The sequence below is a fragment of the Elgaria multicarinata genome, chromosome 1 (assembly GCF_023053635.1).
Source record: "Elgaria multicarinata webbii isolate HBS135686 ecotype San Diego chromosome 1, rElgMul1.1.pri, whole genome shotgun sequence".
NCBI lineage: Eukaryota > Metazoa > Chordata > Lepidosauria > Squamata > Anguidae > Elgaria > Elgaria multicarinata.
Window position 1 is genome coordinate 147,104,347 of NC_086171.1, and position 258,230 is coordinate 147,362,576.

The following is a 258,230-nucleotide window of genomic DNA, read 5'->3' on the forward strand; positions in this document are numbered from 1 at the left end:
GGTGGAAATTCAGTATTTGTATTACCCCCCTTTTTTTGTCCATATTTTCTGCAAAGGAAGCATTGTAGCTAAATACAATATCAGGAACTCCTAACTAAAGCTGCTTTGCCTCTGTCAAGAGTAATCTCTAAGCTCTATTTACCTCACATTTACAATGATATTATACCAGTAAAATTCTATTGACTACATTGATATTTGCCTTCTGAAAGAGGAAGGATGGGATTCCAAATATGTAAAACAAAATTGTAATTTTTGGACACTCTTTTTCAAATGCGGTTGGGCCTGATGGATTTTAATGGCTCAGAACAAATTGGGTATTTATGCTCATTTATCACATGGTCATTTACCATCGCATGTGTTCACTACATCTGCATGCTGAAAACCAAGATAAAATGTTTTTTTGAATAAACTGGTGTTAATACACAGTACGCTGTCAATGAACTGATCTCATTGACTCGTTATTTTCCTTCTTTATGTCATTCAAAAGGCATTAGCTAGCTGCACGATTGATTAGTAGCTTACACAATTCCAAGATTATTATTTAAAGGGGAAAACATGCCTATTTTGTTATATACAGATTCTAGTCTAAGGGTGCTCCCAGACAGAGGACTCCTAGCACAGCAAATCATGGATTAAAGGAAGGGGATGTCCTGTCGCACAAATCGAGGTCTGCTTACAAGATATTACAAGACTAGGAGGAGGGCTTTCTCCGCTGTGGCACCCCGGTTGTGGAATGAGCTCCCCAGAGAGGTCCGCCTGGCACCTACACTGTACTGCTTTTGTCGCCAGCTGAAGACCTTTTTATTCTCTCAGTATTTTAACACTTAATTTTAACTTAAATTTAAATTTTACTGTTTTAACTCTGTATTTTAATCTTATATCAATTTTGCTGCGTGGTTTTATCCTGGTTGTGCTTTTTATACTGTATTTTGTAATTGTGCTTTTAACCTGTTGGTTGTTTTATTGTGGTTTTAATTTTTGTGAACCGCCCAGAGAGCTTCGGCTATTGGGCGGTATAAAAATGTAATAAATAAATAAATAAACATTGAATGTATCATGTTTCTGATCGTACTTAAATGGTTTCAGTTACAGAAGGGTTTTTAACTTACAGTTTGTCATTTATGGCTCACTCTTTAATGCATAGGGTACTCAGAGTGGCTCACAACTTGAGAAATGCAAAAATACATATCAGAAACCAAAACTTGCATAGGATAGCACCCTATGGGGATGACCATTAGCCTCTGAATTCAGAGGCTGACAGCTATCCGATTCAGCAGCGAAGGCTATCTAGAATTTTTGCCCGTCTAGCTGAGGCATTGGGGAGGGGGAGGGAGGGGTGCTGGGGAGGCTGAAGGATTCCTTGTAAGCTGGCTTCCCCAGTCTCCTCTTCCCCGCCCACAGGAAGTTGTATTTCTCTCCAGGCTGGCGGGGGGGGGGGGAGGTGGCAGGAGCGGGGAGCTTGGACTCCTGGATCTGAGGTTCCGAGCACGAACTTAAACTTTGGATCCAGGAATCCGAACCATCCAGTGGCTCTCCAGGTGCTGTCTAGGGATCATAGTATGGCTCTCCCCACCTCTGATCTTTAACTTCATCACACCAGCGTCATCATCACTGCGAATTGCATGCAAAGGACTCCAAAGTTTTCCAGTTTATAATCTGCTTTGACTGTGAAGTACTCCTATGCATCCTGCTTTAATTGTGCTTCTTAGCCAAAATAACCGATCTATTTTACTACCTCTTTAGGAGCGCATCTTTTGTTGTTGTCCGAGCGGCCACTGGGGGTACAGGAGGAGGATTTGATATGTTTAAAGTACAAATTAAACAAATGCTTAGATCTGCGTAAGTTTTAAAGATAAAGACATCAAAATTGGCACAGTAATAGATATTAAGGAGGGCTTTAAGCATACCAAATTTGAATTGGATTGGGACATCCCTTGATTTGTTAATGATTTTTTACATTTCTCCCCCTTAAACCTTTTCCTGGTATGCAAAGGATCTTAGGAGTGCTGCTGCCCGGGGTGTGATTTTAGCTAACAACAACAACTACAACAACAACAACAACAATGACAGCTTTTCGCTATGGGGATAATTCAAGGGAAATGGGTACATGGGATGAAGCCCATTGGCACTGCTGGGAGTCACTGGCGTAACTATCTAGTGAGAAGTGAAATCAGAGGTCTCAGCAAATGTGATTTTCAGTGAGAAAAATAAAATAAAATTGAAAAATCTAATGTTTGACAGCGGTCCACTGTTCTCCCACTCCAGAGTTTTAAAAAAGCCCATTGTCGGCAAATTCTCTTAATCAAATAGAACTGTGTGCCAGTGTAAGTATAAAATGGTGATTGATACTAGCTAAGGTTTAAGGCCCTTGTTTTCGCATAAAAACATAAAAGTTGCTCTCTGTGAGACATCAGTAATGGGTAGGAATATCACAGTGTGTTTGTTCGGCCTGAGGCTTCCATATGAATGGGAGTACTCTAGTTATTTATTATGCATTATATTTGAGGCCTTTCTGGGAGGCAAAGCTTGAATTTAAGCTTGAATTATATCTTCTTTGCATGAAGGGCAGAAATTTCAGATTTTTGCACTGAACAAACAATGCAAATTATAACTGTATAAAATTATATATGCATCTATTATATATCCAGAGACTTGGATGTGTCTTAAATAATTTTTTATTTTATTGGACTACTTCTTTTGGTATTTGATGCCCTGATTAAATAGTGTTTTCAGTTATGAAACTGAGAAATACAAAAATTATCCCTCCATCCTTCTCAAGTTGATAGATATTTCACCCCCTCAATTCACAGAAATTTCACAGAGTGTACCTCTTCTGATCCTGTACCTCCTGCCTGGCTCCCTTACCCACCTGCTTCCTCCTCCAATATCCTGAGTTACTGAAGCTGGGTAAAGGTAAGGGTCTGAAATATATCAGGCAGAACTGTAAGCTGATTTGGGGCTATTTTGCAAAAGGCTTTTAGGTAAAAACACACCTTAAATGAGTAAATGCTTTTTTTAAAATGGTGTGCTGCACTGGTTTTAAACGTTTGAATTAGTTGTATGAATTTAAGGGTGTTTTTATTTGTGTTGTACCCCACCTTGATCCAGAGGGAGAGGCAGGTAAGAAATGAATAAATTTATTATTATCATTATCATTATCATTATTATTATTATACATTGTACATTGTATATTATTGTACATTATACAATGTACATTGATGGTGCTATAATAATAATAATAATAATAATAATAATAATAATAATAAATTATTATATAAATAGAATGCTGTTCTACTGATATGGTAAAGGCAGGCAGCTATAGTTTTTATATGAAACCTGACCACTCTAAAGGCTTCATATAGTCTGTCTGTCTCCTTGTGTGCCTAAAAAGACCTCTACACAAACTAGGCTAGATCTCAACTTCAGGTTGTAAGATTCCTGGATCAAACCCTGGAATTCATAACACCACCACTGCTCCAAAGCAGATATGGTGATAATGACAAATCCAGCTCTATCACCAAAATCCCCCTCAAAGAAATGTGTGTGTGTGTGTGTGTTGGGCAGCTGTTGAGGCCCCTCAGTGAGCTGCTGGTGAGAGTTGGCACAGAGAGTTCCCTGTGAAGTTTGAACTCTCTCAAGTGGGTGGACCCTCTTCCCTGTTGCTGACTCCTCCGGCACCTACCCAAATCAGAGGGCACCCAACACTCTCATTCGCTTATCCTTTGTCTGCACAGAGTGAGGTCCCCACTCCCAAGTACATGTGAGCAAGTAGGAAGACGTGGCAGATGCTGCTACTGGGCCCACGTTCCACCACCATACTGCCTATAAAACCTCAGGCGCTATCAGACTTAATTGGAATAAAACTAGTAAAGATATCACTGGACAAAATGTCTTTATTAAGAGTCACAGTTGTGGAAAACCATACATCAATTGCCTGGTACAAATAAATGTAACAAATAGCCCCAAAGAGTCCAAATAGAAATATTGAATTTTGGTTGCTACTTTGCAGTTAGCCAGTCTCAACGTCCCTCCTATTCCACAAGGTGCTGGACACTCCAGTTACTCTTCTGTAGACACTTTAACTCCAACCCACAAACAGCAACTTGTAAACACAATCCTCCCATCCCCTTGCAATTCAGCTATGCACAAATATCAATTCAGGTTACTTTATGCAAGGTGACAGGCCATAATTGTTAATCAGTTACTCCAGTATTCAGCACCGCAGCAGAACAAACTGGGTGGGCTCAGACAACACAATGGCTGAGTTCGGACGACACGCTAATCAACGGGGTGGGTGGGTAATAGGAACAAAATGGAAAACAACTGTTGATTAGAGTGTCGTCCGAACTCAGCCACTAATTAACAGTAGTTTAAGTAGTCAACTGTCAGTTGAGTAGTCAACAGTTGGTTATTGTCAGGCAAAAACCACCCCACGATTGAATATTTCCCCAAAATAACCAAGTGAGATAACCAACACTTTGCAGACTTGACTATCTGCACATCCATTGGTTAACGTATTGTCTGTCGGGCTCGGTAGACTATTTTGCAGGGTTGAGTGGACTATTTCTGCTGGCTACAAAGTTCCTGGGCAAGAGTGGCCAAAACTGCACTGGCTGCTCTGCTACAGCTGGCACAACACGCAGAGGCTGCTGGGATAGCACTGGGAGGACTGAGGGAGGGCAGGGATAAAGATGGGGGCTGTGTTAGTCAAACACCAGGTTGACTATTAGTCCACTCAATGCCAGGCCCAACCACTCCACAGTTGTGTAGGAACATGTGGGGAGTACCTGCAAAATAATCAATTGTGAGTTGACTATTAACCTACCATTGACTAAAGTGTTGTCTGAATGCAGCCACTGGTTGGGTTCGGACAACACGATAATCAACAGGGGTGGGGGTAAAGAGGTAATTGTCCATTGTGTTGATTATTGTGTTGTCCAGGGGGCAACACACAATGGGCACACAACTCACAGTACATTATTTTCTGGAATTAAACAATGGGGAAAAACAACAGGCTACTCCTGTTGCTTATCCGGAGACCCGTTGATACACATGTCATGTGGCTGGCTTCATTGTGTAATCTCCCCCCGCTAAGTGCACTATTCCAGAAGGTCATAGAGTTCTCCGGCAGGAGTGGCTGAAAGCACCCCGGCTGCTCCTGTACAGCTGGCAGAACTTGCAATGCGTGATGGATAGGGCCGGGAGGACTGGAGGAAGAGGGATGGAGGAGCACCAGCCATTCTGAAGGACTCTGGGACTTTCAGCTGCATGATGGGGGAGGGGCAACGTGTCATGTGGGGAGTACCTCTGAAATAAGGTACTGTGGATTGCCTAATTCTTCCTCCGTTGCCTAAAGTGTCATCTGAACGCGGCCACTGTCTCTTTTCCTCTTAGCTCTCTCCTGAGTAAGGATTCTGCCCTTCAAAGACTAAGCCAGCCAGTTCATATGGGCTACATCTCCATTTTCATTTCTCTCTAGACAGCACTGTAAGGTGGATTTTTTTGGCTGGAAGTGTGTGCTGGTCAGCAGGGATGTGCACTCCGCCCCAGAATTATCTGGTAAACGTGAACATCCATGGAGTATTTGATCTTCCAGAGCGGAGACTGGCTGCTTCCAAACCCATCGATTAATATCAGTGTGGAGATGTGCCCAATCGGAGCTAAAGTCTCCAAAATTATCCTGCTGTGTGTGTCTGAATTGAGTATCTCCATATTTGGATGACGCTGAATGGGGTGAAGGATAGCTTTGATATTGGCATCGGTGACTAATCAATTAGGCACTGTCTGTGACAGTGTTCTCCTCCAATCGTAGTGTTCAGGGAAGTGGGAAACACTAACTGGCTGCTGATTCTGGCTGGGGGCGGGAGAGAGGGAGCACATTTCTACTTGGACTCATAGAAATGTGAAAGTGCTGCTGGGCTGGCTGGTATTGTGAGTGAGAAAGCTTCTACACCTGAGTCAGGCACAGGTAGGCTCTTTATTTCAGTTAAACTATTACTCCTGTTGGCTGGCTAGTTTTCCAGTGCAAGTGGGGTGTGTGTGTCCATCTATTAGATCTGGAGAGCTTCAGGTTGGAGAAGGCTGGAGTAGAAACTTACACCAATAGCAATGGAGCTCTGTATCAGCCAAGTAAAGGATAAAAGCTCCCTCTATAAATGCGCAGGGGTGGATTAATCTCTGTGTGTGTGTGTGTTTAAGGGGAATAATGGTTTTGGGGGAAATATAAAAATTCAAGGCATGAATGGATCTGCTACAAACTTGGCAGGCCTAAAGCCCTCCTTAAGAGCTATCACAGTGCCAAGTTTTATCTCTTTAGCTTTAAAAATGAGGGAGCTGTAAGCATTTGATTAATTTCCATTGACAAGTGGTTATCCAAAAGCAAACAGGTAATCCGATAGGGCAGAGTAAGGGGAGCCGCTCCAAAATCGGGGTAGAGAATCACCTCAATGGAGCTCTGGATCGAATTTTGAGGCGGAGAAGATCCACTTTGCACACCCCTACTGGTCAGCATGGATAGTATCATTATATATTTTTGTCATTAGGTGGCACTAGACTTTATCATCACCATCATCATCTACATTTATATACCACCCTATAGCCAAAGCTCTCTGGGTGGTTTACAAAGATTAAAAACAGTGAACATTAAAAACAAATATACAAAATTCTGATTGTATCTGGGTGGAGTCTTGAGTTTAGTGGTGCTGTTCTGTTCTTGCAGGAGCAGGGCCGGCGCTACCATAGAGGCCACTCAGGCATCTGGCTAGAGTGCCAAGCTAAGAGGGGCGCCGGGCGCTGCACCGTGCAGCACTCATGCGCGTTGTTGGCTGTGAGCCAGGCTGGCCCGGCCCGAGGATTCAGCTGGGCCTGGGCAGGCGAGATGGCGCCCACGCCCGCCCAGCTGAAGCGAAGCCAGGGATGCTGGGGTGGGGGGTTGGCTCCACGTTTGGACTTCCGCCCGGAAGCTGCCCTCTCAGAGCTGCTCTAGCAGCCTGGAAGCCGCCCTCCCAGAGCCGGGAGGCCGCCTCCAGAAGAAGAAAAAGCATGTGGCGAGCTTGACCCTGGCCCAAGCCAGCCTCTGCCTTACTCCTTAGGAAAGGGCACTGGGTCGCCTCTCCTCTCTCCTCAAACAGGCCTCGATATCCAGGCAGGTGGGCAAGCGAGACTTGCTCTCCCTTCCCCCAGGAAAGCTAGGGACTTGTGGACTCCTCGCAAGGCAAACTCTCCTGCTTCCCAATCCTGTGCACGTGGATCAACGGGACTTGCATCCGAGAAAGCGTTGCACCGGGAGGCACCAGTGTGGCCTGATCCGCCTATGCCTCCTTTCTCAGAAGCCTTATTCCCCCGAGTAAACGTGCGGAGGGGATTGGGACGCCAGGCTGCATAGCAGGTTGTGTTCGCATGGAAGTAAGACCTGGTGAATTCCAGACGGCTCGGTCCCAAATCGAAGTGAGCCAGTCCCAGCTCTCCACTCGGCGCATATGTTCGGACTTCCGAATGTGTGCGCCGTTCTTTGCACCCACTTTGGGTGTGTGTGCAAATAGCTTGCCTTGCCTAGGGCGCAAAATAGTCTGGCACCGGCCCTGTGCAGAAGCTTCCTGACAGGTGTGTCCTCTAAGCTTTCCATGTCATGGGGTGAGGAGAGAGAGTCGGACCCACCAAAGGCCTATTGCTGAAGAAGGGGGTGGGTCCAGGGCCAGGGCCAGACTATTTTGCACCCTAGGCAAGGTGAGCTACTTTCACCCCACTCCACCCCCCAAAAATGCCAACTTTGGTTTTTAAGAACATATGTTTCCTGGAAAAAATAAGAAGCACAAAACTTGAAACTGCTAAATTTATTTTAAAGTGCAAGAAATACGTCATGTCAATTATAGCAAACAAATTGGAAAGGAACATCTATGGGTCTAAAATGCATTATTTAATAGGAATATCACCTCCAAACCATCCCCCCAACTCACGCACGCACACACACACACACACACAGAGCATCACTCACTCCAAACAAACACACATGAACACATGCATTCACTCAAAGATCCCATGCACCCCATTTACCCATACATTCTCTCTCTCTCTCTCTCTCTCTTCCGGGCGTGTTCTGGAAGTCTGAACATGGAGCCGCCCCACCCCCACTCCAGCGACCCTGGCTTCGCTCCGGCTGGGCGGGCGGGGGGGCGCCATCTCGTCCGCCCAGGCCCAGCTGAATCCTCGGGCCGGGCTGGCTCACAGCCAGTGCGCATTGTGCTGCGCTGCGCCAGGCACCCCTCTTATCTTGGCGCTCTAGGCGGCCGCCTGAGTGGCCTCTATGTGAGCACCGTCCCTGGGTGGGTCATAACCTGGAAACGGCTTTACCAAATTCTGTAACAGCCCATAGACATTAATAGGTCAATTCAATGGGCTCCAACGCTCCATCCTATTTCCCTGCTTAATAAAATGGAAATGATGCGCTCTACCTCCTGGGATCAAGCTGACAGAGAGAAAGATAAGAGAAGCTGTTAAAAACAACAACCTCCCAATAAACACGGCACATCTAAGGCGAAGGCTGGTAGGTTAGGCAAGAGTGAAGGGACTGTCCCGTAGGGGCAGCCCAACTTCCTCTTGCCCGGCCACGTGGTCCCGCCTCTAGGTCGCTGGCGGGCATGCCCAGGTCTGGCTTGCTCGCTCGCTGAAATCCCGCCCAGTGGAGAGCGTCACTGGCTCGGATTGAAATGCACACACGCTGGAGGAGGAAGCAGCTTCAGCAGCCCGCATTTAACACTCCGCCGGCAAAGGTAGAGCGCCGGGCTGCATGCGACCCACAACACAGGGGCCGTTAGCCGTGAAGGAGAGGACGCCATGTGCCGGCCGGCTCTGACCAGACTGCTGCTCTTTCATCTGCTCCTGATCAAGCTCCACATCGCTAAAGGTGGGTCTGGAAAGGGCTGCCGGGGTCGGGGAGGGCGCGAGTAACCGGCGGCGTGGCGAGTGAGCAAGTGCTAGCCGCGCATCCGCCGCTGTTGGGCTGCTCGAACTCCTGCCGCTTGCTCTGGCCGACTCTCCCTGGAGAGCCACGGCCACTCCGATTGCGTTTGTAAATGGGAGAGGCAGAGCCATCTTACTGCGTGGGTTTCGCCAGAAGACACCGGGGGGGGGGGGGCGGAGAGAGAAGAGGGAGGGCTACTATCCTGGTGAAACCCACAGGGCGCAAACGGCTCCTGGGGGCGTGAAGCCAATCGCTCACCTAGGACCACTCCATCCCTCTTTCCAAAGGCGATGTCTCCTCTGTGACCGCGTCCGATCAGAACACGTCACACTCGTGGTTTTGCCCGTCCCCCCCCCCCACTTTAAAAGCCGCTAGGAATTAGATGAACAATTGTGGTGTTATTATTTGGGCGTCCATCGTCCCTTTTAAAACCAGTGCCTCGGTGAGGATAGTGTCACAGGAAAACAACGAGGCTCCACGTTTTCATTTCCGAGAGCCTAGTTGGCTTCAAACCACCCTTTGTTGTTGTCAGCCTGCCCACCCATCTTCTTTCAGTCCGTAGATATGTGGTTCAGGCAGCCCGCCTAAAATGGGTTTGCCCTGGGTGGGGGAAAAGAGCAGCATTTTGAGGGTAGAGATGCCCAATTGCGGATGGTCTTTGTGCGCTTTCTGTTGTGCGTCTCGAAGAAGGGAGAATGTGGCCTAGAACGCTCCGGGCTTGCTTGCCGTTTGCGAGCGGGGCTGGGAAAGGGATGGCTGGGAAACGGGGGAGGGGGCTCCACTCCCCCCCCCGCTTCATCTCTCTCGCTAAAATCCAGGGGTCGGGCTGTGTCCCCCCCCCCCTTTGCCACTTGCAGGCGCTGCGAAGGAGTGCGAAGAGGACCAATTCCAGTGCCGGAATGAGCGCTGCATCCCTTCCATTTGGAAATGCGACGAGGATGATGACTGCTCAGATAACAGCGACGAGGCAGATTGCCGTGAGTACCCGGGGACGATCAATCCTCAATCCTCTCTTGCAGGCAGGCAGGACAGCTGGCTGGCTGGGGTCGGCAGGCAGGATGGGGTCGGCATTTTCCTCTGTCCTACCGCCTGGCTAAGTACGTGGTTGGGGTGGGAAAGGAGGGGTGGAAGAGGAAGCAATCCTGATCCAGCGTAGGCTGCCTGTTCTCCCCATTCATTGGTTTAGTGGGAAGAATGGCGAGGAACAAGTTTCCTTTTCCAGGGGATTTAAATCGCCGGCGGATTTAGCCCAGGTGCAGGAAGGAGTGGATTTTCGCTTAGGTCCTAGGGGAGACGTGGGTGTTTCTGTTCGAAGGATTATATGTAGCTCTGCGGCTCACAACTTGGTCGAAACCACGTTGGGTTTCTGCGTCTTTTAAGAAGTTTATAATATCAGTTGGACACTACCCCCCTTTTTTTCTTTTTTGCACAAACGGCCCAATGTGTGAGAGATCCTGTTTCAAAGTTCCGTGGTACAGTGTAAGATTCCGTCCGCTTTCAGTTTATGAATGAAAGTGCCTCTTCTGCCGGCGACTTTTTGATTGGCTGCCGGAGAAACGCCAGATAGGTCACGTGGTATAAACTCTCTCGTAAGAAAGGGCGGGGAGGAGAAAAGTATTGGACATACCTTGAACCAGCACGTCTTCGCTCTGCCTCTTCAAGGCCACACCTTCCTGCCCTTGGCTTAGGCGGAGAGGGCGAGATGTTGGAAAGAGCTGGTTTGACAGTCTAAATTTACTCACCTAAAGCCGTTTAATATTGCTTAGTCATGATGTATCCTTTAGGGCCAGGGATGATTAAGCTCTTTACCAGCAAATGGCAATCCAGGTGATGGTCAGTTCTTATAAGCAAACACAGAGAGGGGAAGATGTTTTAAGGTTGCAATCTTAGGCGCTCTTGGCTGGGAATAAATAAAATGAAATGGATAAGTTGCATTGAACTGAATGGAGCTTACTTCTGAGTTGACATGTATAGGTTTCCACTGTCAATATGTAGAAACATACTCCTCCACTAGTATGAGGGGTCCTCTTTTAAAAAATGTGTCAATCCTGCCTTCAGTTACTCAGCCTACTCCTATGTTTATAAAGTTCTGCATGGCAGACTAGATGTTTTTTATATATGTCGTTTGAATTTGGCATAAACATTATTGTGTGCAACAATTTCTAGTATTCTTGTTTAAGAGAAACCTTATCTGAGAGTCAGCTTTTGAAATAGCTGCTTTTTAAAATTATGTACAGGAAAATGGTTATCAAAATGTAAAGCTGTCTGGAACCACAGCTATCCAAGTTAAAGTGATCAAACTCTAGGCAGCTAATGGAGTATATTATGTATTTCAAATTTAGGAATGTGTTATTTGGGACTGGAAAGGCCAGAATGTTGCATTTCTTGTTTTATAGCCATCCGATGTTCAGTGATAGTGAAATTATGCCAAGCTTCTGCCAAGAAGTTCAGAGTGCCATAAATGATACTTTTCTTTCCCCATTTTGTCTTCAAAATGATCCTGTGAGATAAATTAGGCTGAGAATTAGTGACTATCCAAAGGCCACTTAAGGTGCAGTCCTACGCATTTTTAGTCCTACTTTTTTCTGTTTAAACTTGCGTGGGATTGCACCCTTAGGCTGCATTCCTACATGCATTTATCTGGGAGCAAGTGCCATTGAATGCAGTGGGTCTTACTTCTGAGTAGACCTGCATAGAATTGTGCTGTGAGTGAACATCAGGGCTTAGAGGGGGATTTGAATCTAGCTGTCTTCAGGCCTAATCAGACACTCTAACCTATACTGCACTGCATTGTCATCATGTATCTGGACGCTTATCAAATAATTGTTATATAAGTATTCAAGGTTGCATTATTTGTTAATGGCAAAGTAACATGACCTTCCTGATAGATAAAGGATCCTTCTTATGATTTAATCTGCAGAGCAGTGGTAAAGTTTCTAATTTGATGATCGAGCTAAAACATCAAGTGCATAGGTTTGGAGACTCCTGCGGTTGATTTAGGGAAATAGCTGTTGAATGCATGTTGTGTTGCAATTTGTGAACTTCTCAGTGGCTGTTCCCATGACCCACAAGTGTTTAGCCTGAGGAACTAGCAGACAGCAGCAGACACTGGGTTTTTTATTATTTATTTATTGCATTTCTATACTGCCCAATAGCTGAAGTTCTCTGGGCGGTTTACTTGTACTGTGCTTCTCCCCTGTGGCTGAAGAACACCACAGTTAATATCTAAGGCAGCAGTGGAGAATGTGTAGCCCCCCCCCCCGGTATTCTTGGACTGCAGCTCCCATCATCCCTTACCATTAGCTATGCTGGCTAAGGCTGATGGGAATTGCAGTCCAACCACTCTGCTGCTAAGATCATCTTCTTGGCTCGCCGCTCTGACCATGTTACTCCACTTCTGAAATCTCTTCATTGGCTTCCAATTCACTCCAGAATCCAATATAAACTTCTGTTGACCTACAAAGCTTTTCACTGTCTAGCTCCTTCCTATCTTTCCTCTCTCATCTCACACTATTGCCCCGCTCGTGCTCTTCGCTCCTCTAATGCCATGTTTCTCACCTGCCCAAGGGTCTCTACTTCCCTTGCTCGGCTTCGTCCATTTTCTTCCGCTGCCCCTAACGCCTGGAACGCTCTTCCAGAACATTTGAGAACTACAAGTTCAATCGCAGCTTTTAAAGCTCAGCTAAAAACTTTTCTTTTTTCTAAAGCTTTTAAAACTTGATTTTGTTCTGACTTTTATACTGTTAGTTTTACTCTACCCTGTGCCTGTTTGGTGCATTCTCTTCACCTTCTTATTGTTTTATTATGATTTTATTAGAATGTAAGCCTATGCAGCAGGGTTTTGCTATTTTATTGTTTTTCTCTGTACAGTACCATGTACATTGATGGTGCTATTTAAATAAATAAATAAATAATAGCATATGGGAAGTCACATGTTCCCCACAACTGAACAACAGCCTAGTTCTTGCAGACAGAAGAGGAGGTGGAAAACCTAGGTCAAGATTGTACCGCTGCAGGTTTTGGCTCGCATCACTGAATGTTCTCCCTACCAAAAATTCCCTGCATGTAGAAAGGTAACTGTTGGGGGGGGGGGAGATTATAACCTAGCTGTTTCCTTGACATCATAGTTTTCTATGTAAAGGACTTTTTTTTTTCCTTAAAGGAGCATCCAGTCATATGAATTCACATTACGAAGCAATAAAGTCCAGACATTGGTTTGTCACCTCAACTGCTGTTCATGAGAAATAGACTTATGAGCTGCTGGTGTGCATGTTTTGATGTGAGACAGTCCTCTTGAGAGGGCAGTACCACTTCAGTTTCATGTGAGTATCCCTGTGTGAGAACTATAGAATGCATTGCCCTACAGAGAAAATTGATTTTTAAAGCTTTGAAAAAGAAGAAAAGCAAAGATTTTTGTGTGTATACATAGGCATAGAAATATAATTCCATTAGAGCACATGTTTTTTTTTACTTACACTGTTTGTGCTGAGTATGAATGACTATTTATACTGGGGGGGAAAACAGCTTGCAGTTTTTAAAGCACCTACATTTTGTTTTCCTTTTCCTTTTTTCATCTAGGGTTAAATGGGATCACACCGTGTCTCCTATATGAGGATTTTTATATGTCCCTTATTTCTAGTTCAACATTTGCTATCATCCAGTAGGCCTCACATGCTGAATTATGGCGCACAGAATGTTCTGCTTCAATCGACCACTTGCAGTTTGTATACAGCAAACCACAGCAGGGCACAATGATTGTCTGTGGTGGTCCCATTTGTTTATCCAGCATTGCAAGGCACAGTATTCCTTGTCCTCAGGAGCACCAGTTATAGAGGACATGGGTGGATATCAGCCCTTGAGTTTTACACCCAGTGCAATTATTCTCCACAAGTACCTATATCTAGCAGGTTCACTGATTTTATACATTGAGTGAGCATGGGTTTATTTACATGGGTTTTTGAACAGGATCCAAAGAATCAGGGAAGTAGTTCTATGAGCCTGTGAGGGCTTGTTTCTCTTGAACCGCATCCTGCTTTGAATTGGGGGCAAACTGCTTTTGAAATTGGGAGTTTCAAAAGCAGCTTGTGCAATGGCATGAATCAGATGTTGCTGTTTTAATTCCAAGCATTTAATATGTTTTATGTTTCTAATTGTTTTATTATGTTGTTTGTGAGCCTCCTTGAGATGGCCTTTTTCTCCTCTGAAAGATGGCATTGAAGCACCTAAATACGTAGGCCTTCTCCCACCCCATCCCTCCTCTGTGCTCTGCTGTTTTAGCCTGTTTTTCTCCTGGCTGGCTCACTTACTGTATTGGAGTCAGACTTGGAGGGGGAAAGGCTTAAAACAGTGGCGCATGGCAATGCCACTCTGCCCTCCATATAGCATAAAAAGTAGATTGTTCTTAAGCCCCATTTTATAGCCAAATGGATGGGTAAAGATAAAATCACCACACCTCTCGGTTGTCACCTCAGCAGGTTTTTGAATTCTGGCCTTGGTATACATGTCCAAAGTAAAGTTCCCTTGGCGTAATCAAAAGTGGGGTTACCCTTGATCATCCTGCGGTATTTATGTGGTCTTTTAAAACAAATACATTGTTTTAAAATACATTTTTATGCCATTTAGGGCACAATACTATGCATGCTTAGACTCCTAGAATACTGGGAGTTGTGCAGGACATTTCCTGTGTGAATATGCATAGGATTGTGCCCCTAATATCTGACTCTACGCAAATGCATGCCTTTGAAAGTAGCTTCCTTTCTCCTTCTAAAGTTTCTTTTTTTCTCTCCTCTCCCACTTCTGAAATGGTGTCCTTGTATGTTCCGCTGCATCTGATTGTTGTAACTTTTTTGGAGGCCTGTTGGCTAGCAAAGATTCCAGATGTATTTTTATTTTTAATTCAGCAAGTCAGGTAAAGGTTAATTGGCACCTCACTAATTGCTATAGATTGCTATAGACTGTAGATTGCTACCGAGGAAGTAATTATTACCCCAAGCAAGCTTTAAGGTTGGTACTATCTGCTTCACTGCTGAGGGGCAAGCCACAAGTGAGCATTTGCCCCCCTCAATTTTAGCTGCTCCAGAAACATAAAATGTTCACTTCTTGAAGTTATCTTTACTTGCAGACATAGCCTCCTGAATAAAAATAATTTGTTTATAAAGTAAATTAAGCCTTGTGGGCATATCAGCATAAGTATTCCCAATTTCAAAAAGAATGTGGTGTATTTTAAATAGCATAGTAACTAAAATTCTACTGTACTTTGTTCTGGGGAGTGGGGGGGACTGGGAGTTGGCGGTACTCGCTGTGCTTCTTGAAAGCAGCCTTCTTTGAACAAGCTCTTGCTGTTCCCTTGCTTCTACTTCCTGGCTGTCCCAGTGCTTGTCTTACGTCAAAGAAATGTTAGATTTATGGGGATCCTGTCGACAGCCAACCCCAAGACAGTTTTCCTCGACACATTTTGCTCCTTACCCTGTATTTATCCCTGTCTGAGGTGTGGTAGGAGCATGAATGTTTGGTAATCAAGGTCTAGTGCATTTCTCTTGTTGAGTGTAATGTAAAAGAATTTATTTATTTATTTATTACATTTATATCCTGCCTTTTTTCCTCCAAGGAACCTAAGGCGGTGTACATAATCCTCCACTCCTCCATGTTATCCTCACAACAACAACCCTGTGAGGTAGGTTGGACTTGAGAGTATGTGACAGCCCAAAGTCACCCAGTAGGTTTCCATGGCCGAGTGGGGACTAGAACCTGGATCTCCTGACTCCCAGTCCAACACCTTAGCCACTACAAGTCACTGTTAAATACATTGTTAAATAGGGAAGCAAGAGATAAAAGTGTGATGGCACAATGGGGAGGATTCTTTGTAGAACAGGGGTAGCTATATAACACAATATAGGCCGCCTTATTGGCTGTTCCCAGGCTGTGGTACACCCCACCAAGGGAGGCAAGGTTGGCTCCGTCTCTGCTGTCCTGCCACTGGCAAGCAAAGACTTTTTTTTTATCCAAGCAGGCCTTTGGTATGTAAGTGAGTCTGTTGGGTTGGGTGCTGTTTGTGATAGTTAAGGTTTTGTTTTAAATTATGCTTCTTATTGTTAGCCATCTTGAGTGCCATTTCCTTTGTAGCAAGGTGGGAATATAAATAAATAAATAAAGGTACTTCCCAGATTCCTGCAAAATTAATTGGGGTGACTGAGATGTGCAACAAGACCTCCCTGCTCTTGCCTGCCAGTTCGTTTTCAGTCAAAGTACTACTATGAACACTTCTCCCTCTCTCACTTTTTTTTATTGTGGGAGCGGGAGAATTTGATAAGAAGGCAAAAATTATCTTCACAAACGTGCATAGTTATCTTCATTTGTTAGCAATGTTTGATGAGACTTGAACATAAATGGGCATGCCCCTCCTGTTCTGAAACCCTTGCGGTATAGAAAACATAATTATTCTGTTCTTCTTGCTGGGCAGAGAACTATGTTTCTAGTGTAGCGTTAATGGCCCAGTTCTGCTCTTCTCTGTGCTCTGGGTAATTAAAACAAACAAACCCAAGACCAATATTGCAGTCTTCATCCACTCTTGCCCTCAGACAATTCTGCTGTAGCAGGTGTCCCAATTTGGCTGGTATTTTATTCTAAAGCCCTCATTAGCATAATGGTTAATCCTGCCCAGAGCGTTAGGAGCCATGATTGCCTAGGCTAAAATTGCCAAGCATCAATTCAGGATGGGGCTAACAATTATGGAAGAGAACATTTTTTAGAGAAAGCAAACTTCTGTGTTGCTCTAGCCCCTGAATAGACTGCAGTGGTGTGGTTCAGATGTGATTGGGAGGCCATATGGGCTTCTGAGCGTCTCCCCCCCACACACAACTTAACATTAACTATATTTCAGTGTTACTTCTGAACCAGCCTAACCACAGCTAGCTTCTAAACCAGACGTACAAACCAATATCTAATCCTGGTTTCAATATCTAGTTTAGACCCTAACTATGCTTTTGCCAATCCAGACATAATACTGAACCATAGCTAATACTAATCTGGGAAAAGAGGTGGGGATTTGGCCACAAAACCATGACATCTGAATTGTCTATGTGTGTGCAGTATGGATGAAAACAACCGTGCGAGCTGTAACCTGTTGATAGGAAGTCAATTCCTAAGGCTGCTCTGTCTTATAATAGTGTGTTAATTTCGCTGGCCTGGTTCAGACAACACGCTAAACCATGCTGCTTAACCACAAAATGGTTAAGGGTTAAGCAGCATGGTTTAGTGTGTTGTCTGAACCAGGCCACTGTCTTCTCCTTCAGTAACAAGGACATGGCTTGGATAGCTACTGACCAGTGCAAGTGTTGGTGCTCATTAGTCTTCAGAGTGTTTGTAGTTGTGAGCAACCATGCCATTCCACTACTCCACACAACACAGCATGAGCCTGACTAAAAACATCAAGTCTGCCAGTTTCTTAAATGGAGCCGTTTATCTGCAATAAAACATCCAATGCTCTTGGGAAAACAACAGTTGTAGACAAAGTATTCTTGTTGCAGAATGGATATTTTTGTGTTGTAGAGATGAACAAGGTGCGGAAGCTGCACAACTTGGATGAAAAAGATATGTTAAAATTACCCAAAGGTCTGGAGCAAATCACTTTTACATTATTTTGTTTATAACATTTATATATATATATATAAAACTAAAGCAGTGAACAATAATAAAAAGTAAAGAATACAAAATAATGCAAACTTTAAAAATCGTTCTATGAAGATTCTTAAGTGTTAGAGGTGTAAACGCTGCAACCTCTGGAACGTCTATGAGAGCAAAGACATAGTTGGATGTACATCTGAAGGATATTTTGTGAGTTCTGTTCTGATGCCTTAGCTGTGGACCATTTGATCAGGAAAGATTTCTGTGGTGTACCATACTTCTTGTGAAGAATCAGGGATCTGTCGCAGATAGAAAGTAATGGAATTTCATCAAAACACTTTGATGGGTTAACTGGGATGGATTTCATTCTTGCTGTATCAGCAAGGTAATTGCAGTATCTTAGTTTAGAAAAGAATCTTCACAAGAGCCAGATTGTTTAGTGATTGTGATATTAAGGAGGGATGTGTATTTCTCACTTGCACTGTGTGGTTCACCTTGCCTCCAGTTGTCATCTGCTGCTTTAAAAGCACCTTTTGCAATTAACAGACATAGCTTGTCAGCCAGATGGTATTTGGAGCAAGCCCTCATTAGCAGACCTTAATGTACTTGGATGCCTTGTCTCTGGGTTCTGTTAGAATTGGGTTTTTATGTAAATGTGGATACATTGGTGTCAGTATAGATGGGCCCTTTGACAATTTCAGTGTGATAATAGAGATCTTGAGTATAATGCACTCTGAATATCAGACATTGTATTTCTCTTTTGTTTAAGCCATGGTATGGCTGCATCAGATGCTTTTTTAAATTTGGACACCAAGGCCCATCTAGTCCAGGACTCTAGCCACCAAAGCTGGAAACGGATGCTTCTAGGAAACTTAGAAGTAGTGCATAAAGTCAGCCACCCTTCCCTCTTTGCACCCAGCATTTGGCATTTGCTGCTAGCAGTTCACCACTGGCCAGTCGCCTGCTGAAAAGTTTGTCTCTCATCAATGTAATCAGTGATGGTTCATTGTAATACATATATGCATTGATTCCACAAGTGATGAGGAATAATGCCACTGGCAAGCATTTGCAACCATAATAAAGCCCTAATTACTGCTGATGTCATGACCTAGTGATAACACATGAATACAATGACCTGGTTTGCACAATCAAACAATGGATGGTTAACAAACCATGGATTGTTTGTGAGCACAAGGGAGCAAGCAAGTGTGTTGGCTCCTGCCCACTCCTGCTTTGCTAAACAACCCAGGAATGCCCCTTCTTAGGTTGTTGTCATCAATTGTGAAACCAGCACTCTGGCTTGTTTAGGGTTAAGCAACCCAGAGTTTTTACTCATGGGTTTTTGTAGGGTTAAAACCCTGGGTAGTTTAACCCTAAAAAAACCCCAGAGTGCCAGGTTTTCAAGTCATGACAATAACCCAGGAATGGGCTGTTCTTGGGTTGTTCAGCAAAAGGGAGATGGGTGAGCAAGTGGGGAAGCAGAATGCCTGTTTGCTACCATGTAGCCACAACTAAGTCTGGGTTGTTTAACCCCTAGTGAGCCATTACATGAGAATCATGTTCTGACTTTATACTGTTAGTTTTACCCTACCCAGTGCCTGTTTACCCTACCCTGTGCCTGTTTGCTTTCTCTTCCCCTCCTTATTGTTTTATTATGGTTTTATTAGAATGTAAGCCTATGCGGCAGGGTCTCGCTATTTACTGTTTTACTCTGTACAGCACCATGTACATTGATGGTGCTATATAAATAAATAAATAAATAATAATAATAATAATCAGGTTAGTAGGTAACACAGCTTGTGGCTGCATAAAGTAACTGTTCTGAGGCTTTGTATGTCAATAGAGAAATAACATTGCATCTATTCATTTACTATAGGCATTGTGTTTGTAGGATGATATTGTTTCCTATGCACCCATTAACATGTTGTAATGTTGGTTGTGATTTTTTTAAAAAAAAAAAGCCGTAGAGGAGGAGGATGGCAAATACTAATGAATGGAAGGTTTACTGATTCACAAAGATAGACACAATCCCAACGTATTTAGGGCTATCCAGACCTCTTTCAGGGAACTAGCCTCCTGATCAGATACAGCTACAATATGGCAGGCAAGGAGGCTGGAGAGCTTGAAATGCATTAGAACTGTGGATTTGTTTGTGAGTCAACGTTTGTCTGCTTTGGGTTGTCTGGCTAGTCACAACCAGAATGTGTGTCTATCTATTTGGAAGCCTGTGGGGGGGGGGGGGGGGAGAGAGAGAGAGAGAGAGAGAGAGAGAGAGAGGATAAAATCAAGGCTGGTGTAATTATGAATGGATACCCACTCAGAAAGTTCTCTGTCTATTTATCAGAACATGCTCATATTTCTGGAAGATGAGGATCAGAAACTGTAATTTGCAATTCGTACCAAGAATATTGATAGTGTGTTTAGGATATCTTAGTGGATGCTATGAAACACTTTATGATTTAGACAGTGTTTGGGAAAAATGAAATGAATTGCAGATATGATTGGGACCTAAAGCATCAAGTGTCTGGTGATAGAACGTACACATCAAAAGAAATGGCATGAATAAATGCTGTGGAGGTGCTAGAAATAATGAATTGTGTTCAACGTGATCTTGGCTTAAAAGGACATATCACTGCTTCTCTCTCTCTTTTTCATAAATACTTAAAGATTCAAAGAGCTGTATATTTAATAGAATCCCCCCCACTCCTTTTGGAGATTGGCAAATATTTATTCCTTCATCTCTTTGTCTTATGACAAAAGGCAGGCTGGCTTCCTTTGGCTTGCCTCCCTTTTTTGATCACCTCCCTCATTAGGGATATTGGCAGGAGTGCCATAAGCCAGTTGGCCTGAGCATCGGGGCCAACTTTACTCCTGATGTAACCCCAAGGAGGCCAGAATTCTGTTGTAAGGCAGAAAATGAGCTTTATTAGCATGGGCAAAATGGACCCAAGGTTTCCCCCCCCCCTTCACTCTCACACGGTTATTTATTTATTTATTTAATGTATTAATGATATTTGTATATTTATTACTGCATTTATATCCCACCTTTTTTCCTCCAAGGCACCCAAGGCAGCCTACATAATCCTCCTCCTCTCCATTTTATCCTCACAACAACAACTTGTGAGGTAGGTTGGGCTGAGAGTCTGTGACCAGCCCAAAGTCATCCAGTGGGTTTCTGTGGCCGAGTGGGGACTAGAACCCAGATCTCCCAACTCCTAGTCCAACATTTTAGTCACTACACACTGATTCTTAATGTAATATCTTAATGTAATACCACTTAATGTAATATTTTTAAAGAGGTTTATATGCAAAAACTAAAATTTACTATTTAATACACTGTATTTAACAGTAAATAAAAAGACAATGAATTTTATCAATTTCTAGCAATTGATTGGACAGGTTGGCCCTCATTCCATTTAATATAACACAGATATCATATTTTTAAGCATAGAATGTCTTTTGGAAAGCTTCCAATTGTCTTTGCTACAATGTTCTGATTTAGCTGTGGGTAATAGAAACTGAAAAGGCCCAGAGGCAGTTACTGAGTCTGTAGCTCTGCTGGGATTGAACCCAGGTTTTCTAGATTGATGTAGAGTTGTCTAATGAGTGTGCAACACTGAACAGTCTTGGTTCTCAATGCTTTACAAGGGACTAGGTTTCATGTGGCTTTATGCGGATTATACTACCCCCATTAACTGCAATTGGCTCTGTTTTTTCTTATGAACTAGCAAGGTCAACTGTTTCTGTGAGTTTTGTGGAGATCCACTTGCTTAATTGGTGTCTCTAACTCCATGCCCAAATCCTGAAATGAACTTGGCCTTGTGGATTAAGCCCCAATTCCACCCTCAGGCTTTGCATGAGACTGGTTAGGAGATCCTGGTGGTTGTAGAACTTTCTTCTGTCTAAACTTGCATAGGATTGTGTCCCTAAGAGCTGTTTTTCTCGCGTCCCATTTATACTTTAAAAATAGCAAACGTTTATGTGTAGTGCTCCGTAGCAGCCTGGCTGCCGCACGGTTTGAAAATGGAGGGGCGCAAGGGCTCCTGAGAGTGACACCAAGAAATTATATAGGGTTGTCCACAAGGTGTTTGTATTGGGGGGGGGGTAGGATGGCTCCCCTCTCAAGTCTATACATGCACTTCTAAAAAAAAACAGCCGTCAACTTTACTTGTAACTCTCTTAGAATGTAGCAAGTGAGAAAAAAGTACTGAATAGTTTCAGAGAATAATTAAAGTGAAGACAGTGATTAGAGAATGTGACTAATTTAGTTTAACTCTGGTGCTGAAGGCTTGCATTGCTACTTGCTTAAACATTGCAAATGGTGGTATGTTTGAGCCGATATCGTAATCGTTCATAGCCTGGTACAATGTTTTACTTTTGATGCATTTGTCCTCCAGCACCAACATCTGCTTCCAGCTGTTGGGAAGTCTGCTCAGTTTTGTGTTGCACATTTGGGAAGAGCTAAAATGATGAACCTAAACTTATTTTAAATATCCATTTCCTATTATCTTCATGAATATTTTCATATATACATTCAGGTACAGGAAGGGATTTTACCACCATGTAATTAATGCAAATTTTATTTCAGCTGGATTAAGTATCTGTAGGGCATAAAAATAATATACATATTTTAGTCAGCATAGACCAGAAGCCAATGTCCTATGGGGACGGGCTCATAGAGAGCTTCAGCTATTGGGCGGTATAAAAATGTAATAAATAAATAAATAAAAATAAATAGAAACTTCTTAGAGTGAAGGAATCTTACAAGGTTTTAGAATACACTTTATCCATGGAAGTTGCTTCTAAGATAGAAGCAAATAATTTCTTACAATTTATGAGCTAGTGATGTGCAGGATTGTGGAGACCCAGGTTCAAATCCTTGCTCAGTTATTTTCCTGTATATTTCATGCATTTCCTTTTTGTTTTCACAATGGGTTTTTGTTCTGTTTTCTTGATATTCGCAATAAAAAAGTAATTTTTTAAAAAAATATATGAATCACACTGGGTGACTTTAGGTCAGTCAGGTCCTCCTCAGCTTAACCCATTTCGCTAGGTGGTTGTTTAAGAATAAATAATAGAGAATCATGTGTTGCACCTTGAGCCCCTTGAAGAAAAGAGGAAGTATAAATGTAACACACAAACAAAACACATTTAGGGATGCCTCTGAGTTATGCTCTCTGAAATTTATTATTGTTCCAGCTTTTCATGAAAATCGAAATAAATTCCCGACCTGTGTGCACAGTCGCTGGAGTTTGGGTGTGTGCATGTTTCTTTTTGTATTTTCCATCATGGCACCTGGTTTCAGTCTGTATATTTGCAATCACAGTGTTCATGGGTAGTCTGCCAGGGTGGGGCACAGGTACTTTTTGCATTTGGTCCAAAGCACCCCACATGATATTCCGATATCCTCGTGCCAAATCCACTTTTTTAGAAGCTAATAAAATCCTAGTAGAAACTAAAGTGAGCCTGCTGTGAATGTCTTCTATCATAGAAGCATAGAGCAGGAAGGGGCTATTTAAGTTATTGGGTCCAATCCCCAGCTCAGTGCAGGAATCCACTTTAAAGCATCCCTGGCAGGAGGCTGTCCTGTCTTTGCCTGAATACCTCAAGCAACAGAGAGCCCGCCACCTCCCTAGGCATTTGGTTCCATTATTTGACTGTTAGTAAGTTTTTTCTGATACTCAACTGAAATCTGCCTTCCTGTAACTTAAGCCCATTATTTCTTGTCCTGCAGTCTTGGATGATAGAGAACATGCTGCAGCCCTCTTTAGGTACTTGAAAAGTGCTATCCTATCCCTCCCCAGTTTTTTCACCTCAAGCAGCTGAACCTTACTGTCATGCCAGAGGCATGGGTCAATCCTGTGAATTGACCCATGCCTGTTGTTTCTTGTGAGCAAGCACATTTTGTGATGTTGCACAACATAGTTACTGATCGTGGGGCACGTGTGTTGAAGGCATCAGCCCTAGCTTCCAATTTCCTAGCTTTGCGGAGCTTGAGTCAACATGAGAAAACCTTAACTCTGGTCTTAAACTGGCAGTTGTTGTTTTTTTAAAAAAAAGTTATTACAATGTTCTTGGGGTGGGTGGGAAACGAATTAAACAAAATACAAACAAGTAATTAACTGAGTAGATGTGTACACTGTTTTTAACTTCTGTAAACTTCCCAGAGAGCTTCAGCTATGGGGCGGTATATAAATGTAATAAAATAAATAAATAAATAGCTATGTCCCTCTATGTTCAGAATACTTCTGAGTAAGCCTGCACGGGATTCCAGCATAGCCTTTTCCTTTTCTTCCCTCTCTATATCAATGATCTGTCTATTAGTGAGAGTGGTTCCTTCAGCCTTCAAAATTACCTCACTCTGAACTCAGTTGACAGTTCCCTGCTATCCCTCCCCCAGTGTCAGAATGCTGACAGCAACAGTGGAATCCCAAACACTGGAGTGTACTGACTGCATTCTTTCTCCAGAGTGAAACTGAACATGCCTGATATATCTTTGCCAGCATTTGCTGCTATAGGCTTTTATGGGGCAAAAAACCAAAGATAAAGCCTTGATAATTTTTAAATTGCTGCTCAGAATTTCACCAAACTAGTGAAAGGCACACCTCCTCAACAAGCCTGAATAAAGTAAACCCAGGATTTGAAAGAAATAAAAGGCTGAGCCACAGTTTGAGTAAAAAGAACAAATGTGCCATTTCCAGCACTTTTTAACTTGCTTTATTGTATCCAATCAATCTAAAATTTTGCACTAAGCCAAGTTTCAAATTATTACCTCCACAGGTGTCATTTTTATAAGCAGTAGACTTTTGAGGCTTATAATGGAAGAACCTTTTTTCTGACTCACCCTTAAATTGTCTAACACTAGTATGTATGTACTTTACAGCAGTGTAACATTAATTACACCAATATTGCTTTTAAAATAGTAGTCTTCCAATATCTGATTACTGCTTTTCTAATGTGCATGTGTGAGACAAGGCCCGTGAAATAAAAACCCAGAATGTTCCTCTACAAGGGGTCTACAAAAGAAAAGAAATAATAATTTTAACATTAGTGAATGATCGCTGAGCTTAACAGGTGTTGAAATGTAATTGCAGCAGAAACTAGGATGTTTTGCCCATCTCTAACTTACATCAGGTGAAGTACAGGCCCAGCGTTGGCAACCAGGCCCCTGCTTGCCACTGGTGTCACTGCAATGCCCACCCCAAAATGTGCTTACCCCCACTGGCAGGATTGGTGGGGCTTTTGGGAGTGAGCTGAGCAGCTGATTCATGCTGGGTGGCTGCTACCTTCCATTTCCCAGAATGCCATGCTTAATATTGATGCTGAGAAGTCAGCACATTTGGGATGGCCCCAAGGCTGCAATTTCACCAAGACATCTTAGTGGCAGCAGGTGGGGACCTGAGTGGGTGGGTATGATGTGATCGGCTGAGAACCCACTGGCAAAATAGAGGTCTGTGTTATGTAGAACATAGGAAGCTGCTTTACAATGAGTTACAGTCTTGGTCCATCTAGTCCAGTATTGTCAACACTAACTGGCAGCAGCTTTCCATGGTTTCATGTAGGCATTTTTCTTGCCTTACTTGGAAATACTGGGGATTGAACCAGGGTCTTCCACAGGCAAACTGTTTGATCTACCACAGAAGTACAATCCTTCCCATATACACGATGGACACATGAGGGTTCCTATGTGAACTCAATTTTAGAGGGTAAACGCCCTTGTTTTTATGTATTTGGGGGCTTGTGTCTACAAAAATGCTCCATTTTAACAAGCATTTATAGAAGATGTTTGTATTGAGCCCAGGCTTCAAGCAAATTGACCCCTCCCATTCACTGCTCTTGGAGTTGATTCTTGAATATTTTTCCCTTGGCCTTCTTCAGTGTTACTGTTAATGCTTTCCTTGCTGAGCTGAGTGCAGAGTATTAATCTGGCAAACCTACTGCTTGCCATCCTTCCCTAAGAGAGCTTGGACGTCTTTGACACTCTTCTCTCCCTGTTCTCTCTCTCTTCTCTCTGTCTTGCTCTGGGAGGTGGCAATCCTGGAATGGGGTAGGGGGTGGGGTTCTTTCCAGCCTGGCAGAGCTGTGTACTGTCATTACATCAGCTGCTGGGCTGGCTGATTATACCGGGATTAATTATTGTTAAAACCCGCTGGCCTCACTGGACCAATTCCTTCCAGATGTGACACCACTCAGCATGCCCCAAGGAATAGTCGGATGCCATAAGCTCAAATCCGGTGGGAGCATCCACTGTCTGCCTTCCCAGGAACAGACTATTGCATGTGGCTTATTGCAGATGCAAAATTACAGCTTGAACCTGTTGCTCTCTGAAACAGAAGGCCCAAGTTAAGATTGTGTATAAATAAATGTGAGGATGCATCCCTTTCTCTGATAATTGACACCTTTAACTGACAGATGCAGAGTGGGGTGGGGGGAGTGTTGCTCAGTAGGAGAGCATGTGCTTTGTATGCAGAAGGTCCCAGGTTCGATCCCTGGTATTTCCAGGTAGGGCTGGGAAAGACCCCTGCCTGCAACCCTGGAGAGATGCTGCCAGTCAGTGTCAACAATGCTGGGCTAGATGGTCCAATGGTCTGAATCTGTATATTCAGATTCTGTAAACCTCCCAGAGAGCCCTGGCTATGGGAGCGGTATATAAGTTTAATAAATAAAAATATGGCAACTTCATATATTCATATCCTGTCTTGAGTCTAGTGCTGGTAGCTGTCCTGGGTTTCATGTACCTTCTGTTTCTTTTACGTTAGGCTAGGCAGCCTGGTGCTTTCCAGATGTTTTTGATCACAACTCCCGCAAGTGCTAGCCTCTTCAGCTTCGTTGAGTAAACCAGAATTACTTCCTATTTATCAATGAGTAAACTGTGTCTAGCAGAAAGAGCGTTAGTCTGAGAAGTTGCATTCTCCTCAGTGGGGTTCCAGCTGAGACTGAAAATAGTGACTCGCCAAAGGCTAAATCATACATGCATACAATATCTGCACTGAGATCTGAACGCGCTATTCACTGGAGTGCGTGAGCTTTGTTCCAATTTTCTGCTTGAGTGGCCTTTTCCATACCCATCCAGTGTGCCCTCTTAACTCCCAGCTGTGATTTTCAACATTGATCTTGTGGTCTTGTTCTGTATCAATGCGGCTAGTGTCTTTTGCTTTGAAATTCAGTACAGATAAAAGGAACTATTTCTTCACAACGTACATAAAGTATGGAATTTGCAACCACAAGATGTCACGATGGCCTTCAACTTGAATGGATTCAAAGGAGATTTGAGACAAAATCATGGAGGATAAGGCAATCAGGGGTTACTAGTCATAATGGCCATATTTCCTGCAGTGTCAGAGGTAATATGCCTCTATAAACCAGTTGTCGGGGAACATGGGCAGGAGGGTGCTATTACACTCATCCTATTTGTGGGCTTCCCACAGGCACCTTTGGTCTGATACAGCATGGCTCTTCTTATGTTAACCAGTCTGAAACAGAACAGAGCTACTTCTTCATGAAAGCTGAGGAAAGTGCATCTGAAGTACCCCCTAAAGCATGTCTTTAAATGTTTAAGGACTTTTTGTCGTTGTCTTACTTAACACTTCTGTTGCATGTACTGCTAATTGCCGCTGCAGTGGTATCTCATCTACATTGTCTTAATAAGTATTTAAAACGGTGGAAATGTACCCCAGTTGCTGAACGGGAAGGCCCTGTTGCCCACGTGTCCTCCTTGTGGGTTTCCCATGGACAGCTGGTTGGCCATTGTCTGAACACAATGCCAGACAAGATCAGAACAGGGATCCAGATGGCTACCAACACTTGGCACTGCATAAGAACAGCAGACTTAACTACAGAGCAAATGGCTGCAGTTGCTTTGCTATTGAATGTCACACATTGCCACTTTCAGAAGAAGGAAGTATATGATCTGGATGCAAAACTAGAGTTCACAAGCAATCTATTTCCAACAGTGTTCTCCTTGTTATGGTTGGATGAAGATACTTAATCTTTTAATCAAAGTACTTATTCTGATGCAAACAACTCAGTTCTCTACAGCTGAGATGGGCAGATTTCAGCTTTGCAGCATCTGCTTTGTTTTTTTTACAGGAATCCTTAGATCCATCAACCGGAGCCAGGTGCAAAATAGTGACTCAGATGGCCAGACATATGCTAAGAACTAAGGAACAGAGTGCCTCTGAGCATGTCTTCAGCCCAGAAATTTGTGATCAGTACCAGAAACAACTTCACTGTCTTGGTTTTCCCCACATGTTCATTTTCAGAAACTTCATTTGGACATGGGAGAATGGTTTAAAACCATTGCTATTGTTAGATAACTAGGTCTCAGAAAACCTTGCTGATCTTCTGCAAATCACTCAGATCCTGATCTACCTTCTGCCCATCCTGCTCTATAGCCTCAGACAGTAGTCCTGTTAATGAAATAATGCCCTCAGATCTTCTGTATCAATTATTTTTGGGGGCCTCAACATGGCCACAGCTGCATTGGCCAAAACTTTTACCTAAAAAAGATGCTTTTCTTAGAAGCTGTGTACTTACAAACTTTTATTTCTGGAGTGTGCTTCCACTGTTCTGGAAGCATATCATCTTTTTGGAATCCATGATCAATCTTGTTCTTGTACATTACATACTTCAGTATAATTGGTGCTACTCATGTGCTATGCATCAATCCCACTCATTGCTAACAGCGCTGTTGCTTCTGTGATGTGTTCCTTTATAATATTTTATTTATTACATTTATATACCACCCCATAGCCGAAGCTCTGTGGGCAGTTTACAAAGATTATCCTTCAGCTAACTACAAAATGAACATAGCACAAAGTAGGCTTGATAATTTTGAGATGTTCAAGCTGCATTGGGGTGGCAGCTTCTCCCCACTTAGCACAGTCTACTGTTTGCAGTGCTAAACTGGAGGCTGGAGAGGGCAAGGCAGCTCAGGGAAGAATGTCAGCAAGCATAGGCATTGTTTTAGACTGGGGATGGCGAACCTCTTTCATCCCGAGAGCCGGATTCCATTTCGGAGACGCTCTCTGGGGCTGCATTCCATGGTGGGGAATGCAATAAAAGGGCAGAGCCAAAGTCAAACTTAGTAGGGCCCCAAATCCCCCAAATGCCAGCATAGTTTAGCTTAAAGCTCTTACTGCCAGTAACGAAGCCTCAGGAGAGGCATTTTCAACCTTTTAGAGTGAGGGAAAAACTGCACAAAAGCCGAGAAACCACTGATTCATTAGTGGTTGCGGGGAAGGGTGTGGGACCAGGGGGAAGGTGCATGACTGCCTGGGTAACTGAGGAGGGCTGTATTTGGCCCCTGGGCCTGAGGTTCCACACCCCTGTTTTAGCCTGTGCCGCCTGTGTTTACCCCTATGTAGACTAGTAGAGACTGTATCGTGGTGATCAATATGTGGCTTGCAGGTGCTGGATATACTGAATTGATGCACTTGGCTCTCGAAGCCTAGAAAAGTACTTTGTGTGGGAGCATCCCTGATATGTTTCTCTTACACCGAATGCAAGAAGCTGCAAATACGTCAGCTGCCATATTTAATTGCTCTTTCCCTGTTTTTGGAAGTCCTGCACCCCTGCTTTGTGTTAATGGCAATTAGCATACAAATGAGGCTCTGTTGTCTCCACTGGACTTGCAGTGCATGTTTTATAGGCAGGTTTTTCTAGTGAGGAAACAAGTTTACACCCAGGCTGGATTTTAGTTGGCTCTCTGAAATTGCATAGTTTATTGCAAAATGTAGGTGTTGCATCTTCTGCAAGAGGTACAAAGAACAACTTAATTGACAAAATTTGGGCTTTTGCTATACTAATAACAAAGTAACTAGGGGACCAGTTTGGCACGTGATCAATTAGGGAGTGCAGTAGTGGAACAGACATTTTGCATGTGGAAGGTTCAGGTTCAGTCCATGGCAATTCCAGGTAGGTCTGGGAAAATTATTCCAATCTGAAGTTTTGGAGAGCTGCTGCCAGTCAGCACAGACAATCCTAGTTGGATCAATAGTCTAAATAAGGCAATTTCCTACCTGTGGTCAGCTGTTTCAGAGCAGAACCTGATGGCTCAAATATATAACATTTGCCAAGAACTCTTCAAAGAAGGAGAGGTTGCCACTGTAAAAACAGCTGAGGAGTCCACAAAAACATCCTATAAATGCAGATGTTCTCTATTTCGATGGGAGGAAAGCTTTGCTCCCTACATGTAGGGTTCAGTATACACTACATCAACCTGTTGCTGTGTGCTAAACTACAGAAATGATGGGCAGCTGACAAAGTTCTTGCCTCTGGCTCTCCCATACATCCCCTTCCTGGTCTTGGATTTAACCACATCACACTTCTCATTGGCTGCATATTTTAGAATGCACATTCTCATAATTTTTCTGATTTTTCAAAATAATCTGATATTTTGTCAAGTATTGAGTGAGGTAAGACAAGCATGAATAGGGGCCAGAATCAAGAAGTAAGCAGTGGCAATGTAAAGATTATCCAGCCTACATTGAGGTATTTTGTATTACCATAAGAAGCTGAGCCATCTGAAAGTACAATTTTACGGCAGACTATAAAGATGTCAACTGAGGTCACCAGATCTTGAAAAGTCATAAAGAATTCAACCAGCTGCATTACCTTTCTGATATCACTGACTAAGCCATCAACTCAATATAAAACAGTAGTCTTTTAGCTGAAATGCCCCAGGGATGAAGTTCATTCTTCAAATTTATAGAAAGTGCAGAGCATTTACAGAAATGGAGCACTTCAGTTTATACCTTTCAGTGGCAGCCTGAGAAGTATTGGAGCATCACCTGTTGAGTCTTTCCAGCAGTGCAGACATCTGCGTCCACATAATCAGCGAGACTGCAGTGCAAGCTCTTAGCAAGGGTGCACTGATATCTCTGCTAAGAGACGGCCATTTCTGTATGCGGCATCACTTGTTGCTTCACCACCGAACTTGTTGACTAACTTCAGTTACAGTTGATCTAGTAACTAAAATCAAGTACAAACAAATGGAGTGAGCAGATCACAATTTCTCTGCAAGAATTCCTTAATCATAGTCAAGTGCTATTTTGATCAGGTATCAAGTTATCTGATTTTAGATACAACAGATTATATTCTTGGTACCAGGATCTATTCCACAGACAATGTTGATGTAATTTTCCTGGATTCATTAGGGGCCCAGATTTAGCTCTGGTCTGAGTTGTTTTGCTCATTATTACCTTTTCATATGGGACTTGTGCTCTACAAGTGTTAAAAATCCAAATTTATTTCATATTTATTTATTTATTGCATTTACATCCCACCTTTTTTCTTCAAAGGAACCCAAGGCAGCGCACTTAATCTTCCACTTCTCCATTTTATCTTCACAACAACCACCCTGTGAGTAGGTCAGGCTGAGAGTCTGGGACTGGCCCAAAGTCACCCAGTAAGCTTTTGTGGCCAAATGGGGACTAGAACCCTCCCCACTGACATTGGAGCCACCAGCCTCCACTGGATGAGCCTGAACCTGGAATATGAATGCTGAATGAAGCAGGGAGACAAGCACTGCAGATTCTACAAACCAGCCTTCCCCAACTTGGTGCCCTCCAGATATATTGGACTGCAATTCCCACCATTCCTGGCCAGCATGGCCAGTCCAGTTTGGGGAAGGCTGCTATAAACAGAGAATCACAGAATAGTAGAGTTGGAAGGGGCCTATAAGGCCATCGAGTCCAACCCCCTACTCAATGCAGGAGTCCACCTTAAAGCATACCTGACAGATGGTGGTCCAGCCATCTGAACAACCAGCTTGAATGCCTCTTGAATGCCTCTAGTGTGGGAGAGCTCACTACCTCCCTAGGTAACTGGTTCCATTGTCGTACTGCTCTAACAATCAGGAAGTTTTTCCTGATGTCCAGCCGGAATCTGGCTTCCTGTAACTTGAGCCCATTATTCCATGTCCTGCACTCTGGGATACAGTCATTGTATTGGGCATGCTGTCCTCCATGAGATACTTCAGATTCTGACCAGGAAGAGTAGGGAGAAAAACTGTTGTATTGGTTGCTGCTTCCCATTATTTCAGCTTCTGACATTTTAAAAAGAAGAGTTTTTATAGACAGGATTTGTTGTTGGAAGTATCTGTTCCTGGGGTTATAAAATAAGAGTTAATTGCTCCCAAAGAAACTAGAGTTGGGAGAAATTCATTTTATTGTATTGCCACTTGCTGTGTACATTTCATCCATCATTTTGTCTCAGAAAGGCCTTTGTATTCCTAGACTTCTGAATTAGGCCTGTTTGGTATCTAATTAGCATAGCCTGCTCCAGCCTCCTGCTTTCTTTGCTCTAAAGACTGCCAGATTTATCCCTCTTGCAGCTTTGTGTCCATTTACTGCTGCCAGAAAGCACTTGATTCTGGATAAGCTAATTTGGTCCTGCATTGTCACACCAAAGAGTACAGTGCCTACTGCCCAAGGCCAATTAAGTAACTTCTTTGTGCTTAAGGGATGAATTTGTATGTTGTTATGACATCTGCCTAGAGCAATCCCATGTTCAGCAAAGTTTTTTTTTTTTAATCTGAACCAATTATTGAAGCCTGACAGTAGCTGGAGGTATCTGCCCATCCAGCCTATTTTATAGAAAGCAAAGAATCACAGCTCTTGCCTGCAATGCAAGTTATCTTCTCTGTTGATTTGCAATGGCATATTTGCAATGGTCCTAAACTCCATTCAGTTCTTCCACATTAGAATCTTCTGTTCACTTCTGGGGTTGGGCAGTTGTACAACAGGAAATCATACTATTTCTCCATCTAGTCAGTTGTCCCCACCAGCCAAGCCTGTTTTTTGAAACATCTTGCCAAATGAAGAGATTTGGAGATGTTGAAAGCCTGCACTTTTTTGGGTGATCTATTGATTGACCTAATAAAGGTATTATACAATTTATTTATTTATTTATTTATTACATTTCTATACCGCCCAATAGCCGGAGCTCTCTGGGCAGTTCACAAAAATTAAAAACATTCAAAGTATAAAACAACAGTATAAAACCATACTATAAAATACAATATAAAAGCTCAACCAGATAAAACCGGCAGCAATGCAAAATTACAAATTTAAATAATGGGTTTTGGATTTCCCCCCTTACTGTCAACATGGCTACCTTTGTGATTTGTGTGTGCTTTCATATGAAAACAAGCCTCTCCTTAGTAATGTTGCCTTTTTGAACTGGAGCAAATGAGCAATGAAGTGGGAAGGAGGCATCAAGGGAATAAGTTAGGATGCAACACAAAGTAGAATCACAGGTAGCCCATTTATGGCATATCTAGCAACACATTTAGTCAGTGAAGAACATAAGTGCCATGCTGGCTCAGACCAATGATCCATCCGGTCCAGCACTCTGTTCATACAGGGACCAACCAGCCATTGGCCAGGGATGAACAAGCAGGACATGGTGCAACAGCACCCTCCCACCCATGTTCCCCAGCAACTGGTGCACACAGGCTTACTGCCTCGAATACTGGAGATGGCAGTATCATCAGGGCTAGTAGCCATTGATAGCCTTCACCTCCAGGAATTTATCCTTAAGACCTTTTCAATTTTGTAGTAGAGTAAAACTCCCCCTCCTTAGAATCTTGAATGTCTTCAAAGCAATGCAAGTCATTTCTTTTATATGTGCCCCCATTTGGCATTTAAGTGCAATTTAAAAGGGCTTTAGAGATGCATCAGCTTCCATACAGTTAAAGGAATCAAGCCTACTTTGTCAATGCCAGCAATTAGCAATAACAGATGGTCATTCTATTCCCCCCCCCCCCTTGTCTGTTTTACCTAATTCAAAAAGCCAAGGTAAGGATGTTGGAGAAATCTGCAATGGAATCAAATGAGTTTGAATTTTGATGATTCGGATGCCATATTTTCACAAGTTTCACAGATTGTGTGGACATGCGGACTGGTATTTTTTTAATTTCTGGAGTTTTATGCAAATTTAATGTAGAAAAACATGTAACTGGCTGAAGCATAGGCTGAAGCATGAAAATGTGCATGGGGAGGGTATATGTGCATTTGATAGGGTATTTGCACCTATTCTGAAAGTGCAAATTTGCACCAATTCCAGAAATGGGGAAAAATCCAATTCTGTCAATGAGCTGGTGACAGAATGAAAGGCACCTGATAATCTGCAAAATGGAGATGGAACGGATTTTACAATATCTGTACATGTGTAAGCCCTGGTGAGGCAGGCTTTTTCACCCAGCTTTGCAAACCCACAGAGTTGGTGGTCACTTTGTAATGGGCCAGTGATATAAGGACCCTCCTGGTTTCCATTAAAAATCAATGTGAGACTTTCCATTAACGTTTGAATGTCAGTCATCCAAGAGCCTGATTGAATTATTTCTATTTTAAGTGCATATCCTCATTCTTTTCTTTTCCCCCCAGTCATTTCCTAAAAGGCTTGAACTCCTTTGACTTTTCATTTCTGAGGCTAACATCTCAAATGATTTTTGCCTGTATAAAATGAGGGTTAATTAGGTTTTTTAGCAGATGTTCTGGAAACCTGCACTGCGGTGTAGCGTAATGTTTCTGCTACAGAGACATACTCCTGGGTATATGTTTTGGCTTTTTCCCTTCCTTAATGTAGCCAAGTTGCAGCCTTGTAAACAAATAGGCTCACCATATAGCAGCGATTAAAACTGTGTTTGTGAATGTTAAAGCTTTCTTGAAACCAGGCCGGCAAGCATCTGTTGGCTTGTGCTTTTTAGGGACTGCAGTACTGTCTCAGCAGTTCCTTAGATGTTTGGTGGGCAGGCGGGAGGGGTGGGGGTGGATACACGCTTTGTTTTGGTGCCTTTTCCCAGATCTGTGAATCAGCTGATGATAGCAAGCAAGGATAGCTGTGAATTGCACTCCCCTCCTCTCCTCTCAGCTATGAATAATTTGCATCTCCTGCCCCTCCAGGGTTGCAGGAATTCTGTCACTATTGGATCTGCATTCCGATATGCATGATGTTGACTACTCTGGAAAGAAAAGAAGTAGAAATAGGGGTGGGGGTGGAGGAAGGGAAATGTAAATGGTATAGTATTGAAAAAATTGAGAAATATGGTTATGGACATCCATTATTTCTGGTACTATGATTCTTCCTTAATGGCCCTACATCTGTTTTTTAGACATAGTCTTTGTTCCATGTAGGAATTACGGAATTCATAATCCCACAGTATAATATTTGTTTTATGTAAAAGGTTCTTGATGCATACAGCCGCTTCATTATTTATTTCAGAATAACATAGACGAAGGGGTATTGCAGTGCAGAACATTAGCATCTTATCTGATAGAATGATAGCCCTGCTGGATTGGATACCACTTGAGATTGCAGATGGGAATTGTTATGATTGATTGCTCCTTCACCTCAAACTTTTGTCTTTGGGAAAACTGAGCAAATGCTCGCAGGGTGTTTCAGTGAGCACAAGCTTTAGCCACAGTTCAGCATTATGAGACTGAACCTATGGTTACTCAGGCTTGAATATTCCCCAGTCTGCTCTCCTCTAGTATGGCCTTGAGGAGGGGCTTTGAAGCTTTTATGAATGTTTTAGAGTAACTGTGATGTGATGTCTGGCTTATTGTAATGTCTGGCCCTGGACATAAGTTGGCTTGTTTAAACTAACTGTAGTTAAGATAAACCATAGTATAAGATTTGGCTGCAACAGTAAACTAAGGTTTATTGAAAATTAAGGCAAAAGCTTCCAATTTCCTCCTTGCAGCTGCAGTTGATTGTCGGTTTTGTAATATGAAAAATGGAGAACAATTAAGCAAAACACAAGACTCACTTCTTTAGTTGAGCAAACACTGTATAAACAGTGGGATAGCTTAAGAACGTTTTGTCTAAGATCAGGGTTAAGTGAACCATCCCTAAGAATAGAAGATTGGTATTAACTGGTTATAGTACCAGCTATTTTATGTGTGGCGCATATTGAATTTGAATTGCCACCTGGCAACTCTTGAGACCCTACCACTAATCACAACGGTACTGATGTTCCTTTTGCCTTGTTCCTTTCTGGGTCCTATTGCTCCTCCTACTTTCCAGTCTTCTGTAGAGTAAAACTAATAATAAGTCTGGGTTTAGATAGTTGATGGATGGTTAGGGATGAGACCTAGGAAGAAATGAAATGAGAGGTGCAGTCGGGGCATCCTTGCTGCACCAGTACTGCTGATGCAATCGAGTAATCCTACAGCCATCAGTCACTTTCCTTTTGTTCAAAGCCCTCCTCAGCTTGACTGCTGAGTGCGGCCTGAATGATACATAGTGCACTTGGTCCCAGTTGTGCTCAGAGTGTTGTGTTTGAAATGCAGGTATTTTAATCATAATCATAAGAGGAAATGATTCGGGATTTTGTAGTGCTTCCTTGAATACTCTAAGCCCAGTCTGGAGTGTGATCTGTGAAGAAGCATGTTGTTTCAAATGTGAAACTGTGTTTCACTTCTTTTTTGCTGATAAAGGAGGGGAACAAAAACCTTGTGATCAGACTTCTTACGCAGATCCAACAGTATTGCAATGCAGAAAATCAACATTTTCTATGGTGGAATGACATCTCGGAATAATTAGGTCACACATAAGTTATCTGACTATGTTGACAACTTTCCACTGAGGAATCTGCTCCCCCAATCCTATACAAATTCTCCCTGAGGCTATTGGAAAAGGACAGGTCTCAAGCACAGGTCTTACTACTGTGAGTTTTATTAGAAACCAATAAAAAGTATTATCTGTTTCATGTGAAGTCCATCCAGGAGGCCTAGTACCAGATTGTTTGGGGACCTGGTCAAAGAAAGTTTGTTTCCATTCTGTTCTCTCCCTCCCCAAACTGATGAGGGGCACTGCTTCAGTTTTTCCCATTCTTAACTGCCTCTTCAAAGAGAGCCAGTGTGGTGTAGTGGCTAAAGTGTTGGACTGGGGGTTGGGAGATCCGGGTTCTAGTCCCCACTCAGCTATAGAAACCCACTGGGTGACTTTGGGCCAGCCACTCACTCTCAGCCAAATCCATCTCACAGGTTTGTTGTTGTGAGGATAAAATGGAGAGGAGGAGGAGGATTATATATGCCACCTTGGGTTCCTTAGAGGAAAAAAGTCAGGATATAAATGCAATAATAAATAAAATAAATAAGGATGGCAACAAAGAATTCTCTTCCTGCGGGGCGGGGGGGGGGTATGTCTGGTCTGGGACCTAGTCTGGCCCTCCTGGAGTCTCCATCTAACATCCCCCAGGTTCTCCTGATGGCTCCACTCCATTTACCCAACCACCTGTTTTTTCTGCAGTTTTTATTCTTTCTAAAAAGTTGAAATGCCTCTGCTAAGGTTTTGTTACTGGCAGTAAGTGCTTGAAGCTACAGTATGCTAAGGTCTTGGTTGGGTACTATCTTTTCTGCATTGGGCTTAATGTCAGTTGTGAAGAAGGTACAGTGGCAGTTGGCTCCATTAAGGGGCATAGATCAGGAATCTCCTCAACCTTTTTGGACTCAGAGGTACATTTGAGAAACTGCTGTGGGCACCATGCATCTTAGGGTGCATCTTATTCAGTGAAACATTTTGTTTCATGTCTATTGGACACCGCAACTTCTCTGTAATAGGGGATTGTCTGATTCTACTAATTACTGGTGGTGCAATGCAGTGAGTGCTTCTTATAAACATATGTTTTGTATTGTCCAGTAGTTGCTTCTTTTGGGAAGATACATTTTGTAGCGGAGCATTCTTTAATATTCACTGATGTACATGCTCTTTTAAATTATTTATTTGCTTTATGGAAATTAAATGGTCAGCATAAATGGATTCTCTGTTCCCTTTTGATAGCTAAAAGACTAAAAACATTGGAAGGAAAAACATTCACCTCCTACAATGCAGTGGATTGAGGACCTTTCAACATTTGAATGGGTGGCATATAGACACCATCTTCAAATTCATATTTATTTGGATATTTTGTCAGCTTTTGTTGAAGCCTATGTGTAATTGCTAGAAAGTTGTATGCATTTGGTATGAATCCATGTATGTATATTTTAAAAAGGGGAGGAAATTAAAAATCTGGTTCCCATGGGTGCCATGTTAGTCATAGATTACCATTACTGGGAGCTTGCCAACTGCTTGGGACAGTTAAGAGGGAGGCGGCCATTGCCTTCATACCCTGTTTCAGTAGAAGTTGGCTTGTCTTTGTTTGAAATGGAATGCTAGATTAAGTAATCCTTCACCTACTTTGGAAAGACAGCTCTTCTAAGAACCATTGGGCCTGGCACTACATCTACAATCTTTCCCATGAGGAAGCCAGAAGTTTCAAAGTTCTGAAGTTTGGGTTCCGTTAGGCTGGGGATGGACAACCTAATGCCCTCCAGGTTTTTTGGACTACAACTCTCATGATCCATGGCTAGAGTGTTTAAGAGTTGTTGTCCAAACCATTTGGTAGGCACTAGGTTGTCTGCGCTGGTCTGGACTGTTGCACTTCAGAGTGGTTGTCACAGTTGTGGTCCTTGTATGATTTTTCTTGGAATTGATTGTTCGGGGAAAGTCTATCTCAAAATAATCACTTGCTCGTGCTCACAGTGAAGGGTGTGTGTGTGTGTGTGTGTGTGTGTTGCTGGGTGGGAGGGTTGTTTCATGCTTGCTAGTGCTTAGCCTTAATTGCACTCAACTTTTTGCTCTCATGTCTGATTTAATGACTTGTACAATTCATCAACTACGCTAATAAAGGACTTTAAAAGAGAGAGATCATTTGTCAGTTTGATCGCTTTCTATTCATAGGTGTATTTGGCTTCACTGATGTTCTACTTTAGCAGAATAATCTATGAAAAATCTGTACATAACACAGGGTTAAGATTTTATTTCTTTCCTTTTTGACTACTGTGCTCTGAATAGTAGAGTCCTCAGTGTTTAGTTTTGGTACTATTATGGTACCAATAATAAGATGTGGACGGATTGTGTCCAGTGTTATTGTAACTTAACTCCCTGTTATTTCAGTACATCTACTCTAAGTAAGACTATCATTGGATACTCTCCAAAGTGTTTTGTCCACAAAAAATTCAAGGAAATAAATGCAGTAGAGGTATTACTTCATCTGCTGTGAATAAGAGCGCACGTATCCAATACAGGGAATTCAGAGGAAACTTGGATGCAATAGATCCTCTAAGGCTATCTTATACCAACTTACCTGGGAGAAAGCCCCTTTGAACTCATTGGGATGTACTTCCAAGTATATATGCATGTATATGGTTGTACTTTTATATTGGGCGGTATAGAAATGCAATAAATAAACAAATAATAAAATAAAAGTAGGATTGCAGATAGAATCTAATAACTGTTTGTTAAGGTTATAAGCTGCCATAATATATATTAGATTGATTTTCCCTTGCTGAAGGTCTTTCTTAGATAGAAGTGGTGTGCATATCCAGAGGGGCAGTTCAGGAAATTCCTTCTTCAGTCCCAGGGCTAGTGGCAATTGCAGGTGCAGATCTGTGCCCACTATGTTTCACACTGACTGGGTTTACAGGATTGCGGGTGTAAAAGAAGCCATCATGGCTTCTCCCCATGCCCCCATGAGAGCCCATTGTTTACATAATTACATGCGCTGCAGTGTGGATAATTATGTAAATAATGGCCATGTGGAATGCACAGGGGTGGGGGGAGAAGCCATGATGGCTTCTTTTACCCCATAATCATATGAATCTGGCCACTGACTGGGTTTGCAACCCCCATTGTAGGTTGTCATATGGAACCAGCCACGGTGGGTTGTCATAACTTTTGAACCTGGACTGCGTCCCATAGAATAGCTTGTTTGGGAGCAAAAAGCCACCCTAACAACCTATGCCTTGTTGGAGGGGTTGTTTTACCCACAATGGGTTATTGACAGTGAAAGGTTGGGAAAAGGGAATTGATTGCAGTAACCATGGCAATAACTGCTCTGAATGGGAGCTGAAAAAAATAGGGGCAGCCTAGTTCTCTCTCAAAAATGGCTTACTGGAGACTCTGAAACCCAGAAGTGTTTAAACCTTGGAGGTCATGTTGCCAAGTGGATGATCTTGTCCCATTTTACTGACCTGTCACCGTCAACAGCTATCAAATTAACCTATATGCAGTCTTATCTTGCCAATTCCTTGTATGTTTCATACTGCATTGCCTTTGACAGCTGAAATATACAAGGACATTGACGAGGCAAGACTATATATATTTGACTGTGTGCGCAGCTGTGAATAATAGTTGAAAAAATTATGAATGTATTTGCACAATATATATAATGGACCCATTTGAACAAATCTCGGGGGCTGATTTATTTATTTTTTAAAATCTGGGGCTTGAAAATTGGATTGCATTCGGAATGGGGAGAGGAACAGGGTGGGCAGACCAGATGGGTTCTGTCACTCAGGATACTGGATTGAGGACTGAGGAGAAGAACAATACACAGTAAACATGAAAGTCTGTTGGGCATGCCATGGGTTGTCCTGAGAATAACTCACACTGCATTGCTAATTATACTTATGAAGTAAATATAACCAATTGGCCTGATGCCAAATTCCAAATTTTCAACTTTTAAAAACAAAGAGCTGGAGTAGAATGAGGGGAGGAGGATAAAATATGGTAGCCACTGTGTGTGGGAGCAAAAGAGAAAGCATTGGGAGTGTCATGAGGTTGCTGCAGACTTATGCAGACTGGTTTGCAACGCACAGGAATCCCACAACCTGCTTGGTCATTGAAATGGGTTCTCTTGGTAATTTTTCATCCCCGCAGTTCATACTGCCATAGCTTGAAGGAAAAATGAAGAATTGAAACTGCAAGAATAGCAGATGCTGAGTACTTCCACTTCCCCGCAGCTAATAAACCAGCAAATTTATTCGTTTGACAGCCTCACTTTGGCCACGTTTCTAGCATTTGTAAGGGCTGGGATCTTGTGCCAAACAAACCCGCTACTATGGTAAATAGGCTGAATGCATATGGCTAAGATTTGAATGCTGTCTTCTCTGTTCTCTGGCACCGAGATTGTGTTTACTGAATCCTAATGTGGAATATAAGACGAGTATTTAACCATGATCAAATACTTTTGAGCCATTATTACTCTGCTAGCTCAATTTCATTGTTGAGAAATGGCATGTTTTGTTGATGGGGAAGGCAGGGAAAGAAGTCTCTGCTTTGTACAAGCAGTGGGACTGAAGGCTGGGTGCAACTCTCTGAGCTGCCACAGGTTCTTTTGACAGAGAATTGTAATAGATGCAAATAAGTCTGGTGGGTCATGGTGGTGTAAATCGTCCTTGTTGAATATGCCTGGTAGTTTCTAGTAGTTGTTAAAGGAGCTAATCTAGTGTTGGCGGGATGATTCATTAGCCCAGAAGGACAGCAGTCACAGTGTAGTATGGCTAGCACAGGGCTGCAAATTATGAGAGCTTCTGCTTATTTCATTTCCACAACTGAGATCCAAACTGCATATTATGCAGGTGGTTCGTATTGAGATCAGTTGGGTACGGCCAACTATGATTGTGAGGACACGAGCTGCAGGAGTCCTAGGGTTTGTCATTTATTTATTTATTTATTACATTTTTATACCACCCAATAGCCAAAGCTCTCTGGGCAGTTCACAAATGGGCGCTTTCCCCCGCGGTAGCTTCGGAGTGGCGGCAGGTGATCTACATGACAAAGTTGCCACTCCGAAGTAATCCAGGGGCAAAGCTCCACTCTAAAAAAGTCGGACACTTGCCCTGACTTTTTTTTAGCTTTGAGCGAGGCTCTGCGCCTTTGTGGAGCCTTGTTAAAAAAAAACAAAAAAAAAACGAAGATAAATTAAAGGGGGGTGTTGGATATTCTGTGAGGGAGGGAGCACGCTGTTCCCCCCCATATAGCTGTAAATGTGATCCTTCGCATTTACAGCTTTAAAAAAGAACGAAAGAAAAAAAATTAAAAACCAACAAACCCTAACTGTGGAAGAGGGGGGCACGGATGCTCCCAGGTGCCCCAGAACTGCTGCGTCTGTGCTTGGGTGGGCGGGCGTGGTGGCGACGGCGCCTCCCAGAAAGCCCGCAACTGCGCTCCTTCCACTGTAGATGGTCAGAAGGAGTGTCAGTGTGGCAGCGCACCACCTTGTGCCACCCCGTGCTGCAGACCCGACGTCGTGAAGACGAGGGCCTAGACTAGTGGTAGCAATAGGGTCTGGGCAGCATGTGCAGGGATGTGTGACCCAAGAGATTTGGATCAGGAGCAGAGCTGTTCGTCAGTGTCTGTGTAGAAGGAGCTACATTGAAAGGCTAGATCTGGGGAGCTTCGTCATGGAGCTGTTGTTTCGGTGTCCGAAGAATTTTATAGTGGAGCGAAGCGACTGCTCCTCCTTTTGATGGATCTCAGCAGGGCCCTGTTCCATAGTATGTACCAGTGCTGGCTGTGGATGATGGGGATTTTAGTCCCACACATCTTGAAAGCACCAGGTTGGGGAAAGCAGCAGCTGTAATACTTCAACAGGTTTTGCAACTCTGATACCGCTGCTGATAGGTAGTTGTGGCAGGCACCGACAAAGCATGCGGGCTTTCCAACATGTCAGTTCCTGGCAAAACTGCACGGGGGTGGTGATTTTTTGATGGCAGCCATGTAGCCAACTCCCCACCCCCACCCCAGTTCCGTTTGTATTGGGCCTTAACTCTGAGGAATCACAGCAAGCCAGAGTTCGTGCTCTGCAGACCTATAATGGAACTATTGTATGTATCCACTTGAAATGTGTCAGTGCACCCTATTATCCTTTGAGGTGGAGAACATAGCAATGAAAAGAGAGATCAGGTTGGTGCAGCAGCTTTCAGTGGGCTCCTCTCAGTCCAAATGCCATCCGTGTTTTCCTTTTTATTTGTATTTGTTAAAGATGCTGGAAAGGGGAAACTTGGAGAATGCAGCTTCCGATCCCTTAAGAAGTGTTGTTTACTTTGATTGGTACCGCCCTCTTATTATCCCATCAGATGTTTTAGTTCATCCTACTTTCTCTTCTGGATGTTAGGGTGGAAACAGTTCATTGTTGCAGATTCAAAATAGTTGCCTCTGAATGCTGCTTCTCTCCCCATCCCTCTTTTTTTCCTTTTTAAAGACTAATGTGAAGAAAAAGGCACTCTGCCAAGAATGGCATGCTGAGTTGTTTATTGCTTGGATTATTTGTAGCTGCCTCTTCACGGAACACATGCCAGAATGTTTTTGTCTTAATTTACAGTAAGCCAAATATGCTTCACCTGGACTGATGGATGGATGAACACAGAGGTTTTTCTTTTTCTGTTTCACTTTTCTTCTAAAAAGCACATTAGTAAATACTTGAAGGATTCTCTGCTCAGGTTTCTGTAAAGTCTTGCGTATGGGTTCTGTATCCATGGAGGACAAGCCTAAGAATTTTCTAACACACAAGCTGGGGAATTGGCGTTCCCCCCCCTCATCACATGGATGGTAGTTTTGAAGACTATTGTGCATGTCTTGAGGGGGGCAGGTTGAGCACTAGATGTTAGCATGAGACTTTTTTCATGATTTAGAGGAAAATAAACATGGATTCCTGTTGCTGGACAAGCCAGTCATATACCACTTTCAGAGTGTCAAGCGTTAACCTATGATGGTTTATTTTCTGGAACAAGCCATGATGGGTTAGCGGGTTGTCTGTAGGATGTCCCCTCCACGGTGGGTTATTTTTTTATTTGTGTGGTAGTCTCTAGAGTTCCATGATGTCTTGCCAGATCTTGAGTTAACGTTCTGAGAACTTAAGAGTAGTTCTATTCTTGGCTTCTTCATTTGCAATGTAATGTTGAAGTCTTCTTGTTGACAGGTGCCTTATTTGTCTGACGCCCTAGCTATCAGTGAAACATTTTCTTGGCTTGCGTTTTTATGCCTTGAGTAGAGTGTTCTTTTTTCTGAGGTTGGAAGGTAGGTGTGTGTGTGTGCACGTGTGCTTCACAAAAATGAGCAACTATGCAGAAGATAGTTCGGCATGTTAAAAGACAGCATATGAAATAAGAATGCAAAAAAGTGTCCCTTCCCATCTGTTCCATTTAAGCTTATTCTGATGTGGTTGTATTGCTGAATAATGTACTGAAAGCACTGTCATGGCTGAAGAAGAGCCAATTTGTTCCTGGAGAGTGGAAATGGAAAGCAACCCAAGTGAATGGGTATATATTAGTGTCATTATGGTACACCATGAAAAGTATATTGTTCAATAAAGATATGGTTGAGTGAAGCAAATATATCATCGCCACCCTTTCCCTTTAAAGACGTGAAGAAGATTTTAAAGCATGCTTTAGTATCTACTTCTCAATTGCTGGTTGATGGTTTCCTGGCAGCTGATTCTGCCAGACAAAACTTTTGAATGAATTATCATAGTTGTGTTGAAATCTGCTGTTTTTATGGTGCCTACGTATACAATCTCTAGATGGAATAAAATGTATATTGCACCAGGGCAACTACTGCTTTGTTTCTTCTTCCCTATTTGTTTCATTTGCTTCTCTGTTCATTTGAAATGTTTCCAGCAGGCTGCTCAGTATTTTACCTTTCCAAAAACCATATCTGTATCTAATTTACTCTTAATACATACCCCATTACTTTTTGTCTGTACTCTGTTGATGGTTTGACATCTGTAATTCAAAAGGTCTTGCTGCAGATACAATAAAATCCTAAGATGTGCCACAGTCTCCGGCCTGTGCAAGAGGAGGAGAGGTTTACTCCTGCCAGAATTAAGAACATAAGAAGAGCCATGCTGGATCATACGAAGGGTCCATCTAGTCCAGCACTCTGTTCACACAGTGGCCAACCAGCCATTGGCCAGGGACCAACAAGCAGGACATGGTGCAACAGCACCCTCCCAATCGTGTCCCGTGATATGTGCATACATGGAAGTGAAATGCTCATAAAACAGGAATTAGTTTTCATCTGTTTACTGCTTAGTTTAGCTGCATCACATTTTCTTGCAGTAACGTGAGCTTCACAACAAATGAAGGACATTTTCCATATGTGAAAATAATTTCCATATATGAATACTGTCCTATATGAAGACCCTCTTCAGTCCTTAAGTATGGCTGTGTTGTTGTTGTTTTTTGTTTTTTTAGCGAAGAAGGTAGCATTTAATTTATAATAAAAAGCTTTGTGAAATTGAAATGCTTCCTTTCAGGTGGAACAGCCAATTACTGATGGCTACCAGACAGTAAAGTGATAACTGCAGCAAAACTAGGATAATTGCTGTGCTGATGTTAATCAAGAAAGACTTACCCAGCCTCCTGAGTGAACAAACTTATTGGAACGTTTTATACCCTGCTATACCCCATCGAATGAAACAGATTCTGCTTGTCTTTACCTGGAAAACATCAGTTTGCTGCTTCACTGGCTGAAGAGTGATTCTTTTAGTTGTGGTATAGTAAGAATCTGCAATTTGTGGCAAGGCCTACTTTTGGCAATTTACAGACAGTGTTTTTACAAACCATTTCAGTTGTGCACTCATTCCAGTATGGTGGGCTCACCATGTAAACCCAGTGGCTTTTTGTTGTTTGTTATATTTAAATCTTCCTGTAATCCAAATATGTGGTGTTTCTGTGACTTCTGAGTTTAAGGAATAAGTTTGAACACTAAAAGCTTTTTCAACTCTGGCCTGTTTCTTTCATAACAGAGGATGAGTACAATGTAGTGGATAGAGTGTTGAATTAGGACAAGGGAGATCTAGGTTCAAATGTGCTTTCAGTTTACATCGGGCCAGTTAATAACCCTCAGCCTAACCTACCTCACACAGTGGTTGTGAGGATAGAATGGAGAACTTTATATGCCGCCATGAGATCCTTGGAAGGAGGGTGTATTCAAACTCTAATAAATAAAACAAATAATCTCTTTTCAGCATTAATTTAAGTCCAACTCCCATGAGCAAAATAATGATATGGTTGAAAGTGATAGTAGATCAGTGGGGCTGACGGCGAATACTTCCATGTTGGATGGTTGGTGAGTCAGAGATAAATTAACCAAGCAAGAAATTTTATGGAGACTGGTCAAAACTGTGCAGTTAATAACACCATGGTCATTGCAAACCAAGAAATGATTGGGATAGTTTCTGTGGAGAGGGTTGGTACAATTCTGTATAGCCTAATGTAGGAAGTTGAATATATTTAGTAGCTTGTTTGTGTGATTTGTCGTGTGTATGTGTATAAAATAGAACACATTATGTTAAAAATAAATGTAACTATAAAGTGACTAATTTCTGCTTTAGTTGAGCATATTTTATTAGTTGCAAGTTGAATCTTGAAACTCAAACCACTGATGATAACATACACAATTTCACATAGCTGTGCTATAGGAATCTCTGCATTTTCCAAGATGGCTCCAGATATGAAATCAAATATATAGCTGGTATCTTCAATCCTGCAAAAAGAGCTTTTAATTCTAATACGTAATGTATGTATGTATGTATGTATGTATGTATCTATTTATCTATCTATCAAGTTCAGTTAGCACCACAACTATAACTTCATTGCTTTTCTTTCTTTGGCGAGAACGTGAAGGATTTCTGATGCTAGCCTAAGCTCTGCTGAGGAGGAAAAGGAAAACAAACAAACCCACAAGCCACTGTGTCATTTTCCTTGTTTAGATGAAAACATTTTATTTCCCTTTCCTAAGCACTTATGTTGTAATTAGTTGTTACTTCTATATCTAAACCGAGTGGAAAGCAGTAGAGATTTCTTTCCAATCCAGACAAGAACAACAACAGAAATCATCATTATTTGGGGGGCATATTTGTCTGCCTGATAAAGCCTGCACATCATTATTAGTCCTATATCTGTCAGATAGGACACGTATAGATGCTTTGCAGAGAAATTGCTATGCTTTTCTCTCTTGCTTTAGAATTCCAGACGATGCTGGCAGCATTTTTACCTCTTGAAGTCTGATGTATAATAGCAACTGTCTAAAAGGCAGCCAGGCTATCAACATGGTGCTTGGACTGCTCATTAAAGCATTGTGGAGGCTGATCGACATTGGCAATGCTTGTGATGAGAGAATGGAGAATAGAAGCCAAAATGAAGATGTATTCTTATTTAGGGGTGGGGCAAATGTTGTGCTTCAGCTGCACCCGAGCTCTTAATTGTCTCTCGCGTGTCTCCAAAATCTGTGGGACATAAATGAAACTTCTCCTGCCTGGGTTAGAGTTGCATCTTTCATCTCAAGGTGCAATTTGTGAATGTGTAAATAGCTGAAGGATTTTACAAGTTGCTTGTGTTGATGGATACACATTATGTCCATCAAGACAAGTCCTCCTTACTTATATTGATGGAAAATGCTGAATTGGTCTATTGCTATGAATGAGAGTTGAATTTACATGTTCAGGAATATCATGTGGTGCAACCCCATGAGGACTGTGTCACTTCAAAATGCAGGTGCTGCCGGAATGTATCCACATGTTTAAATTCTTCTCCATTGTTTAAAAACAACTATGCATGTAGAAAACTAGAAGATTGAATAGAAATATAAGTCAGTGCTTCCTGACCATGCTGACTTTCCACATCTAGGGAACTGCTAATACAATCGAGTAATCAAACATAATATTTTTCATCTGCATTCTAAAGTAGCACAGTCACATAGTTGTTCTGGGGGAGATTTTTCGAGAAACAACAGATACTTGGCTAAGAGTTTATTTTATAATTTATCATTGTTTTGACTATTTCATTTGGATTTGTAAAATTACAGTCCAGTGTTTTTCTCCTCCTCCATTTCTTTCTTCAGCTACTGACGAAGGACAATGTCTGAAACGCCTTGAGTACATTGAAGAACTATTTTAAGAATAAAAATATAGATTTATAGCACCAGAGCTTTGCTCTCTCCCTTTTTTCTTTGGTTTGTTGGTGCTTGTTTCCCTGCACTTCTTATCTATGTAGCTAAAACAGTATCCTCAACACAGAATGGGGAAATCTATTGGTGAGTTTAGGGGGAAATCCTTGGGGCAGGAAAAGTCTATGAAAACAAGGCCTGATGAAGATTGAGCATGCCTGGTGATCATGGAGTGCTGACTGACTGAAGGGTGTTGGGGGATGAAACATCAGGGAGAGAGGGGAGAATGGAATGAAGTATCCTGGAAGAGGGCAAGTTGTCCATCAGCCATGAAGAGGAGCATCCCAGAACTGCAAAATTTTGTTGCAAGGCCCACTTGTATATACTAATAGCTAACTTGGTTCTCTGAGTCCTGGTTATTATGTAGCCAAAAAGGCATCATTGACATAGAAGAGGGAGGTGTCACCAAGCTTGAGGGAACCCTAAGGTTTGCAGAAGTACAAACAGTATTTAGAAAGAAATCCTTGGGGGACCCAATGAACAGCTCAATGAAGACTAAGCATTTTCAGTGGGCACAGAACATTGATCGACTGTTGCAGGGAATGGGGAAGACTGAAAACTAGGGAATTTCTGGAATCCTGAACAGAAGCACTCCACACTTCATCGTTTTGTTGCCAGTCCAACTTGTGTGAATTCTAAAACATGTAGTTCAGCTCTCCTTGTTAAAATGTAGCACTTGATGTGGGAATTCCTTCCTCACATTTATTTTTATACTAGATTTATAGGCTACCCCACTTTGAGTGCCATTTTTGGTAGGGGTACAAGTCAAATATAAATAAATAAACACCTTTTTACTCTTAACAGAGCACTCAAATGCAGATGAAAAATGTCCATTAAAATAATAATTTTATTTATTTTACTTTTTTATGTAAGAACAATATAAAATAATTCCTTAAAATATTATAATTAATAAAAATTAAATCATAGTAGAGAAAAAGCAATATACCAGAAGAGAGTAGAGTTGATTTTTAAAAAAACATCCAATAAATGTTAATCCCACAACCTCTTACTGATCTGCTTGTTTATTAATTAATGATCTGTCTCCCTGTTGTATATTCTCTCTCTCTTTCTCTCTCTCTCTCTCTCTCTCTGAACTGACTTAATGCAAAGGTTTATTGCTCAGTTGACTTCCTTACATTGACACTTTTAAATCATTTTAATGATGGGAATAATGTTGTGGCAAATCTTTTTTCTCCCAGTTGCTGAGTTTGGTAACAGAAATGAGATTTGAAGGGGGGTGGGTTGGAGAATGGGGCTGAGGAAATGCCAGCTTTCATTGAAACCAGCTACCCCCTTCATTCTACAGATGACAGCCGCTTCTTTGAATAGTCACTGGCATTCTCCAAAGTTGTGTTTCCTGCCTTTTCTTGGCTCCTTTGGCTCCTTGCCTCAGAGGGATGAGGCTTTTTTTAAAATTCAAGTATTAAAACCGACCACCTCCGAAATTTCAATTCAATTAACACGGTGGATTAGTCCTTGACTCTCCTTGTTAACTATAGCACTTGTGAATTGAGAGTTTGTTTTCATTCACAAGTTTTGTTGGTTGTTGTTAGATATAACAAATGTTCTCTCTCTCCCCACTCCCCTTCTACTTTTTCTCTGGCTTTGTCCCTTTGTAAACATAGGCCTCAAATTAGAATGATAATACTTCTGCTTAGGGAAGCATAGAGGCACCTGCGTAGGGGACACCTCTGTGGAAAATACAGCTTGCTGTAAAATGCTTCCATGACAGCAGGAGAGGATATTGCATTTTAGAACTGTACACATGGCTAAGAGGGGAATAATCCTGGCTTAGATCCAGGATTTGCCTTCTGCAAGAGGAAGGGACCTTCCATGAGACAAAGATTCCCTCTGGAGAAAGGTCCCCCCAACACACCAGAACCCGCCTCATTCTGTAGTCTCTTGAGAATTATAGGGATTGCCGCGGGAAGGAGAGGGTTAGGCACAATTGATCCAGCTTAAATCTGGATCCAATCCCAGATTATTATTATTTATTATTTATATAGCACCAACAATGTCTTTAACTTTGACAAGACCACGCCCATGTACTGGGTATAACTGTCAACAACATTGCAGCCTGTTGCCCTAAGTCAGAAGCATAAAATGAGCCCAAACTGCTTCACAGTGGTAACCGCATAGCTCAGCAGTAGCTTCCATTTTGCTACCAGTTGCAACTCAGAGAATAGTTTTGTGTGTGTGCCAACATGAATGATTTTGACTGGCCCCTGTTCATTCCAGATATTTTCTCCAATGTTTGATGTTTATATTGCTTTTTCTGGGCAATTGTTCCTTTCTGTTTAACGTCCTATTACTCACCTGGGTATTGGAATAGGGTTTGTGGAATGATTGAACTAATAATCGTATGAACTTATCTTGAAAATAAATTGACTATTTGTGACTTTTGTAATCGCTCTGCAGTTAATAAATGTGTATCGCAGTCAAAAGCATTCGTCTGAATGCTTAAATGTAATAGTTAAAGGTGTTTTAATTATCTTAAATACTGTGATTCATACATTCAGAAGACAAATATATAATAGCTTTTGTTGAACAATTTTATGGTGTTTTTTAAAATGTTACCTTGGTTTAAATGCTTCCAGCCAGTAGCATAGGTTGGAAGCTGTTTACCATTCATATAATCTTCTTTGTTGTTGTTGTCATCTTTTTCTGTCTTGTTCCCCACTGTCCAAGCCTAATATTGTATCCAGTGTACCACACTGGGCTCAAATCTCAATATAGATTTAAATTCAAACAAGCACATAATAACATAACATATAGGAAATCACTACTGCTTTTCTGCAAAGGAGGAAAAAGAGTCCCAGGGGGCATTTTTCTTTGTTAAATTAATTAGGGGGAAATCTCTTGGGAATGGCTAAACCATATGAACTATAGAAATAGTTTGATAGAATTATCGCCATTGACACAGTAGTTTGCACTAAAGACCATTTTTCCATGGGTCATATCAGAGCACTTCATTGGATTTAATTAAGACATGATGACCTCGTGTGAGGTATGCGAGTGCTATTCTGACAGTTTTTGACAGAGAGATGGTAAAAAACAACTTCTCTGTAAAAGAAGTTTGGTTGGAGTTGTCGATGTGGTGAGATAATGATGTTTAGCATTAGGCATTCATCTTATGAGTCTTTCAGTTTTTAAACATGGAATGCTCGAGCTTTGTGTGGCTTTCCTTTAGCTCATGCACATAGTGCTAAACTATGGTTTAGCATTATGTGTGCATGCAGCCCTGATTCGCATATAACACTAACCCATGCTATGGATTGTTGAATTCTGAGTTGTTGTGATTTGTGAACACAGCAGCTCTAACCCAGGGCCAGATATACACCAAGCAGGATATAACACTTTGAAAACAGTTTGAAAATGGTATATGGAATGTGTCCTGGGCTCCAACAGTTGTCAAAAGCATTATAAAGCAGTGGTGTAGATCCTTCCCAAGGATTAAGAAAACAAACCACAGTTTGTTTGATCATCTCCCAGACAAAGGCCTTGTTCACAAGTAATAGCAGCAAATCATGAGTTAAATAATTCACAATTTGCCCTGTCATGTACTGTGTGTGAGCCACTTCTGCTTTGCACAATCAACCTCTGATCAGGTCGATTATAGGTTGTTGCGTGATACGTGAACCCAGACACTATGGGCTATTTGTGGTTTAAACAATAAAAAATTAACATAAGACCTATTCGTAAGTGAAGCGGATCAGATTTTGGGTAGGTCAACAAACCATGGGTTAAATAAATGACAGTTTAATGTTATGTGCAAACCAGGCAATTGTCTCTTCTTCAAAAGCAATACATTTTATATCCCTACTTCAGCAAGAGACTGTAAGTGATCACTGAGGTAGCAAAATAGTTTAAAAAACAAACTCACAGTTACTGTTTTGAATATTACATCTACCTAAATATAGCAGCCTCTCAAAAGTGGTCTCTTGTAATGGCATCAAATGCGGTGGGCATACTAGTTAAAATCCTCTTGCCCCATGCGTTGGCAGAAGCTGTCAGGGATGTATTCGATATTCTGTCCCCTTTAGTTTTGGGGGACAATGGTGATGATAAATTTAGTGATATATTTCCACATTTAAAATTTAGGTCCTGTCTACACTTAAATGCAGACAAACAAATTATCATTAAATATTTAATGCCTGTGATTATTATTTTTAACCAAGGTCAGCTTTTAATTTAAAACTGAAGAATGTGTTTGTCCAATACAAGGCAGCCCCAAACAAAGGCTTTTGCACTGATGCAGATATATTATGTATTCTTTTTGTTCCTGCACACTCTCATGAATATGACTTGGGTCTGTTCTAGTAGGAACTAGCATTCCCCATGGTGCCAAAGCTGGGTTCACAGACCAAGAATTTAAAAGAAGAAAAATGTAAAGAAACCTATAAGATCTTTTTAAATCAAACATATATTCTAGGATCTGTTTTGACAGGGAAGGAAAACCTTTGTTTTTGTTGCATGAGTTATCCAAAGAAAAATATACGTTACAAGTGTTAGTTTTCTTTCCTGCAATATTAAAAGCAGCTCCCTAATTTGTGTATAACCCAATTCAGTGCTTTTCATTGTAGAAAGAAGCCTGCTATAATTAGTGTGCAATTCCCTATGCTGGTACTTTACCTCAAACAAAGTAGAGCCCTAGATTCTGAATGCAACTCCAAATTCATTGTCATGATAAGATTCCTTAGTTATATATATTTTTATATTCTGCCTTGGTCTCGATCCCAGAATGCCTGACAGCTCCATCATTAAACCCAGTCAGTATTGGTGGTGAGATTCTCCAGGATACCCATTTAATTGTAAATGTAGTCCTTCTGATAGTCTCGACTTCCATCTTGTGAAATGACTACATTAATATCTGATTTAAAAAACAGCAAAAAGCACCACCTCAAATACCTTTCAAGATATTGTTATTATTATTATTATTATTATTATTATTATTATTATTATTTATATAGCACCATCAATGTACATGGTGCTGTACAGATTACACAGTAAATAGCAAGACCCTGCCGCATAGGCTTACAATCTAATATTGGATTTGTCACACCTAAAAGCACCTTTCTGGCAAAAGATGGACACCATTAGGGTGATTAAAGTTATGTTGCTACTATCAAATCAAGTGGATGTGAATCAACGACAGCTAAACCAACACAGTCTTAAATTTGATCAACATGAATTGAGGCTGATTCGTCTGGAAGACCAATCTAGACGTCCAAATCTTCGTATAAAAAAATCTCCCTGAGATGCAAGGTGAGAATTTGAGAATAAGCATTCTGGGATGGTTTAAGGAGCTGGCTGCAGATATGGAACTAACACAGCAAGATGTTGAGAGAATTCATCGAGTGGCTGGAAACAGATCTAGGGCTATGCCCAGAGATATCTTGGTTAGATTTGCAAATTATTATAAAAAGGAGCAATTTATGAAAAATTTAAGGTTAATAACTACGTTGAAGTTTCAAGAAGCGCCAGTCCAAATCTACAATGATCTGTGTCCACAAACCATTGAATGGAGGAGAAGTGTGAGGCCAGTGATAGCAAAGCTTAAGAGGGAGATAATAGCTTATTCATGGGGATATCCGGTGTTCCTGAGGAAGACAACATAGAATAATATCTCTGGAACAGGGAATGTCATTGTTGAGACAACTAGGGATGGATGAAGAATCGTCAACCCAGCCGGAAGGAGAAGATGAAGAATGCCCTGGTCCAAGTGGGACTTAGAGATTTAATTAAAAAAAAAAAGGGGGGGGGAAGGAGATAATAAGAATACTGTATTTTCTGGCGTATAAGACTACTTTTTAACCCAGGAAAATCTTCTCAAGACTTGGGGGTCGTCTTATACGCCCAGTATAAGATGACTTTTTAACCCAGGAAGATCTTCTCAAAAGTTGGGGGTCGTCTTATACACCCAGTCATCTTATACGGCAGAAAATACGGTAATTAATGAGTTAGAGGCTTGCAGCATCAGGACTGTGGGTTCTATCTCCCCCCCTTAAAGGTTGATAGCCATGACCAGGATGTTTCACCAACGGAGGAGTAAAGGGGGGACCAGAAGAGGGGGGGAGAAGGGAGGGGAGGGAGGGGAACTAAGGGGGAGAAGGGGAGGGGTGGGAATAAAAATTGTGATTGTTAGTAGTTGTAAGTTTTTTTCTTGTGTGGGTGTGCACAAGGGATCTACAAGAAATAAAACAAAAACATTATGGATAAGAAATATGAATCTCAACACTCAATGTTAAAGGATTAGGGGCAGTTGTTAAGAGGAAGAGGATTGAACTTTTGTTAAATAAAGATGGGGCCTGTTTTATCTTTCTACAGGAAACACATCAAGCTAAAGAACGTATAAATGAGTTATGTTTAAAGTGGTCAGTGTTGTATGAGAAGTCCATGGGGACCTAAAAAAAAATGGTGTGGCTATAATTATCTCAAAGAAAAGTGGATTTAGCGTATTGAAGAGTAAAAAAGATGGGAAAGGGTAAAGTTATGTTGCTTTGTAATAAGGGCTGGTTCATCCATATAAATCATTTGATATTTTTGTCATTGAATTCAGCTGTGCTTGATGACTTGTGATTGAATGTGTGAATTTACCCCACTGAAAGTGTTTGGGGTGATTTGGAAAGTTTGATTTGTGATGGCTCATTCACATGAGTCTAAACTTAATGCTGCAGTCGTCATAAACTTGCATGTTTGAGTTGGTTCCCTGAATTTCATAGAATCCTAGAATAGCAGAGTTGGAAGGGGCCTACAAGGCCATCGAGTCCAACCCCCTGCTCAATGCAGGAATCCACCCTAAAGCATCCCCGACAGATGCTTGTCCAGCTGCCTCTTGAAGGCCTCTAGTGTGGGAGAGCCCACAACCTCCCTAGGTAACTGATTCCACCGTCGCACTGCTCTAACAGTCAGGAAGTTTTTCCTGATGTCCAGCCGGAATCTGGCTTCCTTTAACTTGAGCCCGTTATTCCGTGTCCTGCACTCTGGGAGGATCGAAAAGAGATCCTGGCCCTCCTCTGTGTGACAACCTTTTAAGTATTTGAAGAGTGCTATCATGTCTCCCCTCAATCTTCTCTTCTCCAGGCTAAACAGGCCCAGTTCTTTCAGTCTCTCTTCATAGGGCTTTGTTTCTAGACCCCTGATCATCCTGGTTGCCCTCCTCTGAACACGCTCCAGCTTGTCTGCATCCTTCTTGAATTGTGGAGCCCAGAACTGGACACAATACTCTAGATGAGGCCTAACCAGGGCCGAATAGAGAGGAACCAGTACCTCACGTGATTTGGAAGCTATACTTCTATTAATGCAGCCCAAAATAGCATTTGCCTTTCTTGCAGCCATATCGCACTGTTGGCTCATATTCAGCTTGCGATCTACAACAATTCCAAGATATTTCTCGTTTGTAGTATTGCTGAGCCAAGTGTCCCCCATCTTGTAACTGTGCATTTGGTTTCTATTCCCTAAATGTAGAACTTGGCATTTATCCCTATTAAATTTCATTCTGTTGTTTTCAGCCCAGCACTCCAGCCTATCAAGATCACTTTGAAGTTTGTTTCTGTCTTCCAGGGTATTAGCTATCCCACCCAATTTTGTGTCATCTGCAAATTTGATCAGCGTTCCCTGCACCTCCTCGTCCAAATCATTAATAAAAATGTTGAAGAGCGCTGGGCCCAGGACTGAGCCCTGCGGCACCCCACTCGTTGCCTCTCCCCAGTTTGAGAAGGTTCCATTGATAAGTACTCTTTGAGTCCGATTCTGTAGCCAGCTGTGAATCCACCTAATAGTTGTTCCATCTAGCCCACTTTTAGCTAGTTTGTTAATCAGAATGTCATGTGGTACTTTGTCAAAAGCTTTTCTGAAGTCAAGATATATGACGTCCACAGCATTCCCACAGTCCACAAGGGAGGTTATCCTATCAAAAAATGAGATCAAATTAGTCTGACAGGATTTGTTCCTGACAAATCCATGTTGGCTTCTAGTAATCACTGCATTGATTTCAAGGTGTTTACAGATTGACTTCTTTATAATCTGCTCCAGAATTTTCCCAGGGATGGATGTCAGACTGACTGGTCTGTAGTTCCCAGGTTCCTTCTTTTTGCCCTTTTTGAAGATAGGGACAACGTTAGCCCTCCTCTTCCTTTGAACTGTACATCTTTTAAAGGGGTTAAAGTACAAGGATCCAGAACTTACATGCCTAGGTGACTTTCGATGTACTCCTAAATGTTTTATGGGTCTTGGCAGACAGTGTAGACAGGAACTGGTAAGCAGTGGGGGTGATGGTGAGTTATAGAAAAGTAGAATTAGGTGTTTGTGTGTGTGTGTGTGTGTGTGTGTTTGTTTTAAACCACAATGACAGATTTAAATATTACATTTATCTAAATGTGGAACCCCCTGAAAAGTGTCCTGGGTTCACATCACAGGTGAGCCATAGTAGAGAATCACCATCTCTCAGGCTTCTTCTCTGAAATAGGAATAATAGCACCCATATACTAGGAAATGAGAATGGTAACAGCTATATTCTAATCCCCCACACCATTAGTATTATGTGAGCAGGGATGTTTACACTAGCTGTGCCCTCTCCTTCATCACCCTCCACAAGTTGAAGCATGAATGTTTGCAGCCGGGCACCTGCTGTGTGCTCTTGTAGGGTCCCTGCTGGGGATATTTAGCTCTTACAAGGTTTTAATCCTATGGGGGATTAGAATACCAAAATAAGGCCAATCATTTGCCCTATTGGTTTGTTTTGTGACGAATATGTGCTAAAATGCCCCTTAATGTTACTTCAAAAGCATGCCCAGATATAAATTGGCATTGGAGAAATAAGGGAAAGGTAGATGTTAACACCAAAGATAATGGAAGTTCATAAGACCCAGGAGTTGGTGTCAGGAAAGCTAGAAATCTGTTGCAAATTATCACATTTGTGACAGGAACTATCTAAATTTGAGTATGTATAGAGAACTATAACATAGGAGAAATTTCTATATCTTCCCCACAAGAAAAGCAGGGTAATTTTAACAGCATGTAGAAATGCTTCTGATTATCTCATTCATATCAGAGTTGTTTATTCCTCATTCCTTTAACAAGGCAGATTTTGCAGCTGGGATTTTTTGTTTCTGAGAACTGTTGCTACCGCCCTCAGGCTCTATTCATAGGATGCTGAGTTATATTTTTCTTTCTTATCCCTCTCAGTGAACTCTCTTATTTTTGAGATCATACAATACCCACGTCAGTTATTGCTGTAGCAAGGGCATGTTTCTAGTTTATTGGGAGCACTGTCTGGTGGGTGTCATTAGTATAGAATTCTTCCCAAATTCAGCAGAAAGATTCTCAATTTTGCATTTGCATTGAGTAAATAAGAATACCTCCAGCATAGATTTTAATATATGTGTGTTCTGCACTGCAACTGCTATGTTCTCTGGAAACATTTTTGCATCTGTAGAATCTGTCTCAGACCCCCTGATCTGTAGCTTTGGATATGAACACTGCTGAGATCCACCCTTACAGGAAAGGAAGCATTGGGGACATTTCTCCTTTAAATACATAGTTCCAAGCTATTCCTTGACCTTAATCTTGTCAGTACTTTCAACTCTCCATAGGTCAACTGTCAAAGAAAATGAGAAAGCCTAATTGCTATTGCAGATGCATAGTGGAGCTCTCTCTTGGGATTTGATTTATACCTGCTTTCTTTCTGCCTGTGAAAACTGTGTTAAGAACACAGAGGAATGTGAGCAGATACCTTTATCTGCCCTCCTTGCCTCCCCGTCTGCCTCACATCCAAGGGCAGTGGTGTCCTTACTTCAGCAGGCCACGCTAGTAGACCAGAAGACAAAGCTTGCAGCCTGCTCTGTCCCTTCTCTTTACTCACTCGCAGAAGGGAATCAGGTACTGCTCTCCATACTCACTTGCTTGGGTTAGCAGCCTTTGTTCGCTGGAAGGAAATCTGGTTAGCCCCGTCACCTTGATAATTGCATTAGCTTCCAGCTGAAGCAGCAGTGAAAATGGTGTCATTTAATTTTCCTCTGAAAGACCAGATAAGAGAAGCTGTGATTGCTCCTCTCAGGAGAAGATGAAGAATGCTGATAAAGTTGGAGAATTATTTTCTTTTTCTAGCCATTTAGATAGACAGGGTGCTAATAAGTCTCTTAACGGTTTTCTTTCTCCTTATCACATTTTCCTGTCCGTTCAGTTTAGCTGTGTGTGAGCTGCTCTGCCTCTATCTGCCCAGTGGTTTGTGTGACATCTCTCCTCCATAACTAGGTTTTAATTTGAGGTATAACAATTACATTTGAAAGAGCTAGTTTAGGGCAGAACATTCAACTTGAATGTGTAAGAAACCCAGGATCTCATCCTTGTTTAGTTATGAGGCTCACAGTGGTCTAGTTCAGACAACACGCTAAACCATGCTGCTTAACCACAAAATGGTTAAGGGAATGTATTAACCTTAATGTATTCCCTTAACCATTTTGAGGTTAAGCAGCATGGTTTAGCGTGTTGTCTGAACCAGGCCACTGTGGCATTGGACAAGCCACTTTTTCTCTACCAAACTCACCTTGTAGGGTTGTTGTGAAGCTGGAATCCCATTTCATCAGTTTAATTTGGACTGGGGAGGTATAGCTGTTGTTAACAATTGGGCATCAATAGCCCTTTGAAATCTGCTACAAATAACCCAATAGATCCAAAACCACTTTCTGCCCATCCCTGATTTAGGACTCACCAAAGGCTGTCCTGCAGCTGTGCATTCCAGTAGAATGTCAGTAATGGTAGCCAAACTGTTTTCAGGAAAGTTTGTCTCCTATTACTGAGATTGTCATTGAGGAACTCCTGATAAACCTGTGAGCAGTTTTTAAAACCACTGTATTAAAGTATATGGAGGAGGTAGATTGAATCTTTTAACTAAAATCTTAAGTTACACAAACCACTCTCCCCTTAATAACAGAAGTCTGCTTTTCTAAGGAATAATGAATGCCTTTATAAATAAAAAGTAAGACTGTGCCAAGACATTTTCCCATCATAGACTTTTGAAGATATCATTACTTTCTAGAAGGACATGTTCTCTTTCTTGGCAGGGAGAGAGTGGGGAAAATACTGCAACAATTAGTGACTGTCCATCAGTCAGAGCAATGAAGGAATTCAAATCTATTAAGGATTTGTTGTGAACTGCCCAGAGAGCCTCAGCAATTGGTTGGTACAGAAATGAAGATAATAACAGTAACTAATAATAATGGCTTCCCTCAGGTTATCTTTATTGTTATATTATAGTGAGTTGCCACTATAATATAAAAATAACAATAATAACAATGGCTTCCCTCAGGTTATCTTTATTGTTATATTATAGTGAGTTTCATGTGTTCAGTATCTGGATGACTGTAGACGGGAACATTAAGAATTTATATAACAATATTACATGCCATTTAAAAACAACCAGGAAGTTTTGGAAGAGTGGACAAATTTAAAATGATCTATGACAGAGAAAAATAAATGTGATGAAAATGTGTATCTTGCCAAAAACAAATGTTTTATTTCAACTTACCCCATTCATTGGGGTCTTCTGGCTCACTTTATAACATTTTCAAAGGGGCTAGAGGGGCTGCCATGGGAAGAAGGGGACAGGGAAGCCCACTTCTGTGTCAGCACAGTTGATCCAGTATAAATCTGGATCCAACCCTGAGATAATCCCAGTGTTTTAATTTACCTCATATCTGCAAATATGCAAGAAATATAAATGGAAAATAACCTGCAGATTCTTTTTAAGACTTGCAGTTATTTTCTTGTGTACTTTCCACCTGGTACAATGGGAGTGGAACAGCCACAGTGCAATACAGACATCAGGCTTATAGTAGCAATTGTCAGCACTGTGTGGTACAGATAATAGAATGGTTTCCCCTTGCACATTGATTTCGATAAGGCTGTAATGGGGTGCAGTGACCATGTAGCAGTTTTGTAAATTAATCCACCGAAGTTACTAGTCCATAACATTTTAGCTACCCTTTCTATTAGTTATTTGTGTTACCTCAGCGACCTAAGAGGAGTGGGTGTGGGAAAAAAAACATTTATTCTTTCCAACTATACAAAATGTGTTTGTTATTTGTCACCCATGACCATGGGTGCTGCTGTTCAAAATGTGCTATATTGTGGGAGAACAGGAGACAAGCAAATACTGTTATTGCATGAGGCTTAATCTTACCAGGGTGTTTGAGATAAGTATTTCCTTCATCCATAGACTCTGATCTTGTGATGCATGAGGCCCTGGAGTTAACCTGGAAAATGGTGAGCCTTACAAGAGCGTAGCATTTGTTGAGCCATCTGCCAAGTCCAAAATGAGGCCTTGGTTGAACAGGTTCTTCAAAGGGGCGTATAGCTGGGTAGTGAAGCGCACCTATGATGTATAGCTTTGAACTTCTTTCTTTGCCTTGAGTAATTTTTTTGACAGGCTGTGGGATCCGTTCTTTCCCTTGGTCTCAGTGAAGGTGCTCTCTGTGTGTAGCATCTGGAAACATGCTCGTCAATAAAAAAAATGCACTTGCTGATCTGTAAGAGGGACTTTACATCCCCTCTAGAAATTTCTGTGAAGATACCAGTAAGTGTTCTTGCAAAGTTGACGCTGTTTTTTGTTTACTAATGCCCAAGGCTTTTATATGATAAGAGTCTGATGAGAATTCACAGTCACACAGACAGTGTAAGTCTGCTAAATCCTTCTGTCGCCAGTTTTTTGTGGTTCCTGAGACAGTGGGGCACACTCCAGCCTTCACTCACAGTTGTAATTATGTTGATACCTGTGACTGTCTTCATGGCTTTTGTGTCTTAATCGCATGAGCAGGATTGTGACTCCATGACCCACTAAGAGGAAATAATTGATCCATATCCAGTGATCGTGTGGGAGCGTCAGAGAATATGGGAAACATGTTTTTTCCCCACCCATCTAGAATGTACAAAAATTGTTTAATTGAGGCTTGGTGCTCTCCATCAGGGAATAAGTGCTTTTGAATGGTCTGATAAATACATGGTGATTGGTTGGGGTGTTGCATTATCAAATAATATGAGAAACCAGTCTGCCTTACTGAAATGGCCCTTCAGCAACTCACACTTCTAGATTATAACCTGACCTAGTGATCCCTGCACTTGTAGCTACAAAAATGTGTGATCTTTTCTTTGTGTAATTTCCATGAACATAGCCCCCTGATCATCAGAGGCGACTGCTGCTTGCTACTTTCAAAGAGAAATATAATAAACAAGGGATATGGTTGCCCTCTTTCCTACAGCCTCTCTGGATTTTTTTTTTAATAGACTTCCCCCCCCCCTCCAAAGGCTGCAATTCTGTCAAGAAGTAGCTCTACAGTTATCAAATCCTATCAGCTACTTTCTTGAACTTCATCTAGATTTCCTCCCCACATACTCATGTTAATATACAAATGTTTTAGCATCACAGAACTCGCTTTTCATCCCCGTAAGCTTTCTCCATGAAGCAGCGTTGTTCATATGGGTCCTGTTTACTAGCAATTTGTCTCCTATGGTTTGTTCCCATGTAGCGCCATCTCCTTGTAACTTAAGGCTATATTTGCTTTGATTCCTTTGATTCAATGCACACAGGCACAACACCTGGTCCCCAGCTTTGGGATTAAGATTTGTTAATGTGTTCAGGCTCTGAGCTACCATTTTCTCTCTTGCTTTTTTTTTTAGCAGATTTTTTTAATCACAAAAGGCAGGAATGGAGAAAGTAGGCTGTAAATCAACATGTAAATAGAGCAAGAACCTTAAGCCTACTTTAACTTTAAACCAATTAAAACGTAGTTCTGCCAACTTTGAATTCTGTTTCGCCCAAGCCCAGCTTCATGGCTTGTGCATTTACAATTTGGACCCTGTCAATTTTGCAGTTGCAAAACCAGGATTTGTAGACTCAAAGTAGTATTGTGCAGTCCACAGTAAAAAATAATTAATAAGGGAATGCGTAATTCAGCTAATGCTGGCAGTGAAATGCACTAATGCTTCTTTTATTCATATGTTTTGGCAATGTCCAGTAGTTTCTTCTACTGGCACTTTCAGTCTTTGTTCTCTGGACTGCACTTTTCTCCCCAAAGGTAAGAACCATTTTATTAGCTGGCTGCTAACTCTTGTTTTCAGTATCTGTGTTGCCGTTGCACTACCTTTGTTTGTTGCAACAGTCCTGAACAGAATCCATGCAATTTTAGTCTGGGGGCTGCTGCCTTACCTTCTTTGGTAAAGTTGTAGTTGGCAGGGAGCTTTGAGAGACAGCGCTGATACATGACCAGAGTCCTGGAAGGGATTGCTGTTTCTTGGTATAAACAAGCAATATTACTTATTGCAACTGAGGAGTCAATTAACTGGCTAATTAAAGCTATTCCTCAATGCATAATTGAATTCTTGTTCATCGCTCTTGTCTATGTTGTAAGGCTGCCCTAGAAATTAGAGCTATTTTAGAATGTTTGCTCTATCAGACATCGGAAAGAACTCCCCCACCCTTAATGCTTAATACTTGCTTCTCACATTGTGGCTGCTTAAGTGTTCGTAGCTAGAGCTTTATAGCCTATGACTTTATTTGCAGAATCTTTTATAAGACAAGATTCTGTTTTGAATCAAATATTCTTAAAATGGAATTTAAATTTATGTCTTCAAAATTGAGTCTCTACCCAGTAAAATTAAGTAATTATGTTTTCTGTCATACTGACAATCTTGTAACTATATTGAGAGAGTAATATTATGGGTGTCTAATCCTGTTGATGGAGGGCTCCATCAATCCAAAGCCCTGCTGGGCTCTTAATGGCAGCATGGGAGGAATGACGAAGGGTATTTTTTACCTTTCAGTCCTCCATTTTGAGTATTTTTTTGTTGGGCAAAGCTTTGAGCTGTTTGTCTTGCTTTCTCTGCCAGTGGTGGAGACAGTCCAAGAGGACATTGGATCTAGAAGATCCGTAGGCTCTCTCCTCCCTTCCCTAGATTGGAGTCCTGACCATCAGAGAGGGAGGTACTATGGAGCTCTCTCTACGGTAGCTGGCAGGGACTTGAGGTGAGATCCACAGTTCAATCTCCTCTAAGGTTGGAGTTCTCTTTCCAGACTCGGAGGGGGAGATATGTTGTATTCTGAGAAGGTGTTTAGGGACCATATGATTGCTTTCTACTTTTTCTTTTTACGTTTAGCAAGCTTATAGGAAAATGTTGGTTATTACCTGTCTCCTGAGCAGTGAGTGACAATTCCCATATCCTTATCAAATAAGTGGGTAAAGACTTGATTTATGCCCACTGTGGGCCATCCTTGGCTTTTTTGCTCTGATGGCCAACAAAAAATGTTAATTGAAGTTAATTGCTCTGTGACCATCTCTGTGTTAGATTACTGGATGGATGCCACAAAGGCCTGATGCACAGGCCCCCCACAACAGCTGCCAAGTGGCAACCTTTATTGCCTTTTTACTTCATATAATTTTCTTCCTGATTCATCTTTAAGTGATGTTGAATCAGGCAAAAAGTCAGAAGGAACAAATGTAAATTATAAAAAAAAGCTAAGGGGCGAAACATGGAAACAAGATTGACCTATTTCTTGGCGACAGTTTTCTGCTAACATTTACAGAGGGAAAAGCTTGGACTGACTGCAGAAGAAAAATATCTTAAGGCATTGCCTCACAAATAAATTAATACATGCTTTTGTTCAAACGTTAGAAAGCAGCTTCATGACCCTTTTATTATGCTATGGAGACCTGAGGTCTAGTAGGAGTATTAAAGCTGACATACATTTTGCAAGACATTAGACAATACAGCAGAATTGCTGAGATACGACTTGGTCAGTCAAATACACTTTCTGCTCTTGTATGCGCTCTCCTCTCTCTCTCTCTCTCTCTCTCTCTCTCTTGCTACTGGAACCAGACATAGCCCTGGTGGGTGCAAGGGAGGAGGAGAAACTCTGGTAGGGAAGATAAAAAAAAAAACGCTATAGAGTGGCATAAAAGGATACATCCATGTGAAAACATCAGCCTGTGGTATGATAGTGATATACATTTATATGCTTTACTTTAGAAGATACTTGAGCCTTAGCTAGACCTAAGAATTATCCCAGGCAAATGGAGTGGTCATCCGATCCCCTGTGTGTCATTTGGATGCACAGGGATGATCCTGGGAAGATCCTGGGATATAGGCCTGGTCTAGCTATGGCCTTGGTTTGTATGGTAGCTTGGGGTAATTGCAGATTTTGTTGTTACCTGCATCCACAGCAAACACATGAATGATAATACTAATGTAGTGTTAGTTTTAACAGAACCACTATTCATATTGATAGAGAGGAGAGCACTTTAAAAGATCTTGGTTGGTCGGCCCCTGGCCGTCATTAAGGAATATCTCATAGGGAAAAAATAACCCATCCTCTGGTGCAAAGACTTTTTTGGGTTAAGGATGGTAGCCAGAATTCTGTGGACTAGATATGAATTAACCACCACCCTTTTTGGTGGTTATACTTTTTTTGTTGTTCTAATAGTTGGCAGCTAACATCACAGTTGCAGAGGCCAACTAAGTGAGCCTTCTGCCCTAGGTCCAACCACAATCTGAGATCAACTCAGTGAACTGCCCTAATTATAATGACAGTTCAAATAAATGGTTGGTCATTCATACTCTCTTGGCATCTGGTTGGTTAGTTTAATTTTAAGCACTCAAATATCTTAAGTGAAGTGTCATGGAGGAAAAGGCTATCAATGGCTACTGGTCCTGAAGGCTATGTGCTACCTCCAGTATCGGACGTAATAAATTTATATACACCAGGTGCTGGGGAACATGGGTGGAAGAGTGTTGCTGCACCATATTCTGCTTGTGGGTCCCTGGTCAACAGCTGGTTGGACACTGTGTGAACAGAGTGCTGGTCTAGATGGAGCCTTTATCTGATGCAGCATGGCTCTTCTTTTGTTCTTATTTATTTATTACATTTATATACTGCCCCATAGCCAAAGCTCTCTGGGTAGTTTACAAAAGTTAAAAACAATGACCATTAAAAACAGATATATAAAATTTTAAACCGCCAAAAGTATAAAAAGCAACAGTATCCATTTATGATGAGCCTGATTTGGCAGTAATGTAGATTGGGATTATTTTGTGGTAGTAAATGCAAAATGAAACACAGACCTTAATGTTACTCCCCATATGCTTGTCACTGCTAGGTCTTTGGTAAGGGTGTGTGTCATATATCAGTACTATATTAGGTGTGTGTGTGTCATATAAATAAATAATAATAATAAAAATATATACACTTCAGGTTTCTAGTAGTGCTCAATTTTAAAAGTTCCATCTGTCAGTTTGGCTCGAGCCATTAATTTTAGAGTCGTTAAGGCACTTTACCAACACTTAGTGGAATTTGTTGGAAATGGGCACTAAAACACCCTATTAGTATAAACTACTATTTTTAACAGATTATGAGCAGAGTAACATTTGGAGTAATCATTTCATAATATGAGTAATCAGATGGTTAATGATAAAATTCACTAGATTTAAGTAATATTAACAGCATGGTAGATACCAAAAGTCAGGAAGTTCCAGCTTGAGCACGCACACACCCGTATCCCTGACTTTAATGTGTTTAGAAGCTTGAATAAAGGAGTGAAGCAAGAACAGAAGAACTGTTAAGTTACAGTCTAGATGTAAGTCTACCACGTATGCATGTCCTATCACACTGAAAAGCATGGCACCCTCTCTGATAAGGTTCTAGACGTTAAAAATTGTTTCTGACAATATTTTAAGATGATTATGGATGTACTTTAAATGTATTAATATCTGTGCTCAAGTATTAAAGCCTGCATAAGAATATTAAAGCTGGCAGCTTAGTCCTAAATAGTCTCACCAGAGCCAAATCGCACAGAGTTTCATGTCATATAACTTTAAGTAGGAGTGTGGAGGATTGCAGCGCCCAATAGCAGCTCAGTGTCTTGCTTATAACATGGGAGACACCTTCTACCATAGTGTATTGTGGAGGGTGGCAAAAGTTTGGAAATGGCTGAAAAAGCATGCCATTATGAACCTCGGGAAATGGAAGGGAAGTGACGAAAGGCACCTCTTAACAGTCACTGTATAGTTTAAATGTAGGTACAAACACTAGAAGACTGAAAGACATTTTGCTGTAAAACCTGTCCTACCTTTTGGAGTCTGGATTAGTACTCAACAATTAACCTCTCTAATGAACCGATGCTTTAGCATGCAAAATAATGAACCGATGCTTTAGCATGCAAAATAATTTAGAAATGGTGAGTGATACTATGTTTTCAGGATTAACTTTAAACTTTTAGAACTATGATAACCATATTGAAGTCTTTTGTTGTTTTTCCCATTTAAACACCTGGCCCGTGTTCCCTTGCAGTCACATTGCCCACGGCCTATACAGAGAAGTGTCATCAGGGAGCAAATGCTTCACCTGCGTCCCTCCTTAATGGTATTTATTTGCCAAGTGAAAACATATTTGTTTCAGCAGGCCTTTGGCCTAACACACAGGCTTGTAAATGGTTATCCCCTTGTGATGTTTAAAAAAAAAAGAAAAAAAGATGACTTTTAATCGGCACTGTCTGTGTTTTGCTGTTTTAATATTAAATATTAATATTAAATGGATGCTTAAAAACAGTTTTGTGATCGTAGCCATCTAGGGTGTCTTGGAAACAAGATGGAACCGCCAGATATAAATATTTTAAATAAACTGAGAGGAAGCCCTGGGCCAGATGATCTGTGCCCTGTTAAGGAGCAGGCGGAACGTGGTGCTCAGCTCTTCAGCAGCTAGACCATGTAAGGTGTAAGCTGGCCATGTCAATTCCTTCCCTGAAAGTGCTCCCTTGTTAGCTGCTGAACAGCTGGCAGTTGCTGATGCAACAAGAGCCTCAGTTTCTGTCTTATCCTTGACTTGTGACTGTTGATGCTGCTCCATGCTTTGGAGTCTCCTTGCTCGTGCCAACCAAACCAACACACAGATGGCTTTCCTCCTTCCTAGCCTAGCTAAGTCACATTGGGCAAGCCTTGAGTAGGCCTCTGCCTTATTACTCCTGCAAAGGGCTCTTCCCTCACAGTGGCCAATTGCCTATCCGCCACGCCCTGGCACATGGGCATGCGGGGGCGGAGAGACGCGGCGCTGGGGGCAAGCTATTGGCGCGCCCTCAGTGGTGCCACTCGGGGGAGGAGGCAGCGCAGTATTTAAAGCGCTTTGCCCCTCCCAGCGCCCTCTTCGGCGCGAATGACTCGCCCGATCCCTTTAAGGCCAGATGGATGGCCAAGATAGGATGCCCGCTTAGGCCTCCACCTCTTGCTGAATTTTCAATAAAAGTGGCCCTTATTTTAAATCCATTTTCTGTTTGTCGTCTCTTTATTTACGCACTCCACTCACGCAACTGGATAACTTTGGGTAGCCCACAAGCAGGACATGAAGGCAACAGTCCTGTCCTGTCATTGCTCTCAAAAAGTGAACACATGGTTAGTTTGTTTGGGGGTGGTGGTGCTGTTTTTGAAGCCCACGGGACAGAAAATGCATTCCTATCCACGTATTCCTAGAGCTTTTGATTTCCTCATTCGCAGTGATCTAGGGCACCACTGGAGCCCACAACTGCTGGAGATGGCTAAAATGGCTTGCCCACCTTGTCCATAAGTAGATATTGGTAGCTACCAGCTGATACAGCTTGGCACCAAAAGCCCTCTGAGTTCTTTGGACATCTTTCATCTGACTCAGAGGGTAGGCTGGCGTCATGCTCTGTGAAATAATAGGCTAACTATCAAAATTAAGTGACAAAAGCAGTGTGGAGCCTGTGGGCTCATTAACATCTACTGACGATGTGGCATGACAGGGAAGCACTTGAAGTGCCTGGATGATCCCTAATGCAGTCTCTTCAATTAAGAGCCAGTGCAGCGATTACAGCCCATCGTTTCCTGAAGGCTTCTGAATGGCACGGATTAGAGGGGAATAGAACAGAATAGAAGTGGCTGATTGTAATGAGTGTGCATCATCCGGCACAATGTGACCGACTGCTCTATTGCCAGGGTCCAGGAAGGAACCAGTCCCAGTCTGAGCCAGCTGCTTGGCCTGTACATGTCAAGTCAGGCCGGCGTCGCTTGGCGGCTTGCCACGGACATCTGAAGCATGAGCACTGATCTGGGAGAAAATTGATGTAATGTATGCAAAGAGCCATTTCGTTAGCCGCAGAGCAGCGTAATACAGATGAATATGCATGGATGGAGGGTGCAACTTAGCTGGCTTGAAACACTGCCTCATGAGCTTTGTAGCTGCAAGACGTTTCATGGATGTCTACTGCAGTCTTCTAATCGGACAACGCTGTTCTCTTGTGAGGAAGAATACGGTCCTAACTTGTGTGGATTCATTGATCTCGTATTTTTGGCCATTGCCCTGTGATTCAAGTTGAGAACTCAGAAGATTAAACTTGTGTTTTGTAAAGAACCTTCATAGCTTAGCGTATGGTTTACCTGGTGGTTGTCTTCGTGTAGCCTTGAAATGGCAGGTTGAGAGTAACATGCCACAACTCTTGGGCTATTTTATTCTTTAGGAAATGGCACTAGCCAGACTGCTACTTCCTCCTCTTTTCTAAGAGCGAGTTAATTGGACTCTGCGCAAAGTAGGGGTGTCAGTGTTGTGATGCAGTCAAACAGCAAAGGCAAGTTCCCCTCAGCCTTTTCTGTCTTGTTCCCCTCAATCAGTAGTTATTGCAAAGAAGGCTCTCCTGTGCGGCACCTTTCCTGCTTTGACACTGAATTACGATCCCCGGTGACCGCAGTCCTGCAAAACTCCTTTGTTCAAATTCTAAGACAATTGAAGAAAAGTTTCCTGTCCTTCCCCCTGCACTTGTCTGTGTCCCTGAAAAGCGTCACTAGAGGTTCAGGGGTCCTCCTGAAAAATGTGGGATGGGGTGCAGGGGCTGCTGGAGGGAGGGAAATTTATTTATTTTATTTAAAACATTTGTATCGCGCCCTATATCATTAAGATCTCAGGGTGGCATACAGATAAAAGCATGCAATATAAAACAATAAATATTCACCGCTAAAAACGAATTAAACCATGAACCAAGTTAAAACAATATATAATTTAAAAGCAGTAAAACCAATTAAAACATTTAAAACAATGTGCCAGTGAATTTAACCATCAAAGGCTTTGTTAAAAAGCCATGTTTTAACTTGGCGTCGAAATGAACTCAGTTTTGGCGCCAGTCGAGCCTCCAAGGGGAAGGCATTCCACAGCTGGGGTGCCACAACAGAGAAATACTCAATCCCTTAGGATCCAAGCCCTTGTCTCTTGGCCAAGCCTAATTCTGCTATGGCTGTATATTATAGCTTGCATCCTTGGCATGGTGCAAGCAGGGCTTTCGTAATGGCATTGAAATAAAAGCAGTTAGCCTCACACAGGTTGGTAATTTTACAAAGTAGCTGTCATCCAGGACAGCTGAGGGAGACATTCACTTCTATTGTCAGAAACAATTGTTTGCTGTTCCGCCATTGTTAAAATAATCCTGCATCTTAGGGAGACATTAGTTTCTCTTCTGGAAATGAGAACACAGAAAGCAATTTGCATTGAAATTAGTGCTGATGTATAAGGAGGGGATATCTTTTTTAGAATGGATGAAATGAACAACTGTCTCGGGTGACTGGTATCAGATGAAATGAGTGCACGTAATTGCACCATCTCCCACCCTGGAAAAATCCATAGGACAGCAAAAAGTATCAACATGCATTGGTATAAAATGTGTGCTAGTGCTACTGTCTAATCACACAGCATTAAAGATTCAACACTCCACCCACCTCAAATCAGTAAACACATATTAGAGGCTACCATTTCCTCATCTATCAAGCATAATCTCTTATCTCTGTTTTTAAAATTATGAATGCTGGTAAAAGGGTTTAGTAGTATGCCTCTTAGCCCAGGGATGTGGAACGTCTTTCAGCCTGAGGTCCGAGGCCCATTCAGGAGACACTCTCTTTTGGGTGGGCCAAAGGGGGTGGAGTCAAAAATACAAAACAATTACAAACCCTCGCCCACAATGCACCAGCATATTCTAGCCTTAAGCTCACTTGCCAGTAACTAAGCTTTAAGAGAGGCCTATCAACTGTTTGGAATGGGGGAAAGCTGCAAACAATCTGGGAAAACAACTATCAATTGGTGGCTGAGGGGAAGGGGGTTGGGGGTAAGGGAATGGGCATGGCCAACTTGGCCCTCTGGGGGAGGTGGATTTGGGCCCCCGGTCCTGAAATTGCCCACCCTTGTGCTAGCCTATAAGGAAGTCTAAGAGCACTTTTCTTGGCGCTTTAAATTAGGGGGTGAAATGCCACCACCACCCCTCTCCGATTTTTTTATTTTTGGCCAGGCTGTGTCTCTGTGTGTTTCCTTCCTGCCTTCGTCATGGATTTGCTGCTTCCTGAGTTTTGAAGAGGCAAGTTGATTTGCCTGTTCTTAAGCTTTATCTCAGGTGACAGCAGCTAAATTGATATAGATGGGACGGAACGGATAAAATGATAGCCCCGTGTCAAGATAAGCTGAAAGGGAACAATTTAAGTGTTGATGTGCTTGGTAAGTAATAGTCCTATTTACAAATCCTAATGGCCCTTTTTGTAGATGATCAGTCGTAAAGATACAAAGCTGATTATTAATACTAGTTTTATTGGATAAGAAAACATGCAGGCTCGGGCAGAAAATTTGCTTCTTCTTTTTCCTTATTCAAAGGGATTTCGTCAAAGTAAATGGAATTGATTTGCACACTTCCGTTTCAGGAAGGCAGAGGGTGTGCAAGAAGCTGGGAGGAGGGTGCTGGCTGAGAACACATACTGAGCTATTATTTCTAAGTTGTGCTCTGCTGTACTTCATAGGAAATGGAGCACGGTTCTCTCTCTCTCTCTCTCTCTCTCATTCCTCCCTCTTTCTAAATTCTCACAAAAAATGCCTTGCATTGCACAGCTCCATTGCTTCAGGCTGGTTATTCAAAGTATTCTTTATCCACCTCCAGCAATGGATGGTTTGGGTGCTTCAGCATAGAAGAGTAGTGGGGCTAATCGATATTAACACCTGGAGTTCTTTAAAAACTACAGGTGTGTGTGTGTGTGTGTGTGTGTGTGTGTGCTTTCAGCCTCATCTCTTCCCCTCTCTCACTCCTCATGCCATTCTGCATTCTGTTGACTCAGGCCTTAGCTAGACCTAGACCTACCGTTTAGCCCACAACAGAGGAGGGAAGATCCCACGATGTGTTTATCGCGAGATCCCTCCTCTGTTTACATGTGAGGCGCAATGGCCTCAGAAGGAGAGGCACGCATGCACCATTTAAAAAAAAAATTAAAGGGGCAGCAGCGCACGAATGCTTGTGCGCTAAAGGTAAGTGGTTTTTTTTAAAATTTAAAGTACTTTCCCCGCTCCCCCACCCTACCCACGATGGGTGCAGCTCTCCTGGCTCCTGGCAAGGAATCGCACTGAGCTGGGTCAGCCCGTGGCACCCGGCCACACGTTCCACGCGCAGCCCGGGACCGTGGAAAAACCGGGGCCAAAGGGGAGGGCGAGATCCTGGGGCAAGGGAGGGATCATCCCTCCCTGATCCCAGGATCCCCTGTGCATCATGTAGATGCACAGGGACGATCCCGGGGATGACCCTGGGATAAAGCCCTGTCTAGCTATGGCCCCAGATTTAAACCAGCACTTCTTGCCTTCTCTGAAATTGGCTGCTAGTGTCTTGGTCCAGGCCACTGACTTGTGTTTTTCAGCGGAATTTGCTGCTGCTTCTCTCTCTTGAATTCATTCACTGTCTTTTTTTCTTAATTTAGCCCTCTGGATTTCCTCTCGACTTTCCTTTCTGGTGGTCATTCAATTTCCCTCCCAGTCAGGCTTATTTGATTCCATTCTCTCAGCAGGCCTGGAAAAAAGGGGTGAGGAGAGGAGTTAGAGGGGATAACAGGTCTGTGGGGAAAGGATTCAGCACCCTTTCCTGCCAACCATTTGTCTGTTGGGTTAGATGCTGTTTTTATGCTGTTATTGTTGTGTTTTAATGCATTTGTTTTATTACTTTAATGAATTTTATTTTAAATAATTACTTTAAATTACTTTATTATTTATGAGCGTAAGTCACCCAGAGTGCCATTTTTTCCTGGTAGCATGGCAGGGTAAAAATAAAATAAAACAAATAATAAATAAAGTGTAGCTGGATTCGACCATACTCTGGTCCCTGCCATCTATCTACTAAACTGCCTAAAATGTATTATAAAGTTGTAGACCATTTTCACCCCAGCTGTGTTTGATAACACCCTCCTCTCTGGAGGGTGTTATCAAACACACTCCTTCGGTATAAGCACGAAGAGGGTTTGCTTAAATAGAGATTTATTTATTTATTTATTATTTATTTATTTAAAACATTTATATCCCACCCTATATCATTAAGATTTCAGAGCGGCGTACAGATAAAAGCATACAGTATAAAACAATAAATATGCACAGTTAAAAACAAATTAAACCATGATCCAAGTTAAAACAATATATAATTTAAAAGCAGTTAAAACAATGTGCCAGTGAGTTTAACCATCAAAGGCTTTGTTAAAAAGGCATGTTTTTACTTGACATCGAAATGAAATCAGTGTTGGTGTCAATCGGGCCTCCAAGGGGAGGGCATTCTACAGTCGGGGTGCCACAGCAGAGAAAGCCCTCTCCCTTGTCCCATCATAGCGTATATGTTGTGTTGGTGGGATGCGGAGAAGGGCTCCTCCAATAGATCTAAGGTCTTAGGCAGGCATATATAAGGAGAGGCGCTCTCTCAAGTATTGAGGTCCCAAGCCATTTAGGGCTTTAAACGTCATTACCAACACCTTGAATTCCGACCGGAAGCGTATAAGCGTGTTATGTGGTCTCTGTAAGATGATGTAAGTCTAGTAAGATGTAAGTCTGTAAGATGTAACTCTAGCTGCTGCATTTTGCACTAACTGCAACTTTCGCGTCGTCTTCAAGGGCAGCCCCATGTAGAGTGCATTGCAGTAGTCTAATCGGGAAGTTACCAGCGCGTGCACCATTGTGGCTAGTAATGTCTTGTAGGCATTCAGATCAGTCACTAATTTCATTTTTGTCAATTTGGAGTGTTTATATCTTGCAAACTAGAGATAGATGCATGCAATGTGTTGTTGTTGTTGTTGTTGTTGTTGTTGTAAATGTGTAAATCCAACATTGCATGGTAAATTCCACATTGTTCTAATGCGTGTTAAGATGCTTTGAGCATCCTAATAGGGTTGTGATTTTATAACAAATGTTGCTAGCAACAGCCTAGGGGCCCACCTCTCAGTGTTTATTTTTACTGTGTGGTACATCCTGGCCACTGGGGAAAATGGGAAGGAATTGACAGGCCCCTTATGGTATTCACCAGTGAATAATCCTGGATCCTGAACAACATTATGTTTCATCTTGCAGCAGACCTCCTTTTCTGCCTAGAACTCTTTCACATCATTTGAGTGTGAAATTTCTCTCTGAGGAGTTAATAATCTATTGGCAAACCACTCTTTGTTGTGCATCTGCATTCTCTTCCTCTCTTATGCTGCTCAATTTATAGAGGATTTATTTAATTTTGACATTTAGTTTTGCCTGACGGTTTATGGGTTTTGATGATAAAAGGCAAGTATGAAATCTGCGAGTTGAAATCAGTATGGTTTGGCTGCCTGCGATGAACACACAGGATGGAAGGCTTCCTTTCCATTGCAAGACAGGCATGCAAAAGACATCCACATTTCACCATAGTCTCATTATTTTGTCGTTTCTTCTATCTATGACTACATACATATGGGAATACAGTATATGCAGTAAAAGTCAAATGGAGGCTTTACAAATATGGGAACAGCTCTCTCTTTTGCTTTACATTTTAATATGTTTCAGTCAATCCCTGTTCTGTGTGTGCCTGTAAGAAATGGAGAGGAGAAAATGAGAGAAGATCACAGACAGAGAATCTCCAAGACATTCTATTGTATAAGCCAGGATATTTTATCAGTGTTGTCTCAGGTGCAGGCACATAGATATTTTATGGGAAAATAATGTATTATATTTTTTTAGAAAATATGGACTGGGATCTCTTTGAGATGCTTTTTGTGTGGAATGCTTTAGGGAGTGCCTTCCTGAAGATTGCACACACCCCAGATGTGTGAGACTACAAATCTCAGCATCCCCAGCCACATGGGTACTGATCATAGTGGCTGGGGATGATGAGAGTTGTAGTTCAACACATCTGGAGGGCAACAGGTTGGGGAAGGCTGCTTTAGGCAATGTATATCCTCTAACAACAGGGACTTATTTATTCCCTATCAACTCCACAATTTAATGAATATATTGACAGATCATTTTGAAGACATTCACTTAAAAATAGAAGAAAGTTTTTTTTTAAATGTATGCGGAATTGTTGGCTGCATATATTTGAAGTTGACCAACAGCATGTAATCCCATTAATCAGTGCTAAACTTTACTTAAAATGTCAGGGTTTTTTGTTTTGTTTTGCTATATATTTCCCTGGCTTGAAAGAAATCCCAAATCTCAGTAAGGAAACAGCAATGTTAGTAGAGGGCACTGATTGGGTATTCATACTTAACTCTGCCCAATCTGAATTTTTAGAATTGCAGTCTGAATTAGATGCATGTCCATGTTACTCACTCGAGATGTCTTGAAGAATTATTCTTCACCGCATTATTCGTTTTCACTATGTAAGGCACTTTACTATCCCATATATTGCTTGCAGTAACTCCTTTAGATGAGTCGTCACTTCTGTTTTAAAGATGTGGGGGAATGCCTGAGGCCTAGAAATAACGATTTGTTCATTTAGAGCAGTATTGAACTCAATTAAGAATAAAGAATAAGATTCACATTATTTATGGAATCTAAAAAATTGGGAAATTGTGCACAGTTATGGCTCCTCTCACTGTTTTAAAAGGCATACGGCTGCATTTTGAACAAATATATATGCTATTAAAGATTACGCTGTAAAACTCAATTCTAAAGCGTCAGTCCTTTGATAGGTGTGAAGATTAATTCCTACAAAGATAGATGTTGAAAGAATTATCAGAAGTCTTCTGCAAAGCAAACAGCTACTTTCCTTCTGTTGAGTCAAATTGTAATCTTATTGCTATACCTGTCTCTTATAATAACTGGAGAGAACACTTCATATTTTAGCCTGAAATTTTCTTTGATGTGCTTATTGCCCCAAACAATATCTACAAACATTTTCCACTACTGAAGGAAAGCGATGAATCAACTGTTCAGTGGGTGTCCAATATGATTAGATAGGAGATTGCAAATAGCGATAGGCGTCATCAAATGCTTATGTGTAACCCATGTAAATTATGAGCTCTCCCCCCACCGCCGCCTCTGGCCCCTTCGCGACACAGTACCGGAGAGCTTTCCTTCCCAAGAGAGGGGGCAAGATTCCTATGGAGTTGGAGGAGGAGAGAGTCTAAGAAAGTTGAGGTAGAGAATGTAAAAAGTAAAGGGACAGTTAAGCCAATTAGGGATTAACCTTTTCTATGTTTCTGAATTATTCATTTCTTTTCTAATAATGATGTATACGTTTTTATAAACCACTGACAGCCTCTTCTATGCCTTGAGAATAAGTAATATTTGCTGGGCTGTTGGGAGTTAAGGGAGAAAACGCAGGCAGTTGATGTCCACCAGAAAGGGACAACCAGTAAGGGCTCCTGGGAAGTCTTATACAGAGCCATATATGGGTCCAAATCGTTGGCTCCCATTACCTGACCGCTTAAGGTGGTGAGGGCTTGGTGTCCCCCTTCCCCGTAGCTGGGCCACACACAGCTCCTCCGAGTCCTGCTCCACTGGACACGAGCTCTGGGCTCCTGACTAACTTCAATGGCACAAGGGGCAGTTTGCAGTCCCCAACCACAACAGCCCACTCTGATGTGCTTCTTGCAAGTATGGTTGAAATGGAGGCTGCAGTTGGAGATCCCAAACTGGCCCTCTGCCACTGGGAGCAGCCCAGGAGGCCAGCTTTTGCATCAGGTGGAAGAGCGCGGCTGTGCGTGGGCCGGTAACTAAACAGGGGTAGGGGAATGAACCCTGGAGCGGAGGAGGAGAAGTTAAGCATAGGGAAGCTCAGCAGATCAGAGTGAAGAGGCCATATGCTGGCTGCCTGGCTAAGCTTGCCCTTACTCAGTATTATTCTCCCCCAGAGGCTTGTTTCTGATGGCTCAGTTTATAAGTACTATACTCTCACTTGTGACTGAAACTGATATTTTATGCTGACATGTTTCACATTTTAAAAACTGTTTGTTTATAACTTTTTAAAGAATGTATAAACTGTATGTACAATTGATGGTTGTTTATTGTGGCTCAGAGTGACATATCACGTGTATCACATCGCCTACATATCAGTTTCTTCTAGATATTCAGTCATCCAGGTTGAATCTAGGTTCAATTCTTAATTTTTAAAAGTAAGTTTACGTTTGACATGTTTATGTAATGTTCTAATATTAGCAAATTATAAAAAAATTAAAATGTATTTAGGAACCACCTTTCTCTGTCAGTGCGTTTAATAATGGGGAGACTGCTCTAGAGAGTAAAAAAAAAAAAGGATTTGGAGGAACTGCATAACAAAGGAAAGTACTAGACTTGTTTTATACAAGTCTAGTATCCAGGAGCTATATATCAAGGGAAATGTTTTGGGCACTAAACATTCACTGTGGAAGGCCTTGGAGGTGTCATCAGACCCAGCATTGATCTCTTTGACTTCACACACAGTAAGTATCAGGGATGTGCATGTGTGTGTGTTCATTTTGTCCAAAACCAGCCTGCTCTATCAAGATGAATTTGATAGAGTTTTATCATTACATATGCTTAAAGCAGGGATAGGCAAGCTGGTGCCCTCGAGTTAAATGGACCATGGCTCCCATTGTATATGACCATTGGCCGTGTTGTCTGCGACTGATGGGTGTTGGTAGCCCAAAACATCTGGAGGGCACCAGCATGCCTATTCCTGGCTTAGGGTAACAAACCAGCATTTGGCAAGATAGCAGTGCATCTGGAGGCTTTCAGCTGAGAGGTGTGATTGGGCGGAAACTGCCCGACTTAGTTGTGCAGGCATCTATAACGGGGACATTTTCAAAATTCCTGTAATCTGGCAGTATCCACTGTAATCGCCATAAAAACCCCTGTATAGTGAAACTGTTTGTTCTTGCTCCCTGTGCTGCCAACTTGATTTGTTTGGGAATATAAAAAGATTTGGGAGGGGGCGTTGAACACGACTCATGTTGGAAGCTGAGCATTCCAATTTGCTGGAGAGTTTGAATCAAAAGACAGAGAATACCGTGATCAGGAAAGAGGGTTATTTTGCTTTAGCTGAAAGATGTTTGTATGTCATTTTCACAGTGTGAGAGAAATGATTGGCTTATGGTATTTAATGCCGGGTGGTCCCAAAGGGTGTGCGAGTTCTTCGCTCATTCTGCTGGGCCACTGTGGGATACTTTAAGGAGGAGATGTGGGCACAGTTCATTGTTTCCATCAGCTCTCTACCTGGCTCTTCAATGCCTGAACATCTCTCATTTCATCCGTGCTCCTTGCCAGCGCTGTGGGTTAAGCATGTGGCTTGTTTCATTCCTTTTGTTTTAAAGAGCTATTGACTTTTTAAATGGTAGGAAGACACAGAGGCTGCAGGATGTGTGTGTGATAGAACATTACCATTTCTAGGTTTAAACAACTGAGACTAAGCTCTGGGGTATTGTGGCATTGGTAAGCAAGTCCTCCTTATCCTGCACTAAAAACACACACAGTCTGAGTTCAAGTGTGATGCATAAAATGTAGCAGTGCACTTGAATGTAATAGTTCAACTGTTTGAGGATCAAACATGGCAATATATTAAATGTGTGGCTTTTAAGAGAAACATGGAATTTAAATTTAATGAAAAAATAAATGGACGTTTCTTTATTTTTATTGAAAAATTAGCCATAGGCCCCTGATCCAGCTTAGGATCATCGTGTGTGTATGGGGGAGAGGGGCAGCAAACCCTTCTCCTGTGCCATTTCCCTAATGAAAATACCCCTTCCCCATTGCCCTGGAAAGGAAGGTTCAATATTTATGTCTAGGATTGGTGATGTGGGTTTTCTGGAAAATGTCAGAATGGAAAATTTTCCTATGCAAATTAGGCTAATTTGCATGGGACAATTTGCATCAGAAAATTTTCAGTTCCCATTGGAAATTTTTCTGATGTCCTAAATTAGAGTAATCCAACTTAGCATGTCTATTTTACTTGTACTTAGTAAACAACAAAGCTAAAAAAAGTAGCCCATGTTAATTTTTTGGTGCAGTACACCAGATATTTTTGGCCTGAAATATTTGAGGGGAGGAATTAAAGCACACTTAATAGGAGTTAAATGTTATATTACGTAGATTTCTTATTGGAATACTTATAAAAATGTAAAGACCATAGCCTTACGTTGGAGGAAGCAATCCTATGTTCTCTTGATAGTATCTGTGGGTGGGAATAGATGGTTTCCTAGCTCCATGCACATAGACAGGGCTCTGAGTTTGGAGCCAATCACCTGCCCTTCCTGCCCCCTCCCCCTCACAAAATGGAGCACAGGGATGAGGAAAAGCATGTGTTCCCGGGTGCAGGGAAGGCAGGAGACTGTGGAGGCAGCTATACGAGAAATCTTGTGGCCGCCTTAGCCTCCTTCCCTCCCTCTTTCTGAAGTGTCTACTAGTGTAGCGAAAATGCCCATCTAGCTTAAATGCATAGGATAATTGTAAGCCTCCAAATTTGGAGGCTTACGAGTACACAGGTTGCATCCTATTCTAGTGGTGTGGTGGCATGAGATGCTGCAAACTTGATAAAGCTAAGCGAGTCTAGGCCTTGTCAGTTTCTGGAAGGGTGACTACCTGGGAACCCCATGTACACTGATTCCTGCATTGAGCAGGAGGTTGGACTCGATGGCCTTGTAGGCCCCTTCCAACTCTACAATTCTATGATTCTATGATTGTGCCCTAAATGAAAGAAAAAGGCAAAGGAACTGAAAACTAGCACAGTAATTTAGCCTTCCCCAACCTATTGCCCTCCAGATGTGTTAGGCTACAACTCCCAGCATCCCAAGTCAGCTGGAGATGTTGGGAGTTGTAGTCTAACACATTTGGAGGGCATGAGGTTGGGGAAGGCTCCATTAATTAATTTTATCAACCTAAAGACCAGTGCATGATATGCTGAGAACAACACATCTATTTTAACAGAGATCAGCTCTTTTACTGAGGTTGTTGGAACAACTTCAATTCTGCTGTCACTACTTCTTAGTTCCATTTCACACTGAGACATGTATGGATTTCAGTGGCTCGTCTATCTATCTATCTTTCACATATTTGCTAGGGATAATGGCCTGAAAAATATCAATCACATCTTTGAAACTGCCTTGTTTGCCTAACATTATACCTGCAATTGGCATGTTACTAATGAATTTATGAAATGGAAAAAATTCTGCAGAAAAATAAAGCACTGGAACATTTCCCTCCCCACATCACTGCTCAGGATCTCTGTCAAATCTTTATCTTGTATTCTGTAGTGGCTATCCAGATCCAAGTTCCACAGTTCTGTTACTTGGCTGAGGTATAAAAACCTTTTGTATACATGTTTGCAGGTTTTGTTGCTGCTGTCTGCAGATGTCCAGCCTTATAATGCTATTGCAGTGGGTATGTTAATATTTCTAATTTAATCTGTATTATGCTTCCAGGGACTTCAAAGTGTTGTTATGAAAGCATTTGGCCTCTTTGCTGGTGAACCGCCCAGAGAGCTTCGGCTATTGGGTGGTATAAAAATGTAATAAATAAATAAATAAAGTGATCTTCATGTCCCTTTAGTGCAGGGGTGGACAGTTTGGGGCACTCCAGATGTTTTGGCCCACAACTCCCATGATCTCTCAGCATTGGCAATACTAGCTAGAGTTGATGGGAATTGTAGGGCAAAACATCTGGAGGGCCACAGGTTTCCCACCCCTGTTTTAGCATGTTAAGTGAGGTGCATCAAGAACTGATGTAGGCCAGACTGCTATACTGAGTCATGAGTGGAGCCGCAGAGCTGAAGGTACTGTCTGCAGTTCTGAAGGTACTGGCTGCAAAGCAGGAGTAGCCCTGTGAGACTTTCTGGGAACCATATATAAGGTGCTCTGAGTTCATCAGGGAGAAAGAGAGTGGACTAAAAGGGTTAAAGTGTACCTTTTGTAGAACTTCAAAGTGAGAATGTTTAGGCTTATATTTTATGTCATTTATGGAGTAAACCTGAATTCTGTGGGCGCACAAAATAATTCCACCCAATTTTTGTTTTTGTTTTGGCTGCCGAAGGAAAACTGCATTTACGCAGTGGAATTTAGACTGCTCTTATAGTGCTGAGAGTATGGGCATGTTTTGGAGCAGTAGGGTTAATGCAGAAAGCAAAACGAAAGAACCTCAGAAGTCTCCTCCTTGGCCACAAACTGCCTGAAGCTTTGCAATGTGTTCTTGTTCCCACTTGATCTTCCATGCTTGCCTCTGCTGCTGGGTCCTAGTGCTTAATATTACACTAACATTTTCTGCAGGAAATCGTTTCCTAGTCTGATATGGGTTTGTTTGCCCACTCCCTTGCTTTCCCATTTGTCTTACTATTCACCTACCAATTGGCAAATGCATTAGCAAGGTGCTGAGAATAATTTTGTCCATATAATCAGAGCCACAATGCATGTCCCTATTAAGGGGGAAACGTTAGAACAGCTGAATTATTTTACAGATTAGTGGGGTCAGAGTGGCTATGCTGGATGACTTTTTGTCCTAGCAATAATTGAAAGAGAAAGAGTATCACTAGTTCTAATGAGTGCCTCTTAAATCTTATGTTCCATTCCAGAAATTGTACCTTCCGTGGATACATCACCAACCTGTAATTCAACCAAGATGTCCTACAGAAATTTTTTAATCCCATACTGGGCCTGTTTAGATGACACACTAAGTCATGGTTAGGCCACTTTTTGCAGCAAATGGTTATTGAGAGTTTTTAAACTGTGGTTATGTAGCCATGGTTAGGAATAGTTAACACACCACACTAAGTCATGGTTCACATGACACATTAGGCCATAATGTTTAGCTCAAAATGCTTAACCGTCAAGGCTTAGCGGGTCACCTGAACAGGGCTACTGTCATCTGACATAGGCTGTTAGTGATGAAGATACATGTTACAATAAACCCGGTAGCTGCTCAGGTTCCACTGAACTCCCTCTACTTTTTTGTTTTGGAGCCACAAGTAGCAAAAGACTCCCGTACAACAGAATGGGAACAAAATTGGAAGTCTCTTCCTATAGTAACTATGGGCGCTGAAACTTACCTGGCGTTCTTTTGTATGAGACAGTTCAATTGGAGAGGTTGTCCAGAGTTCATTGGGTCATGACTGAAGAAGATGATATGGTGGAATAAGGGGGCTTAAAAGGTTTTTCTGAAACTTGACAGAAAAGTGCCATGCAGAAACAAAATCATGATATAAGAATACATCATGATACAAGAATGCAAATATATGAATGTGTTCCTCTAGCTAAAGACGAGGCAGGAGTGAGTTAGCTGAATGCTGCCATACATACTCCATTAGCAGAGGAAAGGGACTGAACATTGGAGAGGAAGAAGCAGAAATGAATAGAATTGGCTTGACTGTGTCTGCTCTGTGCAGCAGGCAGTGGCAGTTACTATGAGACGGAGTAAAAGATGTGCTGTGTGTGTCAGCTTACAACGCAAGGGATTTGTGTTAACATGCTGCAAACACAAACAGTATGTATAATAAACAGCCCCCCTTTCCCCTGTTCCTGCCAAGGTGGCAAATGAAATTGGCAATTGGGTCTTCGTGAAAGGCAAAAATACAGTGTGCTGGCAAGTTGAATGAATGAGGAGCATTGTGAGGTACATGCTGGATTAATGTGTTGCTGGGAGGACAGGACATTAGTCTGATAATGGTCATAGGAAACTTCAGCGTAACAAATAAAAGGAGAAGAAGCCTGACCTCCGCAATGAAGGCTCCCCACTCCCCCCTGCCTTCTGCTTGGAGCCTGTGTTTTTCTCTGTCATCTGCCTGTCAGCATCCCTCGGTATACAGTGCCCAGACACTGCTAATGCTGTGTGGAGAAAAGAGAAATGATTTGTAACAGACAGCTAAATACAAGCATTGTAATTCTCCGTAGTAGGGAGGCGGGGAAGAAACAATCCAACCGCAAGTGCTTTAAAGCCAAGTTGGTAAACATCTACTTCATAGATGCCTCTCCTTAGGCCACTGTCATGACAACTCGTTTTTCTTATTTAAGGTCTTTAAAAAAAGAAGACGACCTGATTAGAAGTGCAAAAAGGCCCAACTGAAAAGTTGACTGCTGGGTTCCTGGTATGTTAATACTTCTTGTCAGGGATCCTCTAATCCTGGTCACAAGCTCTTTTAAATTGGTCAGTATTTTTGCTTCTCCTTTTGTAGCTGAAAGGCCAATATAAATTGGGAGTGAAGGGGCAGAAAGGCCCAACTTTTGCCCGAAGCAGTTTTTGTTCATGGCTGAAGGGTAGCCATAGAAACTGAGGTCATGATTATCATAGTGTGTACACTGGATTCTTTTGAGGAGCTTGAGTTGGGACTTCGTCAATAATTATGACTCAGGTGGCCAGCAGAAGCAACAGACACTATAGCTAGGTCTGGGGTCTCCAGTGTGGTGTCTGTGGATACCTCACATGGTGCCTGCCAGGCTCCCTGCCCCTCCTGATTTTAATTTTATTTACAACAACATCTTCATTTGGGTTCAAAAGAATGGTTTTGTGTTTTGGGCCCCATGTCTGCCTTGTATTTAGGTTCTTGAGCAAAATTACTTTTCTTTTAGTCTTATCAGTTGCCTACTGGAAAATGAGTGTTTTGTGATTGGCCATGCTCACCATGGCAGCCATTCTTTTGAATGGGCAAGCACCACCCCATGGCAACCATTCTGTGTGTACCCATGACACTCTCAAAATTCCAAATGTGCCCACCAACTAAAAAAAAGGTTGGGGGGCCTTGAGCTAAGTTATAAAGCCAGGCTACAGCAGAGCAAAACATCTCAATAGATGTCTTGTTAAGGTAGATTTGGGCAATACTGTGGTATTTCTAACTTGGAGTGAAAACAAGTAATCTAAACTGGTCCAATGTACCGTGAGTTCCAAAGTCTAGTAGAGGTGGCTGGACCCTGGATTCTCTTCTGGAATACTAGGATTACTGTATGTGGTGAAAAGCTGGTAATCAAGATCTACTCTGAGCAGTAAAGAAAAGGGGTGAAGAAAATAAGTGGTGCTTTCTTGGACATAATGCCACCGATTTCCATAAGGCTTGCTGATTCCATGGTAGAACAGAACAGTCCTGAAGCACCTTAATGTCTAACAAATGTATTGTTAGACATTAAGGTCTACTTTGTCATATATGTGCTGGACTGGGAGAATAGTCTACAATTTGGGGGGAGAATTTGAATTGATTTTTAATTTCTTCAACAAATTGGAGATATACCAAGCAAATGGGCACTATTTGAACATCCTAGTTGCTGCACCCTCTCTGAGTTATATGACAAAAATGTTGAGAAAGCTAGAGAGCATAAAGTTCTTGATGGGGAAAATCAATTCTCTTCTAACTTGCTTCAATTAAACAGCACTGCAGGTGTCTGAACCACATTTTGCTTTTCCTCTCCCTCTCCCACTTCATCTCCAGTCAATAAAAACAAAGGTCTTTCAGCAGTTTCTTTCTGTGGACTTTGATTTACTGCTAGCCAAGGCGGTCTGTGGTATTTCCTTGTGGCTGACCAGCTAGAGAGCCCAATGAGATAAATGCCTTGTAAATACACTGAGCAATTCAGTTCCTTGTGGCTACTTTAAAGTTAGTTGTTTGTCTTCCAGTGGCAAAAGAACCTTAGATTGTAAATGCTACTTGAAAGGGATGCAGTTTATACCTGTGTGTGTAATTTCTAAAGAGAGGGTATCTTGTGATGTTAACAGACACCAACTATGTGAATGGGCCTGTGTGCAGGATTTACATTTCCAATACTTCCTGGAATTGCTGTGTAAGCAAGTCAGTCATCTTTTGTGGCTGTTGGTGAAAAAATGATCATGTCAAATGCATGTATGGATGAATTTACCTCTGTATTTGGTCTGTGCTCCTTAAAATTGATGTGATCTAAATCCTGTTTAGTAATGGAGACATCTTTGGCCCTTAAGTTGTCAATTCTTTTAGGTGTTCTGCATATTTTGATATAATCCAGTTAACCTTTATGGGCAAGAAGAGGTAAAAAGGGGGTGGGGTGCCACTAAACCGGTCTGTTGTCGAAAAGGAATTTGGAGCTGACACAGTGAGCATCTTCTGAGTGGATTCTTGTGTCCCATAGTGCTGCTGGTAGTGCTACTAGAAAACTGGTAATTTATCTAGTGTTGAGATCCACAGATCAGGGCCTCCTGGAGAGCAGTACCCCCAATTTATACCAGAAGGATACCATGGGTGATGGCATTGAAAGTCAACTGTGTCTGTCTGTGTCTGTCTGTGTCATCCTACTGGGCAACCACAGCAGCTCTGTGACAAAACAAAATGCCCTTCTTTGACTGGTTATTTCATGTTTTGGAATTTCTCTCTGAGGTTATACCACACTTGTTTGATCCATAAATTGTACCCTCTTAGGTTTTCCAGATTATATTTTGGGTACCTGATCTGAAGATAGTAACTGCATTTACTGGAATGCATATTATAATATTTGTGGAGGGAGGAAGGCTATGTGAGGGAGACTGGAGCAGGCAGGGACCATCAGAGCCTGCTTCAGTTGGACCCCCCACCCCACAGGGCTAACATCTTCACCTTGTGGGGAAGAAGGAGCTGTTGGTTTGCCCCTCCATTGGGATATGAGAGGACAGAGCAGGGCCTTCCCACCAGCCTAAACAGTCTCCTTAATTTCTTTATATTTTCTTCCTCTTCCCTCCCCATCCACTTTTCCTTGTGTGTCATGGTCTTTTTTTAGAATGTAAGCCTGAGGGTAGGGACTTGTCTTCTTTACTCCGAGAGCCTTTTGGCTGAGGTGAGGGATAAAAATACTCTAAATAAATAAATAAATAAATAAAAATAAATGTAATATATTGAGCTGTTATAGACCAGACAAGCCAGTCTCATTGACTGTGGGTACCAGCTTATGTAGTGGAAAGGGCAAAAAGGCTGGCAGCAAACTTGAGGAGTCTAGCCAGGATTACAAACAGCCTGAAGCACCAGCCAGACGGTCATTTCTCTGTAGAAGACAAGTTGCTGGAATGTTTGTGGGGTATGCATAACAACTCTTTCTCATGCTCTAAATTAAAGTCTACGTTACTGTTTCCGCTGAAAAATATTACATGGTAATCACAAGTGAACCTAGCCTTCTAGTACAGACAATGACTGGTTGCCCTGTAGGCACTGAAAACGTGTCTGTGGCACTTGAGCAGAGTTAAGCAAAATTATCCCAGCCCCACAGTTGTGGGATAAGCAGGGTTGGACTCTTTTCCCCCACCTTTTAATCATCTTCTGATCTCAGGGGGTTCTGTAAGGAGCTTTCCAGCAAGGGTTAAGGAGAACAGAAAGCCAGCTCACCTGAGAGGCTATGTAAACACCATGTATGTGTATTTGGAATACTGTGCACAAGTTTCATTTTGATTTTCTCTGAAAATACTATTAATTAGAGCATTAAATCTTGGCCTCCAGCAGGGTCCCTCCATATGTTTGGAACAAATGTTTCCTTTATAGTGTGTGTGTATGTGTGTGTGTGTGTGTAAGACAGCGTGCATATAAAGGGCAGGTCCCAAGGCCCAGCTTCTCTTTATAGGTTGAAATAAATGTATTTAGAAATGTGTATACATTTTGAAATATTAATATAGCAGCAGATTGCAAAATTTGCCATTCTTCCATCCACCCGTGGCCAAAAGAGAAGTGAGATATGAGGATACCGATTACTTCTTTAGTGATGCATGAAGATTGGCCTACCCCCTAAGGCAGGAATAAAGGATCACCTTCTTCCTGTAGGGCCGATACAATGAATGAAAGTCAGTTTTCCATTTGGGTTCTGTTTCTCTCCCCACCCCCCACATTAGTTCACCTTTCCTTAAAATATTAACTCCATTCACAGATATAGAAGTTGCAGGTTCCATGCCCCCAGTTAAAGCAGTATTACCCTAGGCTGGATAGTGTGTGCACACACACACTTGTCTATTCCACTATTCATTAGTTTTGGACGCTACCTTGATTTAATTCCTATTAACCTACATAGGCTGCTACAAGAAATAAAATGGTACAATACGTTATAAGCAGGTCACCCTGAGCTTAATGTAAGGGGAAACAAATCCTAGTTACAAATGTGATGGATAATTTCATCTATTAAAAAAATATTTGTAACAGAAAGATCACCTTTATCTATGTTTCATTTTAAGTGCTTCAGTTCTATAGGTTTAGGCTGCATTCCTGTATACCAATCTAATCCAATTTATTGCTTATTGAGCAATCAGGCCATACATCTACAAAGCCATAATAAAATATCCCACTTATACAAAAATAGCAATTTAAACATTATTAAGAAAGAAAACGATAGTAAACATAAGTTAGAATTGGGACATTGTTTCATAAAATCTAAGCAATATATGTTAACATGTTATGTTACATTCCTATATACACTTACCAAGAGGTAAGCTCCATTGAAAATAATGAGACTTACTTCTGAGTTGGCATGTATAGGATTGCACGATCCAGCATTTCAAAATATTTGTTCCCCTTGTCTAAAATCCTGAAGGTCAGGGCTACTTAAAGCACATTGATACAAGACAAAATATCGGCCCACATTGTTTACCTTCTGTTCAACTGTTCCTTTTCAAGCCAGACTGTTTTCTTTTTATGTTTTCTGTATTGAATATGTTGCAACAATATAGTGGAAACTGACTCATACGATAAAATTCTTCGCTTTCTTTTTTTTTTAAGTAGAAAAAACTCATTTACAGAGGAGAGGACTTAGAGTACTTCATTTATAGAAAAACATTTGACCAAATTTGCAACTTGGTTAAATTCTCCCCACCAGGTAACTCAGCTCAGCTGTGAGGTATTTCTCAAAATCCCATCAATGCCCCACAGATGCAAAGGACTTGCTTTGTTTGTGTTTTGTATGCGTTTTCAAAGACTTTGCCTCAATGGAGCTGCAGTGACCTGGCATGGAGCTGGAGAACTGAGTGCAGAATCAACTGAGCTGTCATATGAAATATGCATTTCCCCTCTTCTGAAGGCTTGTTACAAATGGGTGAACATGGTGCCTTTGAACAAAGATGTGTATGGTGTTCCTTTCCCTTTCTGTTACGAATCTATTTAGTGGTGTGGTGCTTCTTTCATTATGCAACTGGAAGATACCTAATATTATTTGACATTGATTTCTGTCTCTTTTCATACTGAAGGCAAAATTCAGAGCCATGGGTAAAAGGAGAGTAAAGATGGTGTGAACAAGGATGTTTTCCCAGGCCTGGATGCTGAGCAGAGCAGGGCAGAGCACAGTTCTCCTTCTGCAGAGTTCTGTGTTCTCCTGTTGTAATAAATTTCTGCATTTTCGTGTGCAAGCTGCTGCGAGACTGCTTTTTGCAGTAGGAAGGGATGCATAAATTTAATAAAATAAGAATAACAATGGTTGTATACACCAGGAAGGAAAAGCAAACGACAAAAATCTTGCTTTCAAGGGAGGGGATTGGGAAATGGGCTGCCCATATGCCATCAAAGTTGGATATAAATTCATTATTTAAATGCAGAATATGGAAAGGGGTGGAGAACCATTAATGGGAAGGGGAAGCAGCTTCATGGTACAAAAGGTGGAGGAGAGGTTCTCATCACTAAATCCCATGGGGAATGGTTATAAGAGCTGGGTACGTTTAGAAAGGAGAAGAGAAGATCAAGGGGAGATATGCTAGCTTGTCTTCATTGTAGCATAGGAAGCTGGAGAGTCAGCAAATCCAAATTTTAAATTTCCTTTGTACTCAGTCCTTGGGGAACATACACTGGTGGAATTCTTTTTCTTTATAGGCTCCTGTCCTTTTCAGGCAACCCTCTTAGACAGTTGGGCTGAAATTTGTCACTTTTCTACTTCATCCTTCAGCAAAGCTCTTGCAGGCCATTGGTTGAGTCCTGGAGAATAGATACACTGATCGCAGCTGTAGCAATTGCTGTAAGATGTGCTTAGCATGTTGCATTTTTATCACAGGGGTTGTGCTTCAGCAGGCTATTCCTCCTGTGATTTAAAACAGTGCATGGAAAGTGTTAATACTTGTTACCAATGTTTAGTTCTATAAAGAGAGCTGGCTGGGCTCAAGTCCTATCCTGAATTCCAGATACCCTGAGGAAAGGCAGTGGTTAATGGCAGGCAAAGAAGAAGACTGCATGTGTTCAGAAGTGTGCTCTTGACTCCAGATGCAGAGAGAGAAAATCCCAATTGATGCATGCAATGAAAGACCCTAGGCTAGACATCATCTTCTGAAGCAGAATCCGTGGGGCTGGCATTGGCAGGACCCCGGTGGGAGTTGAGCATTGAACTGGGCTTTTCGATTATTCTCGCCATGAAAGTTATCTGGCTGCATCAGCCAGCCCCGAGGTTATGCTATGTATCCCCTTACTTGATACAACTTTGAGACATAGGTACATTGAATTATTATTATTTTAAAAAATCTTTTTATTGCATGGGGAGGGGATGAATGCTGCAATATTTCAGCTCATTTGCTGGCTAGAATGTGAAAGAAAGCTCACATCCCTTCAGTCCTGTTACTATATCATAGATTGCCTATTTTGCTTTCAGGTCAAAATCCAGATGCTTCTTTTTCTTTTCTTTAAAGCCCTAAAAAGCCTGAGTTCTCCATGATGGCAGAAGTGCCTGTGCCTTTCTTATTTAGATTGTCTAGAGAGGCTCTCTTCCATTTTCTTAGTTAGATCCAGAGGCACTTGAACTCCCTCTCCTAGGATGTTATACTGGGCTCTTGGCAGTGTAGGTTCAGACAGCTATTTTAAGATGATGATGATTTTATTTTGCTTTACATTTGGATTTCTCTGAATGCTTTGACTTTTTATCTTACCTTATTTTATGCTCCTGTGTCTCAGTTTTCTAGGTTTGGGAATAAGCTGTGGAAGAAATTTCTTGTCCTTTACATAATATAGACAGTAGCTTGACATGCCAGGAGTATGTCCTTAAGAACATAAGGCTAAAGTCAGAGACCTGAAAGCAGGTTTTTCAGGATTTTTAAATAATACAAAAACTTGTTGAATCTGTTTACCAAATTTGTCTGTGGGATTAGTGATGTACACCACAAGCGGTGATTCCTCTCTCAAACTATTTTTACTTTGCTGAAAAAAGCTAGGGTCTGTAGCCTCACTAGTTTCAAGCACTTACAGATTCTATTGCTCATAACGGGATATGACTTGCCCTAAATGGCAGGGTAGAAAATAAATAAATAAAATAATCTTATTATGGTTGCTTGTTTTCTGTAGTAGTCATCAAGGATTTATTTGAAAACTGCCATTGCTTCTGACCATTTACATATGCAAACAGTGACCCTGTTCAGACAACACGTTAAGCCATGGTTAAGCATTTTGAGCTAAACATTATGGCTTCGTGTGTCATGTGAACCATGACTTAGTATGCTTTGTGAACCATTCCTAAGCAAGGTGGCTACATAACCGTGGTTTAAACACTCACTAACCATTTGCTGAAAAAGGGTTAGTGGCTTAACCATGACTTAGGCCTTAGCTAGACTTAAGGTTTATCCCGGGGTCGTCCCTTCCTGCTCCCGGGATCCCCTGTGTGTCATTTACATGAACAGGGATGACCCCGGGACGATCCCAGGATAAACCTTCGGTCTAGCTAAGGCCTTAGTGTGGCCTAATCTACACCAAGCAGGATGTTGCACTATGAAAGCGGTATATAAAAGGCAGGAGCCATCCTACTGCTTTATAGCGGTGTTGAAGTGCACTGACAACTGTTGGGGCCCATTGACTACCATAAACCACTTTCATAGTGCTATATCCTGCTTGGTGTGGCTCCTGCCTTTTATATACTGCTTTCATACTGCTTTCATAGTGCAATATCCTGCTTAGTGTAGATTAGGTCCGTGTTGTCTGACAGGCCCACTGTCTTACTCTAGGTTGAACAGTATGTTGTGAATTGTGTGAATTTGTACTGTTCAGAGCAGGGGTGAGAAACCTCAGGCCTGCAGGCAAAATAGAGCCCTCTTGGGGCTCCAGTCCTCCCTCCAGGGTTCCTTAGAGGACCATCCCCCTTTCCCTGACTCCACCCCTTCCCCTCAGCCAGCAATTGTTTGGTTGTTTTCTGGCTTTTGTCAGGGTTTTTTTTTGCCATTCTAAAAAGGTTGAAATGTGTCACTGAAACCTTAATTACAATAAGAGCTTAAAGCTATAATATGCTGGTGTTCTTGGTATGTTTTGCCCCATGCCTTTTGCGTTTGGCCCTTCCTACCACTGAAACATGGCCCCTGAGAGCTTATCTGAATTCAGGCCTTGCTCTGAAAGAAGTTCCCCATGCCTGGTTTATAGTAAGACAAATACTTGCATCCTTATAGTGCAATTCTAAGTGGAGTGAGGGAGGAAAAAAGTGCAGATAGGCTGCTTCATCCCAAGCCCTGCCACCTCATGCCATCCAAGGCAGAAGATTGGGGTAGGGGGTTAGGTGAGGCTCTTCAGCTAGCAGATTATCTTAATTTAAATTATTTCCCTGTTGCTTATAATTAGCTATATTGGGTCCAGGTTGGCATAGCAGGGTGGGGGGCTGATTCGGCCTCTCTTGGGAATGGAGTGGCTTTGGATCCAGCGAATCTCTGTCTTGTCTCCGCCACAGCCCATTTCGGGACCTTACACTTCAAACCACTATTGAGAACACTGCTGGCGGTAGCTTCCACCTGAGGAACCTCTCCCTCCCTCCCTGGCTGGGAGAACTGGAAATTAGGTCCGCTCTGTTACTTACAAAGTGTCACTAGAATCCAGTTATGTGAAATATTTGAAATCTCAGTCTGAATTTAGTTGATGGATTCTGCCTTTCCTGATAGCCATTATCTAAATAGTTTGATAGCTAGCATGTTCTGTCACTGTTGCTAATGATTTGTGGAGCATGTAGTATTCCCAAGTATCTTTTAAGTGTTCATTTTCGTAATGATATCCATTTGCAGTGATTAAATAACTTTTCATTTTCATTTGATTTCCCTAATAATGGTAACTAGAAGGTTAATAACACTGGACCAGCAACATTAAAGGTGCATTAGCATCTGCTTTTCGACCTAATGTCCTTTTCGGCTGCCATCCAGAATTGCTCATGTTATGAATCAGTGCACAGTTCAGATATGAACAGAAGTGAAACTAATGTTTAAGCATTTGATTGCATTGCTGAGGACGGTTTGAGAATATGAAAGGGGAAAAATGGGGCGTGCTGGCAACAAATTTATTAGTGTGACACAAATGGCATTTAGTAAGCATGCCACCTTTTAAAATGTGGTTTCAAATTCTGTGAAACTAATCTACTTGGATGGAGTAGAAAGGGAGAGAGTGATATTTAAGACATTGAATATAGATTACTATCCATGATGGGAAATGTATCAAAAGTATAGCAGGTAAAAAAAAAGGGCTTTGGGTTTAGGGTTTTTCTTGGTTGGATGCATTCTCTGACCAAATCAAATCGCAAAGATTAAAGAAATGTTTACCGGAGACTTGCCAACTGATCAGTAAGAATTCACAAGATATGTGTGTATGTGTGTGTGTTTTCGTCTTGGATGTGAATGTTCCAAGACTTGAATCATTTTCATTTAACCGTGTTTCCCTTTTCTTTTTTGTTCCTTTCTTTCTTCTGCCTGCTTCCCTTTGGCCTGTATATTACAGAAAGAACGATTCTTTTGACTTAAGTTGCATGGTTTTGAGATAGAGAAGTCCTACAACTCCCAGCATTCTCCAGGCAGCATGGGAGTTGAATGCTGGGAGTTGTAAGACGTTTTTCTCTCTAAAAGAGGCATAGGGTTGTGCCCTTAATCATCACCCCCGGTTTCTTTATTTCATTATAAAATAATTTCTTTATGTTATTACATCTATATATTACCCTATTACTACTACTACTACATGTATATTCTGTCTTTCCATTAAAATACTCAAATCAGCTTCCATCAACATTTAAAATAAAATAAAGACACAATGCCCCCCTCCAAGAACAATGATTTTTTTTAAAAAAAAACTCAGGAGACAGCAGAAAAAAATTCAAAAACCATAAAATTTTAAAAAGCAGTAGTTTGGCAGTTGCCTGCCAAAGAGCAAAAAGCTTTTTGGGAGCTTGTGGAGTGTTGTCAGGGAAGGTAGCAAAGCAGGCCACCCTCAGAAGGGAATTCCACAGTGACTACAGAGAGAGGAGGCGCTGTCCTGCATTCTAGCCAAACCTTGTATTCATGTGACCGTTATACATAGCTTTATACCCAGGAAGAGGAAGCCCTGGAAATTAGAAACATTTACATTCTGTTTGCAGTGGTTTGTTTCTTTCAAAGATAAGTGTTTCATCTGGCCGCAGGGTTCAGGCTAATGTGAACTATAAATCTAAGTTAAAACACTGCATTCATTATATTGTATTCTTCTCCTTTTCATAGGTGTTATTCTGCAAGGCACATCACAATGATGCAAAAAGTGTTATGTTACATGTGTACTTAAGTATCCAAGCAGTGGTAAATTACTGCTTTTTATTTAAATTCTTCCACTTCTAGAGAAGATTTAATCTTGCATTTCTTGCACGAATGCATATAATACTTTTGTGTGTATATAATAGGAATAAAGAGACAACATAGTTTAGATCCCTCCCTCCAGATGCTTTAAAAGCTAATGTGAAGAAGGACTATTTAAGCTGAATTTTCCTAACTGCTTGTAGATCAGCTATAAGTGCACCACATGTAAAGTGCTGGCAAATATATGCAGCATGTCTAATATAGTTTATCTGCAGCAAGGCAGTTTGCCTGCATAAGGACACTTCCAGCTGGAAGACTTTTTCAAGTATTAGGCACACTGATTGGTGCATTTGCACCTGATGCTCATAAGCCGCGTAGGGACTGTGGCTGATAGCTGATGGTTCAAACCACAATGTGGGCTGCAGCAGGATAAGTGCAGGTGGTATCATTCAGAGCAACAACTATTGTATACTACCTCCATGCTAAACCCTCCCGATTTCTCATTTAGCATCATAGGACCAAATCATCCTTGTGGGAAGCTGCTGTCTGGATGCATCCTGCGCCATAAATTTGAGATATGGTGGTGCCTCACTAATAGCAAGATTGGGCTCCTGTGAATGAAGGAATTAATGCATATATGCATGCATGCATATTATTATTAATTATTATATCACACCTGATTGGCACCTGGCTTTTGCAGATTAGAAAATCATATGAAAATTCAAAATAAATCAGTTTAAATCATTAACATTTGCAAGCCACCCAAATTTTAAAATGATATAAAACCAGTCCATCAGCTAGTCTAGGAATCCAAGGCTTTCCTAACCTGGGATGTCTTGGCTACTTTCCGAACACAGGAGTTGGCCAGATACATCTCTACAGAGAAGGAATTTCAAAGAAGAAGATGCTACCACTGGAAATCTCTCTCTCCCCACTCTCCATTCATACAAACAGTTGAATCCTGAGAAGGATCTCCTTTGCTGATCTTAGTGCACATGGGTGAACCTATCAAGGAAGGCATATTATATAATCTTTCATAGTATGCAAAGTGTGTCATAGGGCTCATGTACACCAAGCAGGATATTACACTATGAAAGTGGTATATAAAAGGCAGGAGCCACACTACTGCTTTATAGCGAAATTGAAGTGCACTGGCAACTGCTGGGGCCCATTGACACATACCATATACCGATTTCATACCACTTTCATAGTGTTATATCCTGCTTGGTGTACATGAGCCCATAGACATTCTCAGTGACCATCACAACTTTGTAGCATAAGTCAGTATTATTTTTCCATATATTGGAGATGTGTGGATGGCAGGCTGAAGCAGAGAGACACAGAGAGACAGAGAGACAGAGTGGGGGGGCGGTTTGCCTCGGACCCACCTATTGAGTTCATGGCAGAAGTGAAATTTGAACCGAGGACTTCCTCATTCATAGCTTAGTTTTTTGGCTGCCATGTTAAGATAGTAGTAGTTGCTATTGTGGTGGGTGGGATGATGATGATGATGACGACGACGACGACGATAGAGCCTAAAGTAGGTAGGCACAGTACATTGTTATAAATCCAATAAATTTATAAACTTCCTTTTCTTTTACTGTTGTCATACACTGGCTAGCCCATCTCCCATGGTCTGTAGGGTAATCCCCAACCTATGTGTTTTGCTACACAGGTTGGTGTGTGTCTGTTGCTGGGTTGATGGTGCTGCCATTTAGTAATGGTGGTGGGGAAAGGTTGATCATTTAGAGATGGAGCACATGCTTTCAGTGCAGAAGATCCCAGGTTCAATCCTTGTCATCTCCGGTTAATAGATACGAGGGAGCAGGAATGGCAAGGCCTTGGGGGAGCTGCTGTTCGTGAAATAGAAAAAACTGGGAAGGATGGACTGCCAGTCTGACTCTATATAAGACAATTCCATATATTTGTACTATATATGCCTTTAGGTGGGCAGGATTTGTGTGTTTCTGTGCACAACAATGTATCTTCTGAGTTATGGTCAAGCTTATTGTACTGTTTTTGTGTTTGATAATAAGCGTTTTGCTTTCTAATAAATGTGATTTACCACATTTGTTTTTCTTGAAGTTGTCTTTTATTCATAGCAGATAAACGCCCTTCATCCCCCCCATTTTTTAAAAAATACCGCCTCTATCGGCCTTGTTATGATGGTCTCTGATTTATCCAATGGTTTTGCTTCTACTACCTATTCAGAAAATATTTTCTGATCTGGTGTTTTAATCATCCATTCACATTAGGAAATAAATTCTTGACCGTGATTTTATACCTGAGGCCCTCTGTTTGAATCCGGTTTGCTGGTGGCCTACAGGTTTCTCTAGGTCCTTGTTCTTCCTTAGATCAGACATGTTCAATTAAAGAGCATAAGAGGAAGTGGGATTTAGTATTTGGAATTCTGTGACATTTATTGAAATTGTGGAGAATATATTGGCACAGAAACTCCATGCTTCAAGAGTTGCATATCTTATCACATTTGGTAGTTTACTCCAATTAAATGCCACACAGCTTGTATTTCCTCTCTTATACAGATGTGTGTGTGTGTCTCAAATAAAAGCTTCTGTATCAATTGTAAATACTATTTATTACATTTATATCCTGGCTTTCCACTACAAATAGTGCTGTGGTTTCTCTTCAGGTTGTATAAATCTTTTGCCCTTTACAAATAGTGTTCAAGGCAGCTAGCAACAAAATAAAATACAAAATTCTAGTTAAAACATAAAAGCAAAATCAATTAAAACAAAAACATATCCATTAGAAATAAAACAAGCAGCACTTAGCAGTTAAAACCTACTTCAGCAAACAAGTCAGTTTAAAAGTCAAAAGCCTGTCTGAATAAAAACATCTTTGCTTTTCGGTGGATTACATGCAAATGGAGCTGCTCTGGGCCTCTGGCCTCCCTTAACGTGGAGTTCCAGGTCTTGGGAGCAGCCATTGAGAAGGCCTTCTCTACCATTCCCACCAAATGTGCTTCCAATGATGGCCTTTTAAGAGACGATCTGAAAACCCAGAGAGGTTCATATGGAAGAATGCAGTTTTTCAAACAGCCTGTCCCAATTCTTGTAGGGCTTTATAGTTTATAACCAGGATCTTGAATTGTTCCCGGAAATGGACCGGTAGCCAGTGAAGCCGCTTACTACCTAAAACTGACCCTAACCAAAAGCATTTTGGACCAGCTTAAGTCTCCAAACATGTTTCAAAGGCAGACCCGCATAGAATGTGTTTGAAATAGAATGAAATGAAGGCAAGTTTCACCATGGCCAGGTTTGATCTCTCCAGGAATGGGTGTGGGTTGCTAGAGCGAAACTGCTAGAGGACTGGAATTAACAGAGTGTCAATGTTAACATACCCACTGACCATTTTTTGGGACACAGTAAACAACATAGAATAATTCATACAGCACTTAAAAGCAATGAAGTAGATTGCCAAACTTCTCGTTTCTAATGTTTCCAAAGATGCACACTGAGATCAACGTATGAATCTGAATAAAATAATGTTATTTTTTTTTATTAATCACTGCTTGTTAAGAGAGTTTGTACACAGATAGGTAGTGTTGTTGATCTAGAGGGATGGAATGTAATTGTAGTACCAAAGAGTATGTAGCACCTAGCTCCTGCCTATCTCTCCTCTCTCATCTCACACTATTGCCCCGCTCGTGCTCTTCGCTCCTCTGATGCCATGCTTCTTGCCTGCCCAAGGGTCTCTACTTCCCTTGCTCGGCTTCGTCCATTTTCCTCTGCTGCCCCTCATGCCTGGAATGCTCTTCCAGAACACCTGAGAACTACCAACTCAATCACAGCTTTTAAAACACAGCTAAAAACTTTTCTTTTCCCTATAGCTTTTAAACTTTGAGTTTGTTCTGACTCTATACTGTTAGCTTCACCCTTCCCGGTGCCTGTTTACACTTCCCTGTGCCTGTTTGCATTCTCTTTCCCTCCTTATTGTTTACTACAACTTTATTAGATTGTAAGCCTATGCGGCAGGGTCTTGCTATTTACTGTGTTATCTGTACAGCACCATGTACATCGATGGTGCTATATAAATAAATAATAAAAAAATAAAAAAACAACAACTTATGGCATGAGCTTCTATGGAACAGAGTCTAGTTCATCTGTAGTCCATGAAAGCTTGTCCTATTAAAAAAAAGGGTCTTTAAAGTACCACAAGACTTTGGTTGCTAAGGTGCTACAATTTTTCTTCTTGCTGCAACAGACTAACACATATAAAATTATGTTCAGTCCATACTTTTGAGTGAACCAATCTGATTGAAACTTCCTGGGCTAATACTGGATCAGAAAACCTGGATCCTTTGGGTTTTGCACTTCTCTGAATTTTGTGATTCAGTTCTCAGCTCAAAAAATGAATTGAAATGTGTATAAGGATTGTATTTTATGTTAAAATGTGTACAGAAATGCATATTTTAGGATGTGCATGTGTATTTTGTGTAAAAAATACATGCAAAAATAATGTGGGGTGGTTGTTTTGGGGTGTGTGAGTTTTTAAACAGTGTTACAGAAGCAGGACAAATTGGAATGGGCTTGCAAATAAATGCATTCAAAACTGACAAATGAACAGGAGAAATAGACTGGTCCATACATCCCTAAATATAAAACCCCTCTGGAAATTTTTGTATAGAACTTTAGATGTCTTGATTACGGCTTACTAATGATTTTGGCTTGAAACTGTCAAACAATGCTTGTCAAATGTGGCACGTCCCCATCCCCCCCTTCAATTCAGGGTAAAGACAGACAAACATTTGAGAATAGACTCCAATCTGGTGCTTTCCAGATGTGTTAACTACAGCTTTCATGATCCCCGGCCAGGATTGTCCATGCTGACTGGGGGTGATAAGAGTTATAGTCCAACACATCTGGAATGCACTGGATTAGGAAAAGCTTTTCAATACTGTGACAGAAGAGGTTTCTCTGCATAGTTGCTGCATTCCAAGGACTTGTTCTCAGGGCAACAAGTTGAAATCCCATTTCCTCCACACTTAGAATGTCTGTCACCCTTTGATGGTCCCTATTTCCTGTGCCTCCTTCCTTCCGAAAGCTGACTCTTCAGGTTTTGTGCTCGTTTAAGGTAATTTAGTTGGAGAGAATGGCAGTTAATTGTCTGGCATAAATAGCCCTGTGCAAATTAACCATCTGTGTGAGAAGTGGCACCTGAATGCTGCTGTGAAATAGCGCTAATTTTTAATTTGGGTATTCGCTGGGGAATGTTGCCAGAGTTGGGTTCAGGCACTTGCTCAGTGTGAACTATCGCCTGCCCAAACACACCATGAGCTAATGTAACATGGAGGCGTTCATGTGGGAAATTAAAAAGTCGGATGGACGAACGATGCAGCTTTGAGAACTCAATAAAAACTTATTACCTACCAGAGTGATCCTAATATCCTAGTGATCGAAATGCCAGTGGTATTGCAGTGGCAGCAGGAGATTTTCATTCCATTGTATTTTTTTTTTTTTTAGTTAGTGTGTATGTGCGAGTGTGTTAGTATGTGTTAATGTTTCAAAAGAGATTTGAATTTAATTTCCTTCTGGATATATATAGAATTAAATGGAAATTTCCCCCTCTTTTGCCCTTTCGCAAAATACCTTGGTTCCTTGGTTGCACTTATCAACCCTTAAGCAATTTGAGGAGAATAAGCGCACTTAATATTTGACAAAATTCAGGCAGTAGTGAGACTAGAGGATCAGTCCTCCAATTGCCCTCATTAAAATCATCTCTTGTCATTCTAATCATATTACTCCACTCCTAAAATCCTGTTATCACCTTCCTGTCTATTCCTGGTTCTTGCACAAACTTCTTGTCCTGACTTTCAAAGCCCTCCGTAGCTTTGTCCCTCTTTATCTCTCTGTGCTTAATCCAAATACATCCCTTGCTGTAGCCTTTGCTCTTCCCCCTCCACCACGCTCAGCCGTGAAATGATTCCTGTCCCTTGAAATGACTCTACCCATTTTTCCTTGATGCCCCTTAAGCCAGGAACTGCCTCCCAGAGAATCACCATATGACCCCCTTCTTATTTCCTTTAAATGCTCTGTAGGAAGCCTAGTCATTATATCCTGTTGTAACTAAGCCAAAGTACACATAATTGAAATAATCAGCATAATTTAGGTTAAAACTCTTACTGCCAGTAATGAAGCTTTGGGAGAGGCATTTCAACCTTTTAGAATGGGGGAAAACTGCTCAAAAACAGGAAACCGCCCAATGATTGGTGTTTGGAGAAAGGGGCGGGGCTAGCAGAAAGGGACATGGCCTCCAGGCCTGAGGTACTGCACCTCTGCTCTAGAATGCTGGGGTGGGTGGGGAAATAGATGTGTGGCAATGCTTTAAAAGTACTCTCATGGAGAAGAGACTTGATGGACATGAAAAAAGATATGTGGAAGAACCAGGGAAGTGCTTGAGGACAAAGTGTGTGTTAACAAAGACGTCATAGTTTTGTCATAAAAATCTATGTTTGGCTCAAGTTATGGGAATGTGCATTGTCACAAACCACAGGCCGATTACTCAGGCCTGTAAATCATGCATTGGCTTAGCGGAGACCAAACCTGTCCTGACATGTGCAAGTCTTGACTGGATTCTGTAGCTTTTAAGTGACAAACTTGGCCCTTTGAACTTGCCAAAATCACCTTGGTGACTGAAAGTATTGGAGTTCAATAAACCAATATCCCTTTTCTACGTGTCAGTTCCTGTAACAAGTTTGAGATGATTGGCACTGTTTTATAGCTGATTATAAAAAGTGTGAGAACTGAGCAGAAGACTAGTGCTGTCACTTTGCTAACCCTTGAAACTCTCAACCATGTCAAAGTTATATCCAGTGTCTGCACAGACTTCAAGCAGATAAGCTGCCCATGTAAACATACAGCTGTAGATCTCTAGCAATTTGCTGTTGGTTTTCTACTAAATCTCTGCCTGGTCCTATTTTAGAATCTTTCTTTTTATAGTTTATTAGTTTAACTAGAATCAACTATACATATTTTTCTTATTATCAGTTTATTTAAAAATATCAAACCTGCAGCACAGGGGTTTCTGTGGGAGTGGTTTGTTGAAGCTCATTCAGTATTGAAAGGATTATGAAGTTTACTCTACAAGCACTTCTTGATACTCTCTAACTTGCAAGTGTTGGAGAAATGCTTTATGGATAATCAATCTAATTAAGCAGACTTCCTGTTTTCTCCACAGGCTCCTACTTCTATTTCAGGGTTCAGAAAGATTTGGTTTTCCTGGTGCTGAGAAGGACTGAGTCATTCAAAGACAACAGTTATTTGATAAATAATAGCCATAGGCTGGCCTAATCCACACCAGGCAGGATATAGCACTATGAAAGCGGCATGAAAGTGGTATATAAGAGGCAGGAGCCACACCAGCCAGGATGTAGCATTATGTAAGCAGTATATGGTATGTGTCATGGGCTCCAACAGTTGTCAGTGTACTTCAATACCGCTAAAAAGCAGTTGTGTTGCTTCTGCCTCTTATATACTGCTTTCATAGTGCTATATCCTGCCTGGTGTAGATTAGGCCTAAATTTTAAATATTTATTAACAAGCAAATGTATTTAAGGAAATTATAGGAAGAAATTGATACCATGGCGTTTGTTGACAAAGGTTACAACAGGAAAACAAAGCACAGAGCATTTGTTTTCAGCTTTTTTCTTGCAGACTGCAACACATGCACACCCAGTATCTTCCCTTTAGTTTTAATAGTTTTACACTTGAACATGCTATGAGATGTAATTGCTTACTGTACTGTGAGTGGCTACTGTACTCTTTTAATCTGCCCTGTTCATATTTATTCATACTTGCTGACTGTTTGTCTTTACTTGTGCAAGTTCTGTAGAAATTCCCAACTTGTTCTTTGTGGTTTAGACTCTTTCGGGGCATGTCCCTTATTGAGCAAGAATTTTGTTCATAATGTTCTCTTCTCCCCAGGTCACGGTTCCTGCCAGTAATAGGTTTGAAGCAAACTTTGGTTCAGGCAGCCTTTTAAGCTAGGCCTCTCTGATATGCCTGATATGATCATTGTTTAAAATTGCCTATATAAGTTACAGGTTTAATCTCCTGAGTGGTATTGGATATGGCCTTCAGTGCAAGACTCAGCATGTATCCAAATGTTTTGTAAAAGGGAATATATCTATGCCCTGGAGATCTTTTGACATCAGTAGTTGGTAAGGCTTATTTTACTTGACCCCATAAACGTGAAATATTGCAAGTGATCTGATCAAAATAAAATGTGAGAGTTAAAAACGTGAAATTTTTGGTGGAAATTTGGATTTTATTTTCATATTTTGGTCAGTATCCTTATTTAAATAAAGGACTTTGCAATAGCATCATTCTCTCCTCTATTTCATTACAATTAATGACATTTCCTGCTCCAATACTCATTTGTTCTGTTTGGCATTTGAAGTTTTCAGATCACTCATTAGAAAGCCTGTTTATTTTTATTTTTTATTTTTTAAAAAGCAAATGTCTGCCTTTTCTATATTCCCGTCTTTTGAATGCATTAATATGCAGAGAATGCAAGTGCGACTTTGGAACTTTTAAATAATGAATGAGATCCAGGCAGAGATAACTATACCTTGTTTGGCTTTAATGATGTTCTTCTGATGGAGACTACTTCTGGATTCTATTTTCTACCAGTATAATGGGGAAGAAGCACCTGCAATTAATCATAATGGCAAATAACAGTGCTGGGTTTAATATTTTATCTTGACAGAGGTTTGAACAGGGTAGTGTCTGCCATCTCAGTACACCACGTTTTCAGAAGGATTGATTGTCTAAGCAATTGCATCTGCTGAAGTTGTGATTGGTAGATAATATATTGTATTGTGGGGAACACAATTTGTGTGGATATAAAATCAGTGAATGAAGTTAATGGCATGAAATATGGTCCCACCATGTTCAGATGGCAGTAAAAGAAGTGTTGTATTTTCTGCATACTTCAAAGAAGCTCCCAAATGATCCTAAGTCATTGGTGTAGTTGTAGTCGTTCTCTGAAACAGGGTGCTGGAAAGCATAGGAAGGAATAAAGATGATTTCTGTTCAGAGCTAAAGTGATCAGTTTGCTATTACGAGTGTTTAATATAGTTTATTATATTGGGTGTTTTCTTTTTTGAGTGTTTATTTTGTGTTTTTACAGAAAATATCCATTGATAGTTTCCTAGAAATGCATTGGGAACTATCATGTTATTTGTGCAGTATTCCTTTCCCAAGTAGATGTATGTATGGTTGCAGCCTAGGTGCTATAATTCTTACACACATTTAGAGCAGTGCCCCATGTTTAATTAGAGTATATTATTAACTGAAATGCTGTCATCTTATACTAATGTAAGTAACACAAAGATTACAACATCCAGTAATATTATTTACAGAGTCCATCCATATCAAATCAATGTAGAAACTGGAAGACTGTCATTTAGGTTCTTCTGGAAGAGGGAATTTGGCAATCCAGCCATACAGAAGCTTGGATGGACATGATTATCTTCTCTGTTTTTATTTTCTGCCTCTGTGATTTGGTTCCCGATTGTAAAATGTTTCCTACCAGAGTTTTGGTTAATGGTTTTTATATACTTATTGTTTTCTCGTGGATTGTGTTATGCTAATGTATACCATTGACAATCATTTGTGTGTTGTATCCCCCTCCATTTTAGCCCTAGCATGTGTGTGCACATTCCATATTGATAATTTCTGTCTATAAGGAGCAAACTAAATGTGCTGCTTATTAGATCTCCCTGACACTTTCCACAAGTGATTTTTCATGCATTTTTGTCATTATTAATATGACAGCTAGAAGCTGTCCCATCTGAATTTCTGTACAAGATTGGCAGTATAAGGAGGCAGTTATTTGAAGAGTTAGGGCAACATTTCCAGTTTTACTGGGTGAAGCAAAGGTAGAGCTTTTAAAATTGTTTTATAACTTTCTACCGCTTGTTCCTCAGAGCAGCCTTGCGCAAATGCTTTAGGCTTGATCCAGTCCCTCATGGGCAAAGTTCTCACATGTGGAGTGATTCCTATAATAGAGCCCTCTTCTCTCTTCCTCCCTCTCCCCCATTCCATATGCCTGGCTGCTGTATGGAATGGGAAGTCTCCACTTGATCTTCCATGTTTCTTGACCAAATGGAGGAAGAAGGGTTTGATGGGACTACAGAAGGCTTGGTTAGGAGCCAGTGTAGTGATTAGAGTGTCAAACTAAGACTGGGGAGACCTAAGAATCACCACTCCACCGTGAAGCTCACTGGGTGACTTGGGCCAGTCATTGTCTCTCAGGATTGCTGTGATGATAAATGGAAGCAGGGAAAACCATATATGCTTCCTTTAGCTACTTGGATGGGACTTAAATGTAAATAATAATTTCCTGTAGCAGTTTGGCATAGTTCTTGTGCACATGTGGGTACACCATTGGGCTGAGCGGCTTGGGGAGCAATTCCCTATTATACTCAATAGGTATCCTTCCACATGCAGGCACTGAGCCTGTGCATGGTGAAGACTGATCTTTTATTTATTTATTTATTTATTTATTTATGCATTTATATCCTGCCTTTTTTCCTCCAAGGAACCCAAGATGGCGTACATAAACCTCCTCCTCCCTATTTTATCCTCACAACAACAAGCCTGTGAGGTGGGTTGGGCTGAGACTGGCCCAAAGTCACCCAGTGGGTTTCCATGGCCAAGTGGGGACTAGAACCCGGATCTCCCGACTCCCAGTCCAGTACTTTAGCCACTACACCACAGTGACATTCCTCATTCTCTTTGCTATGTGAAAGAGCCAAATGTGCCACCTGTCATATGTTCCCCTCTCTTATCCCTGTGTTTAGTCCAGTGTGTACGCCGACCTGATTGTTCTGTGGCAGATAGGGAAAGCCGTCTGTTAACCAAATCCATCCAGTTTGGAAGGGGCAAGTGAATAAATACTGTATTGGTATACAATATATACAATATCTTTTTCTATGTTCATTATTAACCAATGTCCTCTGCAGTTAAGATTGCTGTATATATTGACTCCAACTTCAAAAGCGAAATACTAAATTGACCAAGGATATATATCTGACTGACTAGTGGTTTGCAAAAATGCAGTTCTGTCAATCAACAGCTTTGGTCCTCATTGCAGTCAAATTGCCTTTTGTCCATTTTTCATTCTTCATGAAAATAAAATCATAAATGAATATATTCTATTGATTGTTGGGGAACAAAGGTCACATGCACCAAATGAATTGCCTTCAGAATACTAATTTTGATCCTAACACTTTTATGATTATGAGAAGTGTCTACTGTACACAGATTGGATGTTTTGATCGCAATACAACATGATCAGTAGAGACTCTGGGGTATCTAATTGCTTATGATTCAGTTGGCAGAAGATTCTCTGAACCATGAGAGTATGTGTCTGCTGTTAATGACTATTTCGGTATCATTAAATTAAATTAAAATCCATTGTAAGCCATAATGCCTTTCAGACAGTAGAGTTAGACATGCCATTTTCTGAAGCTTAGAGTAGCAATGTGGCCAGTACTATAACACATTAACACTTTCCCACCTTCTATAGGGAAAGCCTCTGCTAGGCAGTAGTCAAAGGGGGGCAGGAGAGGGATGGTTTCATTTCAAATTGGGTCAGACTAAATTTAGCCTGTAGTCTGTTCAATATTTTTATACCCATATTATAAACCATTTGCTAACAAGCTTGAATTCGTATATTCAGAGTTTGCAGTAGTTATCAGTCAATATTATGAAAAGAAAAGGGTTACCGGAAATTAAAACAAAACTATTACTGGCGGTAGCTTAATATTAAGCCTGACATACCTTCGAAAAAAGTTACTTCCTAGTAAAAAGGAAATAGAATTGCCACATGTCTTTCACTTTGCCTAATTTGTGCAACCATTGCTTACTTTTAGAAGGTTAGTGAAAATCTAAAACTTTTACTAGTACTTCAAGGCCTCTGAGTGGTGTTAGTCCTTAGGTACTATCAGACTACTTCAGGGGACAATTATTGCTGCTTTTGGTGAATTGATGTTTTATATTTGTTTTATTGATACTGATTTTTGATTATGTGAATAGTATATCACTAGGAAAAGTGATACATAAATGACAAAAATTAAATCTGTGGGCCCAAGAAACAGCACATTCAAGGATATCTAGGCAAAAAAGTGACACATAACCACGCACAGTTGGATGTATACAACACAGACTTACAAAAAGAACACCATACACTTCTGCCGGTATTTTGGGATGTGTGTAGCAAATATGTGCTGAAACTTGGGAAATCCACATTTTGTAGTTTGTAGTGACCTTTCAACAATGGCTACTAATTTCATGGAAGATTCTGCTACAGGATGAAAGATCAGCCGGGGGGGGGGGGGAATCTACACTACTGCTTTAAAGCACTTTATAACAGTTTTGACAACTGTTGGGGCCCAGAACACACTGCATATACAGTTTTCAAAATGTTTTCAAAGTGCTTTAAAGCGCTTTAAAAGCAGTAGTGTAGATCCCCCCTGGTGTTGTTGTTTTTTTTTTTTTTTGCTATATATTGCTTTATTCTTCTATTACTTCATTTCCTGGTATGAAATTGTACTTTCAAAGAGAATAGCAGATATACACAGTTCAGTGTCTGCCATTCTTGCCCTCCCATCGTCAGTAACTGTAGTATCTGCTTATATACTTTCAGTGATGAGCTCTTCTATAGCAAGGGTGTAAAATTAGGCCTCTAAATGAATTTATTTTGTTTTGTTACAACATCTGGATATTCTGCAGAAACTGGAATGTTTTATACAAAGAACTTATAAACTTGAAAGTAGGTAAGGAAGGACATTTTTTACAGAGTCTTGCGGGGCTTATTGGTATGATTAGAAGAACTTTGGGAAGAAGGTTGATAGGTTGAACTAACCCTTCTAGGTTTTGCGAGGTTGAGATTTAGCCACCTTAAGGCCCCTGGGGAAGAAGTATCATCTCAGAGTGAGGGGCTAGAATCAAGAGGGTGGCGGCTATTTTCTGCTTAACTTGAAAGTGCTTTCTGTTTTCTCTAACCACATGCCCTTCAGCTTCTAGGCACAATCCTGTTCTTCACTTGCCTCTGTCTTCACCAGCTGCCACTAGACTTCATCCCTACACTACTCAGCTCCATTCCCTGATCTGCCAACCAGGCTTTGCCCCCAAATCTGAGAAGACCTGGCATCCTGCTGCTGCATATAGCAGTTCACAGAGTTGCATTGTAAAGCATGAGAAGCAGCTTCTCCCAAAGAGATTACAATCCAAAACAGATAGTGAGAAAACAACATGGCGGAGGAGAGACAAGGATAGGTTGGAAAGAACATGGACATATAACATTATGTATGCTTGAATGCCGTTAGGTCAAGAAAATAGTGGGATTTGAGGAAAGGGGTGGTGGCGGCACCATATACCAAACCCTCTCAGGCATTTGTTTTGTCAGAAGTGCTGTCGGACCTCTAACCAGGGAGACAAAACATCCCACTCACCAATCAGCAAATCTGGAAGAAGTGCTGCATTTGGCTTCTGGAGAATGTGAAGGTTAAAAGCCACACATGTCCCTGCTAAGTAGCTGTCTGTTTTGCCCTAGGAAGACCTACCTTTCTCTTCAGAGTCCGCCACAGCAATCATCTTGAGCACTTCAGTAGCGAGGTGGGATAGAAATAAGGAAAAGGGAGAAAGAAAGAGAAAACATTGCATCCTGCATTAGCTCAAACACTTTCTACATAGCTTCCAAAGTCTGAAAAAGCAGCCCTGTTCAGCAGCATAAGATGCACAGCAGCTGGTCTGTGACTAAGCCTGTAGTCACAGTGATTATTTTGATCATATAGAAATCCTCTCTGCATTTTTTCAGAAGGTGCAGTTTTAGGTTCTATTTGTAGGAGCTAATATGGTTTCTTTTCAGTGCTCTCTCAGCATTCAGAATACCAGGGCCCCTGGGAAATAAGCCTAAAGTACAAGCCATTAGTGTTAATCAAACCTCTAAATAATTCTTCCTCCTGCCTCAAAACTTCAGAGTATGTTTCTGAGGCACTTTTCATGCTGTGAATTTGAAGGGCTTTCCTTCCTTTTGTTTTTATGTTGCTCTTGAGGTCTTCCTTTTCCATCCTCCTCTTTTTGAAATTGTCTGCTTTTCTGTTAGCTCTTGTTTGTAAAATATACTTGTTTTAGGTTGCCAGCAGACCAAGGCATGATCTACACTACTGCTTTAAAGCGCTTTTTAACAGTTTTGACAACTGTTGGGGCCCAGGACGCACACTATATACAGTTGTCGAAACTGTGCTTTAAAGCAGTAGTGTAGATCCGGAGTTAAAACAGCCTAGCTGGTCTTTTTCCTTTTGGCCCATTGTCAGAAAACAAGGAGCAGGGAGTTCCCTGGTTTTCCAGAGGAAAATGGGGGTCTTGGAAATATAAGAATAAAGATGTTTGAATTTTCCATTAAGCTAGTTTTGATATGGAGAGAGACAAATACTGTCAAGAGCTCTGAATCACTGAGAATACTGTGCTACTTTCCTTCTCTGGCTCATCAGATTTGGTCCCCTGGATTTTGTCACAATACTTTGACAGGCTTTCGTTTCTACATCATGCTGGATCATGGATGAGTGGCTTTTAGAAGTTCCAGCCTTTGTTTTATACTGCAGGTGAATCATTAGGAAGATAACTTGGCATACAAAAGATAAGACAGTAACATGTGGTGGTGTAGTTCAGAAAATCACATTATCAGGCCAGATAGGATAGTGGGTGAGAATAACAGCTCACAGACAAAATATGGTGGAATACAAATTATGAGGAAAAGTAGTATTATTACTTAATATATCCTGCTCTTCCTCCAAATTGCTCAGGATGGCTTCTGCATTTCTCCTTCCCCACAACTTAATTTCATCTTCACAACCATGTAGGGGAGCTTAGGCTGATAGTTACTGTCCCAAAGTCACCCAGTGAGCTTCATGGCTGGGTGGGGATTTGAACTCAACTTTCCCCAATTGCGGTCTGATGTTCTCATCTTGCTATAGTATGCTGGCTCAGTGGCATCCTTACAGGAAATCTAGGCCAAATAGATACCAGAAAGAATATAGATATTTACACTATATTAAGAAAGCTAGGTGTCGCTATGGTCTCTGTGCTGCATTCAACAATGCTGTGTTGAAAAACATTCTTGAGGAAACAAACTTGGCTAAGGTTTATGTATCTAATGGGGCTGTAATTGCTTAGGCTGTCACACCTAAGATCTACGTAATGAGTTTAGAGTATTTGCAATGTTGGGCTATCTGAATTCAACCCATAAGAAAGTCAAATCTAATTATAATCAAAACTGCAGCAAGAAAAAGCTGCCACTAAACAAAAAATTAATTTGGATATCAGAGTGTACGAATCATTTCTTTCTAAAGATCAAAGCACTTCTGCATTTATGATAGAAGACAGCTAAGGGACATCAGCCTCCCAGCACAATGTTAACGCCTCGAGATCAGGAAACAACACTCAAGCCTCCGGACATGTCTAGCTTCAATTTCTTCAGTTTTAATTGTTTTCTGTCAGGCCCTATAGCATTTGCCCAAAGTAAAGAGGAGTTTGGGGGAAAGAAGGCAGGAGATTTTAGCATGAAGAAAATAATCTATGACAGAAGATGAAGCTGTTCAACAGAGTTTATTATGTACTGCTCCAGACAGGATATTCTAAAACACAACTTCCCATGCCCCTGTCATTGGATGATTGTGGCAGTTGTTTCTTGTTCAAAAGAGGAGTATTGTATACTTACCTTAAAAGGATCCATTATTCTTTTCTATGTACTGAGAATTTTAAGTATATAAATTGCTTTTGTTCATTATAGACATTAGGGTGAGGAAGAGGGACACAAAGACCACATTCTTTTTTTCCCCCATATTGAAATAGATGTTCCTTTGAAACCTTCAGAGGCTTTTATCTTTAAAATAATACAGCCCTTATTGCTCCAACAAAACTTTATATATATATATATATAAGTCTTTTCTTCTTTGAGTCCCATCCCCTCTCTCCTGCGTTATCTTGTGTTCCTCCTATCTGATGTCTTTATGATCAAAACTGCTCATCAGTCAAGATATTCTGAAGGGAAATGGAATTGTATTAAACTTTTCTGCTTTGTACAGAAACAGACTTTAATTGTTTTAAGTAAATTTGGGGTTAATATTTTCTTTCTCCTTTGAACTGCCTAATGTGTCTTGGGAAAGAAAAAAAAAGTCTGTGTTCAAATAACCATGACAAATAAACCCCCAGAAATAAACTCACTTTATAAGCAGAAAAATGACAAGTACTCCCAACCATTCTGCATATTAAACTGTTGAGAGAATAATTTCCAGAATCTTTATATAAACGTATTAGAAAAGGCATTGAAATTAATAATAGATGGAGTACTACATTATTAAGAGAATATATTTTCTTTGCATCAGGCCTGTACACTTTCGCTATACAGAAGCAAGCACAAAACTCTTTGTGCAACTGGTTTAAGCCAATTTTAAGCCAAGTCATCCCATGATGACTTGCAGCTGCTTAAACCCATGTTGAGTTGATCATGTGTCTGTGCTGCAATGGGGTGAATCTGGGTCTGAGCACACCACCCTGAATGTGAGGAACTGTGTCAGAAGCCAAATCTGAGCTGAAAGTACTCTCGGATGCTACATGCATACAACTAATCTGGCAAGGTCTGAAAAATGCTAAATTGTGGCTCACAAATAAGAGGGCTTAAGAAAGAAGAGATCAACTTAGTCAGGGCAATGAATAACATTTTTATGCAGCTATTGTCCCTGTCTGGATGGGAGATAAATCAGTTGTTATATGCAGATCTAGGTGCTTGGTTGTCGTGGGTAATCAATATATTTGATCGATTCTTGAGAATCCCAGGTGCTTTCTTTTCAAAACTCTAGGTTCTGAAGAATATCCTAGCTCCACTATTGTGCCATAGGAATCATCTATAAACAATGACATGTTGCGGCAATGTGATGAAGTAGGAATTACTAGCTAGCTTTTTGAGTGGGCAAGATCTCCCCCCCCCCACATTTTATTTATCTTTTGGGATTAAGATGAATAAAAATCTAAATAAATTTATAATCTGGACAGTATTAACATTCAGACTAAGATAGTTATACAACAGAATGAAAAACTCAGCTTTAGTGGAAAGGAGACAAACAATGATCTGCAATGTTAGCTGTTTTGCCTATCTCTTAACATGGAAGTAACTATTGAAAAGCACTTAATCTGTTCTGATTTGCTCTATCAAATTACTTGGTTTGATCTGCTGATCTTTACCAGTGATCTCTGCGGAATGGATGAAAACAAAGTAACGCATTGTTGAAATAAGCAATAAATTATGCCAATGGGAATGTAAGAAATAGGGTGAAGAGGCCAACTCTTAACAGGATTATTCATTCTGCATAAGTAGCCAGGGCCGACCTGGTGAGTCCCCTGAGATAATAGCAGATGGGATGGGAAAGGTGTCCCAGATTGCCCCATTCAAGGTTGTTAGGCAGATGTTCCTTAATTAACTCCGTAAAGACATAATTCAGTCTGAAGTGGATCAGGTATATGTTTCCACATGGAACTGTAAATACATATATTTGTTCTAGTGTGCCTGTCGCTCCACAAAATGACTTAAAACTGCTTGATCCTAGTTTTTAAAATTATTATTTCTCAGTGAGCCTTTGGACCAGAAAAAAATCCATTTATTTCAGAGGAGTTGCTCATACCTGATGACTAAATGAAGGCTGTCACGGTACAGCAATCTTCTCTGAAGCATTTTATGCAGTTTCCGGAGATGGGCAATGGAGCAACGGGGCTGCTTAAATAACTTGGGATTGGCAATCCTGAAACTCAGTGAAAATTATGCACACTAGAAACTGCTTTCAAATGGGACATACTGAATTTGTTGTTGTTCACAGGGAAAGAATAGGATATTTCTAAAATTTAGATTTGCCTTTAGAGGAGGAGGAGGAGGAGGAGGAGAGCATTATTGACTGAGATGTTCCAAAATCAGTCCCAGGTTTAGGTGGTAATCCTATATACACTTACCTGGGAATAAGATCTCAGCGGGATCCATTGATCTCAGCGGGACTTCTGAGTAGACATAGTCACCATGTAAAAAATTCTATCAAACTGATGCCTGCTAGAAGGAAGCCTCCGAGATCAGAAGCTTCTGAGTATCTAATCTTTGCCTGGCTCTTGCCAGTGGGGCAGGAGGAGCATTGGAGACATTTTAGCCCCTCCATCCTCCTTTCCTGTATTTGCTGCTAAATGGGCATGGGCAAGGACAGGAGCTGAGAGACTTGTAGATCCACAACCTCTCCCCTCTCACCCACCTGCCATCCCAACAAGCCCATTCCCTGTCCTCCTAAGAGGAAGCTGCTGCAAATCACCGACCATATTCAAGCAATGCACTTGCCCAAACATCCCATTTTCTAAATATTGTTATGCTCCTAGACAAGTAGGAGTTCTATAGAATCATAAATCACCAAGGAATTGGAAGTTCATATGGAATAGTGCTTTTAACACCTTTGAGTAGATAACTAGACAGGCAGGAGAATGAAAAATGGACCTCTAATTCTGCCCAAGGCTGCTGGCTCTGGGGAAGATTGGCTTGTTGTGGGGAGGGTTGTGTAAAGCCATTTTAAGTCCAGTAAGTGGGTGGTTCTGATCTGCAACTGGTAGGAAAGAGGATTGAAAGTTCCCCATGTGACAGGGGACCACGAAGGATGAGTCATATGTTTGGCCCAACAACAATGTACTAGGATAATTTGATTCAGGAGAAGTTTGAACTTTTTCCTATCAAATGTCAACAGTCTACTATGCCCCAAGTATCACAGCTGAGTGGTTAATAGGCCAGAGTTTGGTGAAAATCAGCTGGCCTTGAGCTGTCTAGCCTTATGCTGCTGGTTTGTCTCCTGGCACTTCAAAACTCAGGGTTGAGGTGGGCAACCTGTATTCTTCCAGATGATGTTGGACTCCAGCTCTCATCAGCCCCAGCCAGCATGGCTAAGAGTCAGTGATGGCAGGAGCTTGAGTCCAACATTTGTAGCGCTGCAGTTGTTCACCCCTGAATTAGGGCATGGTGCTAGGGTGAGAGTAAGAGTCCCTAAACCAAAGAGGAATCACAGGTATTGGAAGACACAATGTCATATGTGTTCCTGGGGGTTAGTGATAGGTGGCCTGTGTTCTCTGGTTGTGCATCTGCTTCATCTATGGCAGACGAGCCCTCAGGAGAGTTTTCTATTTATTTATTTATTTATTTATTTATTCTATTTCTATACTGCCCAATAGCCGGAGCTCTCTGGGCGGTTTCTCCAGTGCCTCCTTCCTAAGAAGGCCCAAGAAAGGGCTCTCCTTGGAATAATTACATATAATTTCAAGACTGGGAGGTAGAAGGAATAGGCTGGGTGGCATGAGACTTGTGCCTGCAGCCTAGCACAGAAAAGCACATTCAGCCATTAAATGTTTGTATGGAAGGAAGGAAATGCGAGACGTAATGACTATCTGATTTTCTCTCTCTCTCTCTCTCTCCTCTGTGTGTGTGTGTGTGTGTGTGTGTGTGTATCGTTTTATTCTTTGTTTTTCACTGTGGCTTCAGAGCTGACTGACTGTATGAGCAGAAAATGGCAGAAGCAATCTGAGCAATGAGAACTTGAAATTTCAGTAGTATACCTTTTAAGGTAGAAAAAATAGTTTTTTGGCTGTTCCCGCTTCTTACAGTTGCCCTCCTCTAGGATCAGTCCAGAGGTTATACTTGCTTTGTAGCTTTCACTGGTTTATCTTTTACATACTCCACTAGTAAGATAGTCCTTATGAATTTGTATAATGGGAAGATCTGTACTTGGTTCATATCAGTTAGTCATGAAACTGACCTCTTTTGCTAATCCAAAACACTGTAAACCCCATGATGTATGTGAACATGGACTGCGATCCAATAATTCCAGTTTCAGTGTGTTGCAACTTCCCTCCCTCTTTACCTTAAATGCTGTCAACGGTGTGAGCCTCTAATATTGCTGAAAGCCATCCTCCAAACTCAATCCCAGATACTCATCCTTCCTTGAGCCCCTAGCCGAGTGTATAAATCTCTGGCATCACCATCCAATCTGACCTTGATTGCACATTGTCTCTCAAAAGCCATATGCTAAAAAAAATTCAGAGAACAGTCCACCTCAGTCAATATTGTATCTCTCTAGGCATAACCACTACAATTTAACACTATGATAAACAGAAAACAAAGCGAATCACATTTGATGTGAAGCTGAGGATTTCTGAAAATGAAATATTAACTTTTCCATTCAGATCCACTCATCTGTCACTCCCACTGCTGCTATATACACTCTGGGGAAAGGGAGAGAGCACCAATGAGGCATGATGTGCTATTTCCTCACTCAGGCTGCTATCTTGATCAACAAGTAGGTTTCTTTAAAAAAATGTTAAGTGCCACTTGTGTTCATTAGCATTAATCTGTGTCGGGCTGCATGTGGTGATGCATATTTTGGATGGATGATACACTACAATGTCTACTAAAATTCAGGATTAAGCTTTTATGAGAGGTCAAGAAGATAGAGGCACATTCATTCACTCAGCCCTAATGAGTTTCATGTTAGCTGCTTGGCTGCCTGTGCAGAACTTCAATTGGCTATTTAGAAAACTGAGCCAGGAAAGCAACCCAAATGGCTGGTGGACTCTCTTAGGATAACTGAGCTTTTGCCCTTCTTTCCCTTCGCAGCTGTTCAAATTACAGTAATCAGGTTTAGGAGGGTCAGGAGGAAGCGATGCTTTCTAAAATGCAGAGATACTGAGCTATGTGTGGATCTAAAAGCTTCTTATCATGGCAAGGGATGTGGAGGTGAAACTTCAACTCCACGGCTCTTACCCAGGTAGGAACTCCCCAATATGTGCTGAAGACTCATGCTGTGATTCACAAAGTCCTGGATCACATTGTGGTCAGTAGGAATTGTGAGTGCTGTTCCAAACACTCCCAAAATGCAGAACTGACCCTAGAGGTGTTTATGTGGGTCGTGAGGTGGAGATTTTTCAGAGCTCTTTCCCTTGACTTCTAGACGTTTGTTAAAAACATTTCTTAGCCACCTTTCAGGGCAAAAGCCCTCACAAGGCAGCTTACACCAATAACATAGATGTTCAACATGATTGACTAAACAGCTTGTTAGAATTAGGAAGCTTAAAAAGCTTGTTAGACTTAGGAAGCTAAGGTATTATTTTTCCTTGTCCTATCACACAACATGTACACCTTCCTTGCTGCTGGTGTTGTCCTAACTGTTGGGGAGATGGTTGTGGTTGGGAAGGAATATGCGCACCTTGGGGAGAGGTATTAGTGTCAATGCCCCTAGCTAAAGCTCTAAAACTGTGCAAATTTTGCTCTGTGCTGATCCCATATATCACACTGCTACTCAAATTATCATGTGAAGAACATAATTTGCAAGGAAAAAAAACATCTTTTTGCTTCAGGAAATGTAAGCACACCTCTACTGAATAAGAACATGAACCAATCTAATGAACCTACATTTGGCATATCCAAAGCTGCTGTTCTATTTTGCATGGACTTGCCTTTCGTGAACTTGATTATTGTCTATTACGCGTCTAATTGTGTGATGCAGTATTAAGTAGGTCAGCTATGTATGCTTGGTACATATTTCATTTTCTCTCAAAACATTTCATTGATATTATTGGACATCACTGCTCCATCTTCAATTCACTTAGACCATTGTCCGCTGTGGCAACTGATGATTGTTTTGTAATTTCTCTGTTTTATGTGAAAATATTTTTAAATGAACTAAAGCATATTTCATGTTGATTTCCTTGGCTGTCCTCTAATATTTTGTGTTATGTGAAAGGAAGAATGACTTTTCTTATTTCTTTTCCAGTGTGCCTTTTATATTAGGATTTTTAATTGTATTGAAGCACTCACCTTGTAGCCATAGGCAAGACAACAAAGAACTGCATGTGAGTGAGTGGGCTGGTGGAGAAAGAATGGAATCCATCCAGCACAGAAGCCAAGCCCTCTTATCTGTGCCCAACTCTGGTAGAGGAGGGACTGAGCTCTCCATCCCTCCTCTGTCAGGCCCCGATAGAGCCAGTGTGCTATAGTGGCTAAGGTGTTGGACTGGGAGTCAGGAGATCTGAGTTCTAGTCCCCACTCGGCCATGGAAACCCACTGGGTGACTTTGGGCCAGTCACATACTCTCAGCCCAACCTACCTCACAGGGTTGTTGTTGTGAGGATAAAATGGAGAGGAGGAGGGTTATGAATGCTGCCTTGGGTTCCTTGGAGGAAAAAAGGCGTGATATAAATGTAATAAATAAATACATAAATAAATAAGCTAGTTTAAAATAAAAAACTTTGCAGGCAAGCTTGTAACCTCTATGGGATAGCTAGAGGATTGCCTCCACATTATGTTCCATCAGTCCACACTTTATCACAATAAGAGGGAATATCCTCTTAGGAAAATTGTCTGTACAAAATTAAGATGCACATGCTGTCAACCTAGATTATTTCATCTGAGAATGCAGCTTTCCCTAGGAACAAGGTATTCCATAGTATGTCAGACATAACCTCTTGCTGATGACCTTTGGACATTCATAGACAGTTGATTCTCTCTGAAACTGTAAGGTTTGCCTATCAGGAGTAAACCTTAAAAAGTTAAGAGTAGCACATTTATAGATTAACTAATTTAGTTGTTCAAATATTTTAATAAATTATCATGAGCATTTACGGGTTAAAACCCACTTACTTTGAAACTGAAATGGCAGTAAAACAGATAGACTTGAAACAAGGATTTCATTCTCTTAAAACGACAGTTACAAACTGCAAAGTACACTAAGAGTTTATAAAGTGCATAAAAACCATAGACCCTATTGAGTTCCTGATTAATACAATCAAATTTCTTTCTCATCCCGTGTTCTCCAGTCTCATGTTCCAAGTGAGCCCCTGATTTCAGTTTCTTTAGAACTGCCAGCCAGAGGTCCTTGATGGTATTTTAACCACCAGAGAGGTTAAAATGTTAACTGACAGAGTGATGTTCTTATGTTTGATGTCTGATTTCTGCCTGTTTAATCTTTGTCTTAAAGATGGTACTGTTTGGCCAGCTTTTGGATACTTGATCCAGGAGATCAAATATACAATAATTATGTGCAAGTATATTTTCCCTGGATGAAGTGGATAGTCCCATTGGGTCCACTTACATTATCACTGTTGTTTATTAACGAGCAGAATTGGCATTTATGTTTACTGCAAGGTCTGGTACCTTGCTCTGAGTCCAGTGATGAGGTTTGTCCCTGGCCAACAACTGCTTCATGTTAGGTGGCTGCTTATAAGCTTCCAGGAACATGTAGTTGGTCATTACAGATTTCCACAATTTAAGAAGAACAAATACTATGAAAATAATGGACACGGTCCACTATACTCTTCTCTTGTGCAGTGCAAGTTCTGTTCAAATGAAAGGAAGCTGTGCAGCAGCATTAGGTGAACTGAACCAAATATTCAACACTTTAACCCATATTTTCATATATTCATGTTACATGGATCTGATTTAAATTAGCCCATTTTCTTACCAAATAGCTCCAACTTGCAAAATTAAATACAAAGGATTTTTAAGAATTATTTTAGCATTTAAGGGAATGATTAGTCTCATGGGGCAGAATTGAAACTTTAAATTATAAGTCCACCTACAGTTGGACTTCAGTTACCATGCCACTTAAGTCTTTGAAATGCTGCAAATCTTGCATTGGGAAGTGTTTTCCCGGCTTGCTTGCTCTCATTATTGATGATGTAATGGTGTTCCCAAAAGTACTAGATGAGGATCGTGAATAATTTGAACTTTCCAACATGTGTTCATCTTTCAAATAGATTTCACTGACTCCCCCTTCCTTTGTGTGTTTGTTTTGTTCCTAAACTTTGTAATTCATGGATTCTCCAATGAAATTTCATCTTTTTTCAAGGCCACACATTTGTATAACTTTTGCCAGTTTCCAACTTGAGCTGAATTTTGCATTCATGACCATGAATGAAAGACTATGTCTGCTTCCTTTATGTATTTTCTCTGAATGTCTTTTCATAATGTTAGTGTCCAAGAGTTCCTGATCAATGAAATCTTACATAGATTCATCATCACCTTTGTTCCTTTTATTTTGGAAGAAAGCAAGTGTAGAAAAGAGAATTCAGATTTCCCTCACTGATTGATGATGTTGAAATTGAACTTCCCACAGGACAACCCCATTAGTATAAACTTGTTTCTGATCTGCCAGAACTCCAAAGTAATTTGCAACCCTTGACTTCTGTAGACTTTTTTCCTGAGGGTTTTTCTCTGTGGTTTCTTCCTGCTGCTTCTCTGGAAATGTACATGTTGAAATACGGGGGAGATGAAATGAATCCCATTACCTAGAAGTTCCTCCTCAGTATTTGTATCTCACAGTAATCGTCTGGCATAGGAGCTTGGAGATCATTGTTAACCTTTCCATAAATTGTAGGGATGGAAGGGATTCTTTCTTGCCTCCTACCCTACTTTTTTTTCTTTTTTTCTTTTGGAATTATAGCTTTCTTTCTTTTACATCCTGTTTTGCATTTGTGAATCAGCAGGCTACAGCAGTAGACTTGGCTGCATTAATTCCACTGCATATAATGGGTGACTTGTTCTGGACAGGATTAGAGACTGTGGGGTGCTGGATAAGGCCTGCAGGGAACTGACCTGCTGCAGAAGGTGACCAGCAGCTTATTGGAAAAAAACAAGTATCTGATAGTAGGTTTCTAAATAACAGATCAGAGACCGCTTCTTAAGGACCTAGGAGAATTCACAGGAATCAGAGGTGGTTCTGACGATGGACAGCTCCACACATTACCGTTGGTGTGGGAAATGCTGTTGTTTTCCCACAGCAAATACATGGGATTGTATCCAGTGGGGTCTGTCCACCAGTAGGATAGAAACAGCTTGCAGAACGGATTTCCCATCCCTTCTGCAGCCCCCTGTGTGCCTCCCAAATTTACTCAGGATGATTGCCTATCAGAAGCCTATGAGTGCAATAGCACCCTCACACATGTATTCTCGGTCCACTGGTGCTCAGTTGCCTCTGTTACAGGAGGTAATATATAGCCATCATAACTAGTATCCATTGATAGCCATATCCTCCATGGATTTAATCCCCTTCTAAAGCCATCCAAGTTGGTGGCCATCACTACATCTTGTGGAATTGAATTCCATAGTTTAACAATGCGCTGTGTGAAGAAGTACCTCCTTTTATCTGTCCTGAATCTCCCACCAGTCAGATTCAATGGATAACCCTTAGTTCTAGTATCATGAGATAGGGAGAAAAATGTCTTCCTATCCACTTCCTCCATACCATGCATAATTTTGTACACCTCTATCAGGTTTCCCTTTACTCCCCTCTTTTTAGCTAAGCAATACCAGATGTTGTAACCTTTCCTTGTAAGGGAGTTGCTCCAGCCACCTTGATCATTTTGATTGCCCTTTCTGCGTCTTTTCCATCTCTACAATATCTTCTTTGAGATGTGGCGTCTAGAACAGTATTAGTATCCCAAGTATTGTTACACCATAGATTTATATGAAGTTACATAATCTTAAATACAAAATGACCAAAAGTGTCTTTGATCCTCTTGCCCATTACCTCTGCTATCTGTAAATATAATTCCTACAGGATAGAATTCAAAAGAGAATGTTAAAATTTAATGTACGTTCCAGCTTATGCATTAAAGATCAATTTAAGCAAAAATAGATTAAACCTCTTGTGTAGATTTGGAAATGCCCTAGGAAAATAGCAGGGCTGATTTGAGAGATTACTATTGACATCAGAGAAGGAGGCAATCTTTTGTGATTCTGTTAGACCTGACCTGTTTATTTGCTCCAAGTTTGCTTCAAGTCATGGTGAATGACATGAGCCAGTATGTTTTGCGAAGCTCTTCCCCAAGCAACGTAGTGTATAGAACTTCTAATTACTGTGCATGCAGAATTGTAGTATATGAAGTATCCCAACAATGTGGATGTCTTTACATGTTATATTTTTAGGCGTACATTAAAGAAAAAATTAATGTATACCTAAAATAGTGTACAGCGTGAATGTGATTGATTTTTCGAACTACGTGTAATCATCTGCATATATTCATCAGATCCATATCTACATCAAGCAGGATATAGCATTATGAGAGTGGTATGAAAGCAGTATATAAGAGGCAGGAGCCACACTACTGCTTTGTAGCTGTATTGAAGTGCACTGACAACTGTTGGGGACAATGACACATACCATATACTGCTTTCATACTGTTTTCATACCACTTTCATAGTGCTATGTTCTGCTTGGTGTGGCTCTTGCCTCTTATATCCCGCTTTTGTACTGCTTTCATAGTGCTACGTCCTGCTTAGTGTAGATCTGGCCAGAGAGGCAGGATTGGATGTGGTTTCCTGTTTGAGGGTGTACTAGGTAGTAGACATGGGTTGTTGCTGTGTGAGGTATGAAATGGCTATTGGAAAGTGGGGGGGGGGACAGAGAGTGGCTGAGAAACTGAAGAGCTGACACTTTATTGACAGGTAAGAAGAATCAGCTTTTTAGTGCAATTCTGTAACTGAACCCTGCTGAAAATATTTTGGAAAAGCTGCTCAGTCATTTTTACCTGGACTAAAGGAGCTTTGTTCATTTACTTGAAAAAAATATATATTCTCAATCGCTTTTCTGCAGAAGCACACTCAAGGGTCTGCTGTGAGATTTTCCTCTTACAGCTCTAAGCCACATGAGCATCAGATTTTAATAACCCCTGAAGTTTTCAAAGTAGCACCAATTTTAGTTCTGTACGTGTTCAGAACCTAGCCAAAGGGTAGCAGGGCAGAATGAGCCAGACCACACAAAAACTTGGGAGGTTGTGAGGTCAAGTTAAAAGGCACCATAGCTACCAAAACACTGTACAGCCTGTTATAAGCCAGATGGGGATTAGTGAGCAAGAGCAGAATGAAACTTCCCCTCAGCAAATGTTTTCCAGTCACCTAAGCGTTACCAAGACAACTCCAACCATTGGAATACAAATTATGTTTTGGGGTTCCACAGCAAAGTTTGACGTCTACTAACCCTGCATGCAAATTTAAATGACAACTGTGTAAACAACAGCTACTATTAAACCTTCAGACAAGTCAATGGGAGCTATAGTCAGGGAAAATGTTACTGGCAGTGGCAACAAAATAGAGCAAGTAGAGGAGGGGACACAGACACACACATACAAAACCATTGGCCTTGTAATTCATGACTGCTGAGCCTTGGAGTTCTAACTCCCTAGGAAACATCAGTTATTCTTGTCCTGGACGTCAACTGCAAACAAGCCCTGGGGTTAGGGATAAAAGCTTTCTCACATGAGAAGACTGCCAGTCTTCTATGCTTTCGAAAGTTTGGAAACAGAGGGGGTCATGATAACTATTAGTTTTACTATTTCTGAAAGACAACGATGCTATTACTTTGCCCAGTTGGATTTGGTACATTAAGCATTCTTAACTTCCAGCTGAGCTGTTCAACTAAGGTATGAATCTAGCTTTTTTGGACTCTCAGGCTGTAAACAATGGGTTGGATCCAGACATAGGCATGCTGAGTGTAGACCCATTGAAATCCATCAGACTTAATTGAATCATGACTGATTTGAGCCATTGGCTTCAATGGGTCTAATCCTAAACATAATTAAGACTGGATCAAACCCATTGTTTCTTGCACAATTGAACATAATAGCAGATACACAAAAAGGAGCCTAGAAAAATATTACAGATGTCCATTTATTATCATTAATTATAAAACATGTTTGTGTGTGATGGACATTTTTTCCATTACAATGGTGCTTTGAAACATTTAACATTTTGGGGAAAGTTCGTGATTTCCAGTTTTTGGTAAGAGACTGTGTGTGTGTGCGTGCGTGCGAGCGTGCAACACAACTATTGAAGTTTTCTATTGAAAATTAGTCTTTTGGTGCCACAGAATTTTCATTCACAATAAAAAAAACATTTTTCATTGCTTTGCAATGTTTATTTATTAATGATTTTTATTTTCACAACAGCTCCTTGGGAAAAGCTAAGCAGGGAGATAATGAATTGCTCTCTGTGAACTGTGCTGCTGAGCAATGATTTAAATAAGATTCTCCATTCAGATCCTAATACTGTCTGTCAATGAAAATGAATCCAGAAGATTTCATTAGTGTTACTTGTATTTGGTATCTTATTTTGCCCCTGCCCCCTCTCACAACATTTGATTTGACCTGCCTGTTTGAGGCTGTATTCAGGAGCTAGTCTCCTGAATACAGCGGGACTTGCAGTAAAAATGCATAGGTCTGTGCTGTAAGGCTGAAATCCAAGGCACACTTATGTGGGAGAAAGCACTGTTGAAACGTATAGGTCTTACTTCCAAATAACCATGCATGGAATTAGGCTGGTGCAACTTACTCATTGCATCTACTAATGCAGTAATCAGGCATCTTCCTGCCCTATATTTTCTGTTTTTACACATTACAAAAGCCCTATTCAGGTGTATGAAGTAGTTTTTACTTAATAACCAAGTGATTAACTCCTCTCCCTGTCACCATCACCCTCTGCAAGTGGGTAGATGGCTTTCTGATGCCGGAGTGGGGTGCCCACACAATTGCAAGTAGAAAAGGCTTGCCAATAGCAGCCAATAGCAGCCAATTTGGAGCTATTGTGATCATCCCTGTTTTCCCCCTTTGCAAATTAGGTAAAAACTACCTGAAATGCCTGAATAGGTCTAGATTGGGGTCCTCCTGATAAGAAGTAGGGTAGCATTCTGAGATTTTGCCATTCCATTTTCCTGAGTAGTCATTCAAATCCCTGGCACCTCTGAACGTTAAAATATACACCCGATGTTTTAATGCTTGTCAATTATACCTCTTATCTATGTCAAAACAAAGGGAATTACTGATGAGTGAGTACCTAATAATGGATTAGATTCCCTCCCCCTTGTTGGAACTGAAAAAATCTAAGACTGCCTTGGCAACTATGGGTTGAAGGAAGAAAATCTGTGTTCTATTAAGAATCAATACAGAATCCTTCTTTAACTATTTCTGTCACTATCCCTTGATTGCATGACCCTCTACCATAGTCCATGGTTAATAGCCTGTTTCCTGTGACATATTAATAGGATGGCCCATACACTTAACTACACTTAATTTGTTTTGTTTTTTAAAGTCAAAATATCAGAGGAATGTGCTAGTTGGTATATGCAGTAAATTAGCCTTCCCCAAACTGGTACCCTCAAGATATGTTCAACTGCAATTTCCATCATTCCCAGCCAGCCACTGTCATTGGCTAGAGGGCACAAGGTGTGGAAGGTTGCAGTTGATCTTCAGAATGGATGAAATATGAATTCAGGCAGGTACCTCTTGTATTATCACAAAACCCCTGACAGGGTTGTTGTTATGAGGATAACATGGAGAGTAGGAGGGATATAAATGTAATAAATAAATAAATTACATTGTATTTATATTCTTTATTTATTATACATATTCTATTCTTCCTCTAGAAACCTCAGAGCTGCTTCATACTTATTTAGCTATGGATCAGGTTCATACATTACTGCAATGTGTTATATGTGGGGTTGCCTTTGAAAATGGTCCAGAAACTTCAACTAGTACAAAACAGGGCAGAAAGACTGTTAACAGGGACTGACCAATGGGACCACATTATGCCAGTCCTTTTCCAGCTTCACTGGCTGCCAGTCCAGGTCTGAGTCCAATTCAAAGTGCTGATATTAACATTCAAAGCCCTAAATGGCTTGGGGCCAGTTTATCTGAAGGAACGCCTCCTCCCATATGTACCTGCCCAGACCCTAAGATCATCTTCAGGGGTCCTTCTCCGTGAGTCCCTGCCAAAGGAAGTGAGGCAGGTGGCTACCAGGAGGAGGGCCTTCTCTGCTGTGGCACCCCGGCTGTGGAATAGAGAGGTTTGCCTGGCACCTACATTCTACACTCCTTGATGCCCAGTATTTTAATGTTTATTATCTTAGTCTTTTAACTTTGCTGTTTTAAATCTGTATTTTAAATCTTTATAAATCTCTGCGTTGTTGCTCAGTTTTATCCTGGTTGTGTTTTTATACTGTTGTTTGTTTTATACGTTGAATTGTATTTGATGGTTTTAACTTTTGTGAACTGTCCAGAGAGCGTCCGCTATTAGGCAATATAGAAATGCAATAAATAAATAAAATACATATTTAGCTTCACCAATACCGCAGTGCTCCCATCCAGATCATACATGGTCACTGTTCTGATTAGATTGTTAACTGGAAAGAGAATATGTGGGGATGTAAGGATGTGGCAGAGGCAGAGAGGTTACCAGAAGTGGTGGTGGGGTAGCTTCATTATTACAAATATTTCAGAATGAGTGGCATTTCCCAAAAGTCTGCCTTTATCAAGAAGATCGTTTTCTGTTTAGTATGCAAGGATCTTTTTTCAAACAGTTGTTCTGTATCGACACTCTTTCATTGTCCCAGTATGTTCTGCAGTAGAGAACCCCCAGTTTCTTTGATTTCTTGCTCTTACTTTGTGGTAACATGCTGTGAAGAAAGGGATGGTTTGTTAATATAGCGGTGCTTTATGGACAAACCTTTTGGGAAAAGGGGAGATTATCTCACACTGGAGCGAAGGAACAAGCATGTTGATTGTAGCTAGGATTAATTTGATGTAATTGCCTAAATTCCATAAACTGCATTCAAGGCTCCCAGATATAAATAATGCATTTTAATTAATGGGTTGCCAAGAGCTGTAATGAAACTCAGGTCGATCTGCAGAGCTACAGTGCTTGGCAGTTTTTATAACTGAAATGTATTTGTGATTTGACTAAGCTTTGTGGTGTACCATCTCCTGATTACCTGAAATACAAGGCTGAATCTTAACATAAGCAACCCTTCAGAAAGGCTGAATATTTATTTATTTATGGCACTTGATACTCCTCTCCATTGAATCAGTGATTGGTCCAAAGTCATCCAATTAGCTTCAAGAATAAGCACGGCAGAGACACATGTGCAGAAGGAGAGTTTGTGCTGGCCAGGAATGTGTTGGATCACATGGTTGTTACTCTCACTAGGCAGGTTTAATGGCCTTGGTAGCAGTATTATTGTGTAGTATAAAATACTGTAAATAAATACATACATTAGTAGCTTGTTTATAAAGGAATTCTAACAGTCCTGGCTTGCCTGACTTGGCTTCTTGCAGAATGTTGCCGTAACTGTGTCAAGGTATGTCTCACTGAAGTTATATATAGATATAGATGAAGATGTTTGGAACCATGGAAGCAATGTTGTCCCAGAGCACAACCTCTACGAAGCCTTTGTTTCTAGTGTGATATAATACGTCTTTCATTTTTGTACTTCACTTTCATTGAAGTCAGTTTCTGCCTCTGTTTCTCTCTGTGTAATATACATACATCCTCACATGAGCGTGGGGGTGGGGGGAGAGAGAAAGAGAATGTTTTCTTGGGGAGAGAGAGAGGGAGAAAAACAATGTTATTTTGCCCAGTATTCTGCATTTATAAAGAACCTCTTTCTTAGAGGTATTTATCAATATAACCTTATCCTTATTGGTTGTATTCAACATGGTTGTTTCCCTCACAGACTCGCAAGATTTGGATATTTGTATTGGTCCAGGGGGGTTGCATGTCATGCTAAGCCACCTTGCAAATAAGCCATGGTGGGTTGATCATTCGTACCAACCCATGGTACGTCCAACAGACGATAGGACTTGCCATGGCTTCTTCTCCCCCTCTTTCCCCTTCAGTCCTCCAGGCGGCTCTGGCACATATCCCAGGTGCCTTTGCAGCTGAATCCATGTTGTCTCCTCGTCCAAGCCTTTACATTATCCAACTTTAAAAAAATCTGTGCTTCAGGATTACTGAAATGGGGCCATTAAAAAAGTGTTCCCCAGGCTTTGGCCTGTCTGATATATACATAGCCTTGCCTTGTCAATTTCCTTGTAAGTTTCAGCTGTCAAAGGGAGCACTGAAGTGAGAGAAGCGGGTGCACCAAATATCTCCAACTTGACAATATAATCCTCTCACTTTTAAGTGTTGAACTGGCACTTGTTAGTGTCCTCCTCACTTTCAACAAGTATCCAGCAGGTCCAGAAAGGGGGATATTGACTCTCCCCCCCCCCCCCCGCTTTCTGTGGCTCTTTTTCGGAGCACTGAAGTGCGAACCCAGCCTTTGTGTATCTAGATAATTCAGAGACCATATTTTTCCATCTCTGATTTGTCTGATTTGAAGTTAGTGGTATCTTGTAAACAAGCAGTGAATAGTTGAACTTAGCCATAGTGCAAGACAAGATGATTTCACGTTAGGTTTTTTACATAACTACACATTACTTGGTAGTCTTAACATGGAAACTGGTGATGAAAAGAGGAGCCAACAGCAATTAATATGGTTCATATATATGAAATTATCAGCATGCTGACTCTATTTTTAATATGAGATAATGGCCTGGCTCTTGTAACATATTTGGTTTATTGAATCAACATATGCAAAAACCTTTTGCTAGTGTCTCAATCCTCCCACCATCCCTGCCTCTCTCCCCTTTTCACATGCTATGATTGAAGTCTTCCTGGGTTTTCCTCTTCAGATGTAACTTAATAAGAAACCTTATGTGCAAACAGAGCCAGTATGTCCCTCCAAGTTACCAGCTCACTCATTCATGTTTGAAAGGTTCTTCAAAACTTTTTTTAAAAAAATCTTTTGGCTAGTTATTGTCACACAAATGCTGTGTGACAACAAATATCCAAATTATATTCAAAGAAATATCCAACGCTATCTCGACTTTACTATATAATCTAAGAATCCACTAAAAATACTAAGCATTACCATTAAAAGCTACAACTGATCTGAAATTAGAAACATTTTTTTTACTTATTTGTCTTTTCATTAAAATAGCTTAAAATGAAACTAGTAGCATGCTGGGGTTTTTTGAATGCTACACAAGCAGTAGTAACGTAAACCTTGGTGCTATTCTGATTATGCAAGTTATTGTAAGAACATGAAAAACCAAGGAAACCAGCACTTTGTGTTAGAATATTAATAGACATTTCTTTGGCATCGTTTTGTTGTAACATGCTTGGATTGGAGGACAGACCTGCTGTTCAGTTTGCAACTGATGTTGGCTTTGGAAAGCTTTATTAAAATGGCTTTTATATATAATTTAGCCAGCTTTATTGGAAACCAGGTTCAGTCAAGTGCAAAGTGAAGTGCGTTCTCATGAATAAATTGAACAGTCTTTGGTTCCAAAGTTATGAGTGATACTTGTCATTTTCTTGGTACTTTCCATGTTGTGGTCTGTTGTCCTTTATGTTTGCCAGTTACATTCATAGGGTTTCCTTCCTATGTCAGATAAGTGTCATGATGATATAGATATCATCATCATATGGCAAATAGGTGTTATCTGTCACAAGTGCTTCTTTCTCCTAGACTCCTTATTTTAACGAAATACACAGCATCTTTCTTCCCATTTTGCATGGCTACTTTGTATTGAAGAGAACGAAGAATGCAGGGCAAGGCTTTGAGCAATGCATCTTATACTCATTCTTTTTATGGTCCTAAGTCATATTTTAACTTTTAATCTTGGACAGTTCAGTTGATCAGCACAGGAGGGAACACTCCCTTCATTACATCACTTTGCAGCACTTGTAAGTAAGCTCTGCCCATGATGGACAATCCAGGATAGCCATTTCAGATAACTTGGCTGATGATGATAAACTTGAATCCATTCTTCTCCATGTCAAATCTGATAGAATTGGTGTAATAGGAATCCATGCCACATGATTCCCAGCTGCTGTTGGTCCTGATCCTAGTCACTAGACCATAATCCACCCACCCACCCATCCCAACCTTTTCTTTTCATAGCCACAGAGAAATTGATTGTTGCGATGGAGTAGTTGTGATTGGATAGGGGCACAAGATCCCAGCTTTTGCTGGTTATCTTCCAGGTAAGTGGAACTTAGCTGTAAAATATCAGGTTTTATGCCTAGTACAGGAATGCTAGAGGCAACTGACATGGGCTAGATCTACACTACTGTTTTATAGCAGTACTGAAATGCACTGAGAACTTTTGGGGCACACTACACTTTCATAGTGTTAATGTGTTTTTTAATCCACATTACCCAAATACCACAACAAATGTTATTGAATGTCCTATGAGATATAGACACACAAGAGGGATATAGTGTTACCCTGCCTGCACTTTCGTTGGAGGCATAAAGGCACCCCATGCCTGGGTGATTTCTCCTACGTTCTAGGTGATGTAATAGAGACCCTTCTGATTGCTATGATCTGCCTGAGGCATAGACACAATTGTAAAGGGGGCAGGCATTAAAACGTGTAAATTAGATCCCAGTTCCTACTGAGATGGTAAATCTTTTTCTGCAGGTAGAATTCATAAATTTCAGTGCCCCTCTATACAAAAAATTCCCTTTACATATAAAATGACATATTGGAGAGAAGGCTTCTATCCTAGCTTAACCCTGACATATGAGTTTTCTGTATGGTTTGTGTGTGTGTGTGTGTGTGTGTGTGTGAGAGAGAGAGAGAGAGAGAGAGAGAGAGAGAGAGAGAGAGAAATCTTCACCTAGCCCAGACATGATGGGTGGAAGTAGGCTGTAAAAGAAAATGGAGACATGATACCAGCAGCTATTTGGTTCTTTCACTGACAGAACCAGGTCACCTCCCCCGCTCACACAGACACACCCCTTTGTTATAGCACATCTGACTTGGGGGTTAGATCCAATGCTGGTCCCCTGCTAGCAGAATGGAAACCACTAGCAGAACAAATTTCCCCTCCCCTCAGCAGCACCCCCTCAAATCTGCTCCAGAGCATGGAGATTTCAGGGGGACAAGAGGATGGGGAAGTCCCGTTATGTGAGTGGATGTCCCTTTGTGTGACATTTGGATCCAACACAACATGTCCTCTTAAACTGTAAGAATTTAGAAACACAATTTCAACTTGCTCTGTGCTTCTAGTACTTTGGTATGTTTACCATTACGTGGCAAACATTTTCAAGCGATCCCTTGCATTTACAAACACTAAAATCTTATTTAGTTAAAACGGAAAACTTGGATTCTGTAAAGTTTGAATATATCACACAAAATAGACTTGAGGAATGGAAGTGGTTTTATGGCTGTCCATTTCTGTTTTTAAAAAATTCTAAATTCCTTACTTGTATATATTTCCTTATTTGCATCCCTTGCATTGTGATTTCTGGATTCATTTTCTTCCTCCAAAGAAACTGGCTATTGTTAATTGCTTATTGTTTGAGTTTCTTTAAAATGTAAGCCTTTTGGGTGTGTGGGTGAATTGTGAGTAACTCATAAACATTATGATTCAATTCATGGTGACTACATAGTGTATAAAGGTATTGCACAATCCGATGAAATTCTAATAAAGAAAAGGCTCCTCTATGAAAACCCAAAGCAGTAAGGATTTTGTTATTTCCCTTGCTGTCCAGCAGCAAAGCATAGTGATCAATGTACATTACTGCACATTTAATTTTCAATTCTATAGCTTAGCACAACAACTCATTTCCCAGTTGGCTACTAACAACAAATCTGTTAACTGAACCAATAATACTTCTCCCAGTTATTCCAGACCATTTTCTCATTGCACACAGGCATAATTCATCCACTGAAATAATAAAGTATTTCTGAATACACTGGACAGTATCCAACAGGGTGCTTACATCCTGCTAATTCTTTTCCGCATTGCTGATTCTATTGTCAAAGTGGTGGGTGTGACGCCCTGCCCCCTCTGTGTAGTCCCAACTTCACCTGAGACACCCACAAGCTACCTGACAGGACTGTCGACACCACTAGCACCCAGGACCACGTCAATCCCCCCTGTGCTAATGACGTGTTTGGGGGTTTAGGTCTACTGCTGCTGCTCCTGTCTCGCCTCTTCTTTAGGCCCCACAGCTCCACAGCCCAGCAACCTAGCCCTCAGTTTCCCATTCCGCTGCCACCATTTGTTGTTTTCTCCTCAGACACCTCCTCAGACACCTCCACAGACCACACCAATTGTTTGTAAATATAATTGGAATTAATTAACTCAAGTAAATGCGTGTATAAGCGTAATGGTTTCCTCAGTTCAAATGCGTATGGTTACAAGGTTCAAAACGTATTGATTTCAGTCACTTCTTTATTACTAGGTTCCACTATATAGTCCTAAAATCTTCTACTTCTCTCTACCTCACAGAATTCGAATCTACACACTGTATCTCTCACTCTCTTCACAGACCATCTCCTAACACTCAAACTCTTATATTCTACTCACTCATCTCACACTGACACTTCTACAGACTCATCTGCCCCTCCTCTCACTCACTTAACTACATATACATTCTCTAGCTCCTCGCACTCTTACTCAGCCAATCTGCACTCCCCCTCAACCATCCAATCAACACTCAGGCATGCAACCCCCCTCTACTAATTGTAAGTACCTTGAGGACTATTTATTTCCTGAACCTTATAATATAAACAATAACTTTGTGTATATATTTACATTTATAACACATAAGGCAGCTGAACATCACAGTGGGTGCCACTGTCTGCATTGTGCAAGCGGGACCCACCACTTACGCAAGAGAGATTTAGTATTTCCTAGGGGAAGCCCTGAAATGAGCGGAAACACTTCTGGAAGGAGGCAAGTCAGTGAAGTTCCTTTATGCAAGCTTGTTTGAAGATTACTTGGTTCCACCCTTGCCTTTGGCTATTTTTTACTCCCCCACAGGGTTTTCCTTGCTTTTGCACTCCTTGACATGAGACCAGACTATGTGTTTACTGCTTTTTGTAAATTAAAAAAAATGACAATGACCCTAATTTTTTTTTTAAAAAAAATAAAAGCTATGCAATGAATTTTGGAAGATTACAGTTCGGAATTTGGGGCAGAATCAGTTTCCACTCATTTGGCGGCTTCCTCTAGGAAGTGCTAAATCTCCCTTTCATAAACTGTGGGTCCCACTTGCAAGGGCAGTCAGCGGAATCCACTGCTTGTAGATAGGAATTGATGGGATGTAAAGGAACCAACAGTGGATTGTCATTACAAGTAAATCCTGCACCACTGGGACCACAAACAACACAAACTTCACAACCCAACAACTAACCATGTGTTTTCTTCCTGGGTTGTTCATAGTTAACAACCCATAGGTAACCATAGTGCGGGATTCACATGTAACGACAGCCCATGATTCAACAACAGCCCATACTCAACCTATACTCTGGGTTGTTGTTACATGCAAACCAGGTCATTGAGTATTTGCATTTTTTTCTTGAGGCACTGCAGTAATGCAACAGCCATAACAATATCCCTGACATAGCTCTTGCCTTTTGCAGCCAACTGAATTTGCACAAGCAGAAGCTTCTCTTGGCATGCCGATTCCTGGTAAATATGTATGCAGAGTGTGCAATACTCTCTTTTTGAGAAGCCCTGGGCATTTTGTTTCTTGAATTCAATTCCCATGGATTTAAACATTCATTTTCAAGGCATATGTTAAACTCGGAGCAAGGACCTGGCATGCACATTTTGCCTTGGGATGCACCAATATTTGAGTAAGCAGAGACTGACATATGAATTTATAGGTCTGGTCAACCTGCTGCCGTATTTTTATGCCTTAAGGACAAGATGCTCAGACCTTTAAAAAGTGACTGTGTAACCTCATTTTATCCTGCAAGCTGAGCAGGATTATTTGCATTTATATTCTGCCTTTTTTCCTCCAAGGAACCCAAGGCGACATACAGACTCCTCCTCCTCCTCTCCATTTTATACATCTGAAAGCCAATCTTAAATAGTTTCAGAGTAAGGGTCCTAATGTGAGTTCCAGAATTTCAGGCTGGACAGAGAAACTGTCCAGCCTGAAACAGAAAACAAACCCCAACACAGAGAGAAATAAGACCCACTCCTTGCTAGCTTCAGTTAGGCTCAGGTATTGGGACTTAAAGAGCTTAAAGTTTAAATTCTTAAAGTTTAAAAAGTCAATTTATGACATATACACACAGAGAAAATCATCATCATGATCATCATGATCATCATCATCATCACATCCTTCCCAAATCAACAACCCATTGAGTAAAGGATCTCCCCTGAATAGTCCTCTGTCCTCAATAGAAATCACCTCAATAGGAATCTCAGACCACCTAGCCTTTGTCTGCTGTCCCCTTCAATGACCCATTGAGTAGTCAATGACCCATTGACTATTTCCCCTGAATAGTCCTCCTTTCTAAATAGAAATCACCATTCCCTGGGGGTCAACTGACCTACATTCCCAGCCTCTGGAAGCTACTGCTGACCAGGAATTCAAGCACAGCTTCCTTTGCTTTTCAAAGGAGGCCCTCCAATCAGATTCAGTGCAGTAGCAGTTGAGCCCATCTATAAAAGCAGGTACACTAGTGAGGAGCCAGCTCTCTGAGCACAAGGAACCCCAGTGACAAAGCCTCAGGACACATGTGAGTTAAGCAACTGGGCGAGTTTAGCAGCAGGGTGAAGCAGCTTGGGCAGGAAATTCTTCCCTTCCCTTCTCACAGTAAGTAACTTTAAATTAAAAACAAACAAAGCATTATTAAAGACAAAATTAGTAAGTGTATTGAAAGGCAGGTCCTGCTGAAGAAGAATCAACACAGCTTCCGCAAAGGCAAGTCCTGTCTCACTAATCTTCTAGAATTCTTTGAGAGTGTCAACAAACATGTAGAAAGGGGTGATCCAGAAGACATTGTTTACTTGGATTTCCAAAAGGCTTTTGATAAAAGTCCCTCACCAAAGACTCCTGAATAAACTTAGCAGTCATGGAATAAGAGGAGAGGTTCTTTTATGGATCAGTAACTGGTTAAAGAACAGAAAGCAGAGAGTAGGAATAAATGGTCAATACTCCAGATGGAGGGAAGTAAATAGTGGGGTCTCACAGGGATCGGTATTGGGACCAATTCTTTTCAACTTGTTCATAAATGATCTGGAATTTGGAGTGAGCAGTGAAGTGGCCGATGACACCAAGTTTGCCCATGACACCAAATTATTTAAGGTAGTTAAAACACAAAGGGATTGTGAAGAGCTCCAAAAGGATCTCTCCAAACTGGGAGAGTAGGCATCCAAATGGCTGATGCAGTTCAATGTAAGCAAATGTAAGGTGATGCACGTTGGGGCAAAAAAAACCCACCCAACTTCCAGTATAACCTGATGGGATCTGAGCTGGCGGTGACCGAACAAGAAAGCGATCTTGGGGTTGTGGTGGACAACTTGATGAAAATGTCCACCCAGTGTGTGGCCGCTGTAAAGAAGGCAAACTCCATTTTAGGCATTATAAGAAAAGGAATTGAGAATAAAACTGCCAGCATCATACTGCCTTTATATAAATGTATGGTACGAGCACACTTAGAATACTGTGTACAGTTCTGGTCACCACACCTAAAAAAAAGATATTATAGAGCTGGAAAAAGTGCAGAAAAGGGCATCTTTAAGGTAGATTCCTGCAATGAGCAGGGGGCTGGACTCGATGGCCTTGTAGGCCCCTTCCAACTTTACTATTCTATGATTCTATGAACTAAATTAAAGAGCTTAAGCCTCTCCCCTATGAGGGAAGGTTACAACAGCTGGGATTGTTTAGCTTGGGAAAAAAGGAGGCTAAGGAGAGACATGATAGAGGTACAAAATTATGCATGGCATGAAAAATGTGGATAGGGAGACATTTTTCTCCCTCTACTAGAACCTGGGGTCATCCCATGAAGCTGATTGGTGGGAGATGCAGAACAAATAAAAGGAAGCATTTCTTCACACAGTGCTGTTGCACTCATGTCCTGCTTTGTTGGTCCCTGATCGACTGCTGATTGGCCACTGTGTGAACAGAGTGCTGAACTAGATGGACCCTCGGTCTGATCCATTATGGCACTTCTTATGTTCTTATGTTAGCTGCAAAAGATCAGTCAAAGGGAGTTGCCATTTGCCAGATTGAAACCTGTTGAGTTTAGGGTCAAACAATGTTGTCATTTTCCGATTTTGGATTCTTTGATGGGCAACTCAAATATTTGTCACAGACCTTTGTATCATTGGTCTGCTGCTGTCTAGTTCAAGTTTCTTTGAGGAATTACCTATGATGCATTATTCCAGTTCTGTCCTGACCCTTTTAGCTACCCTTTTCCTGAAGCATTCTATGCCCTTTGTCTTCAGGCTCTCTCAGTACATCCTCACCACAAATGTACCTCATCTAATGGTAGTGGCACCCATTTTGCTAGCCATTTCCTCAAGCGTGCAGTGTTCTGTCTTCTCCCAGGCCCTCGAGAATGTCTTCACCACAAATGTATGCTTCTTACTTGGTGACATTGTTGCCTGCTTTCTTGGTTCACAGCCTTTTTTTTTGGATCATGCCTGATCTTTCAATTTCCGCTAATATAGCCCATGGCTGATTGCAACAGAACTGTTACAGCTTGCAGGATTTGGCATTGCCTTGTTGAATGATCCCATAAAAACCAGAACAGATGGCTGCCTTTCAAGCAGCCGTTTATATAGTGTAGCTTTCTTTCTCTTTATCTGCTCCCTGCATTTAAATCATTAAACAAAAGGAACTGCCCTTCCCCACCAATTCAGAAATCACTAGCACAAAAGAACAGATTCTGCCCTCAGTAACTGGTTTGAATGCCCACTGAGACCTCATTTGAGAAGATTCACTTCCATTTGATGAGTATATGGGCTGAGACAAACTGTTAGAATTCCCCCCTCCTTTTATCAAAACAGCCATAAGAATGATTATACTAGGAGTAGCTTCCTCTCTGCTAGAAAGCATTGTTTCTCTTGTCATATGCTTAGTGGTTAGCGATAATTAGGACTCTCAAATGTTGGCTGGGGTTGGTAGCCATTCTCTTGGCAAGGAAGCTCATGTTTCTCCCTTTCTGCTCCTCACTGAGTGTAATGCTGCTCTTTGTACCAGCTGACCCACAAGGGGATTTAGCAGAATAGTATGTGGGATGTCTGTGGCAATCCTCCCATCCAACACATGGCATTGCGTTTGTCAGCCTGATGACATGTTTGAAAAGGCACATTATGCTTACCTGTGTTGCTGGCAGCTTTTAAAAACTGTATTACTCCAGTTGTGTAACCAATAGGCTTTTCCTACTGATTGCCACTGGTGATTTGAGAATTGTATTTGTTGCCCCTGGTCAGTTATCAGATCTATAGTGATTTTTAACCATGAGGAGGGTTAGAGCAGGAATGCAATTGCAGCTTCATGGGACAAAGTGAGATTATTCTATATCTTGTGTTGCTGTTGTCTGTCTGTGAAACTTTCCAGTGTTTTTCATGCTATCTCTATATTCTATGTGAAGGAATATCGGGCATCTCTGTGAGGTGAACATTTGCATATATATTTCCTTTGGAAATTCCCACGGCCATATTTTAGAGGTACAAAATCAACCAAAGTGTCTGGGTGAACAGGTAGTAGTAGTAGTAACAGCAGAAGCAACAACAGGCTTTATTGCGGCTGTCCTAAATAATTTCAGGCTGCAGTCTTTACTTGAGAGTAAGTCCCATGGAATTCAGTGGGACTGAATTCTGAGAGAACATGGGATTGGACAGTCAGTGATGTTTTGCCAAACATCCTGATATGTTTCAATAACTATTGTATATTCCTGATGTTTTAAGCGTTTAAATTGATAGTGATGAAAGAGCTTATCATGAACCATAAATGATCAACTGATACATAAAAATATATAAACATAAAAAGGAACATTATCTTAATTTTTTTTTTAAAAATAGCTATGTTACAGTGGAATCCTATGCATATATTCTCAGAAGTAAGTCCCAATACGTTTGATGAGACTTATTCCCAGGTTAGCATGTACAGAAGTGTAACCTTTTAAATTGGCCTTTTCCATCTGTGGATCTTAAGATGTTGTTAGACTATAATTCCTATTATTCACAACCAGCATGTCCAATGGTCAGAGATTATGGGAGTTATAAACATATAGGGACATAAAGTTGAGAAAGGCTGATATATAATTCCCACCCTCTTACTGCAAAAATCAGACGAAATAATTCAGTTCAAAGGCTTCCTCTTTGTGGTCTCCCTTACTACTACATCAAATATCGATCAAATCAGCAGCTCTTTGCTTTGCAAAGCCCACCTAAACGTGCTATTATGTCCTCTCTATTACAATCATGTGTAGAGCAGCAATCCAGATTAAATGGATTCTCTCTGATTCTTTCCTGGCTGTGTTGATTTCCACAAAGCTCAGGCAAGTTTGCAGTTACAGAGGATTAATATGTTCTGATGTCATCTGTTGTGTTGTTGAGTGTTAGAATCAGACACAGCAGCATTAAGTACGTTCTGTACATGGGGAAAAACTGAATGGGAATTGCATGGTTGAGCTGCTGAAAAATTGCTTTGGGATGTCCCACAAAGCTTTACCCCCTTCTTTAGTAATAAGTAAAATATAGAAATATTTCAGAAACATTTCAGGCCATACCTACCCAACAAAATAAGGCTCAGTATTGAAACATTGCCATGAATTTTTATAGTTGTAGGGGGTTAAATTAAGCTTCCTTTTTTCTTATGAGAGAAGAGAAACAGAAAAAACACTGTAGAATGAGATTTCTCCTTTTGATTAAAAACCTGTCTATGATGTTTATTACTTCCCCTTAGATTCCACGTACCACAGGAGCTCACCTGGGTGTCTTTCCCACATTTTAGCTTGATAAATTTGTCTTTCCATCTGGAGTGTGGCCAGCAAGACAATTCCACACTGTCTTTCTTGTTTGTTGTTTACTTTACATTCAGATTGTGTTTCAATGGGGTCATGAATGGTAGGCACCACTACTTTAAATTTCCCCTGAATAAGGTATTTTCTAGATTCCTCATGCTCACACGCATGCAGTTTCTCTTAGCCCATTTTTCTTTTTAAATGCTTTTTTTAAAAAAAAAAAAATCTGGGTTTTATACTTTTCTCCCATTCAAGATTTTGATCCGGATACACAGTACCATATAATCTGTACACCTCAGATGTGGACATGAATAACTGCTTTTTGAAAACACCTTTGAGAGGCAGAGGTGGCCAACAGGATTTCTGGAGTCCATGTAGAACTTTGGAGATTTCCCTTCCTTCTCTTGTGGTGCAGTTCAGCAGGGAGAAACTGGAATGTTTCATACCTGCTACATTATGTTCTCTTGAGGGTTGGCTGAAAATTTGGAGGAGCTGGCAGAACCCTAGGGCAAGCAAGGAAGGTATTCTTCCTCAATCTCAGTTCCTATCTATAAAATGGGCGGTCTCATTCACCTACTTCACAGGTTTATTGTGAGAATGAATGAGAAAATTGTGATAAAACACTTCACTTGAAAATGACATAGAAATTAAAAACAGTAAAAAATCATAAAGAAGGAATGCCCCGTGAGTATTGTTTTGCTATGGGCCTAGAGGAGCATTGTATTTACGGATAGTGGGCAAATAAAATCGCCTGCATGACATCCTTCAAGGTTAATCATATTCAGCAGCATTTGTTTAAATATATTTGTTTTAATTAAGAGAGGGATTTTCACATGGGGGTGGAGGTATTCACATTTCAAGATCCCTGAACTCTATTGGAATTAATACAGCCCTGGAGTTTTATGTCTCTCAGTAGTGTTCTCTTAAGATATTTCATTTGAGATGAAAGACCGTACGGATTTCTTTCCCCCTATTAATCTGGCACAGAATACCAGATCTCATGGGTAGGTTTAGTGAGGAGCAACATTTGTCCCTGTAATTTAATCTGCAGATGTTGGGTTAGCACAGATGACACTGCAGTGACAGAAAGATGTTTTAGACCGTCTGATTGTGAGGATGCACACCAAGCATATTAACACCTTCCAAATGCCACCCTGTGGTTTATTGTCAACAATGTATTTCTTCTTCCCTTTGTGATTCCCGATAATAAATTAATTGTGCTTCCAAAGAACAGTGTCGCGGGAACAAAGCAATCAGTGACACCATCTGCTGCCAGCAGGTTTGTGTGGTTGAAGTAGCTGCATATCTCCATCATTCAAGCATGTTGACGGACCCTGATGCTGGCAGCAGCCCCTTGCCTCAAAGACACCAGCCTGGGCAATGTTAGTTGATCAGTGCGGAAATGGCTCTGTCATACCAAGATGAATAAATGGCTGAGGTAGTGGCAGGCTAGGAGCAGACACATGGGATCCCCTTGGTTTGAATATTCAAATAGGAAGATAATTGCTGAAAGCTAAAACAGATCAAACAAAATGTGAAAAATTACTGGCCCTATATTTTCAGAATGCTGTTAGACTAGAATACTTTACTATAGAGATGCCTTTGATCCCAAAGGAGAAATTCTAGGCCTGAGCATGGTGACAGTTAGAAGACAGAGCGTAAGTGAACAATCCGAAAGCTAGAATTATTCAACGACTTTTCAGTAAGCGTTAAACAAAATGTTTGGCAGAGGGGCTGTAGCTCACTAGCAGAGTACCTGCTTTGCATACAGAAGGTCCCAGGTTCGATTCCAAATTGGTCTGGGAAAGACTCCTGTCTTAATCCTTGGAGAGTTGCTGCCAGTAAGTGTTGACAATACTGGGCTAGATGGAGAATGGTCTGGCCCAGTATAGGGCAACTTCCTATATTCATAAAATGTATCCTTAAATCTGAAATGAAGATACAGCTTGTGATACAGCTTCTGTTTCACATGCTCATGAGGGAGAAAACTACTACTTCTTTTTTCTGTTTCTCCCCCTTGTACTAAGATTTTCCATTATCTAACATAGCTGACAAATTTATATTGTAGTATCATGGGTGCCTGGAGATATCTTCAAAACAGACTTGCTATTCCATGGTTGGTTGCCTCCTCAAGACGGATGTCTTTAAAACAATGTTAATTGAATACCTAAAATGCAGATGGCTCAAATTGCTGGGCAGTTTTAAAGCCAGTGCCAGCACAAACCTAAACAGCAAGTACAATTCCAAGACTCTTATACACTTTAATCAGTCTGCACCACGGTGTCATTTGAAAACTCATGGTGTAAAAGGACAAAATGGTTTAATTTAACATTATCAATGGACACTGGAATTCAGATTGTAAGAATTCCTTAGAAGTCATAAGTTCTCGGCTGCCTAGCTTCTCTGTTAAAACAGGTAAGCCAACAGCAGCCAGAGAGTCCATGATATCCCTGCCTGCAAAACTTTGTTGTGACTTGAGAGCAGATCAGTCAATAACATCAATGGATGTCAACTAGAATTCCTAAGAACAAGAAAGTGAATCTGTGACAGGCCATCGTATCGATGAGCCCTTAGCTAGTTCTTCCACATTAACACGTAGCTGTTACCTGTGACACCAAGGTAAAGATCTGCTATTGACAACTCATAATTCATTTATTTTATGCAAGAGAAATAAATACACTGTGTTCCTAGCGGAATACTTGTCTGGGTAGATTATACTTCTGTTTGATGAGGCTTTACAGCATTTCTTTCTGGGATGTCATGGCAAGGAAACTGCATGTTTTATGAATCAGAAAATTAATAGTCTAGCACAGAGCATATCTGTGCTAGATATGCACCTGCATATCTTCCTCTCTGTTGACATAGCTTCCCTCTACAGCTTGTCATTTGATTTTAGAAAAACAAAAGTAATATTTTACCAAGTGGGCAGGTTTGTTGTGTGAGCTTGTTTCTGCATGCTTTAGTTAATATTTGCACCTCTTTCTGTTTTTTAATGTTACTTTTCATGTCTCCAGAGGGTAGGCTTTTGGATGACATGTCACCAACTCTTGTCTCACAGGATGGAGAGTTTTAATCTCCATCCTTAGCTGTTGTTTACATGTTGGCACTACAGACTTAAACTATATTAAAGTGTTTAAATCCCGGGAATTGTCTTTTATCACAAACCTCTCAGCACCTTCACTTTAAAGTTCCTCAGTTTCTTTGTATAAACCATTCACCCTCAAAAGGGTGTACTTGCTCTCTAATTAGTCTGCTATTTGTGGGAAGGGCCCAATCCCAGTTGGTGAAGCAGTGGTGATGGTTTGCCTAGCTTGCTACTTCTGCTGCTCGCAAGGCAGTTGGACTGAAGAGGACAGGAGGGGCATAAAGCCAGCCAGTGAAGCATAGATATACGCTTAAGACACTAGAATGTGAAATTAGTTTTTCCCGTGTAGGAAGTGCTTTGAATTAATTGGAAATCAATCTAAAAAGAAAGGAACTGAACTGTCTTTTTTATATCTTCTATCTTTCAGCCAAGAAGACCTGTGCAGAAACTGATTTTACCTGCAACAATGGCCACTGCATTCCATCCAGATGGAAGTGTGATGGGGAAGAGGAATGCCCAGATGGGTCTGATGAATCTGAAGCAACCTGCAGTGAGTACTCATGCTAAGTGGTTCTGGAATATAGTTTTGTAGTTGGTGGAACAAGACGTCCTTGTCCTCTCCTCCCCCAGGGAAGTCCCTTTCCTTCAGCAATATCCTTTCTGCTGGCAGAATGACCACTTTGGATCCAACCCATTCATTCATTCACTCATTTTCTCTCTCTCTCTCTCTCTCTCTCTCTCTCTCTCTCTCTCTCTCTCTCTCTCTCTTATACATACACACACACACAAACGTAAGAACATAAGAAGAGCCATGCTGGATCAGACCAAGGGCCCATCTACTCCAGCACTCTGGAAATGGTGCAGCAGCAGCATACCCATATTCCCCGGCAACCAGTATTACGGGCTTACTGCCTCTGATACTGGAGGTAGCACATAAGCCATCACAACTAGTAGCCTTTAATAGTCTTTTCCTCCAGCAATTTTTCCAACTCCCTTTTAAAGCCATCCAAAATGGTGGCCATCAATACATCTTGGGGTAGTGATTTCCATAGTTTAATTTTGCACTGTATGAAGAATGCAGAGACCACTACCCTGAATCAGATCATTTTGAGGACAAATAAGCTGACCTGCCCATTGCCTCTTCCACACATTGTACACAGATTTCAGCTTACCTCTTATTTGTACTACGTTATAAATTTACCTCTAGAAACTTGCAAGGTTCATCCTAAGCAATAAAGAGAGGTAATTTTACCGAAGGGAGTCAAGAACATATCAAGTGGAACAGAAGGCAACTACTTTGGGGCAAATGACAGAGAGGGCGTGTACGTAGCTCAAATCTGGAGATCATTCAGTGGAATGGAAATTGAATGACAGTAAGAAAATTTATGCAAAACAAAACCAAAAAAACCAAATACCCCACAACCATACAGCAACTCTTCAGACCTGGCAATTCTCCTGTCAAAAGACTGATTTGGAATTTAAATCTCCCCTGACTTCATGTTGTTTCCCCGGAAACTATACAAACTTAGGACAACTGATGCCAAAGTCTTCCACAACCCATAGTTAAATCCAAACCCACCATTTTCGAATCACTGTTTTCACTGATTGCTCCCTTTTATGTAAAAGTAAAGCTGTAAAATGTTGTACAAGTTCCTAATTAGAGCATGAATCCACCATGATCAGTGGGGATTTTTCTACAGGCCTCATTAGCTTTTGTGTGTTACTTGGAGAGCAAGACTTTTTTTTTCCAGGTTGCATGTTGTCCTATTGAAACTACTGTACTAGATCTTTCTCGCATTGCATTATAACAAATAGCTCTCAAGGATGGCATAGCACTTTAAGAGCTGTGCTTGCATTGGTTAGCAGAAATCAAGCAAGCTGGGGGCTTCAACAGAAGTAAAGAAAATGCTTGCAGGCAGCAACTGACACAAATGCGGCAAATTTCCCCAGCAGGATAGACTCATTTGCAAATGTGACATTATTGTGTCAGGAAACACTCAGGTTTGCTTCAGTACCTTTTACTATGTTGTTATTCACATCCTATGGGACAGATCATCCATTTCCCATTGATCTGGAATAGTGGGGAGTTATTAAACATGCTGACTAGATAGGGATTTAACCCAAGGAAAATTGAACTTAAATATTAAGCAGTGGAGGAGAGAGTGAGTCTGAGTGTTTTAATAAGATCAGTCTTATCTTGTTTGAGAGAACAATTCTATAAATTGATACTAAACAATGTGGACATAGTAAAAATATTTATTGGGGTAGCTCAGCTTTGCTTCAGGGCTTAAATGAAACTGCGCACACTTTTTATATATGGAAAAGAATAAGAACTGGGGGAAACATGCTCCACAATGGACCAAAAGGTTTTATCATAATAGCAATAATTGTCCCTGCCTGGTGTCACTGCATTGAAATGAATATGTAGAAGTTTTTAAGCATGCAAGATTGAAACAAAATGGAAGAATTCTAAAATGAGGGTGGGGGCACATCAGTTAGAACGCCACTGCCTTGTTATGTCATTTGGTAGAGAGAGGGAGAGATTGACCTAAGATATGGAAGGGGGATCCTGCCAGGAGCTAGCCACAAGAAAAGGTGGGTGGTGGTTTTGCCACGATCAGAAGAGGAAAGCATTCTGCATGATTCGTTACTAGACCCAGCTACACAGCTCGATGGAAAAAGCAGGAATGGGTGAGATGAGCAGGACACATGTTCAGCTTATATGCAGATGCTGACATGCCTGTGGATGTGCAGCATAGAGGTCTGAAGAGGTGGCGGCAATGCAAGCACTGCGTAAGATATGTTAATGCTTTCCTCCCATATGCTGATTGCTTGTCTCTTTAAGCTATTGCAAACAGCCCTGCTGAACCCTCTGAGGAAGGCATTGTGCTTGCGAGGTGGCTTTATGGATTCTTCTGGGACCGTTGTCTAATAAGAACAGAGTGAATCGTCTTTAATATGTTTAGAAGGATTTGCGGTTGCCCACTTATTTTTTATTATATTTACTTAATTTATAAGCCACTCTTCTGTTAAAAATACCCAGAACAGTGAAAGGCATGCCCTCTCTCTCCAATCCTTTGCATTATTCTCTCTCTCTCTCTCTCTCTCTCTCTCTCTCTCTCTCTCTCTCTCTCTCTCTCTCTCTCTGTGTGTGTGTGTGTGTGTGTGTGTGTGTGTGTGTGTGTGTGTTGCCACTTGTCTAGGCTAATCGAAGTCCATGCATTGAATTTCAAGTCATACACCAACCACACAAGTGTATTCCCCAGGGTGAATGATGGCAAAGAGGGATTGTGGTTTGTTTGACTTTGTCAGTGTTGCAATGTGGAGAGGAATATACAATTACCCATCTCCTTCCCTCTTATTTCTTAAGCCTACCAGCCAATTCTGCATAGCTGCCCAATTAGGAAAGATACACACTACCTTCTTACAAAAAACCCTTTGAGCAGCCATACAGACTTCCAAAGTTGTCATCTTGGTAGTGACATTAACATATTTATTATGTGCTAGTGTTTGGTCTCTGTTTGTCTGTCTCCTGCTCAGCCCGAATTGCCTTATTAATGTAACACAAATCCCCCATAGGATGGGACTGAATTAACTAAGCAGTTTCCTTCCCCAGAATTCCCTGCCTGTAAGTCTCTCTGGCCTGAAGCAGCTATGTTTAGACTGCACAGTTCACTGTAAGGTCCACAAGGATTTAATTTGACCTCCACCAGCCAGCGATGCATCTCATCCTGTAAAGGAGATTGGCCTGCACTATAAAAAGGCTGAGCCCTGAGTTACCTGAACATTGGCATCAATTACACTTTGATGTCAATGCTTGGTAGTCTCTTGGCAGGGTTTTTCTTCCCACCTTGACACTCGTAGCACATGTTTACGTTAAGTGCTGTGCAGGAGAACTGTATCAAGCAGAAACACTGGGATACAGGCTCAGATTCCATCTCAGTCAGCTCCTAGGTTGGCCTTGAGTAAGCCATTATTGCTGAACTTCAGTGTGGTTTTTCAGATTTCTATTCAAAGTCTGAGAAGTTGTAGAAGCTGGACTAGCTAGACCTTTGGTCTAATTCAGCATGGCTTTTCTTACATTCTTGCATACTGAGCACCTCAATCTATGCATATTTTCCTGTACATTTATCATGTGCTTGTTTCTGCAAGTATTTTATCTATGTAGATCCTTTCCTTCTACTATTCCTAGCCCGTAGTCCTAGTATACTGTTTTTTCTTTGGACATAGTCTTCAAACGAGGTACTTTGGATTAGTTATAATGTGTCGTTAGAGCCGCTATGGAACAATTGGTTTGAAGATTGGCCTTAGTTTAAACTTTACAAATACCACTCCATCAGGTAGGACTTTGTCACATATGGAAGGACTTGCCACTTGATAAAAAGGGACAACAATATTGTTATCAGGTGTGGGTAATTTTTCCATTGTGATCCAGCGTGCACATCTACACTAGACCATTTGAAAGCACCGTATTTATCTGAAGGGCAGCTGTTTGTGTGAGCGACTGCAAATATTAGTACTGAATTTAGAATCCTTGGTTCAACTGTTTGCTCAGCCATACAGTTCCGGGATGTCTTGCAATAGCTTGCCCGATGCACAGGTGCCATATGATTCCTGAAGGTGGAAACACCTTATGGGTGGCATGATGGGGAGGCAGCACGCGTACACCCACAAGGCTGCTGAGGCATGCATCAACAGAGGTGAGCAAGCGAGCAGGCAAGTGGGCAGGTAGCGGTGTGTCTCCGCTTCAGGTGATAACCTGTGTTTAGGGTTTCTCGTTTGGGACAGTCCAGACAGATCAACCAGGTGTTTAAGCAAGTGGTTAAGAAAAAATCATAATGGGTGGATGCAGAATCTGTCATGACCTTTCTTGTTTATATAAAATTAATCCACTTACTTCCTTGTCATCACAGAATGATAGATCGTATTACGTGCATCTAGTTTCTCTGCGCTGTCTTTCTTTGACAGCAGATATAAGAGCAGATCTGTTTCCTAAGATGTTTTTTCAGTGTGTATAACCTCATATAAACAAATGAATTAACTTGCATTTCTGCAAATCAATAATAAGCACTTCATTCTTTCCTATGAAGCTTCTTTATTTGTTTCTTTAACTGAATTAACAGGGTTTCCAGCAAAATATAATCGCTTTAGCCACCTAATATTATTCCACCTCATCAACTTCCTTAAAGAGGTTAATTTTGAAATTGCAGATTTGAATTATATATATATATATATATATATATATATATTAAAAAAAGAAGAAGCAAAATGTAACATTGGCTAACCAATTGTGATTTTAACTAGTGAAAATTCAAATTAAAGTGGCAGAAGAAAAAGCTGGTGTAAAAGGCAAGCCTAAGGACATTTTGTGTGGGTATAATGAGTTCCAGGGATATAAGCGGAATATTTTTCCTATCAACTTTCCCCCTTATTAAACATACAGAATACAAATAGTGAACAGTAGAAATTACTTTATGCAAATGTAGCCTGAAGTCCTGCAGCAAAAATAGAAATAATAGGAAAAAAACTCTATAGCATCTTATGTACCTGCATTAATTTTACTAGTACACGTAGCAGGCAATAGTTGCTGAATTTGGCATCTGTCCAGAGCAATCGAAAATATTGCTCTGAGGGAGGGGGGGAGAGAGAGAGAGAGAGAGGAGAGATGGAACAACCTTAAAAAGTATGCAAAGCATGTGGTCTACCACTGATTTATGTGCTTATCATCAAAAGTGAGAATGGTGTTTCAGCTAAGGAAAGAGGCTTTAGCTAAAAGCTAAGTTACTTCTGTTTGCTGATGGAGGATTGCATGATTGATTGTTCCCTGGGGAAGGGACCTGTATGTAGAAAGCTAATATGTCAGTGAGGAGACTAAACTAGAAGCTTTCCTGCATCCGTCTCATTTTATACTAAAGAGGAATTTATTTATGGAAAAGCATTTACCCCTTTGGTCTTCAAGTTACCCTTTTTTATTTACATATGCTGTAGTGAAACTAAGCATAAAATTGCTCTTGCCTTTGCAGTTCTTCCTTGCTTCAGATTTGTTTCTACTTTGTTCATCAAATAGTATGAAGATAGTGGGGGACATAGTAGGGGAGCCATATTGACTCCATGGTTCATACAACATGTTAACCCACCATGGCTTATTGTATCATCGGAATGCAGTGCGTTTTCCACGTGGTGGGTTAACATGTTGTCTGAATGCAGTTTGGCTTGTTAACCATGCAGAGCAATTTTTTTTTCTCAAACAAGCCGCCTTGAGAACCCATGGCTTGTTGTTAGGTTGTTCAGGGTGGTTAACAAGCCACACTGCAGAGTTAATGAACAACCCTGTGGAAAACTCACTGCTTTTAGACAACACAAAACCCCGCAGTTCAACAACAACCCACACTGGGTACACCATATATTGGTGTAATAACTTTATTGGACCATCCAGAAGATCACCAAAAATACCCAAGCTTTTGAGATCTCCAGATCTTTGCAAAAAAGAAGAGAAAGAAAACCTCTGTGCTACACCCAGCATGAAAACACTTTTGAGTAATGACCTTAACTTATCATAGTTCTGAGTTTATTAAAATCAGCTTTCCTAAAATCCAGAGTACGTGTATGGCTACAGTCAGCTTTTGCTTGCTTTAAAATCAAGAACTCAAGTATGACATGATAACTGTCACTTTATCCACGAAGTCATCCCTTTTGGTCAGTATCAAGTCAAGGATAGTTGATCCTCTAGTTCCTTCCTCCACTTTCAGTAGGCGAAAGTTATCAGCAGTAACTAACTGGATTCAGAAAATGGGCCTGTTCAGACACACTAAGCCATGGTTAGGCCACTCTTTTTCAGCAAATGGTTAGTGAACATGTTTAAACCGTGGTTATGTAGCCACCATGGTTAGGAATGGTTCACACGACACGCTAAGCCACAAGGTTCAGCTCAAAATGCTTAACTACCATGGCTTAGCATGTCATCTGAACAGGGTCATTGTGTGAGTTTTAGCTAGCAGAGGCAAAGTCACAAACTGTGTCCAGTGGTGGTACTTGACCAAGATCTAAGTAATCAGGCCAAGAATGCGTAACCTTCCCTTTTTGCAAAGTGGTACAGTTATGTTCTTGACTATAATGCTTTCCTGCCTTTTGCTCCAGATGTTTGTATCCCAGGATCCAAGTAAACCCACAAAAACCTGGTCAAGTAACTTTTTCGTATTTGTTTTTATTCAAATTACATGTTACAAAGCACACTCATGCGCATGCACACACACACACATTACTACAGCTCAAATTGTCCCAAATAGACTTAAGGTGATGTTTTTGTGAAGCTTGTCTGCCTAAGGTGAAGCAAAGGCTTCTTTGACAAGAGTAGCAACAGCAAGTGAGAATTATCCAGTTGTCATAGGAGCCTGCTTTGAGGTGAATACCTGTTATTTGATAGAGGAGGCAGTCCAAGTTACTGCAGTGACCATTGTGATGGAAGCTATTTGGGCAGTTGATATGCAGTTGTGAAGTGCTCCCTCCCTGTTGTCTGGAACCAATGAAATGGATATCAAAGTATGGAAGCAGTGGTTGAAGTGGGAGACGGATACTGCTTCTAACTTTTTGTGTTTGTATTTCCAGAAGCAAATGTGGAACATGAGTCCTGGAACTGGATAGACTGATAACCCGGAGCCCGGGTAGCTAACAACTTAAATAAAACATAACATTAAAAACACACACTAAAATAACACACATATACATATACAATACAATACAATAAAACCATAAACACAGTTGAACAGAGTATGTACCTTTTCTATCCATGCATGTGACTCAATGATACAAAAGTCTGACATTGCTAGTGCATTGGTACTAAGCCTAGCAACATAATGGTAAGGAGAAACTATAAGCCAAGGATTTCAGGTACTGTAACCTTTTGAAATAAAGGAGTTATCCACAAAAACGTAGCAGGGTATTTGCTTTTTCGGCCATACACAATTTAGAGTTCACAATTGCATTCGGTATTATTTACATTGTGCTTAGCTTGTTTTTGGTGGAGGTTTCAACGTTGTTTAGTGCAGTCATTGAAGAGCTAAGGAAGTATTTTTTTCCATTAACAGTATAACATTTGTTATGTAGTGCTTTCTTTCTCCAAGAGATATCTGCCAGCTGGGTAAGACATGGTTACAAGGAAACTTCCAGCCCATAAAAGCCAATATAACTGCTGCATTCCTTCTGTTTTCATGGAGACCTGTATAATCTGCCTTTATCATTTTGATCTCTTGGTTTGGCAGATTTGTATTATGTTTGCTCATCTGGGGATCTTTTGTGGCTTCAGTTTCCTACAGATGAAAAGTACTTCTCAAGACTTTTTCTCTTTTACAGATGATAATATCCAGGATGATCTTTGACTCTTTATCCTTATAATTTTATCCCTTGGTGCTTGTTATGGGTTTTTTGGTCTTTGTTTTGGTTAAAATTGTACTATATTCTGAAAGAATGAGGAAAAGAAGGTGATTGTGCCTATACAAGAAAAAAAATGGAAAGGCAGGTGCTGGAAAAGCCAGAAGGGTACATGCTGGACACAGAGCTTATTCATGGGAGAATTTTTCAAAGACTGTTTTTATTCATGCTGTCACTGTGGGTTTCATGGGAACAGAACATTATTTAGCAATAGGCTTCTGTTTTCCAGCCTCACAGGATAAAGCTGGTCTTAAGAATGCATCAAAAACTTGAACTACTGTAAGTAGCCTTTTACATCCATCCATCCATGAATCCAGAGTTTGTTGGACTTCTGAAGCCAGACTTTTGGAACAGTATTTTGGAAAACATTTGAGTTCTTTGAAAGCTTATTAAGAGTTCCTCAGCAAGAAGATCAGAAATAGAGATAAGGTTCCCTGAAAGGCAAGTATACCCACCAGGGCCAATTTCCCACTGCAATATTTAAATGCAGGAGAATGTGTGACATGTTCTAGGGCAGGGATGGGCAAAAAGTAAATCTCCTGATGTTTTGGACTTCAACTTCCAATAGTCCTGACTATTGGCCGTGCTGGCAGGGATTTTTGGGAGTTGAAGTCCAAAAGATCTGGAGATCTATTTTCTGCCCATCACTGTTGTAGGGTACTCTTGATGTCAAATGAGATGTTCTCTTAATATGTCATTTCCAATTATGTATCAAGATTTTCCTTTCCTTTTTATACATGGCAGGAGGTTCCTTAAGGAAATGCTGCATGTGGGAAGGCTTATATCCTCACACCCTCAGTGTGATTGGAGCCAATTTAGCTCTCCCCCAACCATGTGGCTTAGAATGCCGCATATCACAAGAATGTCTAGTTTGGTTCTTAAACATAGACCTAGCCAATGTCCATGTAAAGTGAGTGCACTCCCTAGAATGTGTCCTGGAATCCTTTAACTCACACTATAATTCCATCATAGATATTCAGCAAATGAGTGAATGTGGAAAGCGTTCCCTCATGGTGGGTCATTGGCTCCTAGAGTATGTTTTTGAGAGGCTACTCCATTGCCTTGCAATATGCAAGAATGAGGCCATGCTAGCCTTCTTGTTCTGCATAGTTTCAGCATTCTCCAGAGAGATCTCAGAAACGTGCTACCTCTAGTATCTGAGGCAGTAAGCCTGTGTGCACCAGTTGCTGGGGAACATGGGTGGGAGGGTGCTGTTGCACCATGTTCTGCTTTGTTGGTCCCTGATCAACAGCTGGTTGGTCAGTATGTGAACAGAGTGCTAGACTAGATGGACCCTCAGTCTGATCCAGCATGGCACTTTTATATTGAGAGAGAGAGAGACATTCCTTTATTTGCATCAGCCACAGGCCTTAGCATTTGAAATGAAATGGACTCCACGTATCCAGGCTGATCATTGGATCCTCTTGAGCAGGAAAGAGTACAAAAGATCTTCCTGTGCTAGCTGAGCCTTGCTTGAGCAACTTGGTCTTCCTGAGCTCTGGTGTGTTTCACTGTCTTTGGTTATTCTTCAGTCCTGACCTTTGCTTTGTTCCTTGCTCCTGCCTCCTGGTCACTATTACTCCATTTTTATAGCCCCAGAAATGGAAGGTTTTGAGATGTCTTAAATCCCATGCATTTACTAGTAGCGTATATTAGTCATTGGGACTACTTCTGAAATTAAGCAGCCTTTTGCCCAGATGCCTAAGATGTTTATATTACAGTGTGATTTCAGTGGCTCTACTCTAAGGATATCTAAAACTGGATTCAATCCAATGTTTTCACAAGGTCTAGATTTAACACTCTCTTGCAGTGTTTTTCAGTTCCTCAAAAAGAGGAAAGACAATAGACAATTCTCAAGTTATGGAATTGTAGGTGGCAGTAGGAATATGAAGGGTTTTTAGTTCCTAGATGTTCCTTTTCTTCCTTTTTATAGAACTGTGCCAACAATTTATACAAACAAAAAAGAAAAGAACACAGCATAGCTAGTTATACAATGTTTCAACAACATATTCATTTAGCCATTAATATCAATGCAGTGTAAAATTTACAATTGAACCATTTGCATTTTTAAATAATTCCATAATGAAAATCTTACCCCCTCATAATTACTCACTCACTTAATTGATGAAAAGCTATTCCTTGCACATTTCATTACAAACTAGCAGTTTAAAATAGGGCATGTTAAAGGGATTAAAACACTGCAGACTTAAAACACGTTACATCCTTTTCCTTTCGCCCATTTACTGTAGTTTCACAATGTAAAGAGGCCAAAATGCTGTTGAATTATGAGCCTCCCGCTCACCATCCCTATCGCTGCATTTGCTACTTTTTTGTCTTCTGTAATTTTTTTTAATCTTTGAGGTCTTTTTCCCTCTGCAGAAAAGCTAATCTGGAGGAGTGTGTTGTGTGTGTGTGTGTGTGTGTGTGTGTGTGTGTGAGAGAGAGAGAGAGAGAGCGAGAGAGAGAGAGAGAGAGAGCATGGATCATATCTTTTCAGACAGACTTTCCCTGGACTATCACTTATTTTGGTTTTATATGGGTGATGTTTTTTTAAAACTTTTGAAGTTTAAAATTTTGACTTGTGCTATGTTATTGTAAACTTCCCAGAGAGCTTCAGCTATTGGGCAGTATAAAAATGTAATAAATAAATAAATAAATGCATCAGGGTGAATAATATGGAATTTCTTATGTTTTACAGCTCCAACATAATATAACTTGTATCAGCGTGAATTTTACACATTGGCTGTGTCTGCACATCATCCTAAATCATAGTTTAGTACACACATGGGCAACCCGTGGGGCACATGCAGCCCTTAACTTCTCTCTTTGCATGGGCTCATGGGTTGTGAAGGATGTGCAGACACAACCAATGTGTAAAATCCATGCTGATACGCGTTACAATATATTATGTTGGAGCCATAAAGCATAAGAAATTCCAGATTATTTCTTGTAATGTGTTTGAAGAGCCACAGTGTGCTCAGCCCACTTTTCTCTACCGGTCAGCTGCTATTAGCAAAGAAAGTTATCTATAAGAATTGCTGGAAGGTGGATAAATTTAAGCTTTATTTCCCCCTTCCCAGTAATCATCTTGCTGTCACTGCAATTAGCAATGAGGAAACTGCAATTCACACCAGGATCACTGGGAGTAGGGCAAAGTTAATGCCTACCCTTCCTGCCAGTGATCCTGATGCAGAGACTGCTACTTTTCCTTTCTGCTATTAGGGATTATCTCTTGAGCGCTGAGATATATGTGTGTGTGTGTGTGCATGTGTATGTGCTCATATGCATGGCTCCAGTGCCACCACCTAGCATAGTATGTGGATTTTGGGGCCAAAAAGATTAGCCATGCCTGGTTTAGCACAAGGTGCCTGAACCATGGTCTGCTCACCCTTCCCTCTCCTCCTTCTGCATGACCAAGAGGAGGACTTTGGAAGCTTTCACATCTAAACTTAGTTAACTAAGTTTGCTGAGTCATCCAGATATGGAATTATGGTTAACATTTAACTATGAGTAGTTTCAACAAGCCAGTTTCATAACCCATGGTATGAAGTTGACTTGCTTGAGAATGGACATAGTTTATGCTTGAGAATAAATATAGTTAATGTTAACCACAGTTTGTCATTCCAGACAACATGACAAACTGTGGTTAACCCAAACAAACTCCTAAAACTCCTTCTCCAGCCTAGATGGGAAGAGGAAAAGGCAGAGAAGCACATGTACCCACAGCTTGCTGAGACTCATGCATGACGCATTTAGTCATAATTTCTCATGATGTGCAAATGCAGCCATCGTGAAATTGGCCTAACTATGGAGCTCCCAGTGAAAGTCTAAAACTAATTCCATGACATATGTACTTTGTATTTTCCCAATAAGTAATTCACCTTATTTGTCCTTTAGGTTTTTTAAAATCCTGATTTAAATTAGTCATAGGGTGATGATAGATAGATATTCTAAAATGCATTTACGTACCAAGGCATTTATTTTCAGCAGAGAACATGTGTTCATACCACTTCTGCCACACTTGAAATGTATATCAGCCTTTGTCTATACAATGCTTGTTTTCTGAGGCTGGATACTTTAGAGGAGAAGAAAACAGTCTCTGGTTTCAATTCTATTGGCGTATGGACTGTCTCATGTAGCACTCCACTGGCACTAATGTCAATGTCATTAATTATCTAAATGAAGAAAACGCTAGGCTTCTTTTGGTGCTCATATTTGGAACTCTGGTCCATCAAAACAGGAACAAGCCAACAAGCTCTGTAGAAAAGTTTTTTGACCACTCCCATATAGTCAGATTTAGGGCCATTTCATCACATACTGCATGTGCATAGTAATTTTTATCTAGTAATTCTGAGAGTGTAAATTTTGTCTCCAATAATCAAGATGTTTCATTTAAAAACCCCATGTGGCTTTCACAAATAATTTAAAAGAAGTGTGAGCTGTCATCCCCACCCACCAACCAAGGATTGTTTATAATAAACTGATTTTGGAGGATTTTAATATAGCTCTCCGTATGCTGCTGATTTTTAATAAGGAAGAATATATTTATAGACTCTTTGTATTATTTATAAAAACAGTACCAGTTTCAGGAATTGTAGGCATCTGCAATGCAAATTCAAATGAACCTAGGATGGCAATGCAATTCTTTTTAGCTTCTTAGAGAAACCTGTTCCATTCCATCTCTATATACTGACATTTGAGGAATGAATTCTAGAAATTAAGGAAATGTCCAATTCTGAGGGCAAGGGGATTTCAGACTTGAGCAGAATGGATGTTCCCAAATTAAGAGAATGGCAGCTGATCCTTCCTATATATAATTCAAGACAAGAAAAGATTCAGCTAGTAATATAAACTGTTGTCCTTCAGGAGCAAGCAGATTAAAAAAGGAGCACAGTTATATGGACCTATCGCATGCTTTAGGGTGCACGAAGGGGAAAACCCAAAGGGGTGTGCCCTGGCAATAAGCACCGAATTGAGGGGGGCATTGAGTAGGGATCCAGAGGGGGTCCGGATGTGCCAGGAAAAGTCCTCCAGCTGCCTTCCATCTGCTCTGCTGCCACTGCCCCTGACAGCAGACCATTGCTTCAGGCAGCAGGAGTGAAAAGAAATTGCTCTGCTAGGATCCTCTCTGCCACAAGCCACACTTCAAAGAGGCCAGGAGGAGGTCCCTGAAGGCTAATATCACCTTGTAAGCCCTTCCTCTGGCCAATATCATTACAAAGCCCCACCAATCCTGGGCCTTGAGGAGTATCTCCTCATTCCCCACCCACTCACCTCCAATGGCCCTCCTGCATTCAGGCAAGTTCAATGTGGAGTACGGCATCGATGTCTACAGTAATAAATAAATATATTCTTTATGATTGAGTATTCAATATATGTTGGCCTTTTAAAAAAAATAATTACCTGGTTGCACACACTAATGAAATGTGCTGCACACACCTATGGGAAAAACCCTTCTGGAAATAAGAGGATTGCCCCCTTTATACTCAGTTCTAGAAGGCAATATATATGGGCGAGGCTGGGAGGAGTCCTCTAGTATTTTGAGATTTTTCTAAGTGAGTTACAGATAAGAGGGAGGAAAACACAGAATCTCTGTGTTGTTGTTTTTTCTGGTGGTGTTGAACTATTATTAGGACCTTTGAGTTGTTGTCAAATAGTAAAATTGTAAAGTAGGGATGGGGAAATAAGAGCCCATGCGGCATGCAGACCTGGCCTACAGAGGCCCCTCCACAAAGCCTTTTCCCCTCCACAGAGAGGTTCTAGAACCACCACTTCAGGGTGTCTGGAGCACCTTGAAGCAGCAGTTTCTGAAGGAAGAGCTATGTATTTGTCACCACAGCAGTAACAAAGAAGCAGCTGCTCTGGCAGTGTGTGCATTGGGTAGGGGGAATGGCATAGGAAGCATTTTGGGAGGTGGGCATGGCCCCACTCACGACTGGCATGCAGCCCCTGACGTACATGCCCAGAGCCAGTGAGTCCCTCAGGCTGAAAAAGATTCCTCATCCCTAATGTAAGGAGCTGATCAAAAGCACAGCTTGACTTTTAGAAAAAGCAGAAAAGGAAGAAATATTATACTAGATGTGTATTTGAGATCAAAGTTCCAAGTTCAGGAGGGAAGTAATTGGGCAAAGAGGGAACAAAATACTGCAATAGACAGACCAGCAGAATTGTGAGATTTAGTTTGTGAAGATTGGCCATAGTTGGGAAGAGCAGTGGTGTGAAAGATAGGATCGCTTCACACGTGACATTTTACCTAGATGGGTGTACATAGCTGTAAGATTTAACTGTGCACCATGTAATATTTGAAAATTGTGTGTCCCTTTTGCTGACATTATGTTTAGAAGGCATCTCAAGCTGCAGCTTCTGAATACTTGAGCTTTTATTGGTAGGTAAAATACCATATGTGGAGTGAGCCATCATTACAAGCAAGTTGTCGAATGTATACCTGCTGATCATTACAGAACGATGCTGGATATTCCAGGACCAAGGACAGCTCCCTGGGAAAATTGCAAATCCAGATTGTTGTGCAGAGCTTTTCACAAGAAATTAGTATTTCTTAACACGGAGAGCCACTACTGGCATTACTTCATCCCATTCCATGTATATATTTTATACACAAGTAGTTAATAATTAAAACAGCAGTATAAAGTCAAGGATATGGACCAGAAATAAAATACTCTGTCTATAGATTCACAGGAAATAGAAAACTAAAATTTGCATATTTGGGATAGAGATATAATTTAAATGTAGTCTAAAATGAACATCTTAACAAGGATGAAGGTGTACATAAACATGTAGTTGTCTCCAAATAATCTGGATTCATAAGTGATTGATAATTTAAGCTGATGATGTTAGTACACTGCACACTTAAATATGAAACATTAAATATAATTTGCATTTCAGAATACATTACATTAATTTCTAAATAACTATTTTGATACAAACTAATGCTTGTTTTCCTTTGCATGCTTGGATGAAATAAGTTAATATTTCTATAGCTGCCATATTTCATATTCCAATGACTTAGATGTTTTGAACTTCTAAGTCATTGGGAAAAGTAGTTTTTGCTATAGTCACATAGCAATAATGCTATCTAGAAAGTTGCTATACTATTTATCAGAAAATGTATTTATTTATAACTTTTTCTATGCTGCCTTTCTGTTGAATACTCAAAGTGGTGAATAGTAGAAAGGAAGGGAAAGGATATTTTATAGTGCAATCTCTTTTCCATAATGTTTATTACTCCATTTCAAAATCTCCAAATATCTGAATCCTCTACTAGATATGAAAAGGTCACCACTACTTCCCTCAGCTTTTTCAACTGGTTGTATTTGCATAGATTCTACTTCCCCCTTTTTAAATAGACTTACTGGTGTCAAATGCCATTGGAAGAATAATCAGCAATAGTTTTCCAGCATGAAAATTTCTATCATTCTTTCACATACACCACAATCCATCAAGCAAATGTCCAGCAATACGTTGTGTGTACAGATTGTCTCAATCTGTCACAGTTCTTTTGATATAAGTGGATCAAGCATGGTTGCAATCTGAATGAAGGGATAAAGTATAAACTGGTATTATTTAAATGTACTCAGGACTTTTCCTCTCTTGGCATGATAACTTTGATTAAAATAAGCTGCTTTAGGAATGTAATACATTTATAGAGGATGCAAGAACATTTATACTTCAACCCAGCCTTCAAGGCAATCTGCAGCTATTGAAATGTGCTACCAAGTCAGTAGTCTTCTCTTTCTTTAATTTCATTCTAAATGAAGCCCTTCACAAAACTGTTGGACAGGGCAGAGGAGGTTGAAATAGAAAACCAGATCTTCCCACGTCTTGCCAAACAGCAAGCCCTACTCCCTCTTGGCATTTCTCAAGGAAAAGCATGCCAACTTAAGTGCTACTGCTTGACAACTGCCACAGCACCTAGTGGCAGTGGTGTCCCTTCACCTGCCTTTCCTGCTCTGGAGCAGAAAATGCCTGTCATGTCTATCCCTGCTCCCCCTGGGTTGGAAGAAGGCGATTCAAGTGATCAATCAGAATCAGACTCTGAAGTAGAGGAGTCTGTGCCAGAAACAGGCCAGCCTGTACCAGTGGGGTAGAAAGCCCTCATGGGCTCTTCACCAGCTGGGAGTGAACCCACTCCAGAACTTATCTCGTCAAGAGCAAATAATACACAGTCAGTGGGAAGCCAACATTTTTCCGAGGGAGAGAGCGTGGAGAGTTTAGCTGATCCTAGAGTATGCCACCGACTAAAATTGGCGGAGCTAAAGGAAGGCAAGAGAAAGTCATCTTGGCTCAGATGCCTCAGAACTAGTCTCTCTGAAGTTAATGCATCTTGGGGAAAGGCTCTCCATTCTTCTTGAAAGGACAATTGTCTCACTTAGTTTGCATAGTTTTGCCTAGGGGAAAGTTCCTAGAGATTAGACTCTTCAGGTGGGAAAAGATGTTTATTGCTTGAATAAAGCTTTGTGGATTACTTAGTAGGCCTTGTTATTGTCTTCCAAGAAGGCAGGAGGTTTTGAGAAATATGACAATGCTGTGGGGTGTTTCCAGTTTGGCCAAGTCTCTCTGGGTGCTTTAGCCATGCAGCTGCCAAATAATTCCCACCCTTCCTCCCAGCTTTGGAACTGTGTAACTTCTGCAGCTTCAATGTTGGGTGGAAAACTGGCTGTTCATCATGTTTGCCAGTGGCACTACACCTGCCATAGCAAGGATGATGAGCAGATCTGTTGAATCCCGGATGCATTCCTGGTTCACTAGGGACCAGTGAAATTTGGAAAATTTGCACCCTAAAGGGCTTCATAGATTTCACTTCTGGGTCAGGTGTTAGAATGGAATTAGGATCTTAAGGACAAATATCCATTGCTGGGTTTCCTTGGTAAAATATTACAGTTTTAATTTATTAGTATATATTCTTATTAAGTTTGGAAAACAGTGCTCTGTGTTCTCTACCAGAATGGGACCTTTTGTCATGACCTTAGGACACCACTGTCAGAGAAACAGAAGAAGCAGAAACTAAAAATTAATGCATGTTCTACCATTGGAATTAAAGATTCTTTTGTCCTTCTGATCAAAAAGCCAGTTTTATGAAGGAGTAGCTTGGATTCTTTAAAGGCCATAATTAATTGTTATATTTAGAAGTGGCTAAGCATATATTAATTATAGAGAAACTCTGAAGCAGTCACATCCTTGATGAACATCAAAACGATTGCAGCAGTAAGGCTTTGCAATTAATGATATAAATATTCATGATGAGTTCAGCAGGTACTAACTATTCTTATCTATTTTGATAGCCCTCAATGTCTAATACTTCAACACTTAGGTATGAATGTATTGACAGTGTCTGCTATGTATAATCCAGCATGTGTACCTGCTATTTGCTAGTTTAAGCAGTCTAAAGTCATCCATGTATGTTCCAAAAGCTGCTCCCCCTTGTCTGGGTAAATGCCTCGGTCACCGAATGCAGAATTTGTTGCCACAAATCTAAACAATATCATGGGTTGAATCCAAAGGGGCACTTCCACATGCAGAAGATGTCTTCTTGCGTTGGAGTGTGGAGTGAGAAAAACGGAACAAAACCCCAATATTTTTTTGGCTTCATAAGAGCATGCATAAGCAGAAATGTGAAAATTGCTGCACAACCTTCTTTTATAGTTGAGCATGAAGTGTTGTGCAAACAGTTGTAGGGCAGCACTACCTGTTATTTTCCTTCCAATACATAGAATTAACATACATCTGCAGTTTCATCCAAAGTTTCTCTTACTTTGACAGTTTTCCTCTGATGAAACGTCTCCTTCCATCCGGAGAAGGGAACCTTTGGATCCAACCCAATGACGGCATGCCAAGAGGGCGCCAAAGTCTTAGAAAAGATCAGAGTGAAATGGGGATAGGACTCAGTGAATGGACAGAGCAGAGTGAAGCAACTGTACTTTACTCAGTGTTTTAAAAGATATAGGTACCATTTCTGAGCAAGGACTTGGCAAACCAAAGTATAAGAAAGAGGCAATGGCAGTTCTGATTCTGTAGCCACTCGGGGACATTTTACGAGTGATGCACTGCCCAGGACTACCCCAGTAGGGAAGATTTTCCAGTGATTGGCAGCGGCCTAGCTTCTTCCCCTAAGAATCTTAGTGTTCCTTTATTCCATAAAGGTTGGCCAACGACACTCTAGCCAGCTTGGAATGGAAGGGTATATTTGGCTCTGTAAGAACAGTCTCCTCTCCTGTCTATCCAGAAAGACAAAGAAAGCTCCAGCTAGAAACATTCTTGTGGTTGTTTGTTCACATGGATGTAGTTGAGCTGAAATCAAAATACTTTATGCAAGCTTATGTTAGAATGCTATAAGCAGTTTTCCAAATGTAAATGTATTTGGGAATTTGAACTTTGGATGAGTGTGGTGTATTGCAGGGATAGGCAGAAGGTAGATCGAGATCTATTGGCAGATCTCTGGGTGGTTGGTAGTAGATCAACAAGGATTTTTGATGGTCAGTTGTTTAACAATAGTAACACCTCCCCATCCCAAATTAGTCTACTGAAATGAAGAAACCGGGAATGGGTTTTTGTGAGAGAGGACTGTGAGCGGAGTTCTGGTACTGAAAACAAATTCCCGGGCTGAGATGCTCTCAGAAGTGCCCTGTTCCTCAATTCTAACATGTATGCCTGCCCCTCTTTCTGAGCCATTCTTCTGAAATCTACAGAGTAGATTTTTTAAGTTGGAACTCTGCCCACCCATGTTGTTGTTGTTGTTGTTGTTGTTTGGGGGGTTGGACCAGGGAGAGCTGAATTCAAATCTTTGGCCATTTGGTGCTCTTTGGCCAGTAATGAACTCCCACATAAGATTGTTGTGGGGATAAAAATGGGTAAAACTCCATATGTGCTGCTCTGAACATTTTAGCAAAAGGGGAGGATGCAGATATGGTAAATAAGAAATGTACAACATGGGAACTGGCAAATGAAATAATGTATGCCGTGTGTGGAGATGTCCTCAGGGTGGAAGGAAACTCCATTTACAAGAGTACCTGCAATTACCATATCAGTTATGATAATATCGTTTTTATGTTCATTAAATGTTTTATGTACTGGGTAGCTTGTCTCTGTCCTCCAACCATCAGTTAAGTCAATTAGCTGACTAAGGAATTCCTCTGCCCTTCTCCATGTGATGCTTGCTTTGATCATATGAGCTCCTTTAAGCCACATTCCCAATATGCTTAACTTACTCAAAACCAGGCTTCACACAGGCAGTTTTCTGGCTTTAGTAATTACCTCAAAATATTCTCAACTTTTCCAAAACAATTAGAGTCAACCGTTAGTTCAAAATCTACCTCAGGCTACTGGTTTTTTGTTTCATTTTTTTTTTTTTTAATTCTTTGGGTGATCCCTTAAGACAGGCTTGACTGAGTGATTAAAAGCTTTAGAATATGACATTTATGGGTCTTATTTTATTGAACAAAAGCAAGAAAATCCAGCATTAAACCTGTCAGAATGTAAAGGAAATACCCGGGGGCAATTTTCTTTTGTGACAGTACGGAGTATGACTGAAAATTATAGGTAGTTCTTCAAATGGAATAGATGAGAGGTGATCGTGTAATTTTACTTTTTAAATGTACTCATGGTGTTGTTGTTGTTTTTAAAAAAACACCTAAGTGTCTTTCTAAAGCATATTAATCTGCTCATTTTTTTAAAAAAATCAGCTTCTGGGAGTATTCTTTGATAGCCCCCATTTTCAGAAGTTAGACAAATCGAAATGAGGCCTTTTCTGTGTTGGTGCTCCATTTGTAGGAATCTTCTCCAGAAGCATTTGTGTGGGGCTCATCCTTCCACTTTTGACTGCAAATTTTAGAACTGTTTTAAGCACTTGAGCGTTTGCTAAATGATGGAAGGGAGAGCTGTTTTTTCTGCTGGTACTATTTTAGCTGACTTTTACTGTATTTTCCCTTCTCTTAATATATTACTGTCTTGCTTTATTGATTTTGGACACTGCCTTGAGCTGCCTTGAAGGCTTGACAGTGGAAAAGCAAAATAGACATACGTTTAAACAATTAGTCAAAAAATAAATAATGCACATATGCACACAGAATGTTATTCTCACCACCACCACACACAGACACATATACATCCATGGACTTTTTTTTTCTTAAAAAAAAAAGATCATATTCCAGATTAAATAATAATGAGTAATAGCAATTCATCATCAGCAGGCGACCTGTGTCATGGCCGCTTAACATTTCCTCTGAATCTATAAATCTTAAGGGGATTTTGCATCACAGGAAATATGAGGAGGAAGGGGTTTCTTTCTAAACGTGAAACTTCCCTGGCCAGCAGACCAAGCTAATTATTCAGTAAATTCAACTTCCCACAATCTCACATGGGACAGATGAAGAGACTCTTGCGAAGCTCCCAATTTGTGTAAATCAAAGAGTGTCAAATACATTTGAAGCACTAAAAAAGTAATGAGCCTTTCAACCACAACTCTGTGTACGCCTGTGTGGTTTCCAGGCTGCAGAGCAACTAGAAGATATCTGATTAACTGACTGCATACTCTTATCTGTGTGCTCTTTTAGCAGTATTTATTTATTTATTACATTTTTATACCGCTCAATAGCCGAAGCTCTCTGGTTAGAGTTCTAGCAGGAGGTAGTTCCAAGCCACCTCAACGTGTGCTCTCAAATGGTAGGATGGCATCTGCTGCCAATTCTACTTTTGAGTCAATTGTGTAGGAGCCAGGGGAGCACCAGGAGAGCAAAATGATTGGGGAAACCTGCTCCCAAAGGACCTCTCTGTGTTTGTCTAGAGTGCAAGGTGGTGGAGCATCCAAGGTGTACACAAAAAGTCTCAGGATGCTGTAGAGAAATTCATTGTACAAAAGCCCGACACATTTCACCCTCCTGTTTTTTTAAGGCCTTCTTCAGGGGGTGCTATAAGACTACATATATAAAAACCAAGAATGAGACAACACAGAACTTAAACCCTTTTTCATTGATAAGAGCACATTGCAAACACAGCCTGTGCATACATGCAACCAACATTTGTAAACTGCCCAGAGAGCTTCGGCTATGGGGGCGATATATTAATGTAATCAATCAATAAATAACATAATTTAAATGAAACACATAAAAAAAGTTTTATAGGGCACCTTGCAGTTAAGACCTGTGCATATGTTTAATAATATAATACAGTTTAAATATTACATCTTATAATGCCTCCAGAAATGATTAACAATAAACTTTTCTACAGCCTACTGAGACTTCTCTCCTTTTTATGTTCATCAGAGTGCCTACAGGTCTCTGGATTTGGAGTTGGTAAACTTGAAATTGAAGTGTGTTAATCAAGAACAACAATGCATCAGCTTCCTCTGTCTTTAAATGAAATAGGCATGTGGATTCAGCTGCATATTTCCAACCTTACTAGTAGTGAGAGGGCAGATGGACAGCCATGGGTGTGCATCGGCCATGTGTACTTAGACGTGCATGGCTTAATTTTTGAGACAAGCAAATGTGGGTTGTATGCCGCTGTCTGGGGCAATTTTGCTTTTGGTAGATTGCAACATGTTTGAATAGTTGACTTTATGCTGACTCTAAAAATATGATATTTAAAAATGTTTGGATAGTTATTGGGAGCATTTTTAAAAATAGTTTGTAACCAACATTAGGCAATTAGATTGTAACTTTCGAAGGTGTATTAATGAAATTGATCTGAAGAGGTGTTTCCTGCTTATATAGATGAATGCTTTCTGAGTGCTGGTGAATTGAGTTTATCAATGGTTTTATTTTATCAAAAAAACACAACTGGTTTATTACAGTCTAGCACTGTTTTCTAGAGTCCCGAACTGCATGCAAGTACTTCAAATCAAGCCTCTAGAACAATTCAAACTTGTTTCCTAGAAGCCCTAATGCATCACATTGCATGTTTGGGGATTCATTGTAATTGTTAAAGAATGTGGGAAGCATTCTTTCAACATGCTCAATGGAACTATCTTTATTTTTTGCTGTGAAGGAGAAACCATAGGTTAGTGCTAGGCACTAGGAATGGGGTCACCCTTCCAGCCCCCCAAAATAAAATGGCTATTTCTTCTAATTGCACAATTTGCAATGAGAGATCCGGGGTGGGTGGACTTGTAGTCAAACTCAATGATCCCCAGCTGCAAATGACACTGTGCAATGTAGGGGTCTGCCCTGCTATCTACTTCTCCATGATAAGGATTTGTATTGGGGAGATGAGTAAGGGTTAATAAGCAGTGGAAGGTGTAGTGGAGATGTTATGCCAGCCCCAATTCAAGTTGGGCTAAGCTTGAAGGGGAGTTTACTTGATTTGATTAGGCACTACCTTCTCCAAGAAGACGGACATTGCCTTTTGAGTTCCTCATCCCATCCCTATAAAACACATCCTTTGCCCTGCATAAAGGCTCGGGTTCACGCTTGGCAGACCAGTTAGAGGTGGGCTGTTTTTATAGTGCCATTCCAGCTTTGCAACACCCTCTCCAGGACTCTGTTCCTAGTGCCCAGTATCTAAGGTTCAAGTGCCAGGTTAAAACTAATTATATTTGCCCATGGCCTTTAATAACAAGAATTAGTTTGTTTTAATTCTGATGGTTGTTTTAATGATTTATTGCAAATGTATATGAGGCAGAACGTCTGCACACTGTGGAATGGTGCTCTTCTCTTATTGAATTTAGCCGGAAGGTAAAGAACGTTCAGTTTTTAAAGGCATTTCCAGCTTGGCATGAGTAATTGGTTTTTAATTGATCTTAGCTTTTAAATTGATTTGTTTGCTGCTTTTAGTGACCGGTGATGTTCATAGGTTTGTAATACTGCTCTTTATTGTAATAGCATTGTTTAAGAATTTTGTAAGTCACCTTTCAAAAGGCATCTGATAAATACAATAAACAATAAAATGAAATTTAAAAAAATAAATGGTAAAGACAAGAGGTCCTATTGGCATGGGTAGCTGCTGTTAACTTGGGGTGCAAGTGCCAACCAGGCTGTGCCATGGACAGGGAGGAGAAGGCGCCTCATCTGGAGGCGGGGGGTGAGTGAGTGCCTGTTCCCACACATGGGGTACATCAGGAGACACCTAGCATTCTGAGACCTGTAGTACCTATAAGAAGTGTGACATGTCCAGCAGGCTTACTTATGGGAGGGGATATCCAATCTCCTGAAGTCTTAGCAGATTTTGTCCCAGTCATATGTTCTAAATAGAAATCTGGCCATAGATCCCTTTTTCCATTTTAGCCCCATAGATCTATGGATGTTATCTGGGAGGACCTAGGATTGTTCAGGTTTCTGGCTCTGATCCCGTAGACATGACTTAGAGCCCAGAGCCAGGAAATCCTGATCCCCTTCCCCCTTGTAGCCAGCATGGAGAGGACAGTGCCGGCTACTTCTCTGCTTTCATATCCCCAGTTGTCCCCAGGCACCCTCCCTGAAACTTCTGCTAGATGGGTGAAAAAACTCCATCTAGCTAAAATGCAGAGTGGGAGGCATGAGTTCGGAGGCTTACGAGTAGCTAGAGTGCATCCCATAAGATTGGGCTCTTATGTATTCATCCACTGACAAGTCTTATTTTGGCTATTTCAATCTATTTATGTAGAGCTAAATTATTATTTACATAATGGATATTAAAGTTAGTAGAGATTGGTGATTCTCACTTACGTCATTGGTCCCAAAAATAATTCACTGTATGTCCTAAAAGAAATGTCTATCACCATATTCTAAATCACTGCTATAAAATATAGAATGTCAGTATTTAGGATTAAATCTGGGTTTTAAAATGCGTGATTATTTACTCTTATCTCCAAGGATAGTAATTATGTGTGTTTAATCTGTGTGAAAACAAGGTAAGTGCTTATCTGTCTCTCTGTCCAGTGGGTGCCAAGTATATTTGCACAATAAAAAAGCATTAGCTGATCTCCGAAGACAGGAAAAGGTGATGGAGAGAATGATCTTTAACCTAATTGACTACAAAATCCAAAGTTTTGCTCACAAAATGCCAAGAATTATATTCGTGAGAGGACTATGCTACATCATGAAAAGGAATTAAGCTCAAGCAAATCCTTTTCTATTCCCCTGGGAACTTGAGAAAATGAATTGATATCAAACAAAATCACATAGCAGTGGCTAATATTTATCAGGGTTCACAGCTATGATCCTATTAATAATGTTACTGTATTCTGACCAGAGAAGTTTTACTCTTCATATTGGATATTTTCTCTACATCTTTGGCTTCTCTATAGTAAATTCCAATTAAAGCTTTAAAAACATAAGTTAATTATGTGAATCTGTAAATACAACAATTTTGATCAGTGTGTATAGTTCTTTTAATCTCCACATAGTCGCCCACAGCTGTTTCACATACATATAAAGTTGTTAACTGGAAAAGAAAAATTATACAGGTGGTCAGTGCAAGCCTCCTTAAACTCCACAATAGGGCATCAGTTGAAGTATTCTGACAGAAGCTTCACACTTTTCTTACATGGGTGTAGCACCAGTGTATTTCACATAGGCATCAGTGTAGCACCATGTGAAAATCACACAGACATCAAATTTTGCTGAAAGGGGAAATAAAGTTTGGACTCCAGTGCTAATAACTACATGGCAAAACATGGTGTGTGGTCTTTATAACTTATGTGCATGCATGTATACCTGTGAATGAAACATTGTGTGTGTGAAGTGACTTTCTCAAAGATGATAGAAGAGTGGGGAGTGAGTTTGTTTAGTACCCTATGATGCTATTCATCTGGACCTAAAGACATGAACTCATTTAAGGTCATTAAGTATCTTGGAAGAGGTCTATAAGGCCATCGAGTCCAACCCCTACTCATTGCCGGAATCCACGTATTTCCTTACTATGATGAAGACCAATTCTGACCTTTCATCATGGTACTTATGTGAAGTTGCACACAGTTCCCCCTTGGGGAGTAAATGGAGTCAAAATAGTTGACCAGTTCCACCTTCTCTTGGTCACCTGTTCACATATCATCATCCTTACTGAACAATGGGCCTACCATTTACTGCATACCATTTCCTCTTGCTTCAAACATAGATGAAAAAGCCCTTTTCGTTTCTCAGCATCCCTTGCTAGCATTAGCTCATCCTGAGCTTTCCTAACACTGTCCCTACAAATTTGGGCTACTCGTCTGCATTCATCCATGGTGACTTGCCCCTCATTCCAGTTCTTATATATGTCTCTGCTTAATTCTGTGTAGCTGCATTAGGGCTTTTTTTTTAATGTCTCCGATTTTTCTTTGTTTATGGTTGAGGTCTTTGAGAAAAATATTTTTGCCTCATTCTTCATGAGAGTATGGCTAATCAGTTCCTCTTTTCCCACTTTAGTCCAGAACACATTATCTCCTAGACAGATTGTCCTGTGGGTTGCTCATATGTGTTGTGACCCAGGTCTTGCATTGGAAGACACTTAAGGAAACCCAGTTCTAAGAGCCTTTAGCCATCTGTAGATTTTATTCTGGTCTCTAGGATCTGGAAAGAAGGAAAAATAAATCAATTTTTAGAACACCCTAGAGCTCTTTCCTGAGCTATCATGGGCCTTTTCTGGGAAGTACTAATGCGTTGTGATTGCACAGAGAGGTTTCCTAGTCAGGATTTTGGAGAAATTGGTGATGTCAAAGGATTAGTGATAAGCTTCAGTCTTGAATTTTGCAGACCTGCCTAGACTCAGTGGGTTAGATTCATACTTAAGTCCCATTGAAATCAGTGGGGGAGGGGAAATAGCTCTGTTGAAGTCTCAGTAATTTTAGTGGAAATTAAGAGGAATTTACTTAGCCTCGATTCACCCCTGTTGCTTCTGGTAAGTTTAGACCATATATAGGCAACCTGATGCCCTCCAAATGTTTTGGACTACAGCTCCTATCTGCCCCAGCCAGCATATGGTCAGTTGTCAGGAATGATAGGAGTTGTAGTCCAAAACAACTGGAGGGCACTAGGTTGCCTACCTTGGTCTAAACTAACCTCCCCATCTGCTTTTATTGTGTCCCACTAGCATGCCTCCCTTACTATTTGTCCAGGCTCTTACCACAACAAAACAGCTGCCTCCTTGTGCTGCCTCCTCTACGATGAAATCAGGAATTGTGTTAGGGATTCTTAATATGGTTGCGAGTGTGAATGTGCGCCTCGTGGTTCAAGATAACATATGTCCACACAAAAATGGGCTTTTTTTTTTTTCATGCTCCCGGATGCTGTCTAGCCTGCTAATGAAAAGATCTGTAGGTTTCCCACAAGAAGAAGCTGCTGAATTATATTTTGTGCATGCTCACAGAGTACCTGTATGGTGAGAACCTGACAAATGGTCTTCTGAAAGCAAATCCATTCTGTTATCACTCCTTTTCCTTGAATATACATAATGCTTCTATGCCTGAAAAGCTCAGCAGTGGCACAAGAGGAAGCCAAGCAGTGGGGCGCCAGTTAGGCTCTACGATTTCTGTGAAAGAATTTGTAACGTTGGTGTGTAAAGAAAGCAAGCAGAATGAATGGGCCATTGGCTGTGGCGAGTCAATGGAACCGTCTTGTCGTCTTTGCTCTTGTCTCTGTGTATAAATAAAGCATTGTTGTCCATCCTTGGCATTTGTGCTTCATTGTGATAAATTGGTCTTGATGTGTCTGACATTTTTAACCAAGTCTTTGTAATGGGCTAGTTTGGAAAAGTCAGGCTTCCCTATACTTTGCATCAACGCAAACCTTGACAAGCTTGACAGCAGTCACTGTCACATCCCAGGTTAACTCTCATTTTCTTCCCAGGCCAGGGAAAACCAGAGAGAGAGAGAGAGAGAGAATTTTGGATACAAGTCCACAAAAGCTTCAAAGCTATGAGAGCGAGTAAAAAGAGCTGATCAACACCTGCCACTATGCACTTTTATTTAATGGTGAACTGTTAGTATTACAGCAAAGTTTGCTTTGAAATGAAACAGTGCAAAATAGCGTTGGCCCCTTTCGCCCGTATTTTTGCACTGATTAACCATTTGTTCGATCATTTTAAAGTGTAAGAACAAGGCTTAAACCCAAGATTGAGATAGTGACGGCATAGCTACTACTTGGGTTTAACTCCCTGCCTGTAGTTGAAGTACACTGCTAACTGGTAGCTTCTGCTTGTTGAGTTAAATGCTCAGCTTTTCTTTTTAATTGAGATGAGTAACCTTGTGTCCTCTTCTCTTTATAAGCAGATGATGCCTTTCCTAACATTCCCATATCCATCATTCCTCTTCTAACATGTTTCTTGTTGAGGCTAGAACCCCAAATGCTACTGAGATTCCTACATAACCATCCTGGCCGTTAGCTATGTTTCACTATAACTTTTATATTTTCATTGCTTGTTCTTGTTTTCCAAAAGCACGCTTTACCCTCAGCCACTTTACCCTGAGGCCTTTTCTGATGGTGATGGACATGTCTTCTATTACATAAATGGAGAAGACTGATTCCTTAGAGGCTTACCTTCAGCTAAATTCAGCTGAACAACTCTATTATGTTCTGTAATTTTTTCAATACGATTATCTCTTAGATTCATCTGTTTTGGGGCAAGTTGCAAGTAAATGTGGACGTTTATAGAAATTAAATTGCTTTCATGTCAAGCTAGGAAAAAAAACCCACAGCTGGAAGGTTTCTAGAGATTGTTATTACTCCATAGTGAAGTAGGAGCAGAGTTAGAAAATGCCTCCACTCTGCTGTCTTTGCAACGTCTTCCTTGTATATGCTAGCTGGAAATGGGGTGATTTCCCACTTAGGACTTTTAGCATATTTAGCCGTGTTCTCTGCATTGTATCTTGAGCTATTTAAAAAAAAATGGGTGGGGAGAGCTTTCGGAACTCCAGATGGCACTGTGGTGGCACTGCTGTTCAGAGAATGGCAGATAGAGGGAATTAAAAGCCCCACATGGAACGAACAATTTCTTGCATATACCTAAAGGGCTTCACAAGTTCACAACCAATATGAACTATACACCTTGTTTGAAATGATGACATGGATTTTTAGACATTTGCTTTATGAAATCACATATGCCTGCTTCTTCAGCCATGGTATCAGTCTTCTTCGTGGGACTTGTAGGGGGTGAAAAGAGAGTTTCATCTATAAAGCTGCCAAATTTCAAAACAGCCTCTACAAAATGAAGTTAGTTATGTATATCGTGGTATTACATAGTCTGGAATATAGACCTTTATGCGTGGATCTTGCTTTGTGGTAAGGGGTTGGAGTGCTTGGCCTTTCTCTCCCATCCAAGCCTTTCACTATATGATGTTTGTCTAAAAGGAAATCAGCTAGTTCTTCAAAAATCATTTCACTAGATTAAATTTTGACACTATCGATTCCCCAATTGTTTATTCTTTCTTTTCCAACCTCAGTAAGACCTTTTATTTTAATGAGTTCTCCTGGTGGCCTTTACTTTTCCCATTAGAGTGTGATCACATGATGGACCACCCAGAAAAGAACCATGCAGTGAAGCTGCTGCTGTTCTGATTGCCTTCAAATTAGAAACCCGCTAAGAAAATGTCAGTGAGGGCAGTTTTGTTCACTGAGCAGTTTTATAGAAACAAATCCTGGGGGCTGGGGAGGGAGGAGAAGCATAACCTTGTGGCCGCTGCTGAATACTTGACTCATCCCTTAATATGCACTTCCTTTTGAACTGCAGTGGGAGCCTCACCATCAGGTAGTCCTTCCCTTTTAATATCAGGCCAGTGGTGTGCTTGGGGGAGGGAAGAAATTCAGATTTGGAGACCAGGCTGGCCCTACCATTAGGCCAAGTGAGGCAGCCTTCTTAGCAGGCTGAGGGGTAGGGAGCAGTGGCTGAGTACTGGAGGACTATGTGTGCAGTGCAGCCTACCCTGTTACCACTAAGCCAGCCATCGGGTGTGGTGGTAGCACATTGTCCCATCTCCATGGTTGAAGTAAAATTCAACTGCCAGTCTGGTCAGCTTCTATCCATGGAACAAGGCAGGCTTAAGACCATACCCACACACATTTTGTCCTTTGCCTCGGGCAGCAAATTGTCTCGGGCTAGCCCTGTTCGGAGTATATCGGAGGTTTTCAAGATCAGTTGCAGACACCAAAATTCAGTGATTGAAATAAACTTGTGCTGATGATACCCTGTTTAAAAATGGTCCTATGGAAAAGTTCTTGGGTTGTGTCATGGAAGGGAAGGGAATTAGGACTTGTATACCTCCAAAGACAGTTGCCTGAACTTCTGCAGTAGTCCCACAGAGCAGGTCAGTTTGGTGGAGAGTTCTGAGGACTATTTCACACCATCTTTTACATCCCCGAGTAAGCAGCTAATGTTCACTTGCACAGGCACAGTTTTTCAAATACCTACTGGGTACTTGTCATGTTAAGAAATATTTCCCTCCCCATCCTCAAAAATGGAATTAGCTTGTTTACTTTGTTCATTTAGATCATTTTAACATCCAACGTTACAGTGTTATGATAACTTGTAAAGCAGCTATGAGAGCTGTCACTTATAATATTATTGCAATTCAAGAAAATTAGGATTTTGAGATTTTTCTTGTGGCCAATATAACTACCTTTGCTTTTTGAGAGTAACTATATAGTCAAGGAGAGCTCAGTAGTGTAAAAGTGTTGCAAAATAATCAGATTCAAAAGCCATCATAGTTATATTTGTACTCAACAAGACATCTTTCCTATTTCTTGCTGTTCTTGTTTTTGTTTATCTATTCAGAAATATATTTCTTCATCCTTTCTCCAGTCATATGTGGCCAGAAGGGTTTGGCTGTGGTGTTTTCTAATTTTACAGCCACGTATATTTCTGCATAACATACTGAAGCTTTGAGATTATTCAGCCTGCTGGGCTTGGAAAAGATGTCTCTTTTGTAGCTCCTTTACCGTGCTCCAGGTAGGAAAAATATAGAGCAAGCCAGTAAATACAAAAAATGTGCCAACTAATTATATCTGCGTAATATCTGGGTGAATGCTGGGAAGCAAAGCATCAGTGAAAGTATATTGTAAGAATTATTGTGTAAAACAATCATTTTGCTCTCGAAGCAAATTTACCTGTTGTGTCAACATATATCCTGTCTAAATCAAGGCAACATTCAATATGATGGTAAATGTGGTATACTCTTGACATGGTAAATCTTATGTTTGTCCCTTGTTCACTTTTAACGTTGTATTTCTTTGTTTGCTTTTGTTTTGTTTTCTAGCCAAACAAGTATGTCTAGCTGAAAAAATCAGCTGTGGAGACTCCAGCAATAAATGCATTCCTTCTTCATGGAGATGCGATGGAGAAAAAGATTGCGAAAGTGGAATTGATGAGGCTGGCTGCACTAATGGTAAGTCTTAAAAACACACTTTTCATACCCATGGCTCTGATTGAATGTATCCCTTCCCTTCTGTCTACCCCAGCTTTTCCTGGTAAATGCTGAAAGAAGAGCTGCATTTCTATGCTGGGCATGGAGGAGGTGAAAAAAGGGAGAAGCAAATTCTCAGGATGCTGAACTTTTTACTTGTAGGTTGAAGAGCCTGATGTGTTTTGGCCAGTATCTTTTCAAGGCCTTCTTCAGGGGGTTGTAGGAAGATGTCTGCAAAAATCTTCTTATCAACAGAATGTCTTTCTCAATCTGATACCGGCTGAAACGCATCAGGCTCTTCAACCTACAAGTAAAAGTTCAGCATCCTGAGAATTTGCTTCTCCCTTTTTTTTCACCTGATTTGGGTGCTCTTCTCCCCTGTTTTAGATTCTGGCATGGAGGAGGGACAGAACACTAATACCCTTTCTCTGCTGACTGTTCACTCACCAGCATGCAATTCCTGGTCACCTTTGACTACCGTTTTTAGTGTTTAAATCCAAAGCTGGGCTAAATGTGACAGACCAGTGACCGGAGGTTGGAAAGACTGCTTCCGTTAACTGCATGCCCCTGTCTCTATTTCCTGTTGGCCTGCTGGGGTTACTCTTTTTGTAGAAAGGGATACATTTGTAAGGAATTCTTCTCTGGATGAAGACAACCACATCTCTGTTGTTAGCAAGCCTTTGATTTCAATCCTTTCAGTTATCCAAATCTGATGAAATCCCTCTGAGCTTATCTACTGATACTGTAAGCATCCCTGTTTCTTTTTTGTTTAAAATCTTTTCCATCTTTTCTCTCTCATCTTTGCTGTATGTTCATCTTCAGCATGGATAGGAAAAAAATGTTTTGCCTCTCTGTTCCTTCTTTCTGAATTTACTTTTTTTGTGGGCAGGGGCTGGGGGCTCCCTTTTTTTGACTTCTTTGCTTTGAAAGTTCGTTTGCAGCTATCCAGCTCTTTCCCTGAAATGTGACTCCTTCTGTCACATTAGAGGCTGTGCCTTTTCACAGAAAGTATCTGAATTTCAAAGTAATGTCACACTCATAAATCATTTTGAAGGGCAGTAATGTTCTCATCCCACTGTGCTAACCCCACACCCAAATCTAGCAACTAGGGGAAAGTGTTCAAAAAGAGAACTTGTCTAAAATCTATATAAATTGCACTATTTATGGGAAACAGCCTCTATGCCTTGCTTTATTGGGGACTTCAATAAATTTGCATCTGAGATTTGTGGAAGACTCATGCCACTCAAAATTTTAATTAAAAAAAGGGTTGGGCCATGAAGTAGAGCTTTGGTAATGAGCTCAGATGCAACGGATCTTTTTGGATTATGGCTGGCAAACAGAGGGGCTTCCCAGATGGTAAGGTTTACTGTTGGGAGGTTGTATAGCCATCCACAGACTTTACTCCAGGAAATGCTCTGGTGTGGGGGGAGTTGCTGTGTACCACATTCAAACTGCTAAACCAAATTGCTGATTAAACACTCAAGCAAATGTAGCTATCGTGGGTGGTTTCCTGGAAAGATCCGTGGGGTGGGGGATGTTCTCTTTCAATACTGTCTGTTGGATGTTGCCTGGGACATGTAACCAAACACACCACAAGTCCATTCTCGACCCTGTGTCATTCTGAATCTCCGCTAATTTTCAAAGCATTTCCCTTGGGGGGGGGGTGTTTTTCTTCTTCATTAGATATGAGCAATTGCCCATTTCTCCATTGTGCGCCATCTCAACAAAATTAAAAACCTAAACAGAACATTGACGGTAACCATCTTCTATCCCATATGGATGGAGGTCTCTTTAAATTTGACTCGGACCAGTAAAGAGGATAGGATCATTACCCTACAGGAAAAATACCTTAATCTAGAAAGGCCAATAATGTCCACCTGGGATCAGTTTCCATTCTAAAGCAAATATACTTCATTAAAAATATTCATGGGGCTTCACCACATGTATTTCTAAACTGTGAAAGCTGTCAGCAGTGTGTACATCTGTACAGGCAACTGCCACATTTTTGAAAAAAATATTTATGGTCTCACAAGGGCTTCTGATAACCTGCATGTGTGTATGTTGGGGCAGGGAGTGATAACTACATCTGTGTCAGCAACCAGCTGTAGGATTATTACTGGGCAGTATCCAAGTGTCCCTCTGCAAACAGGGCCCACCGCTGATTCCATTACACAAGCAGGGGCCGCCGCCGGTTCCATTCCACAAATGGTGCCCACTGCTTGCACAACAGGGATTTAGCACTTCCTTTACGAAGCCCCGAAATGAGCACCAATGCTAATTTCTGGATCAGGACGGGTCAGCCTTATGCTCCCTTATTTCCTCTTCTTGGAGTAAGCGCTAAATCCCCGTTGCTCAAGTGGTGGCTCCTACTTTGAGGAATGGCTCATTTGGATACTGCCCAGTGTGAAATAAGTATGAAAGGAGACAGAGGAGCCTCAGTGCAAATGGTACAAAGCCTCTAAAAATGCTCTAGAGCCTGGGCACTTGCTGATTCACAACCTCCTTGTGGGAAAGTTACCAGGGCAGAAGCTTCCTGATTCTCCTGAGCATTGATGTTGTTGGCTTAGTTCTGATAAAAATTTTTTTTAAAAAAACAAACCCAACCCTTTCTTCATCTGTCACCTTGTAAGGAGAACTGTAGATTTTCTTGCCACTTTGAGTTATGACAGCGAATGCGAGGGTAAACCGTCTTCCTTACCCCAACCAAGTAGCTCATCTTGCAAAGTTTAGGCTCAATAAGCTGTTATAAAACACTGGCTTTGATTTGGGAATTCTAATAATACGAAGAAAAACATCCTTGCTAGGGGGTGGTTCTACCAGCTTGTAATATAATCCCCCAAAGAGATGGCAAAAGGCCTCCAATGTGAGTTGTTATAAAACATCAGTGGGAGAAGTATCATCAAACACAGTGGGATTTGTACTACAAAAACTGCAGCACCTTCCCTCCCTCTCCACTATCCATCTAATCCATGGTTAATTATAGGTCTAAATGCTGCCAGCTGGGCAGCCAAGGAACCTAGGCACTAACCTAAGTGGGAAGCCCTGATCCCGCAGTGAACAGAGAGATCAGAATCAATTCTGAAAGGCTCAGGCGGCATCTTTTTAAAAGGAAACAATCTTTTAAGCTCTAATACGTTGCAGCAAGTTCATTTGTGCAGCAGCGCTGGTGAATTCCCTACACATAATATTCTTGGCCTCAGGCTTGCTTTGGCTGGCCTGAAGTTAGCAACACATGTGGGAGTACACATGTGGTTGCTGTGGATATTGCATTTGTGGACGCCCTTTTGTCTGACTAACTTCCTCCTTGGCCAATCCATACATGGGCCACCTGGCAATGTGCTGATGCTGCTTATGAGTTCTGACCATCCGGAGACCCTGACCATTGCTTCTCCCCTGCTAAAAGCCCCACCCCCCCGGCACTCTGCGTGAACCCAGCCTGCCGTGTTCTATGCCCATAATCTTCCCTGTTGGCCTAACACTGACAGTAGGCTGTTTTACAATCTCATGCCCAGGCTGGCCTGGATCTTTGCTAGTTTGAGCTGAATGACTTGCATGGTACAAAGTTCTCCTTGGCAGTGTTGTACAGTTTAGGTGACTAAGTATGGAACTACACATTGGCAAATATATATTCTTAAACTTGCATTTGCCAAGTTAACACACACATATGTAGGGGAAAGTCAATGGGGGTGGGAGGAAGGAGTGCTTTAGTATTCCCACCCCTGCAAATGCCCCCTGGGAAAAGCCCGGTCTAAAAACAGCCAGGGGAAGGGATTTAGAGGGAAGAATAGGTGAGTGCCCACCAGTTCTCTCTACAAACGCTCCATCAACCCCCACATTGGTTGAGGACCCCATTTTTATTTTGTAAAATGTAGTGACAATCTTGGTTCTAGCCATTGTACCAGGTCTCAGAGCTTGGAAAACGCTAATCTTTCCTGGATATGATTATTGCCCTTGATATGACTGAGAGATCAGCCAGCAATCCCCCAGGTGAAAACATACAATCATTTAGCAAGTGGTAATTTACTTGAGAAGTATCATTCTGCTTTGTAATATGGAGGGTTTTAACCATCTTTGTGCACCTGTTTGGAAATTTGTGGAAGCAGAGGAACAGTGAGACTGTTCTTGGCAGGATGATACAGAAGACCCAAGTGGCTGCAGCGCACTGTGATAAATCTGTACTCACCCGGAGGCATTTAAAACAAAGCCCAGTTCCTAGCCACAGCCTCATACTATAGTGTGACATCCACTGTCCTTCTCCTTTGCTCCAAGTTCCAGCTAATCTGATTTCAAGGGTCCCCATGGACCACCAAAACTTTAGCTTTAACCAATATTTACCAATAACACAATGCATCCTGATTAATTTTACTCTGGAGACAAAACCACCTGCAGTTCAGTGGTCTTCTAGATGAAATATCCATACGATTAATGGATATTAATCGTCTCTTTCCATCGATCTATTGAGTTGGGCATCCAAAGGGATGATTTGATCAGGGAACCATTGGAGAGTAGCAGGAGCATCAGACTGATGTTACTGAAGGAATCTCTTACGAAGACTGAAAAGAGATTAAGCAGAATCAATCCCACCCACCCCCCTCATCCTCCCCTACAGCTGTTTCAGTATGTGCCCATTCAGGCTAGAGAAATATTGCATGCTGTTTTACAGCATGTAGTTTATAGCATGATCAAAAGCGTCTTAAGATGCAATGAGTGAGTGACTCCTCTGGGGTTATCTTGTGTCAGAAAAGTACACCATTGACTACATCCCTTTCTTTGATTTTCTGAGCTACACCTGTTGTTCTCTAAAGAGTGGGAAAAATTCTTTCAGATGATTTTTTTTTCTGGTGTTGTGAAAATTTTCTGCTATTATCACAGCATGACGGCGCTCCTGTGTTCTGATGAATGAAAGAATGGGTACCTTCTCCCATGATATATTCTCTTTTAATTTGTCTACTATTTCTGTAATACCTGTTAATTTACAAAGTGCATTATAGTCTTAATCCAAGGGCCATGTCACACAAGATGCCAGTGTGGTATAGTGGTTAGAGTGTTGGATTGGAACTCAGGAAATCTGGGTTCAAGTCCCCGCTTGGCTATGAAGCTCGCTCTGGGCCAATCACTGGCTTTCAGTTTAACCTACCACAAAGGGTTGTTGTGAGGTTAAAATGGAGGGGGAGATCATGTATACCACCTAGGGCTCTTTGGAGGAAAGGCGGAATAGAAATGTAACAAATAAATAAATGAGATGAAATCTTCCAATGGCATAGTTCACCCTTCCCCTATGGAGTGTCCTCCAACTGTGTAGGACTACAAACCCCAGCATGCTTGGCTGGAGGATGCTGAGCATTGTAGTGCAGAACCTCTGGGGGGCACCAGGTTGGGGAAGCTGTGGTATGTAAAAAAATAAGCGTTAATGTAATTTAGGATAACTGCATGTGTATCTATTCTCATGACTATGCACTATGGAGAAATGCCATGGCTTCCCACAGTGTGTACATGTGGCAAAATGCATGTACCTCTTAACACATGATGAGCTATATGTGGGATCTATGCCTTTTCCTACTGCCTAAAGGTGACTTCCAGTAGCAAATGTCACATGGTAAAGCAGCCACAATTCACTTTCTCAACAACCCTATATGTCTGGATTACATCTTGACCAATGGGGATGAAATCATGGTGACTTTGCTCCAGGCCTTCCAAAAAGTCCAACATTGAGAGATTTCTGGGCTCCTAGGTCCACCCTTCTACTTGTCACCTTGCCTCAATGCAGTTCATCGTGTTTCATGCTAAAGGGGGGGGGGAGGAATCTCTGTACCAAGGAAACAAAAGCACCTGTGTCCCCTATCCCTCCTTCCACTGCACCGAGGAAGACTTCCTGGCAAGCAGAGGAGTTTTTGTAATGTGCATTCTTTTTTATTTGTGCAATTTAAATGTTGGACCCAGTGCTCCATGAATGCACTGTTTTGCATTTAATTATCACAGATTATGAGTTCATGCCAAAGGCACCCTCATTTCAGTGTGTGGGTGTAATTCCTGCCAACCACAGAGACAATTTTGTTTTTTCTTCTTTGTTGTGAACCTCCAGGATAAATCTGAATATGGGATGAGATATTTCCTAAAGAACAATGAGGATTTCTCTGCAATTTCTCCTGCTTTTTAAGGAGCCCTAATACCTTAAGCAGTGATAAAGTAGCAGCTGTACACTGTGTTTAATTTCTGAATAGCCATGGCATAATGCACAAACATTAATCCTTCCAGCTGTCCAGTAGTTAAGCAGCATGTAAAAATCAAGGGTGTAGTATGGTTTTTCTGCAATTTCCTTTATTTATTTATTTATTTATTTATTTATTTTCATCTCATTTTAGAGTCTTCCATGCTCTTTGCCTGCAACAAAAAGAAAATGCATTTGGAGGAAACATTTTACCCTAATGACTCTTTCAAGGCTCACGGGGCATACATTCAGATCATTGAGAGGTGCCTTGTTATAATTTTTAGCCTCAGTGATGGCATCAGACTTCAGATTTCATTAAACTTCTAATTAAAACAGAGAAACATTTGATACAATAAAACAAGAATACAGTAAAATGATCAGGATTTAGAACATTCCTTCTGTTTAACCCCCTTAGGATTTGGAAACTTCTAATTAAAGTTCATATACATTTGCCAGGGAGGGAAGGAGATTCTTGTACAGACCAGAATTCATAGGCCCAGTCTCATTCATGGCAACCCTTTGTGGTTTGGCTAAATTCCCCATCCACACCAGCAAGGCTGGAGAGCTCTCCTACAAGGCAAGAGCAGCAGGAGGCACTCTAAGGCACATCTCCACTAAGTCTTTTAGGATCAATTCCCATTCTACAGGGTGCTCATTGTGTTCAGGGCTGGCATCAATGGTAAGCATGGTTAAGCACACCTGCCAAGGGCCCACACCTCAACAGGGGGCCATTGATAAGAGCTCCTCCTCTTCACCATTGCAACCTGCTTGCTTATCTGCCTCTTGCTCTGGCCCAGACAACACTGGCAGTGAGGAGGAGAAGATGCTGCTACCTACTTGCTCACTGGTTCTCTGCTTGTCAAGTGGTAACAAGGGCCCTTTCTACACCCAAGGATTCTCCCAGGAAAATGGAGGGATCGTCCCTGCCTGCTCCCGGGATCCCCTGTGTGTCATTTGCATGCACCAGGATGATCCTGGGACAATCCTTGGAAAAAAAGGCAGGTGTAGAAATAGCCAAGGATGAGAAAGAGGATGAGAAGCAGTAGCAGCTGTGGCACTGAGAAAGTGGCCTCACTGACGGGGGGGACCCATTGAGAGTGTCTTGCCCAAAGGCCTTCGAAAGCACGTAGCCGGCACTGATTGTGTGTGCCACATCAACGTTGGTCTTTGCCGCAGTGTGCAAAGTAAAAGGAGGGATGTGTATTCCCCAGTGTTTGAAGATAAGCATCATCCCTTCACAACTTATATATTCACAGTAACCAACATGTGTCATTTAACATATGGAGTGTCCCATACTTTTTGTTTCTAACGGCAAAAAGGGTGGTGGGGGAAACTCCCTATTAACCAAAACATGTATTATGTTGCTGAATGGATCAGTGCTGACAAGAGTTTACAAGTGGTGAACGTAGTTTTTGTTTTCATTTTGCTTTCTCGGCAAGCCCTATCCTTGGGCAGGGTCTGTGTGTGTTGGTGGTGGGAGGCTGGGTGGGCAGCAACAACATAGACATAATAAAATCAACAGAAATACAGTAGCACTGAATTCTCTTCCCTCCTACATTTTTATTATAGTTGTTGACCTTCCATTTTTAGTTGAAATCTGCTTTTGAATATTCTTTCTCCTCCTCCTCTATCTCCTCTTTCCCCTCCACTCCTTCCTACAGGCCTATTTTTCATTCTTTCCCAAACTTTTATGGGTAAAACTTGATGTGCCAAACTCCAGATGAATTTTTCCTTTGCTTCAGTGGAGTTAATGACAGAACGTGCTAAATACTATGAATATTTAGGCCTCGCGGTGTAGCAGTCTTCGTTTCTGCCCTATTGGAGAATTCCCATCAAGAGAATTAAATTAGTGGAAGTAGAGGTTTTATGGAGCAATGACCTCACTTGCTTGTAGTGGGAGCATTGCTTTGTACATCATTATTCAGCAGAGTTTCACCGTTGGGAGTCTGTGTCTGAGATGTTGTAGCTGCAAGCAGCTCCTACTGAAGGGCATTTTTCTTATTCCTTTTGATCAACTTAGTTTATTCTCATTCAACTTATTGACTTGAAAGCTGACCGTAGGCATGGAAGGTGGCAGGGAGCTTCTGGCATTTCCAGGGCATGTTAAGCCATGTATTTGCTTGAGAGTTTGAAATCTGAAAATGTATGTTTCATTTCTTTTTGAAAAGTAAGAGAACTTAGGTATCTGACTATATAAATAAGGATAAATCTTTCCATTTATGACATATTCCAAATGAATCTAGCTGGATAGCAGTTCCTCCGTAGTTGTTTATGGACCTTCATGCATTGTGTGTCATTACTTTGATATTCTATTGTTAATATAATGCAAAACTAATCTCCATGTTTCATTATTCACTTACTTGCTATTGAAAGTGGGATATTAATAATAGAATTTTCATTACTACTCAAACCTTCAGTAACCATTCTCTCTTGGACAGTTTTATGTGCGTTTTCCATTGCTTGGAAATAACCAATCTAGCTGCCATTAATCTGTTCTAAAAACGTTTGTGATACGCTATTCATCCCTTCTTTCCCCTTCTTTCATTGTTATAAATAAAAGGTATAAGCACTATTAAAATCATAATTTTATTATGGTCTAAGTTTGGGGATAAGCATAGAATTCATTGAGGATATAGCTATCAGTGGCTGATAATCACAAAGGCTGTATATTACCTCCAGTATCAGAAGCAGGTCTGACCCTGCAGGGCTCTTACATTCTTAAAAAATAAAATTATCTTTCTTCGTATTAATGATGATAGATATATGGAAGTATTTCACGGAAAGGTCTGGCCCAAGACATTTTGCTGCCTAAAGCAAAGGACGAGATGGTGGAAAATAGTATCTGTAGAGTAAGATTTAGATTTATTAGATTAACATTTTCTGCTTTCTTCCCTCCTCTAGCCTGACCTGGTCCTTTCTCTGTGTTTTTGCTTAGCTCGCACGTTTGAAGATCGGATTTGGTTTCAGGAGTAGAGATTGTCTTCAAAACATAACTGGTCATATAAAAGCTCAGTTTTATTTTTATGTTAATTAATGATCAATCAAGACTACAGTTTGAATTATTTGACTGCATAATGTCAAGAGCTCTGTGTTTTGAGATGGACATAATGCAACAACTTAAATACTGCTGTTATGTGTGTTAGCGAAGATCTCACTGCCTGAAATGAAATTAGGAAGGTTTAACCCCTAAAAAATGTAAATTTTATCGAAAAATATTTCTAGACTGCTTTTCCAATAGTTCAAAATGGCTAATAAAACATCCAACATGAAGAAGCAATATATATAGAAACATTACAAAAATATTATTATGCTTAGATGTTTTTTAATGTAAATTATTTTTAACTATTTTATATTTTGTATGTTTAAATAATTTTGTTGCGAGTCTCCTTGAGACCTTTTTAAGAGGAAGAACAGTAAGAAATTCTGCTGCTGCTGTTGTTGTCTCATCACCATCAGTATTGTCATCATCATCATCATCATTAACAACAACAAACAGAACCCTAAAAAAATAAAAATAAACAGCATAACCACTGGGAAAAAAAATCAGACAGTATGAACATAAAAAGAGTCCTGCTGAATAAGACCGAAGTCCAGCATTTTGATCATACAGTAGCCAACCAGCTGCCTGTGCGGAGCCCACCAATAGGACAAGAGTGCTATAATACCCTTCTACTCATGTTCCCAAGCAACTGGTTTATAGAGGCAGATTAGCTCTGATACTGGAGGTACTATATAGCCATCATGACAAGTAGTTATTGATAACCTTATCCTTCATCATCTGAATGCCTGATGAAATGAAAATTGGCCATGGCAAGTACAAAATTTAGATCTGATTGTGTCATGTTATTGCATGATAAAGTACAGTCCCATTGAAATGTTATTGTTAGATATTAGGATGATGGATGCAGTCCTTCACTTACATGGTTTTCTTGCCATTTGTTCTTCTATCAGATAACCTTCTCCAGTTCACTTACTGTAAATAGGGCTGTATGTGTGGAAGACGTTGTCACCAGCTGGATTTACTCTTTCTTTCTACCCTTGCTTACCCTGGGCTGAAAAAATGGTATTCCTTAACCATACCAAAGTGATCTGGAATCAACTTGAAAGATGAGCTTTGATCTGACCTGAGTAGTGGCTTGGAGCTAATAGGGGAACATTTTAGCACATATTGCATCACTGGCATCCTAAGCTGATTTTCTTTTTTAATCAGAATATGAAACAGGGTTTACAAACACAACTGAGATTCAAAAGATCTGCATCTAATCTGATAACTTTAATTTGACTAAACTAAAGCTTCTAAGACTGTCAGAGCCTTTTCCCTAAACAGAAAGGGAGAAATCCCGAAACACCATTTCTTGGGAGACACAGGCAAATGTAGGTATCCCTCCTAACCTATTATCTTGTATGAATTTCAGTATGAAAAGTACACAGTAAAGCACTGAATACATTTTCTCAACAGCCACCTCTCCAAGTTAAATGCCCATTTTTCAAAGGGTTGCCCTCTTATGGGAATACATCAAGCAATATCCCAGGGATGTTGAAGGGAACATTTATATGAAATAATTTAAACTCTCAAAGTGCATGTGTGTATGTGTATCTTTGTGAACATGTTGGAGATCTCTGCTTTAGTTCACAGCCTACTTCCTATCTCCATTTCTGGCTAACTCTGATACTTCAGAGAAGAAACCACAAAATGGCTTTTGGAAGAATGGGTGGAAGTGAGGGTTCTTTAGTGACACTCCAGTGTGGGTGGACACTTATACATCACCAAAAAGAGAGGACATAGATTTGAATATTTTATGTCTAGATCCAAATTTAGAACTAATTGCTATTATTTAATTAGAAATACATCTCACTGCACAGTACACCACAATCTCTCTTTCTGCTGACCAGGCACTAACTGTTGATGGGCAATTTCAAGGCCTCTGCTCTTCTTTCTTAGAGTTCTTTTAAACGGGCCTTGGATTGGACAGCCCTTCAAATAAAGAACTGTTCTCTCTAAAATAGGACTCACTGATGTGGTTCACACATCTGTTTTATTATGGTTTTAGTTTTTGTGAACCGCCCAGAGAGCTTCGGCTATTGGGTGGTGTAAATAAATAATGGCAAGCCACCTTGGGTGAATTTCCCGGTGGGACTTCTGTTCTGCTTTTTGAAAATACAGACCGCAGTGGACGCATACCACAGTGTATCATTAAATGTTGACCTGGTGAGGGTGGTTAACATGCCACCCATTACCCATGGCCTATTTTAGGGTTGCAGGTGGCTTGTTAACCACTCCAACAATCACCCTTCCTAGATTCACATTTAATGACAAGCCATGGCACACCCTCAGCTGCAGTTTGTATTTTCAAAATGGTAGCCAGTGCTGCAACAAGAAGCCCCATGGTGGCATTCTCCACGGTGGCTTCTCATTACATGCAAACCAGCTTATAGCCACCTTAACTCCAATAGCACAATACTGAGGCATCATATTGACATTCATCAGCTATTACTTTCACAGCCGTCATTCAGATCATTTTCAAAAAGTGTAACAGCGTTTTTGCATTGATAATGGTTCCAAGGAAACTATTCCAAAATTTCACTCTAACCGTTTCAGAAATAAGACTTCCTGCCACAATTCCTATTGCTAGGCCATGTTTTTATCATGTGATAAATAATATTAGCATGCTACATACCAAATATGTGAGCTAATAGTCAATTACATGCACAGCCTCATTAGTTTCTGGGAAAGTTATCAAGCTGGTAGTACTTGCAGAATTGCCAGTGTAGCTGACAAGTCTCATCTAAGCTAGAGAATAAGGAGGTCCATATCATTCCATCTTCAGAACAATTACAGTACAAACTGAAAAGAGCAGTCTAAGAATAGTAATTGTTCATAATGTGGAGCACTTTGTACTGAGGACAAAGAGCATTCAGTGGCCTGAGAGATCAGTGTGTGAGTGGAGTGATAAATTGGAATCTGTATTGTAATTGAACCTGCCCTCTGTGAAAAGCCCATGGTCTTGAGCACTGCTTGCATACATCTATGGATTTGGGCGAAGTTGCTTCCACAGTAATACATATGTGATATTTTGTGAGGACAAAGAGTTACCTTTATTAAACAACATAAAAACACTGCTCCGTTTATGTAAGTGGATTGATTGATTTAGCAATTAATTGGTTAAATTAGCTATAGTTCGTCAACAACAACAGAAACGTTTGCAGTTCATATTTATCCGTTAAAATCTCTCTGAAATCCTTAAATCTTTCTTACCCCCATAAATCCCAATCTTATTTCTAAGGCTAACTACCATGAGGCAGAGATGCCATCACTTCAGGCGGTAGATGCGAGGTGGCATTAAAGCAGGGATGTAAAACTCATGGTCACGTGGAGCCCCCTGTTGTGGGGTTTATCATCCCCCCAGCCACCATCTGTAATGGCAATGTGAAAACAGTGATATCCGTTGGGGAGACTGGAGGTGGGGTGAAGAAGGGTTTAGCCTCTCCCTCCATCAGAAACCCCTGAAGTAGCCTCTCCCCTACCCCGAGCAATCGTGTGGAGGGGGGGTAGGTAGGTAGGTAGGTAGGTAGGTAGGTAGATCCCTAGGCTCCCTGCCGACACCCAGTACAGCTCTTTGGGCCAAAAAGGTTGTACACCCCTGCATTACAGCATGGTAACTTTGCCAAATTACTGTGTTTTGTTCGTTTAATTTGCTGTGCTAGAGGGACACCATTTGGACTTGCATCAGTTCTTGGACTGTGGTTGCATTATCCTTCTTCCCAAGGGTTGATTTGGCCATAGCATCAGCACTCCATTTTGTCAACAAGTCAGAGCATTTATACAGAAGTTAACAATCTTAAGGATAGGAATGGCAGACACAGCAGGTTGCCCTTACATACTGTACCTATGGATTCACAGTCTTTTTCCCTTTCACGTATACACACATACATACACACACACACACACACACACACACACACACACACACACACACCAAATGACAAGTATTGTGCAAATTTGCTCTAACTGCATAATTTCAACTTTCTGGTGAACAAAACGAGCCAAAGTTGGTGAAGTTGATAATTAGTTATACAGACTGATCTACAAACCATATATCCCCTCCTTCTCTCTCTCTCCTTCTGTCCCCCTCTGCATTTTTTAAAGAGGAAATTATGCTCTCCAGAAATTTGAAGATTTCTTTTACATTTTAAAGTAGTTTCTGCAGTTGCAATTACTGCAGTTATTTCTTGGGACTTGGAAGTTCTGGTGTTTTGTTTTTTTAAAAAAGGAAATCGATATCTTTCCCTTTGCTTACAAATTAAAGAGCTCATAATGTAATAGGTAGCAAAATCAAAGGCTGTAAACAGATGGCTTGTGCCAAAGCCAGCATATCTCATTTATGATCATTTAGCGTTACATTCGTTAATGATTTGAGATGGCCTTTGATGGAAGAGCACATAGGTACATATGTAGGCATGGAGGAGATGATGAAGAACTATTGTATTAATTTGTATCATCTTTTGGTGAAGGTTTTTTGTGTGTGTGCATATGTGTGGAATTCTTTGATATGCATCTTTGGCAGATTTCAAGAGAGAGAGAAAAGCTATACAAGCAGAAGGAAGGGTGGAGACAAGTTAATGAAAAAAGAAAGAAAAATGCTCATTAGATCTCCAAAAATGGAAATAAATTCACAGCTGAAGTGTGTAAATTGCTTCAGCCCTGCCAAAAAAGAAGGGCAGGTCGGGAGAACAAGAGCTTATGTAAACTTTGCTCATTGATTTTTAATCCATTCAGATGAATGCTACAAAGGCAATTTCCTCTAGGCAACCTGGAGTGCTACATTAGCAGCCTATGTATAGTCACTGCTTCGTTCCCGTATATCAAAGTGCTTTGAACTTTTCAGGAAAGCTTAAATCCATGTTGCTATAAATTTTTACTTGATAGTGGAGTGACGCTAGTGATTAAGCAAGATGAATAGGTCAGTTGCATTTTATCAAGTGACAATTGAGAATAGGATGTTGGTAACTGAGAAAAGTGTTTACTTCCCGGCTGCCAAGAAATATTAGCTGAGATATGTATGAGATGTATTATGTCTTGCAGGGTTCTAAAGTTCTGAAATCTTAGACTTCTGGAAGTTTGGGATGTGTGCCAGAAGGCTGGAAGAGAAGGTGTCCTCGCCACCTTCCTCTGAAGTAATCAGTATAGGTTGGTGCATTCTGAGCTATAATATTCCAAGTGAGCTTGTTTATGGAATTGAGAAGCTGAAGTAGTTTCACAGGACTTTGTTCGTTCAAGACTGCAGTCCCCAAATCAACAGTCTCACCCTTGGGATGCATAAGCAAATTCCAAGATAGCTCAGATTTCCACTTCAAAAATACAGGGAACCCTATTGCAGTAGCTAAGTTCTGGCACTACAGGTATGGTCTTGCTCCAGTCCTGAATACTTGATGCAAAACTGCCAGCAGTACTGTTGCTTATTGCACAGTGAAAACAGAAATGATAGGAAAGTACCTGATATTCTTCCGTTTGCTTGAAACTCCGCTTGATCCCTTCATCATAAAAATACATTAAAAGTTAACGCACAGTAAGATTTTGTTTAAAGAGGATGCCAAATGTGTTCACTAGTGAAAATCCTTGAAGCTGCTGCGGGAGATAAAACCCCAGACTGTTTTCAAATTAACACGATTAATTCAACAGATTTAAAAACAACAACAGTTGCCTATTAGGCTATAAAGCACAGAGTGATGTGTGTGTGTGTGTGTGTGTGTGTGTGTGTGTGTGTGTGGAGGATGGAAGCAAAATGTGTTTCTTTCCCCTAACTTACTTTGCCATGCTTTACTGCTTTAACATTTCCCCCCAGCTGGCTCATGTCCAGTATCAAAACCTGGCTAGAGGCAACTTAAAGCAGAGGATTTTGGCGAGGTAAGGTGGAGGAGGGGCTGGTTTTGCTCCCCTCCCCTGGTGCTCTTCTTCATATTAAAAGGTAAGCCCCACCCCCATTTTATAATCTAAGAGCCTTTCTACACAAGGCTTTTATTGTGCACCGGTGATTGCTCACTCTATTTATTTATTTATTTATTTATTACATTTCTATACTGCCCAATAGCCGGAGCAATCTGGGCGGTTCACAAAAATTAAAACCATTCATAATATAAAACAACAGTATAAAACCATAATATAAAATACAATAAAAAAGCTCAACCAGATAAAAACAGCAGCAATGCAAAATTACAAATTTAAAACACCAAGTTAAAATTTATTTATAGACTGTTAAAATGCTGGGAGAATAAAAAGGTCTTCACCTGGCGTCTAAAAGCATATAATGTAGGTGCCAAGCGAACCTCCTTAGGGAGCTCATTCCACAGCCGGGGTGCCACAGCAGAGAAGGCCCTCCTCCTGGTAGCCACCTGCCTCACTTCCTTTGGCAGGGGCTCGCGGAGAAGGACCCCTGAGGATGACCTTAGGGTCCGGGCAGGTACATATGGGAGGAGGCGTTCCTTCAGATAACCTGGCCCCAAGCCGTTTAGGGCTTTAAATGTTAATACCAGCACTTTGAATCGGGCCCGGACCTGGACTGGCAGCTAATGAAGCTGGAGAAGGACTGGCGTAATATGGTCAGCCAGTCCCTGTTAGTAAACGTGCTGCCCTGTTTTGTACCAGTTGAAGTTTCCGGACCGTTTTCAAAGGCAGCCCCACGTATAACGCATTGCAGTAATCCAAACGAGAGGCTTTCAGAGCATGGATAACTGTAGCTAGGCATGGTAGTTTGTGGGTCCTTTATATGACATCGTTATCCACCAGGGCATCACCTCATTTTTTTTCCTAACCAAGAGAGTTATTTAGAAATGGCAGAATGAGAGTCTTGTGTAGTTGTGCAATTCTGCTATACCACAGTGCCATCTAGTGGTTGTATAATGAAACCTATAGAAAAGCAGAGAAAGAAAAAACCCAGAAAAAAGCACATGGAAAGGAGCCAACTTTAATCCTACAAAGAATCTGGAAGCAGAAACCTCGGTACAGATCCAGGATACATGTCGAAATGTCCCAACATGCAAGCACATTTTTAATAAGCATTCACATGCCTGGTTTGGCCCTTCAGTTTTGCGGATGGTGTGCTCTAGGAACAGTTGCATTACATAGTCTTGTTAAGCGATATTGCAGGTGTTGCCAAGCAAAGAAATCTGGGATTAGGATTTCCACCTAATTAGATACCTTGATATAAGCAATGGCCAATAGGCCATTTTTCCTTTGAATTATCCCTTCAGTTTAAACCGCCCCCCCATCACCCTTCCCCATATTGTTACTGTCTCAGCTGCTAGAAAGCTATGTGGTTTATCATGGGAACAGCACAAGAAAAGCAATATCTATTTCATCTGTTGATGACAAAATACTCCCTGCATACACTACTCAAAAGTACTGTTTTCCAAGACTGATACTTCATTTTGCATAATTTGTAAATGATCCAATGGATTTTCGAAATTGCTGAGGTGACTGCTTATTCCCCTTAATAACCAAGCAAATTACACACAATTAAGTGGTGTTCTGTGGGAGTTCTCAGAGGTAGGAGGGAGATGGATTTTATTTTACTAATCAAAGTGACCATTAATTGCCTGTAGCTAGGACACCTGGAATTTTTCATTTGGACTGCTTCCTCTGGCTCAGCTCTAAATCAGGCAGGCTGAGATGGGAGGAGGAGAAAAGAATCCAGCCCAACTTTGTAGCTTGGAAAAGTCTCATTTGTATGCAAATGCCACATGGTGAGTTCCAGAGAAATTTTCCGTGTGTTGCAAAGGGGCTTATCAGTGCAACTCAGAAGCGAAATCCCTGCGTACCTCACTGAGTCTTTGCCCTGTGCATCCTTCTTAATGTGTTCAAAACAAGGCATGGTGTGAAATTCTGCAATCTACTTACATTTGGAGGGGAACGAAATTGGCACTCATGAAGAGCCAAAGCCAGAGCAAAGTATCCTGTACTACAGATAAGAAGTTTGCAATACCGTGCTTCAGTTGTTGACCCAGCCTGCCTACGGTCTTTAACTGGAGCGCCGTTATTTCTGGCCTCCCCCATCTGGTTGTATCGCTGCTCTTCAGCCCCTACATGCATCAGTTTTGCTGGGGGTTTCCTCCACTTTTGCACAGTGCTCTCCTCTTACCGACCCGCAATTCCTGGACTCCTCTAGTTAGATTTGCCACCTGGCTGCTTTCAGGCTTGAAAGAGATTTTGGACCACCTGGCCATATTTTTTTTATTCCTTTAGCTCAGTCTCAAGGCTAGATGACAGGCATTATGAAATTTGCATATGTTTCAATGAATTAACATGAGCAAATGAGCCATGATTCTTCTACTTTTGCAAAAGTGCAGTTGACATGCTGCTTTGGACGCTTCGCAGTGGCAACGTCTTGAGCTCCTACTTGGGTTCTGTAGTGCAAAACTGAAGATACCTCTCCCCCACTCCCATGACACCCCTGTACTCACGGCAGACATAAGGATGGTGTGGGCCACAGTGGTCCTCCGTGGGATCCTGTTGGGTTAGCAGGTACCAGCATGGACTGGAGGCACTGCAAGATTCAGAAGCACTGAAACAAGAGTGCCCAAAATGCCCTTTATCCATTTGCTGCCATCTTTATTATGTGCATTGCATTCACCATTGGGAATGCAAGAGGCGGCCAAGTTTGCTGATGATGCCAAAGTCTTTAGGGCAGTTAAAATGGAGATTGCAAAAAGCTCCAAATCTCTCCAAACTGCAGGAATGGGTATTGAAATGGCAAAAGTGGTTTAGTGTAAGCAACAGTAAGGGGATGTACAATTATGGCAATATCCAACTGTGTCATTCCATTAGCACAAATGACATTGCTAATGGATTCCAAACCATGTGCAAGAGCAGCATCCAGCTAAAATTACATTTGCGCAAATGCAGTTCCACAAGCAGTTGTACAAGCGGCTGTGCATTACGCTTGTGCAACCAGTTGCACGTAACTCTTGTGCAATCTGTTGTGTGTCCTGTTGTGCATAAATGTTGTGTAATCCGTTGTGCAACATGTGGTGTGTAATTGGAGCTCTGCTAGCGCTATTTGACTTTGTGCAATGACACCATTGGATATTACCCCGAAGTAAGAAAAGGTCCTAACTTTGCAGATACACTGACGGGGTCTAAGCTGATGATGACTGACCAGGAAAAGGGATCTTGGGGTTGTGATGGACAGCTGTTGACCCAGAGTGTGGCTGCTGTGGAAAAGGCATATGCAGACCACTAGGAAAGAAATTGGAAATAAAACTGCCAGTATTATAATGCCTTCATACAAATCTGTTGTTACTGAATGTCCCCTGTTCATATGTACATGCGAACTCACATGTGTACACATGTACTGGGTAAACCTTTTCTTTGATTTTTACTGCTAAGATAGTTCAACATTTCAGAACTGATGTGCAAAGTTCCAATCTGTGCAGTGGGAATTGCTGTGGCTCTGACCATACTGAATGGTCTTTTTTGGGTTTGGCCCCTACATAAAGCAGTCAGCTTGGGTATTTTATGATGCAGGAAGGTGGTCTGTACAAAGTGGTACCAGTTTCCGCCATGTACCTTATGATGTAATTCATGGGGGGGGGCGTTACCCCTTTTTGGAGGGGTCTGAAAGGGGGTAAACCCCAACGAAGTCAGTCAGATTGGACACTCTGGAATCATGTACACTTTTCCCCAACAGATACTGCTTGTTTCATTGATGTATCTTATGACATAATTGTTATCCCCAGAAAGTGGTTGGGGGGGGGGCTGCTACCCCCTAAATGCTCCAGCAGTTGCTCATAAGACTGTCAACTTTTGTGACATGTCTAGATAGCCAAACTTTTGTACCTTATGACGTAAGTATTTTGACACGGGCTTTTGGATTGTAAGGATCTTTTGCAGAGGTGTGGCACACATGGTAGACCTTTTTCTATAGTTTAACAAAACTTGGGGAAATTAGCTCACCAATGAAAATTGAGGCTAAACAATACTTTCATTTTACCATGAAACTTTACAAAAGACAAGAATTCTTCATACCAAGCCCATAACACTGGATCAGCAGGCTATTCTTGTTAAGAGAAAGAGGGAGAAAGAAACAAGAGATAGAAGTTATGATTCACAAATAAGGAGAAGGGAGGGGGGCAAAGGAAATGGCACTGCAGGGCTCGAGGAGCTCTGTGCAGGCAGAACTCTGAGCTTGAGTGGTAAAGGGTGGGCCGTGCAAGCTGTACATCCTTTGGTTCTGCAGTTGCTGTGAGAAGGGAAGGGTGTAGAATGAATGCCAGGTGGGTGTAAATATCAGGTGCATTGCATAGTCTCACCCAGTCCTTGAAACAGGGATGTGCTGGTGTGCCCTTGGAAGTAGTGGATGCAGATGCAAAAGTGATCTTGCCCTATAAAACAGTATACAATAATAAAAAGCATACGCGTGTGCAAGCAGTGAAAATGCACTGGGTGAACTTGCGCTAACTCCTCTGTTTTGCTTTTACTCCAAAGTCTGTTCTTCTAGCGAGTTCCAGTGCAGTAACAAGACCTGCATAGCGACGATCTTCGTCTGTGACGGTGACGATGACTGTGGTGATGGCAGTGATGAGAGGAAGTGCCCTCCCCTCACTTGCAACCCCAACGAGTTCCAGTGCAATAACAGCCTGTGCATCCCACAGATCTGGGTCTGTGACAACCAGCCCGATTGTGAGGACCTTTCCGACGAGTCGATGGAGAAGTGTGGCTACAAACTCAAGCCGCAAGTCATGAGCACCTGTGCCGTTCATGAGTTCCGGTGTGGCAGTGGGGAATGCATCCACCTGAACTGGAAGTGTGATGGAGATGAAGACTGCAAAGACAAGTCCGATGAGCAAGATTGTCGTGAGTGTCTATGGGGCATTGAATGGCACATTGGAAGGGTGGGGGTCTCAAAATAGCTTTTGCAATCCAGTCCTATAACAGGCAGTAGATCCTACTGAGTTGAAAGGGGATTACTCGCCCAAAATACATAGGATCACAGGCCTAAACTCACTTTAACTGCTAATGTTGAAGAAGTGATTGAGAGGCTGAAGTGAATTGCAAATGGGTCGACACCTCTAGTAAGACCAGGGCTGCTTTTTCATGTGTCTTTTACACCAGGAGAAGTTATCACTGGTGGATTAGACTCTTGTTACATAGGGCATGTCTACACGATTCATTTAGCCTGGGGTTGCCGCTAGGTCATCCCTGTGCATCCAAATGATGCACAGGGGATACCAGGATCAACTGGGGATGACCACAGTCTTTCCCCAGGATAATTGAAACCAGGAATTTCCTGGTTTTTTTCGAAGATGGTGTGGGACAACACCAAGGACCGCTCCCAGGTCCTCAAATGTGTACAGAACTGCACAGGGGGGGCTCCGTGCCCATGGTGGTGGGGTAGCAGCGATTTCGCCAGCCCTGGGATGGCGAGGGTGTTAGGCACAGAGTTTGGCGGCCGGGGGGGGGGGGGATTTTTTTCACCACGCGCACATGGCTTCTCTTCAAGAAAGAAAGGGGGAAAAGGCACCCGCGACGTCCCTCTTCCTTTCCAGGATGTCGCATGGCCATATAGGCGCTGGGGAAGGATTGCGGAAACAGGTAAGTCCGTGATCCTCCCCCTCCCTCCTGCTACAGACATGCCCATAGTGAGCAGTGAATCAGCCAAGATAATCAGGAAGATACTGTAGCTGAAATGCCTTGGAATTCAAGGTAGCTGTCTCGGGTGGGTGGGGGGGAACTTCCTCTGAAACCACAACTTTGTGACAGCTAAAATTTCATGGTGGAAAAGAGTCTGTCAAGGGCTACAGGTCTAACTAAAGCATTTGCCTATTACATTTGTATGTAGATTTGGGTAATTAGTAATCACTTAATTTGACTGGCTAGCAAATTATCTTAATGTTACCTATATGTTCAGTATACTTTCTGCCCTTGAATCTCGATTGCACTGAACAATGCTTCTACCTTCAGCTTGAGAAGCTTTGTGCACTAAAAAAAAGAGAAAAGAAATTGAAGTTCCTCTCATGTGAGTAGTCAAGTCGTTAAAGGCCGTGAGTTACTGAATAATGGATTTCTCTTCAGTTAGCTTTGTGCTCTTTCACACATTGCTGCAGTGTTTTGGGATGTTTCATCCATTTTTCAGGTGCTAAATAACTTAAGCTGGTCATTCACCCAAGGACTGAGAGAGAGAGAAGGAAATGGAGAAAATGTTTCGCTGAAATATTCATAATCGTGACACAGAAATGAAATGAAATATTTATACTACCACTATGTGTAATCAGAGTTGCTGATAACAGCCATCTGTGGGCAGGTGGGCAGCTCTCGCTTGCCAGGACTGAATTCTTGTAGCTTCTTGCAAACTGCATACAGAATTATGAAGAATCATTAAAGAACATATGAATTAGGCAAATACACTAAACTGTCATATTCAGAGGCACAAACTGAAGGTGCATTGCTCATGCCAGAAGCAGCGATCTTTGTCTTCCCTCCCAGCTACTGTGGTGCTGAACTTGCATGTAGTAACAAGGGACCTGATATGAACAGTCTAGTATTTTCTGCTACCTTCTGTGCCTTTCAATTTTAAATTAGGTGTTCAGAAGAAGCTATAGGCTTCCAGAATGTTTCCTTATCCACCATGTGACATTTTGATGGCTTGGAGGCAAACACACATAGGCTTGAGAATGATGGGATGTCTCCACATTCTCTCCTCACTCCGTTTCTCTTGCATGCCTTAATTCCATTCTTTTTTATTTGTTAAACCACCGTTTTCTGTGATATCTGTCTGGGAAACTCTGGTTTGAGTTCTCCCTAAAATGAGGACAATAAAACATGATTTGATCTTGGTTTGCAGAGAATGCTCAAACCACAATTTCTGAGTTCAGACACCATGGAAAGCTATGGTTTAACAAGCAAGGAAGTACTGAGTTAAGGGAGTATATGGGTGTACAGCTTGTACCTAGTTCAACAAACCATCTGAATTGGGCCACAGTGGTCTTTCTCATCCTTTCTTTTTCTCTCTGTAGAGTAATATCCATGATGGAATACATTCCAACATAACATTTTTTTTATTATGCAAAGTCCAAAATTCTCTCTGCATATTTACCCTTGGAGAAGGAACATTGTGACAGAATTGGCCTCCAGCAAACAGAACTTTTTGGTACAGAATTTAAGATATCAACATCCCAAGATCCACTCTTGTCCCCTCACTTCTGTGCATCGTGCATAATAGAGGGATGTCAATAATTTAAAATAAATTTGTAGCAAGGCCAGCATCTATCACTCATTGTCATAAGTGTTTAGAAGCATAAAAGTGCATTAAGTCTATGCATTAGTGGTGACAACGAGTGAAAATGCTTTGGCAGATGAACAAAAAAAGAGAAAGTGTGGCAGATGAACAAAAAATAAAAGGTTTGCTTATGAAATCCCATCTTCAGTGGCTGATATTTCTTGATTCTATATAGACGTTAAAATGAGTTGTGGTAGAATAACAGTTTTTCACACAGTTCCATTCCTGGTGTCTCCTGTTAAAGAATCAAAGTTGATGAGACTGAAAGAGATTTTTGCTTGGGATATTGGACAATGACCACTGATCAAGATAGGCGACTGTTAGAAAGACTCAGGATCAGGTAGCTGTTTATATCCTTCAAAGCATTCTTACGGGATACTGAAGGATTTATTTTATTTATTTATTTATTACATTTTTATACCGCCCAATAGCCGAAGCTCTCTTCGGCTATTGGGCACAATAGCAGAAGCACTTAACAAGAAGCACTTAAAGGTTTTGTTTGAAACATATGGAACCTAATATAAAGAGTGCTTCAGCTATTGCTATTTGGAAAAACAATGCACTACATGATTGCTGAGTAATCATATAGGACAGGTAGACAGGCAGGAGTTCAGCATAGATTGAACATGGGCAGCACAGATTTGCAGGAGATCAGATGTGCTCAGTGAGCGCAACAGGTCTCTGGAAATGAGCCCATGCAGGTGCGCTCTTAACAGTTCCCATTTGTACTGCATACTTCCATGTGCAACTTTGGCCTAATTGCTCCAGACGCTTCCATATGGTGCATTTTACCAGTTGGCAACTGAAGTAACAAGCAGTTTAGTAGGTGGGTTTACATGACTGATAGCGCATGAGGGGTAGCTAATTACAGAATCCTTCGCATTTGCATTTCTTAATGATATAAGTCATATCATCAAGGAATAAAGAACTATCCTGCAATGTCCCATTCCTCCCATGTTTTCAACCTATCTCTATAATGTGTTTTCGTATTTATCTCTTGTATTGACTTTTCCCCCATGACTCACTCTCTATCTGTCTTTTTCTCTTTGTGTGTGTGTGTGTGTGTGTGTGTGTGCACGTGTCCATGAGTATTTGTACTAGATTGAATCTATTTTATTAGATTCAATAAAATAGTAATACACAACCAACAGAATTTAACTGTATAAACTAATAACACAAAGGTAAACAGTCAAGTACATTCATTAGATGGTATTATGGAAAGTTTCAGGGAGCTCACTAGAATAAGGAGTATTACACTACCTCAAAGTGTCTTTCCATAGTAATCTGTGAGAGCTTGGTGGTGTTATGGTATTGTCTTCTTTGTTAAAATAATTGATACAACTATACCAGGTTTTGAAGTAATTGTCAGCCTTATTGTATATTTTTTTAGTTTATGTAGCTCTTGGTTGGTTGTTTAGCTTTTCTTCCAGGGCAATGGTCCATAGTTGGTTGTACTACAAATCAATGGGGGGAAATGTTTTTGATTTCCAATCTTCTACTTAGAGTAGACCCATTGAAATGAATGGGACTTACGTTAGACTAACACTGAATGCCACTCATTGGATATTACTTGTTTACAGTTGGTCTGTTAGTGAACCAAATATGCTGTCACCCTTTTGCAATGTGCAAGTGCTGAGTAGAGGTTTCACTGCTCATGCTCAGTCCATGTCAATAGCTTCACAGGAACAAGCTAAATGGGTTGTGGTAATATTATTTTAACAGGCTCTTTAGGACAAATAAGGACAGGTTAGGTTCCATGGCTGCTTGGACCCCAAGACGGCAATTTTCAAAATATTTGAACTTCTGATTTTTCATTAAGTTGCTTTAGTCCCATTAACTTTAACGAGGCTAGAGCGGTTTAAGTTGAAGTGGGCTGTGGCTTTACAGTGGGCCTTTGGAAGGAAAATATAACAGACCTTCAGAACGACTGCTCACATAATTGCAATGCAAGTTTGTGCTGCTGCTTTTCATCACGTATTGTATCTCCAAACAGCTCCCCATGGGGAAGATACACAATTTATTTATTTATTTATTTATTTAAGGATTTTTATGCCGCCATTCAGCCAAAAAAGGCTCTCACGGCGGCTTACAAAAGTATTTCTTGACAGTCCCTGCCCACAGGCTTACAATCTAAAAGACATGACACAAAAGGAAAGGGGATTGGGAGGGAGGAGGAGGAGGAGGGGGAAAAGGAACGCAAATTCAGGCACTACAATCTTAGTTGGAAAGTTCAGCAGTTATAGGTGACAGCAGGAGGGAGGGGGCTCTCAGCTGGAGCTGGACCCAGGCACGGTGGCGAGGTGCCTGGCTGCTGCTTCCTCCCTCACTGGTGGCCTCTGCAGAGACAGTTGGTATACATGTATACATATATCATACACAAGATCCTTTTTCGGATGTGCTGGCACGCAGCAGAAAGTGAAAGCCTCAGTTCACTCACACATCTGCTTTTCAACATATATATTAATCTGTGAATACACATTTGTACGTGCGATATTTGTGGGGGACGTAGATAAATATGAGGAACACAATATGTGCAAACATTCTGTTTGCCCAACTCTGGTTTGGTGTAGAGATCTTGAGTCCCTGTCGTGAGTTTGACCTGCATGATGGACTGCGTTTGCACCGTATCGTGTTATCATGCCATGTGGTACCTGCTGTGTTCTTTCTTGTTGCCTCCTTGATGATTCCAGGGTGTTGGAGCCATAATTTCTGATCTTCGGGACAGTTTGTGAAATTGCCAAGGAGATTCTACCGTCAGGCTCTTGGATCACATGAATTAGTATCTGTGTAGTAGTGCTCTAGCTACTCAATGGCAGTGATTTTCTGTCATTTAGAATGAGGATGCAATCCCCCATGGGGGGAAGCGCTGAAACGAATGCTTTCAGATACGTTTATTTGGGGATGCTGCAATAGTTGCAAGCGTTGACATTCAGCTTTGAAGTTGCTCTTTCGCACCCTCTAAAACAGTCAGATTTTCTCCTTGTTTACTGACAAATTTAAAAATTACAGCTATAATGAATCCTGCTGTGCAAAAGGCTCCCGAAAGGGTGAGAGGCAGCTGGGATGCAAGAGGAGATCTACACGGTACGAGGAATTGTTCTCAAATTCCTGCCTACCCAAGACCATACAATGGCCATCCCCAGCCTAGTGCCTTCCAAATGTCTCGGACTGTAACCGCATTGTTCCCAACCAGTGCTATCGTTCACCACCCCTAGGAAGGGAGAAGCACTGCCGCAGGCTCCACAAGTTTCAGAATGGTTGAGAGTAGTACTGGTGTTTACAGAACCTGTTAGAAATATCGAGCTGCACCATGGGTCACGGTGTTCCCTTTCATTCCTTTCTTTTCAAGCCCTGGTGACCTGCAGCCCTGATGAGTTCCAGTGTGGTGATGGGACCTGTATCCATGGAGCCAAGCAGTGCAACAAGGTGCATGACTGCCCTGACAACAGCGATGAAGCTGGCTGCGTCAACGGTAGGTATGATTGGTGCCCTTGGATGGGTCGCAGCAGGAACCATGGCTCAAAGGGTCTCGGATGCCAAGGATTGCAACTTGTCCATCTTAGAATCATAGACTCACAGAACAGTAGAGTTGGAAGGGGCCTAAAAGGCCATCGAGTCCAACCCCCTGCTCCATGCAGGATTCAGTTGCTCCTTATTGTGAATTTTTTAAACATTCCAGCAATGAGGCTCCTTGGGGGCACTTCCCCTAGCTTTAGCAGGCATTGTGCTTTGACAAATCACTTGCCATACATTGCAACTAAATATCCCGTTGCTTAACTCCATCTCATTTCTTCTCAATTACACCCTGTTGCATCTTAATGGCCTGTCTTCATTTTCATGTGCCTAATCTAACGTCAGCTGCTTTCCCTCCCTTGCCCGACACAACAGAAGCGGCGTGCGAGAGTCCCACCAAGTTTCAGTGTAAGAGTGGAGAGTGCATAGAGGAAGTCAAGGTGTGCGATTCACACAGGGACTGCAGGGACTGGTCTGATGAACCTCTAAAAGCCTGTGGTACAGTACACTCCTCTTCTTATTTCTACCTCCTTTTTTTAACAATCCCTCTCATTCTCTTTGTGCTCAGAACTGTCGGAACTGGAGCATATGGGCCACTAGTGCCACTCCTTGTTAGTTTACCTGTTCACCTTGTCTCTGTGTCTATTGCACGGGTGTAAAAAGAACTGGAATCTGATTCCTTGAATTGTAGGTTTTGCATATTCCTTGTTACACCAGGAAATAAATCAAGGCTGATTGCAAAGAGGTTTGATCTTATCACAAGATCAGAAATTCCTCACTCTCCTGGCCTCTTGTTGATGCAAATTCTTTGTTGTCCTAGTTACTGTAAAGTGTATGGAAAGTTTAGGTTCTCAGACATTTCCTTTGCTCGTATAAATGCACATTGTGAAATCAGCATACAGGCCCAGACACTTACTCAAATGGCGACAGCGTCAGTGTGGGGGAGATGTGAGCACATGATCCTCCTTCCAAAACACAGATAATGGCCCTGTTCAGACACCACGCTAAACCATGCTGCTTAACCACAAAATGGTTAATGGAATGCATTAAGGTTAACCATTTTGTGGTTAAGCAGCATGGTTTAGCATGGTGTCTGAACGGGGCCTTTGTCATACATAGTGTAGCACCTCTATTCCGGGGGTCATGGTTTACACACACACACACACACACACACACACACACACACACACTTTCTTAAGGGGCACGTAAGTCAGGAATCCATATCAGTGGACATCCACACTGTTATTCAGGGTCAGGAGGCTCACCTGCTCCTCCTCTATGCAAGAGGTCAGCATCTGGGTAAGTGCACCTAAGTAAGCAACTGGAGCAATGTAAAATGCATCATTAGCCGAATTTCACCTAACAGGTGTGTTTATTTTTTTTAAAAAAAGCATCCTTAGAAGAACTAGGGGTGATATTTTTATTTCTCATAAAAATGTCTATGTGTAAACTTGATCCTATGTCCTAATAAAACCACTATGAGTGATGAGACACTAGGCAAATATTGTTAATGCATGGTTGTCATTCAGTTATACATGACTTGGAGGTTTATTCTAAAATAGCAGAAGCTTGAATGCATCATTAAAGAAACCAAAACATTTTTATTGCATGATATCCATTAACGGTTTGTCTGTTGACCTGTTTATTTATCAATGTGTGGTCATAAATTTATAGCACATTCCTTCAGATATGAAGTGTGAGTGAGAAAACTCCATGAGCAGAGAAGATCATAGAATAGTAGAGTTGGAAGGGGCCTATAAGGCCATCGAGTCCAACCCCCCTGCTCAATGCAGGAATCCACCCTAAAGGTGTAAGAGCCCTTTCCAGGAAGATCAAACAAAGCCATTCTCATTGATGTGAACGTGGCTGAACTGTTACACTGATGAATATGCTCTTGGGCATCCACAGAATCTGACTCAGTTCCTTTGAATACATTTTCAGTAAGAGGTTTGAACAGACTTAAGAAGATATATTTCATTCATTTGAATTTTGCCATGGTAGCTGTTTATATTGCTTAGTATAGTGGCTCACCAACTCTTGACTATTAGCCCGGGTGGTTGGGGCTGATTTTTAGTTCAAGCCCAATTTATGGATGGAACAGAACCCCCAGCCTGCCTGTGGAATCCCTGCAATGTTGGCCTGGATTAAGCTGAACCAATTATAACTCAGTCCAGACAAGACAGAGATGTTGATGTTGGGTGATCTGTCTGATTGGGAGTTGAATGTATTACCTGCTCTGAATTGGGTCACACTCCACCTTTTAAGGATCAAGTATTGTTGGATCTGGCTCAGCTCCTGGATACCAAGGTATCCAAAGTCACCCAGAATTACTTTAATCAGGTTTAGCTGTACCCCTCTCCTGGAAGACGCGGATCTGTGCCTGGGTAATCTCCATGTTGGACTATTGTAATGCTCTCTACATTGGACTGCCCTTGAGGACACTTTAGAAATGTCATTTTGTCCAGAATGCAGCAACATGATTACTCCCTGGTACTATAGAACTTGGCATGCTATGCTGCAAAGCTCCGCTGTAAACAAGAAACAACAATTAATATATGGAAGACCTTCCTCGAGATCCAACAACCTTCAGTAATGTTTCAGTATGCATATGGCCTAATTGGCTCATGGCCAATGTAGGGAGCAAACACAGGCAAGATCAATTTGAATAATGAAAGGCAGCCAGCAAACGCCACCATGATACAGGCAGCTAGTCCAGTCTCTGAACTTGCTGCCGTTAATAATGTGACCTTTCTGCTTGGAATCGGTGAGTGTGTTGTACCCTGCTGTTGTGGACGGCTTTCCAGTGCAGTGTTTTCTATTTGTTAAATTTTCTTCCAAGGTCTATCACTTATCCACTAATTAACAGTATCCAAGAAAGTAAAGTTTGAAGTGTTTGTGTGTGGTGGTGGGGGAATACATCATTAGCTTTTTTTCCTTGCCTTTAAAGCCCCCCCAGATATTTTTGTGTTACAGAATCCTGGGGTATACAAATCTTATCCAGGATTCTAATATTTAACTGTACAGCAAATCTCACACCAGGATGAAAACAATGTTCCTCACTTTGTGCAGGTTAATTGAAATGACAATCGAAATGTTGTTTCGGGCATGGAAATGACCTTCTTCAACCCCCATGGCAGATCAGAGTTGCCTGGATAAAATTGCAGTGGATTTTCAATTTCAGCTTCTGCCAGTGGGGGAACAAATGATCCGGTCTTTGTTCATGCAAGTTGTCATGGCTTGAAAAGATTATTAGTAGCAAGGTGTCTACAGTTGCATTCCTCCGCATTCTTAGATTTGCTTAATTAATGTTCTTAATTCTAGTTGCAAACCTTTGGGCATTTTGTGTCAGTATTGGCCAGCAATAGGATCACTTGGGTAAATTCCAGGGTTTGCTGTCATTTTTGTTTGTCTTCCAGAACAGCATTTTTCATATTTTATAGCAGACAAGACAGTAACGAAGGGTGGGGTTGAGGAAAGGGGTCAGTATTCTGCCCTCAAGCAGTGGTCAAATCCCATCAATTAAAGAGAAATTATTGTTTCTTGGTGGACATAAGTGTCCATAAAAGCAGGTCTAATGGCTGTGTACATGCCCATACATTGTTGACCGGAAGGTGTTAGTTCAAAGAGTCCTCAGTCCATTGGTATATCAGTGGAAAAAATATCCATGCATTGTTGTTAAATGAGTTGTTTGGACACCAAAACACACACACACACACACACACACACACGAGCATCCATCCCTGTGGGCAAAGAGGAGCATTCCAGAGTGCTGGGAAGTTGCCTCTTAGTACAGTGCTGGAGGATGTGTGTCCCTCCAGATGTGGTTGGACTGCAACTCCCATCAGCCCTAGCTAGCATAGTCAGTGGACAGGGATGATGGGAGTTGCAGTACAACAACACCTAGGCAGGCAATGCGTTGCTCACCAAGATGCCCTACTGCTCCCACTTTTAAAAATAATAAACATATTGTCTTACTGGCAGCTGTGAAATAGGTTTCTGTCAATGCTGAAAATTGTGTTAAAAAGCGTTGTTTAGTATATTGGGACTCAAACCCCACCTGTGCTTTGTGCTCAGTCTTTTGGGCAGGTTACTTGTCCTTTGCTCTCATGCCCAGGTCAGTTTCTCAAATTGGCAATGATGCCCAAGGCCCACAAAGTTTGCATACCCCTGATCTAGAGGGCTGAGTGTTGTCCATCTCTGCTTTAGTATATCCATTAGACTCGACTCCAGAGATTTGACTTCTTATCCATAATAATGTTTTATTAAGCTCTTCATGGTTTTAATTTTTGTGAACCGCCCAGAGAGCTTCGGCTATTGGGCAGTATAGAAATGAAATGAAATAAATAAAATAAATAAATAAATTCTGCAAATCCATCATAGATGGAAAGGTTGTGAGATAGTTTGTATCTCTTCAATCGCAGGCAGATGTTATTATTATTATTATTTATTTATATAGCACCATCGATGTGACCTAAAATACCCCTGTGGTGATGGCATTCCTAATCCCGAGCTGACACTGCCCCCCATCCCCCCAGAGGCATCTTTCTGTGATGCCCTTTGAAATAACTCCCCTGACATATGGAAGCTGTTTTTTCCTGAGCAGGTCCCAGAGTAGCCATTTGGGTACTACCTTCTAAATGACCCAACCACATAGAGTCCATTGCACTGATTTTCCAATGGAACCAGCACCCTGGCAGAAGGGGGCTGCCAATCCCATGGGAAGAAGCCCAGGCAGTTGACCCTGCCACACACTTGGCTGGGTCACTTTAGAAATGTCCCCAGCTATAGATACACATAACTAGGTGACATGTTTAAAGGGCATCAGTGTTGCTTGCACAGCAACATACCTTTGTAGGTGGTTTTAATTATTGTAAGCCACCTTGAACTTGGAAGATGAGTATAAATTATGTCAAAAAATAGGTCTGTTGTGCAACCAGCCCATAGATTTGCATGAGTGCAGTCCCAGCCTAAGAGGCAGTGAGAAGAGTAGGAAAATGCACTGGGTCACTTCTGGCTTCCCTTTCTTTTCTTTTCTTTTCTTTTTTATTTATTTGAAACAGCTATACCCTGCTTTACCTCATATAGCTGCTGGGAAGAAGGGGAGTTGCAGTCCAGCACACCTGGAGGGCAGCACGTTATATTGACCAGTTGGCTCTTTGGGGCTTTGAGGGGCAGGACTGGGAATGGAGCGATCAGTGTGGATGGTTTTAGTTAACCTTCTTGTTATTTAAAACGTCTATCATGCTTTTTTTGGCTTGTGGAATAAAACAAACAGTGAAAGCCAGCGATAAAGTTAATGTGGCACAAGAAGCCAAGCAGAGGCACGTTAAGCTAAAGTTCTATTAGTAGGTCCTCTTTTAAGAAAATCCAGATCGCTGCTCCTTGGAAAAGAGAAAGAGAGAGATTTGCTGGCTATTTCTGTGTAGGTCCAATTGTACTGAGGATTTACCTTAAGTGATCCCTTGGAATCATTGAATACATTTGCTACTTTGACTTTTTAAAAACCACCACTACCAACAACAACAACAACTTGGGAGTCTTAGAGATGAACATTTGTCTAGTCTAAATAATCTTTATCTCTCTCCTAGGCATAAATGAATGTGCACTTAACAATGGTGGTTGCTCCCACATCTGCAGAGACTTGAAAATTGGCTATGCCTGTGAATGTCCTCCTGGATACAAGCTTCTGGACAAGAAAACATGTGGAGGTAATTTGCATGGGAACAGCAGCCCTTTGTGTTTAATTGCAGAGGCACTTAATTATAGTCACTCCAGACTCGCTCCATGTCCCAATGGCTTGATTTCAAGTAATTGATGGCTTTGAAACTCTCCTTCCAGACATAGATGAATGTGAGAATCCTGACGCTTGTAGCCAGATCTGCATTAACTACAAGGGAGACTATAAATGCGAATGCTACGAGGGTTACGAAATGGACACCCTGTCCAAAAACTGCAAAGCTGTAGGTAAGGAAATGCTCAAATCCATTTTGCATGATCTTTACAAATCATGGTCCCTAGAAAGCCAAGGCAGGTGTTAGGACCGGAAGACTCCAGTGAAAGAGAGATAAAAGAAAAAACCAGAGGCCAAAAAGCCAGTCACTTCCAATTGGAGGGAAGCGCATCAGTGACAGCATGTGTAGGTGACACAACTCTAATTATGCATCCGAGAATATTTCCGTAGTATGGGTGATTATTACATTTATCCATCAGGTGTTTGAAAGTAAGAACTCGAGCAGGTCGCCTGGTACAGAAGCCACACCATCTACAAGACTATGTTTAACTTTTTGGGGGGGTAAATGGGAGTTGTAATGTATTGTTGGTTAAAATAAAAAAAGGAAAAATGTATCAATAGGTAGAACTAAGTGAGACACACAGGAAGTTAGATGGAAGAGGAAGTCAGGGACACAGACTTTGATTGAAGGAATACTCGCCCAATCAGGAGGTGACACAGCAGTCAGTGACTCAGCACTCTCAGGAGTCAGTCAGGGCTGGAGAGAAGTTAGAAGCTATGTTTGTTTGAGGCAATGAAAGTTTTATTTTTATATAATACTGCATTCTTCATTTACAACAAACCTATCTGCTACCAACTGTCTCTGCAGAGGCCACCAGTGAGGGAGGAAGCAGCAGCCAGGCACCTCTCCACCGTGCCTGGGTCCAGCTCCAGCTGAGAGCCCCCTCCCTCCTGCTGTCACCTATAACTGCTGAACTTTCCAACTAAGATTGTAGTGCCTGAATTTGCTTTCCTTTCCCCCGCCTCCTCCTCCCTCCCAATCCCCTTTCCTTTTGTGTCATGTCTTTTAGATTGTAAGCCTGTGGGCAGGGACTGTCAAGAAATACTTTTGTAAGCCGCCGTGAGAGCCTTTTTTGGCTGAATGGCGGCATAAAAATCCTTAAATAAATAAAATAAAATAAATTTTAAAAAGTGAGCTCAGGAAGGAAATATTTCAATGGGTTTTTGTAAAAGCAGTTCAGTTGAATATATATATATATATATATATATATATATACACACACACACACACACACACACACACACACACACATATATATATACATAAACACACACACACTCACACACACACGCAGTGGTGGCTGAAATTGTTGACATTTTGAAATTTTCATGTTTTGGAACTTTGCAACTTTGCATGCTTATAGAAAATGTTCTGTTACACAAAATTCAAATGTTTATATAGAAGTTGAAAGAGAATTTAAGGCTGAATTCAATACAAAAAACAGAATGCAAATATCTGCAGTACAAAAAAGTTATGTTTATTTTAGTCTAAAAACAAACACAGGTGTAATTGAGTGAAGAAGCGGATTGGAATTGCAAACCCTACTGGCCAATCACAGTCCTTGTTCTGGGGACTAATCTCATGGCAGTAGCTGCGATACATCATGTTTCAAGTTGGGGAAAGTCAGTTTTGCTGTTTGTAACTGAAGCGCAATTGGAGATTGTGTGAATATTTGAAGTATTTCTCAAATTAAAAGTGTACTTACATACATCATAAATAGAGCAATGACACCAAAGAAAAGAGTTGATTGGACACCCAGGAAAAGAAGCAGGGTTGTTTTATTACGTGAATCAGGTCTTTCTATTGATTTATAAACATTTGAATTTCGTGAAACAGAACATTTTCTATAAGCATGCAAAGTTGCAAAATCAAAAAGTGTCCACAATTTTGGCCACCACTGTATATATAGGGAGAATCCTATTAAAATAATTGCTATGAAGTCAAACCTTCTAGTTGGTTTAGTCCTCCTTATCTCCCTTCCAAAGAGGTAGGAGTGTGCTTGTTCTAGAACAGAAGTGGGGAACATCAGGCCTGCGGGACAAATTGGGCCCTCCTGGGGTCCCAATCCAATTCTCCAGGATTATCCAGACATGTACCTCAATTTTAATACATGGATTTAACTGCACGGGAGATTCATGTGGTGTTCTGAATGTTACACACACACAGAGAGAGATGTGAGAGTGAGTCCTCCATTTGCCAGTTAGAAAGATTTCATGTGTAAATTGTCACTTAGTTATAGCAAATGTGACTTGGGAGTGTTGGTAAAGAGAGCAATAATTGCAGATCTTTCCTGTTCTTCTTCATGGTCTCTGTGCATCACACAAAAAACACAGGCGCAGAGCCCCATGTTTTTTGTGTGACTGCACAGATGACCACTCGAAGAACTACGATTACAAGTAAGCAACCTGTCTTTCTTATAGCCAGTTTCAGAGAATCTCAAAGCTGCCATTTCCCTCCCTGTTTAGACTAGCCCTTATGATAAAGCAACGGAAATGAAATCTAACTCTAGGCCCAAGACTGCACTATTCCATAAGCTGCTTAAAACTAAAAGTGACTTGCAGGGTTCTGTTCCATGGCAGGGAAGAGCCCGTACCTCGTCTTCACGAACCGTCATGAAGTGCGGAAGATTGACCTGGTAAAACGGGACTACTCTCGTATCATCCCCATGCTGAAGAATGTGGTCGCTTTGGATGTGGAGGTGGCAACAAACAGGATATACTGGTGTGATTTATTCTACAGGAAGATATACAGGTGCGGGGATGTCACTTTGCTCTGACATCATCTTATGGCAACTTAATTGCAGGTCTGTCAAAACCCAGTGGCACCAGAAATGCGCTTGTTGAAAATATGCATCTTTGAGTTGCAGCGCTGAGACTGTATCTAATTACACAGTGAAACAGCATTTACTTTATGCAGCACAGATGACCGTCTCTCTTCTACACTCAGATCTGAATTTATATTGCCCCCTGCTGCATCTCAGAGGTTCCTCATGCTGACTTTTTGCTAACAATCAGAGGCAGGTTTACTGTGAGCTACAGATAAGGAAGCGTAATTTCAGAGATCAGCAAGTCAGTTTCAGGGGGGAAATAATATTTTGTAAGCAATGGCCAGTTAATTACACTCAAGCAGCTAGCTAGACATGGAATGAGATTTACATATCCGGGGGGGAAAGAAAGAGCAAGCAGAAAAATGGAAGACAGGCGACTTAACTTGTAAGTTGTAAGCTTTGCAATATGTATAGTAAAGGACAAAAATAGGATCTGACTGTGAATACCTGAGAATAATTTAACATGGCACTTCTCTTAGAGTTACTGGCAGCAAATATATTTCAGGCTTAAGATCTGACTTCTGTTATTGTCGAGAGTTTGTTTTCTCCATCACTGCCAACTGCGACAGTTTTGCCCTTAGAGCTCTACTTAGGTGGCTGCTTTTATCATCAGCACCAATTTGAAGCGCATGTTATGAGCATCTGATTCGTGTTACCTTCACTATATACATGCGGGTATTTGTAAAATGTTACCAGGTTAAAATAATACTGATTAGAAAGCAGATGCACATGTGTGAAATTGTTCATCTTCAGTTAACCATAGTTCAAACGTGTGTGTGTGGACAGACAACCACATACATGTGCTGTAAGCTATGCAAAACAGCATCTCACCTGATAGAAATAGGTTGATCTGCAATACAGCCAGCTAGCAACAAGTGTTTTTTGTCATTATTTCTGCTTCTCTGGAATTCTTTCTGCTATTACAGTTTTCTACTCACGTCTTGAAAATGCATGAGAAGAAGCAATTGCGAAGTGTCTTAAGACACCCATCTTTGTAGTTTCAGGCTAATCTGACATCATTTTGAAGCAATCAGTCAGCAAAAGACTTGGGACCTTCTCCACATTTCCCTGTGCAGCTTTTGCTCACATCTGATAATTCCAGCAAAGACACAATTCCCTATGCACATTCCCAAAAATAAGTCAGGAAATGTCATGTTGGTAATAGCTAGCTATCTGCTGCAAGATCATACAAGTATGGCTAATGCATGATGATGATGATGATGATGATGATGATGATGATGATCTGTGTTTGGTTATATCCTGCTGTTGCCACCCCACACAGTCCCCAGATCAGCTAATAATTACAATTTTCTGCAGGGTGGCTTGTTAACCATGAAGAGTGGCTTATTTTTCTCGAACAAGCAACCTTGAGAATCCATGGTTTGTTGATGGATTGTTCAGGGTGGTTAACAAGCCACCCTGTGGAAAAAATCCTGGGTTTAGATAACACACTAACCCACAGTTCAATAACAACCCATGCTCAAAACCATTGGGTGTGGGTTAGCATGTTGTTTGAACGGCCCCGTGGTTTACAACCCATTTTGTTTCCTTTTCTCCAGCATAGAAGCAGCCTTTCCTCCACCACACTTACCACGTTGCCGCCTGCATAAATACAGTGACAATTTGGGTGTCCCCTCTGCAGTGCCTACATAGACAAAGCCAGCGACACAGCCGAGCAGATGGTTCTAATAGATAGCCAATTGAATTCGCCGGAAGGCCTGGCGATGGATTGGGTTCACAAGAATATTTATTGGACAGATTCAGGAAACAAGACCATTTCGGTAGCCACAGCTGATGGGAGTAAGAGGAGGACACTTTTCAGTACTAACTTAAGTGAGCCCAGAGCCATTGCGGTGGATCCAACCCGGGGGTAGGTATGAAAGAGTAAACTCTGCCATATATTGCTGAACATATTCCTTGCTCTGCCTGGGTCCTCCTAGCTCTCAGGCTGTAGTATACAATGCAATCAGAGATTATTGTATAAACCGTTCGGCAAAGAAAATCAGTATGCTTCAACATACAAAACCTCTGATTGCTAGACTGACTGTTTTTTAAAATGTATAATGCCAATAAGATGCAAGGCTGATTCATATATTGTTACATGATTAACCAAGGGATTGGAGTTCATGGTTTGCTATGATCCTCCATGCTTGGGGCAGGGAACTGGATCAGATGTCCTTTTGTATTTCCCCCGTCTCTACAGTTCTTTGCCTTTCAGGACTCAAATTGCAGTTTCATTCTATTCAATGAATTCACAAACTCCAGCTCCCATCCCGCTAAAATTATATGAAGAATGCTGTTTATGTGCATTTGTTCCCAGCTGCACTCAGACCAAATCAGTCAAGGGAACATCACACAGCTGCAGCACTAAATGTTGGGCAGCCATTGCTTCATTTCTTGTTTCATGATTAACTAAGGCATTGGAGTTCATGAGAACCACTTCACTGATGTCAGAGAGTCCTCATACGTATGGATTAATACTCTTTAAAGAATCCAGTTGTTTTGGGGTCACTGAAGTGGCTTAAGCTTGTTCAAAGAAGCAGCAAACTACAGCCAACCCCAATTAGCATTGCATCCTTAAATTTAAAGATGGCTCACTTCAAAGGACATAGAAGCTTTGTGATGGCACAGGGCTTTGCGCCGTCTGCTTTCTGCTGTTCTCTCTTATAGATTCATGTATTGGTCTGACTGGGGGGACATCGCAAAAATTGAGAAATCTGGCTTGAACGGTGTGGATCGGCAAGTGCTTGTGACGGACAACATTGAATGGCCCAATGGTATCACACTGGGTAAGTTGCAAAACTGGGACCATGGGTGCTTCTAGATGGGGTGAGGTGGGTGGGTCCTTAGCATTTACAACCAGAAGGCATTGTGCAACTGTTCCATCTCTTTTTCCTTAATGGATTTTCTGCGTTAAGGGAAAAGACAGAAGGTGGGGAAAGACAGGAGGGCTATGAGTGGAAGACATCATCTGGACCCCCTGTAAACTTCTGTGAATGTGGCAGGAAGATGGCATCATAAAAGTCTCACCTGGAAGAACTGCAGATCACTGTAAATGGCAAAAGTTCCTAGGACAAGAAACCTAGGAAGCTGCCTTATCCCAAATCAGATGATTGGCCTGTCTAACTCATTATTACCTACTGATAGTGGATTTCCAGGGTTTCAGATGGGAGTCTTTGTCATCCCTACATGAAGATACCAGAGATTGAATGTTGGACTTCTTGCATGCCAAGAATAAGAACGTAAGAAGAGCCCTGCTGGATCAGACCAGAGGTCCATCTAGTCAAGCACTCTGTTCACACATTGGCCAACCAGCTGTCACCATGGTCCCACAAGCAGGACATGGGTGTAACAGCATTCCGCCACCCATGTTCCCCAGAAGCTAATGTATATAGGCTCACTGCCTTGGATACTGGAGGTAGCACATAGCCATCAGGATTGCTAGCCTTTGATAGGCTTCTACAACCCCCCTCATAAAGCCATCCAAATTGGTGGCCATCACTACATCTTAAGTTAGTGAATTTCATAGTTTAACTATGAGCAGCAATCCTTCCCATGGACTCTAATTATACAGGTCTCAGATGTATAATTTCATCACTCATATATACAGCCAGTCAGTTCAATCTAATACAGTTTTTTGCTGATATGACTTATCCTGAATTTCTCCTGCTGATTTAGCAATTTGTGCTCCATGCAAAGCCTTCTTCAAAACCTTTCCATAAGGCCAAGCTAGACAGTACATGGGGGATGGGTGAACTGTCTCTTTTTTTAAAAAAACTGAAAAGCAGCATCAAATTCTGCCATCGGGAACCGAAAGGAAGGAGCCAATTAACCATTTTCCCTTTCTACCATTTTAAGACTCTCAATCAACAGCTGTTTTCCCAACCACAAGGGAAATGATAAGGGGGGGGGGTATTTCCCCCACTCCCAATGCAGGGAGAAAGGCAGCTTGGGGAAGAGTGGTTTTGAGGAAACAAATGGTGGGAGGGGGAAGGGTTATGCCGCTCCTCCCCCTTCCTCTCCTAAAATGGGCAGCATCCCACAGCTGCTTTTCAGCTTAAAAAAAGAAAGGCAGGAAATTGTTCACACATCTCCCATGTATCTTCTACTTTGGCCTTTACTTGAATTTATTTGTTTTATTTATTTATTTATTTATTATTGCATTTATATCCCGCCTTTTTTCCTGCAAGGAACCCAAGGCGGCGTACATAATCCTCCTTCTCTCCACTTTATCCTCACAACAACAACCTTGTGAGGTGGGTTAGGCTGAGAGTCTGTGACTGGCCCAAAGTCACCCAGTGGGTTTCCATGGTCGAGTGGGGACTAGAACCCGGATCTCCCGACTCCCAGTCCGAAACTCTAGCCACTACACCACACTGGCTCTCACACCACACTGGCATTGTGTAAGAGATGCTTATGGGGCAAGATCAGCAAGTAAGATGGTAGGCCATTTACCACACACATTTTGTCTTCTTGAATTAGCATATAGGACAGCAGTTGGTGCCATAGACTACAGGCTAGATGTGATAAAAAAAATAATGGCAACAGTTTATATTACTACTAATGCAGACAGAAAGTTAAGGCAGTAGGACTGTGAACATGACCTCTTGCATAACCCCTACGTGTATTTGCTTGGGTCCTGCCACACGATCCAAGCTTGGTGATGAAGTATTTGGCTCACAAGTGCAGAGAGAGGAGGATATGGCACAGGAAAGCCTTGTTCTGTCGTTGCTGCTGTAGCAGTTTAGATTATGCTAGCTGGGCAAGCATGCGTTATCCCTATATGCAGCACACATGTGCATGGGTCCACACTCCCAACACTCTGTGGCATGATGGAATCAATGCACTGAGATTTTATATGAAAAACAAAAACAAAATAACCAACTGGACACACTTGTACTGGACATGTTGATGATTATGATGATAATGATTGTCCTTTATGAGTTGTTTACCATTTCCCAAGATGGTGAAGCCACAAGAAAACCACAACAATAAGTAAGAGTGGTCAAAAGGCAAATGCACCCACTTATAATTCTGCCTTGATGTGTTTGCTTTTCAGATTTGTTGAATCAGCGTCTCTACTGGGTGGACTCCAAGTTGCACTTGCTTTCGAGTGTAGATTTCAATGGCAGCAATAGGAAAGTTCTCATCTCTTCCGTGGATGACCTGAGCCATCCGTTTGGATTAGCAGTGTTTGAGGTATGAGGCCAGGAGTTGGGACTAAGCCTCGCCTGACAGTGAACTAAATCAAGGTAGTAATGAAAGGGACACCTAGAGACACCAGTATTGGATAATATGAGCAGGTGGCCAGACAGTGGTTGAGCAGGAGATGGGATTATCTAGGTGCAAGTCATATTTTGAGATGTATGATGGTGGGGGATCGTTGGCCATGATCAAGATATGAATGATGAGTAGGACCACAGTAAAGAATGAGTCCATATCAGAACTGGAGAAACAAGGAAGGAGAACTTGGAATAATTTTGCAGCCGTATGGAGGAATTATGACTGAAATTGGTTGTTCATGTATGTTCTTGCAGAAGAATTTAGTTCAGAATGCTTTGGGCTCAATTTTTCTTTTCTTTTGTGCACCTGGAGGTCTCCTTCCTTCCTTTTTATATCAGAACTGGGCCTAGTCAACACCTATGTTTACAATTTTTTCTCACTCTAGTAGGAATGGAAATGCTGAACAGTACACACACAAAATAGATTCGTCTGGCTGTTAAGGTCTAATGAGGTTCAGAATTATGTAAATTGATAATGTGACTTCCTTGGATTGTATAATGTATTGAGATTGCAGCATTTGGAACTACTGATTCCTTTTCCATAATATAGAGTTTCAGTGGTCAGAATGCTAAACTTTCCTCATCAAATATATATCCTAAACATTCCTCATCATATATATATCCAGCCCAAGAAACCAAGGAATTTAATACCAAAATATAATCAGTCATTCATTACAAAACAAGATACCCCCTAAATCCATCCTCCGTTTTTCACTTCCCTATTCAGTATTATAAAAGATGTACCATGTGATTTTACCATCACCTTTCTACAATTAAATCCCATCAATGCTTTGCCCTATTATCTCTTCTTCTAATTGGTAGGAGTTGTTACTAAGTATGTCTGTGATAATGTTGATTTGCAAAGGAAGATAGTTTTGCTATTCCTTGGGTCACATTTTTCTAGTTTATCCTGAACTGCAGAGCTCTCTTCTAAGAAATTGTCAGGGGCTTGCCCTACATGGAAACTGACTTAATACAGGTCATATCTTCAAAAGAGGAAGGAAGATTAGACTGGAATGCCATTTGCACTGGGATGCCAGGGATCGCTGCACACTTTATAATAAATCCCCTCAAATCCTATTCATGAACCATCATGACCACAAAAGTCAGAGAAACTCATCTGAGAGCACAAGCTGGCTTTTTGATAAGTAGGCCGGGCATATCTGCCTCGCAGTTAGGCTACCTCAGAGGGAGAATTTCTTTTCCCAGACAGCCTGTTTATATAGACATCACATTCTCTGCTTTTTATAGCACATAATATGGAAGAAAGGATTGTTCTCTGAAGGATAAATTCCAAGTGAACTGTCTTTACCTTTTTCCTCAAAAAAAAAAAAAAAAAAAAAACCAGAGAAGAAATGTAGCAGTTTTGTGCTGGACTCGCTATATAAAGAAAACAGCTCCTTGCCAGTTAAAAACTACCCCATCACTTGGGACAAGAGGGCTTATCCAAAAGCCATAAGCTTGATAAAAGCTAGAGCCATATTGAGCCTTTAAAAGACAAACAGACTAGAGTGTGAAGTGGCTATGACAATTAAAAAATAACTCTCTACACTTTATTTATATGTATATTTTATTAGACCACTGAAGACCTTGCATGGTTGAAACACGTTTGGTTTTTCATTGTCTCTTTGTTCTTTATCGCTTCTATTGATGTTTTAATGTAATACCATATAGTTTTTATATATACTTGAACTATACAGAGTAGCTATTTTGCTCAGTATATTAAAGGTTTTTTAAATACTTCAGTTATCTTCATATTACATGTGACTATTGACAGTGATACGGTCACCAGTATATCCACCCCTTTCTCTCATCTCATCGTCTTAATTGTAAGGGGTCAGGACAAGTTTTTTAACTTATTGGTGGACTAATGCAAAATGAAACAGGCCTGCCAGCAGGCTCACAATTATCCCCTTGGTCAGCTTCTGCAGGCACACCATTTTTTTGGAGCAGGAATTGCAGGCGTAAGTTGGGTGTGCACCCCAGTACAGTTGCTGTCTGTCTGCAATCCGTTGCTTTCAGCAGGATGTATATCTGTATGTAAATGGAGATGTACATCCAAATGTTCATCCCATTGAAAATAGTGCCGTGCAGAAAGACAGTGACCACTCTCAGATGTGCCTTCAGTTTATGCCTGATCCAGCAAATGATAAGTACACAGAAGTCTCCTTTCACATACAAATCCTCTTAGGCCCTTTCTACCCCTAAGGATTATCCCAGGAAAATGGAGGGATCGTCCCTGCCTGCTCCCGGGATCCCCTGTGTGACATTTGGATGCACAGGGATGCTTTTTAGGATGCTTTTAGTATGTTTTTAGGAAGTTTTAATAATGTATACTGTGTTTTGATTAATATTTTATGTATTTTATACTTGCTGTTGTTCCCCACCTCGATCAGAATGGAGAGGCGGGTTAGAAATAAATATATTATTATCCTGGGACGATCCCGAGGGGAAAGGCAGGTGTAGAAATGGCCATAGTTAGTTCAGTGTAGGAAGCATGAGGTGGCAGAGAGGGAGAATAAAAATGAGAGAAATGTCTTCCCCTTTGCCCTCCTGTTCTTCTCTCGACATTCAAAAATAAAAGTGAGTTCCTCACAACAATATAATTTGTAGAGTTGAGAACACTTTGATAATGTATACGCAAATTGAACATTTCATTGGTCTTCTCTTTTTTCTTCATGATTTTCAAAGACAAAATTATGATTCCATAACACAGAATCTCCGTAGGGAAGTTCACAGGAAAACGTGCACATACACACATATGTTGAAAGAATACCTGGCGGGAGGACTGTGGGGCTAATCTATGCCTCCAGCTGCCATTGTACATGGCAGAAACACTTCCCCGCTGCCCGCATGTTCAGACAAAGTGGGAAAGGGCACACCACACCTACTGATGTATGTGCTTTTTCACTTGAGAAGAGACCTTGATTAGGCCTGAGTCCTCCACATGAGAAGGAACTCTGCAGACATACATCAGTGTGAGTGTAGAGCCCTTTCCATGTTGTCCAAATGCATCTTCAGTGGGAAAATGTTCCTGCTGGGGATGTGGCAAGGGTGAGGTTTCATCTTTCAGCATGTGTGTGAGGGGAAGGTTCATGTGACATTTCCTCATGTAATGAGATACTGCCTTCCAAAGAAGAGGTAGAGTAGGCAGGGCTGACCCAGCCATGCAACAATGTGCAGTGACCTGTTTCAAGTGGCATCATCACGAGCACGATCGTTGAAGGCAGGAGCCGGTGTCTGACCTGTGCAGCAAGTGTTGGCCCTAGAGATTGGGGCATGTGCCTCCCCTTGGGCTCCAATTCAAGTAGCAACATGTCTTGGGCTGGCACTAGGAGTAGGGTTCATTGAGGATGGTTAAAAGTATAGGCCTTCAAAGTACTGAGCACCATTGATTTCAGTGGGCTCTACAATATTTAGGAAAGACCTGACGAATTCATTGTATGCTCATCTGCTTTTTTCATATCTGGAAAGCACTGTGTATGACTTGGTTACTAAAAATGCAAAAGGGATTGATAGATAAGACAACAATGCCCAAAAGGCTTTTGCTGGTACATGATATGGTCTCTTTTCTTTCAGGACAGGGTATTCTGGACTGACTTAGAGAATGAGGCAATCTTCAGTGCAAATAGGCTGAATGGTCTAGATATCTCCATTTTGGCTGAGAACCTCAATAATCCTCATGATATTGTAGTCTTTCATGAGCTGAAGCAACCCAAAGGTAAGGCTTGTTTTTAGTTCAGTAATGGGCCAAAGTTAGATTTGTACTCCAGGTTGACAAAGAAAGGTCCACTTCCACTATTTAGCATTACATAGAAGAGCATTCTTGATGAGGAAACCTTAAATGTCTTGTTTAAGCCATGGTTAGGCCACTAACCCTTTTGCAGCAAATGATTAGTGAGCATGTTTAAACTGTGGTTATGTAGCCACCATGGTTAGGAAAGGTTCACAGGAGGACAACCAGGATGATCAGAGGTCTCGAAACAAAGCCCTATGAAGGTAGGCTGAAAGAACTGGGCATGTTTAGCCTGGAGAAGAGAAGATTGAGGGGAGACATGACAGCACTCTTCAAATACTTAAAAGGTTGTCACACAGAGGAGGGCCAGGATCTCTTCTCAATCCTCCCAGAGTGCAGGACACGGAATAACGGGCTCAAGTTAAAGGCAGCCAGATTCCGGCTGGACATCAGGAAAAACTTCCTGATTGTTAGAGCAGTACGACAATGGAATCAGTTACGTAGGGAGGTTGTGGGCTCTCCCACACTAGAGGCATTCAAGAGGCAGCTGGACAAATATCTGTCAGGGATGCCTTGGGGTGGATTCCTGCATTGAGCAGGGGGTTGGACTCGATGGCCTTGTAGGCCCCTTCCAACTCTGCTATTCTATGACATGCTAGGCCATAATGTTTTGCTCAAAATGCTTAACCACTGTGGCTTAGCATGTGTTCTAAACAGGGTCACTGTTTACAGTCCATTACACTACTTTGGCTCTCTGGTTTGGGAGGGTTCTACTCTAGCTGAAGAGGCAAGCTGGCTTTCACAAGTAGGCAACCAGTCCCAAGCTCTTGTTCAGCTGTGAAAATCACTGATCAGCTAAAAGGAGATAATTAGCAGATCTGGTCATTTAAACCAGTATAGAAGATAGTAAGGATGATCTAGTTCTGAAAGCACTGATGATCTTGAGAAGACCCCAAAAGCCTCAGAGATTTCAGATATTTTTTTAAGGGGGTTAAGCCCTTTTAGACCTTTTTGTACTGTACTGGTGCCTTTTACTGTCTATACAGTTTCTTTAGAAGCACTGTCATTAGATGGACAAGCCCTCCCCACAATTATGTTGATACTCTAACACCACTCCACTTGAAGTGAAACATATGAAATGATCTCGGTTCCCACAGCAAAACAAAGGCAGTCATTCATCTTGCAATTTTCTACAGGGAAGTGATAATCTATGAAGGAATGTTTATGTGTGAAATTTCCCTCACTTTCAAATAAACATATTTCAGTTGGAGATGGACTGATTTCTGATGTCATATATGCCACCTGATGATGGCACCTGCCACGTGATGAACATAATCTTCATTTTTTTTTCTCTTTTTATATTTGTACATCACTTTGGATTTTTCAGTGAGAAGCCATCCACAAAAAATTTAAAACAAAAAAAATGTAAAAATATTGTCACCTCTTTACCAGATAACATGGGTCTTGAAATTGCCTGCAGGTGATAAGGTTTCTGGAAGAAAAGTCCCGAAGACTATGAGAGTGAAACAGAACTAGCAAAGGTCTCATAAATGTATCATGAATTACTAACAGGAACACAATCTTTATTATTTTCTCTTCCTTCATATAGCTCCTGATGCTTGTGAGCTCAGTTCTCTGCCAAATGGAGGCTGTGAATACCTTTGTCTTCCTGCACCCCAAATCTCTACACACTCCCCAAAATATACATGTGCTTGTCCTGACTATATGTGGCTGGGTCCTGACATGAAAAAGTGCTATAAAGGTAAAGACAACTGCTTTCACTGTATGAACCTTTCCATGCCCTATTTAGGGCATATCCCCTTCTACTTTCAGTAGAAACTCCACCACTGTCCATGACATTATATACATTTTCTTGCCTTTCTCCATCAGTCATAAACTTCAACCATTTAGTTCCTTGATGTAAAGCTTCATAAGATGTTCCATTTTGTTGATAATTTTATTCTCCAATTCTGCTATATGCTTAATGACAGAGAACTTAACACATTTGCCCCTGTGTGCTCACAAATAATCCATGGTTAACAAATCATGAGTTGTTTGGTTATGCAAACCGGGTCTTTTTTATATGCTCTGTATAACCACTTGTCAGCTTTTCATTAAACTTTTCAATATTTAATATAAGTAAATATGTTAAATGTGTTGGTCAGAATTGCACACTATTCTAAATGTGAAGCATTCATATGATTTCTCTTTACCTAGACTTCAGATTATCTTGTTTAGTTTACACAACTCCCAAGCTTCTGGAGTAAATGAAATTATTCTGTGTAGATCTTGAGGTGACTGTGTATTGATGATCTTTTCAGAGCTTCCAACTACCTCAACTAATATGCCTACTACTACTACTGTTACTACTACTACAACTCACATGCCCAATTTTACTGCTGTTACTGCTGTTATGACGAACACTACTACCACCGTCGTTGTTACAACTAGCAACACCAACAGTATTAGAACAGAAAGCCAAGAAACAACATCACGTGTCTTCCTTGGCACTACAAGCGTTCGTTCACTCACAACCACATCCAGCCTGGCAGACCCAAAGATAACGACAACAGGAAACAGCAATCTCTCCCAGCACTGTAAGCAATGTAGCTTAAAACCAAGCATTTTTTCTTTCTGTTTTCCAGCTTGAAGAACTGGGCTGATGATGGCACAGTATGTTGGAGTTGGCAGTATACTGTGCAGTACACTAAAGCCAAGTCCTTTAAACTAACCCCCCTTTGCTTAATATAAATTTTATTACTTTTACATGAACTCTTATCTTGGTTGTGGAGGGTGTTTCTTCAAGAGCCTTGTTTTCCTAGTGGCACCTTAGGGCAGTATGAGAAACAGTGTGATGTAAAGGTTCGAGTATTGGACTATGACTCGGGAGGCCCAGATGCAAATTCCCACTTGGCTATGAAGCTCACTGGATGACTTGGGAAACTCCCTGAAAATAGAGCACCCAAAGTATATCCATAAATTCATTCACAAAATCTTATCATCTTGTCTTGCCCTAGTTTTGGGACTTCCTCTGCTAAGGAAATGATGAAGGGTCAAAGCGATCTCTGCTTTATTTTAAAAATCATAATTTTGTGCCAAGAGAACCTGAATTCTAAATACTTTCAAGCGTTTTTTGCTGATTCTGTCCATGTGTTTTGTCCTTTGTCTGAAACTGAGGTTGTCTTCTCTGGTTGCAGATGCTAACGATGGACAAGGTTTTGGATCAACTGTGATGGCAGCCGTTATTGGAATTGTTGTTCCTGTTGGTAAGCATATTTTTAAAATACTCATAAAGAATTCTGAACAGTGACATTTGTGGGGAGCCAGTTTAAGAAATATGGACTTCCTGAAGCAACTAGAAATTTTTGTTCCTTTCTCTCTCTCCTTTTCTCTTTCTTTTTCCCCCTAGTGGTAATTGGTTTGTTGTGCATGGGAGGGTACCTCATCTGGAGAAACTGGAAACGGAAAAACACAAAAAGCATGAACTTTGATAATCCTGTGTACAGGAAGACTACAGAAGAGGAAGATGAAGATGAAATCCATATTGGGAGAACCACACAGATTGGGCATGTGTACCCAGCAGTAAGTGTCTGATTTTATCTTTCTGGCTGATCCTCTACCATCAGCTTGTGTAAGTAGGAGTAAAGTATGTATACCTCCATCTCCCAATGAAAAGTTTTTAGTGTACATCAAGAATCGTTAACTAATTTAGCCTCACAATATGGAAGAGATGCATTTTGATGTGAAAGTCAGCCACAAAAGCAATGCAACCTAAATCCATTCTACAGTTACCTCTAGCAGCTGTATGGAAAATTAGGTAGCAAAAGTAAAATCCCAAATATGTGTGAACTATAGGGTCAGATATGTGCTCCATGATCACATTTAGTTCCTGAAAAATGTGCCATGTAGACATACCCTTAGGCTGTAGTTCTGAGCACGAGGGGGTGTTATCTTGAACCTATGAATATATCAAGTATGTAAAATATAAACATTCAGGGTAGATAAATTTAGAGATATAGTAGACTAGAAGTGAGCAAGAGTAGAATTCCTTCACTTACAATGGGAGGAGATTGGGGGACAACCATCACCAAGACTCTTAAGACTTTAGTGTGTAATTTTACTGTACTGGTCACACTCTGGTATTGTCACTTCTAAGCTGCCCCACTGAAAGAACTGGCATAAATGAGTACTTCGGAATTTGATTGAAGACGTTAAAACAATCTGCTACTTCCATTGACTTCAGCTGGTATATTGGTTTATTAAGTGGTTTGTTCGTTTATTTATTTATTTATTTATTACATTTTTATACCGCCCAATAGCCGAAGCTCTCTGGGCGGTTCACAAAAATTAAAGTTTATTAATTAAACTTAAATTAATTAAGTTTATTGATTGCATTGAGAATCTAATCTAAGTAAGCGTTAAGGCATGCACAATCTGAGCTGTTAATACTGAGCTAGTTCTGCCCGGAATGGCCAGCAATTGCTCGGCACCAAAACATCAGATAATTAAAAACAAGACAGATGTTATCCAATTAGTAAATCACTGACTGGGATCCTCTATCTCTCTGTCTCCTGGGCAGCATTCCCAACCACTCTTCCAACGTCCCAGTTATCTGATTCAATTCCTCCAGCCCCCCACATCACACCAGAACTTGAGGCACTGACCCATTTCTCTTTTCTTTCTCAACAGCGTGTAGCGTTAAGTCTAGAAGATGATGGGTTGCCGTGAGGGCTGCACCGACTCCAGTCCCACCGCCGGATCGATAGATATGCACTGAACACATCTGCTGTGGATCATGGAATCCACCTTGTCATATTTCTTTCTCCCCATCACCTTTAACTATTTATGTTGCAGAAGGGTAACCACAAAGTTGTAATGAACCGCAAACATCCAAAGGATGTGAAAGTTTTGTATGTATAATCTTTTATACACCTTTTTAACTTCTTGCACTATCCATCTGTAATAGTGAGGAGGCTGCTCTAACGCTGAGCTACTAACGCGGAGTATACAACCAGCCAGACCCAAGGGTCGGTAGCTTACATGACATTTTTAATCACTATATTTATAGAGGGTTTGTAAATATGTCCAGCATACTTTGTGGCTACCCATCAACATAAGAGAAAAGAAGAGGTCTATACAAGCGGTTTAGGATATTTATTAACAAATTCTGGATATAAGATTTGTTCTGTACATATACTTAGAGGATGAGAGTATTTATTTTTTTGTATGTTTGGCTCACTGTGCATAGATTATCTGTGTATATACCTATCAAATCTCGATAGGTATATAGACATTTACATATATAAATAAATAAATATATATATATATATATAAATATATATATAAACAAAGAATATATTTTAGAAACATTAGCCCAGCTCTATGGGAAATAGGGTAATTGAATTCTTAAGGGATGTTTTTGCTTTGAAGTCTAAAGCCACTGAGTAAGAATTACAGCTGTTAAAATAGGATAGTCGATGACTGTCAAAGAAACAAAGTGCTCCCATAATGTACAGTCCAAATTCTGTCCTGGCAGATGAACCAGCTCATGGCTCAGTTGCGCACAAATCTAGCAGACACAGGAGTTCTCAGGCACACATTGAGCTTCCTGCATGGAATTCCATTTTCTGTAATGGAGGGGACAGTTGTGCACATAAAGAGAAGTGTAGTCTGAGGTACTCTCTCTCTCCACTGAAGTGAATGGGGAAATCCAGAGGCTCAGTGCAAACATTGCCCTCCGGATCGAGGACAATGCCTGCAATTCCAAACCATTAACCTGACAGGTTTAGATGTACCTTAGGGTGTCATGCTTGGCATATTTTCCAAGGTTAGTCCCATTAAGCTCAGTGGGAACATTTTTAGAGCAAACATGTTTTGGATCTGTCTGTGAGCTTTATTGGGACTTCCCAGCATAAAGAATCTGTGAAACCATCTGCTTCTTTTTGCTTAAGTGTTTACAACCAGTAGCTCACATCCTTCTAAAGCTTGTCAAGTGATGATAACTGTTACCACAGTGATTATAGCTGTGCCAGAAAGCAATCCTAGGTATGTTTATTTAGAAGTAAGTCCCACTGAGGTCCATGGGAAATACTCCCAGGTAACGGTCCATTGGATTGCAGAAAAAAGGATTACCAGCCATCTTACTCCACATTGGAGTAAGACTGGCAGCACTTACTTCATATTTCTCCCCTCCCCATTGTTACATTTTTGTTCTTAAATGAAATTGGGTGACATGAATAACACAACTAATCTTAACTCTGTTACTCAAGCAAAATCCACAGTTCTGCTAATATCCTTTGGTAGCTACTTCAAATTAACATTAGTAGTCATCCAAGATTGTTTTGCATTAGCCTTTTCTCTCAAATCACTATCCTCTATTTACTAATTCTTTACAGAGAATCCAGATGATTATGACAACAGCAAGTCATTCAGTGTTTTCTGAATTGGCCTCCCATATTTTTAAACATAAATTTGAGGGGGGGTTTCAGGGTGCCTGTGCCTTTAATTAAACATTTTCCTGTTCATTAAATGTTCCTTACATGCTTCCTGTTAATCACAATTGGATGATTAATTGCTCCTTGAATAGGCCTCTCTTAATTTCTCTTCCTGTGGGAGGGCTTTAATTATGGATTTCATTCCCACACACACACACACACACACAAATTATTTTTGTTATGTGAAATAAAAGGGGAAAGTGCAAGAAAAGCAGTAATTCAGAACCAAATAAAGCATAAACTGAAACTAGGGGCCATTAAGAGAGGTTATTTAAAGAGGCAATTCATCACTAATCCCCCAGCCACAATCTAAAGGAAGCAATAACATCAGCAGGACCTGTAAACTGGAAACTTTGAATTAACATTGAAAAGGACCTTTGCTGAACAGGATTGATTTGTGAATAAACACCATACAGGAGTCTTGGCCATGGGAAAAGCCTTTGCTGGATAATATCACGCTATCTTTAAGTGCTGTATGGATCCTCCATTTTTAATTCATTTTAGCTAATTATAGAAAAGCAGTACCTCATCAGGTCTTAAGGGCTGTACTGTAGAAGCAATCACAGTCACTGGCACTAGGATGGCTAGTGGTGCTTCAGGCTTGGCTGACAAAAGGCTAGTGTGGCCAACTCATGTTCATGTGAATTTTCAGAGGTGTGTATCAACTAGTTCAATTGTTTTCACAAAATGTGTTCCAGGAAAAAATCCTGGAGGGTGTATCTGGACCTCTTCAGTGAAAGACCAGTAAAGACAAGCCTCCCTGAAAGAACTTGATCACCACTGTCCATCTACACACACACACACACACACACACACACACACACACACTCTTTGTGGCTCCAGGGAGCTTAGGTGTTGTTCAATGGAGGGTGGTAACTCCAATTTTGATGGGGCTGTGAATCCACTGTAGGTTTTAGTCAACACAAGCCAAAACCCTGGAGGAACTATCCAAGGTGCTGAACCCTATCACCAAAATAGGTTCAGCAAAATGGATAGCTCCTTTAGAGTTCTGGCTGGTTCTGATTAAAACCCACAGTGGATCCACAGTCTCATCTAAATCAGAGCCATCAGCCTCTGCTGCTCCCAGTCTGAACTTTCCGGTGATGTGAGGGCAATGGTGAGGACCAAGAGGATCCATGTAGTCTGAACATACATCCTAAAACATGTTCCGAGAATCCCCTGCTGTGGACAAGTAGCCATAAAGGGTTCCATAGAGATAGAATATTTTTTAAAAAAAAACACCTATTGAGCTAGTGGATACATGTGCTCTCCCGGAGGAGTGGGTACACTGGCCATGATTCAGCCCAAATGAAACACCTGTAAGTTCCTTTGCTTTCAGTGGAAGATATAAGCACAGCCTTTTTTTGTCTCCTAATCTGTTATTAATATCTCCCCTTCCTCCAAGAAGCTGCGGGCAGCACATATCGCTCACTCCCCTGAGGTAGATGTTGCTGACACAGTTGTTTGTGGGTCCTCTACACAACATCATCAACCTCCAGGGCTTCTCCCATGCAATTTGATCTTTATCCCGCTTTTCAAAAGATCAGAGATACCATGGCAAGGAGCATTAATCCAATGTATAAGCAGTGTGTAATGTTGGAGTTGCATTATACGGCAGTGCCATCTAGTGGCTGTATAATGAAACATACAGTGCTTGCAAACAAATTAAGTCCTGGAATCAAAGCATGTGTCCACCTGTGTAAAGCAACCAATCTTTATCCCGCAAAGAACACAAAAGCAAAACCCCAATAAGTTGCGAGATAAAAAGCCTGGTGTGATAGCAGCCTGAGTGGCTGGTCTTAGGTGACCCAGTAAGCTTCATGGCTGAGTAGTGATTTGAATCTTTGAGGAGTCATCAAACTGCTTAGCTTTGGCTGGATCTTGCCTTTCATAGCCATGTGCTTGTGCTAGCGCACTGAGCATCTAACCTGCAATAATTCTGTAGTTATCTTGCCTCTGGTTACTCAGTTGCTGCTCCTGCCATGAATAGCTACATTTTCCCAGTTCATCTATAGTGTCTTATTTAGCAAATCTACGAGCTTAAGAATCCCAGTAGATTTCCTGCTATACCTTCACTGACTTTGTGTTCTGTCTAGTAACCTCAAGCTGCAGCCCCTGTTTCAATCACTACAAACCCTGAATCGACTGTATTATTTTTGTGTTGAATTGGGACTTGGATTTGAAGTTTAATTTGAAGCTTTACACTTCAGTCAAAGCTTCTGCCTACAAATGAGGAAACAAAGTCTCTTACAGAACTGGATTTTTAAAAGGCCACACAATGTAATGTTTTCCAGTAGGGTAGCCATGTTAGCCTGTTGCAGCAGAAACAATAAAGAGCCTTCTGGCACCTTAAACACTAACAACTGTATTCTAGCATGAACTTTCTGGACACTAGACACTTCATCAGATGTGTGATCAGAGGGTGTGTATGTGTGTGGTCAAATATCATTAGAGGAGGAGAAATTGCCATGTCAGTTCTCAGGAAGAAGTTACTCTGCACACACAAAGCAAATAAATGATGACTTGCATGTGTAAAACACCCATTGTGGATCAAGCCCAGCAGACACAACTTTCAAATAGCTTTGTGCCACCTCAAGCAAAACAGTTCACATGTTGAGCTGCAGGCATCCAGTGATTTGTGAACTGCCCAGAGAGTGTCGGCTATTGGGTGTGGTATAGAAATGAAATGAAATACATAAATATGTGCATAAACCCTTATACACACACACGACAATTATTTTTATTGTATCAGCATCCTCTGCAGAACCCTTCCAAGAAAGAAACAATAACCCTATTCAGGCACTCTCAAACTGTGTATGTTTGAAAGGTGTCCTAAATGCCCCACCCCACTCTTTAATCACTTCATGCACCCTCTACATGTGAAAGATGGCTTTTGGAAGGAAACGGCCTCCAATATCTGTGGAGGTTCTCCAAGCGCTTTTGAATGCTGGAAAAACCAACGTTCAAAATCATGTGGAGCGTCTCCACGGATACAAAAAGCTCTCCCCTTCAGAAAGTTGCCCTCCACATGTAGGTGACAAAAATGGTGATGGAGAGGGCAGGACTAACCCACTCCTCCGCCTCTTGTGTTTATTGTACACAGAATCCAAACACCTGAGTAGGGCTAATGAGATGCTTGAAAGTAAGCATGTCCTCATGTTCTCGCTGTCTCTAGCAGGACCTGATCTAACATGGGTCCAAGAGCCACTTTTGATGTACATGACACACACACACGCAGACTCATATTTTGTAATTTCCTCCCATTTTCCATGGCAAACTGATGAAACCCTCCTCCAGGTTTCAAAAGCAGTTTATTAAGCAGTGTATTGGAGGGAAGCAGCAGCACAAGCTGCTGTTCAACATGTTGGAAGCCTTTCTTGAGCATACAGTGGTCACTGCACAACCCTTTTATCACAGTTAAGCAGTGGTTTTACACACTTAACGTGATGTCTCTAGCAGACTATGGAAACTGGCTCCATTGAAAAGTATTGTTTGATGTGAAAGTTTTGTTCATGGGGATAAATCGGTGATAGTTCATTCATACATACAAGTCATCCCTTGATGATGACTAATGAATGACGAATCCTTATGTTTGAACCGGCCCAATGTGTCGTAGTCAAAGGAGTAAAGTGTTCAAAGGGTGTAGTATAATTTGCACCTTGGAAATTATATGCTCCATGCCGTCTGCTTATAATGCGAATTTAAGAATAAAGATTTCCAATCTCTTTCTGCTAGACTTTGAGAATACAGGCCTATGAGTAAATACATACTTCTGAAGAAAGCTGGAGAGGGAAAATATGGTTCAGTCGGTACTTTAAGCTGCTCTGCTCAGTTACTTACAAGGTCATGCACTATGTGCATGTTGAAAAGAATAAAAAGGAGATAAAATATTTGTATGTAATAACTGTAACTAACCTCAATCTGTAAATAAATTTGAAGAATCTACAATTTTGATACTTTTTTAAAAACAAAAACCTTGTACAAGTCCTGTGTATAAAGTTGGATTTTTTTCCAAACCATTGTAAATTACTATGATGTGACATTTTCCTGTTTTCCAACTTGACAGATCTGTAACTAAATCAGACCAATAACCAAATTTTCCTTTTTTTAAAAAAAGAAAAGAGAATGGATTATTTTCAGTATTTAATTGGGAGCATTAGGATATTGTTTAACATTGTAACCATTTCTGACCTCTGTCTTGTCATATTGAAGTTCCATTAGGATGCGTTCTTGCTTGGTGCCTTTTGTGTTTCTGTTTTTATTCTGAACAAAAGGTCTAGGGATACGGGATGGGGGAGGGCTCTGCTGTTTATAACATTTGCTGTACTTACATCAATAGAGGGTACTGAAAACCAAATGAATACATTTGTAAGACAGTGCACTGTTTCTATAGAGAGATTAAATTTTTCTATTGGCAACTTGCAATTTGTTCTCTTCTTTAATGACATCAACTGCTGAAGAAAATATCAAAATCCTTTTACATAGCCTTACACAAAAGTTACAAGCATACACTTGGTTTTATTAGTTTGTCTCCAAACATATACCTGTGTTAACCTATCTGTGGTATGTCAGTGGCCTCAATGGGGGGGGGGGGGGAAGGACCAACTCTTCCAAGTTTACAAAAACTTCCTTGCCGTGAAGTAATTCTTACCTGCCACAGGCAAGTATGCAACTGTCCGTTTACAATCTTGTTCTGAGTGACTCAAAACTTGTAAGATCAGAATTTTCATTTCTTGAAAGTAGCCAGCTCTCAATACCTATACTTTTTAGCTACTTGCAAGCATGATACTTAACTACTTTTCCTACAGTCTGTTAGCCTATGTTTAAAATCCAGATAGAGAGTGATGTTTCTGCACTGCCCCCAAAACAACACATTTTTAAAGAAGCAATGTTCATTTGAATTATATTCAGTGAGAATCCATAAACTTTAGAGGAATATATGGCAAGTTTGGTGTCAGAAGCTGAAATAACAAGGTTTTTTCCTAATCAGTGAAAGTAGACCTAGACAACAAAAGTTTAAGGTTGTTTTTAAAGAAGAAAAATACTTCTACCCTGCCTTTTTTTCTAAATAAGGAACTTGATGGTGCTATATAAATAATAATAATAATAATAATAATAACAACAACAAACACAAGAACGCCACATAATACTTAAAAAACAATGTCACATATCCCATTTCTAGCAAATAATTTAAAATAAACATAAAACAACCATTTTTGCAATACAGCAATAAGAACAGAACAATATTTTAAAAGCTAAAAGATCAGGTGAAAGCGCTTTTTTTAAGCCACTGAAAACTATAATAGGGTGTCCTCACCTGACAGATCTCAGGAGGCAAAGGGTTCCATAGGGCAGGTGCTACTACAGAAAATGTCCTAGTCCTGGATACCCAGTTTCCAAGGCATTTAGAGCTTTAGTTAAAACTAGCACCTTGAATTGAGACCAGAAATAAAGTGGCAGCAAGTTCTAATCAAACAGAATAGGCATAATACATTCAAATCGCTTAGCTCCAGTCAGCACCCTGGCTGTAGCATTTTGTATCAGTTTCCATTTCTGAACACTTCAAAAGCAGTCACACAAATGTGTTAAGCATGTTACAGTAGTACATGTAGTCTTGAGAAAGGATACTTTTGAGTCGACAGGTCCCCATTGGGCTTGGTACAAATCCTACCAAAGTGACTTACAAATAACATAAAAATAAAATCACAAACAATACTGACCTTCTAAAAAAATTTTTTTTAAAATCCTCAGGATCCCTCCCACAGAGCAGTTGGTGGAGAATGGCCCCGGAGGCAGGGAGAATCCAACTAGAACAGGAGCAGATGTCTGACCACCTCCTCTCCCTCCCTCCCTCTCTCTTAGAATTCTTCCCATAGGGCAGTTGATGCTAGATGGCCCTGCAGGGATGAGGGGGACAGAAAGTCCAGCTGGAGCAGACAGTGAGGTCTTCTTTCCTTGACTTTCTCTCCTAAAATTCTTCCCACAGGGCAGAATTTCTAACAGTGATCACACCTCAGAGGTAATGCATGGAACAGCTCTCCAATTAAACCTTGAGAGAAGCTGGTAGTCAATTTAGCACGTTGTGTGCAGAGGCATTCAAACTCATTGCAAGTGTACATGTTGCCACAGGGGTAGGCAGCATGGTGCCTGTGGGCATCAATGTCTCCCAGACACCTTCCTTAGCACCCGCCAAAGTGCCACTTTAAAAACATACGCATTTTGTTACAAGAAAGGTTCCTGTTCATGCTTAAAACTTTGGTTTCAAAGGAATTGTTTTAACCTCTTTTGTGTATGCAATCCTTGAGGCAGGTCACTTGTCCTTTGTCACACCTCCAATGGCAGACATTTTGTTATGACACCCAGGACATTTTCTGAAATTGTCAAATGTGCCCACAGCCCAAAGATTTGCTTATCCTTACACTACAGTAATCCAGGAAAGCAGAACTAGGGCTTCTCCCAGAACATTATTTTCAACATTACCACTCAACACTAGGAAACGTTAAGGGTAGAGTGCCTCTTGCTACAAAAATGTGACTTCTAGATAGGTGAGCCTCAACCATTAATATTCATTTATTTATTTAGATCTGTTAGATATCTTATGAAACATCCTACAGGTTTTGGCACTGTACAAATTCTACAAACAAATAAAATCAAAACCCAACATACAATCTTTAAAAATCCTAAGACCCAGCAGAATGCCTAATATACATTAAGCACTCTGAAGATCTTAAGAGGTGAGCCAAAAAGATGGAAAGAAATAACTCACCAAAATCAGTTGAATTGCAATTGCACTCAAATTGAAGCACAGCTGCCCTAGAGTTCAAGTTAAACAACTTTTCTTTTATCCTTGTAAAATGAATAGGAGTGCAGAGTGAGTGACAAGGTGAGTGAATGGAATGAAGATTAAGTGTGGGGTCTCCATGTCACATTGGCACATTCTTGGTACTCGCCAGTCTCCCTGTCTCATTTACTGCAAAACAAAGGGCTGCCCTCCAGCACCATCTTTATTTGGTGCATAACAATTGTTTCCTGTTTTAGAGCTCAATCAAGCACACACACACACCACTTTGCCTTGTACTTAGGTTCTTGGACAAGTTACTTTCTTTACTTTCTCCACTGTACATTCTGGAGAATGTCCACCATGGCAGCCATTTTGTGACAGAACACACACAGTCCTCTATGAAAATTCCAAATATGGCACCGATCCAAAAAGATTGGGAATCCCTGATTTAAGTGCTTGGGATTTTTTTAATTCCATCTGCATGGAAACCTGCACAGTTCCACAAACCACATCATGGACTAATACTGAAAGAGATAACACCTATTGGAACCAGTGAAACAACTCTCGGGTTGCAATAAGACTACCCTGGAGTATATTGGATGAATTTCACAAACCCTTGCTCCTTAATAAAGTCATAGCGGATTCTTAAATATCAATGAAAGTTTTCTGAAGAGTGCTTTGGACGTACTCACCTGGTGAAAAGCCAGTCTTTGCCAGTCATGGCTGCCTACATGTGGTGAAATACGTGGTCCAATATCTAACGAATCAGCATATTAGCATTTCGCAGCTACCACTGGTGTGCTAACATTGCATACAATTGAATCCGTGAACTGCAGAGGGAAGAAGACTTCAGGCATGAGTCCTCACATCATACATCACTAACAAGAGAATGTGACCGATTTGTGACATGGATGATAATGACGATGATCAAAAATAACAGTTGTATTTTGTGTCTATTTAAAAAAATGGTTTTATTTACTTATTTAACACTTTAAAGGCAGACAGCATTTCTGCTGTACCAAGTGTGGAAGCATCATTTGATTTGTACCCTACCTTTCTACCAAAAATAGCACTCAAGGTGGCTTACAGACACAATTAAAATTGATTAAAACAATATATTAAGATACAATCAAAACATAACAATTGCATGATGATACCCGACACAACAGACCCACTTTCAGGCCAACTACGACTAAATCCCCAAGCAATACAAGTCAATGCAATTGCTAGCACCAATACTGCAATTCCTGGATGATGACAAATAGGGACGTACTAAACCGAAGGACACCGAATGGCCATTGAAGTGCATTGTGTCATTCTGAATGGCCATAGGAAATCATTGAAGGAGTTTAGGGATCATCTACAAATTAAAATATCTAAAGGAGTTAAACATTTAGTTTTCATAGAAAACCACACAGAATCAAAAAACAAACCAACAAAGTGGTTTTGGGGAACAATTCCTATGACCCCCAACACAGTGGTTTCTAGGGATCATCTCCAAACATAAAAAGAAAACAGAATACAATAAAGAGAAGGTGACTGCCGTTCCATGCAATGCTTCATAGGCACCAGTTTTAAAAGACCAAAATAAGTGGAGGGGGGTTGCCAAAAACTGTCACAGATTATTTCCATGTTTACAAATCCCCCCCCCCCGCACCCTCTCCTCACAACTGGCTTACATTTCAAAGTGGTCATAGGAATACATGGGAATGATACCACAAGCCCCTTAAGAATCAGATGAAGCTGAAAATGCTTACGGAGGTTGAAATTAGAAACCCAAGCATCCTAAGACTCTGTGCTTGATACATGTTGCATTGGACTTGCCCCCAACTTGCGCATAGCCATAATACGGGGTGTCATTCAGAATGGCCATGGGAAAGCATTAGGCTGTCACAAGCAGGCACGCAGAAAAGAGGGGGAGCCCCAAAACGCTCATGGAGATTTGAACTAACCCCCCCCCCCAAAAAACCTAAGAGTTTCTACTGGAGACATGCTCCACCGGAAAGACCCCCACATTGCACATGGGCCCATAAGGTTCCATCAGAATGACCATAGGAAAGCATTGGACAGACACGCAGCCCCAGAAATCAAGGGGAGCCCCAAAATTGTCATAGACATTTGTAATGAGACCCTAAGCATCCTAAGAGTTTTTGCTGCAGACGTGCTCCATTGGAATGGCCCCTAAGCTGCACACGGCCACGTGAGGTTTCTTCAGAATGGCCATAGGAAAGCATGGCACTTTCTGGCAACCCCAGAAACTCAGGGGGAGCCCTGAAATTCTCATAGATGTTTGTAATGAGACCCTAAGCATCCTAAGAGTTTTTGCTGCAGACGTGCTCCATTGGAATAGCCCCTAAGCTGCGCACGGTCACATGAGGTGTCTTCAGAATGGCCATAGGAAAACAATGGGCTTCTCTGGCAGCCCTCCCAAATCAGGGGGAGCCCCAAAATTCTCATAGAGGCTTGTAATGAGACCCTGAGCATCTTAAGAGTTTTTGCTGCAGGTGTGCTCCATTGAAATGGCCCCTAAGCTGCACACGGCCACATGAGGTTTCTTCAGAATGGCCATAGGAAAGCATGGCGCTATCTGGAAGCCCCAGAAAATCAGGGGGAGCCCTGAAATTCTCATAGATGTTTGTAATGAGACCCTAAGCATCCTAAATTTTTTTGCTGCAGACGTGCTCCATTGGAATGGCCCCTAAGCTGCGCACAGGCACATGAGGTTTCCTCAGAATGGACATAAGAAAACAATGGGCTTCTCTGGCAGCCCTCCCAAATCAGGGGGAGCCCCAAAATTCTCATAGAGGCTTGTAATAACACACTAAGCATGCTAAGAGTTTTTGATGCAGGTGCTCTCCATTGCAATGGCCCCTATGCTGCGCACGGGCACATGAGGTTTCTTCAGAATGGCCATAGGAAAACAATGGGCCAATCTAGAAGCTCCAGAAAATCAGGGGGATCCCTGAAATTCTCATAGACATTTGTAATGAGACCCTAAGCATCCTAAGAGTTTTTGCTGCAGGTGTGCTCCATTGCAATGGCACCAACACTGTGCACAGGCACATGAGGTTACTTCAGAATGGCCATAGGCTTGTAATAACACACTAAGCCCATTCTTTTCCTATGGCCATTCTGAAGAAACCTCATGTGGCCGTGCGCAGCTTAGGGGCCATTCCAATGGAGCATGACTGCAGCAAAAACTCTTAGAATGCTTAGTGTGTTATTACAAGCCTCTATGAGAATTTTGGGGCTCCCCCTGATTTGGGAGGGCTGCCAGAGAAGCCCATTGTTTTCCTATGGCCATTCTGAAGAAACCTCTTGTGGCCGTGCGCAGCTTAGGGGCCATTGCAATGGAGCACACCTGCAGCAAAAACTCTTAGGATGCTTAGGGTCTCATTACAAACATCTATGAAAATTTTGGGGCTCCCCTTGATTTTCTGGAGCTTCCAGATTGGCCCATTGTTTTCCTATGGCCATTCCGAAGAAACCTCATGTGGTCGTGCGCAGCTTAGGGGCCATTCCAATGGAGCACGCCTGCAGCAAAAATTCTTAGGATGCTTAGAGTCTCATTACAAACATCTATGAGAATTTCAGGGCTCCCCCCTGATTTTCTGGGGCTTCCAGATGGCACCATGCTTTCCTATGGCCATTCTGAAGAAACCTCATGTGGCCGTGCGCAGCTTAGGGGCCATTTCAATGGAGCACACCTGCAGCAAAAACTCTTAGGATGCTCAGGGTCTCATTACAAGCCTCTACAAGAATTTTGGGGCTCCCCCTGATTTGGGAGGGCTGCCAGAGAAGCCCATTGTTTTCCTATGGCCATTCTGAAGAAACCTCATGTGCCCGTGCGCAGCTTAGGGGCCATTCCAATGAAGCACGTCTGTAGCAAAAACTCTTAGGATGCTTAGGGTCTCATTACAAACGTCTATGAGAATTTCGGGGATCCCCCTGAATTTCTGGAGCTTCCAGATTGGCCCATTGTTTTCCTATGGCCATTCTGAAGAAACCTCATGTGCCCGTACGCAGTGTAGGGGCCATTGCAATGGAGAGCACCTGCATAAAAAACTCTTAGCAGGCTTAGTGTGTTATTACAAGCCTCTATGAGAATTTTGGGGCTCCCCCTGATTTGGGAGGGCTGCCAGAGAAGCCCATTGTTTTCCTATGGCCATTCTGAAGGAACCTCATGTGGCCAAGCGCAGCTTAGGGGCCATTCCAATGGAGCACGCCTGCAGCAAAAACTCTTAGGATGTTTAGGGTCTCATTAGAAATGTCTGTGTGAATTTTGGGGCTCCCCCTGGTTTTTGGGGGCTGCCAGATAGGGCCATTGTTTTCTAATGGCCATTCTTAGTAAAACTCATGTGCCCGTGCGCAGCTTAGGGGCCGTTCCAATGGAGCGCGACTGCAGCAAAAACTCTTAGGATGCTTAGGGTCTCATTACAAACATCTATGAGAATTTCGGGGCTCCCCCTGATTTTCTGGGCCTGCCAGATAGCACCATGCTTTCCTATGGCCATTCTGAGGAAACCAAATGTGCCCGTGCGCAGCTTAGAGGCCATTCCAATGGAGCACGCCTGCATTAAAAACTGTTAGGATGCTCAGTTTCTCATTACAAACATCTATGAGAATTTTGGGGCTCCCCTGATTTTCTGGGGCTTCTAGATAGGCCCATTGTTTTCCTATGGCCATTCTGAAGAAACCTCATGTGGTCGTGCGCAGCTTAGGAGCCATTCCAATGGAGCACGTCTGCAGCAAAAACTCTTAGGATGCTTAGGGTCTCATTAGAAATATCTATGAGAATTTTGGGGCTCCCCCTGATTTTCTGGGGCTTCTAGATAGGCCCATTGTTTTCCTATGGCCATTCTGAAGAAACCTCATGTGCCCATGTGCAGCTTTGAGGCCATTCCAATGGAGCACACCTGCAGCAAAAACTCTTAGGATGCTTAGGGTCTCATTACAAACATCTATGAGAATTTCGGGGCTCCCCCTGATTTTCTGGGGCTGCCAGAAAGTGCAAGGCTTTCCTATGGCCATTCTGAAGAAACCTCATGTGCCCGTGTGCAGTGTAGGGGCCATTTTAATGGAGCACACCTGCAGCAAAAACTCTTTGCATTCTCAGGGTCTCATTACAAGCCTCTATGAGAATTTTGGGGCTCCCTCTGATTTTCTGGGGTTGCCAGATAGCGCCATGCTTTCCTATGGCCATTCTGAAGAAACCTCATGTGGCCGTGTGCAGCTTAGGGGCCATTTCAACGGAGCACACCTGCAGCAAAAACTCTTAGGATGCTCAGGGTCTCATTACAAGCCTCTACGAGAATTTTGGGACTCCCCCTGATTTGGGAGGGCTGCCAGAGAAGCCCATTGTTTTCCTATGGCCATTCTGAGGAAACCTCATGTGCCTGTGCGCAGCTTAGGGGCCATTCCAATGGAGCACGTCTGCAGCAAAAAAATTTAGGATGCTTAGGGTCTCATTACAAACATCTATGAGAATTTCAGGGCTCCCCCTGATTTTCTGGGGCTTCCAGATAGCGCCATGCTTTCCTATGGCCATTCTGAAGAAACCTCATGTGGCCGTGTGCAGCTTAGGGGCCATTTCAATGGAGCACACCTGCAGCAAAAACTCTTAAGATGCTCAGGGTCTCATTACAAGCCTCTATGAGAATTTTGGGGCTCCCCCTGATTTGGGAGGGCTGCCAGAGAAGCCCATTGTTTTCCTATGGCCATTCTGAAGACACCTCATGTGACCGTGCGCAGCTTAGGGGCCATTCCAATGGAGCACGTCTGCAGCAAAAACTCTTAGGATGCTTAGGGTCTCATTACAAACATCTATGAGAATTTCAGGGCTCCCCCTGAGTTTCTGGGGCTGCCAGAAAGTGCCATGCTTTCCTATGGCCATTCTGAAGAAACCTCACGTGGCCGTGTGCAGCTTAGGGGCCATTCCAATGGAGCACGTCTGCAGCAAAAACTCTTAGGATGCTTAGGGTCTCATTACAAATGTCTATGACAATTTTGGGGCTCCCCTTGATTTCTGGGGCTGCGTGACTGTCCAATGCTTTCCTATGGTCATTCTGATGGAACCTTATGGGCCCATGTGCAATGTGGGGGTCTTTCTGGTGGAGCATGTCTCCAGTAGAAACTCTTAGGGTTTTTTTTGGGGGGGGGGTTAGTTCAAATCTCCATGAGCGTTTTGGGGCTCCCCCTCTTTTCTGCGTGCCTGCTTGTGACAGCCTAATGCTTTCCCATGGCCATTCTGAATGACACCCCGTATTATGGCTATGCGCAAGTTGGGGGCAAGTCCAATGCAACATGTATCAAGCACAGAGTCTTAGGATGCTTGGGTTTCTAATTTCAACCTCCGTAAGCATTTTCAGCTTCATCTGATTCTTAAGGGGCTTGTGGTATCATTCCCATGTATTCCTATGACCATTTTGAAATGTAAGCCAATTGTGAGGAGAGGGTGACGGTGGGGGGGGGGCATTTGTAAACATGGAAATAATCTGTAACAGTTTTTGGCAACCCCCCTCCACTTATTTTGGTCTTTTAAAACTGGTGCCTATGAAGCATTGTATGAAACGGCAGTCACCTTCTCTTTATTGTATTCTGTTTTCTTTTTACGTTTGGAGATGATCCCTAGAAACCACTGTGTTGGGGGTCATTGGAATTGTTCCCCAAAACCACTTTGTTGGTTTGTATTTTGATTCTGTGTGGTTTTCTGTGAAAACTAAATGTTTAACTCCTTTAGGTATTTTAATTTGTAGATGATCCCTAAACTCCTTCAATGATTTCCTATGGCCATTCGGAATGACACAATGCACTTCAATGGCCATTCGGTGTCCTTCGGTTTAGTACGTCCCGTACATAAGGTTTCTTCAGAATGGCCATAGGAAAGCACTGGGCAGTCAGGCAGACCCAGAAAAAAAGGGGGAGCCCCAAAATTCTAATGGAGGTTGGTAATAAGACTGTAAGCATCCTAAGAGTTTTTTGCTGGAGGCGTTCTCCATTGGAATTGTCCCCACTTTGTGCATGGCCACATTAGGTTCCACAGCCCAGTGCTTCCTGTGGTCATTCTGAAGGAACCTAATGGGCCATGCGCAAAGTGCGGACCATTCCAATGGTGCACGCCTCCAGCAAAAACTCTTAGGATGCTTAGGGCCTTATTACAAACCTCCACGAGAATTTTGGGGCTCCCCTTTTTTCTGGGGCTGCCTGACAGCCCCATGTTTTCCTATGGCCATTTTGAAACCAGCCTGTTGTAAGGTGTGGGCGCTGTGGCGGGGCATATAGAAACATTTAAATAATGTTTGGCATGTTGCAACAAAATTCCTTTCTCATATTTGGGTGTTTTAGAACTGGTGCTTATAAAGCAGTGTATAAAACTATTACCCTCTTTTTATTGCATTCTGATTTCTTCTTGAATTTGGGGGTGATCCCTAGAATCACAGTGTTGGGGGTCATAGTAGTTGTTCCGTAAAACCACTGTTAGTTTGCATTTTGATTCTGCGTGGTTTTCTATGAAAACGAAATGTTTAACTCCTTTAGGGATTTTGATTTGTAGATGATCCCTAAACACCTCCAATAATTTCCTATGGCCATTCGGAATAAACCAATGCATTTCAACGGCCATTCAGTGTCCTTTGGTTTAGTATGTCCCTCTTTCTAGTTCACACTTGTTACCAGCTTCACAATAATACATATTGTTGTGGCTTTCCAAGAAAATGACAAAGAGACCAGTGAGACACTAGCAACAGCTTTATTTTCGGCAGCAAAACAGAGCACCTATGCGGGCTGAACCCCGAGAGGAAAGGCCCAGAGAATAGCTATGGCAGGCGTTTTGTATTGCTGAGTAAACAACCTCAGTGTGTGTGTCTTTTTTCCATGGGAACTAGCTAAAATGCATTATCTAATAAATTTCTATTCCATAGTTCTGGCTTATGTATGTGCAGCAAGAAGTGTTAATCATGGCACAGACTCTTCTTCGTGCTGCAAGTAAGACATCAAGGGTCATGCAGTTTTGTAGTGTGACTTGTGAAATCTCTTGTTTCAGCTTAAAGGGCAGAAATGGCATCAATTGTGGCAGTTTCAATTGGCCTCTGCTGTGTCAGAGGTTTACTGGAAGCAAGATCTTCATGAATTCATGGGATCTAGTGTATCCCGTTTCCAAAGGATTATTAATAGCCCTTTTGACCTTATGGTTGTAAATAATGTCTGCTGTTAAACTGGTGTGTGAACTGAGACCAGGCAATAGTTCTATGGCAGGATCTTATATGCCCATGGTCCACATAGCCAATAGAGTCTGTGGACATTTAACGCTGGATAGATTAACCATTTCTCACCTTTCGAAAAACATACTGGTAGAGGAATATGCTCTGCACCTTCTGGAATACCATATAACAGAAGAGGGAGATCTCTCTATTATTTGGTTGTAATCCTTACGGCATTTTGCTACATTGGGTTTACTGATTTTACCATTATCTGTCAGTGTGTTACTGCTTTTGAACACGACAGTAAAGGAGGAAGAACAGTGCTACTAATAAAGAGGTCTTTGTATTTGCTAACCATCTCTAGCTTGAATCCTCCAATTGCAGGAAGTGTCTACCTGAAACTTGAATGAAGTCTAAAAAATTAACATTGTTTTATCTTTAAAACAGCAAGTGCAATCACATTATGGTCAAAGGAGAGTAGACAAAGAACTCGGAAACCCAAAATCTTGTGCAGCGTTCTATCTCTTAAAGCTTTCCCATAATTAGTGCCAATCAAGGCCAAATCTACACATCGTACTGAAGGCACTTGTGTGCGCCGTGAAAACGATGGTGTAGACGGCGAAAGAAGAGATGGAGGAAGAGGCGGCTGGGGAACCGGCTGCGTCCTTGCCGCTGCCGCCTCCTGCTGCCGGGGTAAGTGCCACCCAGGTCGGAGAGCTCGGCTTCCGGCGGCGGCAGCGGCAAGGATGCGGCCGGTTCCCCAGCCTCCTCCTCCTCCACCTCTTCCTCCGTCTCTTCTTTTGCCGTCTACACCATCGTTTTGACAGCGCACTGGAGGCGCACGCGAGCGCCTTCAGTACTACATGTAGATTCCCTCCAAGTAATCCACAATAACTTTTGCTGTTTGCCTAATCTCCTACGGGTTGTCACTGAGTATGTGTGGCATTCTGATATGGGCCATTGAACTGGCAGCGTAGAAGGGTTTCAGACTGGGATGGATTATATTCCATCCTTTATTTCCTTATTTATTTATTAAGCACTTTTATCCTGCCCTTTAGCCAAAAAGGCTCTCAAGGCAGCTTACAAAAATGTTTTTTAAGACAGTCCCTGCCCACAGGCTTACAATCTAAAAAACATCCCTGCCCACAGGCTTACAATCTAAAAAACATGACACAAAAGGAAAGGGGGTGGGGAGGGAGGAGGAGAAAAGGGGATGGAAGCAAATTCAGTCACTAGATTCTCAGCTGCAAAGTCTATATATCTCTGTACCAAAGTTTGTTCATTTTCTTTGGTGATGTTTTGTTCAAACTGGTATGCCTTCTACCCTTCTTTTGCCCGAGATAGGCAGGCACACCAATTACAGGTATGCCTTGTTCATGATGGGCTGGCATTTTTAATTATTATTATTATTATTATTTATTACATTTATATACCGCCCCATAGCCAAAGCTCTCTGAGCAGTTTACAAAGATTAAAAAGATTAGATTAAAAAGACTGAACATTAAGAATCGATATACAAATTTTAAAAACAAAAGCATAGGAACAGCTAAAGTTTAAAACAATAAAAGCACACATCCAACAGTTTAGTAAGGTTAACTAAGGTTAGTAAGGTTAGTAAGGTTAACTTTTATATGCCGCCCCATAGCCGAAGCTCTCTGGGCGGGTTACAAAGATTAAGACTGAACATTAAAAATCGATATACACATTTTAAAAACAAAAGCATAAAAACAGCTAACACTTAAAGTAATTAAAGCACACATCCAACAGTTTAATAAGGTTAACTATTTCTGCTACTGCTATACTTAGTTGTACTATTCCCTTCTTTATTTCCCGTAAAGCATAGTTCAAAGAGAACAAGACCGCCGTACTGGAACAGAGCGGCCATCTCAGTCATCGTTGGCTGCCTGGCGAAGTCTGTCTTCATGCAGCTGGCTGGACTTTTGCCAACTCTACCAGTAGGATGAAACCTTTTTGGTTTCTGGAGAGTGGCTGGGCATTATTATGGCCCTTAAATATTTGTAGAGTAAAGTTAGGTGGTCTCCGGGCATGATCCGCTGGGTCTTGGGAGAAGCAGTAGACACCTGCTGTTGGCCGTGTCGAGGAGAAATCGCCTGCGTTGTCCTTGAGAGCACCGCCTCGGTTGCTGTCTACACTTGACTGGCGAAATCTGGGTCAACGGCCCTCTTGCAGGGTGATGTGTGGATCTGGGAAGATCTGGTAGGGACCTTTCCACCTGGACGCCAGGGCACTCTTGTCCACTGAAGAACCGTGATGCCGGTGGTCGTGGCAGGGCTCATCTGGGTGTCTTTAATCTGTGAATGACAACCTAAAACTACCTCATTAATGCACGGCCATAGTCTTAATACTTGATCATCTGTTAGCTGGAGTTCGGTGGCCTGAAATTTAGTAGGGGTGGGGGGGGGGAGTCATTGGTTTACCCATGAGGGTTCCCATAAGGACTAATCTCTTGTTCGTAAGTGCCAGAGGCCGGCCACACACCCAACTGCTCTGCCCAACTAGAGTAATTATGCTGTTAATCATGGCGTTATCAACTGCATATAGCTCAGACTACACAGAAGGTATGAGCTTGCCCTTTCCTGGAAACATGGTGTGCCCTGATATCCTTGATAATCCCTTTTCTTAATTGCAAAAAAAGGATTTCATCAAATTCCAAGACCCCCAGGTGATCAGGCTGGAAGTTTGGATTTCATGAAGCGGAATCAGGAGAACACACACACCATGCTTTGCAGCAAGGTCACAACATATTTAGGGCATCAAGAAATGCTTCATGTGGTGAGTAAACCTTTATTTACAGAATAGCTTTCTGCTTAAAGAGGAAGCATGTTGGTCTGGATAGTGAGGCGGTTAGTTAAGAAACATGCCTACAACAGTTATAGTTTTTTTAGCAGACATTGTAGCTGTAAGGAAATCTTGAAACGTTAGTGTAGATCAGCTAGCTTTATGAGGTGTCTGCATAAGCTGGCCAGGCTTATTAGGACACTCATTTTCTAGCGACCAATTTCACCACAATAGTGGCAATATTCTAGGGTGATTTTGCTTTTTGCTCACACCATGTTCTCATCCATCGCCTCTGCCCTTGAATCTACCATGGATTCTGCATTGTTCTTGTTTTGTGGGCTTCTTAAAAAATGAGATTCTTAATTGCTTGAACTCTAAATGCAATTTAACTCTTCAGAGTCTGAAATTTCTACTCCTACAATTCAATACTAGTGATACATTTTAAAAAAATGCAGGTAGCTTAAATATACAACAGCCTAAAAATTCTTTCTTTCTTTGCCAGGAGAAATCTCCCTCCCCTTTCTTTCTCAGTTCTTGTCTCTAGGCTCCACAACACCTTTTGCTAGGTGCCAGATTTAAACTCTTCTTCTTCTTCCTGTCTCTTTGCAAACTAAGCCACAAACCATTCAACTTCTTCCTAGCTATCTTAAAGAGAATCTGAACAATTTAAGTGTTTTCGAATTTGCAGGTTCTGGCCCATAACTTTTGTACATATACACCGTGGGTGTCAACGACAGCTCTGTTCACTTGCTTCCTCAGGTACCTGTTTTACTGACCTGTCTTTTGCACTGGGCCCAGCCATGTTAAACCTCATCTGCCCCTCCAATGGACCAGGCCCACTTTTCTAAGTCTGTTTTGCTGGGTCTCACAGAAGTCTTGGGTTGGGAGTCCAGTGTGAACCAGACCCACGGTGTCACCTGAAACAGAAGGCTAAGCCAATAGGGATTTCAAAAGGTCTCTTACCTTGGGTACGTGCTGGAATGGCAGTCCCCAGAGAGCTTCTGCCTGTGTGCTTCTGACGAGTGCTGTCAAATCCCAGACGAGGCTCCCCAGGTATTGTCGTGGCTCTCCAACGCACAGACAAAGAGACCAGTGAGACACTAGCAATAGAATTATTTCCCACAGCAAAAGAGAGTTTGCACAGCGGTGGGCTGAACCCCAATAGGAGAGGGAAGGCCCAGAGTACAGTTACAGCAGCATTTTTATGTCTCTTTTCTGTGAGAACTATTTAAATACATTCTGAACTCAGCCTTCAATATTAGAAGCCTATGTTCTGTTAACTCCAAATTACAAGTTTGTGATCATGCCTGTCAGTTCTGAAATCAGCCATCCCCATGAAGAGGCAGGCCAGGCTGCTAAGTCCCTGAACTTCAAGCATGGCCTTCTCCATGAAGGAAGAGCTGGCTCTGCTTCCTAGGGCACCTTCACTGGCCTGAGACATCCCATGAAGGGAACCCTGGCTGTGTGTAACACAGTTCTAAGTCCAGGTCTGGCCCAAGGTATTTTGCTGCCCGAAGCAATCCCCAAATTACTTTAGCAATCCCCAATAAAACATGATTAGGTCATGAAACAATTAGGTCGACCTGAGCCAGGTGAGGGACGTGCAAGCCTGCTTGTGTCCTTTGCCGGGAGAAGGACCTGCAACCCTGTGGACTCCCTTGGACCTCTTATGCTATCCTTCTGGGAAGGCTGTCTTGGGTTGGGATGTGAAGTCGTGTATTGCAACAGTTCCGCTCCTGCCTAGAATGCCCCTTAGAGAAGGTGGTGGCAGGGGATAATGGGTCTGTCCTATGGTGGTCTTGCTACAGGGTGCCTCAGGGCTGTAGTTGACCCCCATGCTTTCCAACATCTACATGAAACTGCCGGGACACGTTAACCAGGGGTGCGGGCTGAGGCATCACCAATGACACGTAGCTCCACCTCTCCTTCTCAGCTAAACAGAGGTGAGGCAGTTGAAGCTCTGAACCAGCACATGGGCAGAGGAGTGGGCTGGATGAGGGCCCAATAAACTGAGATTCAATTGAGACAAGACAGAAACACTGTTTGTGGGTGGCTCATCTATCCGGTTAAGTGTCAGTCACCCTGTTCTGGAAGGGGGTTTCAGACTTCCTAAAGGGCGAGGTCTGCAAGTTGGGGACGATGATGGATCCGTCATCGTCCGCAGAGGCGCAGGCTCCCTCAGTGGTTCAGAGCACCACCTTTTAAAGGGATGTTTTTACTTCTTCTTAGTTATTTTAAATATTATTAGACACTCAGCGATTTTAGTGATTTTCTCTCCTGCTGGTTTTAGTTTAGTATATTTATTTCTGTTGTTTGAATCTTGGCTAGTTTTATTCTGTTTTAATTTCTTATTATTTTAAATGCTTGAAGAACTTTGGGATTGGGTCCAGTAAATAAAAAGAAAAAAATGAACTAAAGTAAAATAAAACACAACTAAAATACAAATGGAAATTAAAAAAATGGTGACCTCAGTTGTTTTGGACTACAATCCCCATCAGCTCCAGCCAGCATCGCCAATGTAAGGGGATCATGGGAGTTTTAGGCCAAAACAACTGCAGCTGTTCCTCCCTGGCCTAAGCTAGTGAGAAGCTACTCTGAGCCACGAAGGGAGCCTGTGCCTCTACGGGCAACGATGGATCCATGACCATCCCCAAACTACAGACGTCACTGATTGGGAAGTCTGAAACTCCCCGCCAGAACAGGGTCAATGTCACTAAGCCGGAATGATGAACCACCTGCAAACAGTATTTCTGTGTTGGCTGGATTGAATCTCAGTTTATTGGCCCTCATACAGTCCATTCTCCTGCCCGTACACTGGTTCAGGGCTCCAACTGCCCCACCTCTGTTAGCTGAGAAGGAGAGGCGAAGCTAGGTGCCATTCGTGACGCCTCAGCCCGCACCCCTGGTAAACGTCTCCTGGCGGTTTCATGTAGATGCTGAAAAGCTTGAGGGTCAAATAAAGCCCTGAGACACTCCGTAGTAAGACTGCCATAGGACAGATCCATCATCCCCTACCAGCACCTTCAAAATTCTTGGCAGGAGCAGGACCATCACAATAATGACTTCACATCCCAACTCAAGGTAGCCTTCCCAGAAGGATGGCATGAGAGGTCCAAGGGAGTCCACAGGGTTGCAGGTCCTCTGTCCTTCTCCTGGCACAGGTCGACCCAAGAGTGACCCACCCTTCTCTCAAACAGGAATTTCTGAACACCTGGACCCAGCCGTACATCCTCTCTTAGATGAACGCTTCTTGGCTAGGGATGTGCGTTATCAGGAAATCCAGTCCTTTAAGGGCTCGTGGGATTTCCAATAGGAATCCTGGACATATGCTAAGAATTTAGGAATTTAGGCACATCCTCAGTAGAGGAATCAAGCGTGATCAAGATCACAAGTGTGCTCACATGTAATTTCACACAAGAATACCACTCTTAGTACTCCCCACAGTCAGCCATGAAATAAAATGTAGTACACAACAACTAAAACCCTCAAAACGCATGTAAGAGGGGCTGGCTCTGCTTCCTAGGGCACCTTCACTGACCTGGGATATCCCCATAAAGGGGACGCGTACCTGTGTGCAACACAGTCCTAAGTCCAGGTCTGGCCCAAGGTATTTTGCTGCGTGAAGCAATCCCCAAAACTGTGCCACCCCACACAACACCCCCCCCCAAAGTGACTAGGTAATGCAACAATTACCAGTAATGCAGCAGGAAAACCAACAATGTCTTACCTTCCAAGATGTGATGGGAGCAGGCCTGGTCCTCAAAATCTGCAAGCATGGAAGCTAGGAAGGAATCTTGGTAAGGGGTGTTTAACCCTATCACTGCCAACCATTCTTCCTCTAAATCACCCTTCCCCAACCTGGTGCCCTCCCATTTCACAGTCAAACACATTAGCATTTGCTTCTAATTAAACACACATAGGATTGTGTGATAAACCCTAAAAAAGGGCACAAACCAACTCTTTGCAGTGAAGCACTTTGGGCAATTCACAACAATTAAAACCACAAAATGCATGAATGCTGGCCATGCCTGCTAGGGCATCTTCACTAACCTGAGACTTCCCCATGAAAGGGACGCTGCCTGTGTGTAACACAGTCCCAATCAGTGGTCCTCGTGAAGAGGAGGCAAAGAAGTCCGCTAAGTTCCAGCACTTAGACCATAATGTTCTCCGTGAAGGAGGGTCCTTGGAAGGGCACCATAGCTAACCTGAGACATCCCATAAATGGGTTGCAAGCTGTGTGTAACACAGTTCTAAGTCCAGGTCTGGCCCAAGGTGTTTTGCTGCCTGAACCAATACAAAAAATTGCACCACCCCGCACAACCCAATAAAACGTGACTAGGCAATATAACTATTACGAGTAAAGAAGCAACAGAACAATGTCTCTGGTAAGTTGAGTTTTTATGATTCTGCTTTCACACATGTAGAAATTATACACTTACCTTGTCAGAAGAGATGGGAGCGGGCCTGGTCCTCAAAGTCTTCAACTGATGGTAATGATCCTGTTTGGACACGTCATTCCTATGCACAATTACCTTGCAGAAAGCTTGATTGGGAACTGAACACTGTTAAGCTTTATCACAAAGTCAGCACAAACAAACTCTTACAACCAAGCTCTTAGGTCTCTATATCTGAGAACTTCAAGCATAACTTTCTTCAGGATTGCAAGTCAGGATTGCTAACCTGACATATCCCCATGTAGGGGGATGTAGGCTGTAACCCAGTTCTAAAGCCAGGTCTGGCCCAAGGTATTTTGCTTCCTGAAGCAATCCCCAAAACTGTGCCACCCCACACAACCTAATAAAACATGACCTGGAGCGGATCTACACAGAGTCATTGGGGCACCCTGAAGGTGCTGGCGTGTGCCTCCAGGGCGCCCCGAAACTCCTAGTGTAGATACCTGTAGATACCTGTCCAGAAGAGGAGGCGGCGGCAGCGGCAAAAAGTTCCCAGGGCTGCTGTCGGATGCGAGGGTGCCTAGAGCGTCCTTGCCGCCGTCGCTCACCTCCCCGCCGGCCTCCTGCTGCCGGCGAAAGAGCCACCCGGGTTGGAGAGCTCGGCGGAAGAAGCTCTCCAACCCGTGTGGCTCTTTCGCTGGCAGCAGGAGGCCGACGGGGAGGTGAGCGACGGCGGTAAGGACGCTCTAGGCACCCTCGCATCCGACAGCAGCCCTCGGAACTTTTCGCCGCCTCCGCCTCTTCAGGACAGGTATCTACACTAGGAGTTTCGGGGCACCCTGGAGGCGCACGCCAGCGCCTTCAGGGCGCCCCGACGACTGTGTAGATCCCCTCCTGGTAGTGAAACTATTACCAGTAAAGCAGTAAGTGAACTAACAATGTCTCTGAGAAAATATGTACATAGGACTAAGCTGAGTTTTTATCATTCTGCTCTCACACATGTACAAATTATACACCTACCTTGACAGAAATAATGGGATGTGTCATTCCTATGCATACTTACCTTGCACAAAGCCTGATTGGGAACTGAACACTGTTAGGATTTATCACAAAGTGGGCACAAACTCTTTACTCTTTGGTCTACTGACAACCATTAAAGGCACAAAATGCATTTTGAAATAAAATGCAGATAGCCAAATTTTGGAAGGGCGCAAAAGGTTTAAACTAAGGACGACGGTACAATACAGTATGGGAAATAGCATTTGCCAACTGTTGGAAGGATGCAAAAGGGTTTAAACCTAAGACGACGGTACAATACAGTATGGGAAATAGCACTTACAGAGAAACATACTCAACATTTTAGACTATTAAGAAAGCAAAGGAAGGAGACGCTTTTGCAACAGAATGCCGGTGTTTTATTATATACACACAAACAAAATAAAAGTACCAACACAGGTTTCAGATGCTTTTATTAGGTTATGGTTTCTCAGGAGAGAAAAATTAAAGTACATAATAATAAAAAACAGTCTTCCTTTCTATTTGATACCTATCCTCCCATTAATTTATCTTATTTTAAACCTGCCTAATAATTAATGTTAAATTCCTACTGGGTATTTATAGTGTCGGACTCTTTCTTTTAAATATATATAGCAATTTATTACTTATTCCTTGCTTTTAAGATTTCTGTATTATGGTGATATTTAAGTTTTATAATAAAATAATAAAAATCAATACACAACAATGAAAACGTGCAATTAGGAAACTTGGTAAGGTGTATTTAACCCAATCACTGCCAACAGTCCCTCTAAAACACCTTTAACCAAGCTGGCCTCTCACCCACCATTTCACAGTTAAACACATTGCGATTTACTTCTGTCCACTTTGCAATAAACCCTTAAAAAATGACACAAACTAACTCTTCCAACAATGCTCTTTGGGCAATTCACAACCATTAAAACCCTCAAAACACATTGCAAAATAAAATGCAATGCACAAGAATTAAAACCATAAAATGTTTTGCAATATAAAATGTAAAAGCGCAGTCCTGGTAAGGGGTGTGTAACCCTATTACAGACAACCACTCAAATTCTAATCCAAACTTCACCAATTTGGAGTCCTCGCATTCCACAGCTAAATGCATTGGGATTTACCTCTGAATAAACACAAATCGGGCCTTGCGATAAACCCTAAAAAAAAATGACACAAACCAACTCTTACAACTAATTTCTTTGGGCAGTTCACAACAATTAAAACCACAAAATACTTTGTAAAATAAAATGCAGATAGCCAAATGCACATAAACAAATTTTGGAAGGATGAAAAACATTTCAACATAAGATGATACATTATAGCATGAAAAATGGCACTTTCAGAGAAACTTAATAAACTTTTTAGAGTAAAAGAAAAATGACACTTTTGCAACAGAATGCTTTTATTACATATACACAGGCAAAATAAATGCACACGGACAAAATAAATACACCAACTCAGGTTTCAGATGCCTTTATTAGATTGTTACATTAATATCTCAGGAGAAAAATAAAATAAAATTCATAATGAAAACATTTCTTTTGCTTTAATATCCTCTCATTAATTTATATTTTAAATCTGCCTAATGACTAATGTTAAATGTGTACAGTAAATGCAATACACAACAATTAAAACCTCCATAATCCACGAAGACCATTGCTAACCTGACACATCCCCATAAAGGGAACGCTACCTGTGTGTAACACAGCACTTAGTCAGCCAACCCATGAAGAGGTGGCAAGTAGACTGCTAAGTCCTTACACTTAGCGCATAACGTTCTCCATGGAGGGCCAGCCATGCTTGCAAGCGACCATTGCTAACCTGACACATCCCCATAAAGGGGACATTACCTGTGTATAACACAGCACTTAGTCAGCCAACCCATGAAGAGGTGGCAAGTAGACTGCTAAGTCCTTACACTTAGCGCATAACGTTCTCCATGGAGGGCCAGCCATGCTTGCAAGCGACCATTGCTAACCTGACACATCCCCATAAAGGGGACATTACCTGTGTATAACACAGCACTTAGTCAGCCAACCCATGAAGAGGTGGCAAGTAGAATGCTAAGTCCTTACACTTAGCGCATAACGTTCTCCATGGAGGGCCAGCCATGCTTGCAAGCGACCATTGCTAACCTGACACATCCCCATAAAGGGAACGCTACCTGTGTGTAACACAGCACTTAGTCAGCCAACCCATGAAGAGGTGGCAAGTAGACTGCTAAGTCCTTACACTTAGCGCATAACGTTCTCCATGGAGGGCCAGCCATGCTTGCAAGCGACCATTGCTAACCTGACACATCCCCATAAAGGGGACATTACCTGTGTATAACACAATCCGAAGTCCAGGTCTGGCCCAAGGTATTTTGCTGCCTGAAGCAATCCCAAAAACTGTGCCACCCCACACAACCCAATAAAACATGACTAGATATTTAAACAATTGCTAGTAAAGAAGCAACAGAACTAACAGTGTCTGAGAAAAGATGTACATAGGACTAAGCTAAGCTGAGTTTTTATAATTCTACTCTAATACATGTACAGTCTTGCACTCACCTTGTCAGAAGTCTTCAACTGATGTTAATGATCCTGATGAGATGCGTCATTCCTATGAACACTTACCTTGCAAAAAGCCTGTGGGCACAAACTCTTACAACCAGGCTCTTTGGGAAATTTACAACAATTAACCCCCCATGCATAATTATGTCGAATACATCGACACCTCTGGCCATTAAGCCAAATTATTATTATTATTATTATTATTATTATTTATTTATTTATATAGCACCATCAATGTACATGGTGCTGTACAATTAACACCAGCTGTCTGATTGTATCCTGGTGTCAGGGTGATGGTGTTATCATTTACCTTGTTTACTGATAATGCAGTTGCAGCTTTTTGCAGTTAAATTTATTTTGACCCCACTGTTCACAATTATCCCACTATCTGTATTGTTCTATGTTGTTCCCCGCCTCAATCCAGAGGGAGAGGCGGTTAAGAAATAAAATTATTATTATTATATGGATTCCTGCACTGAGCAGGGGGTTGGACTTGATGGCCTTATAGGCCCCTTCCAACTCTACTATTCTATGATTCTATGAGCCTGGAATTATTTTTTTGTGAACTTCCCAGAGAGCCCCGGCTATGGGACAGTATAAAAATTTAAGAAATGAAATAAAACACAATAAATTGCAACACACAACAATTAACCCTCCAATTTGAATAGTAAAATCAAACACAATACATAACAATTAAATCCCCAAATTGCATAGTAAAATCAAACACAACACACAATTAAACCACCAAAATGCATAAAAACACAACACACAACAATTAAAACCACAAAATATGTAATAAAATGCGCTTTTACATATTATATTGCAAATAGGAAGCAAGGAAGGAATCTTGAGTTTACATTTTATATTGCAATTAGGAACCAATCTTGCGATGTCCAGCCCTGTCTCTGCCAATGACGCCCTTTGAGGAACTCACAACAATCAAAACCACACAACAATTGAACCTCCAAAATGCATGTTCAAATAACACGCAATACACAGTTAAAACCACAAAATCCATAACAAAAAATGCAATGAAAACCACAAAATGCTTTATGAAATAAAATGTGCTTTTACATTTTATATTGTAATTAGGAAGCCAGGAAGGAATCTTGGTAAGGGGAGTTTAACCATATCACTACCAGCCATTGCTCCTCTAAACCACCCTTCCCCAACCTGGTGCCCTCCCATTTCACAGTTAAACACATTGGGATTTGCTTCTAATTAAACACACATAGGATTGTGTGATAAACCCTAAAAAAGGGCACAAACCAACTCTTTGCAGTGAAGCACTTTGGGCAATTCACAACAATTAAAACCACAAAATGCATGAATGCTGGCCATGCCTGCTAGGGCATCTTCAATTAACCTGAGATATTCCCATGAAGGGAACGCTGCCTGTGTGTAACACAGTCCCAAGTCAGTGGTCCTCGTGAAGAGGTGGCAAAGAAGTCCGCTAAGTTCCAGCACTTAGACCATAATGTTCTCCATGAAGGAGGGTCCTTGGAAGGGCACCATGGCTAACCTGGGACATCCCATAAAGGGATGTATCTAACACAGTTCTAAGTCCAGGTCTGGCCCAAGGTGTTTTGCTGCCTGAAACAATCCCAAAAACTGTGCCACCCCACACAACCTAATAAAACATGACTAGGTAATGAAACAATTGCTAGTAAAGAAGTAAGAGTACCCACAATGTCTTACCTTGTCAGACGTGATGGGAGCGGGCCTGGTCCTCGAAGTCTGCAAGCGAGGAAGCGAGGAAGCAATCCCAACCACACCATCACTGCTCTAAACCACCCTTGCCCTGGTGCCCTTCCATTTCGCAGTTAAACACATTGGGATTTACTTCCAATTAAACACACATAGGATTGTGTGATAAATCCTAAAAATGGCACTATCAATTCAATTCTTTTTATTACAGTCAACAGACCAATACAACACATGAAAACACATAATAAATATTTAAAATACATGGAATTAAAACAGAGTATGATTGCATGAAGCCTCCTTAAAGTTCTGTACTAGAAGCAAAAGGAAGTCCTGCTCCTCATTCCCTGCAAGGGGAAAGGGCAAAGTTGGCACTAACCAACTCTTACAATTGAGCTCTGTGGGCAATTCACAACAATTCAAACCACAAAATGCATCATTAAATAAAATGAAATACACAACAATTCAAACCACAGAACGCATCATCAAATAAAATACAATATAAAATGTGAAAGCACATTTAGGAAGCAAGGAAGGAATCTTGGTAAGGGGTTTAAGTTTAACCCTATCAGTACCAATCATTCTTCCTCTAAACCACCCTTCCCCAACCTGGTGCCCTCCCATTTCAGTTGAAGACCCTATTGGCCCTGTTTAGAAGGCTCCTTAAACCACAGTGGTTCAGACTTTTTTGTTAACAAAAAAGCCTGAACCACCGTACTTTAAGGTGCCTCCTGAACAGGGTCATTGGGATTTACTTCTGATTAAACACATGTAGGATTGCGTGATAAACGCTAAAAAAGTTACACAACCCAACTCTCACAATAATAACCATTCAAAACACAAATTTCATTACAAAATAAAATGCAACCCACAACAATTCCAACCCCAAATGCATCAGAAAGTAAAATGCAACCCACAACAATTCCAACCCCAAATGCATCAGAAAATAAAATGCAACCCACAACAATGCAAAACACAAGAAACATTATAAAATGAAATCCCAGGCACTTAGCTTTCTTTGATGCAAGTAGATCAAGCAGACAAGCTGAGAAGAGAAGTGAAAACGTACAATTACACACAAGAACAAATAAAACACTTAAGACTAATGCAAACTAAAACTTACTAATTGCAATATCCAAAGAGACACCTTTAGTTTTCAGATGTCCCTCAAACAGAAGCTGCATTTCAATAGGGCTTGTTGGCTCATTTGCTGTTCAGGACAACCAGGAGGAGAAGGGGAGCAAAGCCACTGGCCAAGTAACTCTCTGACCACCCCGGCCATAACTACAGCAGACTAGCCAAGAGAGCAGAACCCTATTTTATTCCTTTATTATATATTTATACTGCCCAACAGCCAAGGCTCTCTGGGCAGCTCAAATCATAATACACAAAATCAAGAATAACGATTTTAAAATGTCATATAAAACCAATGCAAGTTATAGTCCAGGGAAAGCTTGTCTAAACAGGTACGTCTTCAGGAGGCTTTTGAAGGAAGTTTATTTATTATTTATTTATTTATTTATTACATTTTTATACCGTCTAATAGCCGAAGCTATTTCCGCCTCCCAAACTGCACGAGGGAGGGTTTTTCCAGAGGGTGGGAGCTGCTACAGAGAAGGCCCTGCCGTCGAGGATCTTCATGACAATAGTCTGTTCTTCTTGGAACGAGAAGCAGGGCCTCCCTCTGGTGATCGTAAATGTCGCCCGTGTGTTGAGGCTTGCCCCCGAGTAGCAGGGCTGGTGGTGTTTTTTTTAAATGAGCCTCTTCCAGGTGAGGCTCCGGCCCAATCCCCCCACCACACAGTCCCCAGAGGCAAACCCTTACCAGCCAAGCTGCAGATTGAAGCCGTCCAGGTCAGCAGGCAGGCCAAGCGAGAAGGCACTCTTGCTAGCAGGTAAAACGCAGCTGAGGCAGAGGGCTGGGTGTCTCACGCTGCCAGTTGGGCCTTTGTGCTGCTCCCAGGAAGGAAGGACACAGCAGGGCTAGCTCTTTTATGAGCCTCTTCCAGGTGAGGCTCTGGGCCAATCCAGCCACCACAGAGTCCCCAACAGCAAACCCTTAGTGGCCAGCTGCAGGTTGAAACAGTCCCGGTAAGCAGGCAGGCCAAGCAAGAAGGCGCTATGCCATGTGGTGGCTGTGCCCGGCTATGCCCCCTCGTGGTGGCTGTGCCCGGCTATGCCCCCTCGTGGTGACTGTGCCCCCTCATGGTGGCTGTGCTCAGCTGTGCCCCTCGTGGCGGCTGTACTCGGCTGTCCTCCCTCGTGGCAACGTGGCAGCTGTGCCCCCCCACAAGGCTGCTATGCCCGGCTATGCCCTTATGAGGCAGCTATGCTCCTACGAGGCGGCTATGCCTGGCTATGCCCCCATGAGGCGGCTATGCCCCCACGAGGCGGCTATGCCCGGCTATGCCCCCACGAGGCAGCTCTGGTTTTTTTAAATGAACCACTTCCAGGTGAGACTCTGGCCCCACATGGCCAGTTGGGCCTTTGTGCTGCTGGCATGGCAGGGCTGGTTCTTCGTTTAAGTCTCTCCCCTGCGCAAACTCTCCACCTAACTGAGGTCCTGAGGGAGACGGAGAGATTATGCGCACGCTGGCTCTGTTGCTGCAGCTGAACGGAGTCTGGCTCGTTGGCATTCACAGCTGGCCCTTCCTTCTCTTGAGTAGACCCCTTCAGTCTCCACCCATTCGATGCTTTGCAGCACTGAAAGCAGCTATTAAAAAAAGAAGGGGAAAAGAAACTTTAAAAGGACTGGTTCCTTCTCCTCATGAGCAGGCTTTTGCTCCTGAGTGGAAATTTTCAGCCTCGAGCCTTTGTGTAGTCTGTAATGCTACAAAGTGGCATTAATATATAATATAGATAGTGGGGAACTGGTTCTTCCAAAGCTGATTTGGAAGCGCTTTTTAACAGTTTTGACAACTGTTGGGGCCCAGGACACACTGCATATACAGGTTTCAAAACGTTTTCAAAGCGCTTTAAAACGCTTTAAAAGCAATAGTGTAGATCCCCCCTTTCTCACACAAATTAGGTGCTTTTCCTACTGAAGCAATGCCCCAGTCCTTAAACCCCTTTACCTCTGTGTTTGGGAAAGGGGGAGGATTGGGCCCCTTCTGTAGCTGAAAGCTCTAGATTGAGGAAAACCAGGACTTGTGCTCCTTTTCCGTTAACTTCATTATTTTATGACATTTAGATACTTCCCCATAGCCAAAGCTCTCTGGGCGGTTTACAAAAGTTATAAACAATGAACATTAAAAACAAATATACAAAATTTAAAATCACCAAAAGTTTTTTTTTTAAAAAAAAAACTTTACTCTTGAGTGCGTGATTTTGACTGGGCGATTTGTCTTAAAAGGGGACATGGAAGTTTGGGGGTGTGGTGTGTGTGGGGGTCCCTGAGAGAGATTAAGGACTGAAAGTGTGGGGTGCAGGAGACAGCAAGAACTTCAGACCTGAGGGGACCCTAATATTTACTTTAGGATTTTCAAGATTGCTTGGTGGCAACTCTGAAGGACTACAAGCAGCAACAGTGATTTTTTAAAATCGCTGATTAAATCACTGATTAAAAATCCATGATTTTTTAAAAAAATCCAAAAAAAATATGGATTTTTTAAATTTAAATTTGATGCTTTTGATATGTTTTTTGAGGAAAAATCTATCTAAAGATAGTTTTCTATTTAAGATACATTATAGTTCAAAGGTTATTCATCATGAAATAAGGATTAGTTTTTAACTACGTAGCATGAGGCATTTTTAATTTTTTGGTAAATGAATTCCATGAATCCATTCACAAAGTCATGCTCTTCCAGAGGTTTCTGTAAGATTATTTTTCACCTTCCAATAAAGTACAGCAGAAAAGTGGCCAAATATGAATGATTAACCTATTAAACTGGAGACAGTTTACCTCACAATAATTTCATAATTATCTATCTATGATGTGTTTCTAATAGTATCACCAAATATGATACTATTAGATACTATTTTTTTATATAACTGTAAAACTATTCTGAAAAGTTCCTATTCTAAAACTGAAACCTTCATCTGGTTGTAAATATTAAGCTTATACCAGCAAGAATGAGTCTTTGGTAACTCTGAGTTGTGTAAAATTTAGCAAGGAAGAGTGCACCTTTTTTGGGGGGGGTCACCTCAAAGTCTTTCTGAGTAGTGATTTAAATCATGATTTAAATCAAATCCACCCTACAAGCCTCTTAATACTTTTTTCCCTTTCTTTTTTTTACCTCAGGCCATATTCCCTAAACCCTCACTCAGGTCCACCTCGCCTTCCTCTGGCTCCCAGCAATTGTGAGACTGAAGCCAGCTGTTATTAATTGCATTCTATTATTATTATTATTATTATTATTATTATTACTATATTATTTATTTATTTATATAGCACCATCAATGTACATGGTGCCGTACAGAGTAAAACAATAAAATTCCTTCTGAGGGGATTTTTCTCTCTCTCCTCAGCACTGGGGTTTCTTATTCATGGCAAATGCCTCTTATTTAGGGTGCCCATATGAAAAGGAGGACAGGGCTCCTGCATCTTTAACAGTTGCATAGAAAAGGGAATTTCAGCAGGTGCTGAACCTGGTGAACCTGGAGAACCTGGTGAAATTCCCTCTTCATCACCACAGTTAAAGCTGCAGGAGCTATACTAGAGTGACCAGATTTAAAAGTGGTCAGGGCTCCTGCAGCTTTCACTGGTGTGATGAAGAGGAAATGTCACCAGATTCTCCATATATACAAATGACACCTGCTAAAATTTCCTTTGCAATACAACTGTTAAAGATACAGGGGCCCAGTCCTCCTTTTCATATGGTCACCCTACTCTTATTTCAGGGCTTAAGGAACTCTCTTGTTCCAAAGCAGCTCTTTTGCAAGTGAGAAGTAGCGGCTCCCTTTTGAGGCAGCCCAAAAGCCAAGACGTCTCCATCCCCCCTTGGGAGAAAAGCCCAGGGAACAGGGCTGAGAAGAATCAGCGAAGCTGGACCAAGCAATTCAGTCCCTAACAGACCTCTTAAAAATGTATTCTCCAAAGGCAAAAGTGTGTGGTTTTATTTTAAACCCGAGCAGAATATGAATGCTGGATAGCCAGAGTGATCGTTAGTGACACACCTGGTCAGTCTGCACACCTGTATTTTAAGGCAGCCATTAGCATGTAAGGCCATCTTTTGTTAAAAGCAGGTTTCTGGCAACTACAGCAATTATTCCCTTTGGTTAGATGGGATGGAAAGGCGGCCCAGTCTTTCTCCCATATCAAGGAGCATCTTTTCCAGGGCTTAGGACCCATGGCACTGCACTTCTCCATGGCACTGTGTAAGTACCTTCATGTCTGGGAGAGTCCAGACTCCCCTTCTTCCCAGAGGCATTTTATTTATTTATTAAAACATTTACATCCCACCCTATATCACAAGGATCTCAGGGCGGCGTACAGATAAAACCATACATATAAAATAGAATAAATATACAATCCTAAAATAAATTAAAACATTAACATGTTAAAACCAATATGAAATTTTAAAATCCAATTAAAAGAAGACAGTGTGCCTTACCCCCCCCCACTCCCCAGGGCAACTGAGACTCTCTTCCCAGAGGAAAGGCTCCTGCTGAAAGCACTAGGCTTCTTGCTTGCCAGAGCAAAGTGCCATTGTTGGGTGTCTCGCCTCTTCTAGTCAGGCCACACACACAGACACACGTTTTCCTTCCTCTTCACTGGCCTGGCTCAGACAACATGCTAAACCATGCTGCTTAATCAAAAATGGTTGATGGAATGCATTGACCTTAATGCATTCCATTAACCATTTTGTGGTTAAGCAGCATGGTTTAGCATTTTGTCTGAACCAGGCCACTGAGACCAGGCACTGCAACACACACTAGTTGCAGTCTATAGGAAAGGGTTTCAGCAAAGGGAAAGGTGTCTTGCTTTTTCGGGTTCCCTCCCCTCTTCCCCCTACATAGCGTGTGCATGAGTGTATGCTCTCAAAGGTCCATCACACCAGTTTGTGTTTGTTAACAAAGGACAGTACTTGCCCATAGACAAACCATACTTGCCCATAGGGATCCAATGCAAACCACTTGCCCATAGAAAATAATGGGACAGAATTCTCCATAAGAGAAACCATACTTGCCCATAGGGATCCAATGCAAATTCTGTCCTATGTTTCCATATGGGAAAGTGCTTTTCAATGGATCCCTATGGGCAAGCATGGCTTCTCTATGCAGAATTCTATCCTAGGTTTCCCTATGGACAAGTGCTTTTCAATGGATCCCTATGGGCAAGCATGGCTTCTCTATGCAGAATTCTGTCCTAGGTTTCCCTATGGGCAAGCATGGCTTCTCTATGGAGAATTCTGTCCTAGGTTTCCCTATGGGCAAGTACTTTTCAATGGATCCCTATGGGCAAGCATGGCTTCTCTATGCAGAATTCTGTCCTAGGTTTCCCTATGGGCAAGTACTTTTCAATGGATCCCTATGGGCAAGCATGGCTTCTCTATGCAGAATTCTGTCCTAGGTTTCCCTATGGGCAAGCATGGCTTCTCTATGGAGAATTCTGTCCTAGGTTTCCCTATGGGCAAGCATGGCTTCTCTATGCAGAATTCTGTCCTAGGTTTCCCTATGGGCAAGCATGGCTTCTCTATGGAGAATTCTGTCCTAGGATTCCCTATGGGCAAATGCTTTTCAATGGATCCCTATGGGCAAGCATGGCTTCTCTATGCAGAATTCTGTCCTAGGTTTCCCTATGGGCAAGCATGGCTTCTCTATGGAGAATTCTGTCCTAGGTTTCCCTATAGGCAAGTGCTTTTCAATGGATCCCTATGGGCAAGCATGGCTTCTCTATGCAGAATTCTGTCCTAGGTTTCCCTATGGACAAGTGCTTTTCAATGGATCCCTATGGGCAAGCATGGCTTCTCTATGCAGAATTCTGTCCTAGGTTTCCCTATGGGCAAGCATGGCTTCTCTATGGAGAATTCTGTCCTAGGTTTCCCTATGGGCAAGCATGGCTTCTCTATGCAGAATTCTGTCCTAGGTTTCCCTATGGGCAAGCATGGCTTCTCTATGGAGAATTCTGTCCTAGGATTCCCTATGGGCAAGTGCTTTTCAATGGATCCCTATGGGCAAGCATGGCTTCTCTATGCAGAATTCTGTCCTAGGTTTCCCTATGGGCAAGCATGGCTTCTCTATGGAGAATTCTGTCCTAGGTTTCCCTATAGGCAAGTGCTTTTCAATGGATCCCTATGGGCAAGCATGGCTTCTCTATGCAGAATTCTGTCCTAGGTTTCCCTATGGGCAAGTGCTTTTCAATGGATCCCTATGGGCAAGCATGGCTTCTCTATGCAGAATTCTGTCCTAGGTTTCCCTATGGGCAAGTGCTTTTCAATGGATCCCTATGGGCAAGCATGGCTTCTCTATGGAGAATTCTGTCCTAGGATTCCCTATGGGCAAGTGCTTTTCAATGGATCCCTATGGGCAAGCATGGCTTCTCTATGCAGAATTCTGTCCTAGGTTTCCCTATGGGCAAGTGCTTTTCAATGGATCCCTATGGGCAAGCATGGCTTCTCTATGCAGAATTCTGTCCTAGGTTTCCCTATGGGCAAGTACTTTTCAATGGATCCCTATGGGCAAGCATGGCTTCTCTATGCAGAATTCTGTCCTAGGTTTCCCGATGGGCAAGCATGGCTTCTCTATGGAGAATTATGTCCTAGGTTTCCCTATGGGCAAGTACTTTTCAATGGATCCCTATGGGCAAGCATGGCTTCTCTATGCAGAATTCTATCCTAGGTTTCCCTATGGGCAAGTACTTTTCAATGGATCCCTATGGGCAAGCATGGCTTCTCTATGCAGAATTCTGTCCTAGGTTTCCCTATGGGCAAGCATGGCTTCCCTATGGAGAATTCTGTCCTAAGTTTCCCTATAGGCAAGCATGGCTTCTCTATGCAGAATTCTGTCCTAGGTTTCCTTATGGGCAAGCATGGCTTCTCTATGGAGAATTCTGTCCTAGGATTCCCTATGGGCAAGTGCATTTCAATGGATCCCTATGGGCAAGCATGGCTTCTCTATGCAGAGTTCTGTCCTAGGTTTCCCTATGGGCAAGCATGGCTTCTCTATGGAGAATTCTGTCCTAGGTTTCCCTATGGGCAAGTGCTTTTCAATGGATCCTTATGGGCAAGCATGGCTTCTCTATGGAGAATTCTGTCCTAGGTTTCCCTATGGGCAAGCATGGCTTCTCTATGGAGAATTCTGTCCTAGGTTTCCCTATGGGCAAACATGGCTTCTCTATGGAGAATTCTGTCCTAGGTTTCCCTATGGGCAAGCATGGCTTCTCTATGCAGAATTCTGTCCTAGGTTTCCCTATGGGCAAGCATGGCTTCTCTATGGAGAATTCTGTCCTAGGATTCCCTATGGGCAAGTGCTTTTCAATGGATCCCTATGGGCAAGCATGGCTTCTCTATGCAGAATTCTGTCCTAGGTTTCCCTATGGGCAAGCATGGCTTCTCTATGGAGAATTCTGTCCTAGGTTTCCCTATGGGCAAGTGCTTTTCAATGGATCCCTATGGGCAAGCATGGCTTCTCTATGCAGAATTCTGTCCTAGGTTTCCCTATGGGCAAGTGCTTTTCAATGGATCCCTATGGGCAAGCATGGCTTCTCTATGCAGAATTCTGTCCTAGGTTTCCCTATGGGCAAGTGCTTTTCAATGGATCCCTATGGGCAAGCATGGCTTCTCTATGGAGAATTCTGTCCTAGGATTCCCTATGGGCAAGTGCTTTTCAATGGATCCCTATGGGCAAGCATGGCTTCTCTATGCAGAATTCTGTCCTAGGTTTCCCTATGGGCAAGTGCTTTTCAATGGATCCTTATGGGCAAGCATGGCTTCTCAATGCAGAATTCTGTCCTAGGTTTCCCTATGGGCAAGCATGGCTTCTCTATGGAGAATTCTGTCCTAGGTTTCCCTATGGGCAAGCATGGCTTCTCTATGGAGAATTCTGTCCTAGGTTTCCCTATGGGCAAGCATGGCTTCTCTATGCAGAATTCTGTCCTAGGTTTCCCTATGGGCAAGCATGGCTTCTCTATGGAGAATTCTGTCCTAGGATTCCCTATGGGCAAGTGCTTTTCAATGGATCCCTATGGGCAAGCATGGCTTCTCTATGGAGAATTCTGTCCTAAGTTTCCCTATAGGCAAGCATGGCTTCTCTATGCAGAATTCTGTCCTAGGTTTCCCTATGGGCAAGCATGGCTTCTCTATGGAGAATTCTGTCCTAGGTTTCCCTATGGGCAAGTGCTTTTCAATGGATCCCTATGGGCAAGCATGGCTTCTCTATGCAGAATTCTGTCCTAGGTTTCCCTATGGGCAAGTGCTTTTCAATGGATCCCTATGGGCAAGCATGGCTTCTCTATGCAGAATTCTGTCCTAGGTTTCCCTATGGGCAAGTGCTTTTCAATGGATCCCTATGGGCAAGCATGGCTTCTCTATGGAGAATTCTGTCCTAGGATTCCCTATGGGCAAGTGCTTTTCAATGGATCCCTATGGGCAAGCATGGCTTCTCTATGCAGAATTCTGTCCTAGGTTTCCCTATGGGCAAGTGCTTTTCAATGGATCCCTATGGGCAAGCATGGCTTCTCTATGCAGAATTCTGTCCTAGGTTTCCCTATGGGCAAGTACTTTTCAATGGATCCCTATGGGCAAGCATGGCTTCTCTATGCAGAATTCTGTCCTAGGTTTCCCGATGGGCAAGCATGGCTTCTCTATGGAGAATTATGTCCTAGGTTTCCCTATGGGCAAGTACTTTTCAATGGATCCCTATGGGCAAGCATGGCTTCTCTATGCAGAATTCTATCCTAGGTTTCCCTATGGGCAAGTACTTTTCAATGGATCCCTATGGGCAAGCATGGCTTCTCTATGTCCTAGGTTTCCCTATGGGCAAGCATGGCTTCTCTATGGAGAATTCTGTCCTAGGTTTCCCTATGGGCAAGTGCTTTTCAATGGATCCCTATGGGCAAGTGCTTTTCAATGGATCCCTATGGGCAAGCATGGCTTCTCTATGCAGAATTCTGTCCTAGGTTTCCCTATGGGCAAGCATGGCTTCTCTATGGAGAATTCTGTCCTAGGTTTCCCTATGGGCAAGTGCTTTTCAATGGATCCCTATGGGCAAGCATGGCTTCTCTATGCAGAATTCTGTCCTAGGTTTCCCTATGGGCAAGTACTTTTCAATGGATCCCTATGGGCAAGCATGGCTTCTCTATGCAGAATTCTGTCCTAGGTTTCCCTATGGGCAAGCATGGCTTCTCTATGGAGAATTCTGTCCTAAGTTTCCCTATAGGCAAGCATGGCTTCTCTATGCAGAATTCTGTCCTAGGTTTCCTTATGGGCAAGCATGGCTTCTCTATGGAGAATTCTGTCCTAGGATTCCCTATGGGCAAGTGCTTTTCAATGGATCCCTATGGGCAAGCATGGCTTCTCTATGCAGAGTTCTGTCCTAGGTTTCCCTATGGGCAAGCATGGCTTCTCTATGGAGAATTCTGTCCTAGGTTTCCCTATGGGCAAGTGCTTTTCAATGGATCCCTATGGGCAAGCATGGCTTCTCTATGCAGAATTCTGTCCTAGGTTTCCCTATGGGCAAGTGCTTTTCAATGGATCCCTATGGGCAAGCATGGCTTCTCTATGGAGAATTCTGTCCTAGGATTCCCTATGGGCAAGTGCTTTTCAATGGATCCCTATGGGCAAGCATGGCTTCTCTATGCAGAATTCTGTCCTAGGTTTCCCTATGGGCAAGTGCTTTTCAATGGATCCCTATGGGCAAGCATGGCTTCTCTATGCAGAATTCTGTCCTAGGTTTCCCTATGGGCAAGTACTTTTCAATGGATCCCTATGGGCAAGCATGGCTTCTCTATGCAGAATTCTGTCCTAGGTTTCCCGATGGGCAAGCATGGCTTCTCTATGGAGAATTATGTCCTAGGTTTCCCTATGGGCAAGTACTTTTCAATGGATCCCTATGGGCAAGCATGGCTTCTCTATGCAGAATTCTATCCTAGGTTTCCCTATGGGCAAGTACTTTTCAATGGATCCCTATGGGCAAGCATGGCTTCTCTATGTCCTAGGTTTCCCTATGGGCAAGCATGGCTTCTCTATGGAGAATTCTGTCCTAGGTTTCCCTATGGGCAAGTGCTTTTCAATGGATCACTATGGGCAAGTGCTTTTCAATGGATCCCTATGGGCAAGCATGGCTTCTCTATGCAGAATTCTGTCCTAGGTTTCCCTATGGGCAAGCATGGCTTCTCTATGGAGAATTCTGTCCTAGGTTTCCCTATGGGCAAGTGCTTTTCAATGGATCCCTATGGGCAAGCATGGCTTCTCTATGCAGAATTCTGTCCTAGGTTTCCCTATGGGCAAGTACTTTTCAATGGATCCCTATGGGCAAGCATGGCTTCTCTATGCAGAATTCTGTCCTAGGTTTCCCTATGGGCAAGCATGGCTTCTCTATGGAGAATTCTGTCCTAAGTTTCCCTATAGGCAAGCATGGCTTCTCTATGCAGAATTCTGTCCTAGGTTTCCTTATGGGCAAGCATGGCTTCTCTATGGAGAATTCTGTCCTAGGATTCCCTATGGGCAAGTGCTTTTCAATGGATCCCTATGGGCAAGCATGGCTTCTCTATGCAGAGTTCTGTCCTAGGTTTCCCTATGGGCAAGCATGGCTTCTCTATGGAGAATTCTGTCCTAGGTTTCCCTATGGGCAAGTGCTTTTCAATGGATCCCTATGGGCAAGCATGGCTTCTCTATGCAGAATTCTGTCCTAGGTTTCCCTATGGGCAAGCATGGCTTCTCTATGGAGAATTCTGTCCTAGGTTTCCCTATGGGCAAGCATGGCTTCTCTATGGAGAATTCTGTCCTAGGATTCCCTATGGGCAAGTGCTTTTCAATGGATCCCTATGGGTAAGCATGGCTTCTCTATGCAGAATTCTGTCCTAGGTTTCCCTATGGGCAAGTACTTTTCAATGGATCCCTATGGGCAAGCATGGCTTCTCTATGCAGAATTCTGTCCTAGGTTTCCCTATGGGCAAGTGCTTTTCAATGGATCCCTATGGGCAAGCATGGCTTCTCTATGCAGAATTCTGTCCTA

General features: G+C 41.5%; 1 protein-coding gene across 1 annotated transcript; it reads left to right on the plus strand.

Moving 5' to 3' along the window:
* The first annotated feature begins 8,735 nt into the window (after positions 1 to 8,735).
* On the plus strand, positions 8,736 to 217,298 carry LRP8 (LDL receptor related protein 8). The gene is made up of 19 exons (XM_063138773.1): positions 8,736 to 8,902; positions 9,817 to 9,936; positions 138,234 to 138,356; positions 168,387 to 168,515; positions 188,222 to 188,590; positions 194,362 to 194,484; positions 194,901 to 195,023; positions 200,114 to 200,233; positions 200,364 to 200,489; positions 202,897 to 203,068; positions 204,787 to 205,014; positions 205,815 to 205,933; positions 208,204 to 208,343; positions 212,006 to 212,147; positions 213,772 to 213,924; positions 214,484 to 214,759; positions 215,360 to 215,428; positions 215,572 to 215,744; positions 216,852 to 217,298. Exons 1-19 carry the CDS (start codon positions 8,833 to 8,835, stop codon positions 216,888 to 216,890), a joined length of 2,814 nt encoding a protein of 937 aa, XP_062994843.1. The 5' UTR covers positions 8,736 to 8,832; the 3' UTR covers positions 216,891 to 217,298.
* The last annotated feature ends 40,932 nt before the right edge of the window (positions 217,299 to 258,230 follow it).

Excerpts from the sequence above, each read along its gene's own strand:
- LRP8 (XM_063138773.1), top strand. The coding sequence starts at position 8,833 with ATGTGCCGGCCGGCTCTGACCAGACTGCTGCTCTTTCATCTGCTCCTG. Across the intron at positions 8,903-9,816 it reads CAAGCTCCACATCGCTAAAG|GCGCTGCGAAGGAGTGCGAA; the intron begins GTGGGTCTGGAA and ends TGCCACTTGCAG. Across the intron at positions 168,516-188,221 it reads TGAGGCTGGCTGCACTAATG|TCTGTTCTTCTAGCGAGTTC; the intron begins GTAAGTCTTAAA and ends TTTACTCCAAAG.